The 237,797-nt window shown below is 39.3% G+C and overlaps 6 protein-coding genes and 1 non-coding gene across 21 annotated transcripts; 2 read left to right on the forward strand and 5 right to left on the reverse strand.

Moving 5' to 3' along the window:
- Positions 1-1,112: 1,112 nt before the first annotated feature.
- gipc1 (GIPC PDZ domain containing family, member 1) lies at positions 1,113-24,954 on the reverse strand. 12 transcript variants are annotated; one of them, XM_088933214.1, is made up of 11 exons: positions 24,727-24,945; positions 24,413-24,504; positions 22,491-22,567; positions 20,643-20,752; positions 20,136-20,533; positions 16,410-16,595; positions 12,228-12,408; positions 7,533-7,645; positions 5,916-5,997; positions 4,782-4,918; positions 1,113-4,195 (listed from the first exon to the last, which is right to left on the reverse strand). In XM_088933214.1, the coding sequence occupies exons 5-11, from the start codon at positions 20,418-20,420 to the stop codon at positions 4,091-4,093; spliced, it is 1,089 nt and encodes a 362-aa protein (XP_088789340.1). In that variant the 5' UTR covers positions 20,421-20,533; positions 20,643-20,752; positions 22,491-22,567; positions 24,413-24,504; positions 24,727-24,945; the 3' UTR covers positions 1,113-4,090. The 12 variants fall into 12 exon arrangements, 10 of the variants coding, with proteins under 10 accessions (XP_088789340.1, XP_088789338.1, XP_088789342.1 ...); XM_088933212.1 differs by having other exon boundaries at positions 24,688-24,945; XM_088933216.1 differs by lacking the exon at positions 22,491-22,567 and having other exon boundaries at positions 24,822-24,954.
- Positions 24,955-48,965: 24,011 nt separating this feature from the next.
- LOC148820925 (dnaJ homolog subfamily B member 1-like) lies at positions 48,966-56,165 on the reverse strand. Its single transcript, XM_088932220.1, has 3 exons — positions 55,544-56,165; positions 52,830-53,401; positions 48,966-52,267 (listed from the first exon to the last, which is right to left on the reverse strand). Exons 1-3 carry the CDS (start codon positions 55,752-55,754, stop codon positions 52,037-52,039), a joined length of 1,014 nt encoding a protein of 337 aa, XP_088788346.1. The 5' UTR covers positions 55,755-56,165; the 3' UTR covers positions 48,966-52,036.
- Positions 56,166-64,340: 8,175 nt separating this feature from the next.
- On the forward strand, positions 64,341-127,389 carry tecrb (trans-2,3-enoyl-CoA reductase b). Of its 2 annotated transcripts, XM_088932072.1 has the most exons (12): positions 64,341-64,407; positions 94,348-94,398; positions 106,362-106,413; positions 107,213-107,257; positions 108,611-108,714; positions 110,383-110,498; positions 111,231-111,336; positions 111,665-111,737; positions 113,086-113,129; positions 116,291-116,348; positions 120,470-120,558; positions 124,956-127,389. In XM_088932072.1, the coding sequence occupies exons 1-12, from the start codon at positions 64,393-64,395 to the stop codon at positions 125,127-125,129; spliced, it is 927 nt and encodes a 308-aa protein (XP_088788198.1). In that variant the 5' UTR covers positions 64,341-64,392; the 3' UTR covers positions 125,130-127,389. The 2 variants fall into 2 exon arrangements, with proteins under 2 accessions (XP_088788198.1, XP_088788197.1); XM_088932071.1 differs by lacking the exon at positions 64,341-64,407 and having other exon boundaries at positions 94,067-94,398.
- Positions 127,390-129,044: 1,655 nt separating this feature from the next.
- Positions 129,045-135,795, reverse strand: ndufb7 (NADH:ubiquinone oxidoreductase subunit B7). The gene is made up of 3 exons (XM_088932793.1): positions 135,546-135,795; positions 130,880-131,048; positions 129,045-129,212 (listed from the first exon to the last, which is right to left on the reverse strand). The coding sequence occupies exons 1-3, from the start codon at positions 135,655-135,657 to the stop codon at positions 129,128-129,130; spliced, it is 366 nt and encodes a 121-aa protein (XP_088788919.1). The 5' UTR covers positions 135,658-135,795; the 3' UTR covers positions 129,045-129,127.
- A 9,309-nt stretch (positions 135,796-145,104) lies between these two features.
- On the reverse strand, positions 145,105-177,447 carry LOC148820928 (transitional endoplasmic reticulum ATPase). 3 transcript variants are annotated; one of them, XM_088932478.1, is made up of 18 exons: positions 177,280-177,447; positions 174,017-174,128; positions 169,359-169,531; positions 167,829-167,971; positions 166,869-166,999; positions 165,602-165,733; positions 164,865-164,967; positions 162,437-162,570; positions 161,966-162,101; positions 161,481-161,593; positions 160,704-160,868; positions 159,929-160,051; positions 154,637-154,849; positions 152,222-152,400; positions 151,448-151,577; positions 149,336-149,494; positions 147,892-148,043; positions 145,105-146,987 (listed from the first exon to the last, which is right to left on the reverse strand). In XM_088932478.1, the coding sequence occupies exons 1-18, from the start codon at positions 177,297-177,299 to the stop codon at positions 146,882-146,884; spliced, it is 2,424 nt and encodes an 807-aa protein (XP_088788604.1). In that variant the 5' UTR covers positions 177,300-177,447; the 3' UTR covers positions 145,105-146,881. The 3 variants fall into 3 exon arrangements, with proteins under 3 accessions (XP_088788604.1, XP_088788606.1, XP_088788605.1); XM_088932480.1 differs by lacking the exon at positions 149,336-149,494; XM_088932479.1 differs by lacking the exons at positions 174,017-174,128; positions 177,280-177,447 and adding an exon at positions 173,917-174,002.
- A 9,747-nt stretch (positions 177,448-187,194) lies between these two features.
- On the forward strand, positions 187,195-187,403 carry LOC148820929 (small nucleolar RNA U3). The gene has a single exon (XR_016094168.1). It is a non-coding gene; the product is annotated as a small nucleolar RNA U3 (small nucleolar RNA).
- A 2,075-nt stretch (positions 187,404-189,478) lies between these two features.
- samd1b (sterile alpha motif domain containing 1b) lies at positions 189,479-225,264 on the reverse strand. The gene is made up of 7 exons (XM_088933327.1): positions 224,064-225,264; positions 210,937-211,444; positions 202,972-203,111; positions 202,160-202,217; positions 201,610-201,715; positions 199,829-199,943; positions 189,479-194,704 (listed from the first exon to the last, which is right to left on the reverse strand). Exons 1-7 carry the CDS (start codon positions 225,159-225,161, stop codon positions 194,555-194,557), a joined length of 2,175 nt encoding a protein of 724 aa, XP_088789453.1. The 5' UTR covers positions 225,162-225,264; the 3' UTR covers positions 189,479-194,554.
- Positions 225,265-237,797: the final 12,533 nt, after the last annotated feature.

The raw sequence follows: 237,797 nt of genomic DNA on the forward strand, positions 1-237,797 counted from the left end.
ATTCCTCAATCTGAAGGTTGGCCATGAAATAGGCTGTATATGTACGTTAAACTCTGTGTAGAGCAATAGGTTGGTTGATAATTTAGCTCTTACGGGACACGTAGCATCTTGTCTCTTAAAATTTTACAGGGAAGACTCCCTGTAAAAATGGTTTGAAGATCAGACTTTTCATCACAAAACGGTTCCAGAGACGCTTATTTTGGAACAGTGGTACTATTCCAGATATCTGACTAGGGACATATTATTTATCAGCCTTTGTTACAGTAAGCATTAAATGAAATAAGAATGGGCAAAATGTTATGGTATGGTCATGGTCTCCACTATGAGAACTGGATTGAATACTTATTCTCAAGTATTCATCTTTATAAGAGCTAGCTTTTAAATCAACATAATTTCTTAAACAGGGAAACCCCCTTGCTCTCTGTTGAGTCTGTACACTGACTAAAGCTCTGTTCTTAGAGCTTAATATTTATATTTACCCTAGAAAATGAGGGACGATGAAATGAAAGAAATAAGGGCATTTCTTTTCCTCATTCTTCATGTGGAGATTCCTGGAGCAGAAGTGCATTAACTTTGAAGGAGGGTTTTCTCCCTCTTGTGGCTTTAAGTGGAACTACGACTTTTTTAACCTTGTCTCAGTGGTTAAATTCACTTAACTATTCCATCCCACAATAAAGACCCCCCTCTGGAATCTGACTTCTCCTAATTTACACTTCCACTAACAAGAAACCAAAGTCAGCATTGTCTGTTTAAATGCTACCATCTATACCACTTTCTCAGTAAATCAGTTCTACATTGAACTTTGGTTTCTAGACTGACAACAACTAGAGACAAAGCAGGACATATTGCCCACACAGCTGCAAGAAGCATTTAAGTATACAGTACATCTCCAACATTATTACTATGTTAGTGACATGCATCTAGTAACAGCGGATACATTACAGGCAAAGGAATGCTCTTTTTGTTCTTAGAAGATGCTGACAAAGAAGTCTGCCCACAAAAATGTTCTTTTCATATTGTATTTTTCACTAATATTTTAATTCTAGCAAGGTTCATCCTTAACCAACAGTACAAACCATAATTACTACTGCACAAATGTAATTACACAAATGTTTTAAAAGGGTAAGCAAATCACTTTTATTTCAAAATTAATTTTAATAAAGAAATATGGTGTTTTTTCTAAACAGGTGTGTGGTGAAATTATAACTAATTTTATCTATTTGTAAACTAGGTGCTCATATAGTTATACATGTAGCTGGAACATGCATGAAGTTCATGTGAGTCACAAGGACAGCAGATAATGAAGAACCTTTGAGGTCTTTTAAAGAGATAGCTCCACCTCATTTCACCATTCAGCTTCAAGGACAATTTATTATTTAGTCCATAAAATGGAAGATTATTTTTGGCATAAAACATGACTGCATGTCTGTATTTCTTCCCCAGATATTATTTATTTTTTAGATCCACTTTTCACGTTGAAGTAGACATGAATGAAAACACAAATATTCGCACACATCAAGTATTCCACACATATTTGAGGATGTATTAAAATATTAAAATGCTGACTCCTGCTTGCCCAGACATGGTTTAGCTATTAAAAGATTACTGAAAAGCTGTGATGAGGAAATACAGTAAAGCCATCTCTCTTTCTCTGACCTACAATAAAACAAACATGGCTGCAACATTGTTCCCCAGTTCAAACATGTAATGACAATACCATGTTGAAAAATACAACAATATGAAAAATAATCCAGTGTCATGATACCAAGAAAACCATATTTACAAAAGATTATACTTTCAACCTAACATTGCAATATGAATTACAATCAGAAAAGATGTCTAAAAACTAATATCGCTCTATAGGTTTTAAAAATATTTTGGCATATTCTGTATTAAAAGTGTGCTATCAGAATGATTATATTGTACACTAAAATTACACTGTATATTTCTATAATACTCTTATATAAAACTATCTTTACAATGCAGTACCAGCTGATGACTCAGTAAGGCTCTCATTCTACAGCTCTTGTGACAGGTTGCTGTTTAACAACAGGTATTGTTATATTTAATTTCTTCTCCCAGGTCTCTGAAATTATAGTGGCTTTGTGCTCACTTTTACATCACTGCCTAGGCTCTTGCCTAAAAAAAACACGTCAATGTGTCACTGTTTAGCAATGCAAAGCAACCCAACGTCTTTTACTGTGCAAAATAAGCCTTCCATTACAGTGGTTTTTATTCTGATTTATCTTCTTCATGGTTTTTATTTGGCTTAAACTTGAGTTTTTTCAATATTGTCACAAAGACAGACTGAATCTTGCATTAAACAAGGACTGAAAAGTAGAACATTGAAAATGTAATTAACACAGATACATACTGTATATGCCCTATACATGTACACATTACTAACCTTCTTCTGCATCTCGGAACACTGGAGTCTGATGCCCACAAACATGTCTGCATTGCTTTCATTCCAATACAGGAGAAGCTCTTCCAACGGCAGCAGCAAATATCTATTTTGGCACTCATGTCTGCATTGCAGTTCCCGTTTTACTCTCCAAAAGACTTGTTTTTGTTGCAAAAACTAATTTCCCCCTTAGACAGATTTTCCAAAATTAAGAAAGTAAAGATTAAAATGAACTCTTCATTTTTAAAAGAAAAAAACAACTACTATTTCACAGAATACAGGTCAAAGTCACTTACTGTAACTCTAAACCAGTCTCTAAAGAATATTGTCGTTTCCATGGGGTTAAAGATGAGGTCAGAGTTTTTAGCTATATTCCCAGTTCATGAAATTAACAGGAATGTTGCACAGGTGTTCACTATACCTATAAGGAACTTCCATTTTAAAGAACTTAAAGTAATGCAACAATAAATCACAGGACCCTAAAACAGGATGCCAGGGTTATGTAACATTCAATCAAAAAGCATCTAAGCAGTCTCCCATACCTCCTCTTGTTCTTCAAAGTAATTTGATCATCAGTTTGGAACCTACTAACTAATCGGGCATCATACTGCTGTTACTTAATAAAAAGCAGCAATTTATACCAAAGCAGACCTAAAAATATTTTTTTAATTGTAAAACCATCTCCTGTTTCTTTTATAAAGTATGCACACAGTAGTCAGTAATAAAGGTAAACATCTTCTGGACATCTGAATTGTCACTTGACCCTTAATTAAATGTGTAAAAGGAAAGCATTTAAGGAAAAAGCTTGAATTCTAAGAGTTTATTCTCTTCAAAAATTAGGCTGACCATGGAGTTTTTGAACGTCTTGCCGGATAACTGGGAACTTTATAGCTTCCATGAAATGGAGAAACAGAAAGCTTCTCAGCATACTTTGAAAACCTCAAACTACAAACCTTTTAATTCTCTGCAATGGAAAAAAATACTGGTTTGTTTGGTTTGATTTTTGCATCTTTTCAAACGATTATGACCAGGCACTAATTAACACAAACTAAAAAACAAAGTTAATCAGGGTTCTCAGCATTGAAGAAACTTCTACACCTACCACCAGCAACCACTGATATTCAATATTAATAAATTATTAATAAAAAATCAACTTAATATTGGAGAAATTAAAAATTAATTATGAATGGCTATCGAAGTCTAATACACAGTGACAGCATGTGTCACTCCATATGATACTGTTGGATTCCAAAAAAGGCCAAGAAATACAGCAACTTTTCAACACAACAAGCAGTTTACATGCGATTGAGGACTGAAAAGAAGTGGGACTGGCGCCCTGCCACCAGCTTGAATTGATTCATTTTATTTCTCGTCTTTCTGGTCTTGTTTTTAAAACTAATATAAAACTAATGGACGACTACTTAAAAAAAAAAGAGCTAAACCACAGTTATTTTCCAGACATGGACTAAGCCATTTTCTGAGGTAACTGTTACATTCACTTTGTTCTTTCTTCAAAAATGTTTTAGAGTTGTGCCAGCTTGTAGCAATTGTCTCCTATCATTTGGTGTTTGCAGATTTTTCCTATTCGAGTTTCATTGGACTCTCTGGTTCACTCCGGTTTAGTTTGTCTGAAACTAAACATGAAACATGAGATATATAAATGCTACAAAAAGATGCCTGACATTTTTAGACTGATAACATTTTATAATATTTAGTCTTCTCTTCAAATGAAGAATACAGTAAATCCTGGTTCATGGCATTGGAGTTTGACTTTCTTGATAGACTGAAAAGCTGAAACAGAAAAACAATAAAAAAGGAGCCATTAAAGTTTTTACTTCATCATAAGGTATAAGTTTTTTAAATGATCATGCGTAGGGACCAATATTCCAAAAACGTACATCCCAGCATGAATTAGTCATGTGCAGAGGTAAACTGTATTTTTTAGGAACTTTAGCTATTAAAGTTATAAGCAGACTCAATGACTCTCCATTAAAACCAGGGTTCAGAATGAGAACTTAGTAAATGGTAAACTACCTACTGCTTCCATGTACAGTATTGTGTTTATTCCAGTTCCTTATAGACGCTCAATGGTTTTTCAGGCTCTTCACCCATTTTACTGCAGGATAAAACAATAAGACATCTCTTATCCTTTAGGCCCTGCCTAGAAAGCTCTACAAAGAGTCTAATTTCTTTATATGTTCAGGTGGTAGTTCATTCCCCAGCAATTAGTGTTATTTTACTAAGTATCCAGTGGCGACAGGTTGAAAAAGGAAAGGTCTTCACACAGGAACCTGGAACAAGGCGAGATGAATGGCTGGCAAATGGCACGGCTCTCCTCCAGAGTCCTAACCGATGACCACAGCTACACTCTTCCCACCTTGGCGTCCCCGATGGCTCCCCACACATCGAACACAAACTCATCAGGAAACGCAAAATCTCCCAGTGTCTCGTCGAGCGCTTCTGCAAATTCGTCCGGGTTCCTCTTGTCCTTTCCTAGCTCTACCATCGTGGCCGCTGAACCAAGGAACAACATCAGTTAGAAGGACAAGCAAAGTCTATTTCATTAACATATAGTGGGGTCTATCCCAGCTATGCTTATTAACTAGGTAATTTCTACTTAATTCCAGTTGCTTAAAAGAGGGAGCAGCAAGTTTCTAAGAATTATCAAGGCACATCATATTCAACCTTTTACCATTACAATCAAGAAACACACTGAAAATTACTTTACAGACATTTGATCTTTATAATATGGTAACCTGACTTTTTTTTTAGCTCAATGCCAAATGCTATTAAAAGTATTCAAATTGGCAAACAGTCATTAATGCAGATAACTTTATTTAGAACAGGGAAACATAATTCTAGTCCTTGATGCCAAGAAACCAACCTTGACATCTTTTCCAAACTATTAGTTCAATTAAGTAAGAATCTGCCTATCCCTCTTATGTATCTTATTATTTAACTTTTATTCCTTCACCTGTATGTATGAACATCAGTTAGTGCCTGGTCTACGTCAACAAAAGGTATTTTATAATAACTATTTGCTTACAGTTGAAGCCCTCAATGTTTATCGGTGTCTCATATAAGGAACACATCCTAACCCACTAGTAGAGGCTGATTTGAGAACAATTGCAATTGCAAGTGCAATTTAATAGTAAGTCATCAATGGGTAATATTAATGAACTTGCACGCCCATTTCCATCTTTCCATCCCTACATAAGCTGTAGACAACTTGTACAAAATATAACTGTAGATGGAGAAATAGGAGGATTTTGGAGTAAATCACAAGAGACACTCAAAGGATCACATCTTGTGTACCATGAACTCAGATTTCCTTCACAAAAGACAGTGAAAAAACTCAACATCTGCAGTTAGGTAAGACATCCGATTAGGAATTCAATCTGACAACAGTCATTGTGACCCATAAGATTTTAAAGATATGCAATACTAACAGCAGCTTTTAGCAAACAGCTCAGGGCATTTCATAACTGCATTGAGAAGCAGAAGCACTCACCCAGCTCACTATCTCGAATTCCCATGTAGCTCTCCAAAAGGTCATCCACCTTCTCAATGGCTTTCTCTTCAAAAGCAGATGGCTGGAAAACACAAGAGAAGATATTCTCATCTCTGCAAGAGGCTCCTATTTGCACCAACATTCTGTAATCAACATCCATTTTTTCCCCACCTTAAAATCTCTTTATGCACAAGGTTGTGGAAGCGCGGATCAAGCTACTCTTCTATGAGGCTGAAGCCGATAGCCCGACTTCTTTCAAGAATCAGCTAGATGAGATTCTTGGATCAAATAACTAGCAAACCATGTGTCCGATGAACTCTCTGTCCAACAGGCCTCATTAAATCTGGTTTATATTGTAATAAAGACCTTCATACTGCATACTATGGGCAACTAATCTCTAGTTGTACTGTTTTCTGCACTTGCGTTGTCTTGGGTTTCAGAAAGTACCTGCTATTGGTAAACAGTCATGTTTAGTCGCTCAAGGAAGATGGTCATCTCAGAACATGCTGAGCAGATAGAGCAGGATCTTATTCAGGTTTTTAAAGCCTGTATTATAGTTATGCAGTTTAACAAAGAACTTCAGTTAATTCATAGAAACATCTGGAAAACCTCCTTGTCACTTTGTATTAAAAGACACAAAAACTCATAATCCGAGTTCTGTATGATCTCTCGCAAAGTTCCAAAGCATAAAAAACTGAAAGGACAATTTTTACAAATGGCAACTAGTTGACTGCAATGTCAAATTGGATACAATTATGTAGTTGGGAGAAATATAGTTTTCACCAGTGATATAATAAGAAGACTGGTGAAAGGTAAAAAAATGTCATCCTTTCTATTTTTCTTGTTTTAGGTTTTAGGTTTTGTTGCAGGTGTACATGTGGTCCATTTGTTAGAAGAAAACAAATGGATTATGTTTAACAAGGTATTTTACCCACAAAAGCTGGTGCCTTCTGTCATGAAGCTTAAGTTTGCTCACAAATGAACTTTACAATACAATAAAAATGCAAAAACCAGCAATCAAAAGGTTAAGATAGCATAAAATAGAACATGCAAGTCATCTGTAATAGTACAGTACAAGCTGGGAAAAAAAGGACATCACAAGTACAAACCACGCAAATGTGTGTGGAGTTTGCACATTCTCTGCAGGTCTGTATAGGATTCCTCCCACCACCCACAGATATGATGGCTAGGTTAATTGCAGAGCTGGACCAAGGTGTTTTCAGGATAGACAGAATACAAGTCACTACATAAAGAGGGGTGGGTGTCTGGAGCAAGCGATTCATGCTTTAGATTTGTTAAGAAACAACTGGATGGAAGCACCCGAGTGGCTTAAAAACTGTAAAGACCCTTTTTCAGCCCTCCAGCCAATGATCCATATGTTACTAAAGCCGAAGTTAGATTATGTGCTGCTCCTTCAAATTCCATCAAGTGCATGGAAGAGTGTAACAATTTAAAGGACGAATGGCTCCAGCAGGCAAGCAAAGTAATTCTTGGAAGCTTTCTAAAACAGGCAGTTCTAAACAGGGCATTTTATTCCAGGGTAGTGAGGTGTAAATTTCCACTTTTTCAGGGAAGGTAGACACAGCACTCAAGAGTGACCCCTGCCCTTCAACTCACCAGATCCTCCACAGTCGCAGGACCTTTGGAGCGCAGACGCAGCGTTCCCCGACCCGTTCCCAGCTGGGAGGCAGAACTTGATCTACCACTTCCCGATCGCTGGCTGATCATGTCTGGAAAACAAAGTACTCTTCAATTTCTGTCCTGCACACTGCCTGACTGTAGGCCAAGCAGTTTCTAACGTGTTGCATGTGTGATTTTTGAAGCCTTACAAGTGCACAGGTCACTTTCACAGCAAGCTACATCTCATAGTTCTGGTCAATGTTATGGCACTAGGGCTAGATTATGTAGTGCTGGACTCCAGACCAAAGTGTCACAGGTTCATCATCCAGAGTGGACATTTGAACCAAATAGCCAGGTATGCCCAAGTAACTCCAGGATCCCTAGCTGTTTATCTGGGTACAAAAATTTGCAAACTATTTTTTTTGTTATTAAGTTAATAAACTTAATTAAGTTATTAAGTTATTTTAACTTGGAGCTGCTTAGATAAAGAGCCAAGCAACATATTAACATATTAATAAATTATGATGATGAAAATACAAAAATAACCTCAAAAATACAATTCACTTCATAATTATAAATACACATGGACATGAGCCTACCAACATGATAAAATGAGGCTCAGGATAACTGTGTAAATTATACAATTTTAGAGCTCACATTAATACAAATTATAAAGTATGGAAATTTACTGAAACATCTTTTGATGTTTGGTTTCAAAAGGAAAAAAAAGGTTATTGAAAAAAATTAAATTACCTTTTACAACTTCATTTTAATCCAACTAATAAAGCATTTTGACACTTCTTGTGAGTTTTTAGCAGTCTCTGGGTTCAGTGTCATGAAATAAGTAATTTTGGAATCATTTTACTAGGTAAATATTGTTGTTTATCTTTTATCCTTTCTTCTGTGAAAGTTCTCGCATTTCAATCCTCTTTTAAATTAAGCACGACTATATTTTTTATACCAAAAACTTCCACCAGATGGAGCCCTTGCTGCTCACTCAACAGTCTGGGCGATACGCGGCTTGATTTTTCTTTACTTTTGGGATGCATTAAATTTACCTTTCTTTATACACTCCCAGATATGGATTTCCACTTCAGCGCTGTACCACCAGGAGAGATGAAAATGACCTCACCACTACTGCAGTGGTAAATGCCATCCCAAAATAAACCAATGCCATAATTGTGTGTATTGTCTTACTAAAAAAGTGAAAAATGTGCTAGAGGGAGGCCCCCTCTTGAGAACCAACTATCTTTGATACCCGTCTCGGCCCCCACACTTACAAAAGATTGATACTGCATCTGCTCCTAGGTCATGTGCTATTTCACATGCTCCAGTTTCACTTGTGCCTTAACAGGAGCAATTCTTCTGACTGGTGAAACTTAGATTTTACTTCAAATAAACTAAATCCTTTGCAAATAAACAATCATTTAGGAGAGTATTGGGCGAGTTATAGACTTAGTAACAGGTTTTTTCCAGGAATTCATCTTAAAGTAAAACAGGTTTACTTTTTAATTACCGGGTCTAATTAAAAAGTAAAACAGGTTTACTTTTTAATTAGACCCGGTAAGCTTCAGCCTGTGATTATAAAGTGAAACTTCCACACACCTTATATTTCTATTGGTACAGTTACAGCTTTTCTACTTGTTCAGTTTTCCCACACAGCATATCTCACAATTAATGCAGCGATAACTATTACAACTAAAGTAATTACACAGAACTGTGGACTCATAAAGGTAAAAAAATAAATAATGTTTCCATTATTTACAAATTAGTAGATTTAGTACATTTCTTGCAAAGAAAAGAGCAACATTAAACTCCTGTGGTCAGTTAGCATGGCCAAACAGACATAAATGACAGATGCACATAAAATCCTCTTCAATTTAGGTGTCACTAGCACTACTCTTGGAGAGCCCCAATCCAGTTGTTCACTCTATGTCACCCTAAATGGCATGTTATATAAAGATTAGAAAACTAGGCAACTGATCAATTAAGCAAGTAATGTTTCAATTAATGGTCCACAAGGACAGGTCCACAAGAGCTGAATGACAGTTGGACATTTGTTCCAAATGATCTTTAATTTGTATCTTTATTTATGTGATCTTTAATTAACTTTAGTAGTGATGATTTCATGAACTTCATTAATGATAAAATGAACACCATCAGACTTCAAACACAATCAAATAAGCTGCAAAAAAGTCTGGTAAAGAAACAAAATGAGCACCTCTTTAGTGTTTTTCAATTAGTTAATGAACAAGAACTCAATAAATTAATTATTAAGAAAGTCAACCACCTGTCCGCTAGATCCCATCCCCACTCAGCTAGTGAAAGATTCCCTCAAAGTACTTGCAGGACCTATAATTAGTATAATGAACACGTCCCTTGTCATCAGGTGTTGTACCTGATCAATTTAAGGTAGCAGTTGTTACACTGTTCCTTAAGAAGTCAAATTATGATCCACAAGTTCTTAACTACAGGTCTGTCTCAAATGTCCCATTTCTATCTAAAATTCTTGAGAGAATAGTTGTGGCCTAACTGCAATCGTATCTGGATTCAAACAACATACTTGAGAAATTTCAGTCTGGTTTCCGCCCAGGCCACAGCACTGAAACGGCATTAACAAGAGTCGTAAATGATATTCTGTTAGCTACTGATGCGGGGAATGCAACAGTGCCTGTGCTTTTAGATCTTAGTGCTGCCTTAGACACGGTTGACCACTCTGTTTTGTTAAACAGGTTTGAGTTTGAGGTTGGCTTATGTGGAACCGCACTTAAGTGGTTTACTTCATATTAAATTAATTGTTTTCATTATGTTAAAATATCTAATAATTGTACTGCTTCGTCAATGTCACCAGTTCAATTTGGGGTACCACAGGGATCAGTGCTGGGACCAATATTGTTCTCTCTCTACATGCTGCCACTAGGTAGGATAATACGAAAACATAATATTAACTTTCATTCATATGCTGATGACTCAAAAATACATTTCATTTACACCCAATGACGACTCTTCTATTATCACTTTGGTTAATTGCATTAATGAAGTAAAGACATGGATGTGTGAAAACTTTTTGTTACTCAACTCTGATAAAACTGAGGTTCTGTTCTTTGGAGGAAACAATACTGATAGGACCACTATAAATTCAGCACTTAACTCAGAGGATTTAAAAATTTGCCTCCAAGACTCACCATGTAACCTAGGCGTCATATTACGACACAAGGCTCTCATTTAACTCTCATGTTAAAACAGTATCAAAAACATGCTTCCTATAGTTAAGAAATATTGCAAAACTATGGCAGTTTCTCTCCACTCAAGACACAGAGAAACTAATACATGCTCTTGTATACAGCAGGTTAAACTACTGCAATGCCCTACTATCAGGGAGCACCCACATCTCTTTCAACACCTTACAGCGAATTCAGAATGCAACAGCTAGAATTGTTACTAGGAGCAGAAAGTACGACAAATAATCCCCATACTTAGCTCTCTTCATTGGATTCCTGTCAGGTACAGGGCGGGTTTCAAAATCCTTCTACTTACAAGGCTCTCAAAGGTCAGCCACCTGTCTATCTAATAGAACTGTATACCATCCAAGTCGCCTGCTTAGATCACAGAATGCAGGTCTTCTTTATATTCCATGCATTACTAAAAAAACAGTTGGAGGTAAAGCCTTTAGTTACAGGGCTCCTTGCTTTTGGAACAGTCTCCCACCCCATATTCAGGATAGTGAGTCAATCTCAGTATTCAAATCCAGACTGAAGACCTATTACTTCAGCCTAGCCTACTCACACCTTACATCATAGCCTGCTGCAACCATGGCTGCTGGTGCTGCTGTACATGCCATTGTGTGTCTCTATGTTGGCCCATCAGGTAGATACATCTGTTCTGACCAAACTATCCTATTCTCCTCCCCACATGTCTGGACGGTGCCCGGGATAGGTACCATCTGATTTGGATGCTGCATCACTGCCATGGATCCAAGAGGGACATCGTGGATATAGCTATCGTTTAGGAGGATTTTGCTGGTCTACAAAGATCTGCATGGAACACTGACATACAGAAGACATGATGGATGAATGGATGGACTAATACCCTCATTCATTTATTTCCTTTTTTTAACTTACATAATGTTAGCATGCCCAAACGGGCAACTTTGGACCCCTAGAGATTTTTTTTCTCCTTACTAAGGAGTTTTTGGTTACTCTCCTCCATTGTCTTCCAGTTTTTTATGTTCTGTATTCACAAAATGTATGGTTACTTGCATTGTTAAGCGCCTTGGGGCAACCTTGTTGTGAAAGGCGCTATATAAATATAAATTGAATTTATTTTAATTGAATTTCATCTGGGTACTCCAGTGTCTTTGCATAGTCCCAAGAAACACTGGTAGGTTAACTGTCTTTTGGGAAAATCAGCCCTGGAGTGAGTGTGTTAGTGTCTGCATAGAACACCAGTTCATTGCAGGGCACACACAGAGTGTCTCCTGCCTTGTTCACGTTGCTTGCCAAAATGGGCTCTGGCTCCCCCGCAACCCTCTATTGCATAAAGACAAGAGAAAAAGGATGGATCTTTAAATTACTTACCTGAACACAGCAATAATCACTTCCTTTCTGTAACTGAGAGCTGGACCGAACTGAAAATAGGAATTTGCTCTTTTTCTCCAAGATGCACACACCGCAGATCTATCTCGGCACTCACCAAAAGCTTTCATCGGCTCCACCAACTTCAAGATGAAATTCTGTCCTTTGGGCAGCTCCTTCAGCATCTTGGCCACCTCGTAGTGCCGGCAGCCAATCAGGCCTTGACCATTAATGGATTCGATCATGTCACCCACATTGATCACCTGAATCCTGTCAATGATGCTGTCTTCTCTTATTCTCTGTAAAAGAAATATTTTTGCACACATTTAAAATTTCTTAAACAAAAGAGTTTTTAAAAGGTATCTGAATAAGAGTATAGTTTGGAATACATCAAAAGGCAGGACATTTGCAATTTACAGTAATTTATTAACACTACGCAGCAGATTTATGACTGAATGATGGAAAGTACAACAATAACTTACTAGCTAATCTCCTTATTTCTCAAGCATTTCATTGGCATGAAATACTTTAAGGCGCATCACTGGTGTCAATCCACGCCAGACATGGCTCAGAAACAATCTAAAACACCACAAATATACACACAACCCTGCTCATGCATTGCGGTTCAACATAGTTTACAGTCTGCTACTTTAGCTGTCCCAGCAGGCAAGATTACCACCAAGAGCTCATACTACTTCCCTACAAATAAGCTCTCCATCTCTATACACATTATCTTGATGTGTGTTTGAGACATCTCTACATACTTGTATGCGGACACTACAATGGGATATTTGTTAATTATTTTTGGCTCTAGAACGTACAGATTTTATATAAAATTTCAGAATGATTTTAGAAACAGAAAAGGCATCACGTCTCAGCAATCCAACTATAAATTCAATCTAGGCTCCAAACGAAGTCCAGCTGAAGTGAGAATGAGCCCAGTGGACTAGGACAAGGAGACCTTTAATTACTCTTCAAGTTTAAGTCTATAGTACAAATCAGCTGAATACATACTAGCCAAAAACCCATATCCAGGATGACCCTGATCCTGTCCTGAAGGCCTGCAGTGTCTCCTTTCATTCTTCTCTCCGTTGCTCAATTGGTTTAATTGTTGGATTAACCAGATCAGGGATATTCAGTTGGGTGTGAATCTGCAGCTTTTCATTTCAGTTCTACTATTGATGACCTAATTTTGCTCTTTATTGGCTTTCCTGGCCACTTTACCAACTCCTCCCAGCTCTCAGGACGCTGCTGCTTTAAAAAGATCTAGAAAAGCTGCAGACACACCACAACTGGACCTCCATGCCATAGGCAAGGGATCTAAATGTAAAGACGTCTGGTGTCAATTTAACCAGCCTAAAGTCTTTAAATTTGTTGTGCAAATGCAAATTGAAATATTTAAATACATGACTCTCTCCTAATACAAGTTTAATTTGTTCCTCAAAAACTGCTTGTAATGTGAAAACTAAGTTAAATTAAATTCCTGTTACTTCCCATGTCATAATGTCCAATTGGTTCCAGAACTCAAAAATGCTCCCTCAAACACACAAGCTTCACCTGAATACAGCACAGAATGGCACTCAAGTATGAAAACAAAGACATTCCTGGTTAATTATTTGAGTAAAATGTCTCGTCATTAGTCAATGCATAAACAATAGAAAGGAAAACAATACCATTCCTAATCATTTACAGTACAGTAGTTTCATTGTTACAGTCGTTAGTAAATGCACAAACACTAGATACTATCCCGTATTAAATGCACTTAACACACATAAGACTTCATTGGAAAAGTTAAAATGGAATAAAAATAAAAACAAATTCCTCATCCAAGAAAGCAACAACAACAACATCACTTTATTAACCCTTTACAATTTCTTGCATTAGGAATTATCTTTTCGCATACCCCAGCTTGTTCTCCATGAGACACACAGACACACAGATAGGGAGAGAGCCTGGGGTCAGAGCACAGGGTCTGCCATTGTACGGCGCCCCTGGAGCAGTTGGGGTTAAGGGCCTTGCTCAGGGGCCCAACGGAGTAGATTCCCGGCTGTGGGATTTGAACCGGCAACCTTCCAGCTACAGGCGCAGATCCTTAGCCACAGAGCCACCGCTCTGCCCCAAAAACATGAGCAAAGAAGAATTTTGGCAATGCTTTATGAGAGCCCATCTTGATAAAATCTCCTTGGTAAATAAAAAAAACAAGTAGTCATTACTACATATACCCAAAACCCCATTGCTTGTATAATGAGGAATAATTGTACATAGAACTGTTCCAGAGTCTTTACATTTAAAGCTTAAAATAAGGCAGTGCTGTACCAACAACAGTTCTTCAATGGTTCAAGTTCTTCCGGTATGCATACACCAAAACAGAAATCCATGATGCCACAGAGCTGTCATTTCTGTGATGTTAAAACAATATGGTATTAGAAAAAATGGGATAGAAAAAACTGCTCTGAATCAATTTATAGGGACCAACTTTTTACAGACTATAAACTACGACATCAATCTGATGGAGTTTCCCCAGCACCTCCGCAGAGAGTTACAAGACATGATAAACTGCTTAAGTGTGCAAGCTACAGTCCTTAATCTCTCAAGTCCTTTTTCTCAGAGCAAGCCAAGATACCTGGAGAACTAACAGACTTGATAAAAGCCTGAAAAATAATTCCCCCCAGTGTACCAATCAACAAGAAGTTCAATGAAGTTGGCTGCTGCATGAGAAGTAACATCAGTGCTTCACCCAGTCTGTGATCAGTCCTGGGGTAATGAATGATGGGTGTCATTCAATCAAAGTAGTTAAGACTATCTGTTGTTGCTGCTACTGCAATCAAATCAAAATTAGGATTTTTTTCAAAAATCAGATGGCAGTATAATGTCACATCCTTTACTGGCTAATAATCTGTTGTTCTGTACAATTCAAAACCACATATAAAATGGGGTCGTAAAATGTTTCATTGTTTTGTTCAAATTTATCCTGCTTTTAAGAAACTTTAACAAAAACTGCTGAATAAAAGACACATTACTCAGTACTTTAAGTCCCTTAAGTTAACATTTACGTGACTTAACTAAAAAGGCAAGGTATTTTCTAGAAAGATCGTTTACAATAGATCAAAGTTTCAAACATCTTATTTTCTACCTCTTTTAGGCATAATACTGTAATTCCCTGCAAATGCAGAACTTTTAATTTTTTTAATCAATTTTTTTGATTAACAAAGGCTATATGTTGTTCTTAGCTCTTAAAAGACCATAAGAACACATATGAACAAGAAGAGGCCTTTTAGCCCATTGAGACTATTTGGTAGTAGCTAATTGATTCAAGGATCTTATTCCAAGAAAGTCAATGTATTGACTTAAACAACACGGCTGGGTAGCTTGTCACAGACTTTTACAATCCTACGTTTGTGCAAAAAACAACTAGCACAGCAGATATCATCAGTTAAAGCAGATTTTCTATCAAGTGCAGAGTCACAAATAGTATTTCCAAGCACACAGTACAATTCACAGAATTAAAGTTACACATTTCAAATGAATGGAAAGGGACAAATAAGATTAAAGATGTCCAGCACCATGAACTGCCTTACTATTATGAAACTTCTAAGATGATTTATCTCATTCCTCATATCCCCAGCACTTGAATTATCCATCCATACATTTTCTAAGCACCTTAATCCAATTCATGGTCACAGGGGAGCCCGAGCCTATACTGGCAAGCAAAGTGAGCAAGGCAGGATACACCTTGGACAGGTCGCAAGTCCATTGCAGGGCACCCATAGACACAAACATAGACACTCACACACACAAACCCGGTCCAATTTTCTCAGAAGCCAATTAGCCTATCAATTTGTATTTGGACTGTGGGAGGAAACCTGGTGAAAACCCACCTGAACACAGAGAGAACATACACCACACAGATAGCACCCCAGGTCCTGAATCGAACCCAAGACCCCAGAACTCCAAGGCAGCATGCTAGTACCATCATGCCGCCCCACCTGCATTATAAAATCATACAAATAAAGGACTCCCTCCCCCAACTCTTCTGGTTCATTCAGTAAATTGCATTTTTGTTACAGCATAACATTTTAGATCTGGTACTGCACCACACGCACACACAGGAAGAACAACAGATTTTGCAAATACACTGCAAAGCCCTTTTAAAAACCGTGCCTGAAACATCTGAATACCCCCCGTGCTAGGGAAATACTCAGCTTTTCTTAATGAAGACAGAGGGTCACTTTGGATCAGGCGCAGGCCCTACCACTGGGGACCTGCTGAGGAACAGCCGAAACTGTGATGAAAGGCCTACCTTGATGAAGGCATACCCAGCTCCGTTATCAGTAATTGTGAGGCCTAAGGCGTCCTCGCTCTTGAACACTTCCACTTCCTTCCGCTGGCCTTGGATGTGGGCAAAGATGAAGTCCTCAAGCCCAATTTGCCCCCCGAGAAGCTTGTCCATGTCTACCTTGTGAGTGTTCAGGGTACAGAACATCACCTGGACAGAGAAAAGAGTAAGCTTGAGATACACAGCCTCCAGAGCCCTCCAGGTCAACTAACCCTTCTACATAATACACTTTAAAATGCAAATGGTCTTAAAAAGACAAATGTTGTGGCACACAAGACTCCTCCCCACACACAAGTCTCCAGCCCAAGCTTTTATTAATATCATAAACAATAATAATAACATAACAATAATATCATAATATCACAAACAAGTGCACAGTCGCCTTATTCTGGCAGTAACTGATGACAATGAAACACCAAGCTGTTTTTGTTTTTTTATGGTTATGTCAAACTTGAAAAATGTAACACACACCATTTTCAGAGTGTGCAACACAACACTTTGGTTACTCCACAAAATATATAGAAACACTTGCTACTGAACTATATAATAAAGCTTTAAATAGTAACTCAGAGCAGCAGACTTTCTTATTAGTACAAAGATTCTCTGCTATCCATTTGTGGTGTCCTAAAAATCTTCTTTCATGTTCTTCCTATACACAACATAGCTAGGACGATACTGCTATACTGTGATGGGTATAGCAGGGTATGGTCCTCCCATGTACACAGAGATGCCAGGATGATCGCTGGGTTACCGCAACCCTGTTTTCACAAATAACTGATACACTTCTTATTTCCAGCAAAGCATATAAAAAAGCGGTTGAAATCCTGTGAGCAGTAGCCCGAGATTAATTAATTAAAAAATAAGTAGCTGAAGATGGTCCTTTATACCTTAAAACACAAAGAGTTACTATGACACATTCTAAACAAAGGATAAAAAAGCAACACCTGCCAATTAATTATATCCAAGTTGCAGACTAGACAACAGTTAGTTCTTTTCATATTCTGGGCGTACAGCCAGCTTACCAAATACATGCCCCTTATCTTACTGACCAAGGACAGGCAGCATCTTTATATATATTTGAGTACAAAGCCTACGTCAAGCCACTAGACTGCATAGTTTGCAAAAACATACAAAAACAAGAAAATTATATTATTTCACTTCCCGGGCATCTCTCTTATCTTCTTCGGTATGTTAATTTGATTAAGGTGATTAGAAGTGTTAATGGTTAAAGTTATGGAATATAGTTCCAGTAGATGTTAGAACAATGTAGGTTTGGAAACAGCATGGTGAGGAAGTAAGAAGAGTGAGAAGCCATTTCTTGCTAGAAGAGCAATGCCCTTCCATGGAATGCAACTCACATCGACACCACACTGAGAAGAACCCCAAGCACCTAACCCCTAAAGAGTTCAATAGAACCTGGTGATGTGAAAGTAAGTTAAAAAAGAGAATTTCTGCAGATACATTAGTTAACCATATAACAGACTTTTAGATTTAGATCTTTAAACTGTAAATCGCCACATCTTGCACAATGTGGACGTTTATATACAATATGGTACATATAATACAACTGCAATTAGGTACTTAAGGGAATTCTTCTAAATGCTGTTTGATAAAGGCCTTGGATCACTGAGCTTCTTCCAGCCACAATGAGGTTATGTGCAACTATTTTTGTTCCCTTCTCCCTCCCACCTCTCAGCAGAGTAGACAGCTCAATATAAATGATAACCTCCTAAGGTTTAGCCTTATACCTTATTCTTCCAGGATAGGCAACGAATTTCACCAAGAATAAGTGACTTTCTAATGATGGATGGATCCATTCCATATTTCATTAATTAAAGACTTTAGGTCAATCCACACTGCTTATGGAGGAAAGTAACTTTTTTTCATTTTCTATTTCTGAAAATGTACTCAGAACAGATCAGAAATACTTACAGCTAGGCGCTCTTTTACCTTTCAAACTACTTTCCATTCACTAACTAGGGCTGAGAAAAAAAAAATGTTGCATCTAAAACTTAAGGACATTTAGACTGACTCTTAATCATGGGTTTTTAGATATTTGTCACCTTCGGTTGCACATAAAAACTTTGGATGACCCAGATTGTATAAATAAAGAAGGGGTCAGCAGAGAACAAGTCCCTACAGTAAGTTCCTTAATTAGCAATGATCAAGAGACAAAGCTCAACTACTTCCGCACACTGCTTTGGAAAAGGATTCTTTAGTACCTCTTATGTACTGCATGTATTGCACCAAAATGTGCTTACCTATGAACACATATTCTGAAAAGCTAGCTAGATTCCAATCAATTTCAAATGTCTCCCAGTATAAAAGCAACAGTACTGTTGAATGGACAGCCCAACCAAGTCAAACTGAGGTATGAAAAAGACCCTATAACTGCACTTATACAGCACTTTTCAACCCTAAGAATCCCAAAGCATTTGGTCTACATCATCAACCACTTAGCACCCAGCAACCACCTGACTGACACACAGGACACACTCCATGCCCACAAGCTGAAAGTGAAATTTAACCAGGACATCATGGTTAACCTCCTACTCTGATAAACAGTGACACTGGAACTTTAATGACTTAATATTTAGGACCTCAGTTTAATCTCCTAAAGTTTGGCATATTCAAAGACAAACTGTCCCTTGTCACCATTCATCAGAAGTCTCCCATCTAAGTATTGACCAAGCTCAGCCTTGCTTAGTTTAAGAAAGAAAATTCCAGCCACATGGTGAAAATGCTACTGTTATTACAAAATAACTTTCAAAACATGTGTATGTGAGTGTACTTCACTCAATGTTCTTTCTCTATCAATCACAGCAGTACTAGAACTTGGAGGTTAGCACATTTTGAACAAAATGTTTGGTTATCATATTTAAATTATGTAAAAAAGTTAATAAGAATTGATAATATACATTTGCTTTTTAAAAGCAGTGGTAACCTAAACAATGCTTGTAGATTAATTACATTTTCTTAATGCTTGCCACGACTTCACAGAAGAGGAAAAAAGGTGTTTGCTGGTGGTCTTTTAAAACAAATCAAATGGTATAAAAAATAGAACAATAATTGTCTACAATTAGGATAAATCTTTATCTTGTAGAAACCAACCATACATTGTATAATTCCACATGTTTACTTATGAGAGTCTTGTTTTTGCAGGAGAAAATACATACAAAATATTTGAAAAGCCTGATGAAAAGGTATGAAGAGGTAATAACTGTCCGCTACACAGAAGTGGTAAAGGTTGTGACAGGAAGGCAGGGCTTGGCCACAGATGACAGGTTTCCAACATAAATATGTGCTGTTCAGTGGCCACAAACTAGTACTGCAATTTCACAGCCATTTAACATAATTATTGGAATTATATAGTCCAAGAAGGAAAAAGAATATTAAAAAAAAATGTGAAGGTGTTAACCATTTGTACCATCCTGACTAAGCATTTTATGGTACTGTGCATTGAACAAAATTAGTCTTTGTAACTTAGAAGTGTCTTAAGTCATAAAGGAGATGCAAGATAGCATTTGTTACTAGCTTGCTAACCTGCATTATACTATTCAGCATCTAACATTAAAACAATTGTTACAAATGAGAAAATACCATTTGGTGTATGAGAAACATCCCTGAGAACCAGCTACAGTATCAGTAAGAAATGTGATATAAAATATTCTATTTTCTGGCTCTGCTCACCTCTGCTGCTGGGATCCCAAAGGCTTCCCCAATTTTGCTGTAGAGCTCCCGGACATTGCTGAAGCCTTCTATTCGCCCAGTTGGGCTGCCATGGGCCAGCTGAGTGTGGAAGACCAGCCTGGGACGCAGGCTTGGAGGTGGGGGTGGTAAGCCAGGCTGGAAACCATGCATGCTCTCTGCACTGCCCTCCAGGCCTGGCACATTCATGCCCGCTCGGATCGGCTCAGCCTCTTCATTCTCCACCAAAGGCGAGGCCTTCTTCCTCCTCCCAAGACCAAGTGGCATGGTGCTGCCTCTCAAGTCCAATCGCTCTTCCCAGGCAAGGAAAAGTCCTACGGGGCTTAGACAGGCATGGGTCCAGCAGCACTGATGCCAGCTGGACACAGATCACTCCAAAGCTGCAGAATGGGGAAGGCAAGGAGACAAACCACTTCGATCATTAACCACCAGCCAAACTGTATTCACAAATGCAGCCCACAGGATTTCACCAGCATCCCAAGCACTTGCCTGAGACTGAAACAGACACATCAGCTAGAATAGAGCCATGGTGCATGGTAAACTACAAACAACTCTGGAAAGTGCTGGCAAACAGCAGTGAAGTTAGATTCTGGACAGACCTGAAACACGAGGAAGGAGAAAACAAAGAATTACCTACAAAATTAGAAAATCAGCATCATCCCAAATATAATAGTTCACACTCTAGAAGTAAAAGAACTTTTATTTCACTAAGTTTAAAATATCTGACCATTCTGCATGACCACAAAATCCCAAACACATTTCTCATGCTCATTCTAGCTTCAACAGCATGTATTGGAACCTTAGTGCAATGCATCTACAGTTGTGAGAAAAACTTCATGAACCCTTTGGAATTATCTGGATTTTTGTATGAATGACTCCTAAAATGTTATCTGATCTTCATCTAAGTCATAATAATAAAGAAAGACAATCTTATTTAACAAACAATACACACAACATTTTACATTGTTATATCTTTATTGAACAAATGCTTTAAACAATCAAGGTCATTGATGGAAAAAGTATGCGAACCTCTAGGATAATGACATCTTGAAAAGAGGGTATATGGAGTCAGGTATTCCAAACAATTCAGGTGTGGGTTTGACCTGCCCTGCCATATAAAAGTTTGGTTACCCGCTCTTCATAACAGAATTCTGTTGAAGTGCAATATGACCCAATCAAAAGAGATTTCAGAGGACCTCAGAAGAAGAGTTGTTAAAGCATATAAGATTGGAAAGGGTTACAAAAGGATTACTAAAGACTTGGGCCTCCATCAGTCCACAGTCAGGCAGATAGTTTACAAATGGAAGAAATTCAGCACCGTGGCTACTCTCCCTAGGAGTGGGAGTCCTACAAAGATCAGTGCAAGGGCACTGCATACTGTACCAACACCAAAACCTCATCCCAAATGTGAAGCATGGTGGAGGGAGTATAATGGTGTGGGGCTGCTTTGCTGCCTCAGGGCCTGAACGGCTTGCAATCATTGAGGGACCAATGAATTCCAAGTTATATCAGGAAATTCTACACCTGAATGTCAGGGCGTCTGTCTGTGACCTAAAACTCAAAAGAAGTTGGGTCATGCAACATGACAATGATGTAAAGCACAGGAGTAAATCAAGAACAGAATGGCTCAAATAGAGGAAATTCCGTATTTTAGAATGGCCAAGTCAAGAATCCTGACCTCAATCCCATTGAAATGATGTGGTGTGATCTGAAGCAGGCCATTCAAGCAAGACATCCCAAAAATATACATTAACTGAAACAGTTTTGTATTGAGGAATGGGACAAAATACCTCCTAACCGTTCGACAGGTCTGATCAGCAGCTACAGAAAGCATTTGGTTGAGGTTACTGCCAATAAAGGAGGTTCCACTAGTTACTAAATATAAGGGTTCACATACTTTTTCCCATCAATGACCTTGATTGTTTAAACCATTTGTTCAATAAAGATATGGCAATGTATAATGTTGTGTGTGTGTTGTTTGTTAAATAAGACCGTCTTTACTTATTATTATGACTTAAATGAAGATCAGAACACATTTTAGGAACCATTCATGCAGAAATCCATATACTTCCTAAGGGTTCACAAACTTCTTCTCACAACTGTATGTACATGTTTAGTGTAAAAGCATGGCATGACTTAATAAAACTAATGTCAAGATCATGCTATATCCAGCTTCTTGTCCTGACCTGAGCCCAGCCTGTGCAACCATCTTGCAAATGCCATCCCCAGGAGACATCTATTGCCATAAACCAGTTCTGGTTGCATTCCCTTTCCTGGGGTTAGTAGGCATTTTACTTTTTAATATTGTACACATAGATATCATGCAAATCTACAGACCAGTGTGGCAGCAACACCGTAGAAGCCCTGTTGGTCGTGCCCATAAACACTGATAAATTGTGGCAACTGGTTATGATCTGGAAAGGGTTTTAGGGTCACAGGGGAAAGGAGGAAGACAGAAAATAGCTTTTTGTTACGTTGTTGTACTGCAAGCTCACCGCTCCGAATAAAAGCTTTGATGACTACAGTGAAAAGTCTTACCGTGATCACTACATCACTATGGCATTTAACAAAAATGTCTTGCTTGCCAAATATACAGGATTTAATTATATAAACTGTAAAGTCAAACAAGGATTCTTAAATGAAACACCGTACATTCTGTAGCATAGGGTAGTTCCTTTGAGGCTTTGAGATACAGCTGACATTTTTTCACTTTTTTGTTTTACAGTAACAACTGCATATTTTATCACAAGGATAAAGTGTCATTCTTTAGACACAATGTACAGTCCAAACCTGCTTATAGAGGTGCAAAAATGGTTACATATTGCTGAACCAGAAAAATTGTTAATATGTTCTTTTATCTAAAAAAGTTTTTAAATTGTCACTTTGAAATTAACTTTATTAATAAACTAACAAAAATAACTGTATGATTGGCATGCATTTTGGTGAGGTAAGCAGATTTTTCTTATTGAAACACGGTAAACATTTAGAAATGATAAATTTGATCAAATTAAAAAACAGGCCTCAGATAAAATCATGCAGTCCAACTGCCGTTGTATCAGCCTTTCAAAATTATCTAACAACATTAATGAAAAAGATTTAGAGCAGATGTAAACCAACTTCTGGACAAACAGCTACAGTATCTGCTCATGTGGAATAATCCAATTTGAGTAGTCCTAAACACAATAACAGGCGTGTCAGGTTTTCTTGGATATGGACAGTAGCCTCTGTTGGCATAAACATAAATCTGCCAACACCTTCTGAAAAGACCACTACAGACTTTCTACCTTACTTCTTATCAAGTACACACAAGTTCTGAATTTATACCAGCACATCTTAGACTAAATGGTCCTCTCTTGTCTGTAACAATTTTGGACACAGTTCCAGTCAGTAGTATTCTTTATAGATCTGTATAACTAGCATCCACATTTAAACCACCTTACTGTCAAGGACACAGAACCTCAATGTTCCCAGATAATTCGCCAGCAGATAGTGGTGATTTTCAAGGGCTTTGAAGTTCTCGTCTCTCTTAAAATGTGAGCGCAATGAGAAAAAGCTTGTGCGGTTCATGTCACAGCTGTTTCACAGGTGCAACACCAAATGTTCAGTCACCTAAAAGTTTTTTTTTAGCTAAAACGTGTCAAAGAACAACACCCCTACCCCATCGTCCTTCAACTGAAAGACGTACGTTCCTTTATGATATTGGCATTTGATTTATGCTAAATTGTTTTCGCGTAGAGAAAAGAAACAGAGGGGGAAGAATGACAGTTATATGTCACTGCGTGTGATTAAATGGAATTGAAAAATAATAAAAACCACGTTATGTTACGTTAAATTGGAGTAGACGCGTTGCTAGACATTGTTGTCCACAGATCTCCTGCTGATCTGAATTTCCGACCGTCTTTGCTCAAGGCGACTGGACACTAATGTAACACACAGATACATGGTATCCGGACTTGATACGTGACACATGTTCGGATACTTAAGTCCCAGACCGTTTTGAGTCCCATATGAGTCATTTCCGTCGAGTACTATTTTTTAAAAATTCTTTCTCGTAAAATGCATTTTTCGCACGTCAACCCTGTGTCAAGGTTTGGATACCACACAAAGTCTAACTAACGTATCCCTGTACCCTTTATCTACGGTAATCTTAATAATATTAAACAAATTACGATGCACTGAATCATAGAATTATCCTAATTAAGTAGCAGCGAACGGTTTCATATAATTATGGTCAAATCTGAAGAGACAAGAGAACTTACCTTACTGTTCCTATTAAAGATCTTCAGTTTAAAAACCACGCATTGACTTTGAATGACTGACTCGCGAAGACCACTTTAAGACCATATTTAAGCTGAAAAACATTTAAATTTTACAGTTTAAAAAAAAACGTCCACAGCTGACGGGAAAACAGTTGGCTTTTTAATTTTAATTAAAACTTAAGTACAACTTTAAACATACTGCTGTATCACAACAGTGAATTATGATCATTCTTTTTAAAATAACAGCTGTTAATTAAGACACACCCCTGTCTCACCCAGTTTACAAAGCACAGCAGACCCTGGGCAGTACGAACCGATCCCCGCTGAAATCCGACGCGCCCTATCGGTTCGACGACCTTTCCGAGACCCAGAAAGAAACACGCCAAACAGGACAGTAGAGCCTTCGAACCTGTCAGACTAACATCTGGGTCATCCTCATCGCGTCAAATGGCAGCCGGAGCCAAATGCTCAATCGCACAAGGAAAGGCTGATAAGGCAAAGCAGCAGGACTCATGCGGCAGGAGGGACGTCCTTTCCCACGGCCAACCAGGACCATCTGAGAGCTTCCAGAGACCAATAGCGCCGGGAAACTGGGGGGGATTCATGCGGCCCGTCGCTCTCAGCCAACCAGAATCTTCCCGAACTGCTCTCTCCGCTAATCAGAAAAATGCTGTGAAGCGGGTTAAAGGGTAACCAATGGTGCGGGCGTCGCTCGGGAGGATGAATCTGGTCTTTTTTTCGGTTCTGCAAGTAAAAGTGTAACATCGGATCTCTGCATCGTTGAGTCTGATCAGTCCTTAGGGTAAAGAACTGGTTTAAACCGGGATTCGGAAATGAAGGATGCATCAGGGAGCAGTTCTGTGCTCCTGTAGATAGGAAAGCGAGACTAGTTTTGGGGATTTATTTTCTCCTTTACGTGCGTTTGTACGACATTGATAAGAAAATATTTCGCTATACTTTATCAAAGACAAAAACCGGCGATGATACTACAGAAACAGATGTACACGACAAATTGATGTTTAATAAGAAAATAAATTAATTTAAACGAATAAAAAATATAAAAAAATATTTGTTAGTCCTGCGGGGTGTTCGGAGCAAAATTAGAATATAATGATTAAAATTTTTTGGTAAGGTAGGAGTTGTAGTTTCGTAACTCCAATGAACTGCGATAAAGCAATTAAAAAAGACTTCACCCATCAATTTATGCATAGTACCATGGAATCTTTTTTTTAATCATCCTAAATACTATTAAAGTGACTGATTAATTTAAATAAAGAATGCATAAGTATAGTTTTTCCAACTAACTAGTTTGTTTAGCTTTTCCATCTTTAGCCAGAAATTTAATTCCTAGTGTTAGTTTCTTCACTTCCATTGGTCACGTTTAATCCGGTATGAAAAAATGTGTTATTCGCTGACCTTACTGTCATAAGAGACATTGCCTCCATTCCGTCATAGTGACTCACATACAGTACTATCTCTTAATGAGCTGTGCGTATACATGCTGCTGTCCTTCAGAGTTCTGTCTCAAATAGACATAGGTTCCTTTAAAGACTAGTATCCTGCAAGATTTTTCAATATTCCTAAGAATCCTGAAAGAATATAGGGATGATCTAAAAATCTTTATTATTCTACAGACTGTTTGCATTAAATCATATGAAAGGATACAAATGATAACAGACCATTTGATTAACCATTGTTGTTTGCAGGTTTATTGATCCAAGGGTATCTTCCAATCATTTCCTGAAGGGTCCCTGCTATTCACTATCAACAACATGACTGTGTGGCATTTTTTCCATCACCACTCTTTGTCTTAAGAGGTGCTTTCTGTTTAGAGTCTAAAATACACATACCCTAAGCTTCAGCAGCATGTTGCCCTCTCCATCCTTGTTTAATTGCTAATTACAGTATAGGATAATACAGTATACAGCATATGGTTCACTGTCAATACTTTACCTTTGAAGAGTTGTTAATACTTTCATTTGTTCACAGCTGTAGGAATTATGTACCTTTGACCTATCTATGTGGTAAAAAGAGCCCCGCCAATCTCCAACTCTCCCCTAATGCCCAGGCACACAAGTTTAAGTGTACGAACAAAGGGGGGTCGTGGAATTTTATCGAAGAAGAGCCAGGAGGGGTATTCTCATTCACTCAGTAAGGTCTTTATTCATATTGCAATATGGGAAAAAGCCATCACCCGTCTGTGCAGAGAAGTGAAAGCTGATTCAAAAGCAAGCAGGGAGAGCCCTTGTTTTATATCTTTTTTAAGCTGATGCAACACTTCAAGGACAGGCAAAGCAGTCATTTTCCATTCCTTATAGGTCTTTGCTTTTAGCAAAGAAGAGCAATTGTTCAAATACTGTAGTTTCTCATACTCCCTTCTTCAAGCAGCAAAGATAAACATTATTAAAACATCCCGTGCCCTTGACGAGTTGGGTGCTATCACACTTTGTTCTAAGTATCCAGCTGCTTCTGTAGCACAGCTCTGTCCATAAACAACATTTTTAGGATAAAACACCTTTTCTCAGTAACTTTCCATTACATTCCCTCCTTTTTATCCTTAAATATCTTCACACCACAGAGTCCTCATAGGGGTCACCTGGTGGGTCCCAGGGCTCCTCGGAGTCTGTTCTGAGCAGTGCATATTGATGCATAAACATTTTCATTACCATAGACCGAAGCATAGGAATAATACAAGTCATACAACAGCACAACAGCAAAAGCACTAGAACAACAGGCATGAATAGTTTCAAGAAAAACAGTCCCCATGACCCAGATAATGATTTTAACCATGAAAAGAAAGCGGGTGTAGCTTTGATGCCTCTCTCCTTATTCACGCATTATTTCTTACAGCACAGGTAAATCCCTGTGGGCTGGAGCCCAGCATAATCTGAGGGGTTTTAGAAGATTGGTCAACAGCTGGATAATAACTCTTAGAAAAATCTACACTTTGTCCCCCTGCCTCAGCTGTGCCGTTTTGCAGAACAATTCTAGCTGAAGTTGTAAAATTTCTCTTTGTTCCGTTCCTGCAAAACATCTTATTATGAACAAACAAACCACAATAATCATTTGCATCTAGGAGATTCACTCCCAAGGGTAACCCCCCTACAGCAGGCTGGGGCCCTGCTGTGCGAACCCAACACAAACTCTGATTCTCTCTGCTCGCATACAAATGTGACAGAGCTAAAATGTATGTATTGCCATTCACTCCCTTATCATGGGTGTGCTCATCATTTCTCATTTTCGGTGATCTTTTCAGTTTGTACTTAATTCGTGTCCCGCCATCATCTTCTTCTGGGCCTCTACTCCGGGCCTGCGATGTTCCCTGTGGCACGGGACTGGTGTCATCTGCTTCAGGGCCTCCTGATCTGGCCAGTGGTGGTTCCCAAGTCAGGGAACAGTTTAGGGTGCTGTTATTTGGTTTAGTCGATCTTTAGAGTTCTGTTCCTTCGTTCCACTGTTCCAGTAGAGTGAGGGTGATGGGTGCAATGAAGGTCCCATCTCACCCCGAATAACGCAGCCACTGCCTGACACACCTTCCCTGTGAAGTGTGTCCCTTGATCACAATGCAAGCGGCAGGGCAGTGCCCACCGAGGGCTTATCTCTGTCATCAAGTGTTTGGTAGACACAGAGGCAGTGGCAGCAACCCACTGGGAAAACAGATTATAAGAGCCAAGGTTTCCCTTTACAATTGTCAATTTGCCACTGCATGAAAGGTTCCTCAGGAGCAGGCCTTTTGTGCTGTAGCACCCGCACCTGAACAGTAGTTGAGTTCCTTTGATAAGCATCATATCGAGATACCACATAAGTGGCTACTGCTTCAAACCAGGTCCCCACCCAGTTTTGGGTAACCGACACACCATTTGACACACACCCGGGTGTCCGACAGAGTGCATTTGTCGGGCTACAAAGGGGATTAGGCTGTGAGGGCATGCAGGGCATCCAGTGTGCTAGCAGCCCCACACCCAATCATCATGCAGCCCCACATTCTTTTCTAACCATGTCCATCTCTCTGCTTTAGAGGCCTCAGCCTGAATGTCCTGTAGCTGTCCCCTTTTCACCAACAGAGGTCTCACAGGGGTCTCAGACTCCTGCTCTACCAAGACTGCTCATCTGACAGCTGAATCTGCAAAGTTGTTCCCTCGAGTTACTGGAAACATTTCTTTATTATGTGATTTACAATTTACCACAGCTAGTCAGCAGCTGCAAAGCTTCTAACAGTTCAGAGACAAACCCAGCATTCTTAACTGGAGTCCCTGCCATGTTGAGGAAACCTTATTCCTCTACCGCCATCCAAAATTGTGGCATACACCAAATGTATATATACAGTCTATATAAATTGCTACAATTTTCCATTTAGCATATTTACAAGTTTCAATTAAATCTTTTCATTCGGTCTGCTGGTTCTACACCAGATTATTCACAGTTTATACAGCCAGGCAGGTAGCCTGCACAACACATAAACATGGCCCCTTGGCCACTGCATTGAGGGGTCCTGAATAATAACCCACCAGATGATGCCTACCTCCATGCTCCTGCGCCAGCACAGCAGCTCACAACCCATTTCTTTCACTTACAGACAGATTACATACAGATGATCTGTCTGAGAAGGAATTCACCCTGGCTTTATTATGTAGTTGGTTTTATACCCTTTTTTCTGTCCGAAGATCTAATACTTGGAGTAGCCTGGCCTTATGGATTCCCTCATTAGGTAAAACAATCACAAAATCACATAGCTCATACAGTAATTCCTTATTTTGCAGAACAAAACATCATTATCAGTTTTCGGTGGGTAATGCTCTTTCAAAAATCTCCACACTAATTCCCACCCTTCTCCCAGATTCTCTCTTAAGGTGTTCTGTTTCTCCTTTTGCCTTTTCTTTTTCTGCATCTATAACTTCGTTTCGTTCAGCCATCGCTTTTAGCTTTTCCGTCAGGGATCTTTGCGTCTCATCCCATTCCGTTTTCTCTATGATATTCTGTTGAATTCTCAAATATTTCTCTAAAATAAAACCCTTCTCTGTTTATTTTTATCCCAATGTTCATACACTTTTCTACATTCCTGTTCAGACTAAATTCCATCTGACAGTCCATATTTCTATTTAAGTTTCACTTTGCATTAATCTAATTTCTTTTCTTTTTTTTTCTTTTCTGACACCCAGCCAGACACCTCTCAGAGTAAAAAGGCTTTGGCTCCAGACCGCTTTCTAATTTCAGTGGAGACTTTTTCTTTTTAGTACGCATGGCCATGACTTTAGCTGCAGCTTGCTGTTCTTTAGTTTCAAGACTAGTCTTTTTTGAAGCTTCCCATAATTTCTGTGATTCCTCTTTCCATGACATGTTTTCCAGTTCACTTTCTTTCCTTTCTTCTCCTTCTCTTCTAACTTTCCCCTGTCCATTCTGACCACTAACAAAGATCCTTCATAGTTATGGGCCCCTAATTATCATATATAAATCAAAGTTCCCTTACACCTATTACCAGTTCATGAACATAAAAATATTTTCTTCTGCCTGGACTCTAACCCAAGCTTAGTGGGACTCTAACCCACCTACTCCTGCCTTTTTTTTTCTTTTTTCTCTGAATTTGTCGTTCATGTACTTTGCTGGACCGCTCAGCCCAGCTTTGCCTTTAGAGCTCTCATTACCCACTGTCGACAATGCCTTACTGTTTCTAGAACACTATCACATTAACTACTCCGCAGAGCAAAAACCACACGTCTGTGTTAAGATATGTTCATTTCACGAGTCCCAGACTCGCCGGGTCCCAGACCCGTTATAAGTCCCTGACTTATCGAAGAGAACACCCCCGTGGCTCGCTTTTCAAACTATTAGTTCTTTTAAGGATCACTTACTGATGTCAGACAGCTGCCAACTCTCCAGAGACACATGAACTTGGGGTCAGTACCGTTACACAGTGGTACAGTGGTTAGCATTACTGCCTTTTTTAGCACTGGGGCCCTGGATTCGGTTCCTGGGTTTCTATCTGCATGGGGTTTGTATGTTCTCCCTGTGCTTGTGTGGTTTCCTCTGAGTGCTCCAGTTTTCCCCCACAGTCATAAGACATACTGATAGGTTTATTGGTTTCCCTGGTGTGAGTGTTGTGTGCTGCGATAGACTGGCATCCTGTCCATGATGTACCTCATCTTTCTTTCCGGTTCTGGCATCCCCCCGACCTTGTACCGGCTAAACGAGTTAAAAAAGGGATGGATTGATGACTAAACTGGAACCATCAGAATGTCTCAAGGGGTATAAAACTGTTTTAAGGTAGTAAAAATTTTAAGCTTGCTTTATCCCCGAAAACTTTTATTGGGTGCAGTGGCTCGAAGACAGGGTCAAAAGTTAGAAAGGAGTCCTGCACTCACTAACTCATCAGCAACAAACACTTGTTATTATAATTGTTCCCTTTATTGGTTTCATATGGTAATCTCTGGTAGTCTCTGCAGCTGATCGATTTGGGGAGTGTGGGTCTTCCTTTGGGAAATCAGACCGATTGCCTTAGTGAAATGCAAAAATAAAACATGCCATGATTGAAATCAGTATTATTTTAATTTAGTAAGTTTAGTAAGTTAGAAGGAAAGAGCATGAAGCTATTGTGCACTTTTAGAGTTGACCTTTAATATGAATGCAGCAAGCTGACATTTCACAATGAAATTCTCTTATGTATTACATGCTGAATCAGATTTATCTCTGCAGACACCCCTAAAAGCCAACAATGATAAGTGCCAGGCTGCTACCGAGGCCTGCGTGGACAAAGAGACAGTTCCAGGAATGTGTCACTGCTCTAACTGTGATTCATTGCATCATGCTAGAGGCAGGATCCCTCCATGTAACCCAGCCTTTCCTCAGTCCTTGAGCCAGTACTTCCTCATGGTCTGTTTCTTTTTGCTGTTTCTTATCTTGGTCAAATATTTGGTTAGTGTGTATTGTCTGTTTAGGGTTCTGTAGCATTTCAGTTTATGTTGTGTTTGAGTGTGTCCCAGTGTGTGAGATATTGTCAATATTTTGTCTTTGTCGTAAATGTCTGTAGTATGTCTGTAGATTTTATTTTACTTTTTTTTGTTTAATGTAAATATCATTACTTTTATTTGCTTTGGCAACACTGATTGTACCCATCAGTCATGCTAATAAAGCACCTTGAATTGAATTGAATTGATATTGCTGTTTGATCTGTACTGTGATGTGGTTGATTCTGAGTTGTGGAGCTCTAGCAGTGCTGTCCTGAGGCTGGCTGGTGTCGGTGTGGCTCGGACCAGTGAGCCTTGGGACCAGCTGGCTCAGGGGGCTCTGTTTTGGACTCATTTCTTGGCTCAGCAGGGCTTTGTGGTGGTAGGAACTTTGGTCACTGTTTTTTAGGTGTAGCCAATACTTTAATACTCTCTTCTGTATGTCTATCAATATTGGGTACTGGCCTAATTCGGCCCTGTACCCATTGTTACGCGTTTTTTCTCTGCACATGAAGGATGTTTCTATAGATCTCCATGTGCAGAGTTTCTGTGGGGTGTTTGTCCAATTGAGTGTCCTGGTCTGTGAGGGGACCCCACACTTCACTGCCGTATAGGGCAATGGGTTGGATTACACTTTCAAATATTTGGAGCCTGATTCTTGTTGGTGGGTTGATGTTGAATAGCCTCCTTCTTATTGCGTAGAATGCCCTGAGTGCCTTCTCCCTCAGTGCCTTCACTGCCAGCTCAAAACTCCCAGATGAGTTGGTGGTGAGACCGAGATATGTGTAGCTGGATGTGTGCTCCAATGTGTTGTTGTTCAGTGTGAATTTGTACCTGTTTCCCTAAGGTCTGGCTTTCTTCTAGAAAACCATAACTCTGGTCTTGTCCAGATCGACTGTCAGCGCCCAGGTCTGACTGTACTGCTCCAGCACTGCCAGGTTCTGCTGCAGCTCCTGTTCTGTGGGCAACAGCAGGACCAGGTCATCTGCATAGAGCAGGAACTTGATTTCTGTGTTGTGCAGTGTGAGACCAGGGGCTGTAGACTTTTCCAACATTCCTGCTAATTCGTTGATATAGATATTGAACAGTGTTGGGCTCAGGCTGCAGCCCTGTCTCACCCCACGGGCCTTAGGTGAAGAATTTGGTTCCAATTTTCACTGCACATTTGTTTTCTGAATACATTGATTTAATTACTGTATGTCGTAAACTTTACCCCCTATGCCACTTTGGAGTAGTTTATAAAACAATCTTTCATGCCAAATCGAGTCAAATGCTTTTTTGAAATCGACAAAGCAGACAAAAAAATTTCCTTTGTCTTTTTGGTGGACGTGTTTGTCTTTTAGTGTGTGTAGGGTGTAAATGTGATCAGATGTGCGGTGATCTGGTAAGAAGCCAATCTGACTCTTGCTCAGGACAATGTGTTCAGTAAGGAAGGCCAGTATTCGTGTATTCAGGATACTGCAGAATACTTTCCCCAGGTTACTGTTCACACAGATAGTTGTTGGGATCGAGTCTGTCTCCACTCTTATAGATAGGCGTGATCAGTCCTTGATTCCAGGCCTCGGGGAAACATCCAGCTGTCATGAAGAGATTGAAAAGTTTGAGCAGGGCTTGTTGCAACTTCAAGCTGCTGTGTCTCAGCATCTCGTTGTTGACTCTATCTTAGCCACAGGCTTTGTGTGGTCTGAGGGCCTGGAGTTTGTGCAGTAGCTTCTGCTCAGTGATCGGGAGTCTAAGGGGTTTTGGTTGTCTTTTATAGACAGGTCCAAAATTTCGAGTTTTTAATAAATGGTGTTTTGGTCTAATTGATTTGTATTTAGGAGCTTTTGACAGAGATTTTCAAAGTATGTTTGTCAGATTGTCCCAATTTGGATGGCCAATTCTTCTGGTTTGGATTTATTTAGATTGTTCCACTTCTCCCAGAAAGTTCTGATTTAGTGACTCCTCAATTTCTGCAAGTTGTTTGTTTATGTATGTGTTTCTTTTCTTTTTCAGTGTGTGTTTGTAAAGTTTTACCGTTTCACAGTAGCTGAGGTACAGATCTGTGTTGTGTGGTTGTCTGTTTTTGATTTGAGAGTTTTCGTAGTGCATTTCTAATGTTTTTACACTCCGTATCAAACCACTTTTCTTTTGCTTTTGTTTTTTGGTAGTTTTTTTATTTAGTTGTTTTTAGCTTAGATTTTGATGCTAGTTTGTGAAATAGGTGATTTAGATTTTATTTGGCCAAGTTTATGCCTAATTTGTTGGTTAGATATGGAGTGTTTAGGAATGTGTCTAACAGAGTTTGAATTTCTTAATCGCTCAGTGCAGTTTGGTATCTGTCTAGGCTGTCTGTGTCCCATCTGTACGCCTGGTTGAGGTCGTACAGCTGGCTGGGCTGTGTCAGTGTGTCTCTGTGCTGGTGTGCTCTCTTCATGTAGAGTGTGATCTGGCTGTCTGGTGGTCGGAGAGAGGAGTTTGTGGCCTGACAGTGAAGGCACAGATACAGGAGGGGTCCAGGTCAGTGATGGCGTAGTCCACCACACTGCTACCCAGCTGTGCTGTAGGTAAACCTGCCTAGAGAGTACCCTCTAGTCCTGCCATTGACGATGTACAGGCTCAGCCCTTGACAGAGCTGAAGGTGCTCGCGTCTGATGCTGTTGACTGTGGTGTCATGGCTACACCTGTGTGAGGTGACCAGTGTGTGGTACAGAGGGAATTGTCTGAATAAATGAGTGTTTCCCTGTGTGCTGGTAAAGTCTGCCAGTATGGATGTTCGTGCATTGAGGTCACCACAGAGCAGCACATTTCCCTAGCCCTGGAAATGACTGATCTCCGTGTGGAGACTGGGGAGGCTTCCCTCACTGTAGTAAGGGGATTCTGAGGGTGGGATGTAGAAAGCACACAGGAAAACTTCATTTTCTGTACAGCTGATATTTCCTTTGATTTTAAGCCAAACTCGTGACTCTCTTTACTAATTGTATGGAGTGACTGAGCTCCGCTCTGTACCACACAATGGTCCCCCCAGAGTCTGCCCCGAGTGATTTGGGTTTTTTTGACAGAGGGCACCATGATCTCCTTGTAGCCTGGGGGACAGTGGGGGACTCCATGTCTCCCTGACACCATGTCTCCCATAGGGGCATCTTTCTTTCACACTTTCTTTTGTGTTTGTGTTTTTATAATGTAATGTATGACAGAAGATGTGATCTCCATTTGGGAAAAGCAATACCTATTTAATTTAGTTCAGGTGGGTAGCTGCGTCAGCTGCGTAGGCTGCAAAGGAACAAGTAATAGGTTTATTCCATGCTTTTCTGGACACTCCACTCAAAGCACTTTATAGGTAATGGGGACTCCCCTCCACCACCAATGTGCAGCATCCACCTGGATGATGTGATGGCAACCATAGTGCGCCAGAACACTCACCACACATCAGCTATCAGTGGGGAGGAGAGCAGAGTAATGAAGCCAATTCATAGATGGGGATTATTAGGAGGCCATGATTGGTAAGGGCCAATGGGAAATTTGGCCAGGACACCGGGCTTACACCCCTACTCTTTTCGAGAAACACCCTGGGATTTTTAATGACCATAGGGAGTCAGGACCTCAGTTATACATCTCTTCCGAAGAATGGTGCCTGTTTACAGTATAGTGTCCCTGTCGCTACTGGGGCATTAGGACCCACATAGACTGCAGGGTGAGCGCCCCCTGCTGGCCCCTCTAACACCTCTTCCAGCAGCAACCTTAGTTTTTCCCAGGAGGTCTCCCATCCAGGTACTGACCAGGCTCATACCTTCTTAGCTTCAGTGGGTTGCCAGTTGTGAGTTGCAGGGTGATATGGCTGCTGGCCATAAAAGAAAAGAGAGGAGAGAAAACACTACGTTTTGTCCGTGGATCCGGCACATCTGAAGAAGGCTCCACCTACTTAATTTGTCTACTTTGTCTGATTTTAGCCTTAATTAAATAAGTTCATAAATATCCATTCAATAGTCATTTAAAAATGATTTGGGAGCCTCCTCCGTGGCCCAATTGTGTCATTAGCTGACTGTGACTAAGGTTCTCCAAGTGGAAGCACGCAATTGGCTGAGCACCACTAAGGGTAGGGTGAAATTAGCTGATCAGAGCTAATGACAGTTGAGAGATGATTTGGCTGAGGTGCCAGCAGAGAAAATATGGAGGATTTGACTCCCTGATGACCTGCCATTTTGTCTATGACAAATGGATAACAATGTATGGTGATAGTTACGCTGATAGGTTCATTGCCCAAGACAACAGGTGGGACAGTAGAAGTGTGATGATGTAGGGAGGAAATCTCCTTTAACAAGAAGGCATTGTTCCAAGAACCTGTTTGGTACAGATTGAGATTGAAATATATTGACAGGATTCCAATGGTACAAACTCAAGGAAGCAATGGCTAACCTTTTCCCCCTGACTTAGATCTAGCAGAACATCTGTAAGACCATGTTGACAATGGCATTCATAGGTGACAACCATGATTGCCCAACCTTTGCCATCTGGCTACAACTGCACAAAAAGAGTTAGCATTTCAGCAGTCCAATCAGAGGTTGATCAGGTATTTGTGTCAACACTGGCAGAATTGGATCAATACCCTGAAAGATCACAGCCAATATGGAATTTGTAATGTTTTCATTTTGGCAGTATCTTTTATATTGAAACCATAAGTAGTTTTCTCCAGATTTTCAATGATTCTGTTTGATACCTATGATTAAAATATTTGATTAAAGCCATTAGACCTTAGTGCTATGTTTCTTTTGTGAAACTTCTGTATCACTTTTTGTACTTATTATATATATACACAAACAGTCCTTGAGCCTTGGTCTAGTGCTTCTCATTTACGATTTAGTTACTCCAGTTTTATGTCTCTATGTGCAAATTTCTCCAGCAGAGAATAAGTTTTGTCATTAATTAATTTAATATAAAGTAGACCTGGGAGATTATTATTCCTGTGTGTGAAGTTCCCAGATAACTACAGAATACCATGATACATTGCATCAGTGTGTTTGCATTGATGCTTATCAAAAAGAAGAAATAGAATAGGGTACCAAATGTTGGTGTTCAGGTTGGTGGACCAGTGTTTCCTAGCCAGCACCTCTTATCGTCTTCCTCCAGTCAAATATATACAGTACAGTACAGTACATCAAGCAAGGTTAAATGTCTTGTCAGTAACTGGATTTTGCACTATTGGCACTATGTAAACTATTGGGAAATATCTGTTATTGTCTGCAGCATGAAATCTGATTTTGTCCTCTGGGAACTTAGGAAACTGTCAGAACCATTAGTTTGCCCACAGAGATGCCTGTAGAGTTTCTCTTCACATTTTTTGAAACAGTGAATGAAGAGCTTATATTTGGTGGCATCATCTGAAGAGATCAGGAGAAGACGACACTGACCAGCAGAAAAAATTGTTTGCATTAATAGGAGCAATGAAAGTCTTATACGTTTCTCTTTTAAGCATAACATTGACATTTCTTTTTATTATGAGTAAATAAAAATGTAACAAAACATAAAATAACAGGGGTGGCAAGGCACTGTAGTGTTTAGCATTGCTGCCCAGCAGCACTGGGGCAGTGGGTTCAATTGCTGGGGTGGTATCTGCATGGAGATTGTACTTTCTTCTTGTGTTCACATGGGTTTCCTCCAGGCACTCTGGTTTCTTCAGACATCCAAAGACATACAGTACTGGTATGTTAATTGACTTCTGGGAAAATTGGCCCCAGGTGTGAATGTGTGCAGGTTTTGTGGGTTTGTGTCTGTACGTGGCCTGTGATTGACTGGTGTCCTCCCCAGGGTGGATATGGTCCATTGCTTGCCAGGATCCGTTAGAGCATCTCCCATGACCCTGTACTGGTTAGAGCAGTTGGAAAATGGATGGATAAAATAACAAACATTTCCTAATAGATTTATCATGGAAACTCTTTCTTCTTTGAACACTATTAGGACGACGAAACTATAAGTCTAACTTCATAATTTTTCATATTATGTATTAACAGTGTGAAGTTATGTTTTTTTAAAATGGCACATTTAACTGCATATAACTATACATAACTATGGAGTGCAGCATATATGGTTTCTTAATTTTCTTCCCTTTCAATCCCCTCCACTTGCATTTCTTCTCTAATGACCTAGTTCTAAGAGCATGTAGATACATCAACATCAAATCTGATTAACAGTGCAGGCTCCAAAGTAAAAAAATTGTTTTCTACTTTTCAGCATGGATTTAATCTCTACTTGCACCTGATTATTGTACTAAGCATGATTAACTAATTATCATTATTTATTCAAGCTTATCTTTGCTCAAACATTACTGTATTGTTAAAATTCAAATGTTGAGTGGTATAAATTGAATATTTTGAATTTAGCACGATTCAGTAAATGCAAGATACAGACATTATTGCACTCTCAGGGAAGGTTGAGAGATTATCTTAAGGTGTAGACTGGACAAGCAGCCCTGGAGACATTGTAGTTCTGATGTTTGTGGGTATCATTATTCAATAGGTGTGAAATGGAAGAGAATGAGCAGCACATCAGGTAAAGGAGGGGAGAGTAGGAAGAGAAGTAAATACAAGAAGGTGATTGGGGAGGAAAAGGGATGTGTAGAATTGCCACAGCAGTGGTGATGGTAGTATAACTAAAGTACAGCAATCAAATTAGTGGGAAAATGCTGCGTAGAGCGTACAATTAATGTTAGTTTGGTTGAATCTTGACTTAGTACAGCTCCATGTGAGTGGGAAAATCACTTTCCCCCCTGCAGTCTATTTGATAGGATGACATTTCATTTTTACTTGCTATCTATTTTTTGCTTTTTAGAAGAATGGAAATAACTGTACACATGTGCTTCCTGAAAATAATTTCCACAGAATGAAAGAGCAGGAAATAGGCAGTAATACCTTTTTCTGTTGAAATAATCATTACCAGATGCAAAGGAAACAGTAATGAAAATTACCAACTGTAATTGTTCCAACTTGTCTTTCCTCACAAAATGTCTAGGACGGGTAGTGACAGCTCAGTTACAGTACCATTCTGCCTTCAATTAACTCTTTAATCCTTTCTAGTGTAGCGGCAAGGCTTATTAAAAATTCAAGAATTAAGTTTGCTGCTCCCTTGCCAGCCTCTCTGTCTCTCATCTCAGTGGTGCTGGATACAGAAAGGCCATTCCATTTAGTTCACATTTAAGGTGCTTTTCTAGCTGATAGAGTTTCCTGATAAGGAACAGCTCCTAAAGCTGAGATTCACCAGCCACCCTAATAAATGGTCATCCCTGGCTCCTTACTGTCTGGGAGATTCCTTGGGAGAGTCTTATCCCAAGGTTTACAACCTTAAGGTCAGAGTGCATTGTTACTCATCATCCACCTCGATCAGCCAATCAGGAACTCGTAGGGCAGGGTAACCCCACGTGGGTCTCGGATGCCCACGAAACTTTCAACCAATGAATGACCGTAGTTCCTCCAGGTAAAACAGGCAGCACAGGGCCCAGAAGGGGGCTCCTCCAGGACATTCTCAGACTCATCTCGGACAATCACGTAAAGGCCAGTGTGTCTGAATGCCAGGACTTTACTTTGTTCTAAGAGTCAAGAATGGAGGTCGCTGTGCATAACCAAAGGATTCGCCCGAGGTTAGCCCAGCAGCAAGCCTCGTGAACCCACCACGAATGCTCACCTGATCAACAAGTGAACTACGGTCGGAACTGTGGACAGCTGAATCTAGGATTCAGGAATAACGCTATATTGGGAACGAACTAGTCTTCCACCAGCAAGAGTGTGACTTGCTTGGACCCACAGTCACTTTCCGTGTGCACAATCTCTATTAGTTCAGCCAACACTAACTGAAATCTTACTAATGCACTAAAGACTTCATTGACCAGAATTCTGCAGATCATGTGCTAAATAGGGCAGTATGGTAGCACAAAGGTTAGCATTGCATTCATTTTCTGGAGTTCTATCTCCATGGAGTTTGTATGTCCTCCTTGTAATCTTGTAGGTATCCTCTGGATGTTATGGTTTCCTCCCTTAGTTCAAAGACATACTGGTAGGTTAATTGACTTCTGAGAAAATTGGCCCTGGTGTGAGTGGTGTTTGTGCCTGTGCCTGTGTGTGCCCTGTAATAGAATGGCAACCTGTACAGGGTGCATCCTCTATTGCATCCATTGCTTCCTTTTCCCCTGCCACCTTCCATTGGATAAAGCAATTAGAAAACAGATGGCTAACTAAAGGTGCTTTACATCAGCACATATCTCCCATCCCAAATTGTAATGGCTCCTTGTGAAATTTAGAGTGGACTTTAGGATTCTATGAAATGTAAAAGCATTGAATGATCTAGTTCCGATTTATTTTAAGGACTTAACACATAGTACAGCTCTTAATCTTAGACAGTCTTTTAGCAGAAATGCTTATAAATTAAACACAGAATTAGGTGTTGCTATGGATTTTCAGTGAAGCTTCCTTGAGTACTGGTTCACAAGGGAGGATGAGCTTTCTGATAGAGCTTCTTTCAGGACACTGACACAACCCAGGACAGTGCTTCTCATGATGAATGCCCAGGCTCGCAGACATCTAGCAGAGAGCCTAGGCACATCTAGATCATGGTCTTAAATTCACAGGTTGTGGACAATTATCCAAAAGACCTGTAGGGCATGGAGACTTATTCCACCTGGCGACCTCTTGGCCAACCACCAGCCATACATTTGGAAGTTGCCAGCAGCCATATTACACTGCAACTCACAACTGACAACCCACTAAAGCTACACAGTTGTGAGCCTGGTCAGTACCTGGATGGGAGACCTCCTGGAAAAAACTAAGGTTGCTGCTGGAAGTGGTGTTACTGGGGCCAGTAGGGGGCACTCACCCTATAGTCTGTGTGCGTCCTAATGCCCAAGTATCGTGACAGGGACAATTCAAAAACTTCCTACTAATATTCTTTACATCCAGTGCCTTTCAAGTATGTATCTAATGGGCCCCAAGCATTCATATACTCAGTAAGTTTCCCCTGTAAATTATATGAAATCTTTTCAAATTTAACTTGTGATACAGCCTCTTTAATCCATTCTTTGTATTATGGTCCTGTACCTGTAGGTTGTAAAATGTCCAGGCCTTCACTGTATGTTAGTCTGCAATAGTTTATTGCTGTAATTATCCATTTCTTGTTTTAGTTCACTTAACGGAAAGGTTTTAGACAGTAAACTTTTAAGTTTTGAGTAATTTAAAAATTATTTTGCTGGAAGAGATGTTTGATGAGATAATTCAGAAAAAGACAACACATTACAGATGACCTCACTTGGTCCCTCAATACCACGTCCCTAGCCAAAAAAGCACAGCAGCATCTCTATTTCCTGCGGTGACTGAGGAGGGCAAACCTCCCCCTGCCCATTCTTACCACTTTCTACAGAAGCACCATTGAAAACACCTTGACCAGCTGGATCACTGTTTGGTTTGGGAATTGCAACGCTTCAGACCGCAAGACCCTGCAACGAATTGTGGAAACAGCTGAAAAGATCATTGGAGCCTCCCTCCCTTCCATTTCTGCCATCTATCACAAACACTGCTTACACAGGGCCTCCAGTATAGTAGATGACCCCTCCCACCCCTGCCATAAACTCTCTGCCCTACCATCTGGAAAAAGATATCCCAGTGTACGGGCTAGCTCCACCAGACTCTGTAACAGCTTCTTCCCGCAGACTGTCAGGCTCCTCAACACCCTGGAATCTACTTGCACACACCAATTCCAGAAACAGGGTTTAAATCCCCCCAGTGTGTTGTGTATGTTGTATTATGTATTTGCCTTGTAATTTGCACTATCTGCACTTTGCACTATGTTTATCCTGTCTACAATGTATATGTCAGTGTCCTGTCTGTCCTGTCTGTATCTGCACCATGGACCAGGAGGAACAATATTTCGTTCCACTGTATACTTGTACAGTATATTGCTGGAATGACAAATAAACGTGAACTTGAACTTGAATTTGTTATCTCTAATCATATGACCCAATTTACTAACACCTACTTGGATCCATACTGACCAATTAATTGGTCTCGACAGTATAGTTAGTCTTGGTGATCTAAATAATGGTTGATGTAAACAGAATATAAAATTCTATTGCAACTTTTTAATATTTTAAAATAAGAGCCAGTTGGTGTTTCAATTAAAGATTTTGGACATACCTTGCTATAATACAAACTTTCTAAGGAGATACCTAGCTCCGATGCTGTATCATGCTCAATTTGCACCCAGTCCTTTTCTGTTTCTGCTTTAAACCACTCCTTTGCTTGAACTGAGCCAAATGCCAAGTAATCATTATAAAAATCGGGAAGGTCTAATCCACCTTTATTTTTTGCTGCACTAAGTCTTTCAAAAGAGCAACAAGCTTTTTTCCCTTTCCAGACCAAAGATGTTATCATTTTATGCAGTGCCTCAAACCATTTCTTGTCAATCTCTTCAGGTGGCATTCTCAGTGTCTCTACTTTAGGCAGTACTGACATCTTAACTATATTAATTCTACCCCACATAGAAATAGGTAAACATCTCCATCTGAGTATGTCTCCATTTAGTTTATTTAATAAGTCTCTTAAATTGACATCTCTGGTAGCTTTTAAGATAGATTTTATTCACAGACCCAGACACCCTATCTCTGTTATAACTTGTACAGGGTGAGCAAACTTATGATTCAATGATGACAAATTGAGATACATAAGCTCTGTTTTGCTCCAGTTGACCTTATAGCCTGACATCTTACCAAACTTTCAATGACATCTACTGCTGCAGATATTGACTTGTGCACATCTGTTAAAAACAGTATAACATCATCCGCATATAGAGCCATCTTATAAACATTTTTTATGAATACCTATACATTTTATCTGGACTGATGCTCTTATTTTGCAGGCTAAAGTTTCGAGTGCTAAATTAAATAGTAAAGGTGATAGAGGACAGCCTTGTTTGGTGCCTCAATATAAACACAAAGGTTTGGATACACAGCTGTTAGTCATTATTGATGCCTGTGGACTGTGATATAAGATTTCAATCCATTTAATGAAATATGGGCCATAACCAAAATAATTTAGCACATTAAATAAGTACTTCCAACTCTGTCAAAGGTCTTCTCAGCATCCAGTGTGCATATAGCTGATGTTTATTTACTGAGCTTATCATGATAAATCAAATTAAACAGCTTTCTTGTATTATCTGAAGAATATCTTTTATCATAAATCCTGTTTGATCTGGATGTATGATTTTTGGTAGCACCTTACCTAACCGATTAGTAAGTACTTTAGCTAGAATCTTATTGTCCAAATTCATTAAGCTTATTGGGCGGTAACTACTGCACAATGATGGATCCTTACCCTTCTTATATACAACGGTTATTAGAGACTCTCTAAATGATAGTGAAGTCGTGTCTGTTAACCACATATTATTAAATGTTTGCAGTAAGATTGGACTAAGTATGGACTGAAATATCTGGTAGAACTCAGCTGTATACCCATCAGGTCCAGGTGATTTATTGTGAGAAAAGAAAGCAATAGCTTCTTTAACTTTTGATAAAGTAAGAGATAACTCAAGAATGTTCCTAGCTTCTGTACTACGTTTTGGGAGCTCTGTATCTGCAAGAAAGCAATGCATATCTTTCAATGGGTAATTGACCCATCCATCTTCTTGATGCTGCTAATAGTATTGCACATACAGTGCTTTATTAACCTGGCTGCAGGTTAAAAGCATTTTCCAGAAGATAAGTTGTGCTCTACTTAATGCAAACCCTTAATAACTCATTAATAACTCATTATATTGTAGCTGTACTCGCATCAAATTAGCCCAATCTTGTTCATTAAATTTATTTGATAATTTGGACTGTATAGCCTTCATTTTGGTGAGTAGGTAACCTTTTGACTCCCTTTGCTTTTTATGAAAAGTAGCAATTCTAATGAGTTCTCCCCTTAAACAACACTTAAGTAATTCCCAAATAATATTTGGGTCAGAGACAGAATTTAAATTGCCAGCAGCCATATCACCCTGCAGCTCACAACTGGCAGCCCACTGAAGCTAAGCAGGTGTGAGCCTGGTCAGTACCTGGATGGGAGACCTCCTGGGAAAAACTAAGGTTGCTGCTGGAAGAGGTGTTAGTGAGGCCAGCAGGGGGTGCTCACCCTGCGGCCCAGGTGGGTCCTAATGCCCCAGTATAGTGATTGGGAACACTATACTGTAAATAAGCGCTGTCCTTCGGATGAGATGTAAAACTGAGGTCCTGACTCTCTGTGGTCATAAAAAATCCCAGGGTGTTTCTCAAAAAGAGTAGGGGTGTGACCCTGGTGTCCTGGCCAAATTTCCCATGCCTCCTAATAATCCCCCTCTATGAATTGGCTATGTTACTTTGTTCTCCTCCTCCCCCCTCCCACTCTGATGGCAGAGTTGGTGTTGGAGTATTTCTTGGTCGCAGTTAATGGCAACGTCAGCTCAAAGATTTGGTTCAAACCACCAAATGGAGACTGGTGTGCCAACAAGCGATTGATGCGGGATTAATGCAAAGAGAGAGAGACAGAATTTAAATTGGTTTCCATAAAATTTTGAATAAACTGCTCTACTTGCCTTTTAATATCAGGCTCCTGTAGTAGGGAGTTATTAATTTTCTATCTTCCTAAAGGTGTTATTATGTCAGGTAGCGAAACCATAAACTGTATAGGACTATGGTTAGAGATGGTTCTAGGATGAATAACTGCATCCCTAGTGTGTTGTATGATATTTTGAGAAATAAAAAAATAATCAATTCTGGAAAAGGATTTGTGCCCATTAGAGAAGAAAGTGTAGTCTCTTTCTGAGGGATGGAGGACTCTCCATACATCTGATAAATTATGTGCATTGATCAATTTGTGAAGTGCTAGGGCCGCTCTGGAGGGTTGTCACACTTGTTTCCCAGTTTTGTCTACGCTAGGATTCATAACTATATTGAAGTCTCCTCCAAGAATAATATAAGTGTTTGCAAACCATACCAATTCAGCTTCTATATTTGTAATAAATACTGGATCATCTAAATTAGGACCATATACTGTACATTAACAAAAGTCACTAACTTAGAGTTCCATTTACCAGTTAAGGAGATATATCTACCATCTTGATCCTCTATTTTACTTTTGAGTGAAAAGGGAGCATGTTTATGAATAAGAATTGCAACCCCACCCTTTTTTGATGAAACTCCATAAGCCTGTCCAACCCAATTTCTACAGATGTGATGCACATCCTCAGTTTTCAGATGAGTTTCTTGCAGGAATGCTACTGCATTAACCTGTAAAACTATTCAATATCTTATAGCATTTGGTTATATTATTGTCACCTTTAACATTCCGTGTCACAATGTTAAGGCAAAATGTTAAGCCAAAATGCTGTCTCAAGCTCCCACCCCCTCCCTCCATTCCCCTTACTGATCATGAAGCTGACAATAAAAAACCTTGCTTTTTACTCACCCAAGTTAATCATTATACCAGTATCTAAACCTAACCATTATCAATATACGACTTCACAAAATAATATTTATTTTGCCCTGGCCACTACTACTCCCGTCCTGCCCCTTGCCGTGTACCCCAGCCGGGCATTCTTTGGCCACAGCGCCAGGCAAATGTGCTACACTGCCCCCACCTGAGACATTGAAAAGCCTACGGCTACGTCCAGCACACAATCTTGCAGACTCCGCGGCACCCGGTGAGTGCGTCCGCTGCGTCAAGGTGGAGTGTGGTGGTCCGCCCCCGGCCCGGTGAAATCTGGACCTGGTGCTCCCCGGGCTCCTCCGCGCCCTCCCATTCCAGTACCCCCTCGCGAGCCCTGAAGGGAGCCGGCAGTCTCAGTGCAGGACCACCACCCTCCCTCGCTTCCCGAACTGGACATGGTAGCTTCCTTCAAGTCGTTCATATCAATTACTAATTTTTGTAGCAGATCCAATTTCTGAAGTTTTTCAAAAATTGAGGCAACTTTTTCAAGAAGGAAGTGCACATCACATTCAGACATTGTTTTAACTTCCTCAGCTTCACTTGGGTTTAGAATCTCTTGATATGATCCTTTATTTCCACGCTCAGATTTACTCATATTTTAATGCCTATCGATATACAGTAGTTCTCCAGACTTTCAATATAGTAGATTCACTTTTGTTTTGCGTCCAGATTGCTCCTGGTTAGGTTTAACCGGCCACCGCAATCAATACAGATACATACCGATCAGGCGAGATTAGTAAGCAAGTCCTGCTCTATGCTGTCACTTCGGATAAGACAGGGGTGCCCGGGGTGCCGACCTTTTTTAATGTAAGATGTACTTTTTCATTTGCCAGTCCAGCGCGATCTACCAGTGTGAATTTGAAGCTCTGAAGCTCTATAGGAAAAACAGACTGTGGGCACATCAGTACAATAACGATACCCATCACTCATTTGAAAACAAATAAAAGCAAGTGACTCATGCTACGGTGAACAAGTAATGTTCCCCATTTTAGAAAAAAGAATATCCTACCTTAATGTGAGCATTGGCACTGAGAAGCTTACTTGAGAACACTTGTAATTTTTTTTGAACGTGTCGACACTGCCGATCATGTCGATTACATTTTTATTTTGTCCCTGCAACTCGACATTCAGCTCATTCAGCAGTTCAGTCAAGTCTGTGAGGAATGCTAAATCCAGAAGCCACTGGTCATCCTCTAATTGGGCATATTCACCATGTTTAGACGACTTGAGAAACTCTTTGATTTCAGGCAACAGCTGTCTGAACCTGCCAAAAATGTTTGTTTTTTAAATCTCCAAACAGCAAGTCAGCAGCCTCAGCAAACGCTTTTTTATTACTTCTTGATCCCTGAATGACTTTTTGTGTTTATCCAGGACGATGCTCACACCGAATGATGCTATGATCTTGTATTAGGCCTCGTGAAAACCGACTGCTGCTATTAGAGATTTTAATAGTGTAGCGCATTCGCCCCGGGCAGAGGCCGAAGAGCGCTCGGCTGGGGTACGCGGTGAGGGGCAGGACAGGAGTGGAAGTGGTCAGGGCGGGGTTTAGGAAGGCCGCTGACCAGTGCAGCTGTCCCACAGTGAAGCGGGCGTACAGTCTGGGGAGGTGTCCGTTTTCCTTGTAAATAGTTCCCTGCTTCTGCACCCCTGGGTGTTACTCTCTCTCTCTTTTCTCTCTCTCGGGCGCGCGGGCGGTGTGGTGGCTCGCACTGTTGGCGGGCTGCGGGTCTGTCTCTCTCGGGTTGGGGGCGGGGGAGAGCCGGCTGGCAGGTGGTGACGGAGAGGAAAAATAAAGGCAGCTGTTAACTCCGCAAGTCTGAGTTCTTGTGTCCGTCCTATCCGAACCCGAAATCGTTACAATATTTCCACTTTTCTTTTCCGTAACTCACTTTTAGCGGAAAGTCCACATCATACTGTAACTACCGCGGGTTTCGGTACGGAATGGAGAAGGAATGGGACTCAAGGAATGAGGATGAACAACACATTTATTAACTAGAAACAGGGAAAGGTACACACACAGGGACAGGGGTTACAGCGCTGCGCGCGCGCGCACACACACACAAAGTGAAGAGTGTTCCCCAGCCTCCGCCCCACTATATACAGTCAGCCCGCCTTGCGTGCGCATGGCTAAAGCGCCCTGTGTGGTGCTACAATACGTTTTGTGTGCAGTTTTCAAATGCTCTATATTTTCCTTTTTCGCGTAGACTCTAGCATTGCAGATTTGAATGCGATAGTACAAAAAATAATCACGCTCCCATTTCGTGTGGTAACGGTAAGTTTTCGGTCTTTTTGCTTCATCATTTTCGTTCAAACACTACAACTATCAAATAGGCATTCAAACTTATCAAACTGAAGGCGAATTTGTCACGGCCAGTCTCGTTTCGCTCCACTATGCACTGTAGCGAATGTGGGGTTCCTGCGGCAATAACCAAGAGAACGTTCTTGGGTATCGCACACAGCGCTCTTCATTTATGGAGATCCTGTAGCCTTTTTTTCCAGCACTCAGGGAAGAGACTTTTACAACCCTATTGACAAGGGTTTAACACACACAAGGGCAGTAAAATGTATGACATTACATGCACAGATCTGAATGATTTTTTAGGCTATTGAAAAAAGTAAATAGTCAAATAGCCCATTTATTTTTTGCCTAATAAATTCACGATCGACTGGCAAGCTCTCCGATTGACTGCTTGGGCACCCCCGGACAAGACATAAACCCGAGGTCCTGACCCTCTGTTGTCATTAATAATCCCAGGGCGTTTCTCAAAAAGAGTAAAACTGTTACTCCGGCATCCCAATTTCCCATTGGTCTTTACCAATCATGGCCTCTTAATAATCCCCATCTATGAATTGGCTTCATCACTCTGTTCTCCTCCTCACTGATAGCTGATTTGTGGTGAACGCAATGGCACATTATGGCTGTCGTCGCATCACCCAAGTGTGTGCTGCACATGGGTGGTGGTGAAGGGGAGTCCCCATTACCTGTAAAGCGCTTTGAGTGGAGTGTCTAGAAAAGTGCTATATAACTGTAAGGAATTAAATTAAAAAGCATTCCACAGCTCTCCTAACTCACTTCTCTACACTGAACCTAGCTGGCTGCCAAGAAAGCACATGGCTGCCACTACTGTGGACTAAAGCTCTGAAACTTACACTTTTGCTTGAAGCACAGAGAAGGCCCTATGTGCCCAAGTTGTATCTATAGTAACACCTTACAACCACCTAGTTACCACCATACGTCCACTTGATCAGTAGAGCAATGCTTCTGGATTTGACATGCCTGAATATTTCAATATAAGGCCTTCTATTATATTGTGATAGAATATAATTCTATTACAATATACAATTACAATGTAATACCTTTTATTGAAACATAATGAATATTTCAGTATAAGGTAATAAGGCCTTCTCATGTGCTGCAGCAAGTCTGTGGAACTCACTGCCCAGACCCATTTGCCACTTTCTGACTATTGGTATTTTTATAACCCATTTTCAATTAGGTCTTTTCACAACCACTTTTAATGCGTCATTTAATTTTGAGTTTTATTCGATCAATTAACTAAGCTTTATGACTATTTTCTACCACAGCTATACAGTGCTTTTTTGATAATTGCTAAAATACTGTACTATTGTTTTAATATGTTATATTCCCCTTTCTTACAGCAATGTCTAGCAGTCTCTTGCTATTGTATGACTAAACATGGCATCTCTGCACTAGACTGATGTGCATGAACCATTTTCTTACTCTACCGAGATCCTACACTTTCAACTGTTGAGCTTTAGACACGGAAGACATGCAGAAGTGCAAAACAGGGGGGTGACAGTTCCCACTAATGGGGTCCTTCTTAAGACAAACATGTTTAAAAAGAAATTAGCTTAATGACCACAACACTGTCCCATCTTTGGGCATGAGAAACTGGTGACCTGACTAAAGGGAATGGCTGGGACATACTGGTGGAGTATCAGGGCGTTTAGGACTAGTTAAGGATGCAGGACAGGATTAGAAGGAACAAGGCTACCATTAAAATAAAATAAATCAATGTTCTTATTGCTTTGATACAGAACAGTCATTATAGGACCCACTGAGAAACCATTTAAATATTTAGTAAATTATAAAAACAAGAATTGAAATAGACATTTTTAAAAAGAACACAGTGCCATTACAAAAAGCTTTATTTCAGTTAAATCAAACAGCAGTCATTTCAGATACACCATCGTATATTACAGCCAATGTTTTCAATACATAAAACGTAACTGAAAATCTTAAGAACGCTACAGGGTAAATGTACAAAAATCCTTTTTAGGCATTGGCAACCTTGGAAAGATTCTTACATACGTAAGACTGCAAAACCAAAGCCCATTGAGATGGATTATCATCTCATTAACTTTATCAACACTTTACACTTTCTCAAAGTGTACAAAATGTACAGAAAAAAACTCCTAAATGAAGTGACATTTTTACATTTACAAGCTTAAAGAGAGCTCTTGCCCTCTTATTAATTTGGAATGACCACACACAGGAGTATGGAATTCCTTACATCCATTTTCTTTAATTCGTACAATGACATGGGCAGGCTGAAACCCTAACTCACATCAAGTATTAATGATATAGTGTGATTAAGACCCCTCCCACTTCTAATTTTTGATTCCCCAAGAAGAAATGGTAGATAAAATGAGGAAGAAAGAATAATTTCAGTAACATATCTCACTCTTGATACATGAGCTTTTTTCCCCCTAAGATTCGAGCTTAACCAGAATTATGATTTAAAAATGAAAATCATACTGTATATAATCATTTCAAACACACAACATTGATAACAGATTAACAATATGAAAGGGGTGTGGAAATCCTTACAAGAAGCAGCTGGAATATAGAAGTGAAGAAAAAATATTTAAGGTCCTTCCCTATTTGATCAATTTCTTAAATGTGTTGGCATTTCTTGGTACGCAATAAAATAACAGAATATTAAATACCTACTTCTTAGAAAAGAGTTTTATTCATTTGCTTTCAGAGTTATACAGAGACCTGCATAAAAGCAGCTGAGACACACGCAGGAGGTCCTTAAAGGTCAAGTGAAAGCCTGACAGTGAAGAGTAAGTGTCTGTACTCCTAATCAGGCTAACTTTTAGTCCCATGGCTCCCACAAAGGGAGAAAGAGTTAAGCTTGATATTGACAATTTACAATTGAAAGCAGCTATGACACCAGCAAAAAGTCAAGTCCTTCCCCACCAGCAAGGGGTAGGAACTCAGACCCATAGAAGGAGGTGTCTTTTTCTTACCCCACTTTGAAGCTCAGCAGATTCACTGGTCTAGTTATTTAATCAGATAAATTAACACTTTTCTCCAGGAAACAACCCCATTTACAGATCTAGTACCTCTTATCAAGTGCTTTCCTTAGACTATACAAACATCCAGCATGGAATCTAGTGATCACAGGAATCTACCGAGAGCTTAACCTGGAATAAGAAACAAGATCTTGAGGCACTTCACAGCTGGAATGGAACACCTCCAACTTAAAATTTGCTGCCAATTTAAACATTCCACAAGAGAACATAATGAAATCATCATAAGAAAAGGTTTTAGTTGAGTTTCAATCAGAAACTAAAACAGTTTTGGCTTTAGCAACCTTTCTCTCCTTGTTCGAGCATGTGGTCAGAGAACTACTCTCAAACCTTTAAACATTCACACATCTTATGCCCTGTTTATACTTACACTGCAAGTCTTCTCCAGAATTTATTTTCTGTAACCAGGTTCTTAAAGAGAGGAAGAACCCAGAAGTGCATTTAGATTTTTTTTCCCCTATTCCAGAAAAAAAAACCTAAAGATTCTCACAATAACATACAGCAAGCATATTGACCAGAATGGTTTTAAGCATATTTGGAGTACTTAGTGTACTCTTACTTCAACTGTTGGTAACCTGAAACATCTAAACCAGTGCCAAGTGTAACTAAATATAACATACAAATAAAAATACATATGGTGCTTATGTGCAGGTTATGCAAGCTGGAATAAACAGTGAATATTTTCCTTCAGTCCTGGTTTTACCCCACTGAAAGAGAAAATCAAGACTGTTGAAATCTACCCTCACCGTACTGTATTTATCCTATACCCCTAGAATGATCATGAAATTTATTTCTATTTTTTCAGGCGATTACTTACAAAAATTTTTAAAGCTATAACCAGGCATATTACATCTACAGAAGAGAAGCATCATATTTCATCTGCCTTCACACAACAATAATAAAAACAAATTGGCCACAAACTCCAATTTGCTCTTATTGTTGTAAAGTACATCTGCAGATATCTCCCAAAGGTTTAACTCATTTATTAAGTAAATGTTATCACAGACAGGAAACATGCTCCTCTTAGCTCTGAAGTACCGATTCAGGCAATTGAACATTGCTTGTCATGGGCTTGAAGGACACCGAGTTCTTCTGAATGATTCTTGTACACTTCCAACAAAAAGACACTTTATTAACTATTTCTGCACAGGGTGTATTACAAATTGTAATTCAAAGCCCAAGAGAGCACTTTGAGTTTTAGATGCTCTAATACCTACCCCCCCCCCCCATCAATTTTTCCCCTCTACAAAGGAAGCACAGTTTTAGTCCTAAGAAAGGAATGTGGTTTTCAAAGTTGCAGAAAATCCAAGGTCCATATACTCCACAAAATGTATATACACACACCATAAATTGTATAATACTGAAAGAAACCTAATTTTCAAGCTTCACTATTGAGTGGCATAGAAGATGAATCAGTTAATCTATGAGAAAACAAAAGCCATTTTGATAATGTATGATAGAAACCTTTGTAGTAAACTACTTCCTGTAAAAGGAAGTCATATTAATAGTCTGATCATTTTGCTCAGGTAAAACAGACCCAAAAAGGCTCCTTCGCCTTCAGCTTTCAGAAGCTAATACAGCGAAGCCCTTACAATTAAACCTCTCCCATCTCACAGTAATCACTGCGTCTCTCCAGGAGGTAAGACGAAGTCCTGTAGTTTCTTTTAGCATTGCACAGATTTCAGTGATGGCAGTGCTTGAAGTGGTAGATGATGAGGCAACATTAATGAGAAAATTAAATTTGAACAGATATACAAAACTACACATCTTATTTTGGGTTTTTTTCCTGAAGAACGAAGTGCAGACTTGGCTGTCGCCGGTCAGCATTTCAAGCAGCACTTTCCAACAGCACCTCTGGCAACACAGCTCCCTGGGACAAGCTCTCACGGAGGAAGCACCTGACTTAAAGCGTCCCTGGTGTGCTGTGGAATCCGATCTGGGAATTTCACCTCGAACTGCAGGATCAGATCTCCACGCTTTTCTGGGCACTTGGGTAATGGCAGGCCTTCCCCTGTGATACGCTGCTGCATTCCGGGCTTGATAATGTCTCTGAAGGTAACAGGAATGGTCCTGCCATCCAATGTGGGGGCATTCATAGTGCATCCACAGAGAGCCTGGGCATGGGAGGAATAAGATATGATTGGTAAAGGTCACGTCCAACAAAAACAACCTACAACCTTTAAGTTTCATTTAGAAACCAATGCCTCAAGTTCCTTGAGTGCTTTTCTACTTGTTCTAGTTAAATTGATAAGCATAAGAATTATCACTAGCATTCAGAGAACTCTTTTTAAGATGACTTCCATAAAACAAAATTACAATATCAGGCAATATGAATGTCACAAGCAAGTTAAGTACTGCAATGGACAGAGTGATATAAATAAGCTACTGTTATACCTCATAAATGAAAATGTACAAAAAAAGTTTAATGCAACATAAGACTAATGAGAAATGTACCAGATGAAAAAGACTACACAAGGATGAAGAAAACATGCTCCAAGCCTACAAATGTTATGCAATATATATGTTGGTAAGCAAGTAATTTGGATTTAACAAGTATGCAAAAATTGGTAAATAAATCCGGCTAGACTCAGCTAGGAAAACTCAAACCATTCCACAGCCCTTAAGTTTCTTTACTAAGCATTCTGTCCAACTTTACCACCACTGTCTTTCACATACCTCCCTGAGTGTGACTCTGGCTGGGTAGATGATGTCAGACCCCTCTCTCTTGAACACTGGGTGGGGCTTGTCCTTCACCACAAAGACGATGTCTGCCGGGATGTTGGTAGGCGTTTCGTCACCCTCCTTGGGGAAGGTGATCTTGGTGCCTTCTTTCCAGCCACGCTTGATCTCCACAGTGAGGATCTTGTCCTCTGTGCGGGTGGTACGTCCATCAGGGTTCAGCCTCTTGTGGGAGATCTTCATCTTCTTGGTGCAGCCTGTGAGGACCTCTTCCAGGGTCACCTTCAGGTCATGCACCACAGGGGGGTCCTGCTTCTTCACAATGCCATCTCGGGACCCACGTCCCCCCATCCCCATGCGTGTGAAACCCCTGGAGAACCCCCCCATGCCAAATCCCGCAAAGGGGTCATCGATGTCCATATCCTCGTCACCCCCATTGCGACTGAAGAAGGAATCAAAAGGGCTGTGACCCCCAAAGAACTCTGCGAACATGGCATGGGGGTCCCCGTGGAATGTGTAGTTAAAATTTGTGCCATTTGGTCCGCCACCTCCAGCGTTCCCCTTCAGACCTGAGTGGGGAAAAGGCACAGAACATTACGCACAGGTCAGAAAAAAATCAAGCCTTTCCACACTGTCCTGAAGAGAGCTGCACCATTGAGCAGCAACTGAATTTCTCATTAAAGAACCAAAGACATTCAAAAGATGGATCTTTCATTTCACACAACTGGAGATTATATGGTATGAGGAACAGTGAAATTGTTGAAAATTGTTTCCGGTATAACAAATCATGACTTGATTTCTGCCCATTTCAGACTATTTTAGCACATCTTGACCTTATTTATGGTACATGGTACTCTGAGAAGGCATTCTGTAAATACTGCTTTCTTATCTGTTCTTCAATGCCCAAAACACTTAAAATGGAAACATCACAACAGAAATGTGGCCTCTCAAAGTGTCGTTTTGGGTTAAACAATTATAAGTAAAATAATCAGATAACTCTACAAGAACAGGGAAATTAATTAAAAGAAAAGTTCTTTCTGCCCTCAAATCTCCCCCCCCTCCAGCTGAACGTCCTCTACGTTTTTGTGAATTGCAATTCAGGTTCCAGCGACGGTTGTTTAGTTCAAAGCGAACCTGAAGCCCTGCTGCGAACCTGCCCTTGCATAATCCCGCCAGAAACTCAGGGTAAGCCTCTAACAGCCCCAGACAGGACCAGGCGAGAAAATTCCAGAAGGCACGCGAGGCATGTCCTGCGCTCTGAGCCAATCAGCGGCTGAGAGCAGCCGGGTCGCCAGAAAACAGCGAAAGTAAAGTACTAGATATTCAATTACATTAATAAATTTACGTAACTTAACATTTACCCGCTGACTATGGCAAAAATACAGTACAGCCACAAAGCAGTCTATAACACGAATAGCTGACAACAGAAAACTGTTTTTCTATGGAACCAATCACCTCCATTATCTACTCAAGCGGCTAAAACATTTAGACTAGGACTTAAATTCTTGTTCTGGAAATAAGTAAACGAGACTGGTCAAAGCGAGACAAGGTTAGGTTCTCTCTTCCCTAACTGATCATCCTTAACGATAAGTTATGGTTTCTGATCCCTCCAACACGGGTTCATGCTCAACGAATCTATTTTATGCTTTCACATTTAAACGCCGTTTTTAAAAATAATCTATGCAAGCAAGGGCAGCATGTCAAAGGTACTATAGATAAAGCACGAGTTGTTAAGGCAGATAAGGGTTAATGCACAAACATTACAAGACTCACGATTAATGATTCCAATCGGCTGTTGTGCAAAACATCTCACGACGTAGGCAACATTTTAATATTCTACCCTAAACTGAAAAAAGCATCAGAAAAACACGGTAGTGCTCAAGAATGTTAGCATTTCTTTAAAAAAGAAAATAATGCAACTTCACACTTTGAAGGGGCTTTTCTCACCAACACTCAACAAGCAGTCATTTTTCCAGATTCCGAGCAAAACTTGCATTTCTTACTCTACAGCAAGTTTAAAGCCTGACAATAAGGGGTCATAAGACGGAGAAAATGTGGTGCCTCCCCACCTTTAACAGGTATATGAAAAGGGGGATCGATATTTTAAAGCAACAAAAATGTAACATTGCGCGTTGGAGCCCCAGGCCTCCACAGTCCACAGCGGAATCCCGTCCAGCGCGACACGTAGTTAAGATCGAACCCGATTACCTGCAGGGGTCAATCGGTCAGTATTGGATTGCCCGTGTGTCAGCTGTATGATACTACGAGAAAGGTTAAACGATACCATCACTAACTGAAACCGTACCTTAGAACTTTCGAAAGCGCACTGGTCGATCATACCTCTTTAGTTTCGGTTTTGGGCTCTATCAGCTGCCACACACACCCAGAAGTTGCCAGAACATGCCAGCAAGCTGGGAGAGTCGGGCACACTTTCAACACACGCACAAGGACTTTAAATCTGGACACCGACCCCAAAATGCAACGCAATTCACCCAGCAAACCCGCTTGATGCGACTGAGCTTTTAGGGACAGCTCTCTCCCCATGACATCTTAATAGAAACGCTTTTCTGGGCATCACAAGGAGTCAAAGGGTTTCAGAAGTGGGAGGTCCTCCATGGAGGTAACGGGACACCCGGAATCTCACTGATAATCCTAAATTTGCCGTGATGCTGCTTCTGAGAGAGTTTTTTTTTAATTAAGCGTTATCTTACCGTCCTCCCCGAATTTGTCGTAGATGTCTTTTTTCTTGGGGTCGCTCAAAACGTCATAGGCCTCCGCGATCTCTTTGAATTTCTCTTCGGCATCCGAAGATTTGTTCTTGTCCGGGTGGTAGCGCAATGCCTGCTTGCGGTATGCCTTTTTGATCTCGTCCTCCGAGGCTCCCTTCTGGATTCCCAGCACCTTATAATAATCTTTACCCATTACAGCCCCGGTGATCAATTACACTCGCAAGACGACCAGAGGAAAATCACACAAGTTGCTCTTTAAGCATAAGGTCACGACGTCGTCACAGTGAACAAACAGCAGTCACGCGAATCAGCTAAAGGTTTCCTACTGTAGTTTCTTTTACAGATCCACGCAGCATAAACAAAAAGTCGCAAACAATCTCAATGTCATATATATAGACTCCTCCTGTATTACGTACGCCAACGACGCAATACCCAAAATAAAATAAATATTACAAAATAAAGCGCAACCAGCTCTCTGCGACTTTCTCTCAAGCTGCAAAACGCTGGTTCTGCCTGCTTCAGTATTTATAACACGGCAGAAACTTCCAGAACTCTCCCCCGCCATCAAGATTCTTCCACATGCATCACTTCCTCATACTGCCCTCCGGCACACACCCCCGTCATACGTCAGAGTGTCGTTGCGTAGGCAGGAACGCCCTCCTCTACAACGCCTCGGACAGACAAACCTTTCAAGACCACGCCCCCATTTGATCAAGTTCTGATCACATCCCTCGTAAACGTACTTCTGTGACTCCTTTTTGTGTGAAAGCCACACGTAAAAAACAAACATAGTTGTATTTAATATACATTTTTGTTTAATGCGTGTCTACTGATGATGTTACATAAACAACAATGCCTGCATTTAATTGAATTCGTTGCTTTTATAAAATTTTCGTAGTCTCACGCTTTACGAAGAAGAGAAGAGAATCCCAGAAAAGGTACCTTTTTTATCGACCACTGCAGTGCTATACCCATATGGTGACTCACAGCAGTCGTGCTGCCCCACTGTACAGAAGATCGGGAGAAGTGTGAAATGCCTACACTTCACAGTGGAATAAAGGGAAAATTTAAGGAAGGGTGATAGCACAGTGGTACCGTGCTGCCTCACAGTGCCGGGGTCCTGGGTCCAATTCTGGACCTGGGGTGATATCTGCCTGGGAGTTTGTATTTTTTCTTCCTGAGTTTGTGTGGATTTCCTCTGGGTGCCCTGTCCAGTGTGTACACTGCCTTATGCCTGTTGCTTGCCAGGTTAGACTCTGTCTCCCCTGTGCCCCTGTATTAGAAGGAACAATTAGAAAATAGATGGATGGATTTAGGAAGGCCAGATTGTTAAGTTCCAGAGCAGAATTGCCAGAGTTATCACCCCCTTTTCATAAGAAGAGTGCCATGGGATTTTAAATAATTATATAGTTAGAAACATCTCCAACCACCTAATGGTCCTCCAAGAACATTTTGTTTTTGCATTTTGTTTTTTCTTTTCTGTAGAGCTATTCACCCACAGGATCCCAAATCACTTGACACACAGGGGGGATCTAATTATCCACCCCTGAAGAGCAGCACCAAGCTAGGTGATGTGCAGCTGCCCCATACACAAAAACAAAAACTCTTCTGATTAAGTTTAAGGCTCAGATAAAGGTTCCAACTGGTATACATAATTAAGAGTTTAAATGTATATCAGAAGACAGGTGACCTGATAACAGGGATTGAGATTGACTTAATTGCCTTTTTAACCTAAGGACCTAGGGCCTTCATGAGCAGAAGTGAGGATCACTGCTAACGAAGAGCCAGTGAAGGAGTAAAAATCCAGTTATACAAACTGCTGAGAATGTACACTGACAGCAAGGCAGGGGATATAAGTTCTGGTCCTCAGATTCTAGAATCCAGAATCTATGTCTCTAAATCATTAAATACCTTACTACCTATGGAGTGGGGCTATACTGACCCCATTACATCTCACTTAAACCATTTTAATTCAGTCCATCTCAATCCTTGTTATAAGGTCACCTGTCTTCTGATATGCTTTAATCTTTATCCCATGTGTATTTTTTTTCTAACTTTTTAGAAAAAGTTATACAGTACATAGTTGTTTATAGAGTGAATTGGGAAGATCTACAGGCCTGAAAACAGCATGTCTTCAAGAATATTTTTAAGTTTACAGTACCTTAAAATACCTACAGTAAGCTTCATGAGACAAAATTAGTTGTACTTAATTTGTGCTCGTGATGATTTACCTTCTAAAAAATCTGGTACAGTATGTTGCGCACCCCCATTAGGTCTGTGCACCACAGGTTAAGAACGTCTGAAATAAATGGTATCAGTTTCAACAAGACGGCTTGGTAGTTGTTCCATACTCAGAATCCTTTTGGCAAAGAATTGTGTGAGATAGTGAGAGGTGACTTTGTGAGACAGCCATCTGTTAATGGGGGAGGGAAAACCTATGGAATGAGGCACACCTGGTCTGATTGAGTAATTAGCATTCAGAGAGAGTTCTCTTTCATATCTGATTGGGTTGCCTTAATGTTGCTTAATTGGTGATGTTTGAAACTGTACTGAGGAGTGTTACAGGTGCTGGACAGATAGGCTACATGAAAACTAAGAAAGGGATTAACAAACCAAAGGAATAAAAAAGGTAAGGGAGGCAGTGTAATGTTATTCCAAAAATCTCAAAAGTGAGGGAAGAACAGTGTCTTGTGTTTGTTAGATGTGGTAGTTTGCCAAGCACAGTAGGGTTAATGTTTGCTGCTGAGGAACATGGCTGGCCAGCTTAAGCAGGGTCGACTGGAAGTGTTGATACCTGGAAGACTGCTGTGTCTCTTGGAAAGACTTCATCTGAGAGGGAGAAGTCTGGATTGCACAGATTGCGTCCTGAGTAATCCCTGTGCTTTAACATCAGCAGACAGATTGAGAAGTGTGAGAAGCTGGCTGCTGTGTCAGGGGTGCAAGTGATGGTTAAAGAAAAGTATCCCAAATGGGATCAGCTGTTACAGTTAGTGATGAGAAGAGTTATTGTTTGTTCTAGTGGACTTGAAGATCTAGTGACTTGAACAGAACTAAATGAAAAGCAATCAAGAAAGAAGAGAACAGAGCAGTTTTCCCTGAGAGAGAAACACTGTATCCTGCCGGGGGTGTGAAAGAGGAAAGACAAAGCACTTAAAACATGTATAAACTAAGGTGTCATGGTGGCAGTAATGTTATTATTGTGATGTGTGTTGTTGGTGTCACAAAGTGCCTCCTGCTCTTGGTTTTATATACAAGTCTATGTAGTTTCCATTTGCGCCTTCTGAGTTGTGTGATATAAGTTTTATTTATTGAAACATGGGATGGCATCCCTTCAGGATAAGACTATAACATTCCACTTGAAATGCTGTGACCAAACACCAAGACCAGACTCAATGTAATGAAAACCAATACGACCATTCTTCCCACCCCAATCCCTGCAACAGTCCTTTCAGATCCCATAGAAGAAGAGGTGACGTCTGTCTAAAGCTGACCTTTACAAATTAATCTTCTTCTCAGGAACAATTTAAAATCTGCATCACAACAACGAACAATGTGACAACAGTTTCTAGGAACAAGAGTTAGACAGAAACTTAAATCTCCATGGAGGTGAGATCACTTCCTAAAAATAACAGTGACTTTGAGTGATGTCCTTTTTTTCTGTCAGATCTATTGACAGTGACTGTGGTCTCTAATAGCAGCAATGTGGATAGTCAGACAGTACTGTACTATTGGCATATTGGACGTATGGCATACTTGGCATAATGTGTGCCTAGGGAATGAAGTTTTAGAGTGATGATGGAGGAGTATTAGCCACACTTGAAAGAAGAATCAGTTCACAGAAGGGATTGTAGAGGAACCTATGAAGGAAAGAAAATGGCACCAAACTGCTGTAGTTTAATAAATCTCTGTTCTGTCCTTGTGAAGAAGTCTCTACAGCCAAAACATACCAGGAGGGAATTAATCTCTACTTGTTTATTCACATCTCTCCACTCTACCCAGCACACTTTGTAGATGGTAAACAGCAACAGAGCATTGAATCTAACACTTTGTAAACTGATGTTATCAACGTAGAATTGCTTTTGTTTAAAAAGTTGTTTTAATATTATTGAATTGTTATCTTATATCATAACTATTTGATATGATTAACAATCAGGGACTGGACAATTTTCTGTTATTCCTTGGTTCTAAATTCAGAATACCTAAGTACATTTCTGAGACATTTCTGACTAAGTACATTTCTGAGACTCACTTGATAAATAAACATTTCATTTACATATACACTAAAATAAATGAAAACTACAAGTGCATCTGCAACAGTAAATTATACATTATAAAAGAATTATGAAGAATATATTAAATGTTAAATGCATAGCTTTTCATTTTTATATCTGTTTCTATGTTTTCCTGTTGCAGGACTGTTCTATCTTGGCACCTGGATTCAAAGATGTTGCTGTGTTGCACACAGAGACATAAACACAGATACACACACCCACAACAGGGTCAATTCGTCCAGAAGCCAATAAATCTACCAATATGTTTTTGGACTGTGGGAGGAAACCAAAGCACCCAAAGGAAACCCACATGAACACAGGGAAAACATACAAACTCTACAAAGAGAGCACCCAGGTTCGGAATTGAAATCAAGGCCTCAGAGTTGCAAGGCAGCAAGGTTCATCACTACGTCACTGTGCCGCCTTTCTTGTGAGTTAATTATGTATATTTCTGATTCATATTTTCCCTTTTTGATCTCAGAAGTTCTCAGATCTCGTCCTGGAGTACTACATTCCTGATGATTTTTTTATTCCAGCAGAACTTACTTATTTGAACCCTTAAAAAGCAGATCTAACAAGCTGCTTAATTGGAACATTTGCAAGTTGTTGTTTTTTTAACTCAAACATGCAATAGTTAAAGGGTGACCTCAAAAATTAATTGTTTCCATGTCAATTAAGGGTTCACTTGTGTAACTGACAGCTTGGGTGGACTAAAAACCGGCAGATCTGTGGGCCTCGAGGACCAGGATTGGAAACCCCTGCCTAAGTTGAATATCTGATTTTATGTTGGTTTTATTTCTGTTACACCCTGCTTCCAGAGAGCAGTGAGAATTACTCACCACTTTCACATTTTAGAGGTTCTGTGAAATACTGAAGAAAATCAACTGAAGTTAATCTAACTCCATTAGTCAAGACACTCTGTTATCCCTTTATCCCAATATCAATATGTTCAGTAACATAGATGCCTTCTTTGGACACAGTTTTTATGTTCATGACATGTGAGTAGTTGTTAATCCAGCTGCAAAATGAGGAATGTAAAGTTACAAATCACTATGATCAAAAATCATAAAAAATATATTGACAGGCTTTTTTTTCCATCTTCTGCTGCAATTGTCAGTGTGGTACACTCACTAATTCTGCATTAATTTGCTCTTCTTTGTCTTTCAAAACCATAAAAGAAAAAGTGATCAAATACAGCTCTTACTAAAAAAAAATATTCTCATTATTATTAAAAATATTTTGGAACTAACAATAAATTAAATCTATCTTAAATGCTTCTTATGGGTCCAGTGGTGTAGACTTTTTAGGCAGTCATACTCAAAAAGTATAGTATAATTTTACATAAAGAGACAAACAGAATAGGACAGCTCTTTGTTAAGAGATTATTTGGAATGAAAACCCAAACACACTGTTTCTCTGGGACCTGGATTGGAAAAAAAAAACTTTCTTGATTGTCCCAGGGTTAGGGGGATACCTTTAACTACATTTCTCATTCATTTAAATACTTTCCAAAATGAGGACCCAAACACAACGGAGATTGTCAGGTAGGTCTGAAAGACACAAGATGCAATAACTTACCCCACTTTTAAAGATACAGATACAGTTTATGTAATTCCTTAATTTGAGAGATAGAAAATATGTGAATTAGATACTCTGATACAAAATATATATCCACAACATGGTTTCCTCATATCTAGGCTTTAGAATTCTTCTTCTATGATATGATTGCAGGAAAGCTGTACATGAGAACACAGGTCATTTTACAGATGAGATGAGTTGATTCAACATATCTTGCCTGTTTAGAAGCTTGTAATTTCTGAATATCTTGAGTGTCTGGATGGCCATCTTCACTGGGAGGTGAATGTGGGCGCTACACTGCCCCCACCTAAGAGTCGAGCCAACTCCAAACCATCCCTACAAGTTGCACACGCAAGGCAGGCTGCTCCATGGGCTTCGCTGGGATTTCGTGCTGGCTCTCGCTGGGGCTCTCCACGCACCGGGCCTCTTTCTGCATGCCATGGCGTCTCCCCGCACTCAGGCCGCTGTCCGTGCTCAGGGCTCTGTGCTGCTTCACTCCGTCCCACTTCTGACACCAATGTAACTACTGCGGGGTTCGGCATGGAGTGGAGCAAGTGTAGAACTTGGGAAAAGGCTTTGAACAGCACATTTATTAACCAGAACCGGGGAAAGGTACACACACAGGGACAGGGGTTACAGCACTGCACCTAAACTAATACAGACACGGAAGGGAAGCGGCCTTACAGCCCCCGCCCCCTTATATACAGTCTGATTAACACAAGTCCCGCCCCTCAGGCGCTGTTCCCAGCCCACCCTGCGTGCTCATGGCTAAAGGGGACGGAGCTCTTTGCTGAGTTGTCAGTACCATTGAGGATTTTGAATATTTGAACCCAGTGTCTTTGTAATCTTCTCTGTTCAGGACTGAAGAGATTCAGTTTTTGGTATTTACCTTCTCCAGCTTTCCTTTGGCAATGCCCTACCAAACTTTTTGAGAATGTAATGTTCATTAGAATTAACCCATCCTGTCCAAAGCAATAAGAATGACCTGGGATACAGTATGTCTCAAGATTCCTAAGGATGACAAACTGGTAGCAGACAAAGTAATTTCTTTGATGTGCTGCGCTATGACTGACTATGACTGATTTAGCTACTGTTGATGCACGTGATTCTGCTACTTTAATTAAAGCAGCTTGTTATCTTGTCAGCCCAGCCATGGTTTATAGTTTCTAGATATCAATATTGTAGAGATCTAAATTGTTATTTTAGAGATAGGTCATCATGCTCACATCTCATGCACAGCTCTGCCAGCTTACCAAAGCCCACAGTACATATTACATATTGTAACGCTACAGGGTTCACGTGGGTATGCACCCTCACCACTGCCGCCTCAGGTCGGCCCCCCCACCATCAGGGACTCAAACCCAGGCCTCTGGCATCACTCAACAGGGACCCAGCCACTTGAGCCAAAAGGAAATCTCCCCTCAGCCCGGCGGCTTCGGTCCCTGCTATTCACAGGGAAGGGCGGTGACGTCACCGCTCTGGTAAGCTGGCTCTCACAACCTGCAATGGTGGCCGTATGCGTTACAATATACATATATCTGCTAAAGCACTGCTTCCACATAACCACAAAATCAGTTTGTCTGGTTTGAATATGAATCAAAAACCTCAAGATATATATAAATTCATTTTCGAAACAGGCTGTAAAACTGTTAATGGAAGTAAAAAAACTCATACATCTTTGGCCTATATTAAACCTAAACTTTACCAGGCTTGTCAAAGCAACAAAAATGGCAGCTTCTTGTATCTTGCTAATGGAAAGCCCCTATTAAGTAACACTTAGGATTTTGGGTTGATACTTAGATTTAATATGCAGTTTATTAGGTAAAGGGCATCCTATGACATGTTTATTATGTTTTATAATAAACCTGTATAGTACTGCATTCCACAAAAGAGACCATTTTATGAGTAGTACTTAATAAGTGCCCACATTCACATTTCTTAGAACGTTGTTCTAAGGTCCAACATAGATCTTAAAGATTTGATAGATACTTTATTGATCCCGTGAGGGAAATTGCAGTGCAACAGCAGCTTAACACAGACAACACAGACACAGTGTAACGAATGATACAATAATAATAATAATAATCATAATGATAATAATAATAATAATAATAATAATAATAATAATAATAATACAATACATACAATACAATCGGTACAGTAAGAAGTGCACTAAGAAGAGTTACTCACAGTCCAGAACACACAAAGAACAAACCAGAACAGAACAGTACACAAAAAAGTCGTATTGCACAATATGAATTTAAATATAAATGTATTGCACAGGTCCCTGGCATATATTGCACAAAAACTGTTTTAAACGGGAAAAGAAAAAGAACACTGTATCAGTTTACTGTTCAGTCCAGAAACAGGTCACTGTCAATGTTGCCTCTGCCCAGACGCAAGGTGGATGCGTTGTACAGTCTTCTGGCAGAAGGCAAGAATGACCTCCTGTAGAGCTCCTGTCGCACCGTGGATGAATCATTTGACGCAACTGGATTGAATTCTTCGATGCCACAGATCTACAAAGGCTACACCGAAGAAAAGTATGGAAGAAACATCTGCTATCGTGTACTTGCACGTTATGATTGCGTGGGTGAGATCACCAACTCTGATATGGCACAATGCTGAACACTTCCCGCCCCCCATACACCAATGCAATGCACCTAACAACAATTACTATCAGCATTAACCCCTGCATCACAAGAGAACCTACGAAAGATTTTGAACGTTGAGAAAACGAGTTATCTGTATTCCAATTTGCCAAACTAACATCACTCCATGGGTAAATTCTGTCTCCCGATTGGCTGGAGTGATCCCGACAGTGTCTTCTCGTTGGCTAGTGTCTGTTCTTACCCAGTCTGTGATTGGCTACGGAAACATCAACTGTCGGCTTTCTATTGGAAAAGATACAACGTTCCTGCACTCCCATTGGGCAGTGCGGAGGTCAAGCTTCTCGCTCGAAGAATAGTTCAAATCGCGGGGATGAAGCATTACGAGGTAAAGAATAAATTAATTTATATTCTCAGACCGTATGTATTCCTGTACCAATTGTGACTGAAACATGGTTGAATGAATTAGAATATCAAAGTGATTTTGTAATTCAGCATAAAGAACGTGTTTCATGCATTTCCATGGTTCTTGGAAGAGATTTATCGTCTCCGCTGAAGCTTAAGTGGGGGGGTTATTGTACTCAAGTTTAGCTATGCCAGGGCCGCACGGGGTGTCAAATATATGATAATAACTGGAGGCGGAAATGGTGTTAAACATGGAATCGCAAGACAAGAGCAATAATCCGTTGAATATCCTGCCTTTGGGATTTATATGATTGTATTGTATCAATAAAAATTACAAATATTCATTTAGAGTACCGCATTGTCTCAGCAGGTGCATTACTATTGGGAGGAGAGAGGGTACGTTTAGGTCTCTGTGGATGAAGACAGTAGCTAGATTAATACTTGTTTGTTGCATTATCAATGTATTAGTAAGCAGTTAGTATTCAATTTCTTAACTACTGAGCTATACGGGAAATGTAAAGCCCATTTATTGACCGCGATTTTAGATACCCGACTTTCGTTTACACCGACATCTAAAAACTAAATAGTTTCAAAGGAAGTAATTGCCTAACAGAAGCATGTTAAATAAACTCAGTTATACTTGTTTTTGTTACGAGACAAATTAACTCGAGTCTTGTTTCTATACTGTCAAGAGTGCTTGAACGGGGAAGTTTGGTTTAATCTTACTTCCGCTCACGGTGCCTTGTTTCAAGAGCGCAATTTCCCTGTTTTGAGGTCTGTTATGAAAATCTCAGAAAAATAGTTTATTAGCTTTTTGGCCAGTGCACGTGAAATATTTTTCTAATGCGTTCAGGTTTGTGACAACTGCTTTTTTGTTTAAGTGAGCTGTTAAATCCTAGTTCCATTGGTTCATATTGCTTAAAAACCCATAACTATTAAATGTAGGTCATTTTTGCCTTAACCTGTCTCTTCTGATCTTAATGTGTTCAGCTGATTTTCTGAATACTCTTAAACTTGAAGAGTTCTACAGGGGAAACTCTGCTTAAGATAGATAGATACTTTATTGATCCCGTGAGGGAAATTGCAGTGCAACAGCAGCTTAACACACACAACACAGCCACAGTGTAACGAATTATATAATAATAGTACAATACATACAATACAATACAAGAGTTATTCACAGTCCGGACGCACAAGAACAAACTAGAACAGAACAGTACACAGAAAATCGTATCACACTCATATCACACATATGAATATAAATATAGATGTAACTATAGATATAAATATAAATGTATTGCACAGGTCCCTGGCATATATTGCACAAAAAGTGGTTGTAAACGGGAAAAAGAAAAAGAAAGAGAACAGATGTAGCAGTAGATGTGTAGATGCGTTTAGTCCAGAAACAGGTCACTGTCGATGTTGCCTCTGCCAAGACGCAAGGTGGATGCGTTGTACAGTCTTATGGCAGACGGCAAGAATGACCTCCTGTAGCGCTCCCTGTCGCACCGTGGATGAATCAGTCTATTGCTGAACGTGCTCTTCATTCCTGCAAGCCTGTCATAGAGGGGATGGGAGAAGTTGTCCATGATGGCCTCTAGTTTGGACATCATTCTCCTCTCAGCCACTACCTCCAAGGAGTCCAGGTCAAACCCAATGACAGAGCTTGCTCTCCTGATGAGCTTGTTCAGCCTTTTGGAATCTACTGCTCTAATCCCAGAGCCCCAGCACACCACTGCGTAGAAAATGGCACTCGCTACCACCGACTGATAGAACATGTGTAGCATCTTACTACACACATTGAAGGACCTGAGCCTCCTCAAGAAGTAGAGTCGGCTCTGTCCCTTCTTATAGATGGCCTCGATGTTCTTAGACCATTCCAGTCTATCGTCGATGTGCACTCCCAGGTACTTGTACGAGTCCACCATCTCCACGCCACTCCCATGGATGTAGACAGATGGATTATTAAGATATTTTACACAGATGGATCTGGGTCCCAAGTGTGTTTGATTTTTGGTTCCATTTGAGCTGTGACTTTACTGACACTGTAACTGTCAGTTGCTCTCACCTATTTATAGGTGAACAGAATAGACACAAGTCCTGTCTGTCATTTCATGTTAAGATCTGAATGTTTTATTAGTCCAGTATATAATATACAACAAAGTCAGATGGAGACACTTGAGTTAAGGTTAAGTGAGACCAAAAGGAAAGGTTATAAATGAGAGGTAGTCATTGGGCCCATCTTGATCTTGATAACCATTGGGTGTTAATAATCCATTTCAATGTCTCATTCAACCACTGCTTGAAAGCTCCCTGACATTGTCAGGTTACAAATCTCTGCATCATATTCTAACTGCTGTACAATTCCTGCTCTTAAAAGAGGTTGGGATAACTAACCATATTCACACTGCCACATTTTCATTGATGTATGTAACACATAGCTTCCCAGTAGCTGCAGTGGGACAAAATAATCCATGTGTATATGTGTACATACAAGACACATGGTGCAACCACTTCGCATGCATGTTACAGAGTTCTGTTAACACTGATATAAATATCTCTCCCCTGTAATCCACACCATCAGTTCACCCAATACCCTGTCAACACTGCACCCGAATCTGCTGTTCTTTATCAGCAAAAACCAACAGCTGGAAATGGAGAGTGGGTTACAGTATGTGTAGTTGAACTGAATAGCTACTGGCCTGTTTGTCATTTTTGGTTAAGGTTTGAATGTTTTATTAGTCCAGTGTATGTAACACAATAGCCATGTGCCGTAGTTCATTGGTCACACAGTAGTTTAAAAGGACAGGTAATTCCAATACTGTTTAGGAATTGTGAGGTTTTATTATTTGCCTGGATCTCTAAACAATAATAAATGTATTCTAGTTTTCAGATTCAGAGTAGTCTGGCTTAAGATGAGCACAGTTGAAGTTGATAAAGAATTTTACAAGGAACAGCACTTGCTTTATCTTTAACTCAAGAAAATGCACCAGTCCAAGCTAAACCTGTTACATCTGACTTCTGAAATGGGTGCAAATGCTTGAATTATAAAGAAACCTGAAAACATTTCAAGCATTATACAACTATAGGTTTATTCCATGCTGAAAAAAAGAAGAAAGAGAACACAACGTTTCGGCCGTGGAGCCTTCTTCAGGTGTGAAACGTTGTGTTCTCTTTCTTCTTTTTTTCAGCATGGAATAAACCTATTACTTGTTCCTTTGCAGCCTACGCATGCTGACGCAGCTACCCACCTGAACTATTATACAACTATGCCTCCACTGACTGTAAGCATTTTCAGACTGATTTTGAAATTATTTGTATGATTTAAAGCATCTCATAGATACTTCAGAAACATAATTCTTGTTTAGGCCTGTAAAACAATAGAGCACTAGTGAAAGACCCACAATGACATCTATGTTACTTATACATCAGTTACTCACAGCCAATGTGGCACTTTGTTGTCTGCGGGAGGTTACCACCTGGCCAAAGCTTTTTCCTGTGGAAAACTGTGATACAGGTGATGGAACAGGCTGACTGAATCTACAGGCATTAGAAGACTGTAAAGTATTCCCTCTTTGGTTGCCATTGCCATAACTGAAATGTTGGTTCTTTGTGCTATTGGATGATGCATAGAATTGATCCTGATCGATGCTAATTCTCACTCTAACTTCATTTACTCTCCATGGCAAGAACCTAGAGAGTGAATGAGCCATGGCAGTAACTTTGGAGAAGACAGGGTTGTAAAATGTTTAATCATTTAAACATTTTGTTGTTGAGATCAGAATGATACTGTTTTTTGTTCAGTAGTACAACAGTAAAAATCTTGTCTTCATATTTGTGGAGCTGTTAATCATTACTGTTATTGTAATAAAAGTTGATAGACTTAAAGTCTTGCTGAGTCATCCAGTCTTTAAGTAGTCTAAGGATTATGCTGACATTTGTGCATTTTTGTTCTAATAGAGTATTAAATCATAACTCCTAATTAGAGCTGGGCGATAATTCGATAACGATAATTATCGCGATATAATTTTCCTCGATATAATTTTAACAAACGTTCGATAAATGTTCGATATATATGTTTATGCTTTGCGCATGCACACAAAATACTGTGCGCATGCGCATGTGTGCGAGTGCGCGTGCATGTTGCAGACCGGGCAGGTAACAGATTTGTTTAATGTTTCTGCTGTTTGGCAAGTGTTTGTTGTGTTCTTAAAATAAAAAGTTGTTTAATTTACCAATTAACTGTCTGGTTTCTTCAACTTTCACTCAGGAGAAAAAATCTGCTTTTAAACTTGAAAGAAATAATGATTTGACATTTATCGTGATAATTATCGATATCGACTGATATGAAAATATTTATCGTGATAATGTTTTTGGCCATATCGCCCAGCCCTACTCCTAATTATTCCAGAATTTAATGTATGTACTGTACAGATATAATGTTTTGAAAACACGATGTACAGGCTCAGTCAGAGAATGACGAGCAGTTCATGGTCTACATATTCTTAACTTGTGTGTTTTTGTTTCAATGCATGTCAGTTTATATTGCTTTTTTAACTTAGGATGTTATTAGTTCTCAATTTAACACACCTGGGTAAGACCTTGGAACAGCCAGTAGTTTAAAGACAAAATACATTATGAGTACCCAGTTGCAAGCTGGAAAGAAACAGCATCACTTGGGTGACGCAGGCAGCAGGGCAGGTTTTTCTTCCAGCCACTCTTCATCTCTTATCTCAAAGTTACTTAATCTATAAACTCTCAGAAATGTTTATCTTGGATAAAATAAAATCAGTAAAAAAAGCTATTGTGAGAAAATGTTAAAAATGCAATTCAGTGCAAAAACATGTAAGTAAAGCAGTTTAAGTCAAAATTTTAACAATGAAAAACCTTACAATTCAATGAATAAAATAGTCTACTGTATAATTAAGCTTAAAATGTATTAAATCTCATTAATTTCTTATTAAGTATTGTTACAAGACTTACATTTGCATGACCCATTTTACAAAAATAAAGCACAGTTGCACAGAAATGCTAGTAAAAGGAGGAGACATTGGGCACCCCTTCTTCTTATGGCTGTTCTGAATGTGTGTTAGATTATCAAATTGAAGACATTTACTGTGTAAGTGTAAGTTGCAATGTTTCAAGTGAGTCTAGGGATCACAATGATAACAATTAACAATATTATTTTCCTCCTCTACTTTTGTCGACTTCCGAATGATATTGCATATTAACTTGCAATAAATTTAACAGATTTTGGCACACAAATAGAAACACCCCAAATTCTGTAGAAACGTTATAGAGTCATAGTGATAACTGGTATTTGAACTCTGTTCAGGCTATAGGTGGGACCTGAGTATTTGCCAAACATACCACCTCAATCACTTAATCAGCCATAGCTACTGATTTGGCCCAATCATTTAAGGTTACTGATATTGAAGGGTAAGCTGCAATAATACCTTTCTGTGGAATGCAGCAGAAGGACCAAGGTCACTCACCTCTGACATGGGATTTGTGAGAGACTTTGCCCGCCTGCACAGGTAGGACTGTACGTGGTACAGGTCCCAGAAAGATATTGGATCGTGTTCTTGTGGTCTGACAAGTTTCTCAGGTTGTTTCTGTGGAATAAAGCCAAGATTTGTTAAAACAGAGTTTTCAGACCCAGGAAGCTGTGTGCTACAGTAGGTGTGTCAGATAAACCTGTTAGTTTCGTGAGCAGTGGTTGCTGGATGTTTCCTCTGTGCTTTTGAGTTACAAAGGACTCTGAGGAGAAAGGGGACAAGTGAATAGGACTAGGTGAATATGAAACCTTATAAGCCCAATTGAAGAAGGGAGACAGTATAATGCTGCAGACTGTTTTTTCTTGCCCTTTAATTAAAATATTTGTCAAAATAGCATGCCTGTATGTAGGGTGTTTTCCAACAGGTGTGCTGCAGAATTTTGGGAATGTTGCACCTGAGAAAAATTTAGAAAAGTTTTGTGATTTTCTCAGCATGCAGGGAACTGAGTTCTTGGTCTCTGCCCAGTCTCCTCACTGCCTCTTATCACTTTTTGTAACTGGTGTTTACGGACAACTGTCTCATGTTGCTAGGTACCAGGATGGCAACAGCAGGACTCGGCCTGTAGCAGCTTTGAAGGCGATCCAGTGAAAAAAAAATACAACTCAGTCAAAGTTTAAAACAAATTTGCTGTGGGAGTAGAAATTCTGATGATTTCCGAAGGTCGATTTTCTAAAAAAGACCTGAAGAGGAAAATGGAGACAAAACATTTTAACAAAGACTTGTATAAGCAACTTCATTTAAGTTAAAGGAGTGCTTTTTGCTTTACGTGTACAGAGATGAGTTCATTCTGCAGATGTCGGCATATTTAAAAATAAAAAAATCAAATTCTGTAAGAACATAAGAGTTTACAAATGAGAGGAGGATATTTGACCCATCTAGATCCAAAAATCTCATCCAGCTGTTTATTGAAAGAATCCAGAGAATTTACTTCCACAACATATTTGGGTAGCTTGTTCCAGACACTTAAGATATGCTGCTTTTCTTAGTTTTAAAGGCACTTTAAATGTAGTTTCCACTTGTGTTCAAAGAGTCTTGCTGACTCTATGGACAATATCAGCCACCTTAGCTCCAGGAAGATGACAAACTGTTGTCCAATGGTCCATGGGGTGTTCTAGAGAACAGTCTCTAACAACCAATACCACCCAAAAAACATCTTGAGTAAATTGAACACCTTTTTAGAATAATGTTCTTTTATTTTAATTTACAAAGTCCATAACCCATAAAGTCTATTAACAGAAGAAAACAGTTCAGCTTGTGTGAGTGTCTGGGTCTGTATGTGTTCCGGCCACGGTGTACCCTGCCTTGCTCTTCCTATTGCTTGCCGGCATAGTCTCCCGCTCACCTGTGACCCTGTATTGGATGAAGCTAATGTAGCATACTCAACGAAAAGTATCTTGAAACTGGTCCAATTGATTATAGATGAATAATTGCTGACACTTACTGTATATAGCGCTTTTCTGGACACTCTACTCAAAGCACTTTATAGGTAATGGGGACTCCCCCCCACCACCTCCAATGTGCAGCGCCATCTGATGCGTGATGGTAGCCATAGTGCACCAGTACGCTCACCACACATCAGCTATTAGTGGGGAGGAGAACAGAGTGAGGAAGCCAATTCATAGATTGTGATTGTCAGGAGGCCATGATTGGTAAAGGCCAATGGGAAATTTGGCCAGGATGTCAGGGTAACATCCTTACTCTTTTCATTAAACTCCCTGGGATTTTTATTGACCACGGAGAGTCAGGACCTAGGTTTTATGTCTCGGCTGACATATAGTATGTACGCCTTTTATAGTATAGTGTCCCCATCACTCTACTGGGGCATTAGGACCCACAGAGACCGCAGGGTGAGCGCCCCTTACTGGCCCCACTAACACCTTTGTTTTTCCCATCCAGGTACCGGCCAGGCTCACACCTGCTTAGCTTCAGTGGCCTGCCAATTGTGAGTTGCAAGGTGATATACAGTGGTGTGAAAAAGTGTTTGCCCCCTTCCTGATTTCTTATTTATTTGCATGTTTGTGACACTGAAATGTTTCAGATCATCAAACGAATTGAAATATTAGACAAAGATAACACAAGTAAACACAAAATGCAGTTTTTAAATGAAGGTTTTTATTATTAAGGGGGAAAAAAAATCCAAACCTACATGGCCCTGTGTGAAAAAGTGATTGCCCCCTAAACCTAATAACTGGTTGGGCCACCCTTAGCAGCAACAACTGCAATCAAGCCTTTGCGATAACTGGCAATGAGTCTTTTACAGCGCTGTGGAGGAATTTTGGCCCACTCATCTTTGCAGAATTGTTGTAATTCAGCCACATTGGAGGGTTTTCGAGCCTTAACCGCTTTTTTAAGGTCATGCCACAACATCTCAATCGGATTCAGGTCAGGACTTTGACTAGGCCACTCCAAAGTCTTCATTTTGTTTTTCTTAAGCCATTCAGAGGTGAACTTGCTGGTGTGTTTTGGATCATTGTCCTGCTGCAGAACCCAAGTGCGCTTCAGCTTGAGGTCACGAACAGATGGCCGGACATTCTCCTTCAGGATTTTTTGGTAGACAGCAGAATTCATGGCTCCATTTACCACAGCAAGTCTTCCAGGTCCTGAAGCAGCAAATCAGCCCCAGACCATCACACTACCACCACCATATTTTACTGTTGGTATGATGTTCCTTTTCTGAAATGCTGTGTTACTTTTACGCCAGATGTAATGGGACCTTCCAAAAAGTTCAACTTTTGTCTTGTCAGTCCACAGAGTATTTTCCCAAAAGTCTTGGGGATCATCAAGATGTTTTCTGGCAAAACTGAGACGAGCCTTTATGTTCTTTTTGCTCAGCAGTGGTTTTCGTCTTGGAACTCTGCCATGTAGGCCATTTTTGCCCAGTCTCTTTCTTATGGTGGAGTCATGAACACTGACCTTAACTGAGGCAAGTGAAGCCTGCAGTTCTTTGGATGTTGTTGTGGGGTTTTTTCTGACCTCTTGGATGAGTCGTCGCTGCGCTCTTGGGGTAATTTTGGTCGGCCGGCCACTCCTGGGAAGGTTCACCACTGTTCCATGTTTTCGCCATTTGTGGATAATGGCTCTCACTGTGGTTCGCTGGAGTCCCAAAGCTTTAGAAATGGCTTTATAACCTTTTCCAGACTGATAAATCTCAATTACTCTGTTTCTCATTTCTCATGTTCCTGAATTTGTTTGGATCGCAGCATGATGTCTAGCTTTTGAGGATCTTTTGGTCTACTTCACTTTGTCAGGCAGGTCCTATTTAAGTGATTTCTTGATTGAGAACAGGTGTGGCAGTAATCAGGCCTGGGTGTGGCTAGAGAAATTGAACTCAGCTTTCCAAAGATGTGATAAACCACAGTTGATTTATGTTTTAACAGGGGGGGCAATCACTTTTTCATACAGGGCCATGTAGGTTTGGATTTTTTTTCCCCTTAATAATAAAAACCTTCATTTAAAAACTGCATTTTGTGTTTACTTGTGTTATCTTTGTCTAATATTTCAATTTGTTTGATGATCTGAAACATTTCAGTGTGACAAACATGCAAAAAAAATAAGAAATCAGGAAGGGGGCAAACACTTTTTCACACCACTGTAGTTGCTGGCTTCATAATATTAACATTAATATTAACAATAATTAAAAAATATTACTTTAATTACATGTAAGGTTGTGGAAATGATAGTCAGACCTAAATTACAGGATTATTTCAATGGTAATAAACAAACTCTAGTGATGAATGCAGTGGATTATATAATGTGGTATTTGTATATTTTCAGAATGTTTTGATAAAGGTCCACATAAAAGATTGCTGCATGTATTTTGATTGAGTACTGGCTATTGGTTAGAAAGCAGAGATAAGGGATGGAAACTCAGAATTGAATTTCATTTGCATTTCATAGTTTTCCAATTAATACCTGTATCCCTGGTCTCAAATGTCCTACTGTATGCTGTCAGTCGAAGCAGAATGTATTAAAACACCTGTGCTGTTTACTACTGGGTTCATGCAGAGTGCTCAAATTCACAGATTCTTTGGCTACGGCTTGTGTTATGCCATAGTGGGTCTACAGTCATTCCTGCGACTTTAGATTGTATTTAAAGCAGAAGGGGAAGAAAACTGGATTAGTAGTACAGTACAGGCACTATGTAGGTGCAAACACCCTGATCCCCTGATGCGCAATCCTAGTCTTTAAAATCATCCAGCATGTACATCGGAACTAGGGTGTAATGGAAACAACATGCGGCAGCCTGCATGGTTTTATTGTTGCTTTTAATTTCTCCAATAAGAAAGATTAATAAGTCTGAAATAAATATTTAAAAAGTCAGATTGCTTGTGGTTTTGAAAAGTTACTATTAAAGAGTTCCAGTCAAACCTGCATAATCTCCAGCCCATGAGAACTCCATCCCCGGAGTAGGATCGATCCTTCTGCACTAGGGGGAGCTCCTGTACTGTTAAAAATGGATTCAACTCTAACCTGATTTTCAGTAATCCCTTATCTGCCTCTGTCTCGTTTGTGAAACTCTCAAAACTCCTCCCTGGAATTTGCTGTTAGGCCCTCATAATTGCTAATTTTCACAGTATTTCACAGTTTCTCCTTCCACTAACCTCAGCTGGTCTTTCCTTTTTTGTGCTGTTGGTTTGTTTCTTTTTTTTGCAGTGACTTTGCAGTACATGGACTCCTATTACAGCACCAGGAAAGACTTAATGTAATCTTATTGAATCGCTTGTTCTGTTCTGCAATTCCTGCTGATCCAGAGTTAGTCTCTGGAAGGCAGCCAAGCCTGTCACACTTCTAAAGGATGACATCCCTGCTTTATTTAATGTTGATTATTTTTACAGAGGATGCCTAGTGAACATGCCACAGAAGACATCACAAGGTTTTTATTGTTGTGTCATTACAACATTACTTTACAATGTGTGCATTTAGTGTTGTGCTTTTACAACATGCCATGAGCAGCTCCTGGTTGTCTCTGGTTTACTTGCTTTCCTGTATATCAAATACACACTCTAGATCAGTGGCAATGTTGGGATACAAGGTCATAATTGGAAAATAAAATACATTTCATTTAAGATGTTGGACAGAAAACACCTCTGTACAGAGTTGTAGGGTTCTGGAATATAGTACCCAGCCTAGTTGCTTCACTTGGCTTCTAAACAAATAAAATGAGCCAAATGTTCTTTTGTATTCTCTTGTCTTTAAAAACTGGACTGTTTTTTTTCCTAGTTCCTAGAGCCTGTGAGTATAAAGGTCATTTTATATTCAGCTAGTTTTCCAGTTTGGTGTCACTGCTTTAATTCTTTTGCTATTCGCAGTGTATGGGGAAAAAAGTTGCCACTGTAATTAATGGTGTCAATTCAGTTGTTGCTCTTTGTGTGTAAAGTTATCAATTTCAAGTTTTTGAAAAAGGATGACTTCTATAAATGTGTCTTGTTCCCTTTTCATAATTTCATTTTGGAATTTTCATCACAAAAATCTGTGTCACCCAGATATTTCTTATTATCCAGGTACTCTGGCAGAGAATAATGCAGACACTTGAATGTGTAGCATGTTTTCTGAGACAGTGTATCTGTCGATGCCTAACCTTACAGACGATAAATGCTTTAATGCAATGAGGTGTGATAGTGTCAGATGTAATAGGAAGCTGCCTGAGCACCGGCAGAGCGCTTGTTGTTTTCTGTGTGGTGTGCTGGTGTGTAGTCGTCTGCCAATGTTCTGTTCTCTAGTAAACGCGAGAATCCTTTCGTGGATCCGAGTAAATGTTTGTGTCGCCAGTGAGGGGAACATATTTGGTTCTACGATGAATCCCGTCTGCAGGCGCGTGGGGATTTTTAAAACGCAGCCTTGATTAGCCTCTGGTGTGATAGCTGTGCATTCCCACGCGCTGCGGAGTGGGGAGTGCAGTGGGAGGTGTGGTGTGTTACATACCCTCCCCCTCAGCTTGGAGGGGATATCCTAAGCGTCCAATTGATGTTGTCGGGAGAGGGCATCCGCATTTTGGTGGGCAATCCCCGCCCAGTGTTGTACCACAAAACGATAAGGTTGTAGGGCAAGGAACCACCTGGTCACCCGGGCATGTTTCTCCTTATTAGATTTTATCCAGGTGAGCGGTGCATGATCCGTAATGAGGGTGAATTCCCTGCCCAACAGGTAATACCTCAACATTTCAATTGCCCACTTAACTGCCAGACACTCCTTCTCCACGACTGCATACTTTTGCTCCCGGGGCAGTAGCTTCTTGCTCAAGTATATGATGGGATGTTCTTCACCATTAAATTCTTTTGATAGGACTGCCCCCATGCCGTTTTCAACTTCTGTTGAAAGTTCGGGACCCTTAGGACTGTATCCTGGCATAAAGCGACCTTGAGGTTCCTAGGTCCAGCGCACAGTCTGGGGAGCTGCCGCGCATGTGAAATCCATCAGGGGTGCAGCCCTCTCAGCAAGGCTGGGAATAAACCGCCCGTAATAATTTAACAGCCCCAAGAACACCTTGATCTGGGTTTTTGTTTTGGGTCTCGGATGGCCTTGTTCTTATCTAACTTCTACAATGTACCCGAGGTATCTGTGGTGGATGCGAACCCGAACCGGCTTTTCTTCGGGTTAATATGCAGACCTGCCTCCTCCAGTGAAGAGAGGACAGCCTAGCAATGTTCCATGTGTGCGGGCCAAGTTTCACTAAAAATTGCGAAGTCATCCAGGTAGTCGGCCGCATAATGGAGATTTGGTCTCAGAAACCAGTCCATCAGGCGTTAATGGTGGCGGGGGCTCTATGGAGTCCGAAGGGCAGGACCTTGTATTGGAAAAGCCCCAGAGGAGTCGGAAAAAGCGGTCTTCGGCTTTGTCGGGTTCGAAAGGGGGATTTGCCAATATTCTTTCCTATGGTCCAGGGTGGTGATGAATTTGGCCTTCCACAGCTTCTCCAGGAGCTCCTCTATCCAGTGCATCGGGTAGGCATCGAAACGGGAGACGTCATTTAGTTTCCTGAAGCCGTTGCAGAAGCTCCAGGAGCCGTCAGGTTTCGGGGTGAGCACAATGGGGTTGGCCAGGGGCTGTGGCTTTCCGCAATGACGTCCAGCTCCAACATCCTCTGGACTTCCTTTTGGATCTCCTCATGCTTCGCTTCAGGTACCCGGTAAGGGGGAACCGGTACAACAACTTCAGGGGGCGTCTCCATGTGATGCTGTACCAAGCGCGTCTGCCCCGGCAGATCTGAAAAGAGGTGATGGTTCCGGTGCAGGAGCATCTGGGCTTCCTTGACCTGGTGGAGGGGGGGGGGAGGTTTGGAGAGAGGGAAATTAGGTCCACAGAGGAAGAGGGAGTGTTGCTGGACAGTAATGCAGGAATGGCCTCTTCTGACGGGGGTTCTCTCCAAGGTTTCAGGGCGTTTACGTGATATATTTTTTCCTTTTTCCCGTGGATGGTATAACTTGTAGGTGACTACCCTGGTCCGTTCCTGGATTTCGTAGGGTCCTTGCCATCTCGCGTAAAGCTTGCACTCTGGTGAGGGCAGTAGCAGCATTACGTGATCCCCAGAGCGAAAAATCCTTTGCCGGTCTGAACGGTCATAAAACCTTTTTTGTTTGTCTTGCGCTTGCTGTAGGTGTTCCTCCACTAGTGGCCTCAACTGTGCAAGCCTGTCCTGAAGGGAATGGACATAGTCGACCACATTGTGTGAGGACAAGCGCTGAGACTCCCAAGCCTCCCGGGCGACGTCTAGGATGCCTCGGGGTTGTCGCCCATATAGTAACTCGAAGGGGGAGAACCCGGTGGAGGCTTGGGGTACCTCTCGGATGGCAAACATCAGGAGAGGGAGGATTAAATCCCAGTCTTTCCGGTCGGCTTGTGAGACCTTTTTCAGCATGTGTTTCAGGGTTGTGTTAAATCTCTCCACCAGCCCGTCTGTTTGTGGATGCTGTACTGAAGTTCTCAGGAATTTTATATTCAGTTTAGCTATTTCCTGCATCGTGAAGTGAACGGAGTCCCTCGGTCAGTTTATATTTTTCTAGGCAAGCCGAAACGGGTGAAGAGATTTACCATCTCCTTAGCGATGCTGGTGCTGACGGCCCTACGTAGTGGTATTGCCTCCGGATACCTGGAAGCGTAATCCACAATAACGAAGATATATTCGTGTCCCCGAGCGGATTTAGGAAGGGGACCTATTATATCCATGGCTATGCGAACAAAGGGCTCGTCAATGACAGGCAGGGGCTGTAGCGGTGCTCAGAACTGTGGCTTCGGGGCACTTAGCTGACAGTCAGGGCAAGATGTACAAAAGCGCCTGACGTCGGAATATACTCCGGGCCAGAAGAACCTTTTCAAGACTCGCTCCCGGGTTTTGTCTATGCCTAAATGTGCTCCCAGCAGATGTGTGTGCGCAAGGTGGAGGACAAACCGGCGGTGTTTTGAGGGAACCAGAAGACGCTCCTGATTGGGACCATTGCATTGGTACACCAGGTCATTCTTTATAATAAAATAATTCAGGCGTCCCTGACAAGCCTCCACCAGTTGTCCTTTCAATTCAATCGCCTGGGCTCGGGCATGGGCCAGGGTAGGGTCCTCAGCTTGGTCTCGGGGGAAGTCTGCTGTGAGGATGCCCATCTCCCAGTTGTCAAGGGGGTCTTTTGGTATCGTAGACGGCCCTGCTTGCTTAGATCTGGGGGGCGAAGACGGAGAGGCTTAATTTGTGTAACTCCCCCTTTTCTTTTGCACTTCCCCAAGGTGCAAATGCCTACCTCTGGCTTGGAATTTTGTTGGTGTTTCGGTTTCTTTGCCGAGTCACAGTTCGAGTTAGAGCTGTTTCCAGAGTACAGCTCACTGAATAGAGGTAAGTTCCTTCCGAGAATCAGGGGGTGTGGCAGCCCCTGTACTATGGCAGCTGTAATAACTACCGTCTGCCCTCTAAAACGGAGCCATAGGCGGGCTACCGGGTGTTCTCGTTGTTCCCCATGAATGCAGCTGATAGAGATCTCATGATGTTTTTCGACCTGGTGTGGTCGGACTACATCAGGGTGACCAAACAGAGAGCGCTCCTGGAATCAACGAGGGCTAGGAGGGGATGTCCATTTAATAGGATGGGTTCTACTGGAAGATTCGTATGTACTGTCCCCTTATGCCAGTTACGGGAGGAGTGGACGATTTTGCAGTCCATTTTTGTATCTTCAGCAAGACACTGATCGAACCTTGAATTTGGGGCGGACCCCCCCGGTAGGTTTCTGATGTCTTCCTCTCCTGTTGTGTACCTGCGCTGGTGGTGTCCTCGTCCCGCCCTGCAAGGTTGGCTGCGGTCAGGTGTTTCTCCAGGGTGGCCATGAAATCGTCCACTGTCTGTGGATCATGCTGGGCCACTGAATGTCGCAGCTCGGGAGGCAAGTGCTGCAGGTACACATCTAGGACAACTCGCTCGACTATTTGACCCAGAGACAGGGTATCTGGCTCGAGACATTTTTTGGCCAGATATATCAAGTCGTACATCTGAGAGCGGGGGGAGACCCTGGGGTCATAGCACCACTGATGGAGCCACGGGCGAGGATTTCTGCCTTCTGGGCCTCGCCACAAAGAAAGGGAGCCATGATGCTGGCCCATAGGTTGTGGTCCCATTGCAGGCCCTCCGCCTTCCACTCAAAGGCTCTCAAGTAAGCCTCCACATTGTCTTCAGGCGTCATCTTCTGTAGGACATGACTGGGCTGGACCTGAGCTGGTGCCGGTGATGCCGGCGTGGGTGAGGTGGGTGAAATATGAATTTTTTCTCCCATCTGTAAAGCAGTTACTTGGTTTGGGCAGAAGCTGACTCCTGGACAGTGGAGATCGGAGTCTGGAGGGTGCCCTGAGCTTGTCGCTGTAACTCGTTGGTTTCCCGTTGCACCGTTACAGAGGCAGTGAGAGCTTGGATTGCCTCTTCCATAGGGGTCAGGTGATCGGCCATGGTGACTACAAAACCAGGCAGCCCCACGTCGGGCGCCAAGTATGAAAGTGTTGGATGTAATAGGAAGCTGCCTGAGCACCGGCAGAGCGCTTGTTGTTTTCTGTGCGGTGTGCCGGTGTGTAGTCTGCCAATGTTCTGTTCTCTTGTAAAGGCAAAAATCCTTTCGTGGATCCGAGTAAATGTTTGTGTCGCCGGTGAGGGGAACATATTAGGTTCTACGATGAACCCCGTCTGCAGGAGCGTGGGGATCTTTAAACTGCAGCCTTGATTAGCCTCTGGTGTGATAGCTGCGGATTCCCACGCGCTGCGGAGTGGGGAGTGCAGTGGGAGGTGTGGTCCACTGTCACAGAGGGAATAAGACCCCTATCTTTAAGATGTTTTTTAAATGTGCTTTATAATTATTGTGGAGATCCTGAACATGAAACATAAATCCACAATAAATGATGAAAAACTAAAATCCATATTCCTTAAAGTGAGCGCTGCCCTTTTTAGTACAAGACACAGCCATGTTTTTCAGCCTGTTGTCCAGAATGCTTATTGGTTCTGTCCCTGCATCAAACCTAATGTGGCATTGGAATTTGTGCACTGCCAGTGAAAGCATTTTCTGTGAAGCAGGGAATCACAGGTTGACACCAGAGAAATCTGAAAATTTGGTGTGAAGTAGGTTAGAGCGCAAAACCCTTGATATTTGATGCCCTAGAAGTCTCGCACTGAAAAGCAGACTGTTTTTAGAATAGAACTTATCCCAGTAGTTTTAAGTTAGATTTTGCACCTCCATATCAGGAATATGTGGTCTAGGAGAGACAAAAGCAATATATCAAGGGCATGTGCAATATTCAGATTTGTTTGTGTAACATTAGAAAGGACTAAAAAGGCACTTAACAGTCTAACATATCTTAGTAGATTATATTTTAAAAAAATGCAAACGACTACTTTTTTAACAATTATTTTCTCATTTTCAGCTTCTGATGACTAAGTTTTTTTTCTAAAATCTGTTTTCAGTCTTTACTCTTTCAGTTTAGAGCTGTGTGTTGGTAAAGGTTTTTCAAAAGCTGCTTTCACATCCACTCTTCTGCCGTTACAATGGATTCAGTTAACTGTGAAAGTTTATTTGGCTTTTTTTTAAATCAGATTTAGTTTTTTATAGGCTTCCCTATCAAAATGTTTCATTGCAGTTGTCTGAAGTATTTTGCAGTACTGTCATTATATTCCTCAACCAGCCTCTTCTACAGTAACAGTCACAGCCCACTAGGTGACATCAGAGTGTTAAGTCTTGGTGCTAGTATTCCTGTACCCAATGGAGACAAGTTGTTTTGGTTTCAGTTGGATGCTTTTAATGCTTCTGACATCTGAAACCCTCCTGTGGGCTGCATGATTGCAACGCTGTAAATACTTCAACTTTGCACATAAATTATACGAAACAGCCTGCTAAGTCTGGGAAGCTGTGATCTGCACTTGAAGTTTTCCAACAGTTCCATGTGGAGACAAAGTGGTATAAAAGTCTTTTGGCTCTGTAAAAAAATTCAGCGTCACTTAGGATCTTTTCATTTTAATGTCATGTCCTGCTTCTGTAAGCTGTCAAACTTAATGGCTTTTAAGTATAATGGCATTAGTAATCAACAGGTTCATTTCTGCTGTAAGATCTTGGAGCCAGACTGATGACTGTCAGAAGTGGTGCTACTTGGAATATAGTCTTGTGCATTTTACAGAAACGCATTTAATTGCTTAAGTTGTACCCTTATCCAGGGCGACTTACTAACTATGTATATGAAATTTACTGTGGGTAAGTACAAGGACCACAAAAGAAAATAAGGTCAACATAACCTGGAAGTGAAATTCTATCTGAAATAGTAAAATATAAAACAGTGAATATATAAAGGAATAATGAAAACAGAATGATTAGGTGTATTCCCTGTTTATGGTAAATACTGTAAGGGGAATTAGCAAATCCTTTAGAGAACTTTAGAGAATGTTAGTGCACTATGGTGTGAGAGGGAGAAATGTATTTACAAGGTGAGTGATCACAGATGCTGTATGAACACCTGAAAAATAGTTAGAGATTGGACAGCTCTAACTCCTGTGGGTAGTTCTTTTCACCACTGAAGATGATGGTGTAGGATAAATGCTCTATGGCAGTGGTTATCAAGTGGTATGCAGAGCGCCCCCAGGTGGTGCACCAGATGACCCTGGAAATTTGTTGTGTGCACTGAAAAATTGGGAAATAAAAATTGAATAATTAAAAATTATGTAATTTTTAATCTGTAATTTACTTAATTGGTTTCAGAAAGCTTGAGACAGGTTTTTATATTTTCTATTTTAATAAAATTAGTTTGTGTCAAATACGCAGCCTACGTACTTAGCTACGTTGTTACAGTGGGTGCTTATACTTGAGTGTTCATACTCCTGTTGAGCTTTCAGAGACACAGCTTAGCATCGCATTCACCAACAGAACAAGTGATCTAAAATGAATACCTCGCAGAAATCAAGTATTATGTCATGGCTGAAAGGAATAGACGCCAAGAGTACTGACACTAGCTCCGATAGGTCACGCACACCCATTGAGAATGAGGAGGATTATACAGTACATCGGTCACTAGGATTACCATATTTGAACATCAAAAAAAGAGGATACCCTGAGAAACATTCCTATTGCCTTATCTGGGAAGGGGGTCGGGATGGAGAGGGTTTACAAAATATCCCATGTTATATGTTCATTAGTAAAGTAACTGTGATGATGTTTAACTGTGTGAAATGCAAAGACCTCTGCTGCAATAACAGCATCCACTGTTTTGCTGCCAGATTTTACAAAAGAATCTGTTAATTTGGTTGACGAACTCTCTCCACGAATTGCCTTTTTGTGTTTGTCTGAGTCAACATAAGCTTGCAACATGAGATTGCAAGTCAAGTAGTAGTAGTAATAATAATAATAATAATAATAATAATAATAATAATTCCTTACACTTATATAGCGCTTTTCTGGACACTCCACTCAAAGCGCTTTACAGGTAATGGGGACTCCCCTCCACCACCACCAATGTGCAGCATCCACCTGGATGATGCTACGGCAGCCATAGTGCGCCAGAACGCTCAGCACACCTTTATCAAGTACATCTTTATTTTTTAGTTCTACTGTGAATTTACACTTTTGCTTTGGCATTGTGTTTGAGGGTAGGAAAACGAGAAACAAAATAGGGAGCCTTTCGAGGGAATGCTTCTGCACTGTACAGAGTAAAGACTGATATTGACGGCTGATTTCGCTCTCTCATGACATAATCATACACGTACAGGACGAAAATGGAATGACAGCGTGGGTCGCGAATTGAACTAGAGATGTTAAGAAATTCTCTCTCTTTCTAACCATCTTTATAACTTTTGCTAATTATTCTTCATGGTGAAAATAATGGGACATTTCTGGATATTTCAAAATTCCCCTCGGATGGCGATATGAGGATCAAAATAGAGGGCATGGCTGGGAAAATCCAGATGTGTGGTAACCCTATCGTCTACCAACACTACTGTAGCTCTTCTTCTGAACCTGACACAGACAGCACTGCTAGTGTTAGTGTCGGAGAAATGGCTACAAGGCGGTACGATCCAAATTAACTAAGTGCTCAGTGCTATTTTTATTATATGCGAGTGTGTGCGCGTGCTCATGTTGGTCATTGAGATTTTCTGTGGTGAGAAGATGACTTATAGGAGGTACTTAGATGCTTTGGTTTGATCAGGGATGGTACTTGGTCCAAAAAGTTTCCACTGCTCTATGGAAGTAGAAGAACAAAGAGGGGGGGACAGAATGTCTAGAACAGAGAAGTAGAGAGGATGAGAGGGGGTTTAGAGGGAGATGAGAGAAGACGGGCAGGAGCTGTGTGGTTGAGACAATGCTAGGTGAGGACAAGGGTTTTGAATTGGATGTAGTCAAAGAATTGGATTGAGAAAAGAGAGAAAGAGAAAAGACAAGGTGAACATAGATGTTTGGATGAGCTGGAATGGATAGATGGTTATTGGAGAGAGGTCTGCCAAGCAGGAGTTACTGTTGTCTCAGCAGGACAGGACCAGGACTTGTATTAGAACTGCAAAATAGCTGGTAATGAGCAAACATGTCATGCAAATGTTGCTTGTGACAAAGCAGTAGGAATATGGCAGTGAAGAGGAAGGAGTCAAGAGACGCCAAAGTTCCTGGCATTGAAAAAGAGGAAGAAGGTGGTAGGTACAGGATTGAGAGGTCTGTGGAAGAAGAGGAGGTCAGACTTTAAGGTTATGTTAAAGATGGTTTGATTGTATCCAGAAGACAAACAGAAAAATGTGAAAGGGCATGTGTGTCAGTGAGAGGGAATATTGTATATTGTATATTTGTATATTGAAAATGATGTGATTTGCATTGTCGCAGAATTGTCCAGGACTGTCTTCATGGTCATTTGCTCTGTAATTGTGATATGCAAAAAAAAACTGTAACAAAATATACAATACAGTGTCTTTCCATGCAAAGAACTTAAAAATGTCAGTGGTAGTGAAACTGTTGTGTACACTGTACTATTGTGGTGCTTAGAGTACCTTTTCAATTAATCTTTTTTAATTTGTTACACATTATGCAGTATGATTTCAGTATGCTTCCAGTACACAGTCAGTATTTAATTTAAAGTGTGCTTCTAGTCTTCCTATAGGTTTTAACTTCATATTATATAGTCTGTAGAGGGTAGGGGTGGGGTGTAAATGGTGTCGGTAACTTGTTAATGTATTTTCTACTGCAGCAGCATCAGTGCTGTGGAGGGTAGAAGGCTGCCGTGAGGTGAACTGTTGAGTTTACAAGTCAGCAGAGATTAAAAGATCATGTTTCTGCGTTCCAGCTGGAGATCAAGTTCCTTGTGCTTGGACCAGTAGTGAAGTCCGAGTGTCCAAACCAATAGCCCACATGTTGTTCTGAGATGCACAAATGAAGCCTGGTTCATTCTGCAGCCAGATGAAAAAATAAACTGAACATGTGGCAGGGACATGGCTTTTCTTTATCGCCAAACGGTGCCTCTTGTCTTTAAAGGAAAGAACAATTATTTGCTGCTTTACAATTAGGATTGTAGTTTTGATATAATCCCTGGGTTTTTCAGATTATTTTCCCATTTCATACCTCTTATACTGTTGTTTATGCTTTTCATTTGTTTTTTATATCCTCCTTCAGAAAATGTTCCATCTGAGCTCTGGATACTTTCTATAAATCATTAAAGTTTTAAAAGGTGTACTTGTGATTTGGGAACAGTGTCCAAAGATGTTTTCTGCTGCTGTAACATTTATCGGCAGCTTTCTAGTTCAACTAGTGCTAGATATAACCAAAGTGTCGTGGCAGAGCAAGTGGAGGACTCTTAATTATCAAAAGGCAAAATAATGTGACTCTGTAAAGATATGAAGTTAAGACTTGGAGCTATGAAACTTGTTTCAAAATTTGCAACAGGTTCGGTGGGTTTCACTAAGAACTGGAACAGGACTAAACTTAGTTTAAATGTGTTCAAAATGTAAGTGTGGAACATTGAAGCTTAGTAACACTTAGGTGCTTTTCATTTGTCCCACCTTTCCATACATCTGTCAGGCCTTATTGTTTGGGGGTTTTATCAGTACGGATATTCAGTCCTGTTCTACACAGGAACAAAACCAGCACAGCATTCTGGTGTTACCAGACAACATTCTAGATTTGACTTTTCAGACATGCACAATGTGAGAGGTTTGTTTCCAGTACAATGAGCTTGTGAGCTCGGTGAAGTGCATTGTCTTGTCCCATCTATGGCCATTCTGTTTTTTATCAACAGTTTTCTTTTTGATGTTGGCTATCACATATTAATGGAGGGGGGGAGAGTTGGTGCACATTCTGAATAGCAGAAAAGCCATTGGTGATGATAATGTCAAATAAATTCAGATTTTCTTTTGGGTGCTTGAAGATTAATTTAATGTTAGAATTGTCTTTGTGAAAATGTTATATTTACATTTCCACATGTTCTCTAATGTCAGCTTGCTTAATAAAACAATTCAGTGATTTTTTTTTCAAAACACTGAGTTAAGTGTGCATTTTGGCTATGCTTGTCCCTTTTATAGCACTAGTAAAAGTGTGTTGCAAGATTTAAAGTATTGTACGGTCCACAGCTTGTTCAAATTGTTTGCTGTAGATCTAATAACTGGTTTTGAAAGCACTCGGCACAGAAACTCTATTTTCCTTGTAATATGTTGCTGCTTAAAGTAAATTTTGCAGTTTCATAATTCATCAGATACTGATGCTTGACCTTGAGATTCAACTGAGAACTAGGCCTTTTTTTTACCTTTGGTATCTAGTAGCTAATTGTTCCAAGGATCTCATCCAGATGTTTCTTGAAGGATGTCAGAATATTGGCATTGGTAACATGCCTGAGTAACTTGTTCCAGACACTCACAAACTCAACCTATGATCCATACAGTTGATCATACAATAAAATATATGTTGGCGTCTTTTGAATGTTTTTATGTAGGAATTTTCTCTAGAGTGCCTGAATCTTTGTGGCTTTGCAAGTTATCTTTCCTCATGTAGAGACGTTCCTAACAGACACTGTGAAACATAATCGACAGATAGTAGACTAAAAATAGAAACGTCAGTATGAAGTCATTTGGGAAGCCTGTATGTGCTGTGACAGGGAGTCTGGCATTGTGTGGAATTCAGCAGGAGAGTTGCCTCATCATTCTTCCATAAGAAAGTTAGTCAACCCATGCCTGGTTGATAGAGATGGAAGATACTATCTTGGACATAGTCAATCAATCAAGTTTTATTTATCAATGCACGGACAGTACAGCATACAGCGGTGTTGTTGGCAATGAAATGCTTTGTCCGAGAGCTCATTAAGAGGGATAGAAGAGTAGAAGGACAGGAATTTATAGGGATTAGATTAACATTAGGATACAATAATTTACACAATTGTAATTTACAATACAATTTACAGATTGTGCGAAAGTAGCACAAGGATAGGAGGTATTTAGTGCTCTTCGTATGTGTCCTGAGAGTGCAAGTGACAGGAGGGCGCTGGTGAACCCTGTCAGTTCAAGGAGGTTGCCTATTTTCCAGTGGCCATTTAGGTTATTGCAGGCGTCTGCTGTGGTTGGCTGTTTAGCAGTCTTATAGGCTGGGGGAAGAAGCTGTTATGAAACCTGGTGGTCTTGGTCTGTATACTTCGGTATCATTTTCCGGATGGTAGTAGAGAGAACAAGTTGTGGTTAGGGTGACTGGAGTCCCTGAGGATAGACCTGGCCTTCTACAGAGTAGATATCCTCGTTATTTGGTAGCGCGCAGCTGGTAGTGTTTTGTGCTAGTTTCACCACCCTCTGGAGTACAGTACATTGTGCTCTCTGGCAGAGCAGTTACCATACCGAGCAGTGATGTAGCCGGTTAGGATGTGGTGCACCTGAAAAAATTTGTTAGGATGTGTGACGGCATGCCGAACTTCTTTAGTCTGTGGAGAAAGAATAGGCGCTGCCGTGCTGTCTTGGCTATGAGGTTGGTGTGGTGGGTACAGGTTAGATTGTCTGTGATGTTGACACCTAGGAATTTGAAACTGTTGACTCTCTCCACTGCGGACCCGCTGATGTGAATGGGTGCGTGGTCTGTTCCTGTAGTCCACGATCAACTCCTTAGTTTTGCTGGTGTTCAGAGAGAGGCTGTTGTCCTGACACCATGCTGTCAGTGTCTACCTCCTCCCTGTACGTGGACTCATCACCATTTGTGATCAAGCCGATGATCATTGTATAGTCTGCAAACTTGATGATTGAGTTTGTTTTGTTCCTGGCGACACAGTCGTGGGTGAATAGGGAGTACAGGAGAGGGCTGAGTACACAGCCCTGCAAGGGGCCGATGTTCAGAGTCAGGGTGGAGGATGTATTTGTGCCTACTCTCTCCACCTGCAGTCGGCATATCAGAAAGTCCAGGATCCAATTGCAGAGAGGGGAGCTTAGTCCAAGGTCTTGGAGCTTGGTGATAAGCCTTGAGGGTACGATGGTGTTGAATGCTTAGCTGTAATCAACAAACAATATTCTCACATACAGTATGTTTCTTTCTTGTCTTGGTGTGAGAGGGTAGTGTGTAGAGCAGTGGCAATGGCGTCCTCAGTTGATCTGTTTTGTCGGTATGCAAATTGCATTGGGTCTAAGGTGTCAGGCAGTAAGGAGGTGATGTATCCTTTGATCAGCTGCTTGAAGCATTTCATGATGGATGTGAGTGCAATGCAGCGGAAGTCATTTAGGAAGTTGACTCTGGTTTTCTTGGGGATCGGGACGATGGTGGTTTTCTTGAAGCAAGAGGGCACTCTGAGTGAGGGAGAGATTAAATATGTATGTGAAGATGTCCACTAGTTGGTCTGCGCAGGCCTTCTGGACACGACCAGGGATAGCGTCGGGGCCAGGAGCCTTGCGTGGATTAGTCTTTTTAAAGACTTCGTACACATCAGCTCTGGAGACAGACAGTGGGTGTTCCCCCTGGTGAGTGTCCTGGTCGTCATGATAGTGTGATTCCAGTTTTACCCTGTAGTTATATTTGTTTTTTTTTCATAGCTTTTCTGAGATCGGATCTGGATTTTCTGTACATGTCCTTATCTCCAGAGTTTAAGGCAGGTGTTCTAGCTCTGAGTTTAGCTCTTACTTCGCCATTTACCCACAGTTTTTGATTTGGGTATGTGCGAACAGTAATCATGGGGACCACATCTTCTATGCATGATATAACTAGTAGCATAGTCTTCTTACAGATTAATGTCGTTCCCGGCAGTCAGTGGTGGCAAAGCAGTGACTTAGATTATTCTGACTGGTGCTGGTTGGTCCTTGTTGCAGACTACTCCTGCTTGAGTTTCTGCCTATAGGCAGGGAGTAGCAGGATGGAGGCGTGATCGGATTTGCCAAAAGGACGGGGGAGGGCTTTTTGCCATCCCGGAAGGGAGTGTAAACATTGTTCAACATGTTTGTTCCACGCGTCGGGCAGTTTATATGCTGATGCAGGTTTGGCACGATTTTCTTCAGGTTTGTGCTATTGAAGTCCCCCACTGTGATGAAGGCACCTTCAGGGTATGAGTTTTCATGTCTGCTTAGGTGTTCGTGTAGTTCCTCCAGAGGTCCTGTGGTGTTTGCCTGCGGTGGAATATACACCGCTGTGAGGACCACCAATGTAAATTCCCGCGGTAGATAGAACGGATGACATTTTATTGTCAGGTGTTCAAGGTGTGGAGAGCATGATGATGAAATAGTCTCCACAGCTGTACACCAGGAGTTATTAACCATGATGCACACCCCTCTGCCCCTGATCTTCCCCGAGTCTATTGTCCTGTCCTGACGATGAACAGAAAAACCTCTCGGGAGGATAGTAGTGTCCTGAATAGCTGAGTCAAACCAGTTTCGGTAAACACTAGCACATGGCAGTTTTTAATGTCCTTTTGGAAAGCAAGCCTTGCTCTCAGCTTGTCCAACTTGTTGTCAAGTGATTGAACATTAGCGAACAGTATGCTCAGAAGTGGAGGGTGATTGCTGCATTGTCTAACCAAGACACCTGCCTGCTTACCTCTCTTCCTGCGCCGTTGCCGCTTTCCTCCAGGAAAAGGTACAGATAAGACTCCATGATCTGTGGGTGGGGGCATTGTCATCCTGGAAAACACCTCTCTCGGCAGGAAAGAAATGCTGCAACATGGGATGAAGATTGTTCAGAACAACTGAGTAGCAATTAGCATGAAGGATTGAGGGAATGAACCCATACCAGGCCAGAAAAAAATTATACTGAAATCAAGGATGTGGAGCACTGTGTCCCTCATTTACCAAGGACTATCCATTTCCTTTGTGTCCACTACTTCTATGTATGTGCACTGAAAAAATTGTGAACAATGACTGTACTTGCACAAACAAAATTGAGATGTTGTGACCTACAGTATAATAAGTAAATTAAAGCTCTGCTTATATATTATTTATATAATTAATTATTATATTATCTTTTGTATGTATCTTTATGTATATTATATTTTCTTAAAGGCTTCTCGGAAATCCTGCTCTAACTATAAGCCTGGAAATGCATTTTTGAAATTCATTACATCTTGTAGAGGATAAATAATATATTCTAATCTATTCCTTTTTTCCATAGCTGACCAGAAGCAAATATTGAGAATATAGTTTGGGTAGAATCAAGATGATTAAAGTCCCTAAGCCTCTGTATGACATACTGTACGTGGTTCTTCATTTTATGTTTATACAGGTCAAGGTATCTTAAATCTAAGAAGGCCAGATGGAGTCAAATTTTCATTCAGGTTTTGCCCCACATTAATGCTATTAATAGTTTGTTTCTCTTTTATTCTGAGGCACAAAGAGGAGTACATTTCTAGTCATTGTCTGTCAACAATACAAATACATTTTTCCCTCTTCCTCATGTTTCCCTTACAGTTCAGGTATTTATTTTTCTTTCGCTTTTTTATTACATTTATATTTCTCACAGACAGAGCAGAACTCTGAAAAAAGGCAATTTTCAGCAGCTCTCTACAGTAGATATTCCTCTTCTAGAGTAACGGATAAATACAGGTGAGGAATAAAAATAGCACTTAGTCTCCCTATAACCAACCAGGAGACGCAATTAAAATTGACAAGATACTAGACATACGGTAAATGTATACTGTGTACTTCAACTGTACATATCTCTTTTTGCATAACATACAAATTCATGACTAAGGCTTGTAAACCTCCTATTATGGAATGTCAAGTTTGATCATTCAATTGGTATGTTTGGAGGCTGTACTAAATCATTTCTGGACTTAATCTAGGTATTCAAAGTCAGCAGTTTATAACATGGCAAGAAGTTACAGCCAAATGCAGTCTGTCAGTGACACACTTCACTCTGGTAGACCAAAGTAATGACACCTAGACAAGACTGAAACATCATCATACAGTTTAGCAGTGCAGATTAAAAGGGGAACTGCAGTCGCAAATCTGGGTTATTAAATCTTGGTAACAAAATAAATTCATTGACAATATAGTGAGCTTTATGAACTTTTGTGAAAGTACTGTAAGTCACCATGTTGTCACGAACCCCTGGTCTCACCACAGATGAGAGTGCGAGTTCAGTTAGACTTGACAGCAGTGGATCAATTCCTCTTTAGTGCCAAGTCAAGTTTTTGGGTAGACCAGCCTAATGTAGGCCAGGGAGTTTTGTGCAGTAAATGATTGTTCATTTTTTGTGTACAACAGATTAGTCAACCGGAAGGTGCTAGTGTGTCATCTAGGGAGGGAATTGGACAATTTCAGTGTGTGTGACCTCACTTGCTGCCCTTTCTGTGGGCTTATCCTCACCAGACAACACGCATCTAACACACATCCTTGTATTGCTCATGAAACAATGGCTTTCTTGAGCAATGAGAATGTGATGCTGTGGGTGATCTACCCTTCAGACTTGAAGGCATTGGCATAACATTTGGCATCTAGGGCTCATAGACAAGTGAATAGACAACAGCTTGTCTCTGCTCTACTAGAAGAATGCGACAGGACCCCAAGATAGTATTAGCAATGTACTATGAAGAATGTGGTGCCAAACTACAGGTGTATTTGTTCGATTGTTGGCATACATGCTACTCGCCTTTGAATTTCACAGCAGACCCTCTCTTGATCAACCTTGTTAATTAAAAACATTAATTCTCACAGTTTGCCTATATATTTTCTGTTCAATAAAATGTCAGTGCATGTGCTACAAACATGATTATCTTTTTTTCTGATAACTGTCTGCATTTGTTTTAGTTGTAATTGTTCAGTTTTTTTGATGCTCAGGATAATTATCTATGGCTATTCCAGGACACTGCTTATGTAGCTGTATCTCAGACACAACGGAAAACATATCTTATTTGTGAAATAAACTCCATGTTAAACCTTATTCTATGGGAGTTTAAGTTTTACATTTTTGGAAAAAAGGTATTTCTGCATGTACTGTACATAGACAATAATTGTAGTTTAATTTTTTGTAAGGTGGCACATCACAGTTTTCCCTCACTTATTTAATAAAATTGTGATGTCTTCCTCAGCTGGTAATTTAACTTTATGAACCCCTTTTCACAATGAGGAAGCTATGTGTATACCATTGTGTATACCATTACCATTACCATTGTGTCTACCATACACCATTGTGTATACTATTACCATACCATACCGTTACCATTACCATATTTTCTTGTTATACCCCCAGCACTTGGGTTTGGATGTTTCATTCCAGTTAAAGAGGAATTTAGAAAACAGTGTAACTGAAGAATACTGCTCAGATGCTTGGATTAACTGGAGTATTCATTTATTGCTTTCATAAAATGAGGAAGAAAAGGAGTTGCTCCTCTGATTGTCAAAATCCATTTTTTCACTTAATTGTGATGGAGTTATAAACAGTTTATTTTGTTTCTCTTTGGACACTTTAAGCAAACTGTAAGTAAAACTCTGGCCTTTAATATGCATTGCCAGTTTCAAGGGTTTCTATAGATGTTTGGCAAACCACATTGCATGCAGGCTGATACATCGATCTGAGCTAGTATAACTTAAATCTCTGAATGCTTTCAACTTGCTTTAAGAAGAAGAGTGATGGAGAAAAACATGCAGCAGACTGTGTCTCTGCACAGTGAAAAGGCGCTCTTACCTGTGCGTGTGATGGGGCAGGGTGTCCTGCGGGCTCTGGCGTCTCGTTGCGTTCTGGGGGGCCAGGCTACTGGCGCTGGGGAGAGGTGTTTTCCCAAGGAGCCCGAGCCGCGGGTGGTGCTGCTATTAATACTCCTGCCTCAGCTGCTGCCTACTGAAATGCGTGCAGAGGGAGCTAGCAATATTCCAGAATTACACAGCGCTGGGAAAGGCACTAGCTACCCTTCCTACTGTCTTGAGCTCATAAATCGTTCATGCTGGCCCCAATTACTGAGTGATGGAGGGAGTGCATGGCAGGTCTTTTCCTTTATAGCCAAGCCCTGTTTTTTCTTAAATGTTCTAGAAATTAGAGTTTACTGTGTAAGTTCAGGATATGTTCCAGAAGCACCGTGCAGCAGAGAGTCTCTCTCGGACAAATGGGAATATGCTTGGATACAGAGGGGAGGGCTTTCAGTGGCCCTGCATGGCAAATCAATCCCATCATGTTTCTTAATTAAATGAAGAGACCAAAGTCATTTTTTCTCTCTCTTATGTGACCTTATAAAGCCATCTGTGTTTATTTACACCTGCTTTGTTTCAATAGTGAGTTACTTACAACACAAATGGCAGTGATCTCAATGTCCAATTCCCATAGATGGAGAGTCAGATTGTCCTCTGCTGGTCAGTCTACTTCTATTGCAATAAAAGAACCTTCATGGCAGAGTCTGCCACCTGCTCTTAAAGAGGCACAAAAAATATTTTATAGTGTTTCTATTGTACGGGAGCTGCAGACATCTTTACTATGTACACTGTGAAGCCACTTTCAGAGACTATTTTGCATGGAATGTTAGAAATAACAAATCATTATATACTGGAAATGTTCTGAATGACAGGCCAGCTTATAATTAACATTTTGTGAACATTTGTGTCCTGTGCTTTTTGTGATGAAATAACCAAAAACTATACTTGTGGACTTCTGTAATGGAATTAATTAGAAGAAAAAGGGAGCACAGACCCCCCTGGGCCTTGCAGTGAAGCTCTCTTTTTGTTGGTTGTTTGTGTAAAGTGGAGACCTACTTATTAATCAGCTCTAAAAATCTTCGGCATTATCACCTGACACTACAGGGATGCAAAGAACCAAGGACTAAATAAATATGCGGACAATTAATTCAAACCTCAACCTGAGTTCCACTGTGGCCTAAAAAGAGAGTTACGAATATGGGAAGAGGAGTTTCAGGGCAGGAGATAGGAGGAGGGGTCAGTTAGTTGGAGCGAAACTGGCGTTTATATATAGCTGTATGTCTGTGCTGTCCGTTTTGCTGTCCTATCAGGTTACATCTTCACAGAGAGTATCATTCAGCCAGCAAGAAAAAGAGTAATGTGTCCTCCTTTTCCTCTCTCTTCTCTTTCAGTCAAAACTCTTCTTTTCCTTCAACTCCAGTGTTTTTTGTTTTGGATTAACCAGCACTAAAACCCTCCTATCTGGCTTTTTTAAAGTATTGAAAGACTAGGCTTCATTTATCATTTCCAACAGTACCCCCAGCGCTTGTGGAGACTAAAGGCTGCTTTTCTTTTCTGAAATTGTAACCGATGGGGATATTTAGCGTTAAATAAAGCAAGGGATTCATTTCAGAAGTGCTGTGCGGTGGCTTCATTCCTCAGTGCAGACCTTGTTTCAGACGACGCAGATCCCCTCGAAGCTGTGGGAATCATGGATATGAACTCGCTGGCGTTGGAGGCTAGCCTGGTACCTAAGAAGGCTGCCAACGGGGCTCCACCAGCCCTGCCTATCAAACGACCACCCAAGCCTGCCAAAAAGACTAAAAAAGCTGTTGTTTTCTTTGAGGTGGAGATCTTGGATGCCAAGACAAAGGAGAAGCTATGCTTCCTGGACAAGGTAAGAGCAATTTCCTGGCATGCTTTAATTTCACACTGTAAACAGGTTGAACAAACTCAGTGACCACAAGCACCTAATTGCTTGTGTTGAGAAGGAGAACTGTTTGCATTTTAAGTTTGTAGTTTAATGTATTACTGGTAAATCTCTTTAATAAATGCTAGCTTTTCTACCAAGTGGGTAATTTGTTGTAAGTTTTTATTGATAACAGACTTGCCTTTTTTTACTTGCTGGCAAACTGAACTTGACCCTTTAACTTCAAAAATTATTCTGTGAGACTAGGTTGCTAGATGTCAGTGTGATCCTACAGAAAAGCTGCATGGAATGAAACATTGTTTCTGTGTGCTGACAGTCCTTTAAGACAGTTTCTCTGTTTAAATACTAAAAGAGGCAAAAGAGATTGGAGGCATCTTGTAAACTAAGTAAATATATTAACTTCATGTACTGTACTGGTAATGATGTTCCGGTTTAACTCCTTGATTCTCCTTGATAGATTCTCTTTGTTAAGCAGAATATATCTTGTTTTTAGAGAATGTGCAGATTGTTGAGCCTGAGAACTGCAGATACACCCATCATCCTTTGTGTAATGAAAAACTTCCTCATTTATATCCGAGATTCTTCCTGTCTCAGATCCCTGCTTTGTTAATTTGTGAATTAGTCCTCTAGATTAACACTGTCAGTGTCATTCAGGGTCTTCAGTACTTGTCTGTTTTCCTTATAATCTTCTTTATTCAAGACTGAAGACATTTAGTTTGTCTATGTGTTTGACTTACCTTCATACCAGGAATAAATCTTGTGATCTGTGAGCCCTTCCTAGACTCCGGATCACTGGTTTCAGAGTCTGTAGTATATTGCACCATGCGCTAACCATAATAGCAGTCTCTTGTCAGCTGTAAAATACTTGTTTCCATTTTTTTATTTTTTTAATCCCCCGAATTTCTGGACCTACTCCTGTGTGTACAGTATGTCAGCAGTGGACATTCAATAAAGATGAGCGCCCTTGAAATCCCATAGCAAATCTGGTCCATAGACCTCCAGGCAAACCTGATTGCTCCCACAAGTTTTGAACTACACTGCAACATTTTCAGAAACTTACCCCAAAACCTTTTCACTGGGACAAAAAATAAATTTGTTACCTTTTAAATCCATGTAATTAATTTTAATTAACTTTCTGAATCAAAGTGGGGAAAAAAATGTGTTTCCAATCCCATCCATTTTCTTAAAACTACTTTCAGTTCAGGGTCACGGGGGAGCTGGAGCATAGGCTGGCAAACAGCAGGCATAAGGCAGAGTACACTATGGGTGGGACACCAGTCCATCACAGGGCAGACACAGATATGCACACACTTACATATAGAGCTTATTTTTCCAGAAGCCAGTTAACCTACCAGTGTGTTTTTTGACTGTGAGAGGAAACCAGAGCACCCGAAGGAAATGAACATGCGAACATGGGGAGTACATACAAACTCCAAGCAGATAATCATCATTCTCCACCAAAAAACGAGGCGTGGTTATTCTCATTCATAAGAATCTCCCATTTACAGTCAACTCAACTTATGTGGATAATGAAGGTAGAGTGGTAATAGTTAAAGGATAACTATATGGGGAAGAAGTGGTGATAGGATGTATATATGCCCCTAATGAACAAGATGAACAATTCTTTATTGATGTGTTTGGACAACTCACTATTATGGATTGTAACAATATTATCCTTGCAGGAGACTTTAATTTTTCCTTCTGTCCTAGGTTAGATAAGATTCCATCTGCTAATGTACCATCATCTAAAATCTCCAAGGAAGTGACAGATTTATGCAGCAAAATAGATGTTATTGATATATGGAGATTCTTCAACCCAACTGCTAGGGGTTTCACATTTTACTCCTCACCACATCAAACAGCTTCTCGTATTTACCACGTCCTGCTATCTAGCGCTATGGCCCATCTAGTAACAGATATACTGTAGGTATTGATCCAATTACAATATCAGATCATGCTGCTTTGACAATGAGTATGTCCTCTCCACGACCAGTGGAGTGCTCTCTTGTATGGAGACTAAATCCATTTAATCTGCTGGATGATGAATTCAGAAAGTTCCTCAATGAACAAACAAAGCTATACAGTATTTACAGTGCAATGACATTGAAGAAACCGATCCTAGGGCCGTATGGGAGGCTTATAAAGCTTACATGAGAGGTATGACAATTTCTTATACCAGTAAAAAGAAAAAGGAATGAATCTCTTTGCAATTAGCACTTGAGAAAAAAAAATCAAAATTGGAAGAAGAGTTTTACACTGCTAAATCTGAGAAAATTCTAATTGAAATTAAAGAAGCTGGGAGATTGGCAAGGATGGCACCATCCAAAAATTTCATTTCTGCCATTAAAGATGAGAATGGCCAGCAAACACTGGAAAATAAGAAAATAAATGGCATCTTTAATAATTTGTTTGAGAAGCTATATAGCTCAGAAACAGATGAAAAACTGCTTCAGGAGAGCACTTTTTTAAAAGGCATAGACATTCCTCAAGTCAGTGATACACAGAAGGAACTTCTAAATAAACCTATCTCCAGTAAAGAGATTAAAACAGCTATCATATCACTACAGTCAGGAAAGACACCAGGATGGCTACCCTGTAGAATTTTTTTAAATAACGAAGGATCAAATCTGTAACATTTATCTCAAGGCCATACATAAATCAATTAAAGAATCTTCCCTACCAGAATCTATGAATATTGCCAACATAACAGTCATTCACAAAAAAAGGAAAGATCCTGAACTATGTAGCTCATATAGACCCATAAGTTTACTAAATGTTGATATAAAAGTGATAGCTAAAATACTGGCAACACGCTTAGAGAGAATAATGACTAGCATTATTGACCCAGACCAGACAGGGTTTATTAAAGGAAGAAACTCATTTAATAATACCAGGAGATTGTTTAACATAATCCACCATCTTGACCAGCTACAGGTTTCAAGCCCCCTTGTGTCGATAGATGCTGAGAAAGCCTTTGATAGAGTGGAGTGGGAATATACAGTCTGTTTGATGTTATGAGGGGATTTAATCTAGATGAAGACTTTATCAAATGGACTAAGTTATTATATAGTGCACCTAAAGCCATAATACAAACTTACCCATTCCAGCTGCCCTTGTCACCCTTGCTATTCGCTATAGCAATTGAGCCATTGGCTATATATATAAGATGTAATCCAAACATCAAGGTGGTCCAACTGGGGGGGAGACATCACAAAATTGTATGCTGTATGCTGATGATGTTATAATGACAGTAACAGACCCTGTTCACTCCCTACCTGAAATTATTACTGGTATAAAAATGTTCTCAACCATATCAGGCTATAAGGTCAATTTCAGTAAATCTGAGATTATGCCTTTAGGGAACATGGGAAAAGGAGAACCCGCCTATATTAAACCATTTCACTGGAATCCTAAGGGTATCACATACCTTGGGATTCAGGTGACCCCCAAAATCTCACATCTATATTCTGTAAATATAAGACCTCTCCTGATACACTTAAAGAACAACATGAACCGGTGGACAAATTTACCAATATCTTTCCTGGGCAGAATTAATCTTGTAAAGATGATAATATTACCTAAATTTCTCTATCCTCTATCTATGATATTCGCTCCCATGACTAAAGCTGACATAAAGGATCTGAGTAAAGCAATATCAACATTTGTATGGACAGGAAAAAAACCAAAAATAAAATATAAGACTTTGCAGTTACCCAAGGATTACAGTGGATGTGCATTGCCAAATCTGAAATACTATACCTTGGCAATACAAGCAAGCAAGCAGTGGATTCATGCACCACCAGACTCCACCTGGGTGGATATGGAGGCTGAACACGGTAAACCAACCTCTCTTGTAAACCTCTTAGGCAGGAAAATGACTAATGTACCCCCGCTAGCTAAAAAGAACCCTTTAATAATAAATGTACTGAGAACATTGAGCAAGGTAACTAAATTCTTTAGTTATTATTCCTCTCTTTATATGCTACAGTATCTTCACTTGTGGGTAACCCGGACCTACCTCCTGAAAAGACATGCTCCCACTTTACTAATTGGCAAACAGCAGGTATACATAGAATTTTTGACTTATTTGAAGGGGGTGTATTTAAATCATTTGAGCGTCTTCAAGCACAATATAATATACCAACAAGAGACTTCTTTAAATATCTTCAGATCAGGCATTATGTGAGTACCAAGAATGGTGGTCTTGATTTATTCAGCAGCTCGCACACACTAGAAAAAATCTTTCTAAAGAATGGGAACTCAAAGAAATTTCTATCCAAGTTTTACACTTTCTTGTCTAGACTTCCAAAAATCTTTACAGACAACCTGGAGCCAGGAACTGAGGTGCTATATAGATGATAACACTTGGAAAACTATTCTTTCATTGCCTTCAACAATCTCCGTCTGTAACTGGTATAAAGAAATGCAGTACAGTTTGTTACATAGAGCATATATATCTCCACAGATCTATAGCAAATGTAGCACAGGCACATCACCTAACTGCCCTAAATGTAAAACCCAGGTTGGAACACTGTTTCACTGTCTGTGGGAATGTACATATGTCCAGAGGTTCTGGTGGGAGGTATGTAAAAAAATATCTTTGATCTTTGTAATACAGTTAGATCCTCATCCTCTCACGTGCATCTTGGGAGTCTTCCCTGTTCAGCTGCTGAACCATAGGGAAGTAGTCCAGCCTGTTCTGATGCTGGCAAGAAAGGCAATCATGATCAGGTGGGTGGGTGACGAGCCTCCCTCTCTAGTCCTCTGGGAATTACTAATAAGAGACTTAATCTCTTTGGAAAAGTTAAGATTCATCCTAAAAGATGAGCTGGACTGTTTTAAAGATTTGTGGGATAAGCCTTTGAGAGCATTAGGTTTGAAAGGGGAGCCCAGTATATACTCCTAAACCATTAAAGCCACTAAGCCTTTAAATGGGAAACTCTGATATAGCTGCGACTGTACCTGTTTTTGTTTATTTTTTTTCTTCTTTCCTCTTTCACTCTTATTTTTTTCCTTAATTCCATTCTTCATTTATTTTTCTTATATTCATTGTTATTCTCTTAAATGTAAAAGTGTAAAAATTGATGTCTCTGCTGTGATATTTAATAAACAGAATTGAAAAAAAAAACTCCAGACAGATAGCACCCCAGGTCTGGAATTAAAACCAAGGCCCCAGCACTGGGATGAGGCAGTGCTATTCACTTTGACACTGTGCACCCCTGTTTTCAAATTAATTTCAATTTTTTTATTTTAATTTGTTTAAATTAATTTGTTTTCATGTATTACTTTGTAGTTTGTTCATCAGTATCAGAAACATACCTGTTTTTCTTGTAATTAGTCACTTTCAGGAATATTTTTATTATATCAGGTCCCCTACACACACAAATATGGTGTCCTGTGATCATAGTAGAGGTGTATCCTACATAGACTGCTTCTCTTCTTCTACATCAAGCTTCTCTTCCATGACTTGATTGGAATTCTTCAGTTCTGATCAATGAGGGCTGCAGTTCAGGTCTTTTAAAATTTCTGTAGACCTTGGAAAACCATTGAGTGGGTTCAGTTGAAATTTAAGTGGGTAGTTTAGATTTAAGCATGATTTCTGGGGCTCCCAGTCAGCTCTACATCTAAAACCCCTCAGTTAGCATGTTGAGCTTTACAGTTGTTGCTGGTTCTGGACTGAGCTATGTTAATCAAGTTTTAAATGTTTTAAAAGTAACTATATAAAGCAAAATTTAATCTATTCTCACTTGTGATGTTCTGTGATCTTATATACCTCAAGCATATCCAGAATTAAATTTGAGACTAATTTGAAATCTCACCCATGTCTGATTACTCTTGTATTTGTGGACCAACCATAAATAAAAACAGTGCTTTGTAGTTTCCTTTCCCACAACACAACAAAAATGAGAATTACATTACAAACATAAACTTGCAAGGAGTTAACCTTTGTTCCTCAGAAGCACTTGTAAACAAGCAGTGTAATTTGGTGCGAGTTCAGACCAGAGCAGAGGTGCCCTTGGTGAGATATGAGAGGAAGTTCACACAGGGCCCTCTCGGCACTGGGCCTGCCGGCACCAGGCCTAACTGCAAGTTCTGGCCGCTCAGATTCTCCAGTGCATGCAAGCAAAGACAAGACAAGCACATCCACAAGGTGAGAGGCAGCTGCCAAGGGCTCTCTGGCTGTTCCATAACAGCAGCATCATATTTACTGAGAAAAGCACAAGTGAGGAATCTTTGCCAATTGTAACTAAATTCTAAACCACGAAAATGATCACCGTTTGCCTTTAAGCTGTCTGAAGGACATACTGACGTTTCTAGCTTGTTTTATGGATGCAGGTAACTAAAGTACAATAAATGAAGTTGATAAACTGCAGAGAATATATTCATTTTAATGGAAATTTTAACATCAGCCTTAGTTTAGTGACATACAGTATGTTGTGCTAATCCAGTCCAAGGTAATATTTCTTATTTCAGTGAAGTGCAATTTAGTAGCTGAAGTATTAGGAACCTTCCAACCACATCACATGTTGGACCTCTCAGTTGAAAGAGCATGATACATCATCCTATTCTACATTTTACATTTGTGTAGTCTATCACACTTAGGCTCATTGTCCAAAACTTTGGTTTGTTATTAAAAAAAATTAAAACTCAGTAGAGTTCCAACACTATTACCCTCAGAACCTATTGGTGTACTTATTATTTTGATAGGGCAGCCATGTTTTGAAAAATGTTGGAACATTGAAGTCAAAATGACTATTTGTGCTTTACACTCAAGCAATTTGGATTTTAAATGAAAGGATGAATAAGAAATAATAAGTTATTTCTGTGCTTATATGTTGTACTGTTTTAGAATTAAAGCATCTTTTTGGTGTTTCAAGCATAAGTATTGGGACAGTTGGCTGCCAGCTGTTTCTAATAGGTCAGATGTTTCTTGTTGCGTTGACTGTGGGCACATAAAAGACCTGTAAATGTTTGATGTTGGATTAAGCCTTTGCTCTTCCCTTTGGTGTCTGCCTTTGGAGTCAGAAGGCCTAAACTAAAATGTATACTGTAGAACTATAAAAAAATCAAGCAGTTTGGATGCTGAAAGAAAATAAAAAGTAGTAGGAAAGTATCACATTTTATTGCTTACAGAAGACTTCAACAGCAGAATTATAAAGACTACACTGCTCGATGCAAACTCCTCATCAGTACTGAAAGTAGGCCAAATTACTAAAAACTACAGAGATGAATCAGTAGAGTTCTGGAACAAAGTGTTATGGGCAAAGATAATCCTCTACCTCAATGATGACAAGGTGAAAATGTGGAGAGAAAAATGAACTGCAGATCCAAAGCATAACACTTCATCTGTGAAATGTGGTGGAAGTAGTGTCATGTTTTGGGAATGTGTGTTTGCCTCTGGGACTGGCTCACTCATCTTTATTGATGATGTAACTAATGATTGTAGCAGCAAAATGACTTCAGAACTGTACATCTTGTCTTTCTTTGTACAAGAAAATACCTCCAAACGTATTGTCCATCACTTCATCTTGCAGCAAGATAGTGACTCAAAACACATTGCCAACGCAACCAAGAAGTTCATCGGGAGGAAAAAGACTTAGACTGGCCAAGTCTATCTCCTGATTTAAATCCATTTGAGCTTGTATTTCACGTCCTGAAAAGAAGACTGAAGTTAGAAACCCCCAAAACAAACATCAACTGAAAGTAGCTGCGGCAAAGAGCAAACCAAGATTTTGGTGATGTCCGTGGATTGCAGGCTTGATGCAGTTATATAATGTAAAGAATTTACTAAGTTTTATATTACTTTAAGTTAATTTGTCTCAGTTCTTAAGCTTGCCTGAAATTTGAGGATGGAACACAAAAAGTTGTATTATTGTAAGTAATTACAGTATATATGTGCAGAAATACACAGAAATAAAAGGTGACATTCCATACCTTTGCCTCATTTTCATCTTAAATTTGAATTGCTTGAGTATACAGCAAAAATGGCACTTTTGATGACACTGTACCTGTACCAGTATACTGTATACAGTGGTGCTAGAAAGTTTGTGAACCCTTTAGAGTTTTCTGAATTTCTGCATATATTTGACCTAAAATGTGATCAGATCTTCATCTAAGTTGTAAAAATAAATAAAGAGAACCCAATAAAACAAATAACACGCAAAAGGATATACTTTTTCATTCATTTATTGGTCAATATGATCCAACATTAAATGTCTTTGTTGGAAAAAGTAAGTGAACCTCTAGGATTATCAGTTCAGTTAAGGGGATAATTAGAGTAAGGTGTGTCAATCAATGGGATGACAATCAGGTGTGAGTTTGGGTGGCCCTGCCCTATTTAAAAAACATAAACCTGAGTCTTCACTACCAAAGTCTGGTCTTCATCACACAGGTTTATGAACACATGTCTGAGGACCTCAGAAAAAGAGTTGTCGATGCTCATCAGGCTGCAAAAGGTTACAAAACGATTTCTAAAGACTTTGGGCTTCACGATTCCACTGTCAGGCAGATAGTGTACAAATGGAGAAAATTCAACACCATTGTTACTCTCTCCTGGAGTGGTCGTCCAACAAAAATCACTCCAAGAGGAAGGCGTATAATATTCCGGGAGATCACAAGAACCCCTGGGTAACGTCTAAGGATCTGCAGGCCTCTCTTGCACTGGCTAATGTCAGTGTTCATGAGTCCACCATCAGGCAAACACTGAACAAGAATACTGTGCATGGGAGGATAGCAAGGAGGAAGCCACTACTCTCCAAGAAGAACATTGCTGCCCATTTAAAGTTTGCTAAAGACCACCTGGATGAGCCAGAAGCTACTGGAAAAATGTTCGGTGAGTCAAAAATATAACTATTTGCCTTAAATGAGAAACGTTACGTTTGGCGAAAACCAAACACTGCATTCCAACATAAATACCTCATCCCAACTGTGAAACTATCATGGTTTGGGGCTGTTTTGCTGCCAGGACCAGGATGGACCAGGAATGTGTACCAGCAAATTCTACAGGAGAATGTCAGGGCATCCGTCTGTGAACTGAAGCTCAACAGAAGGTGGGTCTTGCAGCAAGACAACGACCCTAAACACATGAGTCAGTCTACCAAAGAATGGTTGAAGCAGAAAAAATTTTGCGTTTTGGAATGTCTGAGTCGAAGTCTCGGCTCCTGTCTCCCAGCCCTGGTGAAAAGTGTTTCTGTTTGTTTCTCTGTCTGTCCGGGTCTTCCTTCTTTTCATTTAATCCAATAGAATTGTTGTGGCCAGACCTGAAGCAGGGAGTTCATGCAAGAAAGCCAACCAACATCACCGAGTTGAAGCAGTTCTGTAAGAATGAATGGGCCAAAATTCCTCCAAGCTGATATGCGGGACTGATCAACAGTTACCGTCAATGTTTGGTTGAAGTCATTGCTGCTTAAGGGGGTCACACCAGTTACTGAAAGCATAGGTTCACATACTTTTTCTGACAAAGACATTTAATGTTGGATCATTTTGATCAATAAATGAATTTAAAAAGTATATCCTTTTGTGTGTTATTTGTTTTATTGGGTTCTCTTTATTTTATGACTTAGATGAAGATCTGATCATATTTTAGGTCACATTAATGCAGAAATTCAGAAAATTCTAAAGGGTTCATAAACTTTCTAGCACCACTGTACAGTAGGTAGTAGATAGTGTATATATATACTGTATAATATAGGCTATTGTTGTGTCTCTGAGTTTTGCTGGAAAAAAGTAAGGTTTTAAACAGTAATAATCTGGGCTGTCTGACACATTATTACTGTTTCCCTGTCATACACTGAAATGAGCAACAATCATCACTGCTCTGTCACTGCATCTTAGCCTTGTACTTGGCCAGGTACCACAAATTGAGAAGCATAGTAAACATAAAAAAACATCTCAGTACTGCAGGCATACTTGTTTATGTTGCTTTAATAGGACTGTGCTGTACATTTCAGAAATTGTAGTTGGTACATAATGAGATATGCAAATGTTTAATTTCTCCAAAAAAGCATATAGTTAAGAGTCACATGAATTATTTGTTCTCTGGAACAGCTTTGATGAAAAGAGTAATAATTCATTTACACTTAATTAATAATTGCTTGCACTTATATAGCGCTTTTCTGGATGCTCCACTCAAAGCACTTTATACTTGTAAGCCTGTGTGGGAAGCTTCTTCTGGCACTGTTTGGGTGGTCATCAGTGTTACAGAATGCCAAAGCATCAAAGAACAATTCTCTTGGAGGTAATCATCATGTTGGCTAAATACATTGTTAACAAGAGAGCTGAATGATAAATAGAACACAATCATATCCTACTTTCACGGTTGCCTGTGTTCTAGTGCATGAGCTTTGTGGATATTATCTATACATTCTGTAGTCTAAAGGAGAATGGTACTAATCAAAATTTCTTGCCAACTTGTTTCTGCAGAGGCTCCACCATATATACAGTATGTGTACCATACTCTAGGCCCGTGGTTCTAAAACTATGGTACGGAGTGCCCCCAGGTGGTACGCCACATGACCCTGGAAATTTGTTGTGTGCGCTGAAAAATTGGGATGGGTTTTCATATATTCTGTTTTAATAAAATGAGTTTATGTGTGAAATACGCAGCCTATGTGCTATGATACAGTGCGCTAATACTTGAGTGGACACAAGAGTTACTATGTAATTCTATACCATTCTAAAGGAATGCATGCTACGAATGTAACTGGCCAATTGTATTTAAAAAAGTTATCTCCAGCAAATAGGGAGGTAGGAGAATGTGCGTGATTTTGGAACAATGCCAATGTTGTGAGCACAGGAAAGTGTGATAGGTAACAGAAAAATATTTAAGGACTGTTCTAGGTTAATTTGAGAAAAATACAGAGCATCTCTGTGTTTCGCTCCCATGCGCATGAAATAAAAACTTCTTTTAACTTCTGAGATGAACTCCTGAAACGTAAATGGGGAAAAATGCAAGCTTGCGGATTTCTAAAGCAGGTAAGCCCCACACTATTTGTGAAGAACTTGTGTGGAGAAAAAGCTGCTAAACAGCTCGACTTGCTGCCCCTTTCATTCACTCATAGAATTATTGATATAGCAGATGATGTCAAAAGTACGCTGATAGAGCGCGTTAAGATGAGCGGATGCTTTTCACTGCAATTAGATGAGTCTAGATGTCGCTGATTTGGCCAAATTACTAATTTACGTAAGATACGAGTTTGAGGGTATGTCCCATGAGGATTTTCTGTTCTGTAAGCCACTACCAACAGGAACTACAGGAGAGCACATATTTCAGTTTCTGAATGAATGAATCGAAGAGAATGGTATCGACTGGATAAAATGCGTTGGAGTTTGTACCGACGGTGCTAGAGTGATGACACGCCGACACAGCGGTGTAGTTGCACAAATCAGAGGTTGCTCCAGATATGAAGTGGACGCACTGCAGCATCCACCGCAAGGCCTTGGCAGTCAAGAAAATGCCTGAGGATTTAAAATCTGTTAGACTCTGCTGTGAATTGTATTAAGGCTCGACCAATTAATTCACATCTGCTTTGCTCAACTAAACAGGCTCACCCCTCTCACTGAAACGGTGCTTTTTTATTGTTGTTCCTGTTCTCATTCTGTAAAGTGCTTTGAGAAACCGCCTTTAAAGGCGTTATATCAAATAATGTTTATTATTATATTTATTATATGAGTGTGTGCGCGCGCGCTCATGTTGGTCATTGAGATTTTCTGTGGTTCCTATGAGAAGATGACTTGTAGGTGGTACTTGGATGCCTTGGTTTGATCAGGGGTGGTACTTGGTCCAAAAAGTTTGAGAACCACTGCTCTAAGCTATACTGTTCTACTTTTTTTTTTACTGTTTCATTCAGAGTAATGTGTCAGTAGCCTTGCAGGTGCCGAAGCACGTGCATACTTTGCCACTGTCTAATGCAAACATCTTATCTTTGCAGGTGGAGCCCAATGCCACAATTGGGGAAATAAAGGGGATGTTTCATAAATCCCGTAAGTACTGGGCGATAGGGGATGCAAGGACAACCTTTTACCCAGACCTATAGATTGACATTTAGGACTTCTGAGCATCAGTGCTTTGTGATGGGAAGAATTTAGTTCCTTCCCATCCTGGTCTTTTCCTCTATCCCAGAATATCTTCCAGCTGCTCTTGAGAGGTCCCAGACTGTCAGCTTCATCAGCACAGAAAGTTTGATCCAAAGCTCCATGACTAGACATGAAAAATTGCCAAATGTTTTTAAGTCCAAAAACACTCCCACACTTTCCAGTTGTGTACTCTGGCCCACGTTTCATTGTTGAGCTTAAAGTGGTCCCTTGGGTTGGTTTGTTAATGCCTTTTGGCATTTCAGATATTTGAAGCACATTTTCATGTAATCCAGTCTGTGTAAAACAAAATAAAAAAGTGTATGACATTGCTTTTAAGACCAAGAATTTATGCTGGTGGTTCTTTTGAATTCAGCAGCGTCCTTTTCAATGAGATTGCAAAAAGAGTGGAATTTTTTAAAAGGTTTTATGAGTGTAGTGTATAATTTCAACAATGTTACCCTTGCTTTAAAATCTACACTTTTCACTGCATCTACAAAGTCCTGTCCTGACAGAGAAAAGATGGCCAATAAGTCCTTTCAATACTTGGAAATTTAACAACACTCATTTCTGACCATAAATGAGATTTAGCTGTAACAGTGACAAAACAAACGCTATATTATTTACCTTACCAGTAATATAACATTTTAAAGCTTACGTAATGTTGTGTTCTTTGCTGGGGCTAATATTCAGCTTCACTTTCTTTCAGATCCTCAGTGGTATCCTGCTCGACAGTCCATCAGACTCGACCCAAGTATGTCTTTTTCTTCTGCTTTAATTGTTGCCCGGAAATGAATGTCACATAGCATCTGTGAAATGGCTTTTTTATTTTATTTGCCCATTTCATACAATATTTTAACCTGTCCAAACTGTTCTTGCATTTTTTAAAATTATCCTCATGTTGATCAAAGTGACATTGTTCCAAAATAAGCATGAATGAGGCTAAAAGAAACATGATGGAAATCGAAACTTCATTCTGTTTGGTATAGACTGACATCTATTCTGAAATCGCTGTATAGGACAATGCCATTCTTTTTCTGCCTCATTCCCCAACAAATGATCATCAAGGATGTACAAAACATGCCACAGATCAATTAGCAGGGTCCAACGGATGTATTTTTTGTAAGGTCCTGTGCTTTTGCTATGGAGGCACAAAGCTGTTCATCTCTGCCATCCATAATAGCTGTTATTGATTTCTCATACTGTATCTCTTAACTTGAATGTGAGGAAAAGTCCTGCAGTTGGTGTTACTTTAGCAGGTGTGAGCGCCTTTCTGTTTACCACCCTGCATGACCAAAGCCCAGGACTGGAACTGACGAATAGTTAAATAACTTGCAGGCAGGTTTCTCCAGTTGGTGTAACTAATGGGTAATAAAAAAGACCATTTGAATAATTTGAAATGAATTATTTGGTCCAAAGCCAAGTTTATTCTCTATTGTGAATTGTTCAACATTCAGGCTGAAGATCTGTCAAGTGAGACACAGGAAAGGAAATTAAAAATTCTTTTCATCATTGTTTTAGGAAATAAAGTTGGATTTTTTTGGAAATGGATATAAATGGCACAAATTAACACATTTTATTTGGACAAAAAAGCCTTCAAATTACACTATGATATTATAGCTGTGGTCGTGGTCATCATCACCGTTATCATTTTATGCAGACTGTCAAGACTTTTCAAAGTGCGGTAGACCATCTTTAAAACAAAACCGCTGTTCAAAAGATCAAAAGATTAGTACATCAGAAAAATTATAATGAAAAGTACATTTAAAGCTGGGTTTGTTTCTTTATAGTATTGGTAGATTTTTTTTCTCTTAACAAAACACCTTATAAAGTTAATTGTTTCAGATGATTTTTAAAACCTACTGAATAGTATCTAAAAGCAAGATCACCTTGCAATCTGTGTTTCATTCCTGTAATTAACCTGCAGGACAGTAAAGGGGTTAAGGAACCAATAATTCAGAAAAAGAGATATAACTCTATGGAAACAATAAATAAAAACACATTTACTTCAAAATTAGCTGTAGTACTCACTGGAAGTAAGTGTAGCAACATAAGCCAGGAGTGATATGGTAGCATGCTATTCTCTTCCTCCTTTGTCTCTCTGCAGAAGGCAAGTCTCTAAAAGATGAAGATATTTTGCAGAATCTTCCAGTGGGGACCACTGCCACTCTTTACTTCAGGGACCTGGGAGCCCAGATCAGCTGGGTCACTGTAAGTGCTATCTGCAGATGTTGGAAGAGATTTAAGGGCAATATTTAAGATTAATCTTTTAATCCCACCTGACAACCACAAATGACAAATGGAGGCCTTCTCTTTGCCAGAAGACTACTTGCAGTACCTCTGCCCCATTGAAACCCATCCTGAAACACTGGGTTTGTTATTGTATTCGGATAACAACGATAACAATAGTGGTATGTGTTCAGAATTTGTGATGAAGCCTAGTGCCAGCCTGTACGTTTTATAAAGCATTTTATTTTTCACAGTATTTTAACCACCTACAAACCTGCTTGAAATGTATAGAGACTTGGATTTCTGTGTCTGAGTTATTTGAGAGTTTGGCAGACCTTTTGATGTAATATATCTTTGTTTCAGGTCAATCATTATTGTTTAAATGGGATCATGTTTATCTGGAGGCCTCCAGTTTGTGAAACACTCCCAGTTGTATTGAATATTACAGGGGTCTTACATGAACTATGCCAGATCTAAATTTGACTTCAATATAGGTCACTTTGGCCTGGGGGGATTAAAGGTTATATAAATACACAGAGCGGTTATGTGATTACATATCCAGATAGCATATTTATAATGTATATATATTTTCTCATGTAATACTGTGTTTCTGAGCAGAAAAAAACATAATTCATTATTTAATGGACACCCTTTCAACCCATTGGTCCCTTAAACTGGGAGTTTACTGTATTTATATACAGATTGCCATATAAACCAAAAGTTTGCTTACAGAATGTCTTTCCTGGCTTTTAGCTTTCTTTTTTGGATGCCAATGTGATCCCAAGCAGATAACTGGAACTTGTCATAGGAGTGGCTGAACTTGCCCTTTAAAGAAAAAGAAATCCTTAGAATTCCCTCCACCCCTCCGTCTGTCTAGAAACTTAAAGAGGTTAACAGAAAAACCAGTTGTTTCAGTACAGAGTGCTTGAAAACCATATAGTAGAGACTTTTCCATATAGCAGAGACTTTTCCCCTTAACTTGTAAAGCAATTGAGTAAGAGAATTAGGAATGGCACCAAACTAAAGATTTGGGATTATATTTAACCTTTTTACCTAATGTCAAGGTTTTAGAATATAATTACATATTCTGTTTGTACAATATTTTTCTCATTTCATTTTGAATACAGCCTGGCCAGGCTCCCTGTTGTGCATTCAAGCACCTTGGACAGCATTTCTTTTTTGTACGGTAATGAGGTGGCTGTTGTCAATTGCTTACCATTTTTAAGATGAAAGCCTGATGTTGTTTCTCTACAAAAAAAAACCTTAGTATAATTTAAAGTTAATTTAAATTTTTTCAAAGTTTTTCAAAATTTTTAAGTTTTTCAAAATCTGGGATATTTTTAGTAATGGCATATCCCCATTATACAGTAGATCCAGTCTTTTACAGCTTTCCATGGTTTTCCACAACTCCCACTCCTTCCAGTTGGGAGACCGGAGCCTAGAACACTATTGGTCCCAACCCTCAAGCCAAATTTCTAAAATATTGGTGATTCTATACTAGGCTGCTGTTAACTAAAATTATTTGAAATTCAAAATTTTCAACCAAAGAGGGAAATGTTTCTGACAGTGTATGGTAAGGTTTTCATAAGATCTTTAGAGAGAGGTTGGCACAAATTGCTTAATGGTGGCAGTGTCTCTTTCCTTTTCTAGGTGTTCCTGACTGAGTACACTGGACCTCTTCTCATCTACCTGCTGTTTTACTTCAGGGTCCCCTTCATCTACCCACCCAAATATGACTTCACCACAAGCAAGCATTGGGTTGTACAGTAAGCAGGAGCTTTGACTCTATTTTTTGCACAGGTCAGATTTCACCTCTCTGAAGTCACCCTCCTTGAGAGGTTGCCAGAGGAGGGACGTTGCTTTTGTAATGCTGACTAGGGGATTGTTGAATAAATTTGATTGGCCATTCTAAGTGCGTCACCAGTTCGATTTCATAGAACGCTCTCAGACAGGCAACAGTGCAGTATGTCCTTTGAAATCTGCAAATGTCAGGGGTGTGTACTAGTGTTGAATTCATCACAAATCTTCTGGATTCAGATGCTGATGCTACTAGTTCTAGGACAGTGTTTATAGTGGAGTATTAAAGAAAATAGTATTTAGGTATCAAATTTAGGACCCCTAAAATACAAACGGGTCCTGTGGAAGGGCCTAGCAGTTAAAGGATCCATGTTAGTAAATTTTATCGAGAGGCCAGAATACATTGCAAGTTCACAAATACAAGATGTTAATGTTCTTCCTTGGTATTAATTCCTCATGCTCCTGTTACTGAGCCCAAGCTTTGATCTTCAGACTGAACTTTGGCTCAGTTCAAATTCTTTCTTTTGATGGCAAGGGAGTTGAAAGTGCAAAATGTATTTTGTTTATATTTTTTCTTCTGAATTTTGACATTTCTAGTACAGGTCATTTTAGTTTCTCTAGTTTTACTCTGCTCGAGTTTTAGAATAAGTGTGTACAATTCTGCATGTAATTAACAGACTGATCTTTGCTCCATCCCTCAGCCTGGCCTGCATGTGTCACTCTTTCCACTATGTGAAAAGGCTCTTGGAGACGCTGTTCGTTCACCGGTTCTCTCATGGCACCATGCCACTAAGGAACATCTTCAAGGTAGGAAGGAGCCACGGGACACTTTCAAAACTTTGCCTGCTTCACAGGCTTTGTATGCATTTACCATTACACAATCATATGCTGCTACAGTGTTGTAATAAAACAGTGAAACTGCTGTACATCTGTAGAAGAGCACAATGGAAGAGTAGATCGTTTGAGGAAGACATTAGTAAAATGTTGGATTCCAAACTGCTTGGATTCTGGAGGTAATTATTTCAGGGCCCTCTCTGGCTTACTCTGATCCTCTAAGGATAAAGCGTTGGCTTAAAATGGGTGAATGGATGATTAAAATAATACAATACCTTGATTCTAACACTTTTTGTCACAGAACTGTACGTACTATTGGGGCTTTGCAGCATGGATGGCATACTACATCAATCACCCTTTCTACACGCCTCCAAGTAAGTACTGTATCTGTTCTGTGCACAGACAGGCCTGTTCTTACTGTTCAATTGCTGTGCCTTTCAGATGGCTGCCAGAGAGAAGAAAAACATCAAATATTTTAACCTGTGACTGTACTAGTTGATACAGTGCCTTGCAAATATATATTTACTCTCCTGTGAAGTTCCCCATTTTGAAGGCTTCTGAGTGTCAATCATGACACTTTCAAATCAGACTTTGTTTGAAAACAATCTATTCCATCATGCCAAAAAGTGTTAAAGCTATGTACTGTACATGCCATATTTAAAGTATAATGGAAGATTCTAAATTGCTTAATTATTTAACCCCTTTGTAACTGGAATCTTAAGTCCATTCAAGTGGAAAATAATAGTTTGAAAGTTCACAAAAGTAGTGTAATAGCCTGTTTGTAATTTAACTTGACTTCAGAGTAAATGCATCTCTGTTAAGTTTTCTCAGGTATAGAATTTGTTCTAAACTTGCATAGAAATACAAAAGATTATAAATGTGACCAAGGATATTAAATCTTATGATGCAGATGTGGCAGAAGGCTTTATATGAAGGCCTGGCTACTCAGTTTTGAAGTACAGCCTGATCTAAGCAGTGTCTGTGGATTTTTTTGTACTCCTTTTCTGATCTGTGCCTTTCTGAGACGATATCCCTGAGTATTTTTTCTTGGTTTCTTCTTGGTTTTCATTGTTGAATCCATGCTTGAAATTCACTACCTGACTGAGGAACCTTACTAAGAGAGATATATTTATTCTGAAATCATGTGACCCATTATTATTGAACACAGAGGCCATCCGACTAATTGTGAGAATACTTAAGCAATTGATTTTTCTTGGAAGTTTATACTGACATTTAAGGTCATTTCACACATTAAACTGTTTAGCTTGAGCATTCGAGTTTTGATTAAAAATATTCACTATATTCACCATATATGTGACTTTTAATTCAGCAAAACAGGACATGTTTGGAAATGGTTGCTGAGTGGTCCAGCTACTCATTTGGTCCTGGTATTGAGCCCTATAGACAATTGTTTGTTCAAGTCTTGGCTGTGTCAGTGGTACTCATATGATTGGCTTATTCCATCTCAATCTGCAGCTCTCGGCCAGTGTGAAAACATGTGCTTCCAAGTGCAAAGTGTACACAAACTTTCTTCCCTCTCTGTCGGTCCAATGATTGTATGGTGAGATTATTTAACAATTTAGAATTTCAAACTGAGATAGTAAAAAAAATAAATAAATAAATATTCTGTATTTCTCCTTGCCTGTGCTAAGTGGCTGGGTTGGTGATTAGTTGGCAATTTCTGTGACGAGTTACTAAATTGATTTTTATTTTTGTTTACAGTTTATGGAGAACAGCAAGTGAAGATTGCTCTAATTATTTTCCTGGTATGTTTTTTTAAGACCTGGCTTGTGAATAATCTAGTTTAGATGTACTGCAGAGGATTACTACAGACAGAGGATTCCAAAGTCCTTATTTTAGTACTTTATGGTCATATTGAAGAGACCTGACTACCTGAAATGAGCTCCCATACATTCAATGGTCATCCCCTTTTGGAAGCTAAATATAAAACATTTTACTCTTTATTTTTCTCAGTTAATAGTGCATGTCAAGACATGGATATAAAAAGCCTATACACCCTTATTGAAATTGCAGGTTTTTGTGATATAAAGCCAGAAATCAAGATAAATCATGTCAGATATTTTTTCATCTTTAATGTGACCTTGCAACCAACAAAACTCAAGAGAAAAACAAATAGATAATTATTAGGGAAAAAAACTACAACACCCTGGTTGCATAAGTGTGGCCCCCCCCGCCCAACTAATACTTTGGGGAAGCACCTTTTGCATTTATTACAGCAGTAAGTCTTTCTGAATAAGTCTCTGTCAACTTTGCACACCTGGACCTTGCAATTTTATCCCACTCTTCCTTGCAAAAAAGTTCAAGCTCCTTCAAATTGCCAGGGGATCTCTTGTGCGCAGCCCTCTTTAGGTCATTCCACAGGTTTTTTATGGGATTGAGGTCTGACCTCTGACTGGGCTATTCCAAGACTTTGATCTTCCTTTTCTGAAGCCATTCCTTGGTAGACTTAGATGTGTGCTTTGGGTCATTACCATGTTGGAAGGTGAAATTCCTCTTCATCTTCAGCTTTTCTGACAGAGGCCAGCAAGTTTTGTGCCAAAATATCTTGATATTTGGAGCTACTGTAGTCATTATCCCATCTATCTTGACTAGAGCCCCTGTCCCAGCTGAAGAGAAGCAGCCCCAAAGCATGATGCTTCCACCACCATGCTTCACACTAGATATGGTGTTCTTTGGATGATGAGCTGTGTTATCTTTGCACCAAACATATCTTTTAGAATTAAGGCCAAAAAGTTCACCCTTTGTCTCATCAGACCATAAGACATTTTCCCACATGTTTTAGGGTGATTGTTTTGCAAAATTTAGACAGGTTTGGATGTTCTTTTTTGTGAGAAATGGCTTCCGTCTAGCCACCCTACCCCATAGCCCAGACGTGTGCAGAATACCGGAGATTATTGTCACATGCAAGGAGTGACCAATACCTGCCAGAAATTCCTGCAGCTCCTTTAATGTTGCTGTAGGCCTCTTGGTAGCCTCCCTGATAAGTTTTCTCCTTGTTCTGTCATCAACTTTGGACGGTTGTCCTGATCTTGTCAATGTCCTTGTGGTGCCACATGGTACATCCAATGCCTTTGATATTCTTTTAAACCCCTCTCCTGATCGGTACCTTTCAACAATAAGATCCTGTAAATGTTTTGTCAGCTCCTTGCAGACCATGGCTATCCCAGTACGATGCAACCATGAAAGTTTCAAGGAAATCATACAGGAACAACTGATTTTTATTTGGTGTTAATCAGAATCACTTTCATTAATGGCAGGTGTATGCTACTTACCTTTGAACATGATTTTGTGTGATTGTTTTATAATAATAATAATACACTTTATTTTATATAGGGCCTTTAAAAGTGGCTTCTCAAAGCGCTTTACAGAATGACAAAAACAATAAATTGAATTTTGGACATACTGCAGTTTGTTCAAAGTAGATTAAGATACCCCAGTGAGTAGAGCATTACAGTATGCAATTCGAGAGAACACAAATGTGTTGATCAGCTTTTCAGCCACAGTTAGTGATAGCATAGGGCGTAGTCTAGCGATATTTCGGAGGTGAAAAAAGGATGTTTTGACAATATGCTGCACATGAGGGTTGAATGTTAAGCCAGAATCGAATATCACCCCAAGGTTTTTCAATTTAGACTGAAGCTCAAGTAAAGAACCATCTACAGATAGGGTTACAGGACTGGCTTTACGAAGTTGATGGGGGGTGCCAATAAGCATGACTTCAGTCTTGTCACAGTTAAGATTAAGGAAATTTTGAGTCATCCAAGTTTTTATGTCAGAGATGCAATTATATACTGTAGAATAGAGACAGCCACATCAGTGTCAAGTTTGGTATGGATGTACAGTATATTTGAGTATCATCAGTGTAGAAATGATAGCTGAGGCCATGTGATCTTAAAAGCTGACCAAGCGGAAACATGAAAATACTGAAGAGCAAGGGGCACGGTATTGAGCCCTGAGGAACACCAGACTTAACGACCAATTTCAGACCTATACCCATTAAGAGAGACAAAGTGACAGCGATCAGTGAGGTAAGACTTGAACCAGTTGAGAGCAGTGTCAGAAACTTCAAACACAGTATCAAGACGATAAAGTAAGATGTCATGGTCAACAGTGTCAAAAGCAGCACTGAGATCAAGAAGGATGAGTATAGAAAGAGAACCAGAATCAGTAGCTATTAGAAAATCGTTAGGTTAGGTTAACTGCGAACACAGCTACAGCCCCCATTATAAAAGGGTGTGTACAGTTATGCAACCAGGGTGTTGTAGGTTTTTTAATTTCAGTTGTTTTTCCTAATAATTATTTGTTTTTCTCTTGAATTTTGTTGGTTGCAAGATCACATTAAAGATGGAAAAATGTCTGACATGATTTATCTTGATTTCTGGCTTTACATCACAAAAACCTGCCATTTCACTAAGGGTGTGTAGACTTTTTATATCCACTTTCTCCGGGGAAAAGAATGCAAGGAGCACAAAGTAAAAGATTTCTTTGAATTGAATTGAACACAATTTATGGATCAAATCACAGTTTTATCTCTTATTGTCAGATGTCACATCATTGTTTTGTACCTTCTTGCTCTTAGGTGAATCATATTATTAATGCACAGAGTGGTTTAAAGTAATGTGTGCAGACGAGAATAAGGAGAGTTATAAATCAAGTCAAGTTTCACAGTGGTGTTTTCATCATTTATCTTTGTAGGTATTTCATGTTCCAAGGGGTAATTGCAAACTTATGTAATGCCTTAATCTTTAAATGAGAACAGAAGAGTTTGCTGTATAACAGCAGTGAATATTACATTTTCATGTAATATTCATAAAAGCACTTTTTAGGGGTCCCTTTCAAATACCTTCCCTGTGTTAACATCAATACTTCATTGTGGAATACAACTTTGTATTTTTTTCCTCTACAGTTCTGTCAGATCGGAAACTTCTCTATTCATATTGCGCTAAGAAACCTTCGGCCACCAGGTAAGCGTTGAAGAGACTTATTAAACTGACATGGGTTAAGAGAGCTGGAGATCGTACAGCCTGGATGTGTATGTTACGACCCAAGTGTCTAGGGGTAAAGGGGTGTAACATTTAGGATAATTTTTGGATACAGGTGGGTTCTGGTGAGGGACTAGGAAGCGTGCCAACAAGGGTTGGTGCAAAAGTGATTATTTTAAGGTGAATAAGTGAGTGGTACGTAATAGGACACAATAACACACAGTGAAAAGGAACTAGAGTGGTGCCAAAGAAAAGAAAACAACAAACAGAATGGAACTGGCTAAGAAAGTGAGGGAAGCTGACCTAACCACAAAAGAAAACCCAAAACTTCAGCGTCTTCAAACGCCCTAGCTAACCTTCACTGACTACCCAAAACCATACAAGACAAAAAAGGCACTCACCCGTACTAAACTAGTGTGACTAATACAAAAATCAACTACGTGTGCAAAATGTACCCAACAACCTACACTAACCCTATACACAAAAGTTCGCACAAATACACAAATGAACTACGAATACCAATAAGGGAAACCAAGAGTAGAAACAAGTAACAGGGTACAAAAGAACACGGAGGTTGATACAGTACATCTGGGCAAGGTAAAGGCTAATGAAGGAAAACACAAAAACAAACGAAAGTACAAAGAGGCGAACACAAACCAACAAAACAACAAAGCCGAAGCTGTATGAAAACACACACACATGAAGCGAAACGAAGCTGAAGCAAAACCAAAAGCGAAACGAAACCAAAGCTAAGCCGAGCGGGACCGAAGACAAACGAATTCAGAAAACCTCCAACTTATATACTAAATAAGCTGCACTCTGATTGGCTGAGAAGCTGATTTATGATGACGTCACAGGGAAACAATTATGGAATGATGGACCAATGGAGGAGGGAGAACAATCAAGGTCAGGAAGTGTGGAAGATAGTAACAAAACACACATGGACCACACACTGGGATGTAACAGTGTACAATCTGGAGTCTCTTAACTGGTGCTGAACAAATGTTTGCACTCTGTTTCAAATTCTATGCTTCCTTTACAATTATGTAGAAAATTGATTCCTGTGATCTTTTTATTTTAAACATAAAAGTGAAGTCTCCAGAGCAAAGAGAGATGGCCTTTCAAGCAGGCTAGCTTTCTTGAGTGATTAAGGGGATTGACTTAAAATTAAAGACACATTTTCTTTAAATGCCATTTGCTAAATGTTACAAAATTGTAAGTTGCTGGTGGCTTCTTGTTTTCTTAACAGATTTCAGCTAACTTTAGCTAGCTTTTCCTAACAAATTGCGACAGGGGTTCCTAATATTTTGGCCAGTCTTTGTGCAGGTGCACTACTTGTTTTACAGTTGTTTTCCCATTGGATGTCCACTGGTGTGAGACACTCCTGTCTGTATAAAATGTATCTCTTTAGTGAGTTGATTTCATTGAGCTTCTTTTCAGTGAAGACAATTATAACTAATCTCCGCCCTATTTAAACGTCATATGTAATATATCAACACAACGTGAAGTGCAAGCCCATGTTTGCCCTCTAGCAGGCATGTGACTGGATGACTGCACTTTTCAGGCATCCAGTCAGAACTGTATTTGGTTATTTTTACAAGGCTGATGGGTGCAGGCCAAATAGCTTTGTTTAATTTGTCAAGATCTTGAGTAAAAAGGCATCGTTCTGAGGTCTGTTGGGGGAAAAAAATACTGTAATTCATTTGACGAATTCTCAGTTCCCTAATGCTAACTTCAAGAATTAAGAACCATTAATTATCAAATGAAGACTAAATAATTTACTTGCTTTATTTTCTGTTTTTGAAGTAAAAGAAAAGGCTAATTTATTGTGCCTTCAGAAAGCACCAATACTTTTTTCAAGCAAACATTTTACGCCATTGATATATTTATGAAGAGAAGTGGCAATCAGTTTTTCGGGCAGCAAAGGTGAGAGCAACATAAGATTATTGTACTTGCCAGCACCAGAGAAAGGGAAGTTCTCTTATGGCTGACAGTCATCCTGAATATTAAACCAACAGCATTTCAACCTCAGTGTAAAGGTTCACAGTACAGAAGTTCACACAGCTTATATAAAGTTCTGTTACACTAGCAGTGGCTAGGGAAGAGCTTGCAGTGGAAATGATTGTTGTTTGAGAACATTTTCAAGGAGAGAAAGATGGGAATGTGTTAAGAAATGGATACAGAGAATTAAGCAGAAGATGAAGTGTGCTAGGCTCAGGGTATTTTGGTTATACTAAATATGATAAGAACTCACAAACACTACTAGTGTTGTGGCTTAGGTCTACTAATATACAAGGTCATGTTGCTGTGAAGCAGCCACTTTTTTTCTAAACCATCTTCAGCAACTAGAAGCATTTTGTACTAAACTAATATAAAATTGTAACCACTCCAATGCCATTGTAAACATGTTGAAGCAGTATTAAATGTATGCTTAATAGAGAAAGCAGCCTTGATGCTCTGTGAGTAGTATAAATAACAGTCGGATTGCATAAATTTTGTATGTGTAATAGCATGCATGGCTTACGTGCATTTTTCTGAACATTGGTTTCTTTGAAAGATCAGTTTTGTATAATGCACAGTGTTGTTGTCCAACAGCATTTTTAAGGGCAGTGTTGAAGGTCGGACTCGGAACACGTGTGTATGGTTTGATGGGGAGTGAGAATTTAACATTGGATTAATTTTTCATCGCCTCTGCTTTTCCATAATTGCCAGAAGATCTCTCATCTGTTGACACCATCTGTGATAATTGCTGTCGTGGGTCTACCTTGGCTTAAGTACTTAAAGTACACTTTGTAATTCAGATTACTGGCTTTTGCATCGTGCTTGTCTCTTTTATGTTCTTTGTCATACTTTGTCACTGTCACAGCCTCCTTTGTTTTGCCTCTTACTCAGTTCAATTCACTTTTATTAGTAAGGCTTAAAATTAAAAATAGTAAATATTTCCTTAGAATTTATTCATTCATCACCACAAAGCCTCTAATCTTAGTAGCACAGAGTGCAAAGCTGGACTGAGCACAAATAATACTTGCACATCTTTTTACAATCAAAGTTTTTATTGCAAACTCACAAGCTCAAACAAAATGTTTAAACACAAAATTACTTATTTGTCAGCAGATATCTTAAAGAAAGTAAAAAAGCTGAGATATCCTGCTTTCATAAGTATTCAGAATCCTGTGCTCTGGTAGTTTACAGAAGTTAAATAAATTGCACTAACATGGATATAATTGCCTTACCATTGGCCTCTGACTGTCTGCCATTGAAGTGATTATTGCATTAACTAGATAAAATCTCCAGTCTATTTAGGGATCATTGGTGAGGCAGTGAATTTTAAGAAAAGGTAGAAAAAAGACTAAAGAACATTGTAACAAAAATGCATACATAAGAAAAAAGTCCAAAACATTCAAAGTTTTTGGATATCCCAGTTAGCGCTGTTAGTTCAGTCAAGAAGTGGAAACTGCATCACGCTACCCAGACACTGCCTAGGAAAGGCCATTCCTGAAAAGTCAGCATCCTCACAAGAAGGAGACCTGTGAGGAAAGCCACTGAAAGGCTAACAATGAACCTGAAAGAGTGGCTGAGAGTGGAGTGAAGGTGCATCAGTCAACTATATCCAGAGCTCTAACACTGGCCTGCATAGGAGAGTGGCAGGGAAGAAGCCCTAACTCAAAAAGAACTCTTAAAGCCCATTTGGAGTTTGCCAGACCGCTTGAGAGTGATCCAGCTATGTAGGAAAAAGAAAAGCAAAAGATAATGCAATGCTTTTGAATAAATTATCAAGTCAAGCAAATATGCTTAAGTAATGTGGGGGCGAATATGGAGCTTGCCATGGATTTGAAAGATTCACAGGTGACCACTGCAAACATGCAGAGACTCCACCCTGATAAACACTGGTGGTCAGAATTGAACTCGGGACCTTGAATCTGTAAAGCAGCAGTGGTATGCCTCATAAAGCCATTGTGTGGCCTAGCAGTTTTTCAAGAGCAATGTATGCCATCAGTATTTTCTAGATTATCAAACAATCATGTTGTCAATTATCAGATGATCATTTAACATTAACCAAAAGTTGATATGATTTTAGACTGGCCTCTTTCTCTGTCCCCTAGGCTCCAAGACCCGGAAGATTCCCTACCCCACAAAGAATCCCTTCACATGGCTCTTCTTGCTGGTCTCTTGTCCCAATTATACCTACGAGGTGAGTCTCCCTGTTTCTGGACCACGAAGAGCAGTGGTTGCTGGAACATTTGTTAGTTTTTAACTTTAGAAATTGCTTTTCTTGAGTTGGTCTTTTTTGGATCTTTCATACTTTAATGTGAATGCTACAGAAACAAAGAAAAAAATATGTAACACACCCTTCCCTATAAATGAAACGTGATCTGGATTTGGGACTGAATAATTGAACTATTTAGTGAGTAATGTCAAGTAACACTTGTTGATTGTTATTTATGTCAAAGAAGGATGGGAGGCAGAATACAATATAAAGCAGCCAGTTTGTGAAAATTCCTGACTTATTCATTATTCACAAGAACCTAAGAAAAGTTACAAATGTAAGGAGGCTATTCAAACCATCTCGCTCATGTGATTATTGAATTTTTCACTCAAGAAGGTGGTAAGGCAATTAGCTACCAGCAAAGTCATATCAGTTACAACAATAAGGCTGGGTAGCTTGTTCCACACTTCTAAAAACCCTTTGCATATGTGCTGTTATAAAGCTGGGATGTGTGCATAAACAAATTTCTATGGTTTTAGTAGAACTGATCATATTTCATATAGCAAATTATATACCTGTTCTGTAAATAAAATATATCAAAGCAAAAAGCACTTTTCCTCTGTAGAGTAATGAGGCTAATGCTGAATCCACGTCGCTGCTATTTAGAATGATTTTTTGACCATTTAATAAGGCCTTTTGAATTATTTTCTGTTAGTTTCTTGAAAGCAGATACTTTGAAGGAGATGAAAACAGTTCTCTCTCATCCTAACGTTAATCCCACATCAGCAGGGTCCGCTTGTCGGCGCCTCCATTTGGTGGTTTGAACCAAATCTTTGAGCTGACGTTACCATTAAATGCAACCGAGAATACTCCAACCAGCGCATCGCTCCACCTGCCATCGGAGTGGAGTGGGGTGGGGGGGGAGGAGAACAAAATAATGTAGCCAATTCATAGAAGGGGATTATTAGGAGGCATGGGAAATTTGGCCAGGACGCCGGGGTTACACCCCTACTCTTTTCGAGAAACACCCTGGGATTTTTAATGACCACAGAGAGCCAGGACCTCGGTTTTACGTCTCATCTGAAAGACAGTTTACAGTATAGTGTCCCCGTCACTATACTGGGGCATTAGGACCCACATGGACTGCAGGGTGAGCACCCCCTGCTGGCCCCACTAATACCTCTTCCAGAAGCAACCTTAGTTTTTCCCAGGAGGTCTCCCATCCAGGTACTGACCGGGCTCACACCTGCTTAGCTTCAGTGGGTTGCCAATTGCAGGGTGACATGGCTGCTGGCTCCGAAGGAGATGAAAACAGTTAAAATGATTTAATTAAATTTTTATGAGCTCAGTTGAGTACATATATTAAACATAATTCACATTTGTACTGTGCAAAACTGGCACACTGTTGCACCCTGCTGGTGTCATGGCTGGGTGTTTGATCACCTGTACTTATGTTACAGTTATTTTCAGTGTTAAATTCAAAAACTGAAAGTGCAATTTGTTATAATGAGTACTAATATTTTTCAGCTCATCTTAAACAATTTGTTTTTGAGATGTAATTGAAGAAATAGAGGCCAGAGAGAATGGAGCATTTTCTAGTGTTGCAATTTACTCTTTTACTAATACAAAGAAGAAACTATTTAAACAAAGGATATTTACAAGAAACTTTATTTATAATTAGTAATGCAGAACATAAGAAAAAGTAAAGATCTCTATTATAATAGAAGATATTCTGAAAACCTAATCTATTTTTAATGAGAGTGATTTCAGTCCCAAAGTTTCCACTTTCCCAGTGGGCACACTGGTTATGTGTCTGTCCTGTTAACCAAAACTTCTTTCTGAACAGAAGTTGTCTATTCAGAAGAAGATTATTTCATTGAAAAAGGATAGATGAATTACAGTTTAAAATGTAAATGTGTGAGACTAGATATTAAGCAGCATTGGGATCTGTATAACATGTCACCTGAGATTCATATAGCAAAAGAAAAAATATATTGCAAATATGTATAATTTGACTGCAATAGTGCTTTTCAAACCCCTCTAATCTTGTTTCAGGCAATTACACAGCACTGAAACTGCCTGTGATAAAGTTACTAACGATCTTATGGCTACTGATTCTGGTTATCTACTGTATGTATCCTTATTCTCCTTGACCTCAGTGCTGCTTTTTACTCAGTCTCAAGATGGCAGTTAAAATGAAGTAGGATGTCATGATTAACAATTTGGAGTTTGTGACATTGCTTTTGCTTTTAAGTGGGGTTTCAGTTCTGATCTTGGGTTCGTTAAGTTGTTTTTCTCAGGGCTCGATACTGGACACCTTTCTGTAGCCTTTACATGTTCCCACTTGGTCAGTTTTTAAAATCACATGGTCTGAACTCTCATTTCCATGCCAACAATACTCAAATCTATGTCTATACTAAACCTGACACTGAAGTAGTTTCTGCACTCTTTAATTGGATCTCTGACATAAAACCCTGGATGACTCAAAAGTTCCTTCATTTAAGCTGCAACGAGAATTAAGTCATGCTTCTTGGCACCTCCCATCAACTATCTAAACTGAAGAGTTTGGGGTGATATGTGTGTCTGGATCAAATGTGCAAAATATTATAAAAACATAATTCTTCCATTACAGAAATATTGCCAGACTACATCCTATGTTGTTTCTGACTGTAGCAGAAGAACTGGTCAACTAATTAGTCTTTTCCAGAATTGATTACTGCAATGCCCTTCTCGCTGTGGTATCTAAATTCACACTAAACAAACTTAACAAACTTAGTTTGGCAGCCAGAATCTTGACCAGGTCTCGTGCAAGTGATTTTATTCCTCCTGTACTGTAAAATCCTCATGCTTACCTTTAAGGCTCTTCATGGCTTGGCACCTTAGTCCATTTCTGGTTTATTATCTTTCTACACTCCACCTCATAATTTTTGTTTGTCTTTCTTGTCTCCTGTTTGTCACAGAAGCTCACTTACACTCTATGGGTGACAGGGCCTTCTCTAGTTATGCCCCAAAGCTCTGGAATTCTATCTCAAATGATATTAGAGAGTCACCTACCCTAAGTGCATTCAAATCCTGATTCAAAACTTTCTTCTTAAGAAAGGCTATTATGTAATTAGCATCTGTCTTCTCCTTGCATCTTCTACTACATTTCTAATCCCTTATGTATCTTTGTGCTAATTTTGTTATCTCTTATATTTGTTATTTTTTCCTGTAAAGCAGCTTGAGAAGTTGCTTTTCAAGACCTTATAATAATAATAATAATTGTTTTCACTTGTATAGCGCTTTTCTGGACACTCCACTCACAGCGCTTTACAGGTAATGGGGACTCCCCTCCACCACCAATGCGCAGCATCCACCTGGATGATGCACCGGCATCCACAGTGTGCCAGAACGCTCACCACACATCAGCTATCAGTGGGGAGGAGAGCAGAGTAATGAAGCCAATTCGTAGATGGGGATTATTAGGAGGCCATGATTGGAAAGGGCCAATGGGAAATTTGCCAGGATGCCGGGGTTATACCCCTAATCTTTTCGAGAAATGCCTTGGGATTTTTAATGACCACTGATGGTCAGGACCTTAGTTTTTTACAGTATAGTGTCCCCGTCTGTGGGTGAGCGCCCTCTGCTGGCCCCATTATCACCTCTTCCAGTACCATCCAGGTACTGACCAGGCTCACACCTGCTTAGCTTCAGTGGGTTGCCAGTTGTGAGTTGCAGAGTGACATGTCTGCTGGCTGTTCATGTCAAATAGTTTATCATTATTAATAATTTAGCTTTATAATATTGTTTTCAGATGGTCATTGCATGTGGTGGAACTGACACAAAGGAATCCTTACAGAAAACACTGAACTTTTAGTGTTAATAAAAGTTTATAAATTGACAACTGACAGCATATTTATTGACCCTTTTTATTCTCCTTCCTTTCAAATGACCTTTCTTTCAAAGGTCAGTAACTTTAATTCTGTGAATAACCTTTCCTTTATACAATTATTGTCTTTTTACAGTTTATCCAGAAGTATAGTTTATTGAGAAAGATGAAAACTTTGGAGTCATCATATAAGGACATAAAGATAACAAATAATAGGTGGCCCTTGGGCTCGTCTTGCCCATTTAGTAGTCATTAATTGATTGAGAATTTTAGTTGGCTTTAGATGGAATTTAAATGCACTTTAGGTTGTTGTTTTCTTTAATAATCTGAAGGTGAGAGGCAGGCAGCTCCATCCATTCAGGGTGTTTTTGGTATGGAATGGCACTGGCCATGGAGATGTGCGATGGAAAAACTTTAGCGCATGTCTAGTATGAGGGCAGATCTAAATGTTCTTTAAAGCATTTTTCATGTAAAGTTGAAGGGGATGTGTGCTTATGTCGGATTCTCTTGGCAGCTGGGTTCCTGGGTGGGCTTCACGGTGATGACCCAGTGTCTGCCAGTGGCCTTCTTCACTCTGGTGGGTTTCATCCAGATGACCGTGTGGGCCAAGGGGAAGCACCGCAGCTACCTGAAGGAGTTTCGGGACTACCCTCCTCTGCGCTCCCCTATTATGCCTTTCCTACTGTGAGCTACTGTAGATCACCTCACATTACCATTGGGAACTGGCCAGGAAAGGAGCTTGGAATCAGAAAGAGGGAGGTCTAAACAGAGAGAAAAAAATCTTTACAGTAATATTCGTCATAATGCAACTCAAAAGACTTTTGAAGTAGCTAGTGGTGTGTGGTAGAAAGGAGATTGTTGCTGCCATTCAAATTACAGCTTTGTTTCTGTTTAGTCTTCCTGTAATTTTTTTGTGATAACATTGTCTCAGTATTGTATACCTAAAATGAATGCTAGAAAAAATTCCTTTAGTTTTTTCAGTGAGAATCCTGATGCAGTTTCTCCTTCCTGCTGACATGTTAAGTATGAAAAAGCACTTGATTTGTGGTAAAAAATGCAAATGTGTAATAATGCTGCTCTTATTCCTGAAGACACAAAGGTTTTGTGGTGAGATCCACACATTTTCACATGTCCCACATAATGATAATTCATTATTGGTTAATGTGTGTCAGGATTTCAAGATCAACTGCAGAAAAAAAGTTATTTTCAAATACTTGTACCTAAACCCAAACCATTTTTTTTCATTCACTTAAAACCTTCCAACCAGATTTTATTGATTCTTCCAGTAATCATTGTTCTACAACAAAAACATTTTAGTTAGTCTATTTATGGATTGTAATAGAAAGTGTGAAAAGAAAGGTACTTGTATCAAGTTTGATGACACTGATGAGAGTGGTATGGGGTAGTATTACTCTCTAGGGATATGCTTTTTAGAGTGCAGAACCCCTGTTTTCATAAATGTTTGAGAAATATGGGGTGTTTAGAATCTGGAGAATTAAGATGAGTGCTACATCCCTGTAACCTCCTGAGGAGTCACGTAGAAGGAAGATAAGAGTATGACACTACAGAAAGGGTAAAAGTGGATTTGTTTGTAATAAAAAATTAACTGAATTGTTCTTTTTGACTCACTTTTAAAAATGATTGAGAGCTGCTGAATTTGAAACAATGCTATGTTGCAATTGTAGCAATGTGAGGTTTACAGGATGTCTGTAGCAGAAAGAGAAAGTTACAGGTAAGGATACACAGAACTGAAAGACTTTTAAAATCTTTTTAAAAAGACTTCAGTAACATCTCTATGGCCACCCATCTTTTTGTGTGGCACATAGGAACTAAGCAGAGTAACTAAGAAAGGGAGTTGTTGGATTATAACCATAAATTCTTCTTGGCATCTCGACTGGAGTCTTGACTTAGGAGCATGGGTTTAATTATTTGTACAAAAATGTTTTCTACAGTTTCAAACGGAAATGCCTTGGCTTACATATTTCAGCAATGTGTATTAGAAATCTATTGAATAAGGTATTGAGCAGAAGTAACAGTTTGAACAAGTTTTGTAAATATGTGCAGATCAGTCCTGTTCTCCTAGTAGCACAGGGATCTATTGAGGTAATGGTATATATGCAGAAATATGATGTTCATGTGCTAAATGCTAATTTTTTGCTCCTCAAGGCAGGTATGCATTGCCTGCCACTGAGAAAGTATACTCATTTGACTGGGGGTTCTTAATACTTTGTCCAGTGACTGAATATGAATATTAACAAAATAGTGTCAGTACCATACATATTATGTTGTTCTTCTTAGAGCTTCGTCTTTGTACAGGCTGGATTCCAGTTTTTCATTTGCATGACATCAGACATCACTTCTGTTTACTGTAGGTCAATCCATTCAAAACTAGAAGTCTGGATTAAATCTGTCGAAGCTCAGTGCTAGTAGTACAGTGAATGTTAAAAAATGCATTTTAATTTCTAAAGCTCTACAGTAGCCACCATTAGCATTGTAAAGGATCTTCTGAGGCTTTTGAGTTGCATTATAATGTTTTTTGATGATTACATTTGGATAGTCCATCAAAATGAACAAAAATCTACAACCTATAGTTAAGAGAATGATGTCTTTTCTTGTCTTCTGTGTTTTCATATTACTGCTAACGAAGTGCAGCGAAGTACTCTAGTCTTGTGGCAACCGACTTGTCTGTAATGCTGTCTAACTCCTGGTCTTAAATTTGAAAGAACTCATTCTCTGTCTTCTAATTAAACTCAGTCTTGTTAATACAACAGAATTAGAAATGAGGTTGAAAAAATCACATGTGAATTGCTCTGTAATATGCTGATGTACTAATGAGACAAATTTATAAAATGTTAATTTGCGATTGTCTTTTTCATTTGATCTGTCACTCATTTTCTCGTATGTGAATGATTGTTTACAGAACAGTCTAAATAAATAGAATGCAGACATCTGCTGGCCTTGGTTGTCTTTTTTAGTCATTTTTTTTGCCTTCTGAATGGTTTGTCTTGTAAGCTGTAATGGACAAATAAAAGATACCAGTCCTTGCTTGTTCTTAAAAACAAGTCCATGTTTGAGTCACTTTTGTTCCTAGGTCATTTTTTAATTTCTTGAAACACCCACAAGTGCTTGAGGAGAAATTACTGTGAATTTGAAAAGACCAATAATAATTTAACAGCAATTTATTTTTGCATTCCTGTTTAATTTCAAAGGTATCCAAGTGGGCTTCTGGATTATAAAATATTTTGTTTGTTACTGTGCTTTATAGAAGTTCTTTACAGAGCCCTTCAAAAGTATTGGGGTAGCACAAACAAAAGTATTTTACTGTGAAAGCAATTGGTATTTGTGATAATGAGATTAATATGAATGATAAGTACAATACACATGATAATTTTGGATAATAAATACATTTGACCATATTAGAACAGAGTGTTCAACCCAGTAATTTCAAGTGACCAAAACCTAGCTTTATGGGGCAATTTAAGCTGCTCTCCCAAGCCTTTGCTGCAGCCATTTTGGCCATGTCAATCTCCAGATTGAAATCCAATTGATAAGATAAGATCACTTTATTAGGAATTTGTCTTTTCGCATACCCCAGCTTGCTCTCTTTATGAGACACACAGAGAGAGGGAGAGAGAGGCTTGGGGACAGAGCACAGTGTCAGCCATTGTACAGTGCCCCTGGAGCATCTGGGGTTAAGGGCCTTGCTTAGGAGCCCAACAGAGTAGGATTCTTCTGCCGGCCGTGGGATTTGAACCGGCAACCTTCCAGCCACAGGCACAGATCCTTAGCCACAGAGCCACCGTTCCACCCCAATGAAGAAATTATTGGTTGCATTTGCTGTATTTTTTATCATGTTCCTTGGTAAAGCTCTGCTTAAGAACCCAGAAGTCCTTTCTTCTACCAAAACAAAGTTTCCGTAAATTCATTCTGTGGCTGCCATCATTAGTTACATTATAAAGAGGAATAAATAAGAATGAGTGAGCCAGTTTCAGAGGTGGTCATGCATGCCCAGGACATGACATTACCAATTCACTATTCATTTGACTGCATGGTATTTTTATATTGTACTAGCTGCGAAAAAAAGATTCTAGGAGTAACAGAACTAATTCATGCAGCACTTTTAATGCCAAAGCATTCCAAACTATAAGGGAACAGCCTTCTGCCAGCAGCTTGACTACATAGCACAGTCGCTGGAGATATTGAGGAATGACTTAAGTCAGTGACTCAATATACAATATGGAAACCCATCGGGAGAGATTAAAACACACCAGAATTGGAATTTAAGCTTTGTAACCAGGTTTCAGCACCCTTATTTGACAGCGTCATGCGACATTTAATGAACATGAGCAGTCACATATTTAGTCCTAACATCATATGTGGAAAAAAGGCATCTTTCACAGTGTCCCCATTCCTACAGTTAGGGACCAACCCTACTTCCAGGAGCAACCTGTTTTTTTTTTACTATTTTTCTCCTTTACAAACCCAAACCAGAGCAGGCTGGTTATGTGCAGGCTTTGAAAATCCTTTACAGAAACAATAAATGTCCTGATAACCATTTGACTTTAACTTTGAAAAACAAAAGGGAAGAAGGTAGAGAACCAACTAGATTAATTATGATTTTATTTTCGATGTACAGAAAAGGGTTCCATTCTCTCACAAGGTGAGGCAGCTCTGCTGAAGCTGGGATCATGCAGCCTTGGTCTCTTCCAGCCTCTTCTTCCTCATCAGCAAACGCCGCTCTCGCTCATACTCTTTTAACCTCATCACATAGCTGGAGATGAGGAGGCAAGATGGAAACAAGTGTGTGAGTTTAATAAATGCATAGACAGCTTTTAGTGCTTTCATCTCCATTGTAGAATTTGCATCCCTTATATGAACACCAGAACAGGGTATAATGAAAAGAATCCTTTATCCAGCATTTGCATCTTTAAACTTGGTATTTATTTGTAAACCAGATAGCACAGTGTTTTCCCATCACAAGGTAATAGTTCCAGTGATTTCAGGATTAAATGTCCTATCCAGGGTATAGATTAGAGTTCAAACTAGAAATTCTTCTGTTTCAAAAACAAATGATTGCCATAAGTAATCTACTTCAGCCTGTTAACTCAGTTCACTTACACATTGTCATATTGTGCTTGTGTCATACGATAGGAGCAACATCAAAAATGAAATCATTTTGTCTTCTATCATTTTTTATTATGAAAAAGTTATTGGCAAATACTAGTAAATGATATAGAATTCTTTTTACTTCTCAAAAGCAATCAATTTTGTTTTAAAATTAACAGAACATCACTTGGAAATTTGTTCAAGAAAGAACAAGTTGCCAGGACCATGACATTGTCATGAGCAATGAAACGAGCTGTATTAAGCTAATCAGATAACATAAGACTTCAGTAATAATAAAAGGAATAAATGTATGATTAGGATTTAAGACTAAATAATCCCTCCTTTACACTGTGACTTTTTCAGAATTATGCTGAATAAAATTAGAAGATAGATCCATTAGTTACCATCTATAAAGGAAAAAAACAATGACAAGATGTGCATATTAACATAGGTGGAAGAAAGTTCTTATTCTAGACTTTTCTTTTTTAAAAGAACACAAAGTTAAATCAAATTATTTTCTTAGGCTTTTGGTACAAAGCTATATAAAGCAGCTATAGGGCATCTGGAATTTGTAGGCTGAATACACTACTGCAGGCAAAACTAGTTTTTAACCAGACAGCCTAATTCCGTTCTGTACCAAAAACAGACATGACAAAAATGTTTCAGAAATCTAAGCTTTGTCTTTATGATGTTAGCAGATAAGGTCCTTTGATGTCAGAAACTACTTCTGACTTTTCTACAAAAGCAAGATAAAAGAGAAAAACAAAAAAATCCTTTTACAATTGATTACAGTAAGTAGTGCAACAAACAGTCAACTGCAACACAAAACACAATAAGATAAATTTCCCCTTATTTTTTACTTTTACGTACCCTGTGAATTTTGAGAGCACTGTAGAAAGAAGGTCTATTGAACACACTGAACACAAGGTCACATTGAAGTCAATGCTTTGGTTAAAAGTCGCCATATTTAATAAAGCTGGGTGGCAAGATTAGCAGTGCTGGAGCTCTGGATTCAATTACTGTATGAAGTTTGTATGCTCTGCCTGTGTTTGCGTGAGTTTTCCTCCACAGTCCAAAGTCATACTGGCAGGTTGACTGACTTTTATAAATATCGGCCTTGGTGTGAGCATGTGTGTGTTTGGGTCTGCGTGTGCCTTGTAATGGACTGGCGTCCTGTCAAGGGTGTATCCCGCCTTATGCCCAGTGCTTCCCGGGATAGTGCAGACCGTGGACTGGTTAATTCCAAGACCTAACTGCTACTCATCACTCTCTGGAAGGCAAAGCAAGATTGAAGAACAATTCCATGCAAGAAAATGGGAAGCGAGGACTCACTCTTGGTGTTCACAGTAATCCCAGTCATAGCGCTCTTGCTTGCAGGCCAGGAAGTTGGGCCAGTAGTCTCGATTGCACTTCATCAGCTTGATGAGGTAGTGAGCACAGTAATCACGCTGCGATAGAGGCAGCTGGGCATCGTCCATCTGCTGCTGTGTGGCTACCATCACTGTTGGGCACAAAAAAGGAATTAGGCTACCTCCCAACACTACATAGGATGAATTCAGGGTCTGTTGCTGATGTTGTAAACATGTGAACCTATGCAGTAGGGGTATACAGAATTCAAGATATTATCAAATACTGTTTCCAGGTCTTTTCTTAATCTAGATCTAGTCAAAGATATGTTTTTAAACAGAATCCAAATATGATATTTTCCTTAATAGTTTCAGTTCAGTTTATTTTTTCCATTTGCACAAGTGCAATGAAATGCTTATAAATGCTTATTTACCTTAATATAACTTAAACGTAATGTAACCAAGCAACTCTAGAAACAGTAATGCAAAGATACACTAGTGTGGTACAAAATAAACCTAATGACATTAATTCAGTCCAGATATTAACCTTGACTATTATCGTCAGCCCATAATTTGAACCTAGTTAAGCTTTTTTAACCTATCAAATGATAGTCAAATATGTTTACTCTCAATCCGGTCCTATTCAAATAAAAGTTCAACAGTTTGAAAGATGAACAGACTGATTACAGCAGTCATTAATGGAAGCAGAGGAAATTTAAGACACTACTTTAAGACATTAATGTAAAAAGCAGAACAGGAACATGCATTCAGCTCTGATGAGCATTTTCTTACATTAAAGGCATAGCCGAAATTGGTACAATGTCTGTAACATACTGTACACTACCTCATTAATAAGTAGAGATCACTTTCTCAAGATTTCAAATCTGTCCCTAAACCATGATGTAGAGGAAAGACAGCAGCTTATCAATAGGCATTTTATAGCCATTTAGCTTTAAAATTTAACTGGTACAAATAATATGTAGTCAACATGTAGTGTTTTTAAGTAAAACACTAGAAGTTAAGAAATCTAGTTAACAAAAGGACTGAAAGGAAACTTTAACACACTCAGGATACCCACACTGTGCAGTAATAGTCAGATCAGGTCTAATTTGGATGGTTCATTTTTTTGGCTGCTGTCACATCATCCACATGGGTGCTGCACATTGGTAGTGGTGGAGGAGAGTCTCTAATACCTGTAAAACCCTTTGAGTAGAGTGTCCAGAAAAGTGTTACATTATTGTTGTCATTATTTTATTATTTTTTCAAAGTATGTCCCACATGGTAATTAAACACATTACATGAACACATATAGTATTCCATAATCCCAAATAAGACTTGGGTGCCTGGTACTATAATGTACTTTGATGGACTTGCAGATGGCCTATCTTATAACTGCTGTAATGAGAGAAACACAAGTTTTAATTTCTAAAATACAACATTGAATTTTTTAAATTAGAACAACTAAATAATGTGCTTGGGACCAGAATGGTCTCCTTCACCCCATGATAAGAGTATAGAAATTCTAGGACACATCTCACACAGTTTAGGGAAAAAATAATAATAATAATAATAATAATAATAATAATAATGATGCTGAGCACACAATTGGAGCACTGTAATTCCATTATGTTATTTTTATGTATGTTGTTTCACAAACAGACAGGAAACACTAGACTCTGTACCTGCTTTGGTCTGTTCAGATTTTTCAGTTCCTTATTGGATTCATGTGATGTCATTGTGCATTAGGATGTCAATGGACATCTTTGCTTTAGAGGGCCTTTTGATGACGGATTGTGTTTAATATTTTGTGATCTCATGTTTGCAATGTACCATGTACCAGACAGCTTAGTTGAAATGAAAACTAAGACACTGAAGTTAGGCCTATTAGACCCTGACCCAGGTCTTTTGTAGCCTGAGCTCTAACTTTACATGTTAATGATGGAATCCCTTTGGAAGATTTTAATTTTGACTGTTTATTCGTTCTCACACTTTTTAAACTGCAGAAGCTATAATGGCACAAATACTTATTTCACAAAAGCACTACCCCCCCCCCACAAGCACCATTTATAACTAATCATTTTTATCTTATTCACTTTCTAAATGAGTTGTCATCAAATCATGAATCACAACCATTTTGAAGCACATGCTGTGTGTGTGTGGCAATGATCCCAATGTTTCTCAGGGTTAGTGAACAAATGAAAAAATGGTCTCAGATCAAATCACTTAGTAGACTGACATGTTATGCGCTATAGCATCTAACTCTGGAGTTAACAATCCTTGTCCTGCAAGCAAATAACTGCTGATTTGTGTTCCAGCCAAGCATTCAGTTACACAATTGAATCTTTAATTGACTCAATAATATAGACAAAAGATTCAAATTGATTGTTTTCATCTCTTAAACATGTTGGAGGTCACCTTTTAAGCGATTTGATTTCGAATCAAATCCCAAACTTTCTGAAAAAATTGCAACTATTCCAGGCAAGAAACTTATTTCAATTAAGGATTGAATTAGGTAATTAAGTTGGGCTCGAAAGAAAACTTGCTGGTGTTGTGATCCTGCAGGACCCGGACCCCCCGATTCCAAAAGCCATCGGATTTTAAGACTTTGTTAGTCTGTCTCTGCACAGATAGACGCAACTAACACCGACGAGAACATTTAAAACGGATTAAAAGGTTTATTTCATTGTGATTTTTAACTGATGAAGCACCTACTTTTGAGGTCTTTTTAAAATTTATTGAAATCATGTTTTTTGGAAATTATTTCAGTATGACCAAACGAGGCTGAAGTTGGCTTCTTATTCGCGTTTTTTGTTCTACCTTAAATGCTGCTCCTGTGATGTTATGTCGCCTTTCGCCTGTAGATGGCTCTCTACAGTCTTTTTTAAATGTACTAATGGATTACTGTACATATCCTCAGTAAAGGGGAATATTTAAGTAAATAGTGACTGTCCAAATTGCATTTTTGTATGAAACATTTCAGAAAATTGAAAACCAATTTTAAAAACTCACAATAACACAAACTGGCATGTTAGACAATGAGTAAATAAGACAAAGGCAAAACATGAATTCACTGGCACTTTCTGCACATTTACCAAGACCTTGCCTTCTCGTCATTTAAAGTCTCAAATTATTGCATTTAACAAAACATTTTAATATAGCAGTATTAAATGGGACATTTAGAACATGGCATATGAGAATATAGAGTTAACCGAGGATGAGCAAAGGGTGATGGCACTTTCTGCTTATTGCTATGAACCTACCCCCAGTTATAAAAACCATCTCAAAATTCTGACACTGAGATATGAGAGACAATGTAAAAGACTATCAAAATCCTGAACTTCAGGAAATTTTACTGTACCATTTTTTAAATATTACCCTGCAGATAATTATCTTTTTATCTTTGCTGACTGCAGTTTATCTTTGATGACAACATTAAAAAAGTTAAGGAATTTTTATGGGTAACAGCTCCACATCATATTCCTTTTATAGCTAACCTCATCAGATCCCTCAACTCCCAGCTCTACCAGTTTCTCACTTCTCAACACCCCTCCCACCAATCCTAACCTTGTTACTATACTCCCTGCCCTTTTCCTTTCACAGGATGAGCGATCTCTTCTCAGCAAAGGCCTCAGTTTTGTACTAGTCCCCAAAAAGCTGGACATCCCGCAAAACCAAGTCAACCTCATCTGCTTTTACCAAAAGATAATCTTTGCTGACTTCCCTATCTTTCTTACACCTGAAGAAGGCTTTACAGCCAAAAAGTTGTTTCCTTTTTTATCTTTTCAGCATGGAATAAACCTTTACTTGTTCCTTTGTAGCCTACGCATGCTGACACAGCTACCCACCTGCTATATAGCATTCCTATAATCTTTGAATGACCACTGTGGGCAATTTTTCCTTGATTATTTATTCTGGCATTGAAACATATTAATGTCATACCGAAGTGTCATAATCACTGAAAAAAGATGTTTTTCATTCAGAAAGCAAGACAATGACAAATCACTATGAATTGCAGTTAGCCTGTCCTGATCCAGGTTTTCTATATACTTTAACATGCCATGTGCAGAATGTCACAACGCAGAAATTCAACAGTGAATTGTCGTAATTACAAATGTACATGATGAGTGATTTTGTCTCTCTTACCTTAGTGTCGCAATATTAAGATGTTTTGGTCATGAGGAAGGAGGGACAAAGCAAATCAGCAGAAGATGGGGTATTTTGTTGACTATAAATCCTCACATGCCATGTTCAGAGGGTCATATTTAAAAAATGGTACAGTAAAATTTATTGTACTTCAGGACTTTGACAGTCTGTCACATTGTCTCTCACATCTTGGTGTCAGAATTGTGAGAATTTTATCATCAGGAGGGAGGGTCATAGCAATTCAGCAGAAAGTGCAATTACAATTTGCCAGTGTAAATTCGTGTCTACAGTATTCGGATTAGTACTGACCGAAGAGAGCCATCTACAGGCGAAAGGCGATATAACATCACAGCAGCAGCATTTAAGGTGGAACGAAAAACGCGAATAAGAAGCCGACTTCAGCCTCGTTATGACCAAATAACCTTCAAACTATAAAAAGAAAAATAGCATCCGATTCGTAAGAGTGGAAGCACACAAAGCTATATATGAAGACCTTAAATTAATATTACCTCGCTCTTTCCTATTGAGAAATCCAAAGTCAGGGGCAAACCCTGCAGGTTTCAGGGGGTCCGGTTCGGTGTCTGGACTGGTCACATAACGGCGGACAAGGTGCGCTCCCATAGCGGCATAGAGCTTCTTACTCCTTTGGTATACAATTGAAATCAAATGCAAAACGTTCTACAACCCGGTTTGTGTGAAAGTATATTGACAGGTCACCTCCTCCTCCACTGTATCTCCAAAAAAAAGAGCGACTTCCGCTTCCGGTGCAGGCAGGAATCAATTCAGAAGTGCTTTCAATAAATTGTTCCCCTGCATGTGCCCTACCATCAGGTAATATGGTTCCTCTACGTTATTTGGAGTCAAATACGTAAATGACCAAGTAAAGGTTCATTTCTACTGGAAATTAAAATAATAGAGAATTAAGGTTTCGCCTGTTGAGACTTATTCAGTTATTTGTAATATATTTAAAGTAGTTTATTTGACTAATTTAAATTTCTTAGTTTTTATGTTTCTTATATTTTTTCAGTTACAATTTATGCTATAAAACTGATACCATACAATGTTAAGACATTAAACATATTTGCATAGTGAACTCTGTTAAGAACTTTGAAAATATGGTACTAAAAATAATTTTAATACACATTATTTAACAAAGCAAATTAATCCATCCATCCATTTTCTATCAACTTTATCCATTACAGGGTGTCATCCCAGCAAGCAACGGGTGCAAGGCAGGAATGTGGGAGAAAACCCAGGGCAAAACATATAAACTCATTGCAGATAGCAACCCAGGAATTTAATGCAGAGTTCTATCACTTCAAGGCTGCAATAACAACGGTGCCACCATGCAATCCTTAATTAATTCATAATTTTATTTTAAATTGAGGAATGAATTATTTTTGTGCAAGTGTGCCCATCATGAATAACAATAGATAACTGCAGTTGTGAACATTAGATTTGCCATTGTTGCTCCTGATAAGACAATGTTAAATCAACAGAAAATTACGATCAATAATGAAAACCCACAGATAGTTCCATCATGTGGAAACCGTTTTATTTTGCAAAAACATAAACACCTATGGACATTCATTCTGTCAAAATGTACAACACGTGCAGTCCTGTTTCAATTCAGCATGTGTCTCTTTTGTTGATGTTCCTTAAGTAATCTGCTGAAATGATTCTGTTAATAACATTCAGAAATTTGAATACTTGTATCAAATCTCTTTCCAGTATTCATTGTTCAAGACTAAATAGTTTTTACTTTTTTAGCTTACATGTGCTTCCCATGAGTACCTCTTTCATAATATGCTGAACATAACTAAACACAGTATTTTATGTCAATTGCACATAATTTCTAGCAGTGTTTGTATGGTAAAAAAAAGCAATTTACACCCACCAAAATAGGTATTAACGTCTTGCAGCCTGATCTCATCTAATACCAGAAAACAAAGTCTTTTGGGGTCTTTTTTTATTATGGACTGGACCATAATAAAGTACTGCAATAGGAGATCTCTAAGGAAAACAGATTTGCTGCTGCAAGCAGCTCTGTTGGAGCAGAATTGCAAAACCATAGTTATGGTGAAATGGGACATAATTTTATAAGTTACAGCGATGATCTCAGTACATGTTTATATGTTTAGAGAGACCCAGACGTGTTTGTGTCTGTGTGTGCTCTCATAGACTGGTGTCATATTTAGTGTATATCCTACCTTGTGCCAGTTGCTTGCCAGGATAGGCTCCAGCTCCCTTTCGGCCATGAAGTGGATAAGGTGGATAGAAAATGGATGGATAGTATTCTTGCACTGGCAAATGAAAGGAGTGTAAGTTTGGCATACCTAGAAGAGTTCTCTTTGATGCAAGATCCTCACATTAGCGGAGAGATGGAGTGAATGGAAAGCTGATTTCACAATCCGCTGAGCTGGAGCAAAGTACCTGAGAGTTATAATTAACAAGTACATTACCCATACTGTGTGTACCTGTATGCAATGAATACAATGTACTCTGTACTGCATTGTAATTGAATCTTTGAATTACTGGAAATGGAGAAAGTGTTGTTGAAAACTGCTATCCAGGAGGTTTTCTGGTAATAAAAGTATCTTCCTGTTTTCTGTGGAAAAGTACACATTATGATAAGAACACAGGGATATACTTTTTTTAAACAGAGGAATCTTGATCATTTAGTAGTTTAGCATTAGAGTGAGTTTACAGTTTTGTCCAGTCATTGCTGAACTTTTCCCATCAAGGTGGGAAGCCTATTCTAAATACCCACGACTCTTTGTGAAAGATGTTTTTTAATGCATACATTTTTTCTCTTTTAGCTTCCATCGGTGACCCTGTGCCCTTTCAATATTAAGTATATTATAGTCCCTTGATTTGACCTTATCTTGATCTAACCTGTCTGTAGATAAATTTATATAATGTCTGTTGCTTTAAACTATTTCTAAGGCTGTAGTATCCCTTTTGTAGCATGTTGACCAAAACTTAACACAATATTCTGAATAAGTTTTCATGAGTATACTGTTAAACCTGAGCACACCTGCATGGATTTAAATTAAACATTTTGTACTATATACACAAGCATTCTGTTTGACTTTTTAACATTTCACCACAGTGTCTTGATGAGGACACAGAAAAGTCTACATAAACACCCAGATATATTGTGTTAGCAGCTTCCTACCATATATGCAGGACACAATACTTTTCTTGTTAAATTGCAATTCTTTTATAATCGCAATAATTTTCTCTTTTAAGCACAATAAATATTTTTTTTCTCTATGGCAGTAATATGTTAAATTTGCAAATCATAAAAATATTTTAAAAAACAATGAGATAATATAAAGGATCACAGTGGATATAAAAAGTCTACACACCCTTAGTGAAATTGCAGGTTTTTGTGATGTAAAGGCAGAAATCAAGATAAATCATGTCAGACATTTTTCCATCTTTAATGTGACCTTGCAACCAACAAAATTCAAGAGAAAAACAAATAGATAATTATTAGGAAAAATAATTGAAATTAAAAAAACCTACAACACCCTGGTTGCATAAGTGTGCACCCCCCCCCTCCCCCCAACTAATACTTTGGGGAAGCACCTTTTGCATTTATTACAGCAGTAAGTCTTTTTGAATAAGACTCTATCAACTTTGTACACTTGGACTTTGCAATTTTATCCCACTCTTCCTTGCAAAAAAGTTCAAGCTCCTTCATATTGCCAGGGGATCTTCTGTGCACAGCCCTCTTTAGGTCATTCCACAGGTTTTTTATGGGATTGAGGTCTGGGCTCTGACTGGACCATTCCAAGACTTTGATCTTCCTTTTCTGAAGCCATTCCTTGGTTGACTTGGATGTGTGCTTTGGGTCATTTTCATATTGGAAGGTGAAATTCCTCTTCATCTTCATCTTTCTGACAGAGGCTAGCGGGTTTTGTGCCAAAATATCTTGATATTTGGAGCTAGTCATTATTCCACTTATTGATGATAGTCTTCCCAGTGCTCCATGGAACATCCAATGCCTTTGGTATTCTTTTATACCCCTCTTCTGATCGATACCTTTCAACAATAAGATCCCGTAGCTGTTTTGTCAGCTGCTTGTGGACCATGGCTTTCCCAGTAGGATGCAACCATGAAAGTTTCAAGGAAATCCTACAGGAACAGCTGAGTTTTATTTGGGGTTAATCAGAATCACTTTCATTAATGCCAGGTGTATGCTTCTTACCTTTGGACATGATTTTGAATGTGATTGGTTAACTGTGAACACAGCTACAGCCATTATAAAAGGGTGTGCACACTTATGCAACCAGGGTGTTGTAGGTTTTTTAATTTAAATTATTTTTCCTAATAATTATATATTTGTTTTTCTCTTGAATTTTGTTGGTTGCAAGGTCATATTAAAGATGTAAAGATGGAAAAATGTCTGACACGATTTATCTTGATTTCCGGCTTTACATCACTAAAACCTGCAATTTCAATAAGGGTGTGTAGACTTTTTATCCACTGTATATTAACGTAATTAGCTTATCTCAGAATCTAAAATTGATTATATATAATAAACAAATATATTATAACAAATAAATTGATATATCAGGGGCAACAGGCCTTAAACTGATTCCTGCATTGTAATCCCTGCACTGCTTACATTGTTCCCAATAAGTGATTGTGGCTCTTAAGAATCAGTTTCCCCTTTTTGTTATCCAGGTCTCCATCCATGTCTATTATATTACCTTGGACTAAAAAACTACAGTTTTCCACAGATGAATCAGATTCAATCAAAATCAAAGAAAATCAAAAACTTTCTGCAAATCAAAACATACTTTATGGTGACCTATGCTTTATTGTAATCAATTATCTTTGTTTGCTTGTTTGAAGAATTCTAGTAAGTTAGATTCATAGTGGAAAAACAACTGTGTTGTATGTGGATACGAAGAAATCCAAATATATCTTGGATATATAACACATCCACAAACCAATTGTTAAAGCCCTGAAAGTGTGATTCTGCTTTAGAGTTAAATTTTACGATGAAGGGCAAAAATCTAAATGTATTTTTTGTGGTTTATACTGTATGCTTGTAGGTAGTTTTACAGATAATGGAAAGTTCATTGTACTCTTATTCATTATTCTCACTCTTGTCATTATTTGCTTGGATGGTTTTGTAAATTGCAAAATAATATAGTGCAATGTTTGGAAATGTTGAAATCTGGGTCTTGAGCTGATTAATTGAACTATAAAATGCCCAGACACAAGACTAAAAGACTCATGATTAAGGTATTATTTGCAGTACCATTATCATTGGGGAGTGCATCTGATTCAAGTGTCTAAGTGATTACAAGGTGAGACTCAGAAGACTGAATTAATGATAAGAGCAAGTAGTAATGACTCTAATCACTATAACCTAAAAAGATTTATATTAATTTTGTTAATTGGATTCCCCTTGTTATTATTATAAAATTTAATTACATTTCTGGAGAAAGCATCCACACATGCAGACAAAGCACCACCAAATTGCTTTAGCTTATTGTAGTCATACAAATGCCAGTCTGAAGGACACATACGTTAGTCAAATTTACAGCATCTTCTCCATTAACATTAACTCCTTCCTTGGTTCAGTGTATATAGCAACCTTACACAGTGCAGTGCTTCTCACATCCCTACATCCCCCAAACAAACTGACTTGATTTAGTTGGTTCCTTAATATTGTAATGTGAGGATACTAGCACACTGAGTATCAAATGGCTGACAATGGTATTTCACTGTTGGTCTGTCCTTTTGTTGCCTCTTGTTGAAACCTCTTGGTGAAGACCAAAAAGTCATTTTTTATTCAGTTGCACTTCACTATAGTTCCTTTTCCATTCCTCAGTAATCAACACTCCCCACCTCCACCAATGTGCAGCACCCACCTGGATGATGCAATGGCAGCCACAGTGCGCCAGAACGCTCACCACACATCAGCTATCACTGGGAAGGATAACAGAGTGATGAAGCCAATTCATAGATGGGAATTATTAGGAGGCCATGATGGGTTAAGGCCAATGGGAAATTTGGCCAGGATGCCAGGGTAGCACCCTTTTCAGGATATTACCCTTTCCAAGAAGTGCCCTGTGTTTTTTAATGACTGCAGAGAGTCAGGACCTCGGTTTTACTTCTCTTCCAGAGGACGGTGCCCTTTTACAGTATAGTGTCTCTGGCACTATACTGGGACATTAGGACCCACACAGACTGCAGGGTGAGGGCCCCTACTGGCCCCACTGACACCATTTCCAGCAGCAACCTTAGTTTTTCCCAGGAGATCTCCCTTCCAGGTCCTGACCAGGCTTACATCTGCTTAGCTTCAGTGGGTTGCTAGTTGTGAGATGCAGGATATGGTTGCTGGCCAATATTCACTAAAATATTGACTAAAATGTCAATTTTACACAAAGAGATATAATGCATTGGCCTCACACTCATTTTCCAGTCTTCACTTTAATAAGCCCTATAATGACTGTTCTATCTCACACTTCACAAAGTACTAAATCTTGAATAGCAGCTACTAAGTTTACCCATAACTACCTCTCCTGGCTGATCCTGTTTGGCCAGGGACTGTATTCTTACAAACAAAAGTTGCACCCCTGACACAGCAACTGCCAGTTTGTGGTTCTCAACAATGACAACCCAAGGCTCCCCATCAGTCTGCTGATATTAAAGCCAGGGATTACTAAAGGACCAACATGCTATCTGTGTAAGCAACTTGCTTTCCTGGCTCAAAGGATCTTAAACTGAGTATAGGCTAGAGAAGAACAGACACTGACACACAGGCAAGAATGGATAAAAGACAGGAAAACAATTAAAAATAAAAAAACATAGTGAGACTAAAGCAAAGTTGGTAGCCAGGAAGACACAGGGGCAAAAGCACACAGGGAAATCCACAAGCAAGGTCAGAGAAAAATTGCTTTATTTCCAAAAGCAATCGCAGGAGAGAACCTAAAGCAGTGCCCAAACACAAGAGAAACATGAGACTAAGAACAGCAAAACTTGAGACAGAAACTTAAACTTTGAGCAGGGATGTGACATGAAGACTAGTCTTAAATATCTTGTTAGTAATGAGATAATTGGTGATTACTTTCATGCAATCTTCCATCTGGAGCGGACAGTCATGGCAACCAGCTGATTAGCAGGTTAAGTATAGATTATGCTGGCTGCGAAACCAAGTGTGAAAATCTAGACTACTATTTCTCTTCAACAATTGAAAAGCACACTGCTACACTGCCTGGCAATACCCAACTCATTCAGGCGCTAATGCCTTCTGTCTGCCTTTGTTCAGCTGGCCCACCCTGATTCTCTGCAGCATGCTATTACTCCATTGAGCCTGGCAAACAAATTACAGAGCATCTGAAGCACCTCAGTGCAAACCTATGCTGTATTTACTCAACTTCAGCAGAGTTCTATACTTATCTGACTCACACTCTCAGCCTGGCTTCTTGGAGAAAAGTTTAAGTCTTGATTTGGACTGCTTACAGTCACATGATCATAAAAGAGAGAGATAAAAAAAGAGTTTAGAGTGAGATTGAGAGATGCAGTGGTTGACCGGAGAAAAATGATTTGTGTTCCACTTTATATTGTCACGGGTGCTGGTTCTGACTCGTGAACCGTGAAATGCGTTGTTAAAGACCCTATGCGAGGCGGTATAATCCGGAAGTGACTGTAGTAGGACATCAGGGAAGACACAGCAGGATCAGGTCAGGTAGAAACACAGGGGATGGTGACAGCCGTGATCTGGTGCATGGGGGGAGTGCAGGGCAAACGAGTCCAAAAGGAAGTCCAATAGGAGAAATCAGGGCATAGTCCAAGGACCAGGTGCCGGATCTTGGAGATCCATCCAAGACGAACACAGGGGAACTAGGAATACAGATAGTTAAAACCTTGACAGGATAAGGTGTTCTGAGCCCCGGACTCAGTAGGTCAGGACACCATGATGAAGCCTATGGCCTCAGGCCACTCCTGTCGTCTGTCTTCCAAAGCTGAGCCCAGAACTACGGAGACGCCGGGCTTAAATAGGGAAAAGGGAATAAGACACAGCTGGGACAAATAAAACTGTGAACTCAACTAAAAACGTAGGAGCGCCCTTTAGAGGAGGGATGACAACTGTAACATACTGTATGGGGTGATATATGCTATTGACTGGCCACGATGCTATTTGGTTTGGTTCTGGTACCCACCTGCAGATCCCCAATTTGTGGATCTTCCTTTGGACCTGTGGTTTTTAGGAATGAACCAGCCTGGAGACTTGCTGGAGCCCATCTGCGCTATACATCATTACATTGTTCAACTTGATACAGTCTACTGATGTCTCTTATTAGAGGAGCTCCCTAGCCAGATTCCTGTGCATTAAGAGAGAGGCACCAAGCTGCTTGGTCAATGCACAGAAATCTTTGATAATGCTTAATTCTAAGAGAAATAATAGGCCTTATCCTTAAACCTGCAATCAACTGTCACAAGGAACTATACACCCTGGATGGGACACCAGTATACTGCAGGCCAACCACTGAGATGCATACACTTACATCACATCAGGGCCAATTTTTCCAGAAGCCAGTTAACCTACCAGTACATCTGTGGACTGTGGAGGAACTGGAGCACCCTGAGAAATCAACATCAACACAGGGAAAACACACAAACTCCACACAGCTAACATCCCAGGATCAACAATGAATCCAGGACTTTTGCACCATCATGCGTCCGAGCTACTCTTATAAGCCTCATAATTGGCCTAGGGGAGTGACTAATCATACTCAGACCCTTTCCTCACACCAGTTCCCTTTCCTCATGTGGAATTTGATTCCCTCTTATTGTTTATTACTCATTCACAGCAGCTGTGTGTCATTCAACAGGATCTTAAATGAGCTGTCAGGATTTCAAACATATGGATGCTCTAATGAGTTCAACTGGAAAGATAATGTCATACTTTATCCTTGTTGAAAATAGAAAATAATCAAATCTAAGTCAGACATAGAGTAAGATGGCTCACAGAGCACTGGATTTTCACCCTTCTGTAGTGCTATATCAGTTTCAACAATCTCTGTGTTTGTTGTGTATTCCAGAAGCTACACGTTTGGACTTAACCATTCATCTGTTCTTCAAAGTAAAACCAAATGGTTCCATAACATACATTTTTAAACTCAAGTGAAATGAAACTACACAACAACAACAACAACAACAACAATAATAATAATAATAATAATAATAATAATAATAATAAAATGTTAGTATTATGGTAATACTTTTTTTAAAATACATTTTAAATAAAGTATAGGTTAAGTGTATAAAGAAAATTAAAAAGAAAAACAAAATATCTGCTGGTCACACTCTTCCCTTTTTTAATCTCTAGTTGTAGCCTTGCATCTCATATGCGAATGAAACTCCTTACTTTCATCTCATAACAATTGCTTCAAAATACTTCTTGGTATCAAGAGGTGGATGCTGCACATTGGTGGTGGTGGAGGGGAGTCCCCATTATCTGTAAAGCGCTTTCAGTGGAGTGTCCAGAAAAGCGCTATATAAGTAAGCATTATTATTATTATAAGAGTGAGAATTAGATTCCTAAAACAATTTACTAAAACAGACCATGTTCTTAGCTGTATCAAACCAAGGTTAGGTTTAGTCTCCATGTACAGCTGTTTTTATGTCAATTATGAAACAAGGCAATTGACATATTATATATGAATCTACCTCTTCTAGTTTGGAGTTTACTTTGTTGTGTTTTAAAATCCTTTCACACTTTTTATATTTTAGAATTTATTTGTAATGATTTCAAATGTATTTTCTGTGGTTTTGAATTTGTACTGTAAATATGTTTTGCAATTTGTTCTTTTGTTTTTGCATATAAGGGCATCAATACAAAATATACTATTTTCTATATTTATTGATTAGAAAACATATTTTTTATTTTGAACACAAACTTTCATGATCCTTCTCTCTCCTGTTAGTTTGCAAAGACATTTTCAGAAATTCAATTTGCTGGAATCAAGCCCTTCAAATGAAAGTGCAAGCAAAACCAACAGAAGAGGAATGCAAAGAGATAAAATCACCAGTCAAATCTTGTATAATAATTGCTTTAATGTCACTATCCAGTTATCCTTCAGCATTACAATTAATTCTTCACCCATACACAGAATTCTGCCATTTCCCACAAAAGACTTTCTTGACATTCAACATGTTTCATACTTCAAAGAATTATTAAAGCTACAAAATCCATACTATTTAACTCACACTGTCAAGGAACCTCATTAGGTCTTACAAAATAAAAATGTAAAAACACACTGTTGTAAATAATGTTTCATAGATTAAATATGGAGGGGACCTGCACATAATTGAAGAGTTATTGATTCAGTGATTCCTTTAAGTATACCATGATACATTTTCATCCATCTAACCATTTTCTAACCTCTTCATCCAATACAGGGTCATGGGGGGGCCCGAGCCCTACCTGGCAACAGGCGTAAGGTGTAATACACTCTGGATGGGACAATAGTCCATTACAGGGCACACACACATACTACAGGGGTACATATACTGTATTACAGGGCCATTTTTTCTCAGAAGTCAATTAACTTACCAGCAGACTGTGAAAGGAAACTGGAGCACTTGGAGGAAACCTACACGAACATGGGAAGAACATACTGTATAAACCCAAAACAAGCCCCAGCTCTGCAAGGCCGCAATGCTAACTTCTGCACCACCATACTGCTCACCCTTGATAGACTTACCAGAGTATGTATGCTCTTATACATTCAATTTTGTTATGCCTTTACTGAGCTTCACTACCATGGATCAGTATAGCTGACTATAGTGAAAATGCCTTATTCATTTGTTTTTCCAGGTAAGTCAGTTGACAGTAAAATCTGATTTTTAACCTGGTAATCTGCTAAAAACCTTTGTAATTACTGGGAAAATTAAAGTACTTTATATAAGGGAACAACACCAGTGCCTCACCCAGTGTTTATTAATCAATGACCTTCTAGTCCAGAGCCCTAACTGCTACCCCACACTGCTGCCTTATAAAACTTTACCTAGCTATGAGCTGGAATTTCTATGGTAATGCTTAATAGCTTGTTTAAATTGTAGAAAACTACAATATATAGAAATGCTAGAAACAAGGTAAAAAAGGTAAACTTTCATAAAAGATATAAACACTTTGTTTAAATAACAAACACAACTATGATAGAAACAACATTGTTTTTTAGAATATTTCAGTCTAATATGGCAACAGAAAACCAGTGGGTGCAGAAACTTCAATAAACATAGGCTAAGGTGTTGGTGTTTATTGTGATGGGCTAGAGAGAAATAAGACAGAAATAAGAATTTTAAAGGCACCTATCAGCAGCTATGTACAGAGACCTTTGTTTGCAGAATAATCTGAACTGGAATGTGACCCTGTTCCAGCAATGACCTTGATTTTGGCATGGTTATCTTGTTTGCATTGTACTTATTTATGCTATTAAGCAGCCTGACTGTACTCTTTTCTTTTGTTTTGTTTGCCTTAGAACTCTGGACATTTGTTTTCATTTACATTGTGAAGCCTGCTTTTAAAACATAACACATCAGGCTCCTGTGTCTCACTGTCTACATAAAAGCATCAGGATGCCATTACAACTGCAGGGGATTTATTGCTGCATGTGGGGTCACCCTACTCCAATCACTGCAAAAGTCATTTAATGCTACTTTATTTTCTGGGGAAGGGGGAACACTACAGGAGAAGTGGAAATAAGCAGACCTCCAGATTTTATGTTGTAAATCCAATCCACACTCATTATTCAAACCAGCAGTCTTTAATGGTGCTCGGGGTGTCTGGATGCAGCTATGGACTGGCAGCAGGTCACTGATAGAGGTCATCCTCCCCTTCATCTCTGTAGAGGTTTCCTGGGTCATTGTCTGCCTGTCCCGAGCCTCGTCCTCCACCAGACTTGGATCCAGAAGGAAATCTGACAGATCCAAAATAGAGTGACCACAAGGAATAAAGCACCAGTTCTGAACAGAGAGTGAACTTAATAAGGACAAATTTTTGGACATGGTCGATTTTCCGTCGGCGTTGGGAAATCAGTGATTTAGGATCCCTATACCTTGTATCATTGTCTAATTACCTCACTCTGTAACAATTAAGCTGCCCTATGATATTATTAACATTCTGCCCCCTTGCTGATCAAGAGTGACTGACTGGTTAATCTCTTCAGGAGCATAGGCTGTTGCTTTTTATAATTTAAACACTACCATTTTATTTTTGGGCTGAACATCTCCAGAGGTACCCAAATCCCAGTTTCGAACTACTTCTGTATCAAAGTGGTAAAAAGTAATTATGTGTATTGTATTTGTAAGTGTTTGGATATACCTCCAAACATAACTCAAGTTCTATTTTGGTCAAAGCATGAAAATCAACCTTTTTGTTGTCTTCTTTCTCCATTTTCTAACCACAGAAAATTCTTCATCTAATTCAGTATCAAGGGAAGTTGGAGCCTGTCCAGGTAACCAATAAGCACAAGGCAGGATACACCCAGGATGGGATGCCAATCTATCTCAGGGCACACATTCACACAAGGGTCAATTTTCCCAGAAGCCAATTAACCTACCAGTATATCTTGGACTGTGGAGAAAAAAGCAAAGCATTTGGGGGAAACCCATGTAAACACAGGGAGAACATACAAACTTAAAAACATAAACATAAAAACTGGAATTGAAGCCAGGGCTCCACTGTTGTGAGGTAGCAATGCTAACCACTGCACCACTGGGCCCCCCCATTCCTCTTTCTCCAGTGTATAGAAGTTCTCTTACAACATGGAACTTTCTTATCTGCCTGTTGCCATTTGGTGAAATGGCTGCTTCACACACTACCTGAAGTTTCCAAAGCCGCGGCTCTGCTGGAGAGTCTGTGCGAACATCTCATACTTCCGGATATCATTGTCGCTGACGGAGCGGCGGGCAAACTTCATCGCCTCCTCAAAGTGATCGCGCCGGATCTCAGGAACAGGGTCAGAGTCCTCGTCCTGTACAGAAACCAAGGCCCACGTTAGCATATGATAAATAAACTGACTTGTTTAGTGTACAGAAATCTTGGTTAAATTTATTTTTTTACTTCCAATAAAGATTAGGGTTTAAATTCTGACTGCCCTTGAGCTGCAGTATACAGATTCCATTTTGTCTTTTTCATTTTGCTTTGGTTTATAAAATTCTTTGTAATTTAGGAACAGTAAGGAAAAGGACATGTAATCTCTTAAAAGCTCATAATTCTTTGGCTGTGCAGTTTGATGAGACTGTGCTATTGGAGCCTGCAGTCACACATATAGAAGATGATTCTATTAAAAACAGTACAGTAAATTAAGGAGGATCCTGCATTAGCTGATGCTTTGTCCCACTCTTGATTTGTCCTAGACCTTTTTAGAGTTTAAGGGAGTCTTGTATGTTCCTGTCCAAAGGCTGTGTGTCTCTAGGACAGAAAGCCACCCTTCAAGGGAACCCTTCCTCTACCACAAGCTCTTATCTGTGCACAACAACAGAACTGGACACATGACATAAGCAGTAGACACAACAGCAGATTCGTTATTTGTCTCAGGTGGGTTTTCAAGCTGTAATGTTGATGTGTTGATTATATTGAAGTTTTAAATATTAGTCAGAAGTGTTCTATATATCTTAAGAAATGAATTAAAATTTACAGCTGCTTGTAAAGAAAAAAACTGACTTAGCATCAATTTACTCTCTATACTGCTGTGTTCTCTTTCAGTTCATATGCTTTTTAGCCTTAGTCTTAAAAGCTGTTGCTATCGTGCAACTAGACAGTTGCCCTTCTTCATACTACATGTTAGTATGATTGTCCACAGGTTCTGTTGTGGATGTTGATCACTTTATTGTAAGCAGTGTTTGAGAAATACAGTGTTTTAAATGTTTAAACTTAGTAAATTAACCACCTTCAGCTTAATTCACATTTAATTTAAAATCCTAGTAAGGCGCAGGACTTTTCAGAGGTTTCTCACTGAATAGAGCTTTTTATTACGTTTTTAACAAGGATTACATAAACCAAATGATTACTATCTTCAAGAATTTAATATTTCCATTTTTTAATTATTTTAAATATTTTTGGAGTAGATATGGAACCTCAAACATTCTTGATGTTTAGCAAACTTTTTCCAAAATAACAGTGTTAATAGTGATAGTTTAAAAAATTAAGATACAACTTGAAATAATTACTCCATTGCAAACTGCAAAAACAAATGGGTTCATCTGCTTTAAAGCTGTTTTCAATGTACCACCCTAGAAAATGACACTGTGGGCTTAAACTCACCATAGCCACATCTGGGTGGCTCTGCCTTTCACGCTCAGTGCGTATCTCTGCCTCTATGGCTTCTCTAATTGCCAGCTTGCAGGCACGCTGGCAGATCTCTGTGAGGTCAGCTCCAGAGAAGCCCTCTGTGATCTTGGCCAAGTAGTTCAGATCAACATCCTGTGAGCAAAAGCAGCACCTCTATCTGAGATCCATGTTTACATTTGTTTCATGTTTCCCACCTAACCGTAAACCGATCCTGCAACTTCCAGCTTTTGTTATGTAATGTCTTGTAGTGCAACATGAGCTTGATTGTACTGTCACTCCTAGGGCTCTCAAGGGAACTCCCCACAGCAAGGGGCCAGCCTTCTGGCATAGTTGCTTTACTGCTTGTCTGGGCTTTCTGACATTTGCCTGAGATGGTGATATGATTCAAGATATGATGGTGCTGTGACTCTGATTCCTGAGATTTATGCATATAGGTTGCTGAGGAGCAGATGTCTTCATGGATCGACCTAGTCCCAAATGGGTTTGATCAAAATTGTCTCTCAATGGATAGGTACATAGATACATGATACATGAATACCATTTTTGTGTGGGAATTATTTGCTATTAACATGGAGAAAAATAGTAAAAATGGTGCACCAAGATATTTTGATTAAAAAAGCCAGTTGTGACTTTCCTGTGCTACAATAGGAAATCAAAGTTTTATATGTACCTACAGTATATGATAAAAGTGAAATTGCTGAAAATCAATGTCTATGATTTTTGATACTATCAAATCTTGGAAATTCAATCTTTTCAAGACCCTGTGCAGTCATCTGTTAACAGGAGTTGTCCATGGAAAATGAATTGCAGAATATGTCATTCTTTCTACATTTGAACATGTTTCATTTAATTCATAAAAATGTGGTACAATAAAGGCAATCACTATTGATAGGATGGTCAATTTCAGCCTATGGGGCTTCACAAATTATGTGGATGGATGACTGCTCAACAGTTAGCTACATCACGTTTTATTTATTGATGAAGAGTAAATTCTTGACTTGTATAGAAATACACTATGAACACAGTAATCCTATATCCTCTTATGTACTTCGCTGAGAGCATTATATTCACTTCAATTGTACTTTCAATCCTGAATATTTTAAATGTTTAATAAACTGCACATTCTGGATTCTCCAATGTTTTGTATACATGCTTTTCTATATCGAAATCTGCAACAAACTGAAAATCTGAAATGGAAAAACTTCTATCAGATTTTGGATCATCAAATAAACAAGCTTGTATTTCTAAGTGAGCAGCCAATGTTTCAACAGCTGTTGCTAAGTGGGCACATTGAGCTGTCTTGCACATATACTTAATACAATTCGAATTTATCTGAACAATGACATAAAATAAGTAGAATTACATCCAGAAACCATTTGCCTTGAGCAAAGCATTGATTACCTATTTAAAATATTTGTGATACCAAGTAAAAATGAAGTGAGTCTAATGCTTTCAGATAATTTGCATTGATCTACAAGTTAAGAATGGGGACAGACAGATGCCCTGGATAAGGGATGAAATCAATGTAAACTGAATATCTCTTTCTGGTGTTTGTTTTGAATCAGGAATGTTTTCTTAGTACACAGCAATTAAAATTAAAAATACAGAAGTTCAAGTTAGCATTTACTTTCCAGGGAATTTTTTACAAGGAATTCAGTAATCCTGTAAATAGTAGCTGAATCTGGGTTGCAGTATCAACTGTGCTAAAGCTGCGGGTAAGCACCAGCACTGCTGCTTCTAGTTATGCATGTAAATGTTAAATTCTCTTTGCTGTTCACAAACCTTGAGCTGCTTCCTGTGTGGTGATTACATTCAAAATACACATTTACTATGCCCCTAATTATACATATCATTAGAATAATGAATACAGGAGAATCTACTCAATTTGGTGTGGGTTCCCCTTACCACACTATGGAAATAGAAATTTGGCATGCTTTATTACACGAGGCCATTCAGAACACAATATTTGTAAAACATTTTCAATAAACACAGTAAACAACACAGATTCAATACCAATATAGTCCAAAATTGCAAAGCATAGTGAATGGAAAGTCAAATGAGTGGAAATATCACAATGATCTTTACCCGGGCCACAGGAGACTTGCGCAGGTTGGCTCTGAGGATGGCTACTCGTGACCCCTCATCAGGCAGGGGAATATAAATGAGCTGGTCCAGCCTTCCAGGCCTTAGGATAGCTGGGTCAATGATGTCTGGCCTACAAGGTTACACACAATCAATAGCATCACTGGAATGACCCTTACAGAACCATTTTAAACCGATACGTGCAGCACAATACAATTTTTGTTTTTGGACTAAACTTTCATGGCCCTTTCATGGCATTTGAATGTGTTAACCTAAAATAAAAGATAATGTGTGCTAACCTGTTGAAAAGCAATATAAACAGAAGGTACCAAATTTTGATCAAATTCATGCACTTCTCTCAGAATTATAGTTTCTATTTTAAATTTTACTTAATTTTGCTACTGGTGTGAGTGTGTATGTGTGCCTTGCCATGGATTGGTGTCCCGTCCAGGGTGTATCCTGCCTTGCACGTGTTGCTTGCTGAGAAAGGCCCTGTCTTCCTTGCAACCCTGAATTGGCTGAAGCAGTTCTAAAATGGATGAATGGATCATCATATCTTCTTTATTTGCGTTACATTTTTAATTAAAAAGATATTAATTAATTATTTAATTTTAATGTGAACTATATTTTTTACATAAAGCACGTCAAGATTATTGCATTTAGAGACTGTATAAAATAAAGGTTTTATTTTTAGTATGGTTTAAATGACACAACATTAGTGTCTGATTATCTTATTTTTATCCGATAAAGAAAAATGTGCTTCCAAGCTTTACTGACCTGTTCGTGGCCCCAATGATGAAAACGTTTTTCTTGTTGGTCATTCCATCCATCTCGGTCAAGATCTGGTTGATAACACGGTCTGCCGCGCCTCCCCCATCCCCCACACCACCTCCTCGGGCCTTGGCGATGGAGTCCAGCTCATCAAAGAACAAGATACAAGGAGCTGCCTGCCGTGCCTTGAGGGGAAGTGAAAGAGGGAAGAGGCTGGAAAAGGCACCAATAAGGGCAGTGCATTGGTTAGTTCTCATTAGCTTGAGAGCGTGTATGTAATTGTGGGTCCTTTATCAGAAAGTATTTCACGTGCAAAAACATCTAAGGTCATCTGTTTTTTGATCGATACTCTCATAGGATTCTACTGCTATTCAACATTGGGATTTATGAAAGACTCATTCCATGACTCCAAACTCAAGTTCAACTTCTTCCTTCTAATCTGCTTATTCAGCTTCATGCTTTTATATTTTTTTCTTTTGTTTCTGTCTTTCCTTTTTTCTCTGCAGAACAGAGTCCACCTGAAAATCATCCCCTGGGCAGACAATTTAGAATTAATACAAAGCAATTCTCCCCCAGAAACAAGGAAGTCTCAATACTCAGGATTTATAATTATGAGATTACTTCTTAGAGGATACCTGTTATTTTTCATCCTGGTTCAAAGAGGTTAGTCATATTCAGTTTGCTACTGAAAAATGACTTTAAGTACTAAGGAAGGTTCTATGCCATCTTGAGAAAATGTCTGGAAACCCTCGCATGGTATTTTTTTTAATTTTACAGAAAATAAGCCTTTAAAGGAGAACTGCAGCCCCAATTTCTCAAACATTATTACATCTCGGTAACAAAATAAATAACAGTGTAGAAACTTTTTTAGAATTAAGCACAAAATCATGAACTTTGTGAAAGAATGCCAAGAAGTTGCCATGGTGTTATGAACCCCTGGTCTCGCCATGGCTGAGCGCGAGAGTTCCCACGAATTGTGACGTGATGCAGCCCCTTCCTGCTCGATAGTCAATGTAATGACAAATGTAATGCGATGTACACGTGAATAAGTACAAGTTGTGCAGCAGACATTTCACCGCAGAAATGTTCCAGCATGATTGGCATGCAGAGTTAACATGTAAGTAGTATTTTGTTGGCAAAACCATCTCAAAGTCAAGAGCAATATTTCTACTTGATTAAAAGAGATGCATTTATATTAAAATGTAATATGGGTGCATTACAGTACATCACCGGAAGTTTTGTTGCCTTGTTCTGAATCACAGAACATACCTGGGAATTTTGTGATGGAGATATTTCAGGTTACTGTGTACATTTTACTTTTATTGTGGTTTGAAATAATTAATGCTGACTCTTTCTAACCCAAATATTTAAAAATAGCATTGCAGCTTCCTTTTAAATAAGGAATCTTGTGTGGGTCCATTCTCAGCCTGTGCCTGGGACAACAGACAATCATTGGTGAAACCACCAGCGCTGGGCGGAACCTGCAGAACAACACCATGGCCAGGCAGCTTATGTCCTCATGATGTGGAAACTGTCAGTCATCCAGTGGGTTTGTGGGAGGTATAGCTCCTATGGCTCATGCAGTATCTTTGAGCTATAATAGGCCTGGCCCACATACCCAGGGGACAGGCCACCCTGCAAGGCGCTCCCCAGTTTCTGCTCCCCACGATTGATAGGAGCTACACTACCATGGTGCTGGGGTAGCTAGTATATGCTACCCCAGCACCCTGGTAGGCAGCATATACTAGTAGCAACTGTGTGCTTTGGGGAAGTATTAAGACAGGGTTACATTTTTTCTTGGTACCAAGAAAGAAAATTGGAATTCAACTTGAAGGGGTTCTGGAAAACCTAACCAGGAATAAACCTAACTTAAGCAACAGACAATGAGAGGAGCTTGAAAAGGAAACTTAGACATCCTGGGATAGGTACCAGAGTTGGAGTGGCAGTTGAGGTTGTTGTGTGAGACCAAATTCAGGGGGATCTTTAGGCATGAACAGCAGTGGTTCAATGTAAAACAAATATTATGTCTGACCCTTAAACAAAAAACACACAGTTCTATACACAAAGTGATTGCCATAACATTAATATGATCTGTGTATCTATAAGTAATATAATATAAAGGATACTTCAGCTGAAAGCAGACATCTGTGTTACAAATATCATGTGAGGTTAAATTAATGTTCATTAATCTGATGAGCAATCCTCATGGTTTTTCTAATTTTCTTTGGCTGGAACAAGAATCACTCACAAGACTGATTTCCTTTGTATTTCAGTGTTGTAGAAAGAGCTAGCACTTAATGCACTGATGGAACATTTCACACTAGAGTATGAACAAAGTGTCTACAAAGTACAATATATCCCAATAACTCTTACCACCTTAATTTGCTGAGGTTGGTGACAATATTTTTTTATAAAACCTACCTTGTCAAACACATCACGGACATTGGCCTCAGACTCCCCAAACCACATAGTGAGTAGCTCCGGGCCCTTAATGGACACAAAATTGGCCTGGCACTCATTGGCAATGGCCTTTGCTAGAAGGGTCTTGCCACAGCCTGGGGGCCCATAGAACAGAACTCCACGAGATGGAGTCATCCCAAACTTCAGGAACTTGTCCGGGTACTCCACAGGATACTGCAAACAAGAAACAACTTTGAAAATAGTCAAAATAACAGACTGTCATGCATGCAGAAGACCTGTGAACTTCCCAATTCCCAAAATGAGCCTCTGAACAGTTGGAGCTGGGAGAAATGTTGGAGTCTCCTAGCTCATACCAGATCTTGCAAATTAGATATTAGTTGCAAAATCTTCCTTAAAACTGTTTTATTTCAGTTTCATTTACTGTATCAATTTGATTGTTTGGTTTGATTTGTTGATTGTTTTTTTTTCTAAAGAGCATTTACAATAGAGATGAAAAAGTGTGATATCCTGTCTATATAATATTATATGTCCTAGAGAAGAGGTGTTAGTGGGGCCAGCAGGGGGCACTCACCCTGCAGTCCATGTGGGTCCTAATGCCCCAGTATAGTGACGGGGACACTATACTGTAAACAGGTGCCGTCCTTCAGATGAGACGTAAAACCGAGGTCCTGACTCTCTGTTGTCATTAAAAATCCCAGGGCGTTTCTCGAAAAAAGTAGGGGTGTAACCCCGGCATCCTGGCCAAATTTCCCATTGGCCCTTACCAATCATGGCCTCCTAATAATTCCCATCTATGAATTGGCTTCATTACTCTGCTCTCCTCTCCATGATGTGTGGTGAGCATTCTGGCGCACTATGGCTGCCGTCGCATCATCCAGGTGGATGCTACACATTGGTGGTGATGGAGGGGTCCCCATTACCTGTAAAGCTCTTTGAGTGGAGTGTCCAGAAAAGCGCTATATAAGTGTAAGCAATTATTATTATTATTAGAGAAAACAATTATTTTAATCCAATAGCTCTTACACCAGATGAAAACTGTATGAAATCAGTATCTCACTCAGTAAAGTCAAACATGATTCATATCCATTTGCTAATAAATAAGAATGAAGTAGAAAAGGCGCACTAGTTATCCTTACTTACCTGATTTCAAAATAAGGACAAACACAAAACATATGCTGGAGTAATTTTCCATGACTTTTTTTCAGCTTATATCACAATCTACCCATGGGGTGAACAGATATTTTAAAACAAATGACAAAACACAAATTGTTACAAATGGGGGGTTACGAAACTGGTTAAAATCTACGGTTTAGTCAATTAATGAAATAATTATTCATAACCCCCAACATGGTTTCTAACCATATACTGGAGCAGTTGGTATAATTGGAGGCATGTGAATTCTTTATTCTCTGGCACAGCTTTGGTGAGAGGAGTAATAATCCAGGTACACTTGGTTAAAACAAAAATGTATTACAATAAACTACACAGGACACAAAACATACAACACACAAAGTTACACTATATACAGTATTTACAGACAAGGTGTTTCAGAGGCCTAACATTCTGGTCACCCAGAAAACCCCAGACTGCTACTAAGCACTAAACCCTTACATGCCTACAGAGGCCACACAAGAGATGAGCTGCCTTCTAACTAAATAAAAAGCAACCTGCAGTTAAATCTCTCTCTCTGCACCCTGGATGCCACAAAATAAATGGGAACCTATATCCCTATCCATAATATGTACCCAAATCAGGAAAGACATTTCTAACTGAGGTATCTTTTATCCAGGAAACCCAAGTTTCCTAAAAATACAGAATAGTACACTCTAATAAGGTTCAAATACTTGGCTCCAGTCAGGTTTGGTTTGGATAATCAAGAAGTAGAGGCTCTTGCCTGGCACAAGCTTCGAGTCCTAACTCCTCTGGACTCCTCTCTCTTCTCCCTGCTTCTCCTTGTTTGTTCCTTCTTCCTCTTCTTTGCTCTTCATGTCATCTTATATAGTCTGTTTCTGTCCTGCTCCTTGCCAATCATTCATCCACAACTTCCCTAGGTATACTAAGGTAAACTTTACAAATGTTTTTGCTCAAAGGACCCCCAGACATCAGCAAACATCCTCTCTCCTTTGAAGCTTGAAATATTTACTCTTCCCAGTTTCACAAACTTTATCTAAAATCTAAGAGACACTTCTAGTTCACCTAAAGCTGTAACAATACCCCCCTCTTAAAAAATTATTGTCCTGAACAATTGGTTTCATCAAATGAACTTATGAGGTAGAGATGTCATTAAAAGGGTAAAAGAAAGGTAACATATTTCTGCTTTTATCTGAATTATATTTCAGTAGGTTTCTAATTTTAAATTCCCCAATTGTAAGAGAAAACTAGTGTCCTTTACTGACAGAGCTCATAGTATTTTTCCAACTTGGTTTCCCTTAATTATAGGCTTATCAAGAGGATGACCAATTAGCAACATTAGGACCATCACTCTGTGTCTGATATGTCATTTAGTGGTCTTTGAAAAACAAAAATGCAAAACTTTGCATAAAGGTTCCCCAAGTAGACCTAAAAAAACTGTACTGAACAGTGGACGTCACCCTTATTTACGCGATTCACACGGATTTCAGCCTCTGCTTCTGAGAGCTGTTTAATCCCACAAGTGTCGCTTACCAATTTCTGGTGCCTTGCAAACCCTGTTCAGTGAGAGACTAAAACCGTTTGCTATAGACTGCAGCTCTTTTGACTCAATAAACATAAACAGAGGTGTCCATTACTCATTATAAAAAACACTTCCCTAATCAAAATAAGCTCTTTAGTACAGTATGAATCACTGAAATTTACTTAAAACTTTAAGAAAACCCTTAAGCTGCAACAAAGATGCAGATACTGTTCTTAACATTACAAAAAATATAGAAGTGAGAAAAATGTTACTTTCCATTCCTTCAAAGTGTCTTTGCGTGAAGTGACTCTAAGATAATGACAGAGATTTGGTCCCAGGTAAAACGTCAAAGGAGAACAATCAAAGTTATCTTTTACCTAGACCAGTGGTTCTCAAACATTTTGGACCAAGTACCACCCCTGATCAAACCAAAGCATCCAAGTACCACCTACAAGTCATCTTCTCATAGGAACTCCAGAAAATCTCAATGACCAACATGAGCATGTGTGCAGGCACACACTCACACACACTTATAATAAATACTATAATAATAAACTTTATTTGATATAGCGCCTTTAAAGGTGGCTTCTCAAAGCGCTTTACAGAATGACAACAGGAACAACAACAATTAAAAATAAACAATAAAAAGTACCATTTCAGTGAGAGGGGTGAGCCTGTTTAGTTGAGCAAAGCAGATGTGAATTCATTGGTCGAGCTTTGATACAATTCACAACAGAGTTTAACAGATTTTAAATCCTCAGGCATTTTCTTGACGGCCAAGGCCTCTTCATATCTGGAGCAACCTCTCTAATTCGTGCAATTACACTGCTGTGTCAGCTTGTCATCGCTCTAGCACCGTCTGTACGAACTCCGACGCATTTTATCCAGTCGATGCCAATCTCTTCGATAAATTCATTCAAAAGCTGAAATATGTGCTCTCCTGTAGTTCCTGTTGGTAGAGTCCTCATGGGACGTACCCTCAAGCTCATATCTAACGTAAACGAGCAATTTGGCCAAATCAGCGACATCTAGACTCATCTAATTGCAGTGAAAAGCATCTGCTAATCTTAACACACTCTGTCAGCGTACTTTTGACATCATCTGCCATATCAATAATTCTATGAGTGACTGTGTCTTTCGAAGGGGTTGATCTGTTTAGCAGCTTCATGCGAATGGGAGCAAAACACAGAGACACTCGGTGTATTTTTCTCAAATTAACCTAGAACAGTTCTTAAATATTTTTCTGTTATCTATCACACTTTCCTGTGCTCACAAGATTGCCAGTGTTCCAAAACCATGCACATTCTCCTACCTCCCTATTTGCTGAAGATAACTTTTTTTAAAAATACAATTGATCACTTACGTTCGTTGTACGCATTTCTATCCTTTTCTGTGCTTACAAGATTGGCAGTGTTCCAAAATCCCACACATTCTCCTACCTTCCTATTAACTGGAGATAACTTTTTTTAAATACAATTGGTCACTTACATTCGTAGCACGCATTCCTATAAAATGGTATAGAATTACATAGTAGATCTTGTGTCCACTAAAGTATTAGCGCGTGCTGCGTATTTGACGCATAAACAAATTTTATTAAAACAGAAAATATGGAAACCCGTCCCAATTTTTCAGTGCACACAACAAATTTCCAGGGTCATATGGTGTACTGCAGTGAAGGGGGTGGTTCAGAGATGAAGTCCGGGAACCCCGATATCTGGTAGAGCTTGTCTGAGGACGGAGAGCGACCCTGCATGCTGTCTCTGTCTCTGATGCAGACAGGTGTAGGAGGTGAGACAGCCAAGTGGTTGGTGCTGCAGACAGAAGTGCGTTCTTGGAGAGACGTATCATCATTGCTCTAGGGCAAGGAAAAACTATCGCTGCTGTAGCACACAGACTCTAAGATGGTCTCAGCACAGTTGCACCCTTCTCGTGCAGTAACTCGCAACTCACCCAGTCCTCATCTGTAGCCAGGGTGTCAAATGGGCTCTGGTTTGGGAATGACACAGGCTACTTGCAGTCTTCCTTTGTGTCCAATTCATTGGTCACTCCTATCAGCACAGGGACCCCAGAGCTCACAGAGCTACTGACACTGACACAGTCAGCACTGCTGGCTTTAGGCAGACTGCCTCTGCTTCTTCTGTGCTCTGTCAGCTGGGGCTCTTCAGTCTCAAGCATGTTGTGGAAGCCAAGTGGAGGTGCAGAAAGCTGAGATTCAGTTTCTGGTGTGGTTCTTTTGGTTGTAGAGGGCTGTTGCTGTGGAGCTGGTTGCTGTCTGGCAGTCTCTGTCTTGAGTGGTGAATCGCTGTCTGCAGTCTTTTGTGCAGTAAAACATTCTACTGTGGACTGTTCTAGCCCTGACACTTAATCATCCAAAGAAAACAAAGACTGGGATTTTTCAGTGTGACACCAATTGTTAGAAATGGGCACACGTGGTTAAAACAATATTTATACATACAACACACAAATTACGTACAGTATTTACAAACAGGGCAAAAAATCCCAAGAACCCGAATTCGCAACAATATATCAATATATCGTTTTTTTTTTAATCAGTTTAGGAACAGACAAAAGAATAATTTGTGAGACATTAGCCATATTAGTATTATGAATCCATAATAAGAGGAAGAATAATTGATTACCTGCACCAACTCCTGAAGCTCCCTTTTTACTTCATCCAATCCTCCGATATCCTCCCAGTTCACCTGGGGCACCTCCACCACTGTCTCCCGCAGAGCAGAAGGGTTACTTTGGCCAAGTGCCCACTGCCAGACAGAAAGCCAGAAGAACAAAATAAAATTCCTTAACAGGAACTGGGCCTTTAGTACAATGCAATGCGCTGTAACCCCTTTGATAAGAAGACAAACATGAGCAGAGAATAGTGGGACTGTGTTTCCAATCATTTCTCTTCAAGAAGTTCATTAATATAGTCCACTTGAATCATAACATAGCTATATTTTTTACATGCAACTCTTTTTAACCCTTTTATTACTGTCTGCCTGCATCTAATTTTTAAGAAGACACCATGTTCTTTTCTTGAACTGAAGCACTCATCCATGTTGTTGAAGCTTGTACCATGACTTCTATGAAGAAACAACTGCATGAGATCATTAGATTAATAAGTACCTAGCTACCAAATGGACTAGATACTGTAGGTCAAATGGTCTTCTTCCTTTTTTTGTTCTTAACTTGGAGTAGTTTTACTGTAAGTTTATTTTTTACACAATGTTCCATCAGTTTTTTTTAACTTTTTTTAGCGCTCAAATTTTCTGTGCTTTTATTTTATTGTTCTCCTCTGCACATTTGTCCTGGAAGACTCACTGGTTTCTGCAATCTGTATCAGTGGCTAGAGCCAAACTAAACATTCTAAAGCAGGTTTTCCCCGACCAAAGCTTTGACCCTCTGACATAAACATACCCTGAAGTCATCCATTGTGACAGCTAGTGAGTTAAGGACATCTGCATCGATTGTCTCATCTTCCAGGTCAATCAGAATCATTTTCTTCCGAATGGCCTGCAGAGCAGCTTCAGAGCAGAGTGCAGCTACATCGGCGCCCACATGCCCATGAGTCTCAGTGGCAATCTGTCATGACAAGGGTGAAAATGTAATAACACTACTCTTACCTGGGAGAGAGCATTGTCCACGAAAGTGTGGAGAGCCCACGTGTAGGTGAAGCAAGCAGGCAAACAAGCCGACAGTTAGGGTGAGTGAGCAGGGGTAAGCCAAGGAATCCAAAGGAAATTCTAGAAATGTAGTCCAAGCTCAAGCAAAGTTCATAACCAAGGAAACATGGGAACAAAGAACCAGGGAAACCCCAAGCAAGGTCAAAGTTTGCAAAGCCAAATTCGTAGAAAGGAAAACATAGAAACAAAACAAAAGGGAAATCCATGAACAAGGTCAAAGGAAAGCATGTTCAAAATACAAAAGCTCAAACAAGGTAGGCGTATTAATTAACTAGCTATGACTATTGGTCTAGCTGAGGCTCTAACAATTGCTGTGAAGATTCAAATGTGTTCTCCAGAGTCCGAGAGGAGCAAACATGACAGAAAATATGCAAAACTTAAATCATGTAATGAGCTAGTTTTATATTTGGCTGCTTGCTGATCACCCTAAAGGGTATGACCTTTTCTGTTATTTCTTTACAGCGTTTTGTATACAACACTCTGAGTCTTCCCCTGTGGCCTGTCTGCTCACCCTCTCCAAATCTACATCGTCAGACAGCTTCATATTCTTGGTGTGAATCTGCAGGATCTCTAGACGCCCGGTGGCATCCGGGATCCCAATGTCGATTTCCCTGTCAAATCGTCCTGAAGAAGGAACAAAAACAATAGTAGCCTAACTTTCACAAGATTAGAGAATGAAAAGATGTGTAAGTACCATTTGTAATCCAGCAACATTTGAAAACTTTTAAAGGGTATGAATACTTTTGCAAGACACTGTAACAGCCTCAGGATCATGTGTGGAAAGAATGTGATTCTGAAGATTCTGTGGTTCCTCTTGCTTTCTATCATGGTGATCTGTAAATAGGGTTGTTTGTTGATAATCGCAACGAAAAAACTATTTTTATATCTCAATGGAGCCTCTGTAATTTTAAAATGACTCATATCAAGCCAAGAAGACATAAAGGGTAGTGTAAAGCCAAGTTTATAAGTATTTCTGATTTTTTTTCTCACACCTACCAAATCTGCGCAGTGCTGGGTCCACACTGTTGGGCCTGTTTGTGGCTGCCATGACAACAACATGTGAACGCTGCTTGAGTCCATCCATTAAAGTGAGAAGCTGAGAAACAATTCGCCTTTCCACTTCCCCATGGGTCTGAAAAATTCAAACCCCAGATATGAACAGTCCACAGCACTCAGAACTGTAAAATTCCTCAACATGAGGTTACATTCAGAAACATACTACTTAATTTTTCACCTGTTTTGGAACCAAGTAATGTACAAGGTATCCTGAGGTATTGGTATTCTGAGGATGACCAAGGGTAACCTAATAGCTATGGCACTTGGAAAGCTGTACAGTACATTATTTTTCTAAATAATGTATTTTGTTGCCACTTGTTTTTTTATCTTAATTTTCATCATCATTAATTTCTGCTTTATGATTGAACATTTGTGTATAAAGGCCAATACTCCAGTCCAATCCAGCCCTACCTTCTCCCTCTTTGGTGCAATGGCATCCAGCTCATCGATAAAAATGATAGCTGGGGCATTCTTCTCTGCTTCCTCGAATGCCTTTCTGAGGTTGCTTTCTGACTCTCCTGCCAGCTTGCTCATGATTTCTGGGCCTGTGTGAATATTTTAGAATAAACACGCTTAGGAATATAAAAATGTTATATTTTTATAGAAACAGGCATTACTAAAATATTATATTTCTTTTAACATTGTGGTTTTGTCATCACATGTAGGATTCAGAGAACAAATTAATCAGCAGTCACCAAACTGTAAATTTCTGATAAAATGGTCATCAAGCCTGTATTCTGTGAACTATGCAATATGAGAAGCATTCTGGAAAACTGTCAATAGCCAAACTACATTTATAAAACCTGCCACAAAATCCAGGTCATCCTTAAAAAAGTGAAAAGGTTATAGATACTATTAATACTACTAAAGCATTATAGATACTATTAATACAATACAAGAGTCAGCAACCTATGGCAATTATTATTATTTTTCATGGCCTCTCCAATGAAAGTGGCATGTGTAAATAAAACTCTAATAAGCCATGAAGAAACTAGGTTAAAAATTATAAAAAATTATTTGACTGATTTTTCTGTGATTCTCTACAATATGCTACCCAATGAAAGCTCATTGGCATAGAAAAAACAATTAATTTGGTTTATTTAATGCATTATTTTTAGCAGGACTACCCTATTTTTTTCACATGGAAAGCTCACAATCCATGCCGCTGATAACATTTTACACATTTAAGTGGAAAGTCAAACATTTTGGATAAAATGGCAGTTGCTAAGAAAGCAAAGTTAGATGGTCACTCATTATAGCCTTTTTGGAGAGAAAAATATGAATTTGTTCAACATAAAGACCAAGCTGTTTGTGTTCTATATTGTACATCGAAACTGTACAATGAAAAATTGGTTGCAAAACTCATGTTTCTAGCCGACATCACCACACAAATGAAAAAACTCAATCTCTGTCTGCGGAGTGCAGATCAAACTGTGACAGTCATGGAAGGCATTTCTTGCAAAACTTGGTATTGGCATTAGAATTTTGTGTCAGATTTTAGGTTTTTTTTCAGTGTTTCAGTGAATGGGCATTGAGGATTTTGAAATACAGCTAATTGAATGGCAGTGCTCAGACTGATGGACCTCAAAGTTCCAGGATCTGCAAAAAATAATTAAGGCTACTGAAAGCAATCACATTTACTTTTTGAAGAAAGTGGTATTTCACTACTCTCAGCATTTGGATCAAAGCACCTCTGTGAACAGACATTTTCAAATATGAATACGTTTTTTTTCCCTATAGCCTATTTTCCCTCATAGCCAAGCAAAAAATAAATACTCAGAGGCTTGTAAGCTGTGTAAAGTGTCAAGCTATGAGCCTGAAATTGGACAATTCAGCACAGGAAAGCAAGGGCAAGGATAACACTAGATATGCATATAAATTTATTAATTTTAAATATTATTACTATACATTTTAATATTGCATATTGATAAACAAAATGTAAGTAGGGCTATTATTGACTTTATAAAATGTATCTGTGGCATGCATATTTTTAACAATAAGTGCATGAGGTAACTTGTAAAATGCCCCTCCTGAAAGCCTGCCGACCCCTGGTATAGTAGATAGTACATAAATAATTGCAGGGATCTCTATTCATTAGGACCACTGCTTTTCGTAACTGATATCAATGATCAAGATTGTGGTACAGCTAGAAAATAATTCACAGACAATACAAAAAGGAGGATTAGAAAATACTGTGGAATCTGTAAAGGAAATCCAAAGATATAGATCCAGATATAAAAAGATATTGCAGCTCTTTAAATCAGAAGAGCAACCAAATACATTCTTGGGCTCAGAAGATTGTCTTACAATGATAGGCTAGATGATTTGAACCTTTTTAGTCTTCAACAGAGCTTGAACAGAGAAGGCTGTGAGAGAAATTTAATGGAGTCTTTAAAATTCTTACATGCCATGACCTTTGTCAAAAACAATGGAATTTTTCAGAAGGAAAAGTGAAACAAACATATTGGACACAAGTGAAAATTATGCAAAAGTGCGTTCAAAACAGAGCAGGCAGCATGTCTTTAAACAAAAACTTGTGGGAGTCTGAAACAAGCTGCCCATCCATATTTTTGAACTCTAATACTGTAACTATTGAGCAAACAACAAGCTAGATGAGTTGAATAGCCTCCTCTCATTTATAACTATTCTTATGCAGTTATATGTAAATGCAATGTATATAATTGCTTGAAATAAGCCATTGCTGTGATTTAAAGGCATTTATACAGACCACATTTTGCAAATATGTAAATCACTACTGAAAGTTTAAATGTAAAAATGTGCTCATAAATAAATGTTCATGATAAGGCTGATGAGCAGTTCTGTTGGTTCAAAAACTTACCATTGATCAGAAAGAAGAATGCTCCTGTTTCATTGGCTACAGCCCGAGCCACAAGAGTTTTACCTGTCCCAGGTGGACCATACAGCAATATCCCCCGGGGGGGCTACAGACCAGAGAAAAACACATAATCTGAGACTCACATTTAGTGCTACTGCTGAATTGTGATGTCCTAATTGTCCAAGCATTATATTAGTGGCTGGAGCTTCAACATAATCTTCCATAAACCCTCTTTGAACCCTCTTTGAACATGTCCACTGGCACAAGCAGATTGCGAATCACTTGGAGAATCTTGATGTATCTTGATGAGTGAAGAATCTTCAATCTCTGAAGAGAATCATCACATCTCAACTCTTCTATGATCTAGCCAGAGATTGGCAGACTCTCCTTGATCATTTATTTTCTCAGAACTCCTTCATACAGAAGAATTGTACTGCTGTCCCCCAAATACTAACATCAATCTATCTATAAAAGGTATAATTTAAAGGGCAGTGCCACAAAATATGGGCATTGAAAACTCCAGATGTAATCCTGATTGTTTTTTAAATGGCCACTACACATACTGTATCACTCAAAACAGAATTTCAACAAGATTTTTATTCAGCTCCACCCATAATATGAATTGATTTGATTCATTGGTTATTGCCTGAGAAGTTATAACCAATAAGCTTCAAGGACCAATGATGCAAATCCTCTCATTTGTAGCCTTTCATTTGTAACAGTCACAAAGCATCACTCACCTTCACACCAATGGCTTTGAAGAGGGCTGGGTGTCGCAGAGGCAGCTCCACCATCTCTTTAATCTGGGCAAGCTGCTTCCTGCACCCACCAATATCGTCATAGCCAATATCGTTCAGGCTCTCCTCCTCATCCTGGTGGCCATGCAGAAAAGGCATGTAGTTCACTCATTAACTCCTTACTTTCTACTTCATTTTTTTGCACAGTTGTTTAAAAGACTATTTATTGAATTGCATTGTTTTAGGTATATTGTGTCTAAGCCACTGTCCCTTCTCTCTTCCTGTTAAGCACTGTGAGGTGCCCTGCAATAAAAGACACTATCAATATATAACTGATTGAAGTGTTACTACTACTATAGTGTTACCATAATTGATTGTAGTGTTCTCAGATACTACACTTTATGTTATTTCTCTTTCTAAAATGCACACTTAAAAGTACTTCCCATCAGACAGCATTTTACAAAACACAACTATGGGGAGTATTTCATTTTACAGGCTGGATATCAGATTGCATCAATAAACAATTCTAATGTTTCAGACCCTACCCTTTTAATTTTTCATAGGTCCTGTCAGGTTAAAAAACCCAATCACAGACTTGTATGTTTCACTCTATAATTCAAAATCAAAATCTATTTGGACTGACTTGACTACTGACTTGCGTCTAGAGGCTATTAATAGCTTGTATTTCCTATTATCAGATAATAAAATCACACTGTGTAATGTTTAGTTAATCAACTAGATAATTAGTGAAAGGATTATAATTTCACATTGTCAAATGGGTACGATGAATGGTATGTCTGGTCAGGCCCGAAAAGTGTAAGTTGGTGACTGGATTTTAGTAACTGTCTGAATGTATTTTTGTTGAGATGGTCTACAATATTAATGTCTGTACTTTTATAGTCCTTGTGAGTTCTTTAAATGTGTTTAGACCTCTTGGATTACCATTTTAGGGCCATACCCTGAAATACTACTATTAGTGTTATGTTTAGTATGTTTAGAGGCAGGCTTTTATAGCAACTTAAACTTGAATTTCCATTTGATACCCACAGATTAAAAAGCAGAGTGTGTCACTCACACAATTTTGAGAGGCTACTTAGTTTTGCTAACATGTGGCAGACACTAATCTAGTGCCATGAATACACTTGAATTTAATAATATTTTCAGGTGTCTAACTGTTGTAATAACTTGCAAATGTTATTTCTAGTTATTATTTCTGTTATTGCAGCTTCCTGGCTTTTGTTGCAGTATTTGTTTTCAATACCTTCCTTACCTCTCGCTTGATGGGCTCTCCCTCACAGTGAATGATGGTGTCTGGGGCCACAATGCAGTGAGGGGTGGGGTCAGTCTCTACAACTTTGAACTCCACTGCACGCATCCCCCCTCGGACCAGAAAAATGTCTCCTAGACAAGGAGCAACAACAGGATCAATCAAAGCATGACAGAGGCAGAAAAAGGATTTAAATTATGCCATGTCCACATAAAATATACAAATTCAATGCCTGCCTTGAAAATGAAATTATGAAGTCCTAAATGTACTTGGAACAGCATCTAACATTGTTCCTGAGACCATCAGAAGGGTAGTGTAGAGTTACATTATAAAATTGTATAATTGAGTGCAGTTTGTCAGAAGTTAAAATGGTGTGTCGCTAATCTGCAGTTTTGGTTTACTGTCCTATATCCCAAAATGTCAATAAATAGTGCTGTGTGTTTGGCATAAAGTCAATGTAAATGCTCAGAGCAGGTCCATCAATGATATCATAGACCACAGAAATGAATACATCTGTTTGCAATTTGTAATTCTAAGTATTAAAAACTGGACAACAGGCTTCTTTACTGGCCACTCAGAAGTAAGGCAGTTGCCCTAAATGCAGGTTAAGTTCCATTTAATATAAGTCACAAGTTTAAACCATGTTCAAGAAGGGGTGCACAATGGGGACTCTCCTTGAAACGGCATCTCCAGGGTCTTCCTGGTTGCCATGAAATCAGCAAGAGATGTGTGGCTTCTCCAGTTGGCACTAACTGTCCTTTTTAGGCACTGCTATGTGTTGAAGGGTTTTGTCATTGTGCAGGCTGGAGGAGCTTGCCTGCCCTACCTCATTCTCACTAGCAAACAAAGGAGTTATTGTTGTGAGCAACATGGTAGGATGCAGAAATAAATTCACTTATTAATACCAGCAGTGATGCACCAGAGCATTTGTGATCAAAATTAAATACAGAACACACAATCTACCTTTGTGAACAGGCCGGTATGCCTCTAGAAAATAAGGCTTCAGGAACACCTCAAAAAGATTCCCTGAAAGTCCCTCTATGGTCTCATCAATGGGCAACACATGAATCCTTTTTCCATATTTTACATCAGGACAGGCCTGTATACTGCAGAAAGACAGAAGAAAACAAAACATATTGCTTCAAAAAGGCACAGAAAGGCATGTTTTTATCTTTATTCTCTTTTTTGTAACTCTGTTTGCTTTCCATCAAGTTTCCTGGCCATCTTAACAAAAGGTAAGATCTCTGATTTTTTTAGCCCTGGACACATTCTAAACATAATTCAACTTTTTTAAGTCATGTTCACTAACATTAATGAATTACCACAAAGATAAAGACAATTTAGTGTCCACACTAATACCAATATCACACAAAAAATATAATTTACATTATTTAAAATGACAGATACTCCAGGTTTACGGCACTAATCAGAATGAAACCAATAGAAGGTACCATAAAAATACTTATTTATAATAAAAGCTGGAATGACACAATGTATTAAATAATGTGATGTATACGACAGTTATATCAAAATGCAATTAGAGATCCTATATTATATTATGGCAAATCATGAGTTTTAACAGTTTTGATCCTGAAGGCAATATAATCGAGGCTCCTCACTGGTGGCAGCCAAGACAAACATTTTTTGCAAGAAATTCAATTTTATACAGTCATTGGCTTGCTCACAAGCCGAAAGTAAAAATAAAACCAAAGGTCAGAATAAACTTCTCTCAGCACAAAAAGTACTTAATGAAGGAGATAAAAGGTTTTTTCTTGGCAACATTTTTCTACATGGAAAATTTTCAATGGCATTTATAATCACATTTGTTACTAGAATTTGAAACGGGTATTTCTAAGGCAACAATAAGAACCTAAAACAAAATCTTTAGCTGATTTAACTTAAAGAAAGGTATTTACAGTATGACAAAGAATCAGTCATTGGTTAGAGATGAGGTACAGTACCATTTACCCCAGCTCCTCAAAACTAGTGTAACAAATTGTTTTTTTGCTTACTTGCTAACCTGTTTTATGAAGGACGAAGTATACTAAAAATTGAATGGGGCATCTTTAAATAATATTTATATAAATATATGCTATATATATTTAAAATATACATGGTTTAATATAGCATAGACACAGTTATTATTTGCATGCTTTTCTACAGTATGTACATGAATAGATTTGTAGCATGAGCAACCACTGTTTTAACTTTATAATTAAACATGAAGCTCCAGTGCTTGAAATAAGATGACTTTATTTGAAGATGAAGGTCTGTGCCTGAAATACATTTTGGAAAAGGAACTTTGAAGCTAAAAGAAGTGTGACCACATGACACTCACTGATACTGCTCACTAGATGATGACTGAAGTGTGACCATGGGGCACTCACTGATACTGCGTACCTGAAGGTGATCGTAGTGGGACCAATGACATTCACTGATACCGATCACTTTACAATACCAAGTGGTCATGTGGCATTCGCTGATACTGCTTACCTGATTATGTCACCTAGCCGTACCCGCAGATTGTTCCTGGTGACGCGGTTCATGCGCACCCTTTCCTCAGCACAGGTGTCATCTGTCAGAACGATACACACTGTCTGTCTGCGTTTCTTTCCTTTCAGAAGGACTGTGTCACCACGGAACAGCTGGAGCTCCTCCATCTTACTCTGCAGTGACAAGCATTTAACAAAAAGATGTAAGGAGAGGAGCACAGCTTGTTTCTGTTTCCTGGCACTGCACCTTTAGGAATTTGTAATCTTGGAAAAGCAATCTTTCTTATCCTTGATAAAGGATACATTTAAAAGGAGAATGAGACTTGAATATGGATAAGGTTTTAAACAGTGAAAAAAAATCAGACTTTAAATGGTCTCATAAAAAAATATAAATCTAAAAAGACATTCAGAAATATTTCTATGTATATGAAACACACTCAAGAGAAATTACAGGTATTAACATAAAAGTGAGGATTTGAAATTTTATTAACCACTTATTATAATTGATACCTGAAAAAAAGATGAAGGACCCTATTTAGTAAATATAGACAGGTGTTGTCCTTGTTGTAAAAATAGGACCATTTGTGAACCACTCTGAATGCAAATCAAATGTGGCTTAGAAGTCTGTCCTCATAATTGGGCAAATGCACAACAATAGTGAAATAAGTAAAATAGCTAATCAAGGTACAGTGAGGGAGTAAGACTGCAACCAAAGGGGATTTTAAATTTCCTCCAAAAACACCCACAGGAAGCACAAGGATTTTCAAAACTATCTTTTGTTTTTGCTCATTAGAATGAATGGGAAATGAATAAATTCCACAACCTGCTTTACCTAACCTTTAATTAAATCTTGAGCTGCACACGATACATTTGGGTAGCTCATGCCTGCATGATATGGAACCTCTCAGCAGCGTAAAAGGCTGGTGCAGCAGAGGATCTCAGGCCTACATGGGAAATAGTGTGCACTCCTCATATTCTCCTTCCAGAACACACAAGCCGTCCATAGTAAGTAAAAATGTTGCATACATAGTGAGTCAGAAAGTTCAAGACAAACGTTCTAAATATTTGGGATCATCTCCTCCATTTTCTTTTTCTGGTCCCATAAACATTCAAAGTGTACTCCATTTCTCTTTCATTTGTCTTAAGAGATTTTTTTTCCATGTTAAATATTTTTTTATCTCCCTCATAGCTTACCTTTTCTGGTATTTCCAACTGTTCTTACAGTTTTACAATTCTTACAGTTTTTTATGTACATTGAAACATAAGTGCTTTCATCTATTGTGTTAGGGTGCTAGCACGAGACAATTGCAGATTTGTTCAATGACTGTGTGTAAATGATGACACCCCCCTAAAGTTATGACTGTGCCCAGTGGTAATACTAACTATCCAGATGGGTACTAAACCACATTTGCTTTACCACATCAGTGGACATAGCCTACTTCCCTACATGTACTGTATGTCTGATTTTGATATGATATAAGTAATTTGGGTTTGCATTGGAGCTCTGTAAACATTGCTAAAGAAGTAAAACTATAGAAATGTGACTCGGTTGTTTGAGTATACTTTAATTTTAGTAACTGAATATCAATAAACTACAGCATATCCTTCCACGTAAGACTGCAAACCACTTACATCACTGCTAACCTGACAATTGGTTAAAGGTAGGATGCACCTTGGATAACAGTCTGCTGCACAGCATGTTAATATATTGTTACAGCTGTAGTGTCAGGGATGTCGGGAGGGACAAACCGTGGAATGGCAGGAGAGCGAAAAAGACCCATATGCATAGCGGCGGAACGGGGGATTAACCCGGGTTCAGCAGTTCAGGAGTCGTATTGAAACCAATGCCCTCAGGCAGCGGACGTGGGGCAACCTGGTGCTAGGCAGGTCTCAGGACATACGAACGTCAATGTTGAGCAAAGGTGAATGAGTGACCCGGAAATATATAGCCCCAGAGAGAGAGACACCGGAAGGACAGCAAAGCACAGGAAACTAGGGACAGGACAGAGTAGGAGCACCCTCTGGCTGCAGAGGGCGTGACAGTACCACCCCCTTCATGGGCAGCTCCTGACACCCATACAAATAAGTGAGCTGCACAGCACTGGGGGGAAGAAAAACTTAGTTTTAACTGAAAGGAAACCTCCGGGAGTCCACGGCTGAGAGCTGCCCCCTCCTCCAGGGTGTAAACCTTTATTGGGTAGAGGAAGGGGGGGTCAGGAGAGCTCCAGAGACTTAAAACAAAAAAGACAAGTATACAAGCACAAAACACAACAAAGATAAACCTGGGAGACCAAGGAAACAAACCACAAAAAACAGATAGGAGCCAAAAGTTCCAAGACACACGGGACAGGGGGACCAGAGAGAGGGGGAAACCAGGAAGTGAAAAATCAAAACACCAAGCAAAAAAACAAGAATAAAAACACAAAAACCCGGGAAAAAATATCGCAGACTGGCTACTAGGCACGTTCACATTCTATCACTGATATCGGAGTGGACAACCCGAGGAAAGTCAGGCCGCAGCCTGCTCACAGGCACAGATGTCCGGAGTGATATCCAGCAATAAGAATGGAGGAACGGCAAAAAAGGCTCACCACCCTATCGCTGATATCGGAGTGGACAACCCGAGGAAAGCCAGGCACACAGCCCGCTCACAGGCACGGATGACCGGAGTGATATCCAGCGATGAGGATAGGCGGGCCATCTCAACATTCAATCACGGATGCCGGAATGACAACCCAAGGAAATCCAGGCCGCAGCCCGCTCACAGGCACAGGAGTCGGAAAAGGCATCCCGCGATTAGAATAGGAGAGCTGAGAGAAAAAAAAGCCAGAAAAAAAACTGCGGAAAAACAAAAGGCGCCGCTTGCGGGGTCACTAGGAGGCTCAGCATTCTGTCAGGGATGTCGGAAGGGACGAACTGTGGAATGGCAGGAGAGCGAAAAAGACCCTATGTGTGGCGGCGGAACGGGGGATTAACCCGGGCTCAGCAGTTCAGGAGTTGTATAGAAACCAATGCCCTCAGGCAGCGGACGTGGGGCAACCTGGTGCTAGACAGCTCTCAGGACATCCGAACGTCAATGCTGAGCGAAGGTGAATGAGTGACCTGGAAATATATAGCCCAAGAGAGAGAGAGACAACGGAAGGACAGGAAACTAGGGACAGGACAGAGTAGGAGCGCCCTCTGGCTGCAGAGGGTGTGACATTTAGATGACAGAAAAGTGTCTCTTAGATTTTAGATAAAGTTTGTGACACTTGAAAGAGTAAACACTTCTAACTTTAAAGGAGAGAGGATGTTTGCTGAGGTCTGGGGCTCCCTTGAACAATTGTAATACCTAGGGAAGTTGTGGATTAATGATAGGGCATGGAAAAGTACAGACACACACAATATAAGATCACAATATAGAGCTCAGAGAGGAGGACAGGAGGAGAAGAGAGAAAGAAGAAGAGGAGAAGCAGAGAGAGGAGTCCAGAGGAGTTAGGACTTGAAGCTTGTGCCAAGCGACTGCCCCTACTTCATGATCATCCAAATCAAACCTGACTGGATGGAACCTTGTTAGAGAGCATGCTTTTCTGTTATTTTTAGGGAACTTGGGTTTCCTGGGTAAAAGATACCTCAGTTAGAAACGTCTTTCCTGCTTTGGGTGCATTTTTAAGGATAGGGATATAGGCTCCCATTTATTTTGTGAAATCCGGTGTGCAGAGAGAGATTTAACTGCAGGGTGCATTGTTTTTAGTTTGAAGGTAGCTCATCTCTTGTGTGGCCTCTGTAGGCATATTAAGAGTTTAATGCTTATTAGCAGTCTGGAGTTTTCTGGGTGACCAGAATGTTAGGCCTCTGAAACGCCTTGTTTGTAAATACTGTACATAAAGTAACTTGTACGTTGTATGTTGTGTGTAGTGTAGTTTGTGTTTTGTCATTGTAATAAATATTTGTTTTAACCAAGTGTACCTGGATTTTTACTTCTCTCACCAAAACTGTGTCAGAGAATAAATTCCTGTGCCTCTAATTATACCAACCGCTCGGGTATATTGTTAGAAATGAATTACAAGTCGGAGGTTATGAATAATTATTTCACTGATTGACTAATCTGCTTGGTCAATTCCTGAATTTCACCAGTTTCGTTACCCTGCATTTGTAACAATATATTCAAGTAAATATTCAATAACAATGAATTAATTAAGCTTTACTTGTTCCATATACACACACATGTGCATATAGGGTGCAATTCAGAACTGCAATTCAAACTCTTCACAGAAGGTACACAAGCCCAAGCTTGAACAAAGGAACTAAGGGCTGTAAGGCCACTCTAAGTTTCCCCTTACATTTATTTTTTAATAAAAAGGTGCAACTACACCTTTATCAGAATAAACAGCTTACACAATGTTTCATTTCATTTTACAGTGATGGAAAATAAATATGTAATACTTCGTTTTTATATTTTACAGTACTTATTTAGTGTTGCATGAAATCAGTTACATGATATCCAGATGTTTTTGTGAGAGATGTTTGTTAACTGGGAAGATGTATGTTAACTGGGAAGTCTTAACAAGTGGACTTACAGACAAGTTGCCTTTGAAGGCTGATTCATTTTTGCAAGCTAAAGAAGACCTCTGAGCTGTTCCCATCTTTCATGTAAAACACATATCTTGCACACAGCACCTGTGACAGGCAGACAATGCTGTTGTCTTCATTTAGGGCTTCATCGACGATTAGCCGGTTGGGGCGATGCTTCTGTTTCAGGATGGCAGTGGAGTAATCTTCCCCCTTGGAACTGAGGAGACATTGCATTCACAGTGAAGATAATGGTACAGCCACAATTAAATTCTCACTAGATTGATGGTCATATAGGAAGAATAGGATTATAACACTTTTTTAAATGCATAGAGAAAAAAAAGATTTCAACAGATTCAACTTGCATGGCTAAGTAGATTGTTCTGCACCCCTACAACCCCATGGAAAACAAATGGTTATTTAGCAAACCCAAATTCTGTAAGAGCAGTCATCTCTTAAACAGCTGTAAGAACAAGAAGCAATTGCTGAGCAATGTCAAGGCAGCTTGCTTTTTATCTTTCAAAAATGGGTTTTATAGTGCTTTCAGAAAGTATTCACCACCCTTGCATTTTGATCACAATTTGCTAAAACCTTAGAACTTAATTAATTAATAGAAATTCATTTATATGGTATTTTTTGTCACTAATCTACACAAAGTGCTCGATACTATCAAAGTGAAACAAAGTTCTGGAAATGTTTAATATGTGATTTAAAATAAAATACTGAAATGTCTTGATATAAGAAGTATTCATGCTTTTTGCTATGAAATTTAAAATTAAGCTGAGGTACATCTCACTTCCTTGTTGACATGATTTCAGAAGAAATGCACCTGTCTTAATAAGGTCTCTCAATTGACAGTGCATGTTACATGTGACAAATGATTCTCTGGTCTAATGAAAAAAAATTGAACTTTCTGTTCTGAATGCAAAGTGCTATTTCTAGGGCACACCAAACACGGCTGCAGACACATGTAACACCACCTCTACCACGAAGCATAGTGGTGGCAGCATCATCTTATGGGCAGGGACTGGGACATTTTTCATGACAGCTGATACTGGCATACCCAAAAAGACTCAGAGTTATATATAAAAAAAAGAACACTCAGAGCAAAAATAAAATCTGCAAAAGATGCTGCTATAAAGTATTGACTCAGGGGGGTGAGTACTTAAGTAAACAAGATATTTATGTTTTTCATTTTTCATATGTTTTTTATACAATTAAAATATTTTTGCCTTTTAAAATTGTTACATATGTTGTGTGAATCAAAGGGAAAATGTGATTCATTAAATATTCTGTTTGTAACAACAATATTTGGAATTTTTCAGGGGGGATGAATACTTTCTGAAGGCAATGTATATCATTGCTACACACATAAGCTCAGTCACTGAGCCAGCCTCACATGCCTGTCACTTGTTTTTATAGAAGACATTACAAAAATTTGTTTTTCTTTCTTAACTGAATAAGTATAAAGGATCAACATATAACTCTTTTCTCCCATCTCAAAGGGTTAAAGAGACTCTGCCCATGACTCTCAGCTCCAGTTACTCCACATGACTTGAGCAGCCAAATATAGCTGACAGAAGAGGCCTGTTTACACTACTAAAAGATTACAGTCTAAGCTCAGTGTGCTTGCATTTTTGGAAAGCCTTTAATAAAAAGATGCCATTTCACAATTTCTGTCACACATGTTTTAGTGTTATCACGAATCTGAGAGGTCATTGCTGTGCTTTAAGATCCATTACATATATAAATTTCTAATTTTTTACAGATATAATATTTTCATTTATTTTTCATTCTGCAGTCTGAACTTCATACACAAAAATATTAACTTGGCTGCAGAAATGCATTAATAGTTATAAATCTGTCTTGCACAAAGCAAATCTAAGCTAAAAATACAGCATTATCTGAAAACACTTTCAATACTAATATTTATTATGGTCACCTTACTGTGTATTAACATAAACTTTGAATTATTTTGACATTGTCCAAAAACAGTTCATTTTTCTTTAAAAACATTAAGCCCTCTTAAAAACAGAATGTTTTATCGTTTGGGTTCCTTTACTTATAAATAAAACTACTGTGAAAAGAGTGCATGTCCTTCCTATTAAAACCAATCGAATAAAATCAAAATCAAATAAAAAAACTACAAAGGCAACAGTGCTGTCATAAAACTTGATTAAATCCTTCCTCTTTTCATTGCAATTGCAGTTACTTATTGTGATACAGAACATTTAATGTTAACCAGACGGTTCTGTAAAGAAATTCTCTAGTTCACTACCTTGGATCAATGTGCGATCAAATCATACACTTGTATGCTTAAAAATCCTATACAGTACATGGATATGCATTTAAAACTGAAAATGGGAGGCAATTTTTCATGCAAAGATTTGTAGGGCTATGGCATAAAGCTACCCAGCCGTTTTGTTGAAGCTGATACCATCAATTTCTTTGAGAAACAGTCAAACAAGATCTTTGGATCAGTATCAAACAGGCTAGATGAGTCGAATGGCGCACTCTTGTTTGCAGCTATTCTTAAACTCTCTTATACTGTTATAATCCATCAGGCGTATCTGATCGGAACATCTGTATACTGTATACACACCGCGTTGTACTGTGCCAGGACTACTATATTCATCATGGGGCAAAAAAAGGGTTAATGAAACAGTGCACATGAAACAACTCTTCAGCAGCTGCGTGTGTATCCAACTTTGGCGTTTTGTTGCTATGCAGTTCTTCTGTGGAAACTTTAAATGATTATATTGTTGTTACAACTGAAACGAATGAAGAATACCTACAGTAGTAAGGTGATGACGTCTGAATATCGGAACAATGTGTCCATATACAGTATATTATGTGCTCGATGAAAATGGACTCCAAGAGAGAATAATGTGGGAATAAGTTGATCAGCCCCGAGAATTACATAAAGGAGCTATTGAAATGACGTGGTATTAACGACTTAGTTTTTCTTTGTCAACAGCGTACTAAACCATTGTTATTAGCAATACTCTTGTGGGTAAAACTGAAATTCTGAAATACTACTTTTTCTTATTTTATATAATAGAAAATATCAGAAATTTCAAACCCGAATTGAAAGTCTTCATAATACGTAACCGAGTTTTTTTTACAAATACATTTTAATAAGAAAATAAACTATAAAAAGACAATTGCAAAACAAAACTATTATCAAATTTCCTGCCGATATAGTTTTAACTTCGTGTATAGTCTTTACAATTTATAGTTCTCAACCCCAAGTCTGGAGCAAGCGGTCATGCTAAAAAAAAAGTAGCGAAATAGGTCAGTAAACTTGCAGTAGCTAGCGCCCAACACGTATGAGACAACAGCACACAGATTTGAAAAATAAAAGTACTTACTCCCCTTCTGTCGCTGGCATGTCGGTATTTTTAGTGACTATTGGTAGGTCTAAATCTCCTTTTTATAATTTAATTATTATGTTTTTTTTATTGTGGTTGTTGTCTACGTTCTACGTGGTTGTTTAAACCCCCTATTGCTGGGTCTATATTTTCCAACATCAGCAGGCAGATGCTGGACTCGGTCCCAGAGCAGATCTCATGTCACTCCGTAGTCTGAGTCAGACGCAGATTTTTCCAGCACTCGCTGCACTAAACAGTCACAAAGGCAAATCGATCATCGCATTGTAACCCTGAAACAAAAATCAAGAATTATATATTCATGTGAACAAGTCCTCAAGTCCTTGTGAACGATCTTAACTCTTCTCTGCTGTTATTACTAGTACTGTCCTTACTGCATAAAGTTATACAGTAGATTTCCCATGTGCGCCGAAGCCGCTGATGAAAGTCATCTCTCTGCTCTGAAACCTCATTGCCGAACGCATTCCATCCATAGCACCACAAACTAGTAGCGAATATCGTAATTAATATGACGAAACACGACATACGGCATATCCAGAACGAATAATATACCGTTGTGTCTTGTTAAATACGTTTACATTTATTTCATGTGTCAACCTAATCGATCAAATTCAAGTCTGTTATTTGGTTATTTTTCCACTTGAAGACATACATTATATTTTTCTAAAACCACATACAGTATGTCCTTGTCATATACATGGCAAAACACGATAACTGGATAAATGTACACATGATTAGATGTTCTGTGTTCCTGTTCGAACGTTGTCGAATTTTATATAGGAATGTTCACAGATTCCTCTCTAACATATTGTCACATACTGTAAAGGGAGACCACTCAAACAAGAATTATTCAAGCTTCCTGTATGACTGCACCACCTAGCACTAATTATATAGGGTGCTAGGCTGCTTACTACCTTGCTTACAGGTTCTCTTAATTTCCCAGAAACACCAGTGCATCCATAGACAAGACAATTATTAAGGGAGGAGCATAGTTTACTACAACAATTTGTTACTGCCATAAATACTGAGGTAGGACAATTGCTGGGACAATTGTAATAAATACTGAAGTAGGACAATTGCTTTAGCAATGGGGATGGATTAATTAATGTGCATGGGGAGAATGTGTTATTGAGATTAATTACTGTGGCGTGGATCTATCATTTATCAGAGACAATGTTACAGGACTTCATATTTCCCTCATATTTGTATGGCTATACTACTCCTAAGTATAGTGTTTCAGACAGCCAAAAAATCAGCAATGTCTTCTTTTTAAAAGATGTTATGAGGCTGTGTGAGGCAGCACACAATAGGCGCACAGGTTCTAGGCAGGGCCTCGAACACAGACACACCCCACACACAAGTCCTTATACAGTGTCATACCAATGTCTTGGCGGTATTAAAACCTGAAATGTGAACATAGATATGATCCTGCCAGTGGACAGTCGACAGTGGTAGATACTGCCTGTGAGCCTGTTGGGTTGAGCCTGAAAGGGATGATGCCTCTTCCATCTCATTCTCATGTCATACATAGTTCATATACAGAAGAACCTTAGGACACACAATCCACTCTAATTTGCTATCACTGTGGAAGACCAGGGTACATACTGTATGGGTTATCTTTGTTATGTACCTATAATCGTCAGGGAGAAAAATGCAGAGACATTGTACAGAGTCAGATTGAATAGTAAATTGGAGAATGTCTTGCTAGATGCTGGTACCATTCAGACACTACTATGGGTTAATCAATTTGATGTAATTGAAAAAGACACAGTTAAAGTCAATATTTAGTACATTCATGAAGCTGAGCGCAATTATGATATTACTGAATGTACATTAAATTTGTTCAGTGACTAAAGTACTGACTCACAGTTGAGGTTTTGAATAATTTGCCTTATGACATTGTTTTGGATGGGATCTACTTATATTGCATGAGTTACTGCAAAGTTAAATACTATATATTAATGTTGTGACTCACAGTCATATTAATCAGGTCCAGGTGGAAGGGAAAGTTTAGCAATCCTACTCTTTGCAAAACTGGATTTAGAAGTTACTGAAGGAAATACCAGAAATAGTAGGAAACATAGTCACGAGGACAAATATTTATGAACACAAAGACGACTGTCAGAAAGAACATACTTGGCAATTGAAAGTCAGTTTAATTTTAAAGACTCACAGAGTTAAGACTCTACTCTGGCAGAATTATTCATCAAAGTCAAAGAGGGAAAAATAGACCTGTCTGAAGAGAAGATTGTATTGGACCATTGGTTACTGTTTAGAGCAGCTAGGGGAAGTAATTGGTGCCCAAAGACGGATAGAATCAGAATTTAGGAAATTTGTCATTCTATACCCATTGAAGGGCCTAGTACAATAAGATACTGTGATGCCCTGGGGGTCGTGGACACCATTTGGTGACGGTACAGTTGTGTCCAAAGCAGGTGAAATGCCTTCACAGTCTATTGGGAAACTTTTTCGCTCATTGTTTTACTACATTTTTACCAGTGTCCCCAACTTATACACACTCTCCTCTGAGAGTGGTGTTATCACTCAGCCCCCCTTGTTGAAGCAACCAAGAGACAAGGCTTAATCTTACTTATATCTCATGCTTACTTCACTTAAGCTTATCTATTCCCAACTCTCTCTGAGTTCTCAGCATGTGTACTCTAAGGCTCAGAGCCTTGTGGTTTTGACAACTCTCTCAGTGTCACATTATCTCTTACTCTAGTTCTCAGAAACTCTCTCACATTCACTCACACCTTGGTCTTCTCTATGATCTCCTTCGAGATCATCTTCTTAAAGTTCTCTCATGTCACTGTGTCCTCAGCTCACAGACTCTTAGACCCAGTTACCTGAAGTTTGTATACTCACTGATTAATCCCTTTTGGGGAGTAACAGTGTAAGACCCTCAACTTGGTCAATCCAGTTTGGCCAGAACTGCTGTACTGGTTGGCCAATACTGCAATGGCTGAGTCTTTTATTCTTACTCTTTCCCATCCCTTGATGTTCATGCTTCTGCTAGGAGCCTTCCCTACTCCTAACCTCATTACTAGGTTTAGTCCTGATCTCTCATAGACTTTGTTCCCAGTATCCTTCTGCTCCTTCCCATGTTCTCTTTTAGAGCTTCTCACTCCAGGTTGCTTACACAACTCACATTCTGTCTTGGAGCTTCTCACACTAGCTTGATCACAAATATGAAGTCAAATAATATAGCCTATTTCTCTCTCTCTAGGGTTGTTTGCAGCCCAGCACCTGCTCTCTTACCATATCCTACAGTAACTCATTTTTTTTCTCTTTTCTCCTCCAGTACGGTCACTCTCACTCCCATACCTCTGCATAATTTGTGAGGCTGCTGTATTTATAATCTCAGCTAGCTATTCCACCTCACCCCGCTATAGTGGTCATATTAGGTCATGCCTAATATGTGGGAGACTATCTTTATCATGGGTTCTCTCTTTACTGAGGGTAGTTCAGGACTGACAGCCTGAGATGTTCTTCCTTCTAGGGAAGTATTCAGTCTGCTCTTTTAGCTCTCCCACAGCTGAATCTTGTTAACTCACAAGCTCTGTTCAGCTGTTGTATCCTAACAATGCTACCTCTCTAACAAGAGTTCTGCCTCTCAAAAACTCCATGCCCTGGATGGCATTACTTTATATAAATTATATAATCTAATAAGATATGTATGATAACATAAAATCTTTTCACTGTATTTAACTGAGATTTTTACTGGCAATGTCTTTATACAGATGTTTGTAATTACTGTAAATTCCTGTCCTGAAAGCCAAAAAAATAGCCAAGACAAGGATTTGAGACAGGGGCCACTATACCCTCTGACTGTAATTGATTCTTCCTTCCAGAGAGTTGCCATGGACATAGTTGGTTCCTTTGAGACTAGCAGCTCAGGGAACAAGTACAGTACATTCTAGTCATCAGTGATTATGCTAATACTGTAGATACCCTGAATCATTTCCCCTGAAGACAGTTAAAGCTAAAAAGGCAGCAAAGGCACTGGGGCAGCTGATTTTACTGGTGCATTCTAGTCTATTGTAACACATGTATAGAGTGCTAGGCATAACCACTAGGCATAGCCACTCCTTACCACCGTCAGACTGATAGAAGTGTTGAACATTTCAACCAGACATTCAAAACAATGCTGCAAAGATTTGATATGAAAAATTGACTGAGATTTTTGGCTACCATAACTTTTTTATCTGAAGGTGCCACAATCTTCAACTTCAACTCTCTCCATTTGAACTGCTCTATGGAAGGGCATTGAGAGTACCCCTTGATTTTCTGAAGGAAGAGTAGCAAGGCCCAAAACCCAAAGAAAACCAAAGTCCTGTAGTACATCGTAGATGATGGGCAAAAAGGAACAATACACCCTTCTGGCAAAACAAAACCTGGAAGAAGCACAAAAAACACAGAAACAATGGTATGACAAGAATGCCAGAGAATGTACATTCCAGAAGCAGATGATGCTTCTGAACACAAGCTCTTGGCAAAATGGCAAATGGTCATTATGAAGTGGTCATTATGAAATATGAAGTGGTCTGCTGAATGGGATCTGTAACCTACAAAATCACACTCCAGACAAAAATTATACCAATCAGATATGAGAGAAAGAGGAAACCAGTTTTGTTGGTCAGAATGCCTCCAGATGAAGATACCGCAAAGGAGTACCCATGTGGGCAATCTAAGTCCCTACCCCTGAAACATCAGAATGCATAACAAACGTTTGAACTCTTACAGATGATTGCATCCTTCCAGAAGCTATTCACAGAAAGGCCTAGGCATACTACAAATGTGCAGCAATCCATTCACCTCATAGATCCCAGGCCTATTTTTCAAAATCCCTACTGCATTCTGGAGAATTAAGGGTAAATTAAGATGGTGATGATAGAGCCATCCAATAGCGCATGGAAAAGTCCAATAGTGCTTGTACCAGAAAGAGAAAGATTCTGCATTGATTTTTCAGAGACGCAATGCCATTTCCAAGTTCGACAGCTACACATTGATTAACTGCTAGACCAGATAGAAAAGGCTGGTGACAGAGGGCTCTATCGCTTGTCTCAGGTAGCACTAAAATACTACATTTCACTACAACTATCAACTTTTTCCAAAGTAGTATTAGCCATCTTACTGTGGGTGTGCACTTGGTCAAGCTAGTTTTTACCTTTTCATAGATGTTACATACATTGCACTTCATATTCGCTCCCTAACAAAAGTCTAATCTTTTAACTGACAAGATGCACTGTGATGCCATGCCGTGGTGGCTGGCAACAAGAGCTTGACTCACACTCTATATGCACCCCTTACAACCTGTTGGAGAACTTTTTTGCTCTCTTTTCTTTGTTAACGTATTTACTTTGCCTTACATGCACTTTCCTCCAAGAGTGGTGTTGTATACACCCCTCATCAGGGCAACCAGAATAAGTGGCATACATACTGTACTGTATAATGAGAGCTCCTAGCCCTGACTTGCTGACTAGCAGGCCAAGAGTCTCTACCTCAGCCATGCCCCTGTCCTCCATGATCTCCTCAGAGACCCTTTGCATCAAAAGGACTACTATCGTGCCACTGCCTAAAGCAACCAAGGTATCATGTCTGAATGACTACTGCCCGGTGGCACTCACCTCAGTAGTCATGAAGTGGAGAAACTGGTGATGGGACACATCAACAGTATTGTCCCTAACTCCCTGGACCCCTGCAGTTTGCTTATAGGAATAATAGGTCAATGGATGATGTTGTCTCAGTGGCCCTTCACACCACTCTTGAGCACCTGGACAAGAGGAACACCTATACTAGGATGTTATTTATTGACTTCAGCTCAGCCTTCAACACAATTGTGCCAGGCAGGCTGGTGGTCAAGCTCAGGGGTCTGGGCCTCAGCAACTCCATCTGCAGCTGGGTTCCTTCCTGACAGGCAGACCCCAAGTGGTGAAGATTGGAAACAAAACCTCATTCCCTCTGATCCTCAACACAGGGGCCTCCCAGTGCTGCTGCCTGAGCCCACGGCTGTATTCTCTAATTACACATGACTGTGTGGTTAGATTTAACAGGAACCGCATCATCAAGTTTGTTGATGACACCACAGTAATTGGTCTTATCAGCAACAATGATGAAACTGCCTACAGGAGCGAGGTAACAGAGCTAGTGGAGTGGTGCCACAACAACAACCTCACACTTAACATTGGCAAAACAAAAGAGATTATAGTGGACTTCAGGAGGCATGGTGGACGTCACACATCCATCATCATTCACCGGGCTCCAGTCGAAACTGTCAGCACCTTCAGGTTCCTCGGCCTCCAGATCACTGAGAGGCTGAGCTGGTCAGAGAACATTGCTGCCATCCTCAATAAAGCCCACCAGCGCCTTCACTTCCTAAGACAGTTAAGGAAGTGGGGGACGAGCAAGACAACACTCAACAATTTTTACCGTAATACAATTGAGAGTGTCCTGACCGGTGGTATTATGGTGTGGTATGGTGGAGCCACAGTACAGGACAGAAAAGCCATACAGAGGGTTGTGAGGTCCGCACAGAAAATCACTGGGACCGAGCTACACTCCATCGACCAGATATATCTCGACCGCTGCCACAACCGGGCTCGAGCTGTAGTTTGGGACCCAATTCACCCTGGCCACGATCTGTTTTCACCTCTGGGTTCTGGTAGGAGGTATCGCAGTATCAGAACACTGACAAATAGATTCAAAAACAGTTTCTTCCCCCAAGCAGTCCACATCTTAAACAGATCAAATTAGCACCTGCACTTTAAGGTACTGCACTGTTTGCACTATGTCTTGTCTTGGCTGTATTATGATGTCTGTCGCCTGAATTTATTGTCCATGTAAATCTAAATGACATCTGTTTGTCATTTGTGTTTTTTTTCTCTAATGTTACTGGGTACAGCTGAATGAGTAAGCATTCCAATACACTTTTTGTATATGGCAAATTAAGAAATCTTGAATCATGAATCTTGAATCTAGGCTTTCCCTGCACCTCGATGACATTGACTCTCTCTCTTCTCCTATCCACTATATAAGGATACTTCTGCTCCCACTTATCCCTGGAGCCTCCTGCTCCCAGATGAATCACTCATGGAGCCTCCTTGCTCCTTCACTGTATTACAGAGCCTCTTCGTTCCTCAATGACTCACTCCCATTGCTGGAGCCTCGCACTCCCTTGCTGTACATTGGCTACTGGTCTCGACTCTAATTAGCCTACGGACTACTTGGTCCACCTCCAGCTCCTTACATCACTTTCCAATGCCATCAAACTGGTTCTTATACACTCTACCACAATTCCAAGTCTCCAGTGTCTCACATTCACACTCGGACTCTGTCCACTCTCAACCTGAAGTGTCCAGCACCTCACTCTCATGCTGAGACTCAACACTCTCACTTTAAAACCACACAGACTCTCTGACATCTCGCTCTGTGGCTGCAGCTGCCACCACACCTTTCCTGTGCCCAGCCACCACTGCTTTTTACCGCACATGCTCTGACAGAGATCAGCATTTAGATGACCGCTTTCCATTTCTCGACACTACAACGTCCTCCAGAGTGAGGGCTCCTCTACTGCACCCTACTTTCTGTCTCAACTCACTAAACTAACTAGCACAACAACTCCCTCATACAGTTGGGCTCATTGGGCAGCCCTGTTCTTTCACACCCTAATAGGCTGCCATCCGTTTAAATAGTCTACTGCTCCTCCTCAATGCAATTACATGGTCCCCTCTGGGACAGTTCCTCTTCCCAGTCCCTTCCAAGATCCCTTCACTGTTCTTATTTTTCAGTCTTCTCCAAGACTGTTGCTCATTCTCTATGCCTTTTATCAGGGTTCCCCAAGGTGCAGTCACTAGTCTGCTCTCACTCTGTTGCAGATCTGTTCTTTCCTACTGTTCTTAACAGCAGTGTCTCAGATCCACTGCTCTAACTGCATCGGACTGGTGGCTCTCTGCCAAGTATCAGTCTGTACAGTGATGGGAGACCTGATCTTTTGTCTGATCTCTCCTGCAACTAGCTCAGGAGCTTGCTCCAAAGGAAGTACTCTGACGCAGCTCAGTTGTTGTTACATAGATAACGAGGGCTCCGCCCTTTAAAGGCACCACACCAGAGATTACCAGGGATTAGCATTACAAAACACACACAGAAATTTAGATTATTATTTGTCTATTTTATTTTACTTATCTGTGTGTGAGATGCACTTTCTTTGTTTTTTGTTTGTTTGTCAGAGGGTTTTGGAGTGCGGAGCCAATTCCTTCTTCCTGATAAAAGATCCAAGGTGAGCTGCAGCCATTCAGGCTGCCTTTAATTGTGCCTGAGTCAGGGTGTACATGCACATCACCCACAAGTACTGGAGAGCCCATTTGATAAACAGGGTTTAACCATGTACCGTAAATAGTTAAGAGTAACTATGTCTGGTAGTAACATGTCATAGGGAAATATTGTTAATGTCTAAATTCATTAACTGTGTGTTATGATTTGTTTATGATATACAGTAATTGGATGTTAATTGTTTTTGCACCTCTTTTGGTCTTATCAAAGGGGCAGGGGCTACCAGTAGAGAAGGACCTAAACCACCACAGTTAGAGGAGAATGAGAGTGAGTATGTGTGGCAGGATAGTGTTGTTTTGTATAGTGGGGCTCCTATCACTTTGTACACTTCACTTGTGATGCTGCTGGGGCTGCAGTGATCATATGGACTGTTAGAAGGTGGCTTTTGAGACAAGGACCCTTGAGACAGCAAATGGGAGATTTATTTATAACAAAATATTAGCAACTCAGCCAATAATAAAACAAAGAGAAAACAAAAACCTAGCTCATATGGGTGGAGATTTTACATTACTTCTAACTAAATATCAAGAGTTGCTACTTTGCTCCCAATATTAGAAAAGAGAAAGAGAAAAAAAATCATAATAAAAGAAATATCTCAACCAAATTCTGCTTGTCTTTACTTTACTTTTATCTTTCTGGCATCTGTCTTCTTTCCTTAAGTGCTCTGTGTTCGTCGTTTCTCTGTTTTCTTTCTATCCCTTTTGGTTTCGCTTTCTCAGTTTTCTTTATTCTCTCTTTTTCACTTGCAAGGCAGCTTTCCAGCAGATTAAAAAAGTTAACACCAGCAAGCCTGTCCTCTGCAGTCCTGATTTCTCACAGCAAAGTTTGGTGCAGACAAATGCTTCAAACAAAGGCCAAAGGACTGTATTAGCTCAGAATTCATGAGGAGTGTTTTCTTGTGATGTACAAGCCAATAGGTGAACAAGCCCTGCAATGGCTATCATCAATTAAGGATTTAAACAACAACATGGCAAGGCGGTAACTTCCTCCTCAGCCTTTATTTTTCTAGATCCAGCAATTTAATGGTAGAATATTTGCCAAGAAAAGGTGACTGGAACTTACCTATGGACCAGACTCTGGACATATTGTACTCTTCCATAAGGGTGAAGTTATGTGATGTTAAAGTTTTATGTAAAAAGCCTAAAATAAAAGAATATACACTAACAAAAAATTACATTACACATCTTTTTTGGGCTACAAGAAATGCAAATGTTTTATCTCATCTACTGCAGATGTTAACCCATGAACAACTTCTATACATAGTGAACACAACTTGTAACTACCGGCAGGAATACTGGACCATTCACTTCTCAAAGTGAACCAAAAAAATGAGGCTGAAAAACAATTAGACATTCATGAGGCATTCTGGGTGCTTAACACTCAGGAATTAATTATTCCCAAGTCCCACTGCTGTCCATTTTTAAAAGTCTGTTGTTATGATGCATGAATTTCCTTCCATGGAGCTGCCTTATGAGCTGATACCGAGCCAAGCATGAAAACTTGCCTCGTTCGGCCTAGGCAAGAAAACATCTGGAAACTGACAGCAGATGTTTGCGGGGCTGAAGTGACATGTCTTTACTTTCAGGGATCATTTCTGTAGTTTGTTGCTAGAGAGATGCATTTCCAAAGTGATTGGTCTCTCCATCCACGAGGAAGAGTTGGAGTGTTCCTTTCTGAGCACAAAAGTGACTTCAAATGCTGTTTTCGAGTCGTGGTTTTTTGTCATTGATGACTGTTTCTATGATATCTGTGAACCACAAGGAAAGGAATGCCTCTCATCTCCTATGCTTTATGCCCATGTTCTCCCTCCTGCAAATCATCTGCAAATGACCACCGAGGAAGCCACTGGTGATCTAATGGTTTGCAGTAAAGTGCAATATGAATCAGTTTGAAAAGCTCCTTTTCTAATTTTTGATTTGCTGTGAGCCCTTCCTGTTTCCTTCAGTCTGTGGTTTTCTCATGGTTGCAGATACATTTCGTGAGTAGAATTAATGGTGCAACACTTGCTTATATATTATACAATTAAACATAAAAGAGGTGTGAAGTCCTGTTCCTGTTCGTTTTTCATGATATGTTTTTGTGATGCATGAATTTCCTTCCACAGAAATGCCTTATTAGTTGGTTTTTGGGTAGTCTGTTGCTAGAGAGATGTATTTCTAATGTTTTGCTATCCATAGTTAGTAGTTTAGAAGTTGTAGTTTTTCTCTCAGCACAAAAGTGACTTCAAATGTTGCTTTGATGTAGTAGATTGTTGTTATTGTTTTTCAGTTTCTCATGACCGAGAATTGCTGTCTAAATGCTTACATATACTTGGAATGATTAATGTTAATTTTAATTAATCACAGGAACACTCTTACTGTTGTCAATGTCAGCCCAAGAAGTTTACAATATTCCTATGCCTGCAGTGAAATATGAATTTTTTCAAAGATTTTCATTATTTTTATCTGTATTTCTATTTTTGTATATGTATATCTGTATTTTTATATTTCTGATTCCTTCAGTATGTGATTTTCTTTTGTGTGCATTTCGTGAGAAGAAGTACAACATAACTAAAGCAGTAGAGCATTCACAATAAGAGATACATTGTAACAGCAGTGCATTAAATGTGTTGAAAAATGCTGTAGGTCATTTTGATGGCTCTTTGGTACCAACCAGGGATACTGGACCATCGATAACCCAACAAAGCAATTACAAAATATTTCATTTCATATTTAATATTTTACCTTTTATCTCTTTGGTTTTCTTCTGTTTTGGTCATTATATTCTAATTGTTTAATATGACAGGGATTATAGGTAATCTGTCAATGGGTATCTGTTCCTTAGATCTATATACCATATATAATTTAATGGAAAAATAAAAAGCATTACAATCAACAGGTTTTTGAACAGATATGAACAGACAAAAGCCACCTTAGCAATTCAAAATCAAAATCTTGTTTGGCAAAGGGGAGTGATAACTTGAGGGTACCTGCCTCCTAAAATGCCTCCTTAATTCTGCAAAGAACCATACTCGATTTAATCTTGGGCATGCTCTGCAAACCACAACTGATCTCTGTCCTCAATGATGCACAACCACTTCTGAATATAGTGTTAAATTAAAAGGTAACTGGAATTTTAAGGGAATGGCCTGAGGGCGTACACCAGCCTTGCTCCCAGAATTGCTTACCGACACAAGCTCTGGCACTCCCCTGGACCCTGAATAGGCAGAAACAGATGGAGAAACATTAAGTGGAATTTAACTTTGTTTTATTCAAAAGACTTTTTATACAAAAAAGAAAAACATATATATCGTCCAAGTGCAAATGAATAAGAAAAACAAATTCAACCAATATCCTGTACAGACATTAACTCAGCACTGAACAAATAAAAGCCATAATATCAACAAAAACTTTGAGCCTTTATTCCCATTTAAAATCACCCAATCAACGCAAGGAGAACGCATTACAAAGAAAACTATTATTTCTGTTTTGAAGGAGCATTTTAAATGTGATACTCATGTACAAGGATTATTTGAAAGAACAAAGTTAAAACCCATAACCCTTGTGACATGTGGCATGCTTGAAATGCTATCCAATTTTGATGTTGTTTCTTTTTTTAAAGAAATTAAAACATTTTTTAAAACCCTTGATCCTTGGGTGCGTTTCAAAATCCTACCTCAATCAAGTACAGAATCTGTGACATTGCTCTTTTTTTTTTACTTTACATGTTCTTGGCTAGCTATTTGACTAAATACAAGTCATTATCAGCAGTTTCACTCACTCTGCCATGGACCTTATCAACACAGTGTTAGCATTCAGAGGTTTATTCTTGTTTTTTTTCCTTTTAAATATGTTTTGTTCCACTTTTGATTTAGTTTTTGCCATACATTAATGTGTGCAGAGCACATAAAACAAAATTACCAAGACAATTAACATGTTGTCTTACCATAATTTTTTAAGATCACTTTATTGGCCATATACAATTTCTTGTATTAAGAAGTTTTGTCTTTTCACATACCCCAACTTGCCCTCCATGAGACACACAGACAGGGAGAGAAGCTTGAGGCTCAGCCATTTATACAGCGCTCCTGGAGCAGTTGGGGTTAAGGGGCTTGCTCAGGGGCCCAACGGAGTAGGATTCCTCTGCCGGCTGTGGGATACAAACTGGCAACCTTCCAGCCACAGGCGCAGATCCTTAGACACACAGCCACCGAATCAAAGGAAATCAGTCATTTCTATTCAATGAAATGGAGATACTGTACGCACTTAATACAGACAGGAAGAACCCTTTTCTCATTTCCAAAGTTAACCCCCTCCCTCACATACATACACTTTATTAATAAAATATTAATAAAAACTAATTAGAATAGCAGATAAAAAATTGCACTAGTCATGGAAAAAAGTTTTTACAAGACAATTTATCTTTAAACTATTTTTTGTACTTCCTGAACTTTGTTTTCAGAACTTTAAATGGTACCTTTGAAAAATTTAAATGGTAGTACAGAAGAGCATGGATGAGAATACGTGAATTAAGTTAAATTATATATGATTTATTTTTCCTGCAACTGGCACTGTTCAAATTTCTAGATTGTGCTTATCTAAGAAAACAACCATGTATAATCACTGTGTACAAATTTCAATTTGTACAGGTTCTTATGATTGAAATCATTGAGTGAATTGGTTGAGTGAACTACAACTGTGAACATTTTTCAACAAAGAATTTCCAGGTTATCATGCTGTTGCTCTTCCTTTTCCTCAAATTAAAAATCAAGGCAGTGTCTATAAGCCAGCTAACATTAACAGACAAAACTATACCAAAAGAAAAAAAGTTTAATTCCCTTTAGTGTACTTGCTGGTAGAATTCTTGTTTATATGACTTATAAACTGGATAGTACATGGTAGTAAGGTTGTCAGTAAGATTTAATTTTGAGCACCCACCACCAGCCTCTTGTTCAAACAATTATGCAATGAGTTATCCTTCATATACACGCATCAATGGTCAAACATGCACTTAGGGATTTTGCTGAACTCATTCAGAACTTCAGAACACAATCAGCATGTAATGTAAAACAATTTTTAATTGAAAAATTTCCTTTTAATTGATATTCCTTCCTATATTTAGGTGCAGATGTATCAATGTATCACTGACTGGTTTCAAGACCAGTTCACTGCTGGTTAAAGTCTTCTCTTGCACTTTCCTATCAAGGTCATTCAACATTTCAACACTGTAGCATAGATAGATGTCAGACCATCAATTTTAAAAGCTGTTCTGATTTAATTTATTTAATTTGAATTAACTCTGGGCCATTAATCATGGTGCAAAACAATGTATTTTCCTAGTATTTACCTTCCTGAGGTTTCATTATACTGAAGAATAGAATGTTGTTTTTCCCATACAAAAGTACTTTCCCCTTTTACAATGTCTGTTAAGTGTTCCAGCAAGAAAAGTAATACAAAACCTCCAACGTACCACTCATCTACTGTAGATCACTTCCTGTAGATCAGAAAGGCTGATGGCTTTAATTTCCATTGCCCTTTTAAGACTTCTGGAGGGCTCAGAATTGTTTTTTTCTCCATTACACCAACTTCACCAATATTTAACTTGACATTACAAGATTCACATTCTAAAGGCAACTATCAATACATTCATTATATTTTCTTTGACTCCTGAAAGCCCTAGTTATTTGCTGTGCACTCTTCCTGTGCCCTCTTTCCAGATACCCATTTAAAAGAAGTAAACTATTCACTACTGGCTTGTCCCAGGTTTTCACTGGTTCTCATACATCAATCAATTCACTTGATAAAAGCCATATTCAATTTTCTAGCTGAGAGGGAAATGTTGACTCTCATGGAGTAGTAATGTAATAGAAAATAAATGTAAAAATTCCAATAAAACGTGGATTTTCTTTGAAAAAACATTTACTTAAGCAAATCATTTTTCTTTTTAAGTCTGGAAAAATATTCCCAAATGTTTCCATTGTTTTTTTTAATACAAGTGGATATGTTTAATAATTTCAATAAAACAATCCCTGAATATTCTCATATTAAGAAACAAACTAAATGATTGGTCTGCAATACAGCTGTTTGACCTTGTGGATGCTCCATTTTCACTGTTAGTACTGATTGAAATAATTTTCTTTCCTGTATATTCCTGTAAGATTCATGGCAACCTAGAGTACAGGGTGCAAAATGGGATTATATCCCAACCCAGATACCACTTAATCGTAGGGCATACACACAGGGAATCAATTCAGAGACACCAATTATTTTTGCTATTGTGTGTTTGGAAGGTGAAGGAATACAAGCACTCAGAGTATGAAAATACTCAGAAAGCACCCCACTCAAGAAATTAGCCCAGGTTTTAAAAGCTATGGGGAACAAGGCATAACTATTATACTGTCCAAAGTTTTAAATAGTAAATTTAAATTTTAATCTGATTTATTAACATGCACCATTACTGGAAATATTGCATGGTTTTGAAGTGTTCTAGGGCAGCATGGTGGCACAGTGGTGAGCATTGCTGCCTTGCTGTGGTGGGGGCCCCTGGGTTCAATTTTGGACCTGGGGTGCTGTGTAGAGTTAAAATTATCTTCCCATGTTCACGTGAGTTTCCACTGGGTGCTCCAGTTTCCTCCCATAGTTCAAAGCCATACTGATAGATTAATTGGCTTCTAGGAAAAGCCCTGGTGTGAGTGTGTGTGTTTGTGTATGCTCCGCGATTGACTGGTGTCCCATCCAAGGTGTATCCTACCTTGTGCCCATTGCTTGCCGGGAAAGGCTCCAGCTCCATGGATAGTTTTCTATTTTTTAAGAATTTAGAAGTACATTCTGTCACTTAGAGCCATTTAGGAGTACTATTACACTGGCAGTTTCTTACTGATAAAATGCACTCTGAAGCAGAAAGATTCTACACAATCAAAGCTTTGTGGGCACCCCACATTACCAAAATTAACAAAATGTTTCCATTAGAAAGATCCGTTCTTATCATTTGCCATTTAAAACCCTAAGACAACAGTCTAGCAGGTGTTATAGGTCTCTTTAAATCAGCACGGGCTTCTGACCTGTATGTAGGAAGTTATCTAGGAAGACTAAATACATAAAGAGTCTGAATCGTATCAGCTTAGCTCTCTCCCTCAGACACTGCACTGCTGCTTATTTAATAACATACACAAAACATATGGGACGGCTCTACCTGAGGAACAAAGCTGAGGAGAACTGTTTCCAGGTCCTTATGTTATTTGTTACACTACATTCGTGTACATACAAACACAAAAGGAACCTATTCTTAGTTAAACAGTATAATAATTCAACTGTCTCATTTTTAGGGACTTAATCTAAATTTAATACCTTATGTAATCTGAATTGTAGGGACCTAAATGTGTTACCTAGATCTGATAATGTCATTTAACAAAATTCGATCTGGCTGACATTTCGTGTGGATCTGCTGTCAAGTTTCTAGGAATTATTTAAAAGACAACACGTATATTGTAAAAGGCTGAGAGCAGCACTAAAGTGAACCTTGCATTGATAATATTTGCTATTTTTCATAGGCTTTAAAATAAGCATTTTGTGTGGTTAATTTCAACTACATTTCTGTTAGTTTAGGGATGCTCCCTTGACACAGTAAGAAGGTTAAGTAGAAAACTGATAAGCTGACAAAGATCTGAGAATTATCACTTAAATTTCCCAGTAAAGGAAACAAATGATGCATCATAACACTGCCAAGCATGTCACACTGAGTATCAAGCCCATCATATTAGGCCTCTGAATTTTTTAGCTTTGTACCACGTTGTGTACCAAACTGAATTCTTCCTTGCTTGGCGTAATTCAAATAAGTTTAAGTTAACTCTTTCAAAGTGGAAAAGTGAAATTTTACCAAAAGCATGCTGTGTATTTTACTGAACTCTCTACCTTCGGATCAACAAACATTGAGGAAGATGGGGCAAATGGCTTCCTCCAATTTGTAACTTTTTGCATGTAAAAGAAATGGTATCAAAAACTAATTTTGTATTTGCTTTACAAACAGTTCAGGTCTTATCTTATGGATAATATTGCAACAAACTGTGCAATCAACACCAATGAAAAAAGTTTAAAAAACATGTGTTGATGCATTATGTTCCCTATATATTAGATTAGATCCAGCATACTTAAGAGCTTTACAGAAAGAAGGCCAAAAAGTTTTTGGTAAGTTTACAGCTGCATAAAGGATTGACGTTAGGTAGCTTACTGATGCCCAGCACAGTACAAAAGAACACAGGAAATATGGACAATCAGAGAGGCGTGAAGTGGGCAGCTGCTCACACACTTTATATTTTGCTTGTACATCACTAGACAGTTATAAAGAAGCATCACTTACACAAACATTAACTCAGTTTTTAAAGCGTATGGCAACAAATAGTTATCAAAACTGGAATTTTATGGGAAATTAATTTTAAATTTAAAAAGCTTATAACAATGCCAAAAAAAAGGATTCATAAATAGGGAAGGGGATTCTTTTGACATAACCACTTCCAAAAATCCTTATAAAATACAGCATTAGTACAAAAAGTGATGTGTGACCTCTGTAAAGTAACCTTGAAAATGGATAAATGTGTTGTCAAGAGGCCGGCTTGAAGGAACCCTTGCCTGCTGTCAACAAGAGAGTCACTGTGAGGAAGAAATGGGTTAAAAGGTCTGGGTGTCAGCAAGTTAGGGGAGGCCACACTGCTGGTTTCAACGCAAAAAAATTGGAAAGCTTCAGCAATGACAGTCTTGAAATGGAACACGTAGGCAGGAATGAAGAGGCCGTCCTCTAAAATCAAAGCCGAGGGTCTTAACCATGGTTGGATGAGGTGTCTGCTCCGTCATCGCCTACTGCTTTTCTTGAGATCATACAATTCCTATTACGGAAAAAAGCAGCACCTTCTTCACATCATTAAAAAGTTCATAAAATGGGGTGATGTGGAGATCTATCAGCAGAGGGTGCTATCATCCTGGAAGTGGGTCCTCTGGAGCACCTTCACATGATATTCATAGATCTTGAGGGCGGGGCCAAGTCTGATGGACAGGCCTGTCAGTACATCATTCCGCTGCATCAGGAGGAGGGATTTGCCATCAATTTCCTGTGGAGGGAAATTCAAACAGAATGTTGAGAATTGGAAGAATAAGGACTTGTCACAATAAGAGCCCAGACATATGAGGTTAGTGTACATCACTGGTCACCCACAGTAAATGTTTCCGAAACACAACAAACTAACATGCAAGAAGTACTATTTACCACCTTTCCTGCCTTTTCTTTTTAAGTTTCATACAGCAAACAAAACTTTACACTAATTTTACAAGACCAATGAATGTATCTTCTGTAATAAAATAATAATTAAAATACATATGTAATCTGCATTGCGACAAACCTTAAACTACTCTAAGGTCTAAAAATATAAATGCAAAGCATTACCACAATAGATAATTTTGTAAATACACACTTTAATAATTGTAAAATATTACACAAATGCAAGCTGTTCTTTGGCTTACTTTCAAACATCCATCCATTTTCTGCCTGCTTCTTCCAACTTAGAGTCAGGCAGGGTACACCCTGGATGGGATGGCAGTCCATTGAAGGGAGACCCACAGACATGAACCAGGGTCAATTTTCCCAGAAGCCAATTAATCTAGCAGTATGTGTTTGGACTGTGAGAGGAGACTGGAGCAGTTGGAGGAAACCCATGTGAACATGGGACAAACATACATACTCAATGCAGGTAGCAGCCCAGATCTGGAACTGAACCCAGGGCCCTAAGCCCTAGCAATGCTAACTTCTGCACCACCATGCCGCCTTCATTAAGAAAAGATCCATTAAAAAGGCATCACTGTAGCAGAGGAGCACAGAAGTGATTCACAGTGCAGAGTCAGTGGTCAGGGCTAAGGGACCTGCTGCACTTCAGTCTTAAATAAGATCACTTTATTGGCCATATACAATTTATTGTATTAGGAATTTTTGACTTTTTGCATACCCCAACTTGCTCTCCATGAGACACACAGACAGGGAGAGAAGCTTGGGGTCAGAGCGCAGGCTCAGCCATTCATACAGTGCCCCTTGAGCAGGTGGGATTAACACCCTTGCTCAGGGGCCCAACGGAGTAGGATTCCTCTGCCAGCCGCAGGATACGAACCGACAACCTTCCAGCCACAGGTACAGATCCTTAGCCACAGAGATGCGATTCAAAAGACATGTACAAATAATGCACCACCTGTTCTGTCCAACTCTTTAATGCACTTAAGGATAGAACTAAAGGGAAATTTAACGTTGCGTTTGACGCAGTTACATACTGGATGCAGGAAAGTTGCGGGGAAAAAGCTCCCAGTGTGTGCACTGCTCATGTACCCCAATTGTTCCAGTGTATCTAGCTGTATAAATGGGTAATAACATTGCTGGTGAATTAACCTTTGATGGAACAGAGCCCAATGAGGAGATAGACATACTTATATTCTGCAAAAATGATGAGTCACTATGCTCCTATATGAACTCTAGTACTCTTTACAACAGTCATCAGTAAGACCTATACGTTTTACAGAAAGCAAAACAACTTACACTGGTGTTAAGTACTTCAGAAATTAACAAACAGTAATACTTTGCAATTTACTATTAACACTTTTTTCAATTTACTGTGCTGGCAATTTATTCACTGACAATGCAAGTGTTAAAAAAATCCATTTTTAATTTCATTGAATCCCCAAATATTTTATTTTTCCATTTAAATGGTTTTGTATATTTTAAAAATAATTTTTACAGTTATCGTTGGACAATTATTATGAGTGAATTAACATGAAGCCAGTGTGAGCAAAAAAATATCAGGATAATTTTCAGTCAAGTTCCAGCTAGAGTTTAATATATGCAAGAGGCCTTTTTCCTTTCTTGCTTTCCATTAAAAGGGAAATTAAAAAATACCACTACTACAACCACAACTACACACAAGATAGCCACTCCCACAACAGCCTGACAACACACATTGTGGCCTTTGCTGCTCCTTTACAAATAGATTTTGTTGACAGCTAATCTTCTTTGTATCATTCTATATGTGCTGCTGAAGCTACTACAGCTGGCTTATAAACTAATATTTGAACCAGCAATCTCTGGGATGGGAGCCAGCCTTGGCAACACTGCAATGCTGATCTTGTAATCTTCCTTAAATAAATGCACTGCATGGATTGATTAAAATTACTATATCTTTATAGTGCTGAACCAAGAAGACTATGAGGGTATTTGATACGGGCATCAAATCAAGGACTTGGGAACAAGTGAGGACACTTTACGAATCTTTATTACACAGAGAAACAATTCTCAGTAAAATGTACCTTTTGAAGTATATATGTATAACAATATATAAGCTGTCGGCAAGATAATCATTTGTAAAACAAGGAAAAAAACAGACAGTAAGGAAAAGGTTAGATTAGTATTTATGTAACATTAAAGTAAAGATTTGCATAGATTTTCAAATTTATTCATGTGAGTAACAGAACAAGTATTTAAATTTTGGTTCAATATTCAAACATGGGAATTCCAATTTAATCAAAGTATTACCTTTCAGCAAAATGCCCCAATGATATTTTAACTACTGCAGTATTAAAAAAAGAAAACAATTAGGACTATTGATTCTTAAACAAATAGATCAAAGTCCTATGACGGTTTCCTCCCAGCAGTAATCAGAGGATTTTTATACTGCTCTGATATATAACTGCTCAATTTCTGTTGTGCCATTTGCTTGAAGTTTGTATGTTCTCCCTATGTTTGCGTGCGTTTCCTCCTGGTGCTCCTGTTTTCTTCCACAGTCTAAAGAGAAACTGTTAGGTTCATTGGCTTCTGGGTAAACTGGCCCTGGTGTAACCATATGTTTGTATCTGTGTGTGCCCTGTGATGGACTGGTGTCCCACAAAGTGTATAACCTGCCATATTCCTGCTGCTTGCTGGGATAGGCGCCAACTCCCCCACAAAAATGGATGGAAAGATGTTCAAGTACATAAGTCAATTGTGAACCTATTTATACCTTTAGTCAAGCATGGCTCAAAATGAGAAACCTATGTCCACAAAGCATAGTGTCCAAGTGTTCAACTGTCCTGGTTACCAGGGATTCACCTGCAATTGGCTCTTTTCACATTCAGGTCCCAGTACTGTTGTTTGTGACTGGCTATACTGTATGGGAGTTAGAGGAAAATAAAACCTAAATTCCAGTATTTTCTTCTCAAACGTGAGCTGTGCTCGTTCCACACTCACAAGGCAAAATAAGAAAGAGCCAGGGGAAAGAGAATTGTTTTCCACAGCAGAGGTAACAGAAGACGTTCTAATGTTCCCAAGGCAGAGCACATGTTGCCTGCCACTGAGGCAGATGACTCATTTGGCTGGTGGGATATTTGGGTCTATCATATTAAAACCATTTTCATCATACTTCTGCATGGCTGTAGTATAACTGTAAGAGCTCAAAATGTAAATTAATATTTGCTAGCAACATAGCCTTCACATAAAATCAGAACTGTACTTAGGAGGTAGAAAGGACTACCACCAGGACTGGGAATGATCAATGTCACTTTAGAAAAACATGTATTATATGTATTATTGAGTATTTATACTTTTGGTAGCACACATTACAGCCTTATTTATACTTCAGAAACCTTTTGTATACATTGCAACCTCCACGTTAGTTTTATGTTAAAAGCTTATTGTTCCAAGCCAGGTAAATAAAATTTAAAATTTCAGACTACACAGACTTGGCATGATTTTATACCATGTGGCTATACATCTCAAACAGATGTCTTTTCTTGAGTAAACACCTGTTACTTTCCCTCAATTAAATATGGTTGCATTTCAGTCTGTCATCTTCTTAATAATTTAAGAACTAGACTGATTTCTGTTTGATACCATCAGTTATTTTTAAACAACAATGATATTAACAACAACAATATCAACAACAACAAATGTTATCTCAAAGAATAAGTAAACATAAGACACACAAAAAAGATAGAAACCCAGACCTCAGCCTCTGCTGGTGCTGCTTAACTGCAACAGAAACAATGCACTAAGAACCTTAGTGGTCCCAGTGGTTCGGTTTAGATTAACCTGTCCTCAGACTTCACAGCATTCATTCTTCTTAATTCAGAAATTCAGTAAAAAGATTCCCAACTCATAACATTCAGTGGAGTTCACTTATTTTATTCACTCACTGGGTGTGTACTGGAGAATTTAGCTTGTCTACTCTTTTTTTTTAATCCAAGTCTGTAAGTTCTCACCCAGTACTTATGTAACTGATGAAACAAGCATTGTTGAGGCAGCATTTAACACAGTGTGCTGTGAGTACATCTACTAGGTTTCAAATGATTTTCAGTCCACTCGTAAATTGTCTAATCCAGTCATACAAACAACTGATCAGAGAACTGTGAAAATATTAGACAACAACCATCGATTTTATAACCACTTCATAAAAATCAGGCTCGGGGTCCTCCACAACCCTATCTCGGAAATCAACTTGATGGGAGGCTAGTCCATCACAGGGCATGCACTCACAACACGGAAAATTTTTCCAAAATCCTATTAACCTACAAGTCTATCTTCGGACTGCAGGAGGAAACTGGAGCATCCACAGGAAAGACAATGAAACACAGGGAGAAGATACAAACTCCATGCACATAGCACCCCAGGTCTGGAATTGAACCCAGGGCCCTACCTCTGTAAGGCAGCAATGCTACCCATTTAGTCCAATGCGTCACCTTGCCACCCCATCTACATAACCATTCAAAGCAAAATTTCAAAACTGCCAATATGTGTTTGACAGAATTAGCTAAAATAGACTAAAAAGATTAATAAGGAACAAGTAATAGGTTTATTCCATGCTGAAAAAAAGAAGAAAGAGAACACAATGTTTCGGCCGTGGAGCCTTCTTCAGGTGTGTTGAAGAAGGCTCCACGGCCGAAACGTTGTGTTCTCTTTCTTCTTTTCTTCAGCATGGAATAAACCTATTACTTGTTCCTTTGCAGCCTACGCATGCTGACGCAGCTACCCACCTAAAAAGATTAATCTTTCTTGGCTTATAAATATATCAGATTTGTTGCCTACGTATCTTTCAAGTTCTTTAAGATCTCTTGTATAAAAAATTGAAAAGAACTACTCACTACTAGGTCAGTAGTGCGAGACATGAGCTCTTATTAAAACATGCGCCATTGCTACCCCCTTGTGGCTAAAAGGAAAACTAGACACTGACCTGCGTCCTGAAAGCTCCTGCCTGTTCTCCAAAACCAGCGGCTGTGAAGTAGCTGACCACATCAGAGACTGTCCAGTCCATTGGATCAATGCCGGGCTTCTCAGACTTCACAAAACTGTGGAGACAGAGAAGTAAGAATCTCCTTTCACAAGAGAATAACACTCCTCACAGCAGGCTTGAATTCTAAAAAAAACATTGAAGTAGTCATTTTATTGCCTTGTATTACTTAATGGCCCTGCTACTAATTTCTTACTCAATGAATGCTTGGATGTGACAGCACCTTGGAAACAACCCAAGTCTACACTGCAGTGTATAGGGAGCAGTGTGACCGCGGGTTTTGCACTGCACTGTTTCAGCATGACCACGTCAGGCCCACAGTGCACTGTCCCAACTGTTCAGTGTGGAGTTGGCAGTACTATTCAAGTGTAACCAAGACTTATATACACTGTCTGACTGTTACCAACACCATCCATAATAGGATAAATCTGAGGGCATTACAAAACAAAATGATTACTCCTTTTCTGAAGATCCTACAATTTACAACTCTGTGTTTGATCTGACTGGAGAAGTCAAATATCTTTACTGTAATTAAAAGCATGGTTTGACAATAAAAAGGACAGGTATCTGCTTCTCCTTTCCTTGACAGGTTTGCAAGCACAATGTGCTCATTGCCAGAGACAAGACTGACAGATCCTCTGTGTTTTCCATATGCCTATTTGCTGATCTTGGATGGTGGTTTTTGTGTTTACTGTAATGCAGGCAGCATTTGCCAACATAGACTACTCTCTAATATGCTTTTAAAAACAAAACATTTTTCTTCTGATCTCTCCCCGTTTTGGTCAGTGTTGCTGTAATTAGCAAATAAATAATATATAATAATAAATAGCTCTACCTAAGTCTTTATTTGCAAAACTAAGTTTACAAATTTAACGGATGTTATTTAAATTGTTTCCTTATTATTCAAGAATAGAAATAAATACATTAACATAAAATAATTAATGATTTCCTATACTTTCTAACAATTTATTATTTTTAAAGTGATACCTATTAGCATAAAATGTTTATGGGAGATGCCAGGATAGGCATAACGCAAAAAAAACTGCAACTGCAAAAACCATGTTTCCTTGCTGCAAGGCAATTATTTTGCACTGCTCTCTATGTCAGCTTAACAGCTATGCAAATGATTCAACAAATAGTTCAGGGGCTGTAAACAACCATAAACATCAGGTTGTTTAGCAGCTATTCTTACAATACCTGTAGAACAGGGCAAAGAGCAACATGAACTAAAATGAAGGAAGGGCAGCAATGTAACTAAGATGCATGAAAATTAAATGCAAAACTTGTGTTGAAATTTTAATAACAGTGTAAACCAAGACTTATATACACTGTATATATATCAAAAAGCTCACATAGTCACTTTTACACACTTATTCAACTCCTAGGTTAACAGATGTGCACACATGGCAAGAGCTCATCTTAGGCACTTTCACGGTTATGTTCAGATACAGATACCTGAACATTGAAACATTTCACCTAGCTGAGTGGTATTCTGAAGCACGACACTGGTAAACGGTTGACCCTTTCATCCCAGGATTTTCAAGGCTGAAAAAAGTTACAAATAAAAATATAACGAATAAAAGTTTGATTAATGGGTCTGCTAAGCGTATGCAATGGGGAGCGCCTAGTTGACATGAAAACCACAACACGCGGACGTCTTGCAGCACCTGGGCTGAAAGTCTGGTCTGTTCTCGCCCCAGCCCTGGACCCCCTGGGAAACTCACAGGTCTCCGTTCAGAACGCGCTCCTCGGCTGTGTCTGCATCTCCAGGGGAAGCAGAAGGAGTCAGCAGGCAGGATGCGACACCAACCTCCATTTTACAGCCCGAACCTGCAGAGACAACAGCCACATTTGGCCACGTCTGAAAACTGTTCTTTAAGAAAAAGCCTTTTCTGTTTCCTGTGACACCATTGGAAAGTTATTACTTTTATACCAATTTAGGGATGCTGGCAGTAATAAGCTAACAGGTACAAAAGGTATATAATTTTTCATTCGGTCAAAAGCCTGGCAAAATACAATGCCCACAGAAAACTGAAGAAAATATAGGACTTTTCAGCAGAAAATAAAACTACCCAAATATTGACTTCTATTGACAGAAAAATACTTACTACATTATGTTACAGTATATCATCTCTGCTATCTGCTCAGCAAACTGCCGCCGATTCCTCTGCTTATTTTGAAACAAAACACCCTACACAGTTGGCAAGTGGCAGGGGTTTTCTACAAGAGTCTGAAATTGACACCATTTCTTTATTCTAAGAAATAAAAACTCACGGCTCTGGGCAGGTACAGATGATAAGGTTACACCTTCTGAACACTCCATCAATCTGACCTGAAAAAGAAATGGAAAGTCAATGTTTTCCACTGGCAACAAACTGAAACAACACCTAATATGGATCTTTGATCAACAAGATATTGCTGATAAACAGTTAACCATGGTAAAAAGCTTAAAATGGTGGAAAAAACTGTCAAGTGTTAGTGATCAGCAATGGAAATCACAGACAAGCACAGCTGTAGTAATAGCTGTAGAGTTTGAAACAAAGGAAAAATATAGCAGTTGTTTGGGGAAAACCATCACACACTGAAGAAAAATCCAAGGAGGGGTTACAAAAACATTTCCTATTGGCATAAATCACAATAAGAAGGCCTTGCATCACACCATCATTACCCGCTGTGAGCTACCAAACATCCAGGATATCTACTCAGCTAGATGTCTTAGGAAGGCCAGGTCCATTCTCAAGAACTCCATAAACTGTTTTCTCTCCTACCGTCCGGTACACGGTATCGAAGCATTCAATAAGACTGCTACATAGCCAGCCTGCAGCTTCATTAGCAAATCACCCTTAATGGCTACATGGACATAGTTTTCATTGTATTCGGCATACTGCACTACCTGGACATTTTATCTTATTAAAGTTTATCTTATTAAATTTCTATTGCACTATTATTATGTAACCTTATCTTGTAAATTTTGTGATTTTTATCCCCCCCCTCCAGTGAGCTTGTAGAAAATACAGTTCATTGCTGCACACTGTATTGTTGTGCATTTGATAAATAAACTTTGATTGATTGATTGATTGATTGACCTGTGTTGTGCTGGAGTCAGGCACATGCTCTTCAGGTATAACAATCACTTCTTCCATCTGCATCTTCTCTTCTCCATTCTTGACGTCACCCTGGACTGTCAGACACACCGCCTCCTGTGGCACAACCTCCTCTGAAGCCTCTGAAAGACAGAAATGCAAAGTGCTGTGGTCAGAGCTAATGTCGAAAACTTTAAATAGAGATGTCGTTTTGGTCTCTTTCTAGATCTACCTTACTGAAGGTTCCTACGAATCCAGACAAGGAACTGTGCTCACTGTGGTGTGATCACACCACTAAGAGGAGGGAATTGTCCTACCCAGATCATCCTTCCGTTTGCAAAAAAACAGAAGAGATAGTAGAGGGTTCTTCAGGTGGTGAGGATATTTGGTACCAAGCAAAGGCACAGAACTCCTGGACCTTCACTACCTTTTAGAATTTATAGAGAACTCAAAACATCTGAACAGCTGGAGTTAAAACAAAGTCCATCTTCAATTAAGATTCTCTGCCTCTCCAGGGCCACTGAGTGTCACTGAATTAAGGGAAAGGACCTGTTTCTGTCTTTCTAGCTCAGATCATAGTCAACAGTGCTGTTGACAGTGTAGCCACAGGTCCAAACTTACTGATCAACACTCTAAAAGACTGCTTCAGCTCTGGTTCTTATTAAATTAACTGCCATAAGTGTATATGGTTAAGTGGTTAATCCAACTTTCAACCTAATTTAAAAAAAAATAAATTGGAGCATTAAACTATATTTTCTTAAGGGCCAACAAAACATTTTGAAAATACTGGCTGGTGGATATATCAACCCTTAACTGTACTTGCACCAACAAAAAATGTTATTCAACATTTGCAAACTATGGTACAAGAAAAGGAGAAAGAATTGTGGCGACACTTGAACTTTCAAAAGACACATACAGTTGCATCACCAGGTATAATTTGAAAGATTGCTTCAACTGTAGAAGAAAAACATCATTCTACAAGAAACCAACCCTCAGATAATTAATTATGAAACTATAGCTAAACTTAAAATGATGCTAATGGATATCACAATATCATAATAATCAGTATTATGCATGGCTATAAAGAAAATCCATGCCATTAAGTGGTATATAAAAATATATGCCATGACATGAAGATTAGCATTAGTGTGCTTTGGATTTGACTAAATTTTGATTTGACAAAGCTCAAATTAAAAACTGCTCAAACATCAGTGAATATCAGAGATAAATTTGCAAATTGCAAGTAGCTTAGAATCTGTTACATCGTAGAATGTAATTTAAGCTATTTTATAGAGTATGTTATCTTTTTAAACAAACAAATCAAAATCTGAAATATTTGAGACAGGACAGGGATTTAAATTTTGGCTTAAAATGAAAGAAATTAGAACTGAAAGAATTTATACAAAGACAAATACCAACAGCTGTGCATATGACAAAGGAGGTGCTCTTACCACCTGTTATACTTATCTGCAACTGATCAGTTCGAATGTATAGTTGGCTGGTATTTCTGATCTGATCAGACAAACTAAATCTGTTCAATTGAGGAAATAAGTGTTGTTTACTGTCAAACTGCAAAAAGGTGCACATTAATAACCTTCAGTCTCTGTTTTCTTGTCACAAATGTCAAAGTCACCTTCTGACTTTTCTAAGTTAATAAAAACTTGCTCGTTTGCAAATTCTCTTCCAATCACAGCAGACTGAATAAAAAGCTGATGACTGCCAGGAAATGGGAAAAATCTGATTAGACAAACTTGTTCTTCAACTGTAAGTAAGCATCAACATTTGATTGAGCAAAGCTGATAAAGAAATCAATTTAAATCATAGAATGATTAAATTCAAGTGTAACTGCAAGACTTAGATGGTGAAAATATACAAGCGATCCTGGTTACACATAAGAGTTAGGGAGCAGAATGTCGTGAGGTATAGATGACAGAATGACAGACGTAGAGGAATTGTCCCCCATAATAACAAGGTAAATATGGAGATTTCAGTCTCTTCAGAGTGTAAAGCAGGAGACTATTCCCATAAGAATTAATGGAATAGAGTTGGGTTAGGGACCATAAGTTAGATTGTTTCACTTATATCTTAGCAAATACAGTACAGAGGTCCTATTAAGTGTAGCATGCATTCCTTAATAAAGCAACTTATAGCAAAATGACTTAGAAAGGGGAATTAATTTCCATAAGGAATAATGTAAACAACTTGAAATATGTTCCCAATATGCAGTTCGGACCTTTAACCCATAAATAATATGAAATCGACACCAATAGTGTCGTCAGCTCCTTTCAAACTGTAGTATTGGGGAAACTAATAAAATTTGCTTCGGGATAGAAGTTAGCAATGTCTGGTGGTAAGAATTCAACTTTTAATTTTTCGGCATAACGATTCATAATCTTAAGTCATGTTTAACATCGTTGTCTTCAAGAAGAATTTGTATTGTTAGATTTTGCTCTTTGCAGTATTTTTTTCATTTTTCTGAAGCAAGTAATCCACAAACCAACTGCATTGCTGGCTTTTGGTGCCTTGAAGAATTAAGTATGTTTTCGCAATTTTTACATCGAGTTGCTCAATTCGTCAGTTCAGATATAAACACAAACAATATATAGTGGGTGATGTATGATGGCGTCCTCCTGTACACAAAACTGGCAATTAATTTTTACTTAGTTCTTTGCTAATGCAACTCATAACAAATCACAGGCAAAGCATTACAAATTAAATTCCTGTGATCACAGCAATCCATAAGATTCCCTGCACAGTTGTAATGCACACAATGCGGTAAACATAACCATTCAGTGTAAAGCAAGATTAAATAAAACCATGCTTTATTTGAAATTATACACCATTTCAGACAATCAGTCTGGATCTTTACATGTTTCACCGATGTTCAGCTGAAACATTTAATTTCAAATGTTTCGGCTGCGCATAGCTTGAATTGGTGTCCATAAACAGGTAGAAACTCCTTTCCCTCTGAAATATTCAACCAATTTCCATGCAGGTATGTGATAATCTCTAAGCAAAATGACTTATGAGAACTAAAAAACGAGAGTGTTTAGAGAATTAGGAAATATCCTCCACATGCAAAACGTTATATAGTATACAGTTTGTCACTATGCATTTTGTGTAGCATTTCAACTTAATCATTTTAAGCATGTGGCTCTATATCCTTGGGACTTTTTAAGACTGTGAATATTTTTACACGACTCCTCAAACTGAAAACAATTAACACATACAACCATTATGTGGTTAAATACCATCATATACAGTGCGCTCCAAAAGTATTGGGACAAGAGTTCAAATTATCCATTTATAGCTGTATGCTCTGAAAATTTGAATTTCAAATCACAAAATTAATACGAGACAAAAGCAGAGAATATCCCCTTTTACCCATGGTTATTTTTATGCATAAATGTTTCACCATTATACAACAGCACTGTTTTGCTCATATATCCACATTTTAGATTATCTTAATTACTGGGACAAATGGGTTTACAGGTGTTTCTAATTGCCCAGGGGTTACAAGCTGCAGACATTTCACACACACAAAACAGCGGTGAAGGTGTAGGCATAATGGAGGTCTTTTGGAACCGCTTTTGAAGTCTTTCACTTGACTTAGTCAGTGGAAACCAACATGAAGACCAGAACACTCACTATGACAGAAAACAAGGTCATTTTGAAAATGAGAGGAAAGAAAATGACCATCAGAGAAATTAAGACACTTGGCATTGCGAAATCAACAATCTTGAATGCTCCTGAGGAAAAGGAAATTGGAGGAGTCAAGAATAAGCTGAATATACGGCATCCTAAGAAGACAAAGGCAGTGGATGACACTGCATTAAAAAAATATTTCTACATGTAAAAAAACAATTATTAATGAAGAGTGTGGGGGTGCAAATCTCAAGTACCGCAATTTCACAGAAGACTTCCAAGAAAAATTCAGAGGCTGTACTGCAAGGTTGTAAGCACCTCATCTGCAGCAAGAACAGAAAGGCTCAATTGGAATTTGCAAAAGAATACTGAAATGAGCCACAGAAGTTCTGGAACAAGGTTTTATGTACAGATTAAACCAAAATAAACATCTATCAAAGTGATGGAAAGGCTGAAGTGTGGAAAATATCCAATGACCAAGCTTATCCCTTGTAAAGCATGGTGGAGGGAGTATCATGGCTTGGGCATGTATGGCTGCTTCTGGAACAGGCTCAATGGTCTCTATTGATGACTTAACTGAAGATGGCAGCAGTAGGATGAATTCATAGATATACAGACATCTTGTAGGAAAACAATGGCAAAAGTTCATTATGCAGCACGACAATGACCCAAAACATACTACTCGCTTAACAAAGGATTTCATCAGACAGAAAAAGTGGAACATTTTAAAGTGGCCAAATCAATTACCAGATCTGAATCCAACTGAGCATGTATTTTATTTGTTCAAAAGTAGACTGAAGGCAGAAAGGCCGACCAACAAGCAACAACTTAGAGGCTGCAGTTAAAGTCTGGCAAAGCATCTCAAATGAAGAACAATTTTTTGGTGATGTCAATGGGAGGGAGTCTTGATGCAGTTGCAAGCAAAGGATTTGCAACAAAAAATATTTCACTTCTTTAAATTTGCTTTGTAATGTGTTCCAATACTTATGGTCACCTAGATTTTGGAGGGACACACTGCAACATATGCTTTGGTTCAAAACGGATTAAGTATGTTTGCAAAATATATCCTAAAATTAAAAGGTGACTTTCTGAACTGAGAATACTTTGTTTTATGTGAATTTCAATTTCTTGTTTATATAAGAGCCCGATTTTAGTTTTTTGTCCCAATACGTTTGGAGGGCCCTGTATAACATCTTAATTGCCTTGCTGTTACCTCAACACTTCCCATTCAGGATGCCAGGAATGTAAGAATAAATTTCAAAATAATTACCTCTGTATCACAAATCCTACCAAATATCAGGGTTTAATACAAAACAAAAATTTATATTTGATCATATGTTACTGAACACAGGTCTAGGTCTTGAAATTAAACATACTTAAATATCAAATTATTTTCTGATGTCTGAGGCTTATATTCCTTCTTCTTGGATTAAAGAAGTCAAAGAGGTGCAAAATGGAACTAAAGTACACCAACAACAGAAAACTGCAAAAGTCTACACATACTAAACCTTTTAAAACTGAATAAGCCACTAATATAAGGGACAATGTAAACCTACAATCGAGCATGTAAACCTAGAACACTGCTTTCTTCTGTTAAAACTATAGAAATGTTTGATTCCAGGAGGCAAACTTTGTAAGATATTTACAGATATTTAGTATACCTATTGCATATTTTAACTAGACCTACAAATGGGTACAATTAATAATAAATAATAATTTCTTACACCTATACAGTGCTTTTCTGGACACTCCACTCAAAGCTCTTTACAGGAAATGGGGACTCCCCCAGACCTTAGTTTCACTCATAACCTCTACAGTCTCAAGGTCAGCTAAATGCCGGTCCTCCAATCACAGTACAGATCGTAGGCTTTAAAATTGCTTCTGAAAACCAGAGTCATCATAGGATCCATTCAACATAGGATCAATTTCGGCAAGAAAATTCAATAAAAAGACATAATTCTGCAAAAAAAAAGCTGCAGCATTCAAGACGAGCACTGAGCAGCGCAAAACGATTGCACCTCTGAAAAGCAGGGTAAGCTATACAGACTCAATATTTAACTACAACCTGTCAGTTTGCAAGACATACAATATTTTGAAATTTGATGTTCATAATTCCACAGGAATCTCCCTGTTTAGAACAAAGACAGAAACTTTTAAAATAAGGGATCTGAAACATAAGTAAAATTACATCATATTTAAACTGGGAAAACAGGACATATATTTCACGTACTGGAATACCGCAAACACAACACAATTAAAAAAGTACATGAAAGTAAATTTGACAAACATTTTAAGCATGAGTGTTAATTTAAACTTGTAAATGTTAATTTAAAAGTTAAATGCTTTAAAAGTATTTTTAGATTTAAAAGTTCAAATCTAAAAGGATATACCCAATGAATTCCTAAAATGGATAGAGTGTTTCAGAGGCACAGACAACCAATGTGGTTTCAATCCTACTGATTGATTTTGCCTTTTAAACACCATAAAGGTGGAAAGCTGAGGACATTAATTTAATCTCATACATTTGGTTGCTAAAAACGTATTGACCCAAGGATCTCATCTAGATGTCTGCTGAAAGCTCCCAGGGACTGGTTCCAACAATATGGCTGAGAAATTTCTTCTTTACCCCCACAAACATATGTGTAAGGAAGTGGCTACTGTTCTGAGTCCTAAATGCACACACTTCATCTTTAAAGAAAACAATCTGACTTATGACAGATGTTTTTGGAAATGTCTGGGGTCAGCAACCTCATTTGCAAAACAGGACCCTTGGCAAACAAATCCTACTGGAGCCTTTGGCTGGGAGCTTGTTAGAATTGCTGCAGGACTAAACCACCCAATGGTCCCATTATAAGAATGCAGACATACTCTCATTGCACGGTCATTTCACAGCACCCTCCTATTTTTGGTAATAGCACACTTGGTGGACCTTGCCTTCCCTGCTACAACTTTCTCTCCCTGTATAAGCTTTTCGTTACAGTTTCAAAAATCCTGGGAAGGGTGACAAATCCACCATTCACCGCTTCCCCTTTCATTAAACTCTTACCACCTGATGCCCCAGGACTCTTCCATGTGCTTTTGGGTAACTTGTATTCCCTTAATAACTCCCACTCCCTGCAAAAAACAATCCTGGCTCTATCAACTCTCTGCAGAAGAGAGTTGAGCCTCTGATAGCTTGCTGTTTAGTCATCTTTCCTGTGCCTTTCACCTTTTATTTTTTATTTTTAAGTTTTATTTTCCATACATAGCAACAGTTTCAACTCGTGAAGGACAACAAGTCTTCATACATTAAAGAGGAGAGATATGAATTAAATGTCAATAGCAGAATTAATTTTGTAATTTATTAACACCAGCAATTGTTGACTGGATGTATTGTGAAGAAAAAGTGTTCACAGTGTGGCCTGAGCAATGTTCAGCACACATTTCTTGTGACTCCACCATCACCTGTCTATAAACAATATGAAAAAGTGTGTACTGAAAATTTTACAGGAGTGATAATCCTACCTTACACTATTCCGTTTAAATTCCAATGAGTGACAGCAATATTTAATTTGTTTCAAATCTGAGTTTCAATACGTTGGAAAGAAAGTTATGTACTGTATAGCAAAAAAGTTTCTAAGTGCAGATTTTTCCTCTTATCTTAATAGGATGGGGTACTGCAACATGTCTACAAGTTGTGAATGACACTTGATCAGTATCATTCTTCAGGTAGATTCACAGGGCCCTGTGGGATTAAAATATTGCTACTATAGTGTGCCACAACACCTCACCAGTGTTATACAATAACTGCAATTAAGGAAGATTGTACTGGCCCCAATTTTCTATTCTGGCTAAACAATTTATTTGTTATACAATATCACTGAAGCAATATTAAGAGTGTTTTCTGAAAACAAAGATGAGAAATCCATTCCAAGGATTTCACCCAGTCATTTCCTGGTAGATGCCGAGTACTAGCTTTAACAACATGGCTGGGTAAATAGTTACACATTCTCACAACCCTCTAGGTAAAGTCGTGCCTCATGTGCTTGGTTATAAATGCATTTAAGCATAAACAGGAGCAATAATATTAGGTCGGTTGAGACCATTGGAGATGTCGTACAAATAGGCATAACACATTGCTCTTCACGCTAGGCTATGAAACAATATAATAGAAAAAACAGAATACAGTAGAATAATACCCAGACTGGCACACAATCTACAGGCACTAAACGATAGGTTGAACTCTATGAAGATCCACCTGTTCATTACAAAGTCTTCCAGATATGTTTAAAGGAACTTCTCAAAGCTTTTTCTTTTAACAAGAAGGCACAACAGTCTACTTACCTGTATTTTCCTGAAGCACCAGAAGCATGTCTTCAGTTGCATAGGAGCTACGCTGACATTTTTCAACAGTGCACTCTTTGACCAGGTCTGGAACACCGCAAGAAGACGGCTGAAGGTCCACATGGCTTATGGGAAGTACCTTGAGAAGAGTGCACTGTTCGGAGATTTTGTTTTCACTGGGCAGAACAGCTTCCATCTCCTTGTCTTTGCAAGTGTCCATCTGGAAGGAGCATTCCTTCACCTTGGAGAACGTGCATTCTTGCTTCTGTTCCAGGACAGAGTCCTGGGAGCCGACAGTCGGAATGTCGGGCAGGAAGCCCTTTGTGTTGCCCTCCTCTGACAGTGTGTCTTTTCCCTCCCTCTCTGCAGCTGCAGTGCTGATGTCTGTCAGCTCTTGGTCCTGTTGGTCAGGGGATAGAGTCTCAGCAGAACCCTTGTCTTCCGGCTCAGGGGGGGTCTCCTCCTCACTGGCATCTGTCTCCATTGCCTCTTCAGTGTCTTTTTCCTCCTTCAAAAAGATTAAAGTTGCTGATTAATAAAAACCTCTAAAAGCTTCATAATGGTCAACAGGACTGGATACACATTATTTTAGGTACACCATACACATGAAGAGAAATTAGATATCAATCCACCTATGCTGCTCGTATTTGGTTGGTGGGTGGAATCCAGAGCACCAGGCAAAACCCATGCAGACCGTGACCTTGCAAATTCCCAGCCCAGAATGGAACACAGGATGCAAGAAGTGTAAAGCATCATGCATAGGTATTGTCAAACGTACTACTAATAAAGCTGTAATAATAGTAGAATAGACCTTGAACAGTAAAGAATAAGGGGAAGAAAAAGGGGACCAGGTATAACTGGTTGACTAATATAAATTAAGAACATTTTAAAAAATGAGGTTTTAACACAGCTTGGTAATGTGCTCCTTACTATAATTTCAGTTTAAACGAAACATTCATACAGTTTTCTCATCAATGGCAGGGAAATCTTCAGCAAAATCTAAATAATTTAAGACACAGCCCTGTTTTCTCAAAAATTAATTGTTTAAGATTCTAGTCGAAGTGCTGCTTTCTGCCACCTGAAGTATAGCAACCCAACACTGTTACGCAACAGCAAGATCACACAACCCCTGCATTACATACTCTTTCCCTCTTTCATTTCATTCATCCTGCAGTAATACTTAGTGTTTGGTACTTCACTAAATATTTGGTTTAATGATAACTCGCAACTATGTGGTCCCTAACCCCAATGTATATTGGGGGCCTTTCGTACCCTGTTCTTCCCAAAACAAGCTTGTCCACCAATTAACTATAAAAAGGTTACACAATTTAGAATGAGTCTATACATGCGGAACATAGTATAAGCTGCTGCTAGCTGTGATAATCACTTGTGGTCCTGTAGGGCCACAGTCCATCAGGTTTGGTGGTATACCAATCAATATTAGACTCCTCAATGAGTAATGGTTTCATAATATTGAAAAATCAAACAAACCACTGATTAAAATAGTCACTAATAGTCCAGGGTGGAATACAACCAGAAGACATGGCAAGCCTCCAGGATCAGGAGTGGATATCAGAGTATTACAGGCTATACAGAGAGGACAATTTGCTATTCAAACTTTAAATTTGCTTTCAACAATTAAATTATTGTGTGTAACATATTAAAATGTCTAGGCAACATACTCACCTAATAAGCAACTACTGACATTTGTGCATGCAAATAATTCTAAATTAATATGAAAAGCACAAGAATTCAAAAGTGCTGAAGAGCAACTGTAATACAGCCTAAGCTGCTACTGACCCTTAAAAAAAGCTGAATACCAGCTCTTCCAAGCCACAGCAGAGCCATTAATGGCTGGGTATGTCTGCCTGAGGTGAATTGCTCTGCCCTGCACACGAGAAGCACAGCGCTCCCACGCGCACAGTTGCTACTCATTTAGTGCTATCCGTTACCCAGCAGACCGTGCTTTGGCTTTCCATGATTTGCCTAGCCAAGAGATTCAGTCCCTTTCTTTCAAAGGCAGAAAGCAAACCTTTAAGCATAAAAAGTTCAGTGCATTGCATTGTGGACTGCACTGTTGGTTTCTTCTGCACAGTTTTAAATACAATATCATTTTCAGGCTCAAAGTCCACTGTTTTCCAATCTTCTAATGGAAACAGTTTTTTTTATTACCAATGGTATGGTCGTCTTTACAAGGAACAAGACAAAACGAGACTTAACAGAGATTTGAATAAAAAACCAGGAGAACAAGCCCATAAAATGTCTCACAGTATCACAGTAAACTCATGTTACACAGCGAAGTCAACTCACTATACCTGCAATAAAGCCAATTGTTCATTAACAGTAGTAATATTATCAAAGGCTCACCAGAAGAAGATAGCTAAGATTATGAAGCAAATGAAATTAAAGAAATCAGGATGAAATCAGAACTTATGTCAGCCTTTGCTTAGGTGATGAGAAAATATCTTTCCCTTCTAGCATTTGTTACCCTGCTTTGCATATTTCACCAAGAAGTTGGAAATTTGTAAGAAAACAGGGATATGGGCACAATAATAATATTAATAGATAATATGACAAAATTAATCTTGCTGACTGAACATGGTTCTCGGTGCAAGAGATGATAATATGGCCCAAGACGTGGGATTAATAAACAACCTGCACTGCTGCGTCAAAATGGTCCTGTATATCAACTAATAGCCGATTTAGACTACTAAAAGTCACTCTTTACTCATGACTAGGAACATTGTGGTAATCACGACATCCCCCCCGGAGTAGCACATCATGGTGGGTAGTTCTCTGGACTCATAACTGGTGGGCTGTGTGGTGGGCTCAAGTCCCTGCTGCAGACACTGCTGTTGTAACTTGAGTGAGATACTTTACCCCAATTGCCCCAGTCCAAGCTGTATAAATAGAAATCACCATGGCTGTCCATCCTATGATGGACTGGAGTCCCACATATGGGGAGTGGCATGCTCTCCAATTGGTTCAGACCTAGAAACCAGGATAAGCTTAGGCTTGATGAGCCATTGAGTGCAGCTCCTACCTATTACATTAAGGCATAATACAGTAAAATAATATTTTATTAACTATATATCATAAATAATAAAAAAACATTTTATGTATGGACATATCTATTAATGTGGTAGATGACATTTATGCATAATTCCAATCAGTGTCCAAACAAGTTTTTCCACAAATTATACTCATAACGTGACAAACAACCACTGAAAATAAGTATAAATAAGAAAAGTTGGAAAAACTTCACGATTAGCAGACTTTGACTTTATACATTTGAATTCACTCCTTCCTAGCATCTATTTTATAACTGCTTTATCAAATACAGGGTCATGGTGGAGCCAGAGCTTCTCCCGGCAAGCGTTGGGTACAAGGCGGGATACACCCTTAATTAGGCCCCAGTCCATTGCAGGACACACACACACTCTACCAGTATGTGTTTGGACTGTAAGAGGAAACCCAGGTGAACATGGGGAAAACATAGAAACTCCATGCAAATAACAACCCAGGAACTTAACCCAGAGCACCAGCACGGTAAGGCTGCAATGCTAACCACTCCACCACCATGGCACCCTAACTCACTCCTGCTGACTAAAAAGCAACAAATGATTTTTTTAAATTAGTTTAATTGAAGTTTATAAGGTAAAAGTGATATCGGAACCATTTACAGAATGTTTTGAAAGGTTAATTAAAAAGTGTTGATTTTTTAAATTACCACTGGTTCATTGGATATACATGTTCTACATTCATTAACATGGTCTACACTAATTACATCTTATTTACAGCTATCAGGTGAAAGCATGCTTCAAATTGATACATGCATGCCTCTCCATACCTCCACCGCATCACAAAAGAAAACAATCCCCTTCCCAAAACAAGGTTTTACTGAAATGAAATGCCAGGGTCCCAGCAATGCCAACCACTGCCACCAACATGCAACTCTCAGCCTTTCATTCTCATTTTGATTTTACAAGGCCATTTCAGTGTATCCATAATGTACTATAAAAACAAGAATCTCTTTCTATGGGAACAGCACAGTGAACTTCAGAAGGATACTTATTGGTCCCACTGCTTTATCCACATAAAGAACAATGGCTCAAGGATGCAAAGACTTTCAATGAATACAGGGGAATAACATTAAGCACACATCTAAGATCATGTATATATTCCAATCAAAGCAAAATAGAACAATGGGACAGTAAAAAATTAAAATTAAAATGTAATTTTCAACAAAAAACAATGGCATACAGCAATTTTGCCATTGGGGCGGGGCGTTGGCTCTGTAGCTATGGATCTGTATCTGTGGCTGGAAGGTTGCCGGTTCAAATCCTGTGGCCGGCAGAGGAATTCTACTCCGTTGGGCTCCTGAGCAAGGCCCTTAACCCCAACTGCTCCAGGGGCGCTGTACAATGGCTGACCCTGCGCTCTGACCTCAAGCTTCTCTCCCTGTCTGTGTGTCTCATGGAGAACAAGCTGGGGTATGTGAAAAGACAAATTCCTAATGCAAGAAACTGTATATGGCTAATAAAGTGATCTTATCTTATTAGTCTAATTTGGACAGCTAGGGAGTGGAGTGAAGCTTCTTCAAAAATTTAGTCCAAGTCAAGCTTCTTGAACAGATTATGATGTGTAGAATTTTTGGTAAAACGTGAATATCTTTTGCCATGTTAATTTTTTGATACAAGGCACCAAATCTAGGAACAGAAAATGCATTGCCTACTTCAGGGTTTCATTAATTGATTAAATCAAATTGTATTAGATATAGCACACTTCTAGCTTTAGCTTCAACCAGCTTCCAAATCAATACCACTCTAAATATGAATTTTAAAATACAAAAACTACATGCAATTCTCTGCAATCCTGTGATTTCATGTGCAAGTACTTAATTTTGCACTCAGGAGAACAGATAGCTAAAGGTTTAAGTGGTCCAATGCCACCATGATAGGGCCAACTCAACCATCCTATAGTTCAACATGCAGCCCTTCCAACCCCCCCTGCTGGAAAAGGCTGCCACAAACAGCTCTGCAGATCAGCTTAATTATGAGGCAAACAGCACGCAAGTAGGGTGTTAGAGCCACATATCGAGTAGTCCTGTTAAAAGCCGTCAGTTATTCAAAGCAGGGTGGTCCAACTTCAGTGTTGTAGGCATACTGTGTCAACAGCGGGATAGCATTCCAGTTTAGCTATCAATGACTCACATAAACACTTAATAGGACTAGTTTACCAACCTCTCCCAGAATTTTACATGTTGCTGCATTAGCAAGACCTAGAAAACACCTACAGACACCTGTTCTTCCACACCAGAGATGGAGGTGAAGCACTCAAATTTAAAGTTGGGATGAGACATTCCAGAACACTAGGGTTTGAGAGTTTTCTTGTTCTCTTTCTACATTTTATCTTCCTTATTTACAATAATGAATAATAAATCAAATAAACTTATTAGGTCATATTAATCATCAAGCACCCGTAAAATCTCAAGCAGGGGTGCACAAATTTAGTCCTTGAGACCCAGTCTCTGCAGATTCTCATTCCACCCACCACTTAACCACTTTGATTTTTTTTCCACTGGTGATAAAGTGCCAAGACAAGGGCTTATAACTACTATAGGTTGGCCCAAAGTGTTGTAAATTTTACACTTAATACATATGTAAAACATAATTGAAGTCTTAATAAGGGTGAAGATAATTTGATTAAACATAACGCACAAAGACGTAAGATATGTTCAGATTATTTAATTAACAAAAAGGATCCAACACTAAATATCCTGATGTAAATAAGTATTTAAATCCTTAAAATTGGTAACTGGTGACATTTCATTGAGTAGCCAAGGCTTCAATTAGACATTTTGTGTTACTGTTTAAGTCCCTCCCATTAGCTTTCTGGAATGTTGGCCTTCCATACAAAACTACTTCATGTGGCTGACAGTTGAGGGTTTCCTTTCATTACATCTCCCTTCAGGACCCCACTTTCAGGTCAGCTTCAGCAAGAATGAGTGGACAGTAGGGCTGGGCGATATGACCTCAAATCAATATCACGATAATTTCACTCTTTTACCTTGATAACAAATTAACGATCATTTTTTTGAAACCCTTGAAATTATATGATTACATGATAGATCATGTTTGAAATATGCAAAACTATTACTACTACTAAAGCTTTGTAAATGTCAGGCACCACAATTTGAGAAAAATATTTTCTCGAGGGCACAACGTATCTCTTGTGAAGGGTTTGAAAGAGCCTTTTGAAACCAGTGTGTTCCACTGTAGCATTGTGGACCATGTCCTTCGCTATGTAGTATGTAATGGCGTATTTCGTTACATCTGCGTAAATCTTTTGCTTATTGAGTCGCATTAGTAAATACTTGTGTTGGAGACAGCTGTTTGGGGGGAATCACTTCAGCCATGAGTGCGCTTGTCAGTCTCTCTCTTTTTTTGGCCAAGTACTCTTCGTATTCTATGAAACTGTTGTATTTAAAATAGTGAAACAAGTTGCTCGTGTTACATTGGGGTACAGAAACGGTTTTCAGACCGAGTTTACATCTGACTTAGCTTTGTTCAGTATCCTATTTGCTGAAGCCAAAATATGACCAAACAATTAACACAGCATTTTTTTTAGATACCAGCTCGTCTTCATTTGTATTTGAGTCATCCCTGCCTGACTGGGGTTCAGCATAAGCGCTCATGTTGTCTCATGCCCGGCACGCTTCTTTTGTGTTTTGAATGAAGAAGGAAGGTTGGACGAGGCAGAAGCATGTGACTGGATATAACTGCTCATTAAAACACACAGTGGGGAAAGCTTTTACCGAACATACCGACATAAGCAAAATTAGGTCAGTGAGAGATTCTTAACGTAGGTATTGATCATTTTTTTTATATATCGCCCAGCCCTAGCGGATGGCCTCATATTTTCATCCCGAATTTGCAAATACTATGCCAAATTTGCAATCCCAATGATGGCAAGTCGCTCAGGTCCTGCACTCAAAACAATGACACTCCTACCATTGTTACGACAGTCAGGAAGACGTTTTTCTGTTGGAAAGTAATGCTTGGTTTTCATCACACAAGACATTTCTCAATGTGGCCAAGAAGTTCAGATTTTTACATTTTGTGTCCAAAGAACATTCGTCCAGTAGTCATGGGTCCAGGAGCTTTCTGGCAAACATCTTTTTAGACAGCAATGGTTGCTTCTTGGTTATGCTCAAGGAACACCATTCTTGTTTAGTCTTTTCCATACTGTTGAGGCATAACCACTTTAGCCACAGCAAGAGAATCCTGCAGATAGTTATATATTACTCTGAAGTTCTTTGTGACTTCCGGGTTGTGCTTTGACAATCTTTGCAGGATGACATGTACTGGCTTGAGTCACCATGGACTTCAATCTTTTCCATTTGTAGACTCTTTGTCTGACAATGGATGGATCGAGCTTCAAATATTTCAAAATGTTTTGCAACATTCCCTGACTGATGTTCCTCAACTGTTGTCCCCCAACATTCCCTCGGCTGCTCTTTTTCCGAGGTCCTCTAACATCTTGTTTTTGTCAAGACATGTTTCCACTAAAGTGTAAAGTGAACACCAAACTCAAACTCTTAACCATTAGATAGGACAGAGACAAACTGAGGGCTTATTTTGCTATTTCTCCAATTATTTTTACCATCTTATTCTAATTACTCCCTTAATTGTGCTAATTATTAAGGATTTAATTCTTATATGATGATTTTTAACTTTTTTTTCCTACTTCATACACCATTGCGTTCCCAAACTCAATGAACTGGTAAATACAAACTGTTCTGGTTGTTTTAAGAAAAGTCCAGTTTTTGTCAAACGAGTATCATGGCGAGAAACCATAACTCCCAAGTATTCTCAGCACTGTATATCAAGCCTATATGACCTGCTTTACTGCAGCTCTTCAGGATGGGAAATGTGCAAACAGTCAATATAATAAGTAGTTCAGGTAGCTGTGCTAGCTTGCGTAGGCTGCAAAGGAACAAGTAAAGGTTTATTCCATGCTGAAAAGAAAATAAATGTTTTGGCTGAAGAAGGCTCCACAGCTGAAATGTTTCTTTTCTTCTCTTTTCAGCATGGAATAAACCTTTACTTGTCAATATAATAATGTTGATTTAAGCTAAAGAAGTCCAATCAGCTTATTGGCAGAACTGGACTAATTTAACTTCTCCCAGCAGTTCAGGTGCTGAAGCTGAAAAAGACCTAAAATTCTTCATGGCACTCTTGATTTAAAACACGGGTCCTCAATCTTGCTTTCTGCTGACCACTGATTTTATTTGGTTTTCATTCCAACTGAGCTCTTATCGCCAAGGTTTACTGAAATTGTAATTGAACATTTTTTAAATTGGTTCTTTGTTTAGATACTTCCTCCCCTCAAGCCTTGGTATCAGAAGCTCACAGTTGTATTAGTGCCAAGTCTGTTTTCAGTTTGGTTAATAAGCTGTTGATCTGACAGTTTAAATTCCATATACACAGTTTCTTAAAAAGTTCACATTAACCATGCGTGATAAGAAACAGAACTTGAAATAGATTTCATGCCTACACTCACATGCTGATAGTGTTTCAAAAGTCAAACAAACTGTTGACAATTATTTTAGAACTCTGATATAAAGAAAAACCAGAAAGGTGTACAGCAGGTATCCTGCACTTCATGAAATCTCCAGTTTAAGCTGTAATTGGACAAACTTAACCTACTTTATGTAGTCTCAAGTTATTAAAGCATTAAAAATACCTTAAGTAAGACTATGACCTGGAATGAATCGGTATTGTTGCGTTTACTCCGAATATCATATGGTAAAATAAAACTGACCGACTCGGCCTCTAACTGCCTCATTCAGGTTAGGCTTAATGCCCCACAGATACATGATGCAAATCTATGCTATATCATTAGCCACCTGTAGCTGCGATTCCCCAAGGAGAAAGAGACAACCGCCAGACCTCTGTAGGGCCTGAGTGGGCATGCCGACAGACAGCTGTGCAGCAACTAAGTCTCAGTGGGAGCTGGAGAGCTTGCAGCATTGTGAGTCACAGCTACATCAGGCCTCATCTAACTCCTTAAACACTGCAAATCCTCCAGAAGAGCAGAACTTCCTTTTCTCTAATCTGACGTTTTGAGCTTCAGAAATCACTTCAAGGAGATATATCCAAGAAATAGAGCAAAAAGTATGCTGCATACTTAATAAAATTTAGTCTGAATAAAACACTTAAGAGAAATAATAGATCCTTCCATTGACAGTCTTTTCAGCACAAAAGATCCAAAAGCACTATATACATAGAAAACGAAGACACATTATCCACTTCTGAAGTATAGCCCCCACCTGGGCGACTTGTGGCAACTACTCTGCACCAGCAGCCCCACTGCACAGCAGACCATGAAATAAAGTGTGACCCAAGCGCTCTACCAATTGAAACAAGTGGGAGGGTGAATTGTACAAATGCATTGTAAAATATAGTGAGGACATGGAGATTAAATTCCCCTCACTTTCAAAAGTGCTTTGCAAGTAGTCAGGGCCTTGATTTAACAATTCGGATCATTCAAAAGATGGCACCTCCTACAATGGGGTATCCTTGCCGACTACAATGAGACACTGGCGTTGTAAATTCTACTGGCCCAACCAATAACCACTCACAGCAACAACTGGGGAGAACACCAAAGAAATCCCTCCCAGTACTGAATAAGCCATCTTAGCCTCTGAATTCTGATAAGATCAAGTTATATGGTTGTAACACTGCTACCATGACAATCCATTTTTTAATTCTCTTTTGCAGTTCAGGGTCATGGGGGAAGCTGGAACCTAACCAGGCAAGCAACCAGTGCAAGGCAGGATACACCCTGGATGGGACACTGGTCCATCACAGGGCACACACAGAGACAAACACTCATACCAGGGCCAATTTAACAGAAGACAATTAGCCTAATATCATGTCTTTCAACTATGGGAACTATCACCCAGAAAATCCCATGTGAATATGGAAAGAACATACAAACTCCACACAGACAGCACCCCAGCTCCAGAATTGAACCCTGGGCAGAGTGCCGAGAAGCAGCAATACTAACCACTGTGCCCCCATGCTGTCCACTAGCAGGACCAGAACTGGAAAAAACACATTTCAGCCTGTTTTTAGGTTTTAGTTCCATCTCAGTTCCTGGCTACTTACATAAGAATGGTTTTGTAATTAGGAGCTTTTTCAATCCAATGAGTAGTTGTATCAGCTGCAACTACATGGCTGAACAGCTCGTTATATATATCCCCTTGGTTGTTAGTCATCTTATATTTAACTGAGCTCTTAACTGATCTAACAGTTATCAGTTATTTAATGTTAATTACATAGTATTTATAACACAGATTGTCTAACTTTCCTGAAAAAACAATTAAAATCCTGAAAAAGCTTAAATAAGCAAAGTATTAGTTCCAGCCGAGCTCTCAGTTATCAACTTGAGCAAAAATGGGGGTCACAAGGACATGGGCTGGGACTGAGAACACAGGCATGTTTTTTTCGGATCTTCTACCCTACTACGAAAGAGAAAATTAAATGAAAAGAGTTGCCATTCTATTTTAGGAGTCACCTGAATGCTACATGTTATTTTAGAATAAAACACCAATTTTTCACAAATGACAAACCCTGAAGAAAGGCTCACTTGGCACTTATTAGCTAATGTCACTCATGCTCTTTTACACTAATACGGCATCTGTCCATCATTCACCAACACTCAACAAGCAGTTTCAATAAAGTATCAGACATGGCAGACAGGTGGCTCCTAAAATGTGTTTGCAAGAATTTTATCAGAAATGTTAAGAAACAGCATGGTGCGCATGTTAGCATTGTTCCCTCATAGAGCTGGAGTCCCGAGTTCAATTCCTAAAGGGCTATCTGCATGGAGATTGTATTCTCTTCCTGTGTTTTTCATGGGTTTCCTCCAGTACTCTGGTTTCCTTCCAATGCCCAAAGAAGTGGTAGGTTAACTGGCTTCTAGTAAAATTAGCACTAGCATGTCTGTGTTCCCAGCGATGGACTGGTGTCTCATCCAGGGTATATCCAGCCTTGTGTCTGTTGCAGCTGGGATAGGCTCCAACCTCCCCATGATCCTGATTTGGACAAAGAAGTTAGAAAATGGATGGAGCAATGTTAAGTAAAGGTTCTAGTGAAAGCAGCTTAACTTCACTGGGAACCTCCAGTCTCTCTTCCAACATCATTGGAACCTGCGCTTCTTGGATCATATATGAGTCTCTATACTACGCAGACCTATGGTGCCAGTAGGAAGCAAAGAGCCCTGGAGAGCAAGATGTGATGCATTCACAGCCTCTTTGTAAGGAGTTCTGGTTGCAGCAGTCCTACTGCATTTTAGGTGATCAGAGGGCAAAGAGGAAGGTACCACAAACAGTGAGGGAAGAATAGACAAAAGACTAATAGGAAAAAGACTATTTTAATGTTCCATTACATGTTTGAAAATCAATAAATAAGACTTCTCAAAGAAGTCTAACTGAAAGCATACAAAAGCTATAAGATGGAACTTAAACAGCCAAAAAGCAACACATTTTGATGTAATGAATGTACAATATATAGTTCTAACGTTTATGCATCACTAATTTGATTCCCCAACACGTTTCTTTTCAAATTTAAATTCCTCTGCAACTCCTTGTGGTCTTTGCAAAGCACACCGACTTTCAAAAGCATTTTTTACCTAGAACTGTTAATGATACACATATGATAATTAAGCAGGAAGTACAGGGAAACGCGTAAAAAGTAGAATGGGAGAACAAGGATAGTGCGCATTTTCCTGTACACGTTTGTAGTTTACACTCGACGAACGTTAAAAAAATAACGTATAAAAAAATATTGGTTGACACACTATAGTAATAAATGAGTTAGTAAAGCCCTTGTTCAGCTCAACTTTCAGAACCTTCTGAAAGCGGCCTGCGTGTAAATGCAGTCCCAGTTTTTCTATATCATTGACTTCAAATGACTTTTTTAAGCACCTGAATACATTACATGCCGCACTTTAGCGCTATCCGATCCTGCGGTTTTCCAATGCATAGAAGGCAGTATTTATTTCCCCTGCTGTAAGAAACTCGACGCTCTGCAGCGAGCGCTGCCGACACCATATAATAAAATGCGGACAATTCTCAAAAGGAGCGATAGAGCGTTTAGCTGTAGAAAAATGCGAAGCGAACGCAATAGCGCCAATGACTCGAAACCCCGTGCTTGTGCTCGCTGTAGAGGAAGCGCGATTTTCACCAAAGCAATGCTTTACCTACGTGTTACTCAACAACAGCAGAGTTGCTTTCTCCGCTTAATTGCGCTGTCTGGTGTCCAAAATGCTGCCTGTCACGCCTAAAGAGTAATAAACACTCCCCGACTTCGTTCTCCTCAACTGCGCGTCAGTGTGGGCACCAGACAGTACGTGCACACTGCCTGTCCGCAAAAGTTTCAGAAAACGTACCCCGAATCGGAGCGACAAAATACATCATCCCCTAAACGGAATCAAAGCCTGTCGTGGCTGTAGCCGTTGCGTGTGAGAAATGTCGCCATTATTACCCAATAAAGTGTATTTTGTCGGGTGTATTGTCCATCTGGCGTTTCCGATGTGGCAAAGACGACAGGCAGGCTTTTTTAGCACGAGCGCACCCCTTGCGGGAAGTCGCACAAGCACATGCGGACTTTCCTAGCCCAGCAGTCCGTCTAAAGCTGCCGAGATAATTATGATATTTCACCAACAACAAACAGTACTAGACATGAAACTATTCCTCGTGAATCATAAAAAACTAATTTCCCCAAGCAACCCCACTGGCCTGTACCATATTTGCAACACATAAGGAAATTGCGGAGCAAGAATGCTCGATGTATTAAGTGAAATATGCCCCTGCATTGTTTTCAGGTTAAGCCTTTTCATGCCCAGAAGGAAACAGTCGAAACGAGGCGGAAAACTCGGGTGGCTCGAGTTTGTAGTATTTTGAAGTGGGTCAGGGAAAATTCTGAAGAAAAACGCGCCTAAGCTGCAAAACGTGATCGGAGGCAGAATTGCACATTAGCTCTGAATCGAAATGACAAATGTAGAAGAGTGCAGGGGAAAGAGGGAAAAAAGCAGACGTGTGAGAAATAATAAGTTACCTTTTTCGTGCTCTGCCTGCCTTGCAGTGCGCTCTTCGCCAGCCGAGCGGTGGATTTCACCCCAACCCCTCTGACCGGGAGAGTGATGTTCCCGAACCTCGTCCTGCGAAGCCGACCCCTCGCCACCTCCCTCTCCAGGACCACCTTCACTTTGCTGCGAGTGAGCTTCTCTTCAGACAGCCGCTCGTGGGAGCTCAGGAATCCCAATATTTCCTTTAAGCCGAGAGACGTGTGTCCCCTAGATGCACACGGACCCCTCCTTTCCGCCAGGCTCCGCACAGAAGCCACTAACCGGTCACCCAGGTCTGGGTTGGGCTCGTCTGAACTGCTGCGGCTCGCCTTCGGAGCCGGACCGACCTTACATTTGGGTTTGAGCTGCGTTTGTGTGTGCCCGTGGTGGCTGCAAGTTCTCCGTTGTTTATTACTGTTGTAGCACTCGCGTTCAGGCAAGCTTGCTTCAACCCCGCGGGTACCCCTGGTCTTGTTAGCGAGAGCGCTTCCATTATCCGTGCCCTTCTCTCGGCTCGGCTCTTGCGGTTTCTTCTCTCTGGACGCACTTGCGTTCACGCTGCTGCCGGGAGCAGCGCGAGGTTGACTTTTGCAAGCCGCTGCGCCACAGCACAGACAACTGTTTCCGCTACTCGGGACCAAATCCCCTTCATCCTTCTCACTAATACCTCCTGTGTTGGGCTGGGGGTCGTCGGACTGCCTCGCCCCACAGCCCTCAGCTCCTTTGCCGTGGGGATCCTTTCTTTCTGCGGGACTGGGAGCGGTGTCGCCGTCGTTGTTAAGATCGGCATTTTTGGTCTGATCCCCCACGGCACCGCCGCCACCAGCGCCAGCGCCTTGGTCTATTTTCTTTCGGCTTTTCCTCTGCACCTTGGCCGCGTTGCGATACGAAATGGACCCTTTGTAGCTAACTTTCAGTACCGTTTGCTCCTGGATCAGTTTCTCCAGTTCCAAACGGGTTCGGTCCGGGTCTGACCCGTGTCGCCTCCGGACCATTCGGCATATTCTATCCAGGTCCGGTCGAGCTTTTCTTGAGCGCAATGAATCAATAGTCTCCAAAATCCAGTCGCGGTACTTCGGCTCGGACATGGTGCTGGGCTGGGCTCGGTTTGGTTGTACCGAGTACCTTTACTGTGTCTTCTCCGAAGTGACGCTGCTGCTCCGATCCGGTCCGAGCCCGGCTGGGAATGAAGCGGAAGCCTTGCTCTACGCCTGCGTTACCCACATTGTGCATTTAAGGTGGACTGGCAGAGATCGAGCGCGCTAGTGCAACTGTGAAGGCAAGCGTTTTAAGATGGTACTGGGACATTGATACTGCTTCCTCTCGTTTTTATTTTATTTCCGCGAAAAAAAAAGTGCGACTGTACCAACTTTGTTTTCGCTATAAAACAATAAAACTAATTAACCGAGCAGTGTGATATTTGAATATCAACATTTTTCAGGTTTTATTTTATAGCACACACTATCGCCATTTATTTCTGTCGGGTTGCTGTGCAATTACTTTTTTTCGGGATTTGCGTAATGATTTGTACCCTGAGCGTGCCACACGCGTGTGAATATTTGGTGTATTGATCTAATTTAATTCTTAAACATTCCAAGCTTTTTGGTAAAGACACATAAGTAAATTTAAAAGTGTTTTAAAATAATGAATGTCAAGACTGCGCTTAATGCTATTGATATAATAAAAACTGGACTACAGGTTGTTAACTTCAAGCTACATCCACCCTTCGCTTGTTTCCATATACCTACAAGGTTGTATTTCGAAGGCGAAATAATTGCACCCAGCCACAGCATCGTTTTAAAGTCTCTTCAAAGTAAATTAGATTGCACATTAGCACAAGGGCTTATACAAAGGAATCAATGTATTCCCAACCACATCTCCATTCAGGATTTAGCAGATGCAAACTGGCCGCCATCTAGCTCTTGCTTTGGGGCTAAATAATTTTCCACTTAAAGAGAGGTACCACTTTGGAGTTTCGCCATTTTGTTCCAAATTAAAGCTGACTGCAGTATTACAAGAGTGGTTATTGAAAATATAATCGAGGTCATTTAACCATTAATCTTGAGTTGTTATGTTTAAACTCTCAGTTCAGAAGAGGATTACACGACACACGCTCCATACGGTTCACGTGCAAAACCTTAAGTGATACAAAATGAGCAGACAGTCGGGATTTTTGTGTGACCTGCCACGGTACTGTGAGAACTTATTTTATTCAAGTACTGCTCTCGGAAGCGCAAGAGCAGCCATGTTGCGATTTTCGAAGCCTAACATAATTGTGCCTAAACATGGAAAATTAACTAGTTAAACCTATTTTAATTATAAATTAACATATAAAAGAGAATACCTCTGAGCACTAGGGTCCTGGTTTCAATTCCGGACCTGCGCTGTTATCTGAGTGGAGTTTATATGTTTTTCCGTGTTCGCGTGGGTTTTTGCTGGGTGCTCCGGTTTCCTACAGTCCAAAGACATACAGTACTGTAGGTTAACTGGCTTCTGTGGAAATGGACACTGGTGTGAGTGTGTGTTGTGTGATGGACTGGCGTCCCGTCCAGGGTGTGCCCTGATGAAGGAGAAGAAATTAATAAGGATATGACGATTCGTGCTCCTATTCTCTTTCCTACAGAAAAATAATTTTTCTTGAAGAACGCGCGACATCGATAAATCGCTGCCTATCTGGGCCATAGGACTTAACATAGGTGTGTGGATTATTTGAAGTTAAACACAATTTATGTAGCCATTTTATAATTGGCGCAAAGGTTCCGTAACAATAGTAGGTGTACTGTTCGATTAAAGAAACGAGCGGAGCACATACGCCTCCATAAAAGGCATTTTAGTTTGTCACAAGTAACTTTCTGGTATGTGGTACTGTTAATAAAAGTGGAACAAGCCCATGTTAACGTTTATTCATGTAAATTCACTATGGGGGACACACTCTCCATCAGATTTTTACACGTTTTTGTACTTTCATTTATTTAAAGACGCCTTCATTCAGCTTTACACTATTGTATCAGGGTAATACTACTGGACCTATAATAAACACTTACCCCAAGTAGCCAGTATTACCATAGTCCCGTGGTTGTCCCGTTTTGAAAAGCCAAATGAAGACTGCGAGCTCGCGGAATCATCGCTTAGTGTCAGGATATATCTGGTTTTCAGGTTGCGCATGAGTTTATAAAACGTTTAAACTACTGAAATATATATATAGTTACTTAAACATTCCTATAACCGATAAAGTGGTGGAAATTATTAAAAAAATGTAAGGTTCATGTAGCGAATTTAAAAACTTACAATGATCTTGAGTTAAAAAAATGAACATTTAGAAGAAAACGACAAGTCACTGACGCACAGTTTTCCAGATGTTGTATAGCGAAGCGCCTTCCTAGCCTCCCACTCGGCTGCGTTTGCGGCTTTCGCATCTGTCCACCTCCGCGCCGCCGCCACTTTGCTGAAGCGGCTCTGCCGCGCGCTGGTGCGTGCGTGCATGAGTGCGCGCTGGCTTGAGCGCCTAGGGGGATTGGTGGAGCTGAGGCCGGGCGGGCGAAAAGCAAACTGAGCAGCAAAAGCTCAGGTCGGAAACAGTTCTGAAATATTGAGATAACCAGAGAAGCAAAATGTACATTGAGCGGTATCTTCAAATACCACTTTGCACTTCAAGTACTTTTTTCATCTTCACCAGGGAAATCTTTTAAGTACGTTTTATTTCGAGAAACGTGCTGCTATTTCTTACTTAAACACATTTTTCCTTTTCATTGAGCTGTTACAGCCCTACGGTTTACGGGCAATGTTTAGGTTTTTTTTCCTGGTAGCTGCGTCTTGCTCCATTTTCCGCGGCGGAGCAATCTGTTCTGATCACAAAACGAAAGAAATGTCTCGGGGAGGCGAACACGTATAAGGAGGAGATTCGTGTTTACCCTTTCTGTGTGAGCAAGAGCAAGACAAGTGATGGAAGCCGATAGTGCCAGAGAGTTCGAAGAGAGGCTGCGGAAGTTAACACCTCGCTGCGGCTCCTAATTCAGACGAATTACAAACCAGCAGTAATTAGGAGTATTTAGGTGTTGCAAAGGGGAAACAGGGTTTCGTGCTGTCCTTATACCCATAATACCAGGACTCTATGACGCAGCTCAGGTTTTTAAAGGATGCCACTAAACATAAAAAGTAGAAGCGTTAAACCTTGGCTGAAGCTCTATTGATACGAGGAAAACTGAGGAGATACAAATTATGAATTAATTTCACGTTCTTGTTGTTACTATTATTTCCATGTTTCAGTTCTAAAATGCAAATGTGCTATTTGTCTTGATCTAATTTGTGGTCTCTACAGTCAGAATACTGATTTATTCACTTGGCCTTAATTGAGGTCCCTTGCATTCTGCTATTTTTATTTGTAAAAACTGCTTAATCTGTTATTTATTCCCTTTAAAACTTTAATTTATTTACAAATAATGCCAGTCAAATGAAATGCCACTGAAAAGATCAAGTTCTTGCAGTCCATTCACAGGCCTTATACCCTTAGGGAACAGAATGAGCTTTCCTTCTCCTCTTTTGACTTTCTTGCAAGCTTTAGTATTCCTTTTGTAGCATGGAGGCCAGAACTCCATGCAGTACTCCAGATGTGGCTCTAGCTAGGGAACTGTGAAATTTCAGCAGAATGTCTGTTGACAGGACCTCTTCACCCTTTACTTTAGATCTTTTATATTGTATCTCTGCTTTGCCTGGATGGAATTGTAGTGAAACTATTACAGTGCCTTACTTATTTTGTCTTGGCCATGGTGTTATTGTTAAATGTGATTGTTGCTGGAACCATGGCCATATATAATATTACTTACCTGATGTGGTAGAGCCTGTGCAAATTAGGATATATGCTCAAAAGAGTAGGGATGATATCCTGGTGCTCTGGCTAAATTCAACACTAGGCTCACTCACCTTAATTTCCCCCTCAGTTCAGAAAATTTTCAGTTCTCAGCCTGATCTGTGTTGGAGCTGCTGGTGACTACTAGTAGCCATGCACAACCTACTGTAGGTAGAACTGTAGGTAGAACCTATGTGGTGAAGAAAGTGGACCCTCTTTGAGATATAAAAAAAAGACTGTGACTTATCTGGGTTCTTTTAACAAGATTTGACATTCAATTTTGAGTGAACAAGACTTGAAATACAACTGATATTATTTAACTTTCAATGAATTTCAATTACTTTCCCTGTATCAGTAAAAAATACTTTTAGTTTCTCCTCTGACAACCTCCATTACCTCTCGTTATAAAGTTTTTTTTTAGCAGTGAGGTGAAAAATAAATACATGCCTCAATAATAAGGCGGCATAATATTTTGCTGAAGAAATTCCATCTTTTTTGAGTTGTTGACATTTTCTATTCATACAATTCATGAAATGGGAGAAAACATTAATTTGACAATGCTGTATATAAACTATCATTAGTAAAACACTACAACATTTAAATATATACAGTATAAGACCTCTTAAATGTATTCACCAAATTGAGTTGATGTGTGCTGTTGCTGTTGGGAAGACTGGGAGAGTCATACAAAATGTGTATCAAAATCACAGAACAATCACAGAAAACCTGTTTAAAATCACAGAGAAATTGATTGATCAGTTGGTCCCTTACTAGTTTATTTATAAGCAGTCTGAATTAGGTATTCTAACTGAACAGAGAACTAGAAAGAAGCATTTCATTTGTAAATTTGATTTGTATTCATCACTGTATTACAGAACAGCAAAATTAAAATATAAAATAATTTGCTTTCATCTAGAAAATAATTTAAAAAGTTACAAACCAAGGTCACTGTTGACTAAGTAGTAGGCCTTAATTTTACTTCTTTCCATCTATCCACTTTCTAACTGCTTTATCTAATTCAGAATCACAGGGGAGCCAGAGCCTATCCCATGAAGCAATGGGCACAAGACGAGATACCTGTGCACTCTGGACAGGATGCCAGCTCATCAGACAATTAATCTGCTAGTATGTCTTTTGACTGTGGGTGGAAACCCATACAGTACACAGAGAGAGCATACAAACTCCAGACAGATAGCATCCCGGGTGCAGAACTGAACCCAAGACCCCAGCAATGCTAACCACTGCACCACTATGCTGCCCTAGTTGTTATTTTAACTTCATACAGTAAATATAGGAAGATACATACCTGTATTGTTCTGACACTGCCATTTTTTTTGCTGCCTTAACACTGCATTCAGGATTCCTGTCAAACACCTATTAATATGATTATTTGAGATTCAAGCTCATCTAGCCAACGTCTGAAAATGAGTGTCTACATTTCACCACTTCTCCCATTTCACATGTAATACACCAGTAAAATAAGAACATAAGAAAGGTTACAAACGGGAGGAGATCATTCATACTATCTAGTATTTCGGATTTAGTATATAGTAGCTTATTGATCCGAAGATTTAATACAGCGATTTCTAGAAAGAAGCCACTTCAACTAGATCGTTTGTTCCACCCTCCCACAATCCTTTGGGTAAATAAGTTCCTATGTTTTCGATGCACTGTACGCTGATAAACCACTGATTTCCCAAAGCCCATTTTTGGGTTCAGACAGCGTATTTTGCTCTGATATTTATCATCATCGGGCGTTCAAAATCGATTTATTTCGTGTTGCAGAATTTTAAAATGTGTCGACCTAAAAAATACTTTTAAAAAACAATTTAAATGCATGTTGACAAAGATAATTCCATTACATCCAAAATAACTTGTGTGAACAAACGTAGGTTAGGGAATCCGTCGCGGGACACTTTAGGACTAAAATGAAAAAGACCACCCGTGGAAATATGATCAAACTCACCCAGGTTCTATTTTCCATGTGTACTAATTTCGTTGTTCCACAATACAGATTGTTGTGATAGTACTGTGTACAATCAATGACATAGAACACATAAATCACAATTAAGCCTATTAACGTAATGCCGCCTATCAAAACCTACTAAATATTGCTTTACCCATTTATTTTATACCCACTTTATCCAGCTCAGGTTCAGATGCGAACACGGAACCTAACCCAGGACGGTCCGGTAGTACATCGCAAGGTACATACTCAGTTTTCCAATAAGCCAATTACCTCACCCAATTACCACAATCTAATAACATACCTCATCGTATGTTCTTAGACTGTGGGAGAAAACCCACTTGAACACGGAGAGTATTTACACACACTTTACAGATAGCACCTCGGGAATTGAACGCATGGCCCCAGGGTTGCAAGCTACCAAGCTCCTTATACTAACCACCGCGCCGCCCGCACCTTTTCAACATGCTTTGTCACTCGCTGTTATTTGCCCCTTGGTTTTTAATGATTTATTATTTTCTAATAGATTTTTAGTGTGTGTGAACAAATATGGAGTACGGAAAACAAATCACAAAGTCTATGTATCATTGAATGTTTTTTTTTAATATATAATTGAACATCAGAGCACGCAGGAGTTTGCGGGGACTGCCACGCTTACGATGTAAGAAGCGGTGTGTGTTGTTGTTTACCAGAGGTCAGCAAGTTAATGATCGTGTCCCTTAACGCTTTAAGTAAATAATTTACAGGTTCAGAACACATGCCTGCAACACATACCCGCTAAAAACGCGGTTTTACAGAAAGAAGGAGGACCTAGCGGAGCCGCAAAATGAAAGTATGATGCGCTACGCGTAACTTTGGCCGGTTGGTTAATTAATAATAAGCAGCAGCCAGCACAAAACCTAGCCTTGATTGTAGTACAGTCCCCCCCACCACCTTTCACCATGCTCGAGCCTTGCATTTACGTTGCGGTGACTTGAAATAGTTTTTTTCTGTTATCCTATCTGCATATACCACAGTAAAATTTAATAAGGTTACGCCATGTTACTTCCAGTGATGGCCATGGACAGTTCTGATGAATGGATTCTACTTATGTCAATACACCTTCACTATCTGAAGTTCTTTTTGTTACAAATCACCCATGATTTAACCTCAAACCTTTGATAGCAGTTGACAACATCTTGACTGTAAAACATAAGAATGTGTAAATTTTAACATGAGATTATACATTGCTTTGACGATAAAATCGTGGCTCAGTACACCTCAGTGGTGATTACAACTGTAACACATTGCAATACTGATTCCATTAAAAGTCCATAGAGATATAGAACCACTTAGCCAACAGAAGATGATTCAGGTTTGCAATCCACGTGTGTCTTAGTGAACTGCATCTGATGCAGTGTTGCTGAAAATCTGCATGTTTCTCTTCATGTTGCTGAGAATCTGCATGTTTTTATCCTTAATACACTGCCTGTAAATCCTTGTTGATCGATCAAAGCAATTTGGTAAGTCTTCTGTTGCAGTTTGTGATGTACAAGTGGTTCAAAGGTCAGCAGTCATTAACAGCCTTCTTTCTCATAGTATAGCTCACTAAGAAAAGGCCTGGTCTGCACTACTTTACAGCCTTTCAGGAATCATGGGACATTCAATGTGCTTAGTTATCCTCACAGTCCGGTTCAAATAGTTTGATTGTAAGCAGGACACATCATCATTGTGATTTAATACTTGGGGTAATGTAGGTTAAATATTGGGTAATACCAATTAACTTAATATGAATATAACATTTAGAATAAGATTAATTGAATTTTGTAAAAAATATTTGTATTTTCCATGTTAATCAGCACACACTGTTAATGGCACAGTGCCTAGCTAGGACCTTGTATTTGTTTCTGGACCTGGGGAGCTATCTCTGTGGAGTTTGTATGTTCTTCCTGTGTTCCTGTGGGTTTTCTCCAGGTGCTCTGGTTTCCTACCACAGTCCAAAGACATACAGTACTAGTAGGTGTCACGCCCTCATTCAATCTAATTCCCACACAGAAGCTCACTTGCGCTAATTACACTCCAGCCCCGAGCACTTCTGTCAAATGACACCGCTCCTGCCGATCAGCCAACCACAACACTCCATCAATCAGCGCACCTTCCTCCTCTCACAATATTTAAACCCTCCAAAACCCTCTGCTATTTGCCTGGTATTGGTTGTCCTTTGGAGTTCCTACCTTGCCTTTGTTTTTCTAAACCTCCTCTTCACCTTTCATGACATGAACCACAATACTTGCCTTTGATCACGTCTCTCGCCTAGCCCTCATTTGCCCCGGAAGCTTCCTGCTTGTCTCCTGACCACCTGAGGTACCGCACAGGGTCCATCCTCCCGATTGCTTAGCGGGTCATTCGTGACAGTAGGTTAATTGGCTTCTAGGAAAACTGTCCCTGTTGTGATTGTGTCTGTATCTTCTGTGATGGAGCTCATGAGTGTACAGTTTACCCTGCCTTGCTCCCATTACTTGCTGGGATATATTCTGGCTCCCTTGGTGCCCTGAATTGGATAAAGTAGTAAGGAAATGGATAGAAGGATGGATGTTAATCTCATCAGTATTGGAGCTCTATATTGGGAGAAAGTGCACTGAAATGATGGAAGCTGTTGACACTGAGCTGTGTATGGGGGTGTGGCTCTTAAGCACATTTATGAACAGCACATGTTGCCCTGTATAAGTGCACTTGGCCACCATACCGTTTGAACACCCCTCCCCAATCAAATAGGAAATAGACTAGAAAGGATTTAGCAATTGATTGTATCCATCAATCTCAGGTGATAATAGATATAAGGGGAGAGAGAGGCATATAAGAAAGGTATCTTTGTGGGGGCCCAACTAACAGCAGCATCAATACCAAAGCCTATGGAATGGAATTGCACTGTGTATATATCCTGTGTAGTCCGGTCTTAGTTTGCAAGATCTTATTTATTAATATTAGTCCTGTCTACACTGTCTATGTCAGTGTTTTGTCTGTATTTGCTCTGTGGACCAGGAGGAGCGATATTTCATTCCACTGTATAGTTGTATATGGCTGGAATGACTAATAAACTTGAACTTGAATTTGAACTTGGACTTGTATACAGCAGGTTTCACAGAAAATGTCCACCAAGGGGAAAGCAAATGGGCATATCGGGCTACTGCGGGATAGGGATAACTGAATGATGAATTAAATGCAAAGGACAAGTCAAGCCACCCTCCAGAAATTGGTGGAAATTATACGTCCTAGTCTACCCACAAGAATACAAACTGAAGTGGGAAACAGGACCTCCTAATAATGTCACTTGTCAGTGCAGGTTTTATTTTATAATATAACAGGTGTATAGCTTGTGAGTAGAGTTCAGTTATTGATATTTTACTGACCATAACTGGAATTGTCAAGTTATAATCTAAGGATGGGTAGAGAAATGGAAAGAACAGAGAAAGTACAGTATAATGGAAGGTAGTAGTAGTTCAGGTGGGTAGCTGTGTCAGCATGTGTAGGCTCTAAAGGAACAAGTAATAGGTTTATTCCATGCTGAAAAGAGAAGAAAGAAAACACAACGTTTCAGCCTTGGAGGCTTCTTCAGGTGTGAATAATGGAAGGTAGGTGGTCTCAGAATATCCAATGTTGGTATTTTGTACCCTTTGGTTAAAGGGGAACTGCAATCCCAATGTCTCAGACTGCATAATAAAGCTCAACAACAAAATTAATTAATTGAAGGTATCGCAAAATTTTAAACATTTTGAATTAAGTGCAAAATCATTAACCTTGTGAAAGTACTGTATGGTTGGCACAGACGTGATAGCAGATGAGAAATTGCTGCTCTTGCCACTGGCAAGAGAGAGTTCACACAAATTGTGACATAAAAATGGCCCTTCCTGCTCAATAGTTACTGTAAGTGAATGAAAAACGTGGACTCCTAACAACATTAATTATTTTTTTGTCTTTTTGAACTCAGTTATGTTTAAACAATACCTCACTGTCCAGAATTTTTGTTCAGAACATGCACACAAAAGGGGATTGGATCAGCAGAAAGTCAAACTGATTCCTTTTCCATTGGGATTGTCAACTAGCCAAGAGATGGGTAATAAACTGATGGTGGTCCCATCTACAAGGTTTTTAATGAGATTCAGCATGATGTACAATCAGATAAGAACAGGTTGTGCAGTAGTTCACTTTTCCACGTACTTGGCGGTTAAATTGTTGTTTGAAATGCACTCATCACTGCTGACTTATTATAACCCTGAAATTAAAAAATAGATATTTCCCCTTTAAGTGGCTTTACATCTTGCTTTGCATTAAATTAGTTTAGGGATTTGTTGATCCATGTAAAGAGTAGTTTATGCTAATTTTACTTTATTTAAACATTTTGCTTGCTGTGGGTCTTAATATTGAGAGGTATTGCCTGTCCCTTTTTTGTTTTGCCTTGCTAATTAGCCCCTAAAGAAAAATATTTCCTCTGCAAAGACTGCAAAGAAAAGATGAGATGTCCATCTGAACACAGCGGAGCACAAGCATTTGCCTGTTTGTCCTGTTGCAAAGTGTTGTACTGCAGAGGCACTACGGTTAGTGGCTATGAACGTCCTTATACACTCTGGGGTATTGTACTTGGGTACATGGTATGAAAGTGTAAGAACCAGACTATCATTCTTTGGAGGGAAGGCAGCACAATGACACAGTGGTGAGCATTGCTGCCTCTCACTGTTGAGATACTTGTGGAGCAACAAGAGATGTTAAGATGTTATCCCACCTTGACCTGGAGCTCTGAACTGCTAAACAACCAGATAATTTGTTTTCTCTCAATGGATCCAGGTAGTCCCCAGTGGCATTTTAATCGAGAACACCCCTGCATGTCCAAATCATGTTAGTATACAGTAAGGTTAAGCTGTGATAACCTTTTCATGATGTACTAAGATGAACGTATCCTAAGAGTGAATGTTTTATATTTAGGCTACATGCTGTTTATGGTAATCAATTAATTCTCTTTTACACACGTGAGGTCAGTACTCACTATTAATGTAAAACAGAGCAGAATATACTGTTTCCTAGTAAGTACATGCAAAATGAATAGAAAGATTCACTGCAGCTTTGGATAATAGTAAATACTTCCTAGCAACTGACAGCCAGAGCTCAGTCCATGGGGTGGATGCAAATATTGACTCCAGTAAATAACTTGATAGGTTTAAGAGGACTTTATCTGCCTAAGGCAAGAAATTGTTGGTAAAGACAGTGACAATTATCTGCCAGATGTAATCATCGTTATTGAGAGTCAAATCCTCAAAATGTGGTTCTTGAGATCTATGAGATGAGGTGCAGGTAGAAATTGCAAGATAGTCATCCTGGAAAAACTATTAAATTTGGAAATGTGTTTGTATTGCTCTATTCCAGTCCATCCTTCTGGCCCTTCCAGGTTTGTTGTTTAGTGACACTTACAGTACATTCAACTCTGAAATCCATTTCAGGTAGCCCAAACTATCCCTAAACCAGTTTCACAACAGCTCTTTTCACACTTCTCCTGGAATCCATCTCTGAAATTTCTATTTGTTTGGACTCCTGTAGTCACCTGTAGTGCTCTTCTCACAAACTTGTTTTTTTTTCTCCTAGTCACCCCCTTGAATCATTTTGCAGCCTCTTTCTCTCTTCACACCTGTAAGGCTCCACAGCGAAAATGTTTTTTTCTTTCCTTTTGCATTGCAGTGTGAACTTAACTTTGACATGTACTGTAATAGAGTAGGTGGCATGGTGGTACAGTGGTTAAATTCCTGATCTGGGATGCTTTCTGCCTGGTGATGTATGTTCTCCCCATGTTCACATAGGATTTCACTGGGTGCTCCATTTTCCTCCCACAGCCCAAAGACATGCTGGTAGGTTGATAGGCTTCTAGGAAAATTAACTCTGGTGTGAGTGTGTGTGTTTGTGCTATGTGTACCCTGCAGTAAACTGGCATCCTGTCCAGAGTGTATCCCATCTTCTGCCTGTTGCTTGCTGGGAAAGGGGCTCTGGCTACCCCTGCAACCCTGTAGTAGTTAAAGTGGTTAGAAGATGGATGGATGGATGTAATAGAGTTTGGATGGATGGATGTGATAGTTTATTTTCTGTTTCAAACACTGGAGTTAAAATTAATATGACATAAAAGCTTCATGAATATAACTCACCATGGGTAATACTCATATTTTCTCATCATTTACAACAAGGCAAACTGCATGTGAGCTCCCCTTGGTATTTCCTTCCCAATTTGCACTGCAGTCAGTGTCACTGACAGCTCTACCAGTATTGCTGTTTTTTTTCCTGTGTATAACTCAATCAGCAAATGAAAAGATGTCATCCTTAAGATTTGCATAAAGTCTATCAAATGTGTGAATTGTTTTACAGGTGTTTTCCAGTTTGTATAGTCAAGGAATCTAATATTCCTAATAAGATGGAACTGACAATGTATGATAAATACAAAATTCAGTTTCTTCTGTACATTTAAAGAAAACAAGAGGTATCCTTATGAAAATATGCCTGAAGGCAGATGGCATACAACTTGTTACTAGTGGCGTTTCCAGGTACAGCTGATCAGGCTGGGCTGGCCAAGGGATAGCTGGAGGGAATTTCCATTTCAACTTTGCTGCACCTCAGGATGCACAGTATTGTATCTCATACTGCACTGTAATTGTGAGAGCTCCCAAACGGCAGAATGGGTAGAGGTAGTAAACTCAGAGTGCAGGTTGAGGTCTGTGCTCAACATATCAGGAGTTGTGTTGCTAGTCAACTGTAACTAAGATTTTACAAGTGACCAGGGCAAGCCCTTGCTTTTTGGGGCCCTAGACAAGATCTTGGAAAGGGGCCCCTCCAGATCACAATTTGTACATATAGATACACTACTATTATCAGCTCGCGCAAACTTTACCAGCCTAGATT

This window comes from Atractosteus spatula, chromosome 14, assembly GCF_055471065.1.
Source record: "Atractosteus spatula isolate fAtrSpa1 chromosome 14, fAtrSpa1.hap1, whole genome shotgun sequence".
Lineage (NCBI taxonomy): Eukaryota > Metazoa > Chordata > Actinopteri > Semionotiformes > Lepisosteidae > Atractosteus > Atractosteus spatula.

Excerpts from the sequence above, each read along its gene's own strand:
- tecrb (XM_088932071.1), top strand. The coding sequence starts at position 94,213 with ATGGATATGAACTCGCTGGCGTTGGAGGCTAGCCTGGTACCTAAGAAG. Across the intron at positions 113,130-116,290 it reads TTGCTCTAATTATTTTCCTG|TTCTGTCAGATCGGAAACTT; the intron begins GTATGTTTTTTT and ends TTTCCTCTACAG. Across the intron at positions 116,349-120,469 it reads AAGAAACCTTCGGCCACCAG|GCTCCAAGACCCGGAAGATT; the intron begins GTAAGCGTTGAA and ends TCTGTCCCCTAG.
- ndufb7 (XM_088932793.1), bottom strand. The coding sequence starts at position 135,657 with ATGGGAGCGCACCTTGTCCGCCGTTATGTGACCAGTCCAGACACCGAA. Across the intron at positions 131,049-135,545 it reads TCTCAATAGGAAAGAGCGAG|TGATGGTAGCCACACAGCAG; the intron begins GTAATATTAATT and ends TGTGCCCAACAG. Across the intron at positions 129,213-130,879 it reads GATTACTGTGAACACCAAGA|CTATGTGATGAGGTTAAAAG; the intron begins GTGAGTCCTCGC and ends CCTCATCTCCAG.
- LOC148820925 (XM_088932220.1), bottom strand. The coding sequence starts at position 55,754 with ATGGGTAAAGATTATTATAAGGTGCTGGGAATCCAGAAGGGAGCCTCG. Across the intron at positions 53,402-55,543 it reads CGACAAATTCGGGGAGGACG|GTCTGAAGGGGAACGCTGGA; the intron begins GTAAGATAACGC and ends TTCCCCACTCAG. Across the intron at positions 52,268-52,829 it reads CCAGAGTCACACTCAGGGAG|GCTCTCTGTGGATGCACTAT; the intron begins GTATGTGAAAGA and ends TCCCATGCCCAG.
- samd1b (XM_088933327.1), bottom strand. The coding sequence starts at position 225,161 with ATGTCCGAGCCGAAGTACCGCGACTGGATTTTGGAGACTATTGATTCA. Across the intron at positions 203,112-210,936 it reads GGTGCTTCAGGAAAATACAG|AGGCTTCAGAGGAGGTTGTG; the intron begins GTAAGTAGACTG and ends TCTGTCTTTCAG. Across the intron at positions 201,716-202,159 it reads ATCTGTACCTGCCCAGAGCC|GTTCGGGCTGTAAAATGGAG; the intron begins GTGAGTTTTTAT and ends TTGTCTCTGCAG.
- LOC148820928 (XM_088932478.1), bottom strand. The coding sequence starts at position 177,299 with ATGCCAGCGACAGAAGGGGA. Across the intron at positions 169,532-174,016 it reads GCATTGTCTGCCTGTCACAG|AGTAAGATGGAGGAGCTCCA; the intron begins GTGCTGTGTGCA and ends TTGTCACTGCAG. Across the intron at positions 148,044-149,335 it reads GCCACCCAGATGTGGCTATG|GACGAGGACTCTGACCCTGT; the intron begins GTGAGTTTAAGC and ends GTTTCTGTACAG.
- gipc1 (XM_088933216.1), bottom strand. The coding sequence starts at position 20,420 with ATGCCACTTGGTCTTGGGAGGAGGAAGAAGGCCTCGCCTTTGGTGGAG. Across the intron at positions 16,596-20,135 it reads TTGGGATCCCAGCAGCAGAG|GTGATGTTCTGTACCCTGAA; the intron begins GTGAGCAGAGCC and ends TTCTCTGTCCAG. Across the intron at positions 7,646-12,227 it reads GGAGCCGATGAAAGCTTTTG|ACATGATCAGCCAGCGATCG; the intron begins GTGAGTGCCGAG and ends TTTGTTTTCCAG.